At 51.8% G+C, this 283,078-nt stretch overlaps 7 protein-coding genes and 1 pseudogene across 11 annotated transcripts in view; 6 read left to right on the top strand and 2 right to left on the bottom strand.

The window, feature by feature from the left end:
* Positions 1-2,935, bottom strand: part of LOC128945577 (zona pellucida sperm-binding protein 4-like) — a 5,480-nt gene extending 2,545 nt beyond the window's left edge. The window contains 9 exon segments of the mRNA XM_054289313.1: positions 120-250; positions 589-686; positions 852-1,039; positions 1,421-1,485; positions 1,487-1,574; positions 2,133-2,161; positions 2,163-2,233; positions 2,312-2,434; positions 2,777-2,935. Coding sequence (XP_054145288.1) covers positions 120-250; positions 589-686; positions 852-1,039; positions 1,421-1,485; positions 1,487-1,574; positions 2,133-2,161; positions 2,163-2,233; positions 2,312-2,434; positions 2,777-2,935 — 952 coding nt within the window.
* Positions 2,936-6,663: 3,728 nt separating this feature from the next.
* LOC128945486 (cytochrome P450 2C19-like) lies at positions 6,664-11,900 on the top strand. 3 transcript variants are annotated; one of them, XM_054289253.1, is made up of 9 exons: positions 6,664-6,843; positions 7,182-7,344; positions 7,810-7,959; positions 8,264-8,424; positions 8,823-8,999; positions 9,499-9,640; positions 9,963-10,150; positions 11,300-11,441; positions 11,719-11,900. In XM_054289253.1, exons 1-9 carry the CDS (start codon positions 6,664-6,666, stop codon positions 11,898-11,900), a joined length of 1,485 nt encoding a protein of 494 aa, XP_054145228.1. The 3 variants fall into 3 exon arrangements, with proteins under 3 accessions (XP_054145228.1, XP_054145227.1, XP_054145229.1); XM_054289252.1 differs by having other exon boundaries at positions 8,264-8,433; positions 8,832-8,999; XM_054289254.1 differs by lacking the exon at positions 8,823-8,999.
* A 33,413-nt stretch (positions 11,901-45,313) lies between these two features.
* On the top strand, positions 45,314-47,064 carry LOC128945494 (uncharacterized). Its single transcript, XM_054289265.1, has 2 exons — positions 45,314-45,667; positions 45,884-47,064. Exons 1-2 carry the CDS (start codon positions 45,449-45,451, stop codon positions 46,862-46,864), a joined length of 1,200 nt encoding a protein of 399 aa, XP_054145240.1. The 5' UTR covers positions 45,314-45,448; the 3' UTR covers positions 46,865-47,064.
* A 37,238-nt stretch (positions 47,065-84,302) lies between these two features.
* Positions 84,303-106,322, top strand: LOC128945521 (class II histocompatibility antigen, B-L beta chain-like; the record flags this gene model as incomplete). The annotated part of the gene is made up of 5 exons (XM_054289282.1): positions 84,303-84,387; positions 84,852-85,068; positions 104,774-104,823; positions 105,372-105,656; positions 106,222-106,322. Coding segments are annotated over exons 1-5 (738 nt in total), but the record flags the coding sequence as incomplete, so codon positions are not given.
* A 23,262-nt stretch (positions 106,323-129,584) lies between these two features.
* On the top strand, positions 129,585-139,735 carry LOC128945493 (class I histocompatibility antigen, F10 alpha chain-like). 3 transcript variants are annotated; one of them, XM_054289264.1, is made up of 8 exons: positions 129,585-129,708; positions 136,723-136,986; positions 137,700-137,975; positions 138,197-138,469; positions 138,555-138,662; positions 138,761-138,796; positions 138,916-138,948; positions 139,333-139,735. In XM_054289264.1, exons 1-8 carry the CDS (start codon positions 129,600-129,602, stop codon positions 139,344-139,346), a joined length of 1,113 nt encoding a protein of 370 aa, XP_054145239.1. In that variant the 5' UTR covers positions 129,585-129,599; the 3' UTR covers positions 139,347-139,735. The 3 variants fall into 3 exon arrangements, with proteins under 3 accessions (XP_054145239.1, XP_054145238.1, XP_054145237.1); XM_054289263.1 differs by having other exon boundaries at positions 129,633-129,708; positions 137,700-137,843; XM_054289262.1 differs by lacking the exons at positions 138,916-138,948; positions 139,333-139,735 and having other exon boundaries at positions 129,633-129,708; positions 138,555-138,865.
* A 4,071-nt stretch (positions 139,736-143,806) lies between these two features.
* Positions 143,807-145,790, bottom strand: LOC128945576 (uncharacterized). Its single transcript, XM_054289312.1, has 4 exons — positions 145,446-145,790; positions 144,867-145,235; positions 144,206-144,676; positions 143,807-143,974 (listed from the first exon to the last, which is right to left on the bottom strand). Exons 1-4 carry the CDS (start codon positions 145,788-145,790, stop codon positions 143,807-143,809), a joined length of 1,353 nt encoding a protein of 450 aa, XP_054145287.1.
* A 1,028-nt stretch (positions 145,791-146,818) lies between these two features.
* LOC128945575 (zinc finger protein 883-like) lies at positions 146,819-268,388 on the top strand. The gene is made up of 5 exons (XM_054289311.1): positions 146,819-146,837; positions 192,379-192,661; positions 225,343-226,101; positions 267,728-268,024; positions 268,193-268,388. Exons 1-5 carry the CDS (start codon positions 146,819-146,821, stop codon positions 268,386-268,388), a joined length of 1,554 nt encoding a protein of 517 aa, XP_054145286.1.
* Positions 207,405-209,801, top strand: LOC128945533 (class II histocompatibility antigen, B-L beta chain-like; annotated as a pseudogene).
* Positions 268,389-283,078: the final 14,690 nt, after the last annotated feature.

The raw sequence follows: 283,078 nt of genomic DNA, 5'->3' as shown, positions 1-283,078 counted from the left end.
AAGTTCCCACCATGGCAGGGAAGCAGTGCTGGGTTAACCCATCAATACTCCACTGTTAGACATCAGAGACCAGAGCCCTGCTCCGAGAGCCTTGAGCAGGTCCTGCAAACCTCTCCTACCTGAGGCAACACGCAGCTCCAAAGACAGAGGACCTGGCTGGGACACAGCAGGGAGTGGTGGCAATGCAAAGACCTGAACACTCAAGGGAACAGAGCTCCCACTGATGGAATAAGTACATCGGACATATAGCCTGGTGGGAAAGGAAAGCTCCAAATCAGGCAAATAAGAAAAGCCACTCTGATATCCCCTTTCTCCAATATGGCAACCTATCATCTGCTTTAATTACTTATATCCCCTTTCTTCTGTCACTTCCTTTCAACAAATACTTGAAATTCTCTTTAGTGTTTAGATTTGAGAATCTGCAGATTGTTACTGATCAATTCCAGCTTTATTCTTACTAATTAGAGATACACTGGTCTTTAACCTACTCCAGGGCCCTCATGTGAAATCAGAGGTTGTGACAAGCAGGAATTTCTCTAGTGACATTGAACCCAGGAACACCCAGCAACATCAGCCCCAGGGTAATACCTGAAAATGCTATCCCTAGTGACAGAGCCAAGGCTCCCAGTCTTCACATTCCTGCTTGCCACCGACTCATTCTCATATATGGCCTGGTCTGCATTCATCTGGAATGACAGATAGGAACCATCACTGTGGTAAAGTCAGGTTGGATCAGTATGAGCTGGAAAACAGCATTTGGCCTGTGCAAGTCTGTAGGATGTCCATTGAGCAGCCAAAGCCATGGCAGGCTGTTCCAGCTCTTCCAGCCTAGCAACAGCTGCAGCTCTTACCTGAAAAGTAGTGCCACAGGCAGAGAGTGGAAACTGGTACACAACAAAGGCATTGTTTGTTAGGACAGGGACACAGCCAGTACTGTGTCCACTGGCCAGTTGCACTGAGCCCAGGGCAACAAGTGGCAGGGTGACATCTCGAGAAACAGCAATGGAAAACTGGCCATCTGGTGTGCAATGAGCTGTCACTGGAGAAAAAGATGGAATCAGCCTTGAGCTCAGAGATAAGAGAGATGGGAAGGATGCTCTAACATCACAACCAAGACACGACCAGCAAGTCCTGCAAGATGTCCTGCCTTTAACCCACAAAACAAGTGCTAAGTATGGCAAGACAAGTGCAGCCAGTTCCAACAACAACACCGATGCTGGGCATAAAACCAGGTGTGTTGCAATAGAGTGGAAAATGCTGGACACTTGACTGGGACATGATATTCCTGGCAGCCAAAAACATGGCCCTGAGCCACCTGCAGGAGTGGTACACACCAAGTGCTGGCTTGCCCTGCCAGTAAAATCAGAAATCCTGTTTTACAGCAGCTCAGGAGGGAGGGAGAACAGGTGCTCTGGCTTACCTGTGTTATCAAAGTAGCAAGGTTTCACCCTGTCTCTGGGGTCATAGCAGCAGCCTCGTGATTCAGTCTCCCTGGCTGATGGGCAGGGAGGCACACGGCAGCCGGTCCTGGCTGGGAACAGCCAGACAGACACTGGTGCTTGGAGCATCCAGGGCTGGAAAAACCAGCAGGTCTTTGCAGATAAAGCACAAGAGCAGGGGGACAAAGACATGAAGGACACAGGCTGAAGGTGTCCTGGTGATTCTGCATACAAATCAAGGGAAGTGAGAGTTAGGTGAGGGTCAGCCACACGGCCTGGATCTGGCATGGAAGCCTGCTCAGGAGGGACCTGCATTTCCATGGAGCAGAGACTTCCCCTGAGGCCATGTACAAGAAACTGGACCTACATTGGATTTGTCAAGATAAGGCATTCTAGATTGACTCGTGGTAATTAAGAAAACCATTGTACCTAGTCTCCAGTTAATTCACTGAACATGCTGAACTCATGTAGCCAGAATATGGCTGGGAGACATGATGTACATATTCACCTGCTGACCCTGCAGAGATGCACAAGTCCTTAGCAATTTGGTGGCCCCTATGTCCAAATCTTTTTTCATGGAGATTTCTGCACAGCCGTAAGTCCCCTTTCCTAGCCCCCAAACTGACTAGGAGCAGCCATCTGAAAGGAATGGTACTGATCATCAGAAGATTCTGACAGGTGCTTGTATCTTACCAGGAAGGTCCACAGGGCACCTGAGCAGTCTCTTCATGAAGAACCTTTTGCCCAGCAGCATCTATTCCTTCAAGCCCAACCAGTATAAAGTAATTGTGATCCTAGGGAAAAGCCACACCAGTCAGGACAGCCAGAGCAGCAGTAGTTACAGTCCCAGCAGAATCCCTAAAGCCACTCACCCACTCAAAGACATAACAGCCTGCATAAGAGACTGGTATTTTCCTGGAGCCTTCTGGAGTCCCAGATACCAAGAGCCCACAGCCAAAGTCATTCTGCAGAGCATGTGCCTTCCCTTCAGTATCTAGGGAAAGAGGACACAGCAGCAGGGGCTTCAGAGTCCCACATTGCAGATAAGACCCACTACAATCCTAACTTTCTGTAGGAAATAGGGACCTAGACAATATTAGGGTCTGGAACAGCAGTGAGAGTATCCAGCAGCCAAGACATCTAGATCCAGGCACAGCACTTCACCAAGTCCTTGACTGCTGTGTCATATAAACATCCCCCAGATTATGCAACATGCACAGAACTTCAGTAAAGTACAACAGCACTGCACATCAAAATCTGTTCCTTTCCCCTCCTTCCATGCACCTCTGCATCTGGGCAAAGATATGGCTAAAAATGCCTCTTGATATTGCCTCATCCCATGTAGTCAGCGCAAATGAAACATTCCCTTCCCAGCCTTGTGGTAAGGTGAGCTGTAAGCTTTTCTGGCCACAAGTCAGCAGGGTAGGATCAGAAAAAACACTGATAGGAGCCCCCAGAACCAAAGTCAGGGGGCCAAGAAACACCCAGAAGAGCATAGCTCCTGATGCAGCCCAAGACCACTCTACAACAACCATCCTGCTCTCTTGCTAGGCTCGTAGCCTAGTCCTTTTAAATTGTGAAGCCAGCTGGGACCAGAAATTCCTGAAGTGCCCAGGTGGACACAGCCCAGCAGTTTAACACCTTCCACTGCCCTCACCTGAACTCAGCAGAGTCTGCTGGTGCTCTTTGAAGAAAAACAAAGGGCAAGAGTTGAACTAATGTCAAGAGACAGGTCTGTATTCATACTGTAGAGCCCCAGAAGGGTCTTCAAAGCTTCTTTCCTACCCTGAGTTCCTCCCACAGCTGGAACACATAGGAAATCTGGTTGCTTCTCCCCATGCACCCTATTGCTGCTCTAATTGCTCAATACATGGCATGAGTGCAAGAAACAGTGACAATGCTCTTTTATTCTTTTAAAGATTATACATGTTCAAATGCCAGACACAGGGTGCTGACACAAAAGCACAGAAAGAGTCCTCCACATAAAATCTGTGAGAAATCATGGAGCTCAGAAGGCCTTGCACACCTAAACAGTGGTGATTCCCCATAAACACTCTTGGTTGTGGACTTACAGCCCTGTTTGCAGTGTGTTTGTGTGGGGATGGTTGCAGGACTTGTTCAGACCTGGCTGCTAAGTGGCAGGATGCTCTCTGGGATCCCTACCCCCAAAAAGTGGCAGGTGGGCCCCTGAGATGGGCTTGAAACACAGGCAAGGGGAGCTTCTGTGATCCCAGAGAAAACTGTCTGCCAGCAGCCATTGCCTGCCTGTAAGTGCAAGGTGTCATGGAGAGTCTCCTGCCCAGCCACACATCAGGCAGCCACACCAAGCGAATGCCTCATAGTCCATCTTTCCATGCATGTTTCTGCATTCATGCCATGAAACTGTGAATGTCCTTACAGTTCTGCCTTTTAGCAGATCCTCCAGCTCCTGGATGTCTGCACAGCACCGTACAGCATCAGTACCCTGGCCCCAGCCAGCCCTCACCACAGGCATGGTGGGTGGGCAGCAGCTGAGTCTGAGGGAGGCATTTCCTTTGCCCTTCCACCTCAGCCCACAGCCCATCTTTGCTGCACACCTGTGCAAGATGCCATGATCCCAGCTGGTCAAGAAGGTCACTGTGCCTACCTCTGCTAATTTCATGCACCAGCCAGGATGGCTGCTCCACAAAGTGTAAGACCTTGTCAGCAGCTGTGCGCAACAGGAGATGGAGGCAATGGATCTTGGCAGCTTGCCTGCGTAGCTGAGGCTGGAGCAGCCCTCATGAACCAACTGTGCTCCCCACAGTGCCTGCCAGGGCACCAGGCAGCAACAGAGTAGAGACACCAGGGAAAACACTTGGACTTCGGCAAGGAGGGAGGCTTCATCTCTTTAAAAACCTGTATGAACTGTGTATGCCCCAATCACACCATCACTGTATGACAGCCAAATGCTTCTTTTGGCTGCATTACCTGCTGATAACTGGGTAAAAATCAGTAAAGTACTTTGGAGCTAAAGAGAAGTACTTTTATTATACATTAACCCATCAATACTTTACTTCTGATACTAAAAAAGAATGTCTACATGGACTTGAAGAATAATTCTACATGAAAGAACCCCAGAAGTGCTGTAGATCTGCCAAGGAGTACCTGTGCTGAGAACAGTTTCAGGTAACTGCCCTTTCCCAGTTCCTACACAAACACCAAACAGCTGTGTTTGATCATGTACGGATGGAAGGCTCTTCAGATGAGCCTGAACTTCAGGGAAATTAAATGCTTTGTTTGAAAGAAGTTGTTATGGAAAATGGAAAGTGGAAAGCAGCCTAGCTGAAATGAAACAAGCAAGTCTCTCTTCCTCAGAAATCTTTTCCTCACCCATTTGATCATTCTCATGCATTCCAGCGACCCAGTTGTGATCACCAGTTTAGACAGCAGCCAAGACCACCACAGACAGGAAGGACATGCAGAGGATGAAGGTAGGTGAAGAAAACCTCTTTGTGGACCACTAGTCTGATCAATGAGTGCCATGGGCAACAGGGAACTTTGTAGACAAGGTGGTAAGGTCATGAACGCTGCTAGCTGGCAGCTACCTCGTCTCAAAGTGCAAACTCTCATAAACTTTACATTCATTAGATGAAAGTCCATAAACCTACATGAACTTCCATAAACTGCCCTGGCAGCATCTGAGCTGATGCAGGAATTCTGCCCAGCAGACCAGCAACTAGCCAAAAGTTGTTGGCAGTTTGGTTTTTCCACCAAAGCATTGAGTATGGCTCTCGAAGAAGTAAAATAAGATTTAAAATGAACAACTAGAAAATTGTTGCACCCATCCAAGAGAACAAGGATGACTTAGAACTCCCTTCTGTAGAGAAGGTACAAAAGCTTTTGCAAGGGATCGAAATCTTCACTAGCTCCTCTGAGTGGAAGGGAAACTCACCTTAACACACTGCTGTGCAGTAAACACAGTATGCCCCAACAAAGCACTCAGTTCAGCCAGGCCTCTTGCTAATTCCCACCAAGTCCCACATCCCCTATCCTTGCAAAACCTTCTAATCAGTTTTGCCTGCAAATGTGTCACAGTTCAGGAGAGACAGAGGGTGAAGGTCAGACTGAACAAGATGAGCACAGCAGCAAGGGTTTTCTACCAGCCCCTGCCATGGCTCTTGGGACCCCGCTGGTACGCAGGCCCTGGGCAGTCTTGGGCAGGAAGCCTCCAGCGCTTTTTTAAGCCCTTGCAACACAGCCGACACGCTCTGCTGCCTCCCAGAGCACCTAGGGAACTTCCAGAGCACTAGTTCCTCATAGTGGAGTCAGACATCAAGAAAACAAGAACCTGTGCATGCCAGCTTCCAGCTGTAGGTTGGGTGAGCTGCTTTGGTAAGTGCAAGGACAAGTTGCCAGGTTGCAATGGCCTATACCAGCCTCGGACAAGTACATCTCTGTCCTAGCTTGGGAAGCCATTTCCCAGAGACTCTTTCAAGTTCTGGGTTTCTCTCTTCTCTGTACTTTTCTCTTTTTTTCCTCTAGGAGCCCTTGAGGAGGTCAGAGTCTCAAGGTTTTGTCCCCTTTTCTTACATCTTCATTTAGTCTCACCCAGCAAGACCCTTCTTGTCTGTTGTCATGTCTGGAGACCTTTCTAGCCTTGGCTGGAGAGATATTTTATACTCTCCTCTCTTGTGAGGCCAGACACCCCTAGGGAGAGAGACTGGGGCTATTGCTGTGGAAAACACAATGGCTTGTCCTTTAGAAAATAACATGCAGTATGAAGTTTACTAATAACATCAGGAAGATTTCAGGAACAATGAAGGATGGCTCACAGCACTGAGGGCTTGCACAATCAATACAGAAGAGCAGAAAACCCAAATGTCACTGAAGTACTTGGAAGATGTTCTTGTGACAGTGAATATCTGTGAGCGCCTTGGAAGGACACTGTCCCCCTACCATGATTTCTTTAACAATTAAGTCTAGATAAAAGAAAAAGAAAACAAGTTTTGTGAGCACATTACAGATTTCCCAATCTCTGTTGGCTTCTGCAGTTGTTTGAGATAAGGTGTGATTTCAATGAATAATTAATACCAATAAAAGTCTAAGTTTCATAACACAGGGCAATCTAACAAATGATTGACTAGTAAACATTGACTGACTCAGCCATGTGACTCAAAACCTGCTCTTGAACTAACACAGACCTTTGGGGTATAAACTCAGATTCTGACAGCCAGAGTCACTCCCTCCTGAGCCACAGACGAAAATGGAGCTCCTGGGAGGAGCCACTATTGTCCTCCTGGTTTGCATTGCCTGCCTGCTCTCCTTTGCAGCATGGAAAGGAAGGTCTGGGAAGGGGAAGATGCCTCCAGGACCAGCTCCCCTTCCCATTCTAGGCAACTTGCTGCAGGTGAAACCAAGTAACTTGGCCAAAACTCTCCAGAAGGTAAGGCCACTTCTTCTTCTGTTGTTCTGCTTTGGGTGAGAAATCTGTGGGACTTGTGTGTGGGGTCAGCCTGTGGCTATGGCTCAATGACTTGCAATTCCAGAGGAGCAGAAAAGTCATGGGGACTGCAGCTGCTTCCCCTCACTGCTGTTGCCATGTTGTTTAGGACCTGATAAGTGGGACCCATCTGCACAGCCACATTTATCATGAGAGACCCAAATCTTGATGTTACCAATGTGTGAGGCTAACTGCCTGCTGTGAGAGGCAGCAGCAAGGAGACTTTCCCACTCTTCCTCACTATTTGCTCCATGGCCATGTTCTCTCTTGCATTTTTACAGCTCAGTGAAGAGTATGGACCCGTGTTCACAGTGCACCTGGGCTCTGACCCAGTGGTGGTGCTGCATGGATACGATGTGGTGAAAGAAGCCTTGGTCGATCGCGCAGACGAGTTTGCTGCCAGGGGACACATGCCAATTGGAGACAGGGCTAACAATGGATTAGGTATGTTTGCTGACTGAGCTCCTTCTGAAGGAGAAGGGAAGGGATTGTGGATGTGATCCAGATTAGAGCTGGAGTGTACCTTGTGTGAGGGAAAACTGCATGAGTTGGGTGCAATCCACCTGGAGAGGGGAAGCCAGAGAAGGCTACTGCAACTCAGAGGGTGGGAGGTGGCAGAGCAGGGGAGCCAGATTGCTCTCAAAGATGGGCAGGGAAATGGCAAGGGGCAGCAGCCAGCAGCTGCAGCAAGGGAAATTGTGTATGGGTGAGTGTGAATTATTCACAAGGATGTTGGGCATGTAGTGGAGAAGGCCAAAAGCAGGCAGTTGGACCACAGAACCGCAGTACGGTGTGACGCTGCCATGTCAGTGCTCTCCAGGGACAGGATTCACTGTCACCATGAGCCACTGTTCATCTCTCAGCCAGCATGCCCAGGACATGTCTTTCCTCTTCTTTCTTCTTCTGCAGGGATTGTTTTTAGCAACAATGAGCTATGGTTACAAGTCCGGCGGTTTTCTCTCACCACTCTGCGGAACTTTGGAATGGGGAAGAGGAGCATTGAAGAGAGGATACAGGAGGAATCTGACTACTTGCTGGAAGAGATCAACAAAACAAAGGGTACAGTCCATTTTTAATATATCTTATGTTTGAAAAAATAGGCTCTATTAAGGGAGCTCACTTCTTTAGCATGGAATGAAGTTCCTATGGATTTGGTCCATGCACCAGCTACCCCTCATTATGAAGCCGAAATAATTTTGTGATCATGTCCTGTTCTGTTTGGAGGACCCTTCTGTGTGACTCAGAGACTGATCTGATATTTCCACTAACAGCTGGAGTTCAGATTACCCACAGTTGCCATAAGTAGACATACAACATTTCATGGGGTTTTTTTTAATAGTCTGTAATGTTTCTGAAATCACAGGAAGAGCTTTTGACCCAACCTTCATGCTGAGCTGTTCTGTCTCCAATGTCATATGCTCCATTGTCTTTGGGAAACGATATGATTATAAAGACAAGAAGTTCCTGGCTCTGATGGACAACATGAACAACATCTTTGAGATGATCAACTCCCGCTGGGGACAGGTATGTTCAGTAGGCATTTCACAGTGGCAACATTCTCCCAGGGAAGCAGGAGGCCTCCTTCCCAATGAAGTTCCATTTCAGTCTTCTAAGTAGGACCCCATCAATGCTCTGCTGTACTGAAGGCATTTCATTCAAGAGCAAGAAACTCCCTCGCCAAAGCTGCAATTGGCTTTGCCAGCTAAGTACAATAGTTCCCAATAGCCCTGGACAACTTTCTTCTCCACTTCTAAGGTTACTACTACTACTACTACTGCTATGCAAGTCCTGCCAGACTGCTCAGCCTCACAGTCCTTCTGCTTGGCTCAGCTGACAGGGTTGTGGCTTTTCTGGGCATTTGGTTAGTATCAAAGGATGGGGCAAATGTCATACTAGGGACCTTCCTGTTTCTTTCTTTCCAGCTCTACCAGATGTTCTCAAATATCATGGATTACCTGCCTGGCCCACACAACAATATATTTGGAGAATTTGATGCTCTAAAAGCCTTTGTAGCAGAGGAGGTGAAGTTGCACCAAGCCTCCCTAGATCCCAACTCCCCTCAGGACTTCATCGACTGTTTCCTCAGCAAAATGCAGGAGGTAAGGAGAAGATGGCCCCAGCTTGTCCCCAAACACACCTATGCTGAGTCCTTCCCTCTCATAAGTAACACAGACATGGGGATGACCCCTTCCCAGTCAGCTGTGCAATGGGAAAACAGCAACAGTACCCCAGACACTGCCTGTGTTAGAGCTTATAGCTCTGGGTCTGCGTGCTCACCAGCCACCACTACTGTTTGGAGAGCGAGAGCTTCCTCTGCTTTCACCAAAACACAGGGACTTTTTCAGTCTGGTCTTGCAATTCTTTCACTGGAAAGCATTACACACAGCAGACAAGCAGTAGAGTGCCATTCAGTGCACAGCCTAAAAGGAGGTTGGTATTGAGTTTACTGCTCAAGGCTGCATTGCAATGCCCCAGATGGCTGGGGCCCCTTAGCAGAGAAATGCCACAGCTGTAGGAGAAAAGGAAGGTCTGAGATGACACGTGAAAGGGCCACTTTCTCTCATCTCAGCCAGAGGAAAAACAAAGCCTTTTCCTTAGGAGAAAGATCGTCCCAATTCCAGTTTCCACATGAAGAACCTGATAACAAGTGCTTTTGACTTGTTCCTTGCTGGAACTGAGACAACAAGCACCACTGTACGATATGGGCTCCTGCTTCTTCTCAAATATCCAAAGATACAAGGTACCAGTTTGTGACCTCTTCCTCTCTAGCTGTTCCCCTGGGCTGGGCACATGACTAACACCACATCCTCATCCCAGATTTTCCCTTCATATCTCTCTCCCTCTCTCTCTTTCTCTCTCTGAGACCTGACTGTGTCCACATCTTTATTTAGCCAAATCAATGCAAGTTTCTTTGCATGGGCAGAAGTGTTAGCTGTGTTCCAGTCAACATCAAAATCAACTTAATGCTCCTGCCATCTGAGATTTGTTACTAGTTTACAGCAACCTATTTAGATGGGTTTGGTTTTATTTACCCATTTGATGATTTGTGCCTCTCATGACAGAGAAAATTCAAGAAGAGATTGACCAGGTAGTAGGACGATCAAGAAAACCCTGTGTGGCTGACCGGACCCAGATGCCCTACACAGATGCCGTGGTCCATGAAATCCAGCGCTTCATCTCTCTTGTCCCCCTGGCTCTCCCTCACACTGTGACCAAAGACACCAGCTTCAGAGACTACGTCATTCCTAAGGTGAGCTCCCTCCAGTTCAGCAGTTCTTAGGCTGTCAGTTACAAGCCACAAGTCAGAACTATTGTGGCGTGATTTTGTTTTCATCCAGTCCTTTCTGAGGGTTTTATCCTCAGGCAGCTGGAGCTGACTTGCACTCCCTTCTTGATGCTCCGTGGGCCAACACTAAAACAGTAGCTCTGATCAACACTTTTGTTCCCTTGCTCTGAAGCTTTACATATTTGCAGAAGCACATTAGGTTCACAAACTAGAGCAGTGATTCTGCACACAAAAAACACCAAAGTTGAGGAGCAGCTCACCACCATCCAGGATAGCCTGGGCACATGCTTGGGAGCAAAGTCAGTTGCTGGTTATTGAGCACAGAAAGACTGAGCCACAAAATGCTGTAGGTGATGTTTGCGTTGAATGGAACAAGCCAAACCTGTTGGCTCTGTTCTAGCACACTTCCTGAGGCAGTCTCTGCTGGCCACTGCCAGAGACAGGCTGGTGGGCCAGAGCAGCCCTGGCTTGGCCTGGACCACTGCAGCAGTGCTTGCTGCTCTTCTGGGTGAATGTGGGCAGCTGGGAAACAGCAGTACACGGGCTGCTGGTGGAGTGATTTCCAGCTCTCTGTGCAAAATCATCAGGCAGGACCCAGAGAACTGCTTAGCCATCAGCAGAGAACTCTTGTATTATCACTGCTGAATACTCCAGCCGCTGTCAATGGCTGGCCAGGAAGTGGGAAGGTAGAGGATTGTGGCAGGACAAATTTGTGAGGACAGGGGAATTCCACAGGAACTTCTTTTCCACAACCTTGTGTGCTTTTGATATTTTGGACTCACAGAAAAGAAGGGACATGGTGCATCTACAAAGTAATTATTGTGAAACACCAAGAAAGTGAAGAATTAGGTGGGGTGTCCCCTGATGGCCAGAGCAAGGTCAGAATTAATGCTTTGGAGATGACAGGGAGAATTCAGGAAGAGCAGCCAACAACTGCTGTGACATTCAGTAGGGTCTCCCTAAATCTGCCTCCTCTAAAGAAGGGTCTCCAAAGGGAAACCAAAGGCACATGTAGGGTTATACAGGGAAGCACAGTCTCAACTTGGCAGGCAGTCAGATTGAGTGACCTCATTTGCCAGCCTTTCATGTTCTGCTCTTCTTGTGTTACTCCAGGGCACCACAATTTTCCCTGTCCTCACTTCTGTCCTCCATGACAGTAAAGAGTTTCCAAACCCACATGAGTTCAATCCTGAACATTTCTTGAATAAGAATGGCAGCTTTAAGAAGAGCGAATTCTTCATGCCCTTCTCAGCAGGTAAGGCACAGGTTTGCTCTTTTCCTCTCTCTGTCAGCCTCCTCCTCTGGTGATCACCCTGTCTTTCCCTGCTGTTCTTCCTTCACACACCCATCCAAACAGTCAGGGGTCTTTTGCAAACAAATTCTTCTCTTGAAAATGTCCTTGGTAACTTTGACAGTTGCCTCACTGCTATGGTTGTGTGTAGTAAACAAAGCTGTGCGACACAGCTGCTCAGCACAAACTCAGGTCTACTCAGAAACTCCCATTGAGTTCTATTTGCTACTTTCACTTTCAGGAAAACGAATATGCCCAGGAGAGGGCCTGGCACGAATGGAGATATTCTTACTCATAGCCACCATCTTGCAGAACTTTACTTTGAAGCCTGTTGTCAACCCCCAGGAGCTCAACATTACCCCAACTCTGAGTGGGACAGGCAATGTACCTCCTGCCTACCAGCTCTGTGCTGTCCCCCGCTGAAAAGCACTGAACCACTCTCCAGTGTCCTGAAACTGGCTATTCTTTTACATGTTCTTTACTAAAATCAACAGCAAGAGCACTGGCCCACCTTTACCAGGCCTTCAGGAAGGCAGTCCAAACACAAGGCACAAAGCAGAGACCTCTGAAGCCTCCCAGAACTCCACCACACCGCAGGAGGCTCTGGCTGACACTGCAGCCTCTTGCACAGATGCTCTGTCACAGGATCATTGAGTGCAGTGGCTGCATCAAACAGCCACTGTTGGTTTTCTCACCAGCACAGCTCCCCTGGCTCTCCCACAGCATGTGTCCTCCAAGACCTGGCTTTGCAGATGGATAGTGCTGCATGCGTGTACATTCATGATCCAATAAACAAAAATCTGTTTATGACGATTTGAGCTGTTATTTAATTTGGGTTGGGGCAGTGCCCACATCAGCTGTTGCACTGCAGAGTAGGTCTGCAGAGCCTGTGGCCAGCACCCTGTGGGAAGGGCTGTCCCTCCTGGGCAAGGATCCTGCCTTTGTCACCCACTGTGCTCCCTGCTGCTGCCTGCAGGGAGCTCCAGAGCAGTCACAGCACATCACAAGTCGGGAAGGCTCACGGTGCTGGAGGGGAAGGGTGTCCTGCAGCCTGTCTGCCTAATGAAAAGAATGCATTCATGCTTTTTGCAGCCTGTTGCAAGATCACTTACCTGAGCATTGGAGACTGCAACCAACTCTCTGGCACCTCATTTCTACCATCAGTATCACTGCAGGGATTTAGATGCTCTTTACTAAAATTCATTCATTTAGGAAAAGGATAGTGTCTCTTATTTCTGCCTCCAGCTACAATTTGGTGCCATTCTTCCAGTAAGAGGCCAAATGGTTTTCATAAAAATATTCCACCACAGATTACTTTCTCCTAGGCTTCTTTGTTCCTGTGGCCTTTGGTTGTGTCTGTGTTCAGTTTGTTGTGTTTGTCTTGATCTTCATTTACATAGATACTTCTTGTCCCCTGCATCATGGTCATACAAAAGTCATAGTGGCAAAATATAATTTCTGTGATTGGTTCTCACAAGGCACTCAGAGACCATGTGAGTACTGCAGAGAAAACAATGTGCAAGAATTCCCACTGTGGCAGAAGCTCGCTGGCCACATTCTTACCTCCCTTTGGAAATGTTTAGAATTACTTTGATAGAGATATCACATTTGCCCACAGCTCAGGTCCATCCCTCCTTGTCCCTCAAATTTTTCCCATGAGGACTGCAGCTCTATTGCTTGTGTACTCTAAAACAATGGCAAACCATTGCTGACTGCTCATCTGGGATTGCATCTAATGGACAGGTGTGCAAGCAGAAACAGCAGTCACGTATGAGACACAGGCACAGTGGGGAGGAGATTACCTTGAGGTTTCCATTAGTCTAAGGCTGCCCTTAGAGTCAGTCCTGCAACCCAGCAGCATGTGTGCTTTGGTCAGAACAAGTTAAAAATGGCTTACATCTGGAGGTCTTAGAGGGGATGATTCATATTCATGTCCTTCTTGCCCACTGGCATGCTGATTCATCTGAGGCAATGAACAAAGCCATGACAAACAACATCTTTCAACAATTCACCAACAACTGCATGAGAAGCACAGGGCAGTGAGAAAATGTTCTCTTCCTAAAGAGCTCCAGAACACAGAACATGCTCAGGGGATAACCAACCACACAAAGGATAATATTTGGGATAATATTCAACATATCCTAAGCTGGATGCAATAATGCAACAGCATCCTCCTGACACCCACTCACAAGAATGGCCTTGCAGAGGTCTGCTTCATAATCTAGGGCACCAACCTCCTCTTTCCTCCAAGTGCCCTAAGACCCAACAATACCTCTAGGACAGAAAGGCTGAGGGCAGATGCTAAAATCCAAGCAGGTATTTGAAACCATCTCTTGCACGGTAAGGAAAGGCAGAGCTAATGAAGGAGTGAATTTGATTGCTGTGGTTGGGGCAGAGAACGGGAGGTTAAACACCCCCAAGGAGCTTTCCAACCAATAGATAGGTGGTCCAGTGCCTCACCTCTCCTCCTTTCTGACCTCTCCCTGCTGCTCCCATCCAAAGACCCAACTCCCACTCACCATTTCATGCTTCTCTGTGGAAAATCTCTGCGTGCAATAACAGCAGACTGCCCAATGTCAGGGTTAGTGCTCCTTTTAGGATTAACTTCTTTTCCTGCTAACACGTGCAGGACCTGCAAAGTGGAAAAGATGATGGCATTTCTTTTGGGCTGACTCAGACAAACTGTCTAGGTCCCAGAACATCCAGGCTCTGGCACACACCTGGGAAGCTGGGCTTCAGGGTACTGGAGCCTCCATATCTTCTCTAACAGCAGCATGGCAAATCAGGCAGCTTCTGGCTCTAAGACTGCACTTATGAGGCACAGAGGGGAATCTTGCTTTTGCTTTCTAAGGCTACTACCTCCTCTGCCAGAGCATTTGCTGGAAATGCCAGGACAAAGTGGAAGATTTCTCCTGGCTTGATGCTGGGACAAATGAGTCTGTCTGGACTGAGGCATGATTCTTTGTCTGAAGTAAGTTGTGCCCCTGGGCCATACAGTGCCATGGTACTCAGCTGCAGGAGGCTACATGGGGATCCTTATTCCTTACTTCATCTCCTGCTTTGCCTTTGGGAACAGCTGAGAGGAAATTCAGATACCATGAAGGTTTGGGTAGCTGTGACACACCACAGCACTGTTCTGGGTAGTGGAACATTAATCAATTAGGTGTGTGCTGGGGAAAGAACTCAGACATGGTCCTTAGCAAGCAGGGTAGACATCAAGCAGCGGACAGAAAGAGGAAGAAAAACATTTTAGGTGCTGCCTTAGCAGCATTTTGCTGCCACGGATTGTGGACTAAAACCTTGCGGTAAGGAACATCTACCTCATCCTCTGGTCCTTCACACAGGAATTTCAAGTCTCTGGATCTTTGGCACCTGCTGCTGAAGGCCATGGGTTGTAGTGTAGCAAATGAGCTGATCCTTTAAAAAATGCTTTCAGACTAATTCCCCGATCCCTGATATTTATCACTGCAGACCTGCATCTAGGCCCCCTAAAGTGTGAGCAACACATGCGACAATGTAGCCCTTCGGCTGGCCAACTTTTCTCTGCCCCACTTTCTAAATGCTCCCTTGATTGCAATAGCCAATACAAACCTAAAGGACCACAGCAAAGTTCCTTCCTGGTATTACCTGCAGACCCAAACAACAGCTGGCAAAACAAGGAATGCAGTAAGAGAGTTCCTCCACTTGAGGAAGTGGAAAATGCATGCATACAACAGAATGCACAACTGAATCCACAGTCTTTAATGAATGCAGAGATTTGTTCTGGACACAGGTACTTTTGTGATTGTCCCCACATCCTCTTCTTCTCCCCCTCTAAAAATTATTTCAGTAAGTGAAATGTAAAACCACACAAAGACCAGAATACATATTGACAATCAGAGGGTTTGACATTGTTTTTCTTAAGAAAATTTCACTCGTTTACAATTATTGACTGTAAAGTCCAGTCAGTATAGCAGAAATATTCTACATAGATCATTGGTTGGAATGCACAGAACAACATCTGTGAACACACTGTCACAAAAGACACCTGGATGAACACTAACAAGTGTCATAGATCAGTCAAACGACATTGCAAGCACCTGCATCAAACCAGTCTGGGTTGTATGGGAAATTACCAGAACATGGAAAAAAAGATGTTAAAGTACATGGGAACCTGCTACACTCACTCTCCTCTAGAGTCACTGCTGCCACCAAAAGGTCAGGAAACTGGAACTGCTGCTTGTCACCTGAAACTTGCTTCTGTTTCACAGGGATTGATGTCACACATTTATTTCCAGACCGGAGTTAATGTAATTTTGCTTGAACTGAAGCAAAGAAGAGATGCACACCCCATCTAGCAGAGCTTACTTCTCCAGACCTGCATGGTCAAACAGCCTGAGATCAGAGGTCTTAGCTGTAAAAAGACCAGAAAATTTGAAAATATAAACAAAGCAGAGCTAAAATAAATCAAACCAAAAAACCAAAATCAAAACACAGATAACACGATTTTATACAGCCTGCAATAAAGCTATAGTCCATGGTACAGTATTGTTCACATTACACTTATTAAGGCTTTGACTACTGGTCTTCTACATGCACATTTTATATACAAATAATCCTCTGTGAGTAGGCATAAATTACTTTACTTTTCTTGATCTAAGCAAGAAAATATTTTCATGCATTTGCTTCTCCTAGTATTCACAATACTTGGCCCATATTCTATTCAAGGATTTCTGGAGAGGGCTAGGTCTATTTATTATCCATCTGAAAATGCCCTTATCTCCAGGAATGTTGTTTGTGCCAGACAGTGGCACTGGCCCCACACCTCTCCACAGTCATGTGCAAGAGACGAGGTGCCACTCCTAAGCCTGACAGCACAATGGTTATGTAAACATAGCAATCCTTGGATTATAAATACTTTACTAAAGCTAATATACCTCAGCTTTTAGCTCATAATTGCCCATGAGTGCCTTAACAAAACATTCAGAATGAAGTATTTTCTTTTCCTCCCATGTCAACTGCTCAGTTACAGGGGTTCCCCCAAAACATACTTTTCCTTTTTTTTCTGAAAGAAGCACCAAGCTACTGTTAATTCTTCAAGCCTGTGGCTGGGTAGCTCTCACGGGCAAACAAGAACATGTCTGAGCCTTATAACTCTTAAGTGCTCTAAGTCAAAGTCACCATCTCACTTGCACCCTTGCCATGAAGTTAAGAGACTGGGCCAGCACCAGTGACAAATGGGGAGGAAGCAGAAACCAGAACTCTTCCATTTCTAGCCCCATGCCTGCAGCTTGCAAGTTTGACAGGTTCCCAGAGATCACCAAAGCTGACCTGTAGCATGGCCTGTGTCCCTCTGCCTCAGGGACACCCTGACTTCCCCTGCCCCAGTGTTTTCTTCAGCGAGATGTTCTGGCCAGCTGAAGTTGCACAGCACTCCTAGGTTGTGGTAGGCAGCCCTGGGGAGAGCAGCTCCACTATGAAAAGGAAGGGCTCACAGGGAAGTGGTAGTATGGAAAGGAAGCAGTGTAAAGAAGGCTGAGAAAGCAAGCATGGGTGGAGTGAGAAGGAGAGACTCCTTATTTGAGACAGGGCCTAGACTGCTGCCACAGCCCTCTGAGCTGCCATGCATGGCGATTTAACTGGGGCAGGCTGTCAACACTAAGCTTTGCCACCATCACACATCTTTGCCTTGCATCTCACCACAACATTTCCCTGTCAGCCACCACCCTTGCCTTGAGCACTGCATTGAAGTATTTCCATTCAACATATACCATGACAATTACTACAAACCAAGTAATGGGTCCTCCTCATTCCCTGGAATCCAAGTAGCTAGAAGAGACTGTCCCTGTCCCTTGCCTTGCTCTCCACTCAAAGTAAGCAAGACAATAATAGAGAGGATAGAAAGAGTGATGCAGGCACAGCCATCTGGTTGGTCTCTTATTGCACAGAATAGTTGGGGCAGGTAGGGTGTGGCTCACAAAGTCGTTTGAAACAATCCTACTGGATGTCTGTCCAAAACACTTGCTCCAGAAAATACATTCAGACAGCTCATGTGGATACTTGGGAAATGTCACCTAGAAACAAGATATGCAAGAGATGAAGGCTATTCTCAATTCAAGTTCAGTCTTCATTCAGCCCCATGGCAAGTTGTGCAAAATACAATGTTTATGCCCTGGCAGGTATGATTAAAAGACAGTTTTTTGGTCCTGGGTATGTTAACAAGAAAGGGTCATGCTAATAATTGCAGAGGCAAACCTTTGAGACTGGATTTAGTTTTAGTTACAGAAAATAATGTACACTGCTTTTGGCCAAGTGCACAGAAGCTTTAAAAATAAAAGACAAAGATCACAGTTAAAGGTCTCAATCTTCAGATGGGGAATATCTGTGAGGAGCAGTCAAACTATTTTTTCATGTGCAATGCATCCTGAAATTTGTACTTATGTATCAGGCATGAAATCCTTTCTTGTTGATGGTGTCATCTGTATGGAATCGAATCACAAAGGTATCCCCTGCAGAGTAGATTTCTTCCAGAGGCTGCAGAAAAGGAAAGAAGACAGTACACAATAGTCAAATATGGAGACTAAATAACTGTCTGCACCATGATACTAGAGTTTAAGCCCACAGTGAAGACAGATTGACCAGTAAACATGAAGACTTGAATGCTCAGTACCTCCTGCCCTTCCTAAGCACATTCCTTTGTTCTTTATGTTTGAAGACTGATGTCAGTCCACTCTACAACCCCAGTCCTTCCAGCGGCTTTTTTCACAGACCTCCCTGAATATTCTCATTCCAGTCTTCAGGTTTACTCTAATTTGTCATTGTCTTTTCAGGAGAAAACTGGAACCTGTTTTGCAGCTGAGGCTCTCCTGGGGTTCAAATAACTCAGGTACTTATCTTACATGACCTTCTGGTTATGTCCCACACTATTGTGACCTGCTGCCATCTCCTTGTGCTTCCCTTTCCCAGCCATTCTTCATTCATCAGTGTGCAGGTAGGTAGATTACTACCCAGCTGCCTTGAGCTTCTTCACACCAAGCTGCTCTGCCTTTGTTTGCCTTGGTTTCCAGACTATTTCCCCAGTTTGTGAGAACTTCTTCCACACACCTGGTCCCTGACTGTTTCTCTTTAAATTCAATAAGACACATCTCCATTTCATTGCTGAAGGCCTAGAGACATCAAACACAGACCCTCTGATTTCAAAACCCACACACCATTACACATGTTGGAATGACTCCTAGTAATGGGGCTGCAGGTGACACTTTAGGGGACAGCATGCCATCCTAAAGGCAGCAAGCATCACACAGCTCTAAGTCTCTCCACCATTCACCCTTGCATGGCCACAACACAACTTGGCTTGAGCCAGAAAACAGCAAAGGATGAAACTGGCCTTTGGAAGTCATTTCCCACATTTACAAAAGACTGATGGCAGGGCTGGGGCACAGCAGCAAGGCAGTCTCATCCTGCTGTACCTGGCCCTGGACTACAAAGGACAGTTAGTCAGAGAGAATTTTCCAGCCAACACTGTGTAACAAGAAAATGGCCGTGATCTCCCGAGGAAGGCAAAGAACCAAAACCCAGCCACAAAGCATTCTCAGTATGAGTTTTGACAGCTGCCTCTCTCCAAAAACAGTATGAGAGTACTTCCTTGGCCCCCTCAATGATCCCTCTGAAATCCCTGCTCTCATGGCTTACCCCCAAGCCACAGAAGCCTAATGAGCTGATGGAGCTGAAAGAGTTATGTTAATATTAACTCCAAACGAGGAAAAACTGGAAATTCCAAAGTTTAGAGAAGCCGAGAAAAAAGAATTAAACAAGACTGGAAGTGACCAAGATAAATCAGGGAAATGGAAACTTCTTGATGGAAGACAATGACGTCATAAAATGTCCTTACTAGGAAAATATTAGAAGACATGTATCAGAAAACACACTGGGGTACTCAAGCTTTGTGTGATCATTTTTTAAGGAACTATGGGTACACTGGCATTTTTAGAGTAGCCAAGCAAGTAACTGAAAGAGGCTTAATTTGCCAAAGGATAAATAAAAAGGTGATGAGAAAAACAACATTAAGAGGTCTTGAGTTAGCTCATCGACCAATTCAAAGTATCCAAGCAGAAGTTTGGATTTGTTAGGTTCTGGATTTATTTGTAAAAAACACCCCGTGTAATCTAGAAGAAAGAGAATGCCATATGTTAAACAGGAGATTTTAGGAGAATAAAAAATCATTGAAGTATCAGAAACACTCAAGAAAACACAAGAAAAGAAAAAGGGGAAGTGAGAGAGAGGGGAACAAGAGGAAAAATCAGAAAGAGAGTGGGATCCTCTGCAGGTCTTGCCCCCTCCGTTCGCGGCCCAGGCGCCTGTCCCGGGTCCCGGCTCGCTGCCCGCCTCAGCTCCGCCTGCCCCGGTTTCCATCCCAGGTGCGGCCTCACTGCCCAGGGCAGCTCCACCTGCCCCGGCGCTGTCGCTCAATTTGTGTGCCCTGCTCCCACTGCCTGGCCCGCGGCCGCTCTGCCGGCCATGCTGGGCAAGATGGGGGTTGCACTGTCCTGCCGCCTGCTCCGAGGTCACCGCGCCCACCACACCCAGGGGCGGTCCCAGCCATCCCATCCCCGGCTGCCCTGCCCGTGCCACCTGCACTGGGCACCGCCGCTGCTGCCGGGCTCTCCCACCTGCCTTTGCTCTGCCGGCAGCTGCCGGATCAGCCGCCATCAGCCATGTGGGGGCTACCCACGCTCCGCCTCGGGCTCCACGGGAAGATCCCCCTCTGCCGATTCCAGCAGCAGACCCTGCCCACACTCCCACCGAGCCTCGGCGGGATATCCTCCCCTGACCCCGTCCTGCTCTGAGTTACATCCCCTTGGTAACCACAGCTCCGGCTGTTCAGGGAAACTCTCTGTCTCTCTACAGGAAGCACTTTATCGAAACACTAGGAGCTCAGTTAAAAGGCAGCCCTCTCCAAATTCTTTCCCAAAACACGGGAGAAAGGCTAGAGAAGGTAAAAAAGTGAAAGAGTCAGATGAAGGGATTGCTCTATTTCCGTTCAGAGAGGTTCCCATGGTTGGGATGCGCTGCCCCGCCCCGCGGGAGCCACCAGCACCCCTGCCGGCCGTGCCCGGAACTGCACCCAAGGGCAAAGCGCCGCAGCCCAAAGGCCGGGACTGGGTCCGGGCTCTGTTTGCTGTCAGTGCCGCAGCTGTTGGTGTTTCTTTGCTTTATTATACACACTAGTAAAGAACTGGTATTCCTATTCCCATATCTTTGCCTCAGAGCCCCTTGATTTCACTATTCTAAAAATGAAGAGGTAGAGGGAATGCATTCTCCATTCCAAGAGAGGCTTTTTCTGCCTTCCCGAGCAGACACCTCTCTTGGAAAGCAAGACAAGCACCCACAGGCACTGAGGGGGGCTGCAGGAGGGGCACAAGAAGGCCCTGCAGCACTTGGGCAAAAAGGCACAGCAGGTGAATGCAGGAAGGGAGCAGCAAAAGGCCAAGCTGAAGGCAAAGGCCAGGGCACAGTTCCTACAGCCCCTGAGGGATCAACCCCAGGGCCCAAGGGGGCCCCAGCACCCAGGGCACGGCTCGGCCACAAGCACCTGGCAGAGGCATTGCCCTCCTCGGCAGGGGAGAGCCCACCCAAACAGCCCCTGGCAAGGAACCAGGGCTCCAGCTGCACGGCACAAGGACACTGCAAGCACAGACAGCAGCACCCTCAGGACCAGCAAGTCCACCCCTTGATGGACATGGATTGGCAGGGCTGTCACAGCTCCCATCACACCAGGGACCCTCCACACTGCAGCCCTTGAGAACATTCAGGGTGGGTCTGCATTGAGAGCAGGCATTTCCTGATGGACACAGGGGCCTCTCAATCCACTCTGAATCTTAGACATATGGGGGAGGAAAATGCTAAAAATATGTTTGATTAGTGAGGACTTAAGTGGGAAAGATGTGTGGTTTTATTCAACCACTGCTAGTAGATCTGGGAGATGATGGGTTTGAAATGCATGAAATTTTATTTGCTCCTTACTGGCATTTTAATTTACTGGGAAGGAATGTGATTGCTAAACTTGGAAGGCAAATTAATATTATAAAAGGTGATACAGAGGCCAGTTCTGTTGTACCACTGTGTCAAATGTCTGGCAACACCTATGCTGAAGTGAACCCAGAAGTGTGAGCAGCCCCAGGAAAAGAGGGAAAATTAGATATGGAGCCTCTACAAATTACTTTAAAGCAAGTAGAACAAGCAATACTCTGTTCCAGGAGAGGGAAGGAAGGTCTAACAGCTTGGTATTGAGTCCCTGTTAAAGGCAGGGCTTTTGGAGCCAAGGATGTCTCCCTACAACACTCCTATCCTGCCACTCAACAAACTGGATGGTTGGACAGCAGCAGGAAACACAGAATTTACAAGGGTTAAAATGAAGATTAAGTGAGGCTGCTGGCCTGGGCCTTCCAGACAGGGTAAAATAATTTGAATTAGAGGTGGGTGTTAAACAGGGTCTTGCCAAAGGAATTCTCTTGCTAAAATGTTTAACCCTATATAGGATCTCCTATAGTTCAAGTCTGGCATCAAGTTAAAGGTCTGACAACCAAAAGAGGCTCTACATGGATGAGCAGGGCTCGGTTATTACAGTATGAAACTTGTTCAATGGCACAGGAGGATTTAGAACTGAGGACGGGGCAAGGGTTTAACCCAGCCTCCTGTGTGAACAGCCTGGAGAGGGACTGGCAAGGAACCCAGGACTGCACTCAAGGGACAGAGCTCCAGACCCAGGCTGGGACAGATTGATGGGACATTGCCTGGCCTGAGGGAGAAAATGTGTTTATGGATGGGTCTGCAAGGGCAGCAGAAGGGAAAAGAGCTACAAGACAGGCTGTTATTAAGGAAGGGGAATCAGACACAGTGCAGGTCACCGCCCCATGCTCAGCTCAACCCGCGCAGCTGTGGGTGCTTGTGAGAGCCTGGCACTGAAATGCCCTGAGCAGGAAGGCTTCAACATCTTCTGCTGACACCATGGCACCTAACAGGGGGGCAAAAGCAATTCTCACTGCTTCAGCAACCACTGCAGCAGATATCAAGGCACATTCTCCCACAGCAAGCTGGGCGGGCACAGAGCCTGCCCTGGCACTTTGCTGCTGCCAACACCCAGCCAGGACATCGGCTCCTGCCTAAGGAGTGCAAAGCAGCACCACTGGTGGCCAGTGGGCCCATGCCAAGTGTCCCTGAGGCCAGAAACAGCCGCCAGCACAGCTCAACACGGGGGGACCCCTCAGCCTGGCCTCAAGCGCTCTGAAGCCCCGCAGATTTGCACTTCCCACCTGCAGCAGGAGGATGGGAGGCCGCCCCTGAGCCTGCCCTGAAGGCAACGCAGCAGCAGCCAGGGCTCCACAGCGGGCCAAGCCCCTGAGCCTGCCCACAGATCCTCGCCTGGAATCCTCTGCAATCCTGGCCACCCTCCTCTGCCATCTCCAGCCCCTGGGGCCAAGCCTTGCTGCCACTGCTGCAGCTTCAGCGCTGGCTGGGCCTGCACTGCCACAGCTGCTGGGGAACACCACGGCACAATTCCACTCTGGGCCTCACTGACACCCACACTCTGGGCTGCCTGCCATTGCACTGCTGCAAAATGTACCGATTTCGGTTCTTTTCAACCTTATTTCTCTGCTCAGGCTTGGTTTGTCTTTGCCTTGGGGAAAGGAATTTTAAAGGTTTAATTTAATGGGTGTTACACCACTCAATGGAGATGAGTTTAACATCCCAACAGACTGGGAATAGCACAAAAGACACCCACAGAGATAACGACCAGCAACAAAACATCAACATTGCCCAGCAGCAAACACAACCAACAGCTACCCCAGACACTGCCCCCGGCAGAGCTGGAGACACCTGGGCTGGAAAAGGCTGAGAAGGAAATCCAGGAGTGTGGAGACTGAATTCACATCAGAGGGGAAGAAATCCGAATCCCATAGGAAACCAAATACTAAAAACTTACACAACCTGGAAGCAATGAACATTAAAGCAGTGGATTTCTATGGGTTTTGGATGGTATAAAGTTTAGGAAAAATCTAGTAAAACTCACATATCATTGCACAATTTTCTCTGCAGAGCCAGGCTATTTGTGAAAGAAATTATTTCTGTTGCACATCCTGGCCAGAATCAAGTACACCCTTGACTCTCTAACACTGAAAATGTTGCAGAGTTTTGGCTCTTCCCACCGTTTTGGTGACGAGATAACAACATTAGAATGTTTTTTTCTTAATAATCCTTCTTTTGGTCCGTAAGGTTTGGGTCAGGGGTGTCAGAATCAATTTTTATTCTTAGGAGAAGTAGAGGCTTTTCGGGTATCTGTGTGCTTGTCTCTTAGTGATGGCACAATTTTGGTCGGGTTTCTCGATGTTCACCTTTATAATGCATTTTGAAAAACTGCATTTAAAATGTATTTTTGAAAAAAAAAGATTTAAATGCGAGGCTTTAACTCATCAACAGTTAACAGAATACTGCTTAAAAAAGGAAAAAAAAAAAAAACAGGCATCAAAAAAAAAGCAAGGGAAGGGGGGTGGGAAAGGAACAGGGGGTCACCAGATTACTGTCCTGGAAGACAAGCTTTGGTTCTAGTCAGCCTGGAGAGGAGCTTTAGAAATGTAAATGAACACTGCTGGGCAAAGTGCTGACAATGCACCTGGGTCTCTTGCCTGGGGCAGGAATTGGGCTGATTCCCTCTGCCCCTCACCCCAAGCTCTGCCTGCTGGCACTGATGGAATTTGCACAGCTCAAGGCAGAGCCCAGGGGGAGGATATCTGACCCTGCAACACAAACGGGTGAAGCTGCAAAGGGAAACAGCAAATGGAGAGTGTTGGGAAAACTTCAGTATAAATAAAGGGCGGAGGAATTATCCCGCTGCCCACTCCAACATGTGCTGTCACTGTCTGTGTTATGTAGGGTGGATTAGAGCACAGATGTTCTTGCTGCCACAAATTCAGGGAAATCAGTTGGGAATCCAAGTATTTCATGATTCAATTAGAGAAAAGTGGTAAATTGATGAAGTCTTGTCTGAAGGGAGTGCCCAGAATGGGGAAAAGATGAACGGCCAGCAGAACAAATCCTACAACACCATGGACCAGCCCCTGGGAACCCGAACCAATTCATATCAGGAGCCACAGAGCCCATTTCTCATTTCAATGGCATCAGTAGATTACAAGCTGTCCTCGCAATAACCAACCAGACAGCTCCAGCTCCTGACCTTCCTGCTGACCAATCCACTGAAATGAGGAACACAACACTTCACCATGGGATGGGATCAGATCATCTGTTAGCAGCATGAGGAGGAGTTTGTGGAAAATTAAATGACTCAAACTGCTGTTGGCAAAAAGATGACAAAGGAAAAGTGATGAAACAGATAACAAAGGAAAGAAGAAAGCAGCTCATGTACCAGTGCAAACGTGGAAAGGACAGGAATGGGACACGGTTTTGTAGCTCCCTGGCAGACCATGGGTTAAATGAATGCTGTTTCTCCTCGGATGTGCTGCAGCAACTCTCATCTTTTTACCATGCTCCACACCTTGAGAGTGCAGCTCATTCAGCAGCGGAGTGAGGGGATGCAGGTGGCAGCCAGGCCTCCTGATCCAGAAACGCCTAGAGAAGGACAGGGAATGAGGGCACGGCGAATAATCGCAAAACCAAAGAAGACTCAGTAAGGAAAAAAGAAACAAAATTCACTGAGTGAATCTTCCCGGAGATTGGGTCAGGGACTCGTAGATAAGGAAGGCAGAAACCACCAGTTTCAAAAACTCTTACTAATTAACATGGACTGCTACTCAAAGTCTCCCTGAATTCCTAAACTTCCAAGAGAGTAAAGACTTAACAGAGACATGAATATCGGCTGTTCTACAAAAGTAGGGGTGCACATTAACGAGGACATGCAGTTGGCAGATCGGGAGATCTGAACCTTTCAAGTACCTCAGCCAGTGGGCAAAGGGAGAGGGAAATGAGGCCGCGAAAATGAGGATACAAAGGAGGCTGCGAACTACAACAATGGCAGAGACCGCACGGCAAATGCCCCACGGCCTCTCCCTCTGCTCAGCAATAAAGTCACTTTTACAGGACTCCTCTGTCTCTGCGCACAGAAACCTCCGGCCACGGGAATTTCCCCGCACAGCCCCGGGCACAGGGCAGCCCCCTCTGTCCCAGCCACAGCAACCGGACCGAGCCAGCGCTGCATGGCCCATCCTTGGGGGTGTCTCCCCATTTCAGGAGCCTCCACTGGAATGGAAACTATATACCCCCTCCCTTTGATTAATAATAATAGTAGTAATAATATTTAATAATAGTAGTAATAATAATAATAATAATAATAATAATAATAATAATAATAGTAATTATTTGAAATGAAGGGGCTGTCAGGAAAAGATATGGGAATAGAAATAACAGTTCTTTATTAGGAAAAATTAAAAATACAAATGCAGTAGTACAAACAAAAAAACAACAATGACAGAGTCAGAATTCTCCGGGAATCCAGTGAAAAAGGCTGACCCTCTTGGAATCCAGTGGGAAAAGGGCTGATCCCCTGGGAACCCAGTAGAAAAAGAGCTGATCCTTTGGGAATCCAGTGGAAAATGGCTGATCCTCTGTGAATCCAGTGGGAAACGCTTGATCCTCTAGGAATCCAGTGGAGAATGAGGCAGATCCTTTGCAACCAGTGGGAAAAGGGCTGATCCTTTGGGAATCCATTTCTTACCCAGCAAAGACAGGGCAAAGGCAGGGCCACGGAGTTTTTATATGGTATCCCATGGGTGGAGTTGGGGTTGGGGTCAGGGGAGGAGTTCTTAGCAACACAAGAAGGGCGACATTAACATCCTTCCTCTTAGCAACACAGAACGCATCCCCAAATCGTAAATTCCCTCTAAAACAACTGAGAAATTATGGAACTTCAGATATATTCAATGAATTTCCTTCATTTCACCCAGTTTTGAGTGTTTTTAAAGGATGAAGGTGAAGCAGAGGAAAATCAGGGCCAAACCAAAAGGAGAGGCAGACAGGTGTGTTCCCAACATGGATCACAGGGAATGGGAGTGACCAGGGCTGTGCCCAAAGTGCCTCCTCCAGTGGGGGATGGAGCTGGAGCTGCGCATGAAGCTCTGCCCGCACTCGGGGCACTCGCACGGCTTCCCTTAGTGGTGCCTCCATTGGTGTTTGGTCAAGTTAGAGCTGCCGGAGAAGCTCTTCCCACACTGGGGACACTCGTAGGGCCTCTCCCCAGTGTGGAGGCGCCGGTGAGTGATGAGGTGGGAGTTCTGCTTGAATCCCTTCCCGCAGTCGGGGCATTGGAAGGGCCTCTCCTCTCTGTGAATCCGATAGTGCCGGAGGAGATAGGAGCTGTTCTGAAACCTCTTCCTGCATTTATCACACTCGTAGGGCATCTCCCCTGTGTGGACGCGCCGGTGGTTGGTGAGATGGGAGTTGTCCTTGAATCCCTTCCCACAGTCGGGGCATTGGAAGGGCCTCTCCTCCCTGTGACTCTGATAGTGCCGGAGGAGATTGGAGCTGGTCGGAAACCTCTTCCCACACTTGGAACACTCATAGGACCTCTCCCCAGTGTGGGTCCTCTGGTGCGTGACCAGGCTGAACCTCCGGCTGAAGTGCATCCCACACTCGGAACACTTGTACGGCCTTTCTCCAGTGTGGATCCTCTGGTGCCTGATCAGGTGGGAGCTCACGCTGAAGCTCTTCCCACACTCCCCACACTCGTAGGGCTTCTCCCCAGTGTGGATCCTCTGGTGCACAATCAGGTTGCAGTTCCGCCTGAAGCCCTTTCCACACTCCTCACATGTGTGGGGCTTCTCCCCATCATGGAGCTGCTCATGGAGCACCAGCACCAAGCTCTGGCTCCATCTCCGGCCGCCTTCCCGGCCCAGGCTGGCTCTTTCCCCCTCAGATCCCCGCCGGCTGCGTTTGCAGCCCCTCCTCGTGCGGCATCTCCAGGGCTTTTCCTCCCCGTTGGCTTCCTGCGCCGTGGAGCCGCTCAAAACGGCCTCTGCCACCAGGTTCTGCCACGGGCATTTGTCCTCCCTGCTCTCCCTGCTCAGCTCCTGCTCTGGGGGAGGAAGGACAAGGACAGGATGGGATTTGCCTCCGTGCCACAGGCAAGGGCAAGGAGATCCCCCCAGGGCTGAGCTGCAGCCGGGGCCGTGCTGGGCTGGGAGATGGAGCAGCACAGAGGGGAAAGGGGCACTGACTTCCTCCTCACCTGCCTCAGTGTCCCAGGGCATCTTCCTCTTCCTCGCAGCCTCCCTGGGGTTGGCAATGGGAAATCCTGGTTTGGGGAAAACAACGGATGAGAGCGTATGTAGGAGCGTCAGGGGGTAGGACGGTCGGGACGGACGGAGACGAGAGATCTCTGCAGCCAGGTCGTGGAACTTGCAGTTTATTGCAAAGGGCCTGGGTGCAGGGCCCTGCTTGGAGCTGCCAGGCACAGCTCGGAGCAGGCCCGAGAGAAGAGAGGGGTAGAGAGGGTGAGAGGGTAAGAGAGTAAGACAGGCAAGAGCATAACACAGTAACGTTCCCATTACAACACAATAAATTTTCTTCTCTGTTGAATATTCTATTTCTCACCAACCAATCTAGTACAAGATAAAAATCCTACAGAATTTACATACAGCCTGTAAAAATCATTACATCACCATACTGTGTTACATTTTAAACCCTAAAAACTCTTCTTTGGACCCTTTCTGCTGAGCCAGTAGGGTCTGCTCTGACCCTTGGATCTGCCTGCAAGCAGAGGGAAGTGTTTCATCAAAAGGGGATTACCTTCAGTTGGGCTGCACCATTGTTTTCCAGTTGTTCACTAACTGAGATATCTCAAACCTAGCTTTCATTTCAATCTTCCTTATACTTTCTACATTCTCAAAATCTTTTGCCAGACAATCATATTTATAAGGCCTTCCTGTTTCATCGTCCCCAACACACATTGACATTGAAGGTCCCTTTTGCCCAAGTCCATCTCTACAATCACTGGCCACCTCGGCTAAAGAAAAACCTCTCAAACACCCAGACTGAGCCCTGAAAAAGCCTCCCAGGAGTTCCCCGTCCCTGGTCCCTCCCCTTTGCTGTTCAGGGGTTCCCCCCTGTCCCACCTGCTGGGGTCACGCTTGGATTGGGGGTCCCCCTTCTCCTCGGTGCCCACCCTGCCCAGGCTGCCGGCAGTCCCAGCAATGCCAAAAGCTCCCCCCGCTTCACTCTCCCCATTTCGGGATGCCGGGGCTCTTTGGGCTCCCAGGGTCCCTTCTCCCCTCATTCTCTGCTCTGGGCTGCAGCGGCTCCAAGGAGTCCCCCCTGCCCCTCTCCAGGCTCTTGAGGCTCCCGCCAATGGCGGCGCTCCCCCCTCTCTGGGCTCCCCACTTTGGGCTCCTGGGGGACACAGGGCTCTGCTCCTCCAGGCTGCCTCTGCCGGCAGCCGCCACCACCACCCCGCGATGTCCCCCCAAGGGGCCTTTTCCGCTCAGCCTTGGACTTCTTCATTCTCCAAACATCCCCGAAAACCCCAACCCAGGGACCCCCCGGGATATCCGGACCGAGCTCCCCCTCCCTGCTCACCAGCGCGATTGGGGGGGGGCGATGATCCCACAGGTGGGGGCTGCGAATTCAGGCAGGGATTGATGGCGTGGTTCCCTCAGCTCAGCCTCTATCTGCCTTTGTCCCTCCTCTTCCTCCCACTCCTCCCCTTCCATCCCCCATCCTCCTCCCTCTCTGTCTTATCCTCACCTCCTTTTCCTCTTCCATCCCTCCCCTTCCATCCCATTTCCTCCTCCTCCCTAACCCCACCTCCTTCTCCTCCTTCCATTGCTGCTCTCTGCCTTCATCCCTCCTCTTACATCCCTCCCCCTGCTCCTCCTCCCTAACCCCACCTCCTCCTCCCCCTTTGTAATGAGTTCATGTCTTAGTTTGTTCAGCAAGTTGCTAAAGACTATGAAAAGGGGAAAAGCCAATAATAGAAAAACCGCAATGAAAGATGTAACAAGCTAGTATGTTGCAAGATGAATACAACGGGCTAATATACTGCAAAATAAATGTCATAAGGCTTAAACTGCAAAATGTTAGAAGCTAATATGTTGAAAGGCTAAAAAAGCAAGGTGTAACTGTACGTAGCTATGTGCCTATTGTTAGCCGAGGAGTAAGGGGCGAGGCCGTTGACACGGGTAGCGGGCCTGCTATGATTGATAGCACAATATTTGCTTATCTGCTCAGTAAGCTTAAAGTTCCAGGAACCAGACCAACCATACCAACTAAGGAAAGGTTGACTGTGGGGCAAGAAGTGAAAGACTACCAGCCTTCACCCTCGGACCACCGGGAGGCAGACTACGACCGCCTAGCAACAGGAGGAGAATGCACAGAGTGCTACCCTGACAGACACACCAACCCGGAAGCAGGACTGTATATAAACCCCACGAAATACCAGAAGCGGGCGGCAGTTGGCGGAGCAGAGACTCCCCTGCCACCCAGCGCTGATTTGCTTTTTGCCTTGCTTGCTGTAATCAATAAAAATTGTTAATCTGATTATACTCACTTGGCAGATGGTCCACTGCAATTTATAACACCCTTCATCCCGGCCTTTCCCTCCCTCCTCCTCCTCCCCCAGCAGCAGCCACACCCTCGGTGCCCCGTTCCCGCAGCCCTCACAGCCCGCGGCAGGAGCGGGGATGGAGCCAGGACAGGTCGGGATGGGCAGCGCGGGGCTCTCGGCTGCTCCAGCCGCTGCGGGCGGGGGGAACCCGGCCCGGGCCAAAGGAGACACAAACTGGGCAAACTGGGGGCTGCACATCCAAACTGGGCCTTGCTGGGGACCCTGCCTGGCCACTGCCAGCCCTTGGGGCTCCTCTCGCCACATCCGCCAGGGGGGAACGCACACAGGGCTGGGGGATCCCAGCAGTGGCAGCACTGCCAGGGACTGGGCTGGACTGGGATCGTACTGGGAGTGACTGGGACTGTACTGGGCTTGTACAGATATCATACTGGGATCATACTGGGAGTGACTGGGACTGTACTGGGCTTGTACAGATATCATACTGGGATCATACTGGGAGTGACTGGGACTGTACTGGGCTTGTACAGTTATCATACTGGGATCATACTGGGACTGTACTGGCTTTGTACTGACACCATACTGGGATTGTACTGGGATCGTGATGGGACTGTACTGGGTTTGTATTGACATTATTCTGGGATCATATTGCCATGCCAGGGCAGACTGTGATCGCACTGATGGACACTGGGATCATACGGAGAGTGAGCAGGAGCCTGCAGGAGGCAACCGAGACCATGTTAGGGGCAAATGGGATATACTGGGAGTGACTGGGAATATGCTGAGGATGACTGGGAGCAGCTGTGAGTAACTGGGATCATGGTGGGAGCAACTGGGAAGAACAGGGAGTGACTGGGTGCATGCTGGCAGCGACTGGAAACTGCTGGGCTTGTACTGGGATGAACTGGGATCATACTGGTGGTGACTGGGATCATACTGGCAGTGAGTGCCACTACACTGAGGCTGACTGGGAGTGCTTGGGAGCAAATGGGATCATACTGGAAGGAACTGGAAAGATGGTGGAGGGAACTGGGCTACCCTGGGAGATACTGGGAGTGACTGGAAGGAAAGTGAGGGTGAAAGAGAGGAACTGGAACCATGCAGAGCAAAACTGGTTTATTCTGGCAGAGACTGGGAGCACACTGGGCTCATATTTGGATCATACTGGGAGGGACTGGACTAATACTGGGAGGAACTGAGTGTCACAGTGAGCACACCTTGCACATCATCCCCCATACTGGGCCTGACTGGGAGCAACTGGGAGCAAATGGCATCATACTGGGACACACTGAGTTGATTAAGGAAGCAACTGGAACCATGCTGGAGACAGCTGGGACCAAACTGGGAGAGACTGGAAGTAAGTGGGATTATACTTGTAAAAAATGCATATTTTGTGATTGGGTTATCCCAAATATTAAAATGAATATTATATGTCTTGTGTTAGAAAGTACTGCTGTATTAATTCTCTTAATTAGTGAGTTGAATATGGTTTTAGGTTATTAAAAAATGTTAAAATAAAAACTATGCTTGGTAAGAGGCTTTTTTCCAAGAAATGACTTGCAGCGAGATAGCAGCCACAGGATACCTAAATCTTTCAGAGAAAAAGAATTTATTGCCCTCTTATCAGAAGAAATGAACTTCTTCCTGCCTCGAAGGCGCTGTTAGGATTCAGAGGCAGAAGCTGGCACTGACCAGACAGAATCCTGTGTTTGAATGGAATTTATGCATCATGTATGAAGTGTATGAATATGCAACAGGCTATTGTTTTTAATGGTTAACCCTGTGTTAACGGGTGTCCTTTTTCAGGCTTGTGCTGCCCAGAAAAAGGTACCCGGACATCCATAACTCTTTGTATTTGTTGTCTCATATTGTCCTAATTCGATTTCTCCAAACTGTGATTACTCTAATTGTATTACTATTTTTCATACCCATTTTATTACTATTATGGTTTTAAAATTTTAAAAGCAAGTGATTGGCGTTTTTCACCATTTTGGTAGCAGAGGATGGTTACTAACACCTCGCTGCCGGTGCTTTAGGAGAGTCAGAGTGGGGAAGGCGCGCCCTGCCCCATCGGCAGCCTCGCTCTGTTTCCCCTGGGGTGACCGACAGATGCAGGTTATGGTGGACAAAAGGAGACAATAAAACAAAGAGAAGGGAAAAGGCTCCCTACCCGTGGTAATTGGCCCCCTAAGAGTAGTAATGTGCATGAAGAATCCAGGAAGGAAAAGGGATTGGCAAGTATTTCTCAGGAGAGCAGGTACAGGGGGATGAATGTGTGTGAATGAGAGGAGGGCTGGTTGTCCCAGACCTGCCAAGTGAGTGCTGGAGTCTCCCACGCTGCGTTTCCGACTTTCCGCGGTAAGTGGCCAGGAGAGAGACGAAGTGAATGTTAACAGGAGTGAGAGAATCCCCCGGGGTAACTGGGACTGGGTCCCAGAGAGGGGCTGGACCCCTCGGAGGAAGGGAGCAGAGGAGTTTCCGAGCCCAATCCACTAGGAAACGGGACAAACGAGGACCCTAAAAACCTGCTGGGTTGAGGGATAAGAGTGCCCAAGAGCATCCAGAATTAAAACCTGCTGGGTTGAGGAATTAACATTGCAAGAGCATCCTGGGTTATGCAAAATTCTGCCGGATCGAGGATATGCTCAAGAGCATCTGGGGTTCGACAGCACAGCTGGGTTGAGGGATATCCAAGAGCACCAGGACTGGCCAGAAACACCTAAACTTGTAATAGGTGATGTGAAAGTGTATGGCAGAGATAATTAAAGCTATTAATGTATAAAATATTGTAAACTCCACACTAAGTCTCTTGACCATCCTGGCAGGGAGCAGTGTCTTACTCATACACATCTAGTTCCTGGACTTGGCTGAGATAAACATCGGGGTTTTTAATGAAAGAATAGAAGCTTCCAGGGCGATAATCGCTGGCTTCCCCGGGTCACCAGGTCCACCCAAGAGTGATTAATGCCTCATCAATTACAGCTACCAAGATGATCCAGAGCCCCACCCTGATGCATGTGAATGCTGACTTCCCCAGAGTCTACTGACAACATCAGACACCAGGACTGAGTCTTTGTCCACCTCTGCACAGGTAAAGACACGGTTATGCATGGGAAGAGACACAAAGAACATTCGGTCATCACTGCCCCGAGCAGAATAAACTGTAAAAGAACTCGCTGCGTCAGGCAGCATTTGTGAACAGGGGGAGACTCTGACATTCGGAGCTCAGATCCGTGTTCACCCAGCACCGAACCCGGGCTCGACGCTGACCCTTGGCTGTGGTAGTGTAGATGACCGAACTTCAGACTTGCAGGAAAATTAATAAATCTTTGCTAAATTTTCCTATAAGTTTGGCTCTCGATTTGATCATTCATAACAAAAGGTACCTTATTGTTGTCTTGTGTGTGAGAGTGAGTCACACACAAAATCAGCCTCAGCTTCCCGGGCGGGTGGGAAGGGGGGCTGTGGAAAGAGGAGTGTGTGACCCACAAATAAGCCATTGTTCTCCTGGGCGTGTGGGGGCTGTGGCATAAGGTACAGGTGACCTGCAAAGGGGCCATTGTCCCCAGGGCGTGTGAGGGGGCCGTGGCTAAAGAGTGTGAGTGACACACAAATCAGCCTCACAGGTGAACGGCACCGGAGGCAGCAGAGTCAGGGCCCTCCCAGGAGGCCCGGAGATACTGAGACCCAGAGGCCACCCCAAGGCGAGGGGGGGCCACAGGGACCCGCGATTCTCTGTCAACAGGGATCCACTCTGTGTCCTGAGGACGGGAAAGAATGTGTGGAAGTGAGTGAGAAATAAAAGTGAGTGAATGTAGATGAATGAAAGTATAGGTAACGTAGATTCTGTATTTTAAGCTTCACTATATTTCCTTGAAGGGAGGTGTATTGTACTGAAAGTAGTATGAGAAAAAAGTTTTTTATTTTTGTGTATGTAGTTGAAAGAAAAGTGGTATTTAGGTTGTTAGTGAATGTGAAAAACAGAGGAAGAAGATGAATAGATAAGATCTTGAAAAATGAGACAGAAAACCAGTAAGTTGGATACAGGGGAAAAAAAAATAAAAAAAGAAATAGTCCTTTGGGAGTTATGTTAGCTAACAGAGATACAACTCCTTGCAAAAGGAGAAAATACACGGTATGTAATAGATGATGGGGAAAACGTGCAAAATATGGAAAAAGGGAAATGAACCTTAAACTAGTAAGCTTAAAGTTGTCAATTATATACTTTAAAAAGAGCACTAGAATATTTAACACAAAAGAAAGGAACTATATATACTGATCCAAGGCATGCCTTTAGAGTAGTACATACCTGTAAAAAATTTGGAAAGGAAAAAGATTGCTTAATTCAAGAAGAAAAGGATTAGTAAATGAGGAACTTAGTTTAGAGGTTTTAGAGGCATTAAAATAACCTAAAACAAATAGCTATAGTACATGTTAAGGAACCCCAAAAGGGAAAGACACCAGAAAGAAGAGGAAATAATTTGGCAGATCACAAAGCTAGGGATGCAGCAGAAAATGGAGCTGAAAGAGTTACGTTAATATTAACTCCATACGAGGAAAAACTGGAAATTCCAAAGTTTAGCGAAGCCGAGAAAAAAGAATTAAACAAGACTGGAAGTGACCAAGATAAATCAGGGAAATGGAAACTTCATGATCGAAGACAATTACTTAATAAAATGTGCTTCTAAGACAATATTAGAAGACAGGCATCAGAAAACGCACTGGGGCACTCAAGCTTTGTGTGATCATTTTTTAAGGGACTATGGGTGCACTGGGATTTTAGGAGTAGCAAATCAAATAACTGAAAGATGCTTAATTTGCCAAAGGATAAATGAAAAGGCGATGAAAAAAAACAACATTAGGAGGTCGTGAGTTAGCTCATCAACCATTTCAAAGTATCAAAGCAGAAGTTGAGATTTGTTAGGTTCTGGATTAATTTGTAAAAAAAAACCCGTATAATCTAGAAGAAAGAGAATATGCCATATGTTAAACAGGAGTTTTAGGAGAATAAAACCCTTTGCAGTATCAGAAACACCCGAAACAAAACAAGAAAAGAAAAAGGGGAAATAAAAGGGAGGGGAGCAGGAGGAAAAATCAGAAAGAGAGTGGGATCCTCTGCAGGTCTTGCCCCCTCCGTTCGCGGCCCAGGCGCCTGTCCCGGGTCCCGGCTCGCTGCCCGCCTCAGCTCCGCCTGCCCCGGTTTCCATCCCAGGTGCGGCCTCACTGCCCAGGGCAGCTCCACCTGCCCCGGCGCTGTCGCTCAATTTGTATGCCCTGCTCCCACTGCCTGGCCCGCGGCCGCTCTGCCGGCCATGCTGAGCAAGATCGGGGTTGCTCTGTCCTGCCGCCTGCTCCGAGGTCACCGCGCCCACCGCACCCAGGCGGGGTCCCAGCCATCCCATCCCCGGCTGCCCTGCCCGTGCCACCTGCGCTGGGCACCGCCGCTGCTGCCGGGCTCTCCCACCTGCCTCTTCCTCTGCCGGCAGCTGCCGGATCAGCCGCCATCAGCCATGTGGGGGCTACCCACGCTCCGCCTCGGGCTCCACGGGAAGATCCCCCTCTGCCGATTCCAGCAGCAGACCCTGCCCACACTCCCACCGAGCCTCGGCGGGATATCCTCCCCTGACCCCGTCCTGCTCTGAGTTACGTCCCCTTGGTAACCACAGCTCCGGCTGTTCAGGGAAACTCTCTCTCTCTCTACAGGAAGCACCTTATTCAAACAATAGGAGCTCGGTTAAAAGGCAGCCCTCTCCAAATTCTTTCCCAAAACACGGGAGAAAGGCTAGAGAAGGTAAAAAAGTGAAAGAGTCAGATGAAGGGATTGCTCTATTTCCGTTCAGAGAGGTTCCCATGGTTGGGATGCGCTGCCCCGCCCCGCGGGAGCCACCAGCGCCCCTGCCGGCCGTGCCCGGAACTGCACCCAAGGGCAAAGCGCCGCAGCCCAAAGGCCGGGACTGGGTCCGGGCTCTGTTTGCTGTCAGTGCCGCAGCTGTTGGTGTTTCTTTGCTTTATTATACACACTAGTAAAGAACTGGTATTCCTATTCCCATATCTTTGCCTCAGAGCCCCTTGATTTCACTAGTCTAGAAATTAAGAGGGAGGGGGTTTGCATTCTCCATTCCAAGAGAGGCTTTTTCTGCCTTCCCGAGCAGACACCTCTCTTGGAAAGCAAGACAAGCACCCACAGGCACTGACGGGGGCTGCAGGAGGGGCACAAGAAGGCCCTGCAGCACTTGGGCACAAAGGCACAGCAGGTGAGTGCAGGAAGGGAGCAGCAAAAGGCCAAGCTGAAGGCAAAGGCCAGGGCACAGTTCCTACAGCCCCTGAGGGATCAACCCCAGGGCCCAAGGGGGCCCCAGCACCCAGGGCACGGCTCGGCCACAAGCACCTGGCAGAGGCATTGCCCTCCTCACCAGGGGAGAGCCCACCCAAACAGCCCCTGGCAAGGAACCAGGGCTCCAGCTGCAGGGCACAAGGACACTGCAAGCACAGACAGCAGCACCCTCAGGACCAGCAAGTCCACCCCTTGATGGACATGGATTGCCAGGGCTGTCACAGCTCCCATCACACCAGGGACCCTCCACACTGCAGCCCTTGAGAACATTCAGGTGGATCTGCACTGAGAGGAGGCATTTCCTGATGGACACAGGGGCCTCTCAATCCACTCTGAATCTTAGACATATGGGGGGGAAAATGCTATAAATATGTTTGATTAGTGAGGACTTAAGTGGGAAAGATGTGTGGTTTTATTCAACCACTATTGGTACATCTGGGAAAGGGATTTGAAATGCATGAATTTTTACTTGGTCCAAATTGTTATCATGATTTACTGGGAAGGGATTTGATCGCTAAACTTGGAATGCAAATTAATATTATAAAAGGTGATACAGAGGCCAGTACTGTTGTACCTTTGTGTCAAATGTCTGGCGAGGCCTATGCTCAAGTGAACCCAGAAGTGTGGGCAGCCCCAGGGAAAGAGGGAAATTTAGATATGGAGTCTCTCCAAAGTACTCTGAAGCAACCAGGACAAGTGGTGTCTAACAGCAACACCCTGTTCCAGGGGAGGGAAGGAAGGGCAATCAGACACAACGCAGGTCACTGCCCCATGCTCAGCTCAACCCTTGCAGCTGTGGGTGCCTGTGAGAGCCCGGCACTGAAATGCCCTGAGCAGGAAGGCTTCAATATCTTCTGCTGACACCATGGCACCAAACAGGGGGGCAAAAGCAATTCTCACTGCTTCAGCAACCACTGGAGCAGATATCAAGGCACATTCTCCCACAGCAAGCTGGGCGGGCACAGAGCCTGCCCTGGCACTTTGCTGCTGCCAACACCCAGCCAGGACATCGGCTCCTGCCTAAGGAGTGCAAAGCAGCACCACTGGTGGCCAAGGGGCCCATGCCAAGTGTCCCTGGGGCCACAAACTGCCCCCAGCACAGCTCAACACTGGGGGACCCCTCAGCCTGGCCTCAAGGGCTCTGAAGCCCCGCAGATTTGCACTTCCCGCCTGCAGCAGGAGGATGGGAGGCCGCCCCTGAGCCTGCCCTGAAGGCAACGCAGCAGCAGCCAGGGCTCCACAGCGGGCCAAGCCCCTGCGCCTGCCCACAGATCCTCGCCTGGAATCCTCTGCAATCCTGGCCACCCTCCTCTGCCATCTCCAGCCCCTGGGGCCAAGCCTTGCTGCCACTGCTGCAGCTTCAGCGCTGGCTGGGCCTGCACTGCCACAGCTGCTGGGGAACACCACGGCACAATTCCACTCTGGGCCTCACTGACACCCACACTCTGGGCTGCCTGCCATTGCACTGCTGCAAAATGTACCGATTTCGGTTCTTTTCAACCTTATTTCTCTGCTCAGGCTTGGTTTGTCTTTGCCTTGGGGAAAGGAATTTTAAAGGTTTTATTTAAGGGGTGTTACACTGCTCAATGGAGATGAGTTTAACATACCAACAGACTGGGAACAGCCCAAAAGACACCCACAGAGATAACGACCAGCAACAAAACATCAACATTGCCCAGCAGCAAACACAACCAACAGCTACCCCAGACACTGCCCCCGGCAGAGCTGGAGACACCTGGGCTGGAAAAGGCTGAGAAGGAAATCCAGGAGTGTGGAGACGGAATTCACATTAGAGGGGAAGAAATCCGGGTCCAACAGGAAACCAAATACTAAAAACTTACACAACTTGGAAGCAATGAACATTAAAGCAGTGGATTTTGATTGGTTCAGACTACATAAATTTAGGAAAAATCCAGTAAAACTCACATGGCGTGGAATGCTTTTCTCTGCACAGACGGGCTTTTTGTGAAAGAAATTATTTCTGTTGCACATCCTGGGCAGAATCAAGGAATGCCTTGACTCTCTAACACTAAAGAGATTCTTGCAGAGTTTTTGTTTTCCCTGCAGTTTCAATGAAAAAATTTCAACATGAGAAAAATTTTTCATAATATTCCCACTTTATACTGTCAGGTAGGTTTGGGACAAAAGTGTGAGAATCAAGTTTTGGTCTGCGTTTTTCCATGTTCGCCTATATGTTCCATTTTGCAAAATTCAAGAGCTTTACCGTAACACTTTTAACTCATAAATAGTTATATAATTTTTTTACAAAAAGCAGATTCTGGGGGGGCCACATGTGACTCACCTGATGGCTGCCCTGGAAGAGAAGCTCCATTCCAGGCAGCCTGCAGAGGAGCTTTAGAAATGCAAACGAACACTGCTGGGCATAGTGTGGACAATGCACCTGGGTCTCTTGCCCGGGGCAGGAATTGGGCTGATTCCCTCTGCCCCTCACCCCAAGCTCTGCCTGCTTGCACTGATGGAATTTGCACAGCTCGACGCAGAGCCCAGGGGGAGGATATCTGACCCTGCAACACAAACGGGTGAAGATGCAAAGGGAAACAGCAAATGGAGAATGTTGGGAAAACTTCACTATAAATAAATGGGGGGAATCATCCCGCTGCCTACTCCAACAAGTGCTGTCACTGTCTGTGTTATGTAGGTTATATTAGAGCACTGGGGGTTTTTTGCTACCAAATATTCAGGGAAATAAGCTGGGAATCCAAGGATTTGATGATTCAATTAGACAAAAGCAGTCAATTGATGCAGACCTGGCTGGAGAGGGCGCCCAAAAATGGGGAAAAGATGAACGGCCAGCAGAACAAATCCTACAACACCATGGACCAGCCCCTGGGAACCCGAACCAATTCATATCAGGAGCCACAGAGCCCATTTCTCATTTCAATGGCATCATTAGATTACAAGCTCTGCTTGGAATAATAACCAACCAGGCGGCTCCAGCTCCTGACCTTCCTGCTGACCAATCCACTGAAATGAGGAACACAACACTTCACCATGGGATGGGATCAGATCATCTGTTAGCAGCATGAGGAGGAGTTTGTGGAAAATTAAATGACTCAAACTGCTGTTGGCAAAAAGATGAAAAAGGAAAAGTGGAGAAACAGATAACAAAGGAAAGAAGAAAGTAGCTCATGTACGGATTCAAACGCAGAAAGGATGGGAATGGGACACGGTTTTGTGGCTCCCTGGCAGACCATGGGTTAAACGAATGCTGTTTCTCGTCTGATGTGCTACAGCAACTCTCATCTTTTTACCGTGCTCCACACCTTGAGAGTGCAGCTCATTCAGCAGGTGAGAGAGGGGCCAGGAACTTGTAGATGAGGAAGCAACGGGCGAAACCACCAGCTTCAATAAATGTTAACAATTAACATGGACTGCTGCTCACAGAAAGTCCCGCTAAATTCCTGAACTTCCAGAAGAACAAGGATTTAACAGAGCCATGAATATCGGCTGTTATACAAAAGTGGGGGTGCACATTAACGAGGACATGCAGTTACCAGATCGGGAGGTCTGAACCTTTCAAGCACTTCAGCCAGTGGGCAAAGGGAGAGGGAGATGAGGCCGGGAAAATGAGGATAAAAAGGAGGCTGCGAACTACAACAATGGCAGAGACCGCACGGCAAATGCCCCACGGCCTCTCCCTCTGCTCAGCAATAAAGTCACTTTTACAGGACTCCTCTGTCTCCTCTGCGCACAGAAACCTCCGGCCACGGGAATTCCCCGCACAGCCCCGGGCACGGGGCAGCCCCCTCTGTCCCAGCCACAGCAACCGGACCGAGCCAGCGCTGCTCCGCCAGCGGCTCCTGCCGAGGTAGCGGCCGCAAGGAGACCGCGGGCAGCCGCTCCCGCAGCGCCCTCACGCCAGCGACAACACGGGCCGGACACGGCACAACGAACCCGCCCGAGCCCCCTGCCGCCCCCGAGGCCCGCAGCCAGCCCCGAGCCCCCGCACAACCCAGCGCGGCTCCCACCTGCGCTGCGGCCGCCTCCGAGCTCCGCCGCCGCCTCACCGCGCTCCGGCCGCTGCCGCCGCTCACGGGACCGCACACACGCTCCGACAATGGCGCCGCTGCCCAGCCACGGCCGCCCTCAGCCCGCCACCGAGACCCTGCTCCGCCCCGCTCCCACCAATCAGCGCGCCACAACCACGACTGACGACACCATCGCCCAATCCCAGACAGGGGCGGGCTCTGCACACGGCACAGCCCCGCCCCGCGCTCTCAGGGCCCCCCGGGCTGCGTGAGGGCAGAGCCGGAGCTGAGGAGCAGCCCTGGAACGGGCCCGGGCCCGAGGGGGATTGAGCTGAAAACACAAACAAACTTCTCCGCACCTCCCGCCACGGCTTTCCCGGCACTGCGGCTCCGGTGGCTCCGGCTCAGCGGGAAGCCCTGGAGCCTCACTTCTCCTGCCCGCAATTAGGAGCATCAGGGCATCGCTTTGATTTCCCCCTAAAAGGGAAAACCGCCCCAAACCCCTGTGGATGAGTGGGGGAAGGGAGAGATTTCTGGCAGAAAACTCCCAAAAACTCAGAGCAAGATAATGAGAAGTATGGTAAATAGGTATGATTCGTGCTGACAAAATTGAAACAGTAATCAATATTGATACCGTTATTAATATTTGGCAATAATAAAAGAGTTAAAAGGTGTACTGCCAAGAAAGGGAGCGGAGGGGTTCCATTCCCCCCCCCCCTTTCCTGCAGATATTCAAGGCAGGAAAAAGGATGAGATAACAGTTACTAAAAATTAACAGAAAGAAAAGAAAATCTGTTTAGGTCCCAGGAAAATCCCCTCTATAAGAGATTTATTGCTTTGATGCTTAAATATAATAATCTGTTCGTTTTGGCTCACATTGTACTGGCTTGGTGTGCACGTGAGCCCAAAGGTGAATTAAAGGACATTGAGGAAGAGGAGAGGCCTTCATCAGTGGCGACCCCCAAAGACGGGTGTGACCACCAAACCGAGTGGTGGAGCATGCACGGTAAAGGTGGTGATGATGGCGGAGGTAGAAGTGTGATGAATCAAAAATGGGAGGAGATAGCATTGACATATGGCACAAAAGGGGGAATTTTCACCTGGCAAGCTCCTACGCAAGGTGGCAAGGGTCCCAGAACCCCGCACTCCGTACCCTGCGCGGTTATTTTTGTTTTGCTTATGCGCTATTATTGGAAAAAAATATCCCTTATTTTTAACCAAATTATATTGTCAATATTTCAAGTGTATCCAATTTTAAATATTTTCTAAACTATTCAATTATATTGCTACCTCAAACATTGTTTGGGGTTTTTTTTGATGGGATAATTGGGCAAAGATAACAGGGTGATACATGCATTTGGAAAATTATGGGAAGAAAGAGGTTTATGAGCTTGCAGGGGAAAGACATTATCTCTTGAGAACTTAATCTCTCACCTATTGGAGGTGGTGAACTTGCCAAAAAAGTTAGCAATAATACACATCAAGGGGCACGGGGCAGGGTGCTCAGAAGAGGCAACGGGAAACTGACTAGCTGATGAAGAAGCTGGGAAAGCTGCATTGTTGCCAAAAAGCTCTAAGATGCTCCCTTTGCTCCCAGTAACTGCACCACTGCCAGAGAAACTGTCTTTTCCACCAGAGGAACTTGGGATAAAAGAGTGGGGCAGAGGAAGGAGAGGATAATTGGTTCACAAAGGATGGTAAGCAGTGGATACCAAAAGCTCTGGCTCTGCAATTGTTAAAACAACTTCATGAAGAGTCACTGGGGCTCCCGAGGACTGGCAGAAGCCTTCCTCAAAACGTGTGCTGCTGTGGGTCTTTTTATTCTGGCTAAAGCAAGCTATTGAGGGTTGTTTGGTTTGTGCTAAAACCAATAACAGAGTTACAAAGAAACTCGCCAGGGGAGGGAGGTCTTGGGCTGTACGTCCCTTCCAGAGATGCCAGGTGGATTTTACTGAAATGCCTCGAGTGGCAAGGTTCAAATATCTTCTGGTAATAGTGTGTCAGTTAACAGGGTGGCCGGAAGCATTTCCAGCCATTTCAGCAACTACAGGATCAGTTATTAAAGTATTTTTGGAACAAATAATTCCAAGATATGGGATTGTGGAAGCAATAGACTCAGATAAAGGAACTCATTTTATCGGAAAAATTCTTCAAGGAGTTATGACTGCTTTAGGGATACAATGGAGCCTCCATACCCCCTGGCACCCCTAGAGTTCGGGTGGGTTGAGAGGATGAATGGAGAGATAAAGAAACACCTCCTGAAACTGGTGATAGAAACTAAGATGCCATGGGTACGGCCCTTGCCACTGGTTTTGGCAAGAATAAGGGCCAGACCCAGGGGAGATATTCAATTATCTCCCTTTGAATTAATGTCTGGAATTCCTTACCCTTGTAATTCTCAGCCTAGTAGGGGGATAGAGATAAGTGATGTATATTTGAAACAATATGTGGCCAGGATACTGTCTCTTGTGAAATCTGTTCGACAGGAAGCTCAGGTGGCACAGACCCTGCCTTTGGACTTTGCTGTTCACAACATCCAGCCGGGAGATTGGGTCCCAGTTAAAGAGTGGAAAGAAGCACCCTGGTGGTGAAGTGGCGTGGACCTTTCCAAGCGTTGCTGACCACAGAAACAGCCGTCAAGGCAGCTGAACACGGGTGGACCCATCACACTCGGGTCAAGGTCTCTGAGGCCCCGGAGGTTTGGACATCTCAGCTGGAGGAGAAGGATGGGAAGCCGCGACCGACACTCCGCAGGGGCGGAATGGAGCAGCAGCCAGTGCGGCGACATCGGGGGAAGCCCTGTGTGCCTCCCCACAGGCTGCCTGCTGAAACAGTTTGTGTGGGCATCCCTCCTCTCCCATCTCCACTCACTGGGGGCCAATCCTCACTGTCATTGGTTGTTTTTATGTTAAGCTGTTTCTGTGCCTTCTCTCACCACAGGTGGTGTGGAAGAAAACGTGAACGTGAAAATTCGGTTAGGAGATTAGACTACACATTTAGAATGTTTCTCTTAATAATCTTACACTTATATTGTCAGTTAGGTTGGGGGCAAAAGTGGGAAAATAATTTTTAACCTTGGGAGAAGAAGCAGCAAGAACCTTTAACCTTAGCAATTGTTGGCTCTGCAGAGGGCCAGGGTCTGCGGTGGGTCTGCTGGCCGTGGGTGGCCAGCCCAGTCAAGCCTAAATGGTGGGTCAGTACCCACCATCAGTACCTAAATGGTGGGTGAGTGAGGTCCATAATGGAACAGGATTTTGGGATGCAGAAGGAAGCCCATGGCAGCTTCATTCTTCTGAAAGAGGCATTTATTGTCTAAATAGAATAGGAAACATATATGTGGTGAAAAAGCATTTGTGACTAGGTTTAGATTGTTGGACCACCAGCTGCTCTCCTTATGATTGTTCCAGATATCAAGGCAGATGGAATCAAACACATGTTAAGCTCACTAATGGTAGCTGGGTAAGGTGTTCCTTCCATAATTACCAAAAGGATTTTGAAGGCTGTAAAGCAGGGGGAAGGATAAGTTTTTTGCCACCTTATTTTTAAGCTGCCCCCAAGATAATTCCACAAGTAGGACACATGTAGTCTGTGAGTATCAGTGGAAGTAGCAACACCAGAATAGAACTTGAGCCCTTTTTAATAGGTTTTGGTCTCCGGATGTAGCAAAACAGGCCTGGGATGTAACTGCAGGTGGAAACCTCAGGTGGGAGCTTGGAGATGCAAATTCTGTGATCCTTATGATGGGGCAACCATTGTCAGGGTGTGAAATACAAAGCTGTGTTTCGTGTCAGGTACATACAGGCAATGTGTGTATTTGTGATTGTGATATGTGTGGAGACCGACAATGGGACAGTTGCGAATTCTAATAATAACTGAGGAAAGTAAAGCATGGAAGAAAGCCTTTGAACCTATCTTTTTTTTGCAATTAACCTTGGTTGATTTAGGAGCATTGGAATTAAAGTGTTAAGGATGTTGCTTTTTGCTTGTAGTTAATCCTCAAAGACTTCTGCAAAAATAAACTTTTGAAGTATAATTTTAGAATATTGCTTGTATCCCTGAAACTATAGCTTTGGAATATATATAAAGGAAACATGCTTATCTCACGCCTTAATAAAGCAGAGAAAAGCAGCTTGAGAAAGGAAGATGAACATCAGCTGAAGGATTTATAGTTTCGACCAAGGGAAGCTGAACATCACTGTTAGGAGATTTATAGTCTTTGCAATTAAAGGGTGGACCCACACCTGGGGAGCTGGACTTCATCATATGGTATTCGTCTTTCTTCTTTCGGAAACTGGACCACCACCATCTGGGGATAATCCTTTTGGGATACATCCTGAGAAAAACTAAATCACAATAGTGTATAGAATTGTGACGTAAAAATTTGAAGTAGAAACTGCTGATGAGTAAAAATTGGAATAGAAACTGGTGAGAAAGCTTATGAGTACCCCTATAAATACCTGTAACCCTCAACTATTGGTGTGCAGTTGGAGGGAAAACTTCCCCCACTGTACCCAGCACTGTATTGCTCATACTTTACGATATTAATTAATAAATTGATTGCTGCTTGAATATTGGCCTAGTCAAGCTTCTTATTCATAACACTCAGATACCCCCAATTCTCCCTCAGAACCTCCAGTTCTCCGTGACGAACCCCAAACCCCCTCACATCCCCTCAGCGCTCCCAGTTCTCTCTCAGGACCCCCCCAATCTCCCCTCAGATCCCCTTAAATCCCCTCAGGATCCCCCAGATCCCCTCAGGATTCCCTAAACCCTCTCACGCCCCCTCAGAACCCCCCAAACCCCCTCAGAACTCTCCACATCCCCTCAAACCCCCCCAAATCTCCTCAGGACCCCCCATTCTCCCTCAGGTTCCCCCAAATCCCCTCCCAACCGCCCCCACCCCGCTTCTCGCCAGAAGTCTCGCGAGAGAAGCAGCGCCGCCATCTTGGTTGAGGGCAGTTCCGCCCGCTCCTCAGAGTGCTCCGCGTTCCCTCATAAATCCAGCCGGGAACGGCGGATTTAATCCGCCTGGAAATGGCGGGATGGAGCCTAAACCCCCTGGGATTCAGCCTAAAAATCTCCCGAATCCAATCTGGTGCTTCCCATGGATTGGGGCGGTACTTGTGATGGGCGGGACGGTGACGTCAGTCCCTCTGGCCCCGGCCCCTTCCGGCGCCTCCCGATCCCGCTCGGCCATTTCCGCGAGCGCCGCCGCCGGGACCGGTTGTGGGCCGGGACCGGCGCCTGTCCCGGGACTCCTTCGCCACCGGAGCGTCCCCAAGGTGTCCCCGCCGGGTCCCCAATGAGCCAGCAGAACCAGAAGGTGCGACCGGGGGCGGGGGGGTGGGGAGAGAAGGACACGGTGAGGGGAGGGGGCACGGAGGAGGAGGGGGCAGGGGGGGACGGGGGGGACACGAGGGTGGCAGTGGGGACGAGGGGATGACAAAGGGACAGAGGGGACCCCGGGAGGGCACAAGGGCCCCTGCAGGCGGCCACAAGTGCCTCGAGGCCCCTGACACATCCCCTGTCCCCTCCCCAGTTGCTGAAGGCGCTGGTGTCCGTGGTGGCCACCCTGGGCAAGGTGGCGGCCACCGTGACCGGGTCACACAGGGACGTGCGGCAGCGCGTGTCCCCAAAGTTCCTGCCCGCGGCCCTGAGGAGATTCACCCAGAGCCTCCGTGAGACCCTGGACCACGGCGATGTCGCCTCCATGGGCCACCGTGGTGTCCCCTCCCTGGGCCAGGCCTTGGCCGCCCTCTGGGCCACCCCTGGGACCAACTGGGCCGATGTGAGAGCCGCGGCCACGGCCTGGCAGGAGTTGGTGGCCGCGCTCAGGGAGAGATGGGACCGGCTGCAGGAGGAGGCAGATGAGCTGCGCAAGACCTGCTGGGACGCGACCCCCTCCTGGGCCAAGCACCTGTGGTTAAAGGCCACCTTCAGGGAGAGGGGACAACCTGGGGACAACCTGGAGGCCACACCCTGGTGGCTGCCGGTGACCCTGGACAGGGTCGAGGGGGCCTCGGCAGGGGCCACGCACGATGCTCAGGTGGCAGCGGCCACCAGTGAGGAAGAGGAAGCTACCAGCGAGGCCATGGATGAGGCCGTGGTGGCCAGCAGCCGGGCGAGGGTGGCCACCTGGAGGGGACATTGGGCAGTGGTGGCCCTGGCGCCGCTGAAGCGTTTGGTGGATGCGTGTGACAAAGCCATGGAGTTCACCTGGGACATGCAGACCCAGCTCGAGGAGATTGAGGACACCCTGAAGTGGCCAGAGCAGATGTCCCCCAATATCCTTGAGGCCTTGGTGGCCGACGTGGCTGAGTTTGAGCGTCTGTGGGAGGGCAGCGCCCGCCTGGCCTCGCATCACCTGCTGCCGACGCTGTGGGATATCCACAACCTCCTCTTGAGTCCCTATGCTGGCCCAGGTGGCCCCGGTGGCCCGGGTGGCCCCGGCAGCCGCGCAGTGGCCAAGCGGTGCCAAAAAGCCATCAAGGACATCCCGAGACTGCTGCAGAGACAGTGATGTCACCACTGTGATGTCATTGGTGCAGTGATGTCACTGGAGAGACTTGTGGACAGTCGAGTGCCACCAGCTCCTTGAGTGCCTGTGGTGGTTGGACTGGAAATGGGATTTCTGGGATGCTGTGGTCACTACCATCAGGCCAATGGGTGCTCAGATTTTAGGATCCGCCTCTGAGAAAAACAGGGGTTAAAAACCAGAGCTGCACCCCTGGCAAGCTCTCTTTGGACTTCCGTAGGGAAAGACTTTGCATCTCTCCCCCTGTCCCAGCTGCCGGCTGGGCGAGGGGAAAAGCCACGTGGCCATGAGGGAGGCCCAGCCCAAGGATGGAAGGGTGGAGGAGCACCAAGAGGAAGAGACATCAGGCAGCTCCCCCCAGGGAAGAGAGAGAGAGGGGGAGAGAGAGAGAGAGAGAGAGAGAGAGAGCGCGACCGACCAGGCGTCTGAATTCAATAGCGGTCTGGCCCAGGAGGAGAAGCGGGGGGAGTGCCTGGCCAGAGCAGCATGGAAGTTCCAGAGCTATGGGACAGGCAGAGACTGAAATTTTTAACCCTTTTCTTGCATGATTGAGACATTGCAAAATGCTGATCCTCCTGGAGCTGAATGAGAAGAGAGATAAGAGATGAGATAAGAAAAGATAGGCCCGAAGGAAGTGGAGAAGACTGGCTGAGTGGGGGGAGAGATGACAGAGTGGCCTTCTGGCTGGACTTTTCTTGTGTGGCCATAGACTGAACCAGTTTTTTTCCTGTGACACAGAGACTGCATTTAGGGGGAGGCAGTGCCTCAGAACCAGGAGGGTTCAGTGTGGGTACCCCTCAGCCCCAGGGGGTGAAAAATTGAGGGGGACGGATGTCCCGAAGGAGAGACTGTGCCTTTTTGGAGTGAGACAAGGCACCCTTGAAAGACAGCCCTAGAAGCAGCTCTGGTCCATGCGCAGTGGTGAGAGCACGGGGCATGGAAGGAAGGTGTCACGATGGCAAAGGATTTTCCGGGCGGTGCTGAGTGACAGGGAAGCACACGAGGTTTCAACGTGTTTCCAGGGGAAGCCTATGGTGCGAGAAGGACTCCTCTCCTCTTGATGAACTGAAGATTGAGTATTCTAAAGGGTGGTGCCGGACTGAGAGTTGGTGATTTTGGGGGAATGTATTGCATTGGGAAATTTGGTGGGGGGGAGGAGGAAAGTGCTTTTGTAAGGTTTTCATTTTTTTTTCCCTTATGTTTTTTTTTTTTCTTTCTTCTTTTCTTGTAGTTTAGGTAATAAAGTTTTCTTTATTTCTAAGCAGGAGCCCTGCTTTGCTTATTCCTGGTCACATCTCACAGCAGACACCAGGGAGAGGGTATTCTCATGGGGGCACTGGCTCTGTGCCAGGGCTAAACCATGACAGTGCCACAGCGCTGCATTGTCACCAAGAGCCTTTCGAGTGCCACCAGCTTCTCGTGTCACCAGGACCTCATGCAGGAGAACCTGGGTGGTCCTTGTGCCACCAAGAGCCCCCCGAGTGTCACCAGGACTGGCCCAGCCCCCGTGTGCGGGTCCCTGGTGTCACCGGGGTCTCTCTCTGTGTCACACGGCGCCCTTGGGCACCCACTGGGACCCCCCTGAGCACCGGGAACCCCAAATTTCACCGTCCTCATGCACTGGGACCCCCCTCAGGACCCCTCCCTCAGACATCAGGACCCTCCGTGACAGTGGTCACAGGGGTCTTCAGGTGAGGGAAGAGACGAGAATGTTGACTCCATGTTCAGAAGTCTTGATTTATTACTTTATTGTATATATATTACATTATAACTAACTAAAAAGAATGGAAAGAAAGGTTTCCTCTCAGAAGGCTAGCTAAGAATAGAATGAAAAGAATGATAACAAAAGGCAGCTCTCTTGGACTCTGAGATAGCTCGGCCTTGATTGGCCATTAATTGTAAACATCCAAGATGGGCCAATCAAAAATCCACCTGATGCATTCCACAGCAGCAGATAACCATTGGTTACATTTTGTTTCTGAGGCCTCAGCTTCTCAGAAGGAAAAAAAATCCTAAGCAAAGGATTTTCACAAAGATGTCTGTGACATGTCACCTTTTTTTATTTAGTTAAATTAAAAAGAAAAGTGTTTGTAATTATCTCTGCTGGGCTCATGCAGAGGAAAGAACAAACACCTGACAGGTTATCTGTTGCCAATCAAAGCCTCAGTCAAGTGCTGGTGTGGAATGTAGAACATAAAATTCTATCATATCACTAAAACAATCTTACAAAATAAGAAAATACAAAAACAATGCAAAGAAAATCCAAACGCTACAGAAAAATCCATCAATAGTTACCAAAAATCCACTGACAGTCATCAAACAATTTCAAGCAATTTTTTTGAGAATTTCTGGAATGTCTTGGCCACAGCCCTTTATTGAACATCTTGGGCTGACGCTAATTTTTGGCTCTTCAATGCTTTTGAGCTGCTGCCATCTCTTTCAATCCTTTTTATTTAATTTTTTTTTCTGAAAGAGCAGCAGCAGCAGACAGCCTGAGAGGCCCTGGGGGACCCTGGCCCTCTTGGATGGATCAGGAACCCCAGACCTGGCCCACAAAATAGCGGCCCAGGTTCTGACGGGGGAAGCGAAGCCCCCAAACCCAACAGGAGACCGGGCGGTGGCCCTGGCCCAGGGAACCGAGCCAAACAGCGCAGGCCCAGCCCGCCAGGCGGGCTCTGCCTTGTCACAGACCAGCGCCCTGCCGCCAGCGCAATGGCAGCACCGGTGACCAAACGCTTCCTGCCCCCAAACCCACCGAGGCATGCCAGCAGTGGGGGAATTGAAGCTGCCCCGAGAATCTTCATCTCGGGTCTGGGAATGTTTTTTCCCCACAGCAAGCAAGCAATGATGGGTTTCTGCCGTTCCCTCTTCCTCTGCAGTGAAATGCAAAATGTGTTCCTCCCATCTGCCTCCCGGTACCACCCCCACCCCCTCTGGGCTGGGGACCAAAGGCAGAACTTTCGGCAGCCCCCCTCCCCCTCGCCGCTGGGGCACGCGAGGGGCGGCAGAGAGATTTGCACCCCCAAAGGGAAACCACCGATCAAACACCCCCAACCCGCCAAGAACGCTGAGCTTGAAAGCCGGCAGCCGGGCTGCGCCCGCACTCTGCTGCCGAGCCGCTCCACGGAAGGAGAGGCCGGCTGCTGGAGCCGCTGCCGCAAGGGCAAACGGCCCGGGACGGTCCGAGCTCGGACATGCCGCCGGTTCCAGGGCAGCCTCTGACGCAGACACGGAGGACGGAGTCCCCGAAGGCGGCAGAGCTGCCGGGGCGGGCGGCGGGGGCAGCAGGGGTGCGCGGGAAAACTCCGCCGTTGTGTCGCTCGGCTCCAGGAGCGGCAGCGCAGGCGCGCGCTCTGCCCCTGCGGGAAGGGCTGGCGGGGACGGCACGGGGTCGGCAGCGTCTCCTGCCCCTGGCTCTGGGGTCGGCCACGGAAGCGCAGTCAGAGAAGGCGGTGCAGTCCGCACGGGAGGCGGCGGGGGCGGCGCCGGGTCGCTGCTGTCGCCGAGTGCGTTGCCCAGCAACACCGGCACGGCCGCGGGAAGCGGTGTGTCGGAGGTCGGCCGCGCAGGCGCAGAAGCCGGCGGAGCTGCGGGCGGGGCTGCCAGGGGCGGTGCAGCCCACTCAAACCCCCTCTGAGAGCAACAAGGGGGGAGAAAAAGCGGCTCCGTCTGAGCGTGCCCCGAAAATGCAGGAAAAAAAACTTCTTCGGCTGCGGGAGAAATCTCGCCCTCCCCCGCTGCGATTCAGGGGGACTGGGAAGCAGCAGGTCGTCTTCCTGCAGAGGGTCCTCATCCGGGAACGGGACTTGCCCCATGCAGTTGGCAATCCACTGAAATGAAGCTGCTTTCCTTTTCACAACTGGGAAGAGCGTTTTGAATGACGGATAGATCCGAGGGTATCCAAAATCCTGACACTGAGCCATAATAATGAATTCCATGCATTCCCATATGTACTAATCAAGGGCATAGAGCACATTCGTGAAAATGTGCTCTATGCCCTTGATTAGTACAAGGAACTAATTAGTACGTGGAACTTTGCCCACCGGAAAAATTCATAGAAATGTCTCTTCAGCGTAGGAACTTTGTCCTCACCACCCCATTTTTGACAGAGGCCAGTAAGTTTCTCCTCTGAGGGGGAGAAAGGAACCTCTGCCTCCGTGGACACCCCCGCCCACATGTGCAGCCACATTCTGTGAAAGGCAGCATCGTCAGGAAGGGAAGAGTTAACAGTACCTTGTGACAGTGTCCTCCAGGCTCCAGGACTCTGCTCTGTGCTGCTAGGCTTTCAGGACATCTTCTCTGGAGGATTTTCAAAAGGTTCTCTTTGTGGCCAGCCTTGGCTGTGAACTCTATCCAAATTCAGGATCTTCAGTTCTTCAGCTCCTGGCTAGAATCCACTTCTGTGGTCACTTGTGAGGTGACCATCAATGCCACACACTCGGGGTTTACCCAGTGTAGCAATGCTCGTCTGGGGTCTCACCAGTGATGATTTCTTCCTCAGTCGAGGGTCACCATCTGTGACTGTGTTCACAGGGGTTCTTGGATGAGGGAAGAGACGAAGATCTGATTCCATGTTTCAGAAGGCTTGATTTATTATTTTATAAAATATATAACGTTGAAACTATACTAAAAGAATAGAAGAAAGGATTTCATCAGAAAGCCAGCTAAGAATGGAATAGGAAAAAATGGTAACAAAGGTTTGTGGCTCAGGCTCCGTGTCTGAGCCAGCTGGACTGTGATTGGCCATTAATTACAAACATGCAACACGGGCCAGTCAAAGATGCACCTGTTGCATTCCACAGCAGCAGATAATCAATGTTTACATTTTGTTCCTGAGGCTTCTCAGCTTCTCAGGAGGAAATATCTTAAGGAAAGGAATTTCCACAAAAGATGTGTGCGACAGTCACACATTTCAAGAATGACTCCCCTGTGCTGCCCACCGGTGTAATAAACATAAAACTTTCTAACTTTTGACTAGTTAAGAGTCTTTGTCCATGATCTTCAGTTTTAATGATTCCGTTAGCAAGCCAGCCAGGAGGAGACTCTGCTGGGCTGTGAGACCAGCTCAAGTCATGGACTCCCTTGGTGCACCCCCAGGATATTCCTGGAAGAGTGGGCTCTGCTGCACAGACTGTTCATCCAGCAGCAGACACGGAGCCCTGACTACTAAAACTCCAGACAAAACAGTATGTTTAAAAATTGAGACAGTTTTAAACAGTGACCGGTAAGGCGTGGTCAGGAGAGGCCCTTTGGTAAGTTGTGGGAGATGTCCCACATGCAATTTGTGCCTCTGTAGTGTGCTTGCAAGCTGAAGTTGCAGTTGAAATTTGGTTGCCAGCAGAAAGAGTTGTTGAACTGTTGTACTGAGCTCGGGCTTTTGGTGCTGCCATTTGTTTCAGCATAGAGAGCTCAGTTTGCCACCAACTGGGGCTAGCAGTCGTAAGGGCAAATGCTGGTCTAAGGTTGTTATAACTGAGTTGGTGTGTGTGGAAAGAAATACCCCATTCACACTGAGTTTTTGTGTGTGAACTTTCTAGTTTTGGGGAGCAGCATTCGCTGTGACACCTGGTGTTTGAGTATAACCAGTCTTTTGTAAGGCTTTGTGTTCAGTGTTAACCAATCCTTTGCCTGTGGGACCTGGGAGGTGAGGATCAAACGCTGTAACACGGTGCCTTTGTGGTCCCCGTCCTTGTGGAGTTTGCAAAGTTGCAACTTTGGATTCATCTGGTGTAGTGTGAGATTTTGCTGACTATTGTGTAAAAGTTATAATTGTAACAAGCTGGTAATTTTTGTTGTGTGTCATCTGTGTTAAGCTGTGTACTAAGCTTGAGCCTGAGTCAAAAGGGTTAAGCTACCCTTTTATAGGGTTTTAACTGTAACCGGTGTTTGTGGGCTGTCAGAGCTGTAATAGAGACAGTTTGTTATAAGTTGATTCCCAAGACTTGAGGTTCAGGGAAGTTGTGTGGGTTTTTTCCCCTGCATTGTGGTAATTTGATTCTTGGGATTCTTGTATAATTCTGCATGTGAGATTTTAAGATTTTGTTTGCAACAAGTGCAGCATTTTATGTGGAAAAACTAGTGTGGTGATTTATGTGCATTAAACCAAATTAAAAGAACTCCAGGAAATCCCCTCCCCCATTTGTGGTGTTTGTGGGCATATCAGATTTTTTGCTGTAACAGGGATAGCCTTTTTATTTATTTTATTTGTGGTTTGACAGATTAAAGGAATCCCTTTAACTTGGCAGTGTGAAAATTGCATATTATATGTCTCTATGCAGATATAAAATACTATAATGTATTTTGTGGTAGTGATTAATAGGGCAGTATCAACATTTTAACAGTATGGTAAATGTAGTTTTGTAGTTAAGGTAGGAACTATGTACGTGGGATACTTTTTTAAGAAATGAATGAGGTACTTGCACCAAATAGCAGCCACAGGACACCTAAATCTTTCAGAGAAAGAGAATTTACTGCTCTCTTATCAGAAGAAATGAACTTCTTCCCACCTTGCTCAGCCATGAAGACGCCGCTGAGGATTAGGAGGAAGAAGGTGACACTGACCATACAGAATCCTTTGTTTGAATGGAATTTATGCATCATGTATGAAGTGTATGAATATGCAACAGGCTATTGCTTTTAAGGGTTAATCCTCTGTTAATGGGTGTCCTTTATCGGGCTTATTTTGCCCAGAAAACGTACCCGGTCCTCCGTAACTTTCTTCTTATTGCCTCGTATTGTCCTAATCTCAATTGTTCAAATTTTTATTACTCTAATTATATTGCTATTTTTATGACCATTTTATTACTATTAAACTTTATTTTTTTTTTAAGTGATGGGTGTTTTTCACAATGGAGGCATGGGAGGAAAGGTGGATTTAAGGGTCTGCACTTACTTCTCATTATCCTGCTCTGCGATTTTGGAGTTTTCTGTCAGAAATCTCTACCCTCCCCCAATCATCCACAGAGCTTTGGGCAGTTTTCCTTTTCTTGCGGTAAAACAGAGATGCACTGATGCATCTCTTTTCTACCCCTAATTACGGACAGGAAAACTGAGGGCTTCCCGCTGAGCCGGAGCCACCGGAGCCGCAGTGCCGGGAAAGCCGTGGCGGGAGGTGCGGAGAAGTTTGTTTGTGTTTTCAGCTCAATCCCCCTCGGGCCCGGGCCCGTTCCAGGGCTGCTCCTCAGCTCCGGCTCTGCCCTCACGCAGCCCGGGGGGCCCTGAGAGCGCGGGGCGGGGCTGAGCCGTGTGCAGAGCCCGCCCCTGTCTGGGATTGGGCGATGGTGTCGTCAGTCGTGGTTGTGGCGCGCTGATTGGTGGGAGCGGGGCGGAGCAGGGTCTCGGTGGCGGGCTGAGGGCGGCCGTGGCTGGGCAGCGGCGCCATTGTCGGAGCGTGTGTGCGGTCCCGTGAGCGGCGGCAGCGGCCGGAGCGCGGTGAGGCGGCGGCGGAGCTCGGAGGCGGCCGCAGCGCAGGTGGGAGCCGCGCTGGGTTGTGCGGGGGCTCGGGGCTGGCTGCGGGCCTCGGGGGCGGCAGGGGGCTCGGGCGGGTTCGTTGTGCCGTGTCCGGCCCGTGTTGCCGCTGGCGTGAGGGCGCTGCGGGAGCGGCTGCCCGCGGTCTCCTTGCGGCCGCTGCCTCGGCAGGAGCCGCTGGCGGAGCAGCGCTGGCTCGGTCCGGTTGCTGTGGCTGGGACAGAGGGGGCTGCCCCGTGCCCGGGGCTGTGCGGGGAATTCCCGTGGCCGGAGGTTTCTGTGCGCAGAGGAGACAGAGGAGTCCTGTAAAAGTGACTTTATTGCTGAGCAGAGGGAGAGGCCGTGGGGCATTTGCCGTGCGGTCTCTGCCATTGTTGTAGTTCGCAGCCTCCTTTTTATCCTCATTTTCCCGGCCTCATCTCCCTCTCCCTTTGCCCACTGGCTGAAGTGCTTGAAAGGTTCAGACCTCCCGATCTGGTAACTGCATGTCCTCGTTAATGTGCACCCCCACTTTTGTATAACAGCCGATATTCATGGCTCTGTTAAATCCTTGTTCTTCTGGAAGTTCAGGAATTTAGCGGGACTTTCTGTGAGCAGCAGTCCATGTTAATTGTTAACATTTATTGAAGCTGGTGGTTTCGCCCGTTGCTTCCTCATCTACAAGTTCCTGGCCCCTCTCTCACCTGCTGAATGAGCTGCACTCTCAAGGTGTGGAGCACGGTAAAAAGATGAGAGTTGCTGTAGCACATCAGACGAGAAACAGCATTCGTTTAACCCATGGTCTGCCAGGGAGCCACAAAACCGTGTCCCATTCCCATCCTTTCTGCGTTTGAATCCGTACATGAGCTACTTTCTTCTTTCCTTTGTTATCTGTTTCTCCACTTTTCCTTTTTCATCTTTTTGCCAACAGCAGTTTGAGTCATTTAATTTTCCACAAACTCCTCCTCATGCTGCTAACAGATGATCTGATCCCATCCCATGGTGAAGTGTTGTGTTCCTCATTTCAGTGGATTGGTCAGCAGGAAGGTCAGGAGCTGGAGCCGCCTGGTTGGTTATTATTCCAAGCAGAGCTTGTAATCTAATGATGCCATTGAAATGAGAAATGGGCTCTGTGGCTCCTGATATGAATTGGTTCGGGTTCCCAGGGGCTGGTCCATGGTGTTGTAGGATTTGTTCTGCTGGCCGTTCATCTTTTCCCCATTTTTGGGCGCCCTCTCCAGCCAGGTCTGCATCAATTGACTGCTTTTGTCTAATTGAATCATCAAATCCTTGGATTCCCAGCTTATTTCCCTGAATATTTGGTAGCAAAAAACCCCCAGTGCTCTAATATAACCTACATAACACAGACAGTGACAGCACTTGTTGGAGTAGGCAGCGGGATGATTCCCCCCATTTATTTATAGTGAAGTTTTCCCAACATTCTCCATTTGCTGTTTCCCTTTGCATCTTCACCCGTTTGTGTTGCAGGGTCAGATATCCTCCCCCTGGGCTCTGCGTCGAGCTGTGCAAATTCCATCAGTGCAAGCAGGCAGAGCTTGGGGTGAGGGGCAGAGGGAATCAGCCCAATTCCTGCCCCGGGCAAGAGACCCAGGTGCATTGTCCACACTATGCCCAGCAGTGTTCGTTTGCATTTCTAAAGCTCCTCTGCAGGCTGCCTGGAATGGAGCTTCTCTTCCAGGGCAGCCATCAGGTGAGTCACATGTGGCCCCCCCAGAATCTGCTTTTTGTAAAAAAATTATATAACTATTTATGAGTTAAAAGTGTTACGGTAAAGCTCTTGAATTTTGCAAAATGGAACATATAGGCGAACATGGAAAAACGCAGACCAAAACTTGATTCTCACACTTTTGTCCCAAACCTACCTGACAGTATAAAGTGGGAATATTATGAAAAATTTTTCTCATGTTGAAATTTTTTCATTGAAACTGCAGGGAAAACAAAAACTCTGCAAGAATCTCTTTAGTGTTAGAGAGTCAAGGCATTCCTTGATTCTGCCCAGGATGTGCAACAGAAATAATTTCTTTCACAAAAAGCCCGTCTGTGCAGAGAAAAGCATTCCACGCCATGTGAGTTTTACTGGATTTTTCCTAAATTTATGTAGTCTGAACCAATCAAAATCCACTGCTTTAATGTTCATTGCTTCCAAGTTGTGTAAGTTTTTAGTATTTGGTTTCCTGTTGGACCCGGATTTCTTCCCCTCTAATGTGAATTCCGTCTCCACACTCCTGGATTTCCTTCTCAGCCTTTTCCAGCCCAGGTGTCTCCAGCTCTGCCGGGGGCAGTGTCTGGGGTAGCTGTTGGTTGTGTTTGCTGCTGGGCAATGTTGATGTTTTGTTGCTGGTCGTTATCTCTGTGGGTGTCTTTTGGGCTGTTCCCAGTCTGTTGGTATGTTAAACTCATCTCCATTGAGCAGTGTAACACCCCTTAAATAAAACCTTTAAAATTCCTTTCCCCAAGGCAAAGACAAACCAAGCCTGAGCAGAGAAATAAGGTTGAAAAGAACCGAAATCGGTACATTTTGCAGCAGTGCAATGGCAGGCAGCCCAGAGTGTGGGTGTCAGTGAGGCCCAGAGTGGAATTGTGCCGTGGTGTTCCCCAGCAGCTGTGGCAGTGCAGGCCCAGCCAGCGCTGAAGCTGCAGCAGTGGCAGCAAGGCTTGGCCCCAGTGGCTGGAGATGGCAGAGGAGGGTGGCCAGGATTGCAGAGGATTCCAGGCGAGGATCTGTGGGCAGGCGCAGGGGCTTGGCCCGCTGTGGAGCCCTGGCTGCTGCTGCGTTGCCTTCAGGGCAGGCTCAGGGGCGGCCTCCCATCCTCCTGCTGCAGGCGGGAAGTGCAAATCTGCGGGGCTTCAGAGCCCTTGAGGCCAGGCTGAGGGGTCCCCCCGTGTTGAGCTGTGCTGGCGGCTGTTTGTGGCCTCAGGGACACTTGGCATGGGCCCCTTGGCCACCAGTGGTGCTGCTTTGCACTCCTTAGGCAGGAGCCGATGTCCTGGCTGGGTGTTGGCAGCAGCAAAGTGCCAGGGCAGGCTCTGTGCCCGCCCAGCTTGCTGTGGGAGAATGTGCCTTGATATCTGCTCCAGTGGTTGCTGAAGCAGTGAGAATTGCTTTTGCCCCTCTGTTTGGTGCCATGGTGTCAGCAGAAGATATTGAAGCCTTCCTGCTCAGGGCATTTCAGTGCCAGGCTCTCAGAAGCACCCACAGCTGCACAGGTTGAGCTGAGCATGGGGCGGTGACCTGCACTGTGTCTGATTCCTCTTCCTTCCCTCCCCTGGAACAGGGTGTTGCTGTTAGACACCACTTGTCCTGGTTGCTTCAGAGTACTTCAGAGAGACTCCATATCTAAATTTCCTTCTTTCCCTGGGGCTGCCCACACTTCTGGGTTCACTTGAGCATAGGCCTCGCCAGACATTTGACACAAAGGTACAACAGTACTGGCCTCTGTATCACCTTTTATAATATTAATTTGCATTCCAAGTTTAGCGATCAAATCCCTTCCCAGTAAATCATGATAACAATTTGGACCAAGTAAAAATTCATGCATTTCAAATCCCTTTCCCAGATGTACCAATAGTGGTTGAATAAAACCACACATCTTTCCCACTTAAGTCCTCACTAATCAAACATATTTATAGCATTTTCCCCCCCATATGTCTAAGATTCAGAGTGGATTGAGAGGCCCCTGTGTCCATCAGGAAATGCCTCCTCTCAGTGCAGATCCACCTGAATATTCTCAAGGGCTGCAGTGTGGAGGGTCCCTGGTGTGATGGGAGCTGTGACAGCCCTGGCAATCCATGTCCATCAAGGGGTGGACTTGCTGGTCCTGAGGGTGCTGCTGTCTGTGCTTGCAGTGTCCTTGTGCCCTGCAGCTGGAGCCCTGGTTCCTTGCCAGGGGCTGTTTGGGTGGGCTCTCCCCTGGTGAGGAGGGCAATGCCTCTGCCAGGTGCTTGTGGCCGAGCCGTGCCCTGGGTGCTGGGGCCCCCTTGGGCCCTGGGGTTGATCCCTCAGGGGCTGTAGGAACTGTGCCCTGGCCTTTGCCTTCAGCTTAGCCTTTTGCTGCTCCCTTCCTGCACTCACCTGCTGTGCCTTTGTGCCCAAGTGCTGCAGGGCCTTCTTGTGCCCCTCCTGCAGCCCCCTCAGTGCCTGTGGGTGCTTGTCTTGCTTTCCAAGAGAGGTGTCTGCTCGGGAAGGCAGAAAAAGCCTCTCTTGGAATGGAGAATGCAAACCCCCTCCCTCTTAATTTCTAGACTAGTGAAATCAAGGGGCTCTGAGGCAAAGATATGGGAATAGGAATACCAGTTCTTTACTAGTGTGTATAATAAAGCAAAGAAACACCAACAGCTGCGGCACTGACAGCAAACAGAGCCCGGACCCAGTCCCGGCCTTTGGGCTGCGGCGCTTTGCCCTTGGGTGCAGTTCCGGGCACGGCCGGCAGGGGCGCTGGTGGCTCCCGCGGGGCGGGGCAGCGCATCCCAACCATGGGAACCTCTCTGAACGGAAATAGAGCAATCCCTTCATCTGACTCTTTCACTTTTTTACCTTCTCTAGCCTTTCTCCCGTGTTTTGGGAAAGAATTTGGAGAGGGCTGCCTTTTAACCGAGCTCCTATTGTTTGAATAAGGTGCTTCCTGTAGAGAGAGAGAGAGTTTCCCTGAACAGCCGGAGCTGTGGTTACCAAGGGGACGTAACTCAGAGCAGGACGGGGTCAGGGGAGGATATCCCGCCGAGGCTCGGTGGGAGTGTGGGCAGGGTCTGCTGCTGGAATCGGCAGAGGGGGATCTTCCCGTGGAGCCCGAGGCGGAGCGTGGGTAGCCCCCACATGGCTGATGGCGGCTGATCCGGCAGCTGCCGGCAGAGCAAAGGCAGGTGGGAGAGCCCGGCAGCAGCGGCGGTGCCCAGCGCAGGTGGCACGGGCAGAGCAGCCGGGGATGGGATGGCTGGGACCCCGCCTGGGTGCGGTGGGCGCGGTGACCTCGGAGCAGGCGGCAGGACAGTGCAACCCCCATCTTGCCCAGCATGGCCGGCAGAGCGGCCGCGGGCCAGGCAGTGGGAGCAGGGCATACAAATTGAGCGACAGCGCCGGGGCAGGTGGAGCTGCCCTGGGCAGTGAGGCCGCACCTGGGATGGAAACCGGGGCAGGCGGAGCTGAGGCGGGCAGCGAGCCGGGACCCGGGACAGGCGCCTGGGCCGCGAACGGAGGGGGCAAGACCTGCAGAGGATCCCACTCTCTTTCTGATTTTTCCTCCTGCTCCCCTCCCTTTTATTTCCCCTTTTTCTTTTCTTGTTTTGTTTCGGGTGTTTCTGATACTGCAAAGGGTTTTATTCTCCTAAAATCTCCTGTTTAACATATGGCATATTCTCTTTCTTCTAGATTATACGGGTTTTTTTTTACAAATTAATCCAGAACCTAACAAATCTCAACTTCTGCTTTGATACTTTGAAATGGTTGATGAGCTAACTCACGACCTCCTAATGTTGTTTTTTTTCATCGCCTTTTCATTTATCCTTTGGCAAATTAAGCATCTTTCAGTTATTTGATTTGCTACTCCTAAAATCCCAGTGCACCCATAGTCCCTTAAAAAATGATCACACAAAGCTTGAGTGCCCCAGTGCGTTTTCTGATGCCTGTCTTCTAATATTGTCTTAGAAGCACATTTTATTAAGTAATTGTCTTCCATCATGAAGTTTCCATTTCCCTGATTTATCTTGGTCACTTCCAGTCTTGTTTAATTCTTTTTTCTCGGCTTCGCTAAACTTTGGAATTTCCAGTTTTTCCTCGTATGGAGTTAATATTAACGTAACTCTTTCAGCTCCATTTTCTGCTGCATCCCTAGCTTTGTGATCTGCCAAATTATTTCCTCTTCTTTCTGGTGTCTTTCCCTTTTGGGGTTCCTTAACATGTACTATAGCTATTTGTTTTAGGTTATTTTAATGCCTCTAAAACCTCTAAACTAAGTTCCTCATTTACTAATCCTTTTCTTCTTGAATTAAGCAATCTTTTTCCTTTCCAAATTTTTTACAGGTATGTACTACTCTAAAGGCATGCCTTGAATCAGTATATATAGTTCCTTTCTTTTGTGTTAAATATTCTAGTGCTCTTTTTAAAGTATATAATTCACAACTTTAAGCTTACTAGTTTAAGGTTCATTTCCCTTTTTCCATAGTTTGCATGTTTTTCCCATCAACTATTACATACCGTGTATTTTCTCCTTTTGCAAGGAGTTGTATCTCTGTTAGCTAACATAACTCCCAAAGGACTATTTCTTTTTTTATTTTTTTTTCCCCTGTATCCAACTTACTGGTTTTCTGTCTCATTTTTCAAGATCTTATCTATTCATCTTCTTCCTCTGTTTTTCACATTCACTAACAACCTAAATACCACTTTTCTTTCAACTACATACACAAAAATAAAAAACTTTTTTCTCATACTACTTTCAGTACAATACACCTCCCTTCAAGGAAATATAGTGAAGCTTAAAATACAGAATCTACGTTACCTATACTTTCATTCATCTACATTCACTCACTTTTATTTCTCATTCACTTCCACACATTCTTTCCCGTCCTCAGGACACAGAGTGGATCCCTGTTGACAGAGAATCGCGGGTCCCTGTGGCCCCCCCTCACCTTGGGGTGGCCTCTGGGTCTCAGTATCTCCGGGCCTCCTGGGAGGGCCCTGACTCTGCTGCCTCCGGTGCCGTTCACCTGTGAGGCTGATTTGTGTGTCACTCACACTCTTTAGCCACGGCCCCCTCACACGCCCTGGGGACAATGGCCCCTTTGCAGGTCACCTGTACCTTATGCCACAGCCCCCACACGCCCAGGAGAACAATGGCTTATTTGTGGGTCACACACTCCTCTTTCCACAGCCCCCCTTCCCACCCGCCCGGGAAGCTGAGGCTGATTTTGTGTGTGACTCACTCTCACACACAAGACAACAATAAGGTACCTTTTGTTATGAATGATCAAATCGAGAGCCAAACTTATAGGAAAATTTAGCAAAGATTTATTAATTTTCCTGCAAGTCTGAAGTTCGGTCATCTACACTACCACAGCCAAGGGTCAGCGTCGAGCCCGGGTTCGGTGCTGGGTGAACACGGATCTGAGCTCCGAATGTCAGAGTCTCCCCCTGTTCACAAATGCTGCCTGACGCAGCGAGTTCTTTTACAGTTTATTCTGCTCGGGGCAGTGATGACCGAATGTTCTTTGTGTCTCTTCCCATGCATAACCGTGTCTTTACCTGTGCAGAGGTGGACAAAGACTCAGTCCAGGTGTCTGATGTTGTCAGTAGACTCTGGGGAAGTCAGCATTCACATGCATCAGGGTGGGGCTCTGGATCATCTTGGTAGCTGTAATCGATGAGGCATTAATCACTCTTGGGTGGACCTGGTGACCTGGGGAAGCCAGCGATTATCGCCCTGGAAGCTTCTATTCTTTCATTAAAAACCCCGATGTTTATCTCAGCCAAGTCCAGGAACTAGATGTGTATGAGTAAGACACTGCTCCCTGCCAGGATGGTCAAGAGACTTAGTGTGGAGTTTACAATATTTTATACATTAATAGCTTTAATTATCTCTGCCATACACTTTCACATCACCTATTACAAGTTTAGGTGTTTCTGGCCAGTCCTGGTGCTCTTGGATATCCCTCAACCCAGCTGTGCTGTCGAACCCCAGATGCTCTTGAGCATATCCTCAATCCGGCAGAATTTTGCATAACCCAGGATGCTCTTGCAATGTTAATTCCTCAACCCAGCAGGTTTTAATTCTGGATGCTCTTGGGCACTCTTATCCCTCAACCCAGCAGGTTTTTAGGGTCCTCGTTTGTCCCGTTTCCTAGTGGATTGGGCTCGGAAACTCCTCTGCTCCCTTCCTCCGAGGGGTCCAGCCCCTCTCTGGGACCCAGTCCCAGTTACCCCGGGGGATTCTCTCACTCCTGTTAACATTCACTTCGTCTCTCTCCTGGCCACTTACCGCGGAAAGTCGGAAACGCAGCGTGGGAGACTCCAGCACTCACTTGGAAGGTCTGGGACAACCAGCCCTCCTCTCATTCACACACATTCATCCCCCTGTACTTGCCCCCCGGAGAAATACTTACCAATCCCTTTTCCTTCCTGGATTCTTCATGCACATTACTACTCTTAGGGGGCCAATTACCACGGGTAGGGAGCCTTTTCCCTTCTCTTTGTTTTATTATCTCCTTTTGTCCACCATAACCTGCGTCTGTCGGTCACCCCAGGGGAGACAGAGCGAGGCTGCCGATGGGGCAGGGCGCGCCTTCCCCACTCTGACTCTCCTAAAGCACCGGCAGCGAGGTGTTAGTAACCATCGTCTGCTACCAAAATGGTGAAAAACGCCAATCACTTGCTTTTAAAATTTTAAAACCATAATAGTAATAAAATGGGTATGAAAAATAGTAATACAATTAGAGTAATCACAGTTTGGAGAAATCGAATTAGGACAATATGAGACAACAAATACAAAGAGTTACGGATGTCCAGGTACCTTTTTCTGGGCAGCACAAGCCTGAAAAAGGACACCCGTTAACACAGGGTTAACCATTAAAAACAATAGCCTGTTGCATATTCATACACTTCATACATGATGCATAAATTCCATTCAAACACAGGATTCTCTCTGGTCAGTGCCAGCTTCTGCCTCTGAATCCTAACAGCGCCTTTGAGGCAGGAAGAAGTTCATTTCTTCTGATAAGAGGGCAATAAATTCTTTTTCTCTGAAAGATTTAGGTATCCTGTGGCTGCTATCTCGCTGCAAGTCCTTTCTTTAAAAAAAGCCTCTTACCAAGCATAGTTTTTATTTTAACATTTTTTAATAACCTAAAACCATATTCAACTCACTAATTAAGAGAATTAATACAGCAGTACTTTCTAACACAAGACATATAATATTCATTTTAATATTTGGGATAACCCAATCACAAAATATGCATTTTTTACAAGTATAATCCCACTTACTTCCAGTCTCTCCCAGTTTGGTCCCAGCTGTCTCCAGCATGGTTCCAGTTGCTTCCTTAATCAACTCAGTGAGTCCCAGTATGATGCCATTTGCTCCCAGTTGCTCCCAGTCAGGCCCAGTATGGGGGATGATGTGCAAGGTGTGCTCACTGTGACACTCAGTTCCTCCCAGTATTAGTCCAGTCCCTCCCAGTATGATCCAAATATGAGCCCAGTGTGCTCCCAGTCTCTGCCAGAATAAACCAGTTTTGCTCTGCATGGTTCCAGTTCCTCTCTTTCACCCTCACTTTCCTTCCAGTCACTCCCAGTATCTCCCAGGGTACCCCAGTTCCCTCTACAATCTTTCCAGTTCCTTCCAGTATGATCCCATTTGCTCCCAAGCACTCCCAGTCAGCCTCAGAGTTGTGGCACTCACTGCCAGTATGATCCCAGTCACCACCAGTATGATCCCAGTTCATCCCAGTACAAGCCCAGCAGTTTCCAGTCGCTGCCAGCATGCACCCAGTCACTCCCTGTTCTTCCCAGTTGCTCCCACCATGATCCCAGTTACTCACAGCTGCTCCCAGTCATCCTCAGCATATTCCCAGTCACTCCCAGTATATCCCATTTGCCCCTAACATGGTCTCGGTTGCCTCCTGCAGGCTCCTGCTCACTCCCCGTATGATCCCAGTGTCCATCAGTGCAATCACAGTCTGCCCTGGCATGGCAATATGATCCCAGAATAATGTCAATACAAACCCAGTACAGTCCCATCACGATCCCAGTACAATCCCAGTATGGTGTCAGTACAAAGCCAGTACAGTCCCAGTATGATCCCAGTATGATAACTGTACAAGCCCAGTACAGTCCCAGTCACTCCCAGTATGATCCCAGTATGATGTCAGTACAAGCGCAGTGCACTCCCAGTCACTCCCAGTACGATCCCAGTCCAGCCCAGTCCCTGGCAGTGCTGCCACTGCTGGGATCCCCCAGCCCTGTGTGCGTTCCCCCCTGGCGGATGTGGCGAGAGGAGCCCCAAGGGCTGGCAGTGGCCAGGCAGGGTCCCCAGCAAGGCCCAGTTTGGATGTGCAGCCCCCAGTTTGCCCAGTTTGTGTCTCCTTTGGCCCGGGCCGGGTTCCCCCCGCCCGCAGCGGCTGGAGCAGCCGAGAGCCCCGCGCTGCCCATCCCGACCTGTCCTGGCTCCATCCCCACTCCTGCTGCGGGCTGTGAGGGCTGCGGGAACGGGGCAGCGAGGGTGTGGCTGCTGCTGGGGGAGGAGGAGGAGGGAGGGAAGGGCAGGGATGAAGGGTGTTATAAATTGCAGTGGACCATCTGCCAAGTGAGTATAATCAGATTAACAATTTTTATTGATTACAGCAAGCAAGGCAAAAAGCAAATCAGCGCTGGGTGGCAGGGGAGTCTCTGCTCCGCCAACTGCCGCCCGCTTCTGGTATTTCGTGGGGTTTATATACAGTCCTGCTTCCGGGTTGGTGTGTCTGTCAGGGTAGCACTCTGTGCATTCTCCTCCTGTTGCTAGGCGGTCGTAGTCTGCCTCCCGGTGGTCCGAGGGTGAAGGCTGGTAGTCTTTCACTTCTTGCCCCACAGTCAACCTTTCCTTAGTTGGTATGGTTGGTCTGGTTCCTGGAACTTTAAGCTTACTGAGCAGATAAGCAAATATTGTGCTATCAATCATAGCAGGCCCGCTACCCGTGTCAACGGCCTCGCCCCTTACTCCTCGGCTAACAATAGGCACATAGCTACGTACAGTTACACCTTGCTTTTTTAGCCTTTCAACATATTAGCTTCTAACATTTTGCAGTTTAAGCCTTATGACATTTATTTTGCAGTATATTAGCCCGTTGTATTCATCTTGCAACATACTAGCTTGTTACATCTTTCATTGCGGTTTTTCTATTATTGGCTTTTCCCCTTTTCATAGTCTTTAGCAACTTGCTGAACAAACTAAGACATGAACTCATTACAAAGGGGGAGGAGGAGGTGGGGTTAGGGAGGAGGAGCAGGGGGAGGGATGTAAGAGGAGGGATGAAGGCAGAGAGCAGCAATGGAAGGAGGAGAAGGAGGTGGGGTTAGGGAGGAGGAGGAAATGGGATGGAAGGGGAGGGATGGAAGAGGAAAAGGAGGTGAGGATAAGACAGAGAGGGAGGAGGATGGGGGATGAAAGGGGAGGAGTGGGAGGAAGAGGAGGGACAAAGGCAGATAGAGGCTGAGCTGAGGGAACCACGCCATCAATCCCTGCCTGAATTCGCAGCCCCCACCTGTGGGATCATCGCCCCCCCCCAATCGCGCTGGTGAGCGGGGAGGGGGAGCTGGGCCCGGATATCCCGGGGGGTCCCTGGGTTGGGGTTTTTGGGGGATGTTTGGAGAATGAAGAAGTCCAAGGCTGAGCGGAAAAGGCCCCTTGGGGGGACATCGCGGGGTGGTGGTGGCGGCTGCCGGCAGAGGCAGCCTGGAGGAGCAGAGCCCTGTGTCCCCCAGGAGCCCAAAGTGGGGAGCCCAGAGAGGGGGGAGCGCCGCCATTGGCGGGAGCCTCAAGAGCCTTTAGAGGGGCAGGGGGGACTCCTTGGAGCCGCTGCAGCCCAGAGCAGAGAATGAGGGGAGAAGGGACCCCGGGAGCCCAAAGAGCCCCGGCATCCCGAAATGGGGAGAGTGAAGCGGGGGGAGCTTTTGGCATTGCTGGGACTGCCGGCAGCCTGGGCAGGGTGGGCACCGAGGAGAAGGGGGACCCCCAATCCAAGCGTGACCCCAGCAGGTGGGACAGGGGGGAACCCCTGAACAGCAAAGGGGAGGGACCAGGGACGGGGAACTCCTGGGAGGCTTTTTCAGGGCTCAATCTGGGTGTTTGAGAGGTTTTTCTTTAGCCGAGGTGGCCAGTGATTGTAGAGATGGACTTGGGCAAAAGGGACCTTCAATGTCAATGTGTGTTGGGGACGATGAAACAGGAAGGCCTTATAAATATGATTGTCTGGCAAAAGATTTTGAGAATGTAGAAAGTATAAGGAAGATTGAAATGAAAGCTAGGTTTGAGATATCTCAGTTAGTGAACAACTGGAAAACAATGGTGCAGCCCAACTGAAGGTAATCCCCTTTTGATGAAACACTTCCCTCTGCTTGCAGGCAGATCCAAGGGTCAGAGCAGACCCCACTGGCTCAGCAGAAAGGGTCCAAAGAAGAGTTTTTAGGGTTTAAAATGTAACACAGTATGGTGATGTAATGATTTTTACAGGCTGTATGTAAATTCTGTAGGATTTTTATCTTGTACTAGATTGGTTGGTGAGAAATAGAATATTCAACAGAGAAGAAAATTTATTGTGTTGTAATGGGAACGTTACTGTGTTATGCTCTTGCCTGTCTTACTCTCTTACCCTCTCACCCTCTCTACCCCTCTCTTCTCTCGGGCCTGCTCCGAGCTGTGCCTGGCAGCTCCAAGCAGGGCCCTGCACCCAGGCCCTTTGCAATAAACTGCAAGTTCCACGACCTGGCTGCAGAGATCTCTCGTCTCCGTCCGTCCCGACCGTCCTACCCCCTGACGCTCCTACATACGCTCTCATCCGTTGTTTTCCCCAAACCAGGATTTCCCATTGCCAACCCCAGGGAGGCTGCGAGGAAGAGGAAGATGCCCTGGGACACTGAGGCAGGTGAGGAGGAAGTCAGTGCCCCTTTCCCCTCTGTGCTGCTCCATCTCCCAGCCCAGCACGGCCCCGGCTGCAGCTCAGCCCTGGGGGGATCTCCTTGCCCTTGCCTGTGGCACGGAGGCAAATCCCATCCTGTCCTTGTCCTTCCTCCCCCAGAGCAGGAGCTGAGCAGGGAGAGCAGGGAGGACAAATGCCCGTGGCAGAACCTGGTGGCAGAGGCCGTTTTGAGCGGCTCCACGGCGCAGGAAGCCAACGGGGAGGAAAAGCCCCGGAGATGCCGCACGAGGAGGGGCTGCAAACGCAGCCGGCGGGGATCTGAGGGGGAAAGAGCCAGCCTGGGCCGGGAAGGTGGCCGGAGATGGAGCCAGAGCTCGGAGCTGGTGCTCCATGAGCAACTCCATGATGGGGAGAAGCCCCACACATGTGAGGAGTGTGGAAAGGGCTTCAGGCGGAACCGTGACCTGATTGTGCACCAGAGGATCCACACTGGGGAGAAGCCCTACGAGTGTGGGGAGTGTGGGAAGAGCTTCAGCCAGAGCTACGACCTGATTGTGCACCAGAGGACCCACACTGGAGAGAAGCCCTACGAGTGTGGGGAGTGTGGGAAGAGCTTCAACGGGAGCTCCAGCCTGATTGTCCACCAGAGGATCCACACTGGGGAGAAGCCCTACGAGTGTGGGGAGTGTGGGAAGAGCTTCAGCCAGAGCTCCAACCTGATCAGGCACCAGAGGATCCACACTGGAGAAAGGCCGTACAAGTGCTCCGAGTGTGGGATGCACTTCAGCCGGAGGTTCAGCCTGATCAAGCACCAGAGGACCCACACTGGGGAGAGGTCCTATGAGTGTTTCAAGTGTGGGAAGAGGTTTCAGACCAGCTCCAATCTCCTCCGGCACTATCAGAGTCACAGGGAGGAGAGGCCCTTCCAATGCCCCGACTGTGGGAAGGGATTCAAGCAGAACTCCCATCTCACCAACCACCGGCGCGTCCACACAGGGGAGAGGCCCTATGAGTGTGATAAATGCAGGAAGAGGTTTCAGACCAGCTCCCATCTCCTCCAGCACTATCAGATTCACACAGAGGAGAGGCCCTTCCGCTGTCCCGACTGCGGGAAGGGATTCAAGCAGAACTCCCACCTCATCACTCACCGGCGCCTCCACACTGGGGAGAGGCCCTACGAGTGTCCCCAGTGTGGGAAGAGCTTCTCCGGCAGCTCTAACTTGACCAAACACCAATGGAGGCACCACTAAGGGAAGCCGTGCGAGTGCCCCGAGTGCGGGCAGAGCTTCATGCGCAGCTCCAGCTCCATCCCCCACTGGAGGAGGCACTTTGGGCACAGCCCTGGTCACTCCCATTCCCTGTGATCCATGTTGGGAACACACCTGTCTGCCTCTCCTTTTGGTTTGGCCCTGATTTTCCTCTGCTTCACCTTCATCCTTTAAAAACACTCAAAACTGGGTGAAATGAAGGAAATTCATTGAATATATCTGAAGTTCCATAATTTCTCAGTTGTTTTAGAGGGAATTTACGATTTGGGGATGCGTTCTGTGTGGAGTGCTGCTGTTGCTAAGAGGAAGGATGTTAATGTCGCCCTTCTTGTGTTGCTAAGAACTCCTCCCCTGACCCCAACCCCAACTCCACCCATGGGATACCATATAAAAACTCCGTGGCCCTGCCTTTGCCCTGTCTTTGCTGGGTAAGAAATGGATTCCCAAAGGATCAGCCCTTTTCCCACTGGTTGCAAAGGATCTGCCTCATTCTCCACTGGATTCCTAGAGGATCAAGCTTTTCCCACTGGATTCACAGAGGATCAGCCATTTTCCACTGGATTCCCAAAGGATCAGCTCTTTTTCTACTGGGTTCCCAGGGGATCGGCCCTTTTCCCACTGGATTCCAAGAGGGTCAGCCTTTTTCACTGGATTCCCGGAGAATTCTGACTCTGTCATTGTTGTTTTTTTGTTTGTACTACTGCATTTGTATTTTTAATTTTTCCTAATAAAGAACTGTTATTTCTATTCCCATATCTTTTCCTGACAGCCCCTTCATTTCAAATAATTACTATTATTATTATTATTATTATTATTATTATTATTATTATTATTATTACTACTATTATTATTAATCAAAGGGAGGGGGTATATAGTTTCCATTCCAGTGGAGGCTCCTGAAATGGGGAGACACCCCCAAGGATGGGCCATGTCAAATAGTTCCTCATATAGGTAAATGAGTTTATGGTTATGCATGAGGGTCTATGAATTTGCAACAGGCTGATGTAATCAAGCCAGAATAATTTAGGGGTGTCCCTGAAAATAACTGGGGGGTCTTGAAGGCCATAACAACCTTCGCCCCTTGGTCCTTGTCTCCCATGACATCAGCCTGTTGCATATTCATAGACTTTTTGCATATCCATAAACTAATTTACATATTCTAGGAACAAACAAAATTGGCTTCATCCTGTTTCGGGCCCCACCCCCGTCCCAGCTCAATTTAGGGTGTCCCATCCCTCTCCCAGCTCAGTTCTAGGATCCCATACCTCTCCCAGCCATATTTTGGTGTCCCATTCCCCTTCCACCTCAATTTTGGTGTCCCATTCCTCTCCCAGCTCAATTTTGGGGTCCCGACCCTCTTTTCCCTGCTCTCCCTCCCCTTTCCAATCGTTCCCCCAATCCCCTCCCCCGTGTTTGGTTTTGGGGGCTCCAGGCCCCTCCTGCTCCGTTTTGGGCTCCCGACCCCCTTTTGGATTAATTTGGGGTCCCCAGCCCATCCCCAGGGTCACCATCCCCCCCCCCCCCCCACCAAGTCCTCTCCTGGCAACTGATGAGTCATCAGCGAGGCACACTCTGATTGGCTGGACATTACCCCGCGCGGTCTCTGAGTATTTGCCGCAGTGAGAGGCCTTGGTCTGTGGCTGGCAAGTGATGAGTCAGAGTCGGGCCGGGCGCTGATTGGCTGAAGATCGGTGAGCGGGGCCGGTGCTCTGAGTTTGTGCCCAGCAACTGGATCGTCATCAGTGCCGCGCGTTCTGATTGGTCGGGATCTGTTTTGGGGTGGGGAGGGGAGGAACTGGGTTTTCTTGAGGTTTATTTGGGTTTATTTAGGGTTTGTTTGGGGTTTATTTGGGGTTATTTATGGACTATTTGGGGTTTATCTCGGGTTTTACTTGGTTTATTTCTGTTTATTTGGGGTTATTTGGAATTATTTGGGTATTTTTGGAAGTATTAGTGTTTGTTTGGGTTTATTTGGGTTTATGTGGATTTATTTGGAATTATTTGGGGTTCTTGGGGTTAATGTTGGTGCATATGGGGTTTTTTTTTCGGTGTGCTTGATATCATTTGGGTTTTTTTGACTTTAACTTCGGGGAGGTTTTTTTCGTTTTTTGGGGTTCTTTGGATTTGTTTGGGGTTGTTTCGGGGATTTCTATGTATTGTTTGGGGTTGTTTGGGGATATTTGGGGTTTTATTCAGGTGTTTTGGGGTTATTTGAGTTATTTGAGGTCACGTAGGGTCAAAAGCTCCGGGTGATTTTCTCCTGCAAAAATCGGGAATTTTTCCTTAAAAATCCGAGAGTTTTCCCCCAAGAAACCAGGAATGTTCTCTTAAAAATCCCGGACTTTTCCCAGCCAATAGCAGCGCGCCCGGCCCCAAACCAACCAATCACCGCGGGTCTCCCCTCAGGAACACCAGCCTCTCTGTGCACCGATCCAACCAATCACTGCATGCCTCCCTTCAGACACGCCTGCCTCACCCCGAACAAACCAATCACCGCGTTCCTCCTCTCAGCTACTCTCGCCTCTCTCGACCTGAAGCAACCAATCACCGGGCGTCTTCCCTCAGCAATTCCCGCCTTCTTTGCCTCTATCCAACCAATCACCGCGCGCCTGCCTTCAGCAAAGCCTGCCTCCCCCGCCCATCTCCTGTCAATCACCGCGCCCTCAACGAAACCAACCAATCACCGGGCGTCTCCCGTTACCAACTCCCCCGCTCTCCGCTCTGCTCCAGCCAATCAGAGCCGAGCTGGAAGCAACGCCCCTTGACCTCGAGGCCGGATATGGAGCGGGCGCCTCCTCTCCCCCCGCCACCCCCCGGGACCCCCTCAGGGACCCCCGGGAGCCGCCCTGGGCTCGGGCGGGTCCTGCGGGAGGTGCTGGAGAGAGCGGGGGAGGCGCTGGGAGAGGACGGGGGGCTCCGGGAGCTGCTGAGGAGGCACAGGGACAGGTGAGGGGTCCTGGAGGGGTCGTGAGGGGAATTTGGGGAGGGGTCTTGAGGATGTTTGGGGGGGATTTGGGGAGGGTATGGGGGGAACTTGAGGGGGTTTTAGCAGGGTCTGGGGGTGCTGGGGGGGCTTTGGAGGGGAATTTGGGGAGGGGTCCTTGGGGGATGTCACGATCCATCCTCACGGACGGGTTTCATGATGGTTCGTGGATTTCTCAGGGTGCAAAAAGAACCGACACGGTACAAGGGGATGTGCAATGATAATCGAAACAAATGCACCTTTATTGGATGAGCACAGCAAAACGTGATAGAGGGATTAAGGGAGAGAAAAAGATGGGAGAGAAAAAGAGAGAGAGAGGGAGAGAGGGGGATAGAACTATCAAACGTAGAGACGAAGTCCTTTGGTCCAGTCCAGTTGAGGACCCGCCTGTTGCATCGGGGAGGTCTCAGAGGCCCAGTTCATCTGGACCCCAAATATAGTCTTTTTCATTAGGGCAAGGGGGATGGATTTTGCAGCCGAAACAACGGTAGTTTATTGTATCTTCGGGGGGGGGGGGGGTGGGAAATAAGGATACACACAGTCCAAGTTTGGCAGCAGGTGAGAGTCATTGTTTTTGTTGTCCACTACCTACACCTGCAACATCCACCTTGCTTTGGGCAGCTTTCCTTCCTCACCCTGTACACCTCCCCCGAGTTGGGGCTTTCAGTCCTCGTGTCTGGAAGAAGGTGAGAGGAGTCTTCTCACATAGGGATTTCATGTCTCAGTCCTTTGATGAAGAGGTTTCTTACATCTCTACTTGTCTGTCACAGTGGTTATGAACGGTCTTCTCTTGGGGGAGGGGACCACCCTAATGCTCAAACCAGCCAGACTGAGAGGTAGGGAGGATTCCAGAGCTATTGTGCAAAAGGGCAGGATGCCCTGTGAGCTCAGTGTACCGTATAACAAACATCATCTGTGAAAACAGCAACTTTGCAACACTTTCAGGCCTCAGGCACATGACTTTCCCAGCCACCGGATCAGCAAATGGGGGTTTTAATTTTTTGGTGGTCTCTCTCCATGACAATCGTAAGGCAGATGAGGGATATTTCAGACAGACTCTCACAACACGGAACACACTTGTTCCCCCAGCTCCACAAGACTTGATGCAGCAACAAAAACATTCCTGCAGGAACCACCAAAGGCCAAGGGGCGTTTGGCCACTTTCCCTTCCGCACCACACGCTCGGGCAAATTGCGCAGACCAAGCAGCCTTTCCCCTCTTCTCCATTGGCCTGAAGACACTGTGCACCAAGAGAAAGCTCCTGGACACCCGGGTATCCAACACAGCAATTTAATGTTCCTCTAGTGGGTGAAGGGAAAGGAAGTGCTGGCAGAGGAGAGCTGTTCCCCGCAGGCTCAGGCGGCCCCAGCAGACGCAGCCTCCCGGATCAGTTCTCCACAACACCGCGGCAGGACACTCAGCCACGGGCACACAGGAAAGGCCGTGACTTCCAGAGGCGGCGGAGTTGGTCTGGCATCCTCTGGAGCCGGGAGGAGGGAACGCTCTGTACAGCTAAAAGGATGTGCAGAGCTTGAAGCGCCAGGCATGAGATGGCAGGGCTGCTGTCATCCGTCATGTCCTGAAGGGCTGCAGAGAGAGAAACAGAGGCACAGTCAGAGGCTGGATCTGCGGGGAGCTGGGCAGAGCCTCCAGCCTCGTCCATGCCACGCAGCTGCTGGCACGGCCTGGAGGAAGCAGGAGCCAAGAAGGACGAGCTGGCAGAGGCTGGCCAGGAATGCCCCGCAGGCCCCTGCAAGGTGTCTGCGCTGTGGCCCCGCTGCCCTTGGGGCGTGCAGGGAGCGGAGCCATCGGCGGGCGGGCCAGGGAACGCAGCTGCCAGCGGCAGCCCCCGCCGAGAGCCCGCGGGCCTCACTCACCGCTGCAGATGATGCGGAACTGCGGCTGCTGCCCTGTCAGGTAGCGCCCGGCCATCCCTGGGGAGCACAGAGCGTGTCCTGCCTTCAGAGCCACAGCTGCCGCCCACGGGCGCTGCCAGCCCTGAGGCCACACGCCCTGCTGGCCTGGCAGGGCTCAGCCCGGGCCCCTGGCGCATGCTGCCGCCCCAGGGCACGGCTGCCAGAGGGCGGCAGCAGCAATGCCCAGGCCAGCGGGGGCTGCCCATGCCCGCGCCCGGATCCTGCTGCCGGCACAGCGGGCGGGGCCGGGGCCGAGCTGCGGCAATGGGGCGGGCCAGGGAGGGAGCTGGGCTTGGCGCTCACCCATGAACCTGACGGCCGCCTCTCGCAGGGGCTCCTGTGCGCTCCGCAGGTAGGGCAGGGCCAGGCGCAGGTGCTCGGCCGCTCGGCTCCTGTCCTCTGCCAGCTGCAGAGAGCGGCAGGGCACGGAGGGAAAGGGTTGATGCGGGCCCTGCCCCTGGGCCGGGCGCTCCCTGTGGCCGGCGCTGCTCCCCCTGCCCACAGAGCCCCGAGGCCCGGCCAGCAGCCGCAGGCGCTGGGCTCGGCACGGGGCACAGGGCCCGGCGAGCCGCGGTGCCGCCCCGCAGCAGAGCCCAGCTGGCTCGGGGCTCCGTCGGCACCGGCCTTGGGGCCACAGGAGCCTGGAGCAGAGCCCGCACGGCCCAGGGAAGGGAGCGACGTGTGGGGCACAGGCCGGTGCCCCTGCGTGCAGCACTGGGCAGGGGCCACAGCTGCCAGCCCCACAGACTGGGCGCCGTGGGCAGGCGGCTGCTCCGGGGATTGGGCTGGGCATTCCAGGCTGTCCTTACCACGCGCTCAGCAAATCTCCATATTTGATCCATCTGCAGCAGCTGCTTGAGATCCTTCCTCTTCAGGAAGCTCACTGCAGAAAGCAGCGTTTCCCGAGAGGCCTGCAGAGCAGCAGAGACCCTGAGGTGGCACCGCAGCCCAGGGCACAGGAGCCACATCTCTGTGCCAGGGCCGGGAGGAGGCTGGAGCCCGTCAGGTGCCAGGGGGTGGGGAGACAGCTGAGTCCCCTTCCATGGGGACACCCAGGAGGCCTCACCTGTGCCACACACGGGTTCTCATCGTGGCAGTGGAAGAAGAGTGGGAGCAGGCTCTGGCTCACAGGCTTCTTCAGGGGCTTTTCTCCCTTTGCCACTACAAAGGCGATCATGTCTTGGAAGAGGCGAATGGAGAGCAGCTGCACAAGGCTGTTGTCCTGTTGGAAAGGAAGCCAAAGCCCTCCACATCCGCTGCTCCAGGCCCCCCTGTGCCCCGGCCCAAGGCAGCACCCAAGTGCCCGTGGCTGGGGGCACAGAGCCTCACATTGTCAAAGAGGTGCCAGAGCGCCTCAGCCAGCTGCAGGGCGATGGGGCTGGCTATTGCCAGGTCTTCCTGCAGCATCAGGAGGATGAGCACAATGAGGGTCTTCTCCACGATGTCTTCATCCCTATCCCACAGTAGCTTCACAAGGCATTCGGTCAGGCTGTACATGCTTGGATCCTGTGTGCAAAACAAGGCTGGGTAACCCCACGCTGCTGCTGCTGCTGCTGCTGCAGGGCTCAGAGGCCAAAGGCCTGTCCCAAAGCACTCGGGTAGCTGAACAGCGAGCCTGGAGAGCTGGGAGCAGCTGCCACAGCTGCCAAAGCCCAGCTAAGCCCAAGGGGCTGCTTGGCCCAGCCCCACGCTGCCAGCACAGCTTCAGCTGCTGCCTCCTTCTCACCATCGAGGTGAGCACCACGAGGCCTCGGAGCGCCACGCGACGCATCTCCCTGGACTGGCTCTGCAGGTGCCTCGTCAGGATCTCCAGGACTTGTTCAGCGCATTCGCTCAAGTCCAGGCAATCCAGGAGCTGCAAGGCACAGAGCAGGCACAGAGGTACCAGCTGGCAGGAGCTCAGAAGTGCACAGGGCCGAGCCAAGGCAGCAGCACAGGGCACAGGCAGCGTCCCAGGCAGCTGCGGCTACGAGAGGGCAGAGGGCTGGGAGGCAGCTCAGCCAGGCAGCGCTGGCCACGGGGCTCACCTCCACCAGGAAGGCCAGGGCGGGCAGTTCCCAGTCTGAAATGCCTTCGCTGAGCAGCTCAAAGAGGCAGGATGCCATGCCGCAGCACCAGATGATGGAGACACGGCGCATCTCCCTGGCAGGGAGAAAAAGGCACCATTGCTCCTGGGCCGGGCGGGCAAACCTCTCCCAGGGCTGACTGGCAGAGCTCTGCTCTGCTTCCGAGCTCCCCGGGGGCGCTTTGGGAGGTGGCTGTTCCCGGGCACCCTCCTCTGCCGGCCTTGTCCAGTCTGCTCATCCCTCCCTTGGTGACAAGGCCCCGCCGCCCATGACCACGGGGACTGTGTGGGGCGTTGCGGGCACAAAGGAGAGGGGCGGTGGGGAGAACGAGGTCTCACCTGGCCAGCAGACCCACTGCACAGTGGTGGGTGTCGGCACGGAGCAGCGTGTCCCAGGCACGCTTGCGTTCCATGGACAGCGCTATGTGCTCGTGGCGCGTTTGGCAGAGCAGGGTCTTCAGGGTCTGCAGCGCAAAGCTGTGTGCAGAGCAAAGGCCAGGTCACGCTGGGAGCCCCGGCTCCTGCCCTGGGGCATGGGAGGGATGGGGAGACTGGGAGGACTGGCACGGAGCACCTGTTGGGGTTGGCAGAGAGGCCGTGTTGCTCCTGGCATCCCTGCCAGAAGGTCTCCACCTCTTCTGGCATCTCCTGTGTGCTGATGTAAGCTTGGAAGAGCAGATGCAGAAAGAGACTGGGGAAATACTCCAGCACGACAGGCGAGCGCCAGGCCAGATTGAAGATTTTCCACAGTGCCACGGTTGCCTGCAAGAAATAAAACAGCCAGAGACAACGCTCAGTGGCCAAGACATCCACGTGGCAGGGCCCGAGCGTGCGAGGGAGAGGTCGAGGGAGACACGGGGGGAGCAGCCGGCCTGGTGCCCCTGAACCCTGCCCCTAAGGCAGAATTCAGCCCAGTGCCTGAGGCAGGGAGATGCAGCTGGGGGGAGCACAGAGAGCTGGCTGCTGGAGAGGCGGCCTGGGGGCTGGCAAAGGCCGGCACCAAAAACTCACAGCCAGGGCAAAGACTCCTGCGTCGTCCCCATCGGAGGTGCACACGCTGTGCACTGGCCAGGCGCTCAGCACATGGAGGAGCAGCTGCAGCGCCGGCTCCGCAGTCCTGCTCGAGGACATGATGGTTCCCCACATGGTGGCGGCAGCTCTGTGGGGTCAGAGCTCTGTGTCAGGGTGGGCTCGGCCACAGCGCCGTGGCCTGGGCAGCTGCAGGGCCCCGCGCTGGCCCTCAGCCCTGCCTCTGCCCACTGCCCCTGGCCAGCAGCGGCCAGCCAGCCCACGTGGGTACAGGCCCGGAGGGGCAGGGAGGGAGCGTGGCACCAGGCTCAGGAGCTGACATGGCAGCACTGGAAAACAGAGGAGCCAGAGGATCCTGGAACTGCCCGCCTGTCTGGCAGCCAGCAGGGACAGGTTCTACAGGGTGACGGGCTGGTGAAGCCTAAGCCCTCAAGGCACGTGGGGCTGCCCTACCTGTCACACGATGGGGCCCAGCGCAAGAGGGTGATCAGCACGTCACAGGGGTGTTCCTGGGCCAGCTCCAGAAGGGCCTTGTCCAGCCTGTGCCCAGCAGACTCATTGGCCGTGAGCCACTGGTGGATGTACCTCACCATGGCGGGCACCTGCAGAGGGCACGGGGAGACTCGCAGAGCTGCCAGAGCAGCAACTTCCCCTGAGAAGTGCTTCCCTTCCAACCGCATTGGGCCGGGTCTCAGAGGCCGAGGGAGCCCGGCAGACCCGGTTCGAGTTGCCACACCACTGCTGGGGCCATCGAGCCCTTGCCCCAGGCTTCTTACTTGTGTTGGATTGGAGACACCCTTCTCCACAAGCAAATCCAGCATGGCAGCACCGGTCTCGGCATCGAGGAACGGAAGGTTGGCCAAGACGCCCGTGCCCACACCGGCGGTCTCTTCCTGCCAAGGGCACGTGATGAATTCACAGAGGGTCTGCAGGAGAAGGGCAGCAAGAGAGGGCGAATCCATGGGGCGCTCCAAGCCTGGTGCTTGGCTGAGCAGTGCCAGGAGGCCCAGCCCAGGTGGGGATGGCCGCAGGTACCTGCGCCATTCTGCCCAAGCGGCCACGGGCGGCTTCCTGTTCTTGTGTCCCATCCTTGGCTGCATCTGGCAAAGAGCGAGCGCAGCCAGAGCTGAGGGGCTGCGGGAGAGGCCAGAGCACACAGCCCAGCCCTGCGCTCCCCAGGCAGGGAGAGCCTCGGGATGCCCCGGGGGATGGAGCGCGGCTGCCAGGTGCTCCAGCCCAGCTTCTGTCCTATCCATGGATATGTCCACAGGGATGGGATGGGATGGGATGGGGCCAAGCTGGCTACAGGTACCAGCCCTGCGGCCCAGCTCTGACACTCACGCTCCTGCAGCAGCTGGAACTGCTCCAGTTCTTCAGGCTGCTGTGCTGAGGTAGCTCCAGCCTCTTCCTCCTCCAGCCAGGCCAGCTTGGGCACGCTGGGGCCTCTCTGCTCCATGTCACTCTTTGCAGTTAGGAGCGCTTGCTGAAGCAGAGAGGCCTCAGAAGGGCTGAAGATGAGCAAGTGCTGCAGTTGTGCCTTGAAGGCTCCTGCAACAGAGGAGCCTCGGGAAGGCTACAGGACAGGAAGTCCGGCAGTCTGTCCTCGAGGGCAGCAGCAAGAGAGACGTCTCAAGAAGGAAATAGGACTGCAAGTCCCGCAGTCTGTCCTCGAGGGCACCGGCCGCAGGGATGGCAGACGCTTGGGAAATGCTCCACGTCCCCGGTCCCGCAGCCTGGCCTGGAGGTCACCTGCACAGGGAACGCCTCGGAAAAGCTCCGGGTCAGCAAGGAACGAACTGGCTGTGTGGGGGCTCCTCACAGCACTGCTCTGTCCCGTCGCGTGCACCCAGCACTGTGGCGTGGCCGTGGCGCCGCCAGCACCTACGTCACGGCGTGTCACAAAGGGTCACCCTGGCACACTCTGTCCCTTTCCATCCCACGGTGACCACGGTGCACTGTGTCACAGAGAGCCCCAGGACACACCTCTACGTGCCCTGGGGTCACCCTCACCCCACCCAAACTGCCCCAGCTTGAAGGCAAGGCCTTGCCCCAAGTGTTGAAGACACAGCCCAGCAGGAACCTTAGCAAGGTCCCAAACAAGAAGCAGCTGCTCCTCTGCTCTGCCTGCTCGGGGCAGCAGAATGAGCCCCCACGGCTGCCAGCGCAGCAGAGCAGGAAGGGCACCGGGGCCTTCCACAGGCCCTGCCACGGCCCCTTTGGGACCAGTCCCGGTGCTGGGTGGCCGGCACACTCGCAGGGGCGTGACACAGGCACAGGACGTGTGGCCCAGAGCTCCAATGCTGCTCTGTCCCCTGGGCAGCGCTGACAGCAGCAGCAGCTGTGGAAGAGTCCCTGCCAAAGGAGATTTGCCATGCCCAAGGCCTGCCGATGCTGGTGCCTCTCTCCTGCCACAGAGACCTGTGGCCCCGGGGGACATCTCTGCCAGAGGACAGCCAAAGCCAACGTGCCTTGGTGTCTATGTGATCTTTTCTGCAGGTGGCTGTTGGCAGGAGCACTTGGAGCAATTGGTGGCCACACTTGGTATCTGTCAGAAGGCAGAAGCTGTTGTCCCTTCCTGGAATGATTTTTGCTCGGAAGTGATTATCTGCAGCACAAAACCACCATCCACTATTGACATTCACAGAACAATGACATTCTTACAGAGATGCTGTCAAGTTGCCTTGTGTGCTTCTGGCTGTTTTTCTTTCTCTCTGGATGAAAACATCAGCCCAGTGTCTGATGCTGGCCAATGCTGCAGGTGCTGCCCGTCTGGCTGTGGCCAGCAGCTCATGTCCAAACACAAGCGGGTGCCTTCTGGGCAAGGGGATGGACTGGCACGAGCAGCCATTTTCCCTGGTGTCACGGTTTGATGCTGGCACAATGCCACTGCCCCCATGAAAATACATTCTCCCTGGTGTCTGCTGTGAGATGTGACCAGGAATAGAGCGAAGCAGGCTCCAGCTTCGGAATACAAAGAAAAAAATCTTTATTACCTTACAATATATAAAAGAAACACACAGAAAGAATGAAAACCTTCCAAACATTCCTCCTCCCACCAACCAAATTCCCAATACATCACAGTAAGGCAAAACCTTGGACTCACAATTCAGTTGCCACCCCTCCGGTCACCAACTGTCAGTCCATCACCACCCCTCAGATAATCAACTCTCAGTTCATCAAGGAGAGAGGAGTCCCTCTTGTGCCACAGGCTTCCCCAAGAAACACAGTTGAAACCTCTTGCGTTTCCATGTCTCACGTGGCACCGCCCAGAGATCATTTGCCATCGTGACATGTTCCTTCCATGCCCAGTGCTCTCAGCACTGCACATGGACCAGAGCTGCTTCTGGGGTTCCCCTTTTAAGGATGCTTTGCCCAGTTCCAAAAATGAGCACAGCCTCTCACTTTTGGGACACCTGTTATTACAGCGCCCTGAGTGGGTCGCTGCTGGTGAGAGAGAGACGGTGAATCTTGTTTCTAGATCAGAAGGCTGGATTTATTGATATATGCTATATAATACATTATGACTATACTAAATAGAATAAAGAGAGAGATTTGCAGAGCTGCTAGGCTAGCTAAGAATAGATAGAAAGAAATCCACAACAAAGCTGTGGCCAAGGACTCAGTCCCCAGCTTGCACCTTGTGATTGGCCCTTAATTATAAACAAGAAGCATGAGCCAATCAAGGTGCCCTTGTTACATTCCACAGCAGCTGATAATAATTGTTTACCTTGTCTTCTGAGGCCTTTGCCCTCCAGAAGACGCAGAAATCCGAAAGAAAGGATTTCTGTGAAGAAATGTCTGCGACATCTCACCTTTCTAAATTGTATAAAATAAAAGAAAAATGCTGATGTGGAATGAACAGGAAATTCCTTCACCTATAAAATATAGAATACTAGCAAATCACTAAAACAATCCTACAATATAAGAGAATTGCAAGAAACAATGCAAGGAAAATTCAAGTCCAATGCAGCTGAGTTTCAGGAACAGTCCAAGAGCCGAAGAGTTTCCCTTGGAATATCTGAGAGTCCTTTTTGGTCCTGAAAACAAACTTCTGCAAAAGAGTTCCATCAATAGTTATCAAAAAACCATTGACCGTCTTAACACAATTTTCAAACAATTTCAAACAATTTGGATAACTTTGGAATGTCCTTTCTGGCCCTTCAATGCTTCAGAGCTGCTGCCCGCTATTTTTAATCTTTTTTATTTAATTTTAATTTTTTTTTTTTAATTGAAAAACAAAAGAGCAGCAGCCAAGCAGAGCAGTGCCAGAGAAGGAAAAGGCCCTGGGGGCCCTGGCCCATACTGGGCCAGGAACCCCAAAACTGGCTCACAAAGGGGGACCAGGACCGGTAGGAGGAACCAGAATTTCCAGAAACATAAGGAGGCCACGCAGTGGGCCCGGCCCAGGAACTATCTGAGCCCAACGGCCCAGGCCAAACCCATAAAGCAGGCTCTGCATTCCCACAGGCCTGAACCCTGCTGCCAGCACAATGGCAGCACGGATAGTGAGATGCTTCCTTTCCCCAAAACCACTGAGGCATGCCAGCAGCAGGGAAATAGAAGCAGCCCCAAAAATCCTCAACTCGGATCTAGGAACGTTTGTTCCCCACAGCAAGCAAGCCATGATCGCTTCCCGCTGTGCCCCCTGCCTCTGCAATGCAAATGCATCAAGTGTGTCTCCCATCTGCCTCACAGCACCACCCCCACCGGGCTGGGGACCAAAGGCAGAACTTTCGGCAGAACCCACCTGCCCCTCGCCACTAGGGCACAAGAGGGGCGGCAGAGATGGCAGCCCCCATGGGACAGCAACCGACCAAACACTCCCCAACCCGCCGAGAATGCTGATCTTGAACGCAGGTAGGCAGGCTGCCCCCAGAGTCAGCTGGCGGGCAGCCCCCACTCCACAGAAGGAGAGACCGACACCCTCTTCCCCTGTCCTAGCTCCCCCAGCAGGGGCAACCCCGGGACAACCCGAAACACTCGGGCGGGAAATCACGCTGGGTGTCGGTGCAGCCGCGGGCTGCTCTGAGGGTCCCGTGGGTTCAGCGCCGCCTCCAGCACCATCCTGAACAGGGACTGCCCCGGCCCGAGGCAGCGGGGACGCGCGGGAACACGCCGCCGCCGTGTCCTCCAGCCCTGAAAGCGGCGGCAGGCACGGCACGGGGCCGGCGCCGTCCCCCGCCGCTGACTCCGGGGTCCGCTGCGGAGGCGCAGTCGCAGTCTCCGTCGGAGCGCACACAGGCAGCAGCGGAGCCGGGAGAAGCGGCGGAGGAGCATCGCCGCTGCTTAGCAACAGCTCAACCACCGGAAGTGCTGTCTCTTCTGCCTTCTCCGACGCAGGCGCTGACAGGGGCGGGGAGGCCCGTGAAGCCGTGGGCGGGACCGCCTGGAGAGGCGGAGATGGGATCACTCGGAGAGGCGGAGCTGGCAGGGCCGGGGAGGCCTCAGAGACTGGTGCCGCCCCCATGTGTGAAGGAGGTGGAGTCTGAGAGGCCGGCTGTGGCTTGAGCGGCGCCGCCTCCTCCCATCCCCCCGGAGAGAGAGAAGGAGGGGAAGGAGAAAGTTGCCTCTGCGCAGGCTCCAGAGAAAGAGTAAAAAAAACTTCTTTGTACGGCGAAGTTTCAGCCCCCCCCGCCGCGAAGCAGTGGGGGCTGGGAAGCAGAATGTCCTCCCCCACCGGGTCTTCTCCCAGGGACGGTGGAAACGGGGCCTGTCCATAACAGTTAGAGATCCATTGAAAAGATGCTGCTCTGCCTTTCAGAACTGGGAAAAGCTTTATAAATGCTGGGTAGATAGAAGGAAGGACACGTCCCTGGCTCCAGACGAACTGGAAAATGGAGTCCATGCACTCCCAGACAAAGACATCCAAAGTGTACAGGACATCAGTAAAAAACACAAAAAGCTTTGCCCATCGAAAGAACTCATAGAGATCTGTTTTTGACAGAAAGAAACCATCTTCTCTACACCAGTGTTTCCAGAGGGCAATAAGCTTCTCCTCTGAAGGGGAGAATTGAATCTCTTCTGGCAAGGCATGTGTTTGCCATACGAACAGCCAAAAGCTACAAAGGGCTGGTTCATCAGGGATAGAAAAATGAACAGTACCTTCTGAAAGAGTCCAGCTTGCTCTGGCCAGCTCCACAGGTCTGCTGCTCTTTTCTATCATCTTTCCTGAAGGTTTTCCAGAAGAAGGTTCTCTTTGTGGTCAGCCTTGGCTGTGAACTCTGTCCAAATCAGGATCTTCAGTTCTTCAGCTCCTGGCTTGAATCCACTTCTTTGGTCGCTTCAAAGCAACCTTCAAATGCTACACATACAGGATTTTTACCCAGGGCAGCAATTTTGCTCCTCTGGTCTTATCAAATTAATTTCTGCTCTGACACGAGGAGTCACCAGATATTACAGTGCTCTGAGTGGGTCACTGCTGGTGAGAGAGAGAGACGGTGAATCTTGTTTCTAGATCAGAAGGCTGGATTTATTGATATATGCTATATAATACATTATGACTATACTAAATAGAATAAAGAGAGAGATTTGCAGAGCTGCTAGGCTAGCTAAGAATAGATAGAAAGAAATCCACAACAAAGCTGTGGCCAAGGACTCAGTCCCCAGCTTGCACCTTGTGATTGGCCCTTAATTATAAACAAGAAGCATGAGCCAATCAAGGTGTCCCTGTTACATTCCCCAGCAGCTGATAATAATTGTTTACCTTGTCTTCTGAGGCCTTTGCCCTCCAGAAGACGCAGAAATCCGAAAGAAAGGATTTCTGTGAAGAAATGTCTGCGACACACCTATCCCTCCCAAATTCACCCCCTGGGGCCGAGGGGTCTCAAGAACAAAGATCTTCTTCCTCACTGAAGGCAGAGGGCACCACCACCCTCCTCATCCATCTCTGTTCATGCCACTCTTTGACATCACATCACTGCACTCTCTTGGCTCCAAGCCATTGTCTCCCCCTAAATGCAGTCTCTGTGTCACAGGAAAAATGGTTCTGTCCATGGCTATGCAAGAAAAGTCCAGACAAAGGCCACTCCATCGTCTTGTCCCGCCTAGGATTCTTCTCAACTTCTTTTGACATCTTTCACTTGCATGGACTTTCATCACACTTGCCCATTTTCTCCTATTTCATCCCTATCTTCTCATTCAGCTCCAGGAGGATCAGCATTTGTAAGGTTTCCATCATCCAAGAAAAGGGTTAAAATCTCGGGCTCTGCCTGCCCAGAACTCCCAGCTGGCCCTGCCAGGCACCTTCTCTCTGCACCCCTTCTCCTTCTCGGCTGTGCTGCCAGCACAAGATGGCAAATTTCAAGGTGGCACAGGTACAGACACCCGCTCTCCCTCTCTCTCTGGGGGCACTGCCCGATGCCTCTCAGTGCTCCTCCACCCTTCCGTCCTGCAGGGGCCTTCAGCTCCCTTCTCTGTCCAAGGCCCGGCTCCCCTCAGCCGACCGCATGGCTTCCCCTCCCGCACCCAGCCCGCAGCCGGGCAGGGCAGCTCTGAACCTTTCACCCACCGGAACCAAGAGAGCTTCCCCTGGGAGTTCTCTGCTTTTAACCCCCTGTGTGCTCAGAGGTGAATCCATGTCCTCAGGGGCCACACCAGGTGCCAGTATTTAAATCTGAACACTGACTGGTTTGACCACAGCATCCCAAAAAACTCACTTCCTTTTCAAACCAGGACAGCGGGACCAAGGGATCCGAACAGAAAATCCTGAACGAGCTCAGTAACCCAAAAAATGGGCTTAAATGTGAAATGAGCGGCTCTCATTGGCTGGTCCAGCACAGCCCGCGCCTCTCTATCCCCGCTTCCACCTGCCCAGCGCCCCAAGGTTCCCCCTACCCAAAAAAACCCCCAGCCCGGGGCTGCAGGGTCCCGGAAAAGCCTCAGCCAATGGCAGCGCAGGCAGGAGGAGGCTTAGCCAATGAGAGCTCGGGGCGTTGTATTTTCTCATCGGTTGCCGGGCAGAGCCCGTGGCCGGTCGCTGCCCAGAAGCGGCGGCAGCCAATGAGAGCGCGCGGCGCTGCCGAGCCCGCCCTGCTCCGGACTGGCGCTCCCAGCGCAGCGCGGCTGCTTTGGGGCTGCTGCTCCCTGCCCGGCCCCGGCCATGGGGCGAGGGGCGGCAGCTGGGGCCCTGCTGGTGGCACTGGTGGTGCTGGGAGGCCCCCCGGCTGCGGTCGCGGAGCTCTCGGGTGAGCGGGGGGCGGGAGGCGCTGGGACACGGGGGAAAATGGTTAAAAGGGGCGAAGGGGAGAGCCCGGAATGGAGGGGGAGGAGAAGGGACTCCCCAAAGAGAGAGCGGGAGGGGCTGAGGGATGCGGGGAGGGGAGGGAGGGGTGGGAGAGGGTGGAGAAGGGGGGAAAAGGGGAGGGGGGACCCCAAAACTGAGCGGGAGGGGGCTGGAGATTGGGGGATTTGTGGGAAAATGGGGAAATGGGACCCCAAAAGTGATTTTGGGAGCGGCCGGAGGTGGGAGGGGAGCGGATGTGAAAGAGGAAATGGGGGAAGGGCGGCAAAGAGGAAGCGGCAGCGCGGGCAGGACGGTCCCATGGCGGCCGTGGGGCACAGGGGGTGCGGAGTGGGGATCCGGGGTGGCCCCCGGAGCGCTGGGGGCATGCTGGGGGGACAACCCCGGATCTGTGTTCTGCACTCACAGGAGTGTTCCAGGAGATGAGAACGAGAGAGTGTCACTTCATTAATGGTACGGAGAAGGTGAGGTTCGTGAGGAGGTACATCTACAACCGGAAGCAGTACATGATGTTCGACAGCGACGTGGGGGTGTTCGTGGGAGACACCCCCTATGGGGAGACACAGGCTCGGTGCTGCAACGGAATGCCGGAAATACTGGAGGATAATCGGGCTGCGGTCGACACGTTCTGCCGGGCCGGCTACGAGCTTGCTGCCCCGTTCCTCACGGGGTACCGAGGTGAGCGCGGGGCAGAGCGTGTCCCCTCGGGTCCTGCCCTGCCAATGACCCTGGAGCCCCTCAAAACGTCTCTGAGAATCAGCCCAGGGCACTCAGCCCGCCTTCGGAACAACCCCGGGGCCTCCTGTCCCACCCAGTGACCCCCGTGGCTCTCCCAGTCCGTCCCAGTCCATCCCTGTGCCTGCCCGGCGTGTCCACCCCGGTTGTCCGTGTAGCCGGCTCCTTTCAGCCAATGAGAGCGCGTCTCTCTGGTGACTCATCGGTTGCCATGCAGAGTCCCTGACGCTGAAATCCCGAGGGCCCCGCGCTGGACTCGGCCTCCCAGTGCCGCGCACTTCATTCCCAGTTAATTCCAGGGCCACCAAAATCCCTCTGAGTGCCATCCTAGTCGCTCTCAGTACTTCCAAAGTCCCTCCCTCCTCTTCTCAGGCTATTCCAAATCCATTCCAAATTAATTCCCACTTCATTCTCCGTTCAAGCCCGGACGTCCAACATCGGTCCCAGTGTGCCGCACCGTGTCCCGTCTCTCTCAGCGCCACCCCAATCGCTCCCAGTCCCTCCCTAGCCCATTCCCAGTCCCTCTCCAGCCAAACCCAGCCCTCTCCTCTCTCTCTCCCAGTGCCCCGCAACGTGTCCATCTCGCTGGTGCCCCCCTCGAGCTCCCAGCCCGGCCCCGGCCGCCTGCTCTGCTCCGTGATGGATTTCTACCCTGCTGCCATCCAGGTGAGGTGGTTCCAGGGCCAGCAGGAGCTCTCGGAGCACGTGGTGGCCACCGACGTGGTCCCCAACGGGGACTGGACCTACCAGCTGCTGGTGCTGCTGGAAACCCCCCCCCCCCCGCGGCGCGGGCTCAGCTACAGCTGCCGGGTGGAGCACGTCAGCCTGGAGCAGCCCCTGAGGCGGCACTGGGGTACGGGGGAGCCCCTGGGGGCGCTGGCAGAGCCACTGGGCTGTGCTGGGAGGCACTGGGAGGGAGCTGGAGAGAGCCGGGCTGGGACTGGGAGAGGGGCTGGGGGCTGGGCAAGGGCTGGGCAGGGGTTTGGGTGATGCTGGGGAGGGTGGGATGGGGTTGAAGGGGTCGTGGTGGGCACTGGGAGGGAGTTTGGGGGCGCTGGGTGAGACTGGGAGGGAGTTTGGGGGCGCTGGGTGCAAAGGGCAGGGGGTTTAGAGGATGCCGGTTGCGACTGGAAGGGACTGGAATGAGCCTGGAGGGGGCGCTCGGAGCGCCTTTGTATATCGGTGAGAGGTTTTGGGGGTGCTGAGCCCTGCGGACCCCCCAGTGATGCCGCCGGACGCCGCCCGCAGCAAGATGCTGACGGGCATCGGGGGCTTCGTCTTGCGCTTGGTCTTCCTGGCGCTGGGGCTCGGCTTCTCCCTGCGCAAGAAGGTCAGGGCGGGTGCCGGGGGTGGCGTCCCCGCCGTGGCGGAGCGTGTGCGCTCCTGCTGGGGCCCCCAGCCCTGTGTCACCCCCTTTTCTCTGCCCACAGAGTTCCTGAGCCGGCGGCGGCCGCAGCCCCTCCCCATGGGCTCGGGCCTGGCCGGGACCCCCCGCTCCGTCCCTGCTCCGCTGATTTTGGGGGGGTCCCGTGTCCCCCCCAGCCCCGCTGGCGCTCTGCCCCCCTGTCGCCTTCTGATACAAGGCAAGGCGACCTGGTTCTGAGAAAACGGCACGGCAACCCAAACTCTCCAGGGTCACTCGGGCCAAGAACACACGCTAGCACCAGTATGGTGGACGGTTCAAGAGCTTTATTGTCCCGTCTCGTCGGGTTTTATACTGGGGGAGTTTTCTCTCTACGTCAGGGGGTCTTACTTTACTGTAATTGGTTAGTAAGGAGTCGAAAGTTACTAATGTTAGGGGGGACTACATTCTTGGGTGATCCCTTATCACTAGAAGTTAGGGGGAGAGGGATCCTACTGCTTTCCGTGACATCGCGAGATTTTCCGAGCGCCTAACCCTATCAACTACACCCCCCCCCAGTGCCTGCTCCCAGTGCTCCCAATAAAGCTTCCCAGTTGGGCCCGGGCCCGTTTATTGGGGGGCAATGGGGAGGGATTTGGAGGGGGCGATGGGACGGATTTGGGCAAAGGGAGGGGACAAAGGGTGGGAGCTGGGCCCGGGGGCAGGGGTCGCTGCCCGCGGATCCCGCAGTGCTCGGTGCGGGACGAGCTCCGTGCGCCGCTCCATCTCCATCCCCCGTGGGAGGATCCGCGCTGGATAATCCCGGGTGACCCCCAGGGTCAGAGCCCCCCGTATTGGGAACACACCTGGCTGGGGGTTCCACATCTTCCTGGCCCCCCCGTGGACACCTCGATGAAGGCCGGGGTGTCCCCGCTACTTTTCCTGTTTCTGCTCCTCTCCTCATCTCCCCCTTGTCTTCCCCCGGTTCAATCGCTCCCCCCACTCCCCGCTCTGCTCCTCCCGCCTTCTTCCCCTCTTCTCTCTCACATCCCCCGCCCCTTCCTCAATGGTTTCTTGAAGGGTCCAGTTCCATCTTTCCTTGGCTACAGCCCTGAGGGCTTTTCCAGCTGACTTCACTACTGCACTCTCAGACTGAGAGTGGGGAATCTTGGTGCTTGGTTTCCTCATTCCAGCTGCCTTTGACAGGGTTTGTTTCTGTCCTCAGCTGATTTTGGCCTCTGCGCTCAGCTCAGCCCTGAGCAGGACCAGCGCAGCTCCATGGTGGGCACTGCTCACTGGATGGCCCCAGAAGTTGTGACCAGATCTCCTTACGGCCCCAAGGTGGACATCTGGGCCTTTGGCATTGTGACCATTGAGATGGTGGAAGGAGAACCTCCTTACTTCAGGGAATCGGTGGCCATGGTAAGAGGCAAATTCTCCAGTGGCTGCAGAGGCCTGTGAGCACAGGGGGGCCCTGCACTGGGAGCAGCAGCTGGAGGTTTCTGCACATGGGAAGGGAATTCCCAGAGCACTCCAGCCTCCATACAGAAGAATATTCTTCAGTCTCCAGCAACAATTTGCTTTGGGATTTATGTTGTTGCCGCTCATCTGGCTATGAGGATGACCTGGAAATATGAAGCAAGTGCATCAGTTCTAATATTATCTTGCAAGAAAACCCCAAACCACCCCCATATCCCAGCCCCAAACACAACAAGATTTTTGCAGGAGCTTCTAAAAGACATTTTGCAAGATGATCTCCCCCCTGATTCTTCTCACTGGGAAACTTGTTGAAAACCTGAAGATGATTGTTTAACATCCTCATAGTCTATGGTATTTCTTTCCTAGTCCAAGCTACTTTCTCTGTGTCACCAAGCCTGAGCTTTCAGCATCACAAACCTCCTGTTTCTTGCCTGGCAGTTTCTGGGATGGGGCATCAGGAATGCATTTAGTTGAGTGTCAGTGGCATTGCAGAGATGCACTTGATGTAAGAATCCTCTGAAATAACACAGGCAGACCACACTGACTCTGGAAAATGGCCTGTAAAGCTGGTGTCCCCATTTGGAGAAGCAATATGTGCTATTTCTGATGGAGGTTCCTACTGACAGAGTCAGCCAATGAAACTGGCTCTCAAGGCGAGATCATTTGGATGTTGCAGTGGCTGTGGCAGCCCCAGGGTTTGGGTTTTTTGGTTGGCGTAGAAAAATGAGCTCTGAGCAGCATCTGTGGCAGGGAGGAAAGTGCCCCTGGAGCTGGGGCTGAGGCCCCGGGGTGGATGTGAGCCCGTGTGGGTGTGAAGGGAGCTGGCAGAGCGCTGAGTTTGCTTTCCCTGCAGGCTCGCGCTCTGATCCGGCAGAACGGGACCCCGCAGCTGCAGGAGCCCCGGCGCCTGTCGGCTCTGCTGCGGGACTGCCTCGAGTGCAGCCTGGAGCCGGACGAGGAGCGGCGCTGGGCTGCCCAGGAGCTGCTGCAGGTGAGGGCCAGGGGCTGCAGGGGAAGCAGCAGCGCCAGGGAGGGGTTTTCTTGTGGGGCCCCCTCCGACAGTCTCCAGTCTGGCTGCGTTCCACACGCAGAGCAAGCAGAATCCTCGCCTGTTGTGGCTTGGCAGCTCCTTTGGAGCTCATCTGGGCCTGGTGCCCCACAGCGAGCAGGGACATCTTCAAGCAGCTCAGGGGGCCCAGAGCCCTGCCTGACCTGAGCTTGGATGTTTCCAAGGAGGAGGCACCTCCCACATCTCTGGGCACCTTCTGTCACTGTTTCCCCACTCTCCTGGTTTAAAAATTCTTCCTTAGATCTAATCTGAGCATGCTTCTCTCTACTGAGTTTCCCTGCAGAGTATTTCCCTTTGTCCTGTTGCAACAGAGCCTGTGAGGAACTTGACTCTGGAAAGTAACAGTTCATTTCTTTCCTTTGTATCCTTTGGACAGCACCCATTTTTATCATCAGCCAAGCCTCTCTCCAGCCTGACCCCTCTGATCACTGCAGCAAAGAAACAGAGGGATCAGTGGAGGCGATAAAGCCCTTGAGGACGGCTGTGGTGAGGTGTATGTGGCCCAAAAGGTCAGTGTCCGGCTAGCTGAGGTAAAGGCCGTCACCCAGCTGCATTCCCTGCCAGCACCCCTCGGCGTCGTAAGGCCTCAGGCTGTGCTGGCTGCGGACAGGATCTCGCTGCAGGTAGGACGAGTAAGGAGCAGGACACTCACTGGGGGTGAAGTCAGGTTTATTGCCCAAGGAAACCAACCAGGGAGTGACCAAGAGGGGAGGGTGAATCAGGCTTATAATGGGGGAAGGATTCAAGGGGAAGGGTTTACAGAGGACCAATCAGGGAAGGGAAGGGAGTGAACTAAACATGACAAACAACAGATGAGAACCAATAAGCATAAAGTAAGGGAGGGGCCCCGGGACCACAGCCAACCACAACCCCCAGAGAGAAGAAGACTCTGGAAACCTGGGAGGAGTGGGGGGTGATTGGCTGGGCCCAGGGAGGAGAAAAAGTTTACATATAAGGAGATGAGGGGGGAGGAGGAATTATATAACTTAAAAGACTGACAATACAAGTGGCGGGAAAACTGGGAAGGGCAGAACCATTTACATAAAATGGGGGGAACCATACAAAAATGGGGGAGTAATACAATAAACTTAAACACACCACAACATCTCCCCGTTTTTTACCAAATAAAATTAGAAAGAACGGAAAAGTCCATATAAAACTTGAACTGCAGGGACCTGCAGCTGGTCCAACCAAGTCTCGCCCTCCTCAATTTGGAATCCGTCCGCCCATAGGTGGTCAAAGGGCGGCACGGTTGCTCCCTCCTCATCCACAGCTTCTCTGGCCTCCGAGGAGAGGTCCTCCAACTCGACGGGCTCATTGAGGGGAACGGTGGCGTGGTTCACACTTGGCGTTGCTACTTTTGTCATCAGTCTTTTGACCAGTTCACGGATCACAGTAACAAGAATCAAGAGTATAATCAAACCTAAAATACCCTTACTAACTGATTCTAAAACTGAACTGGCCCACCCGCTAAGGCCCCAACCCTTGAAGATGTCCCCCAGCCAGTCAGATGTTACTTGTTTTATTTGATGCAGAAGGTCTTGAAGGCGTTTCACGGAGTGCCTGGCGTCCTCGGCTCGTGAGGACAGGTTCATGCAGCAGAGGCCCTCAAACTCCTCACAGTGGTGATGGTGAAGCAGCAATAGAAAATCTATTGCTGCCCTGTTTTGGAGCATCGCCTTTCTTGTTATTTCCTCGTCTGTGAGGAGGTCGTATAGAGCAGCTGAGGTAAGATTGTCTTGTTGAGCCACCCAACACTCCAGGCAGCCCAATTCACCCAGAGATTTCGCCACTGATACCCATGGCAATAGGATGGTAAAAGCGACAGATTTTGAGTGAGACCAATGAGTAATTTCGTCATCACAGTCCTCAGTGAGATCCTTAAGATCTCTTTTAGACCTGGCCAATTCGGACGTGACGTTTGTCTTTCTCCAATTGACAATTTGGGTGATGTTGGGGGTAAACAGCGTCAGTCTGCCAAAAGTGCACGGCCTCCGATCAGACCAGAGGGGAAGCCTGCCCACGCTCGATTGCCACAAATCAAAAACGCTCCCCTGGGAAGGGCATAAGGGATCCGTCCAGTGGTAGTGGGACTGCTGATCTTTAATACGGCTCTGCACCACTGATTCACTTGATATTCTTTTTTAGTTTGCTGGACCACCTCCACGCCCTTCTTTATAGGAGCTAAAGTATAATCAAACTGAAAACAGATAGAGGAGTTGGCAGAACCGAGAAGATGTAATTCTGTGGGCTTGGAGGCTAAAGGATCCAGCCTAAACACTCCGTCGCTCCAGGCGTTACTAGAATCAAAACTGGGGACGATAGTAAGGCTCCGGGCCAAAATAGGGGAAAAGGTTGACTGAAAGGCAGGGGGAAACTCACCTGGAGCGAAAGGGATCCCCACAAGACAAGACGACATCGGGTCCTCTGCTGCGCCGGTGTCGAGGCAAATGTGGTCTTGTCCTAAAGACTAATCCAAGGCACGCCAGACATTGACCTTTGGCTGGGGGATGACCCACGGTTTCGAAGATGGCAGCAGGAGTCCGTAGGTCGCCAGAAGTAGCAGTAGAATGCCCGGGTTGGGAGCCGTTGGTGACGATGCGGGGGCCATTGGGGAGATGTACTAAAACAAGAGAGAAATGGTGAAAGTATAAGGAAATCACTCTGATGGCTTTGCCCCAAACAACCAACTTAAATCTGAAGAAGACAGGGAGGAAACAGGAGATGAGGGTCGAGACTCATAAACTAATGGAAAATCAGAAGGAGAAGGAGAAGAGGGAGAAGAGGGCTCTGCTTCAGGAATGGGAGAAAGTTCGGAGAAAAAGGAAGATGTTATAGTGGAGGGTTTCCTCCACCGCCACCAACACGCTACCTGGACCCGTGGCACAGCCCCTTTCTGCGTCCCCTGCTTCGGGACGAAGGGCCTGACCCATTTGGATGGTATCCAGTGGGGGCCTGAGGGAGTGGACACGCAAGCGTATCCTCTCCCCCAGGTCACCAGGTCAAATGGCCCCTCTGTCCGCCAGGTCTCCGGATCCTTGATAAGGACCGGCGGCCTGGCTTTAGGCTGCAGCTGCTGGTGACTGCCGAAGTGCCGGACCACCGGAGGGTTGGGGTTGTCAAAAGGGCAATTGAGGAAGTTGAGGGTGTAAAGCGCTCTTGACAACTGGACGTGGGGGGTCTCCACCTTCACAGCCGCTTGCTGCTGAGCTAAGGTCTTCTTCAGGCTCTGGTGGGCCCTCTCCACCATGGCTTGGCCTGTCGGGGAATAGGGGATGCCGGTCTTATGTTCTATTCCCCATTGCTGCAGGAAGCTCTGCAGTTCCTTGGACATATACGCTGGGCCGTTGTCAGTTTTGATGGCCCTAGGGATGCCCAAGACAGTGAACGCCAGAAGCAGATGCTCCTGGACATCCGCAGCCTTCTCACCTGTGTGGGCAGAGGCATAGATAGCAGCGGAAAAGGTATCCACTGAGACATGGACGTAACACAATCTACCAAAAGAAGGGATGTGTGTCACGTCCATCTGCCACACCTCACAGCTTGCCAAGCCCCGGGGATTAACCCCCGAGGCAATGGTGGGCATCTGGTCTCTCTGGCATTGGGGACATATGGCCCTGATCGCCTTGGCCTGGTCTTGGGTCAGATGGAATTGCCGGACCAGGCCAAGCACGTTCTGATGGAAGAGCTGGTGGCTGATCTTAGCCTGGCTGAACACGTCTGGGAGTGGGCCCACCGTGACTGCAGCCGTGGCCAGGGAATCGGCACGATGGTTGCCCTCAGCGATGAACCCAGGCAGGTCAGTATGCGATCTCACATGCATTATAAAGAACGGATGCTCACGGTGGGAGGCTAAATCGATGAGCCTCGTAAGTAGTTCAAATAATTTTTGGTTTGAGACCTCCTGCAGAACTGCTGATTGAGCTCTGGACACTACACCGGCGACATACGCAGAATCTGTTACCAAATTGAAAGGTCCCTGGAACCTCTGGAATGCCCTGATGACTGCGTTTAACTCAGCAATTTGTGGAGAACCCTCCACGACAGCAACATCTGTCTCCCGCTGCTGAGTCTGAGGATCCTTCCAAGTCATAACTGACTTGTGGGATGCTCCCGACGCGTCTGTAAAAACTGTCACGGCATCTAGAGGCTCCTTACTTTGAACCTTTTAGAGTGATAATTTAAACTCCGATTTAAATAATTTTTGGGCCGGCTGATTCACTGCAACACGCCCAGTGTAGCTGTCCAACGCAAACTGAAGGTTTTCATTTGTTTGCAGCAGTTCATTGAAGGTCTTCATTTTTAGTTGGCCCGACTCCAATTCAATTGGTATGTAAATGCATTCGAAATCGCATCCTGTCAACTCCCTGATCCTCGATGTTGCTTTGAGGATCAGTTCGGCTACCGGCTCCTGTGGCCTTGTCATTCTTTTGGACTGATGGTGGCTGAGAAAGACACACTCTATGAATAAGAGCTTATCTCCCCAGCCTTGGTCCTTCAGCGTCTTGTCCCACTGGTGGATAATGCCATGGAGGTGTGGCAATTTTCCCAGTATTATGAATTTGAATGGCAAGCCCGGGTGATAACGGTGGGCCTGCCTGGCCGAAATAGCCTTTTGGATCTTCTTCAGAGCTACCTGAGCCTCTAGGGTGAGAGTCCTAGGGGAACTAAGCCCCTCTCTCCCTTTCAACAAATCGAAAACGGGGGCCAGGTCCTCGGTAGAAATGCCCAGCCAGGGTCTCACCCAACAGTTGATGGACATCCGCAAGGGTCTGGACATTAGTCCTTATTGCCAATTTCTGCAGCACAATGGTCCACTTGGTAATTCAAGGCCCAGGTACCTCCAAGGTGGCATCCGTTGAATCTTGTCCTGCTGGAGCTCAAACCCTGCAGCAACCAATGCATTGGTTGTCAGGTCAAGCGCACGGGCAAGCAGACTATCGTCGGGCGCACACACGAGAATGTCGTCCATATAATGATGAATCACGACGGCATCCCCGAGGGCTGCAAAAATGGGGGACAGCAGAGAAACAACGTACCACTGGCAGATCACTGGAGAGTTCTTCATTCCTTGCGGAAGGACCCGCCAGTGGTAGCACTTGTCTGGGGACTCGCAGTTGATGGAAGGAACCGTGAACGCAAAACGTGGGACATCGTCAGGGTGTAGGGGAATTTGGAAGAAACAATCTTTGATGTCAACAACAGCCAAATTCCAATTTCGGGGGACCATTGCCGGGGAGGGCATCCCTGGTTGGAGAGACCCCATGTCTGCTATTTTTTCGTTAATTTGGTGGAGGTTGGTCAGGAGCCGCCACTTATCTTTATTTGGCTTCTTGATCACAAAAACTGGAGAATTCCAGGGAGACATTGTCTCCACGATACTGCCCTTAAGTAACTGCTCCTGAACGAGCTCGTTGAGCACCTTCAATTTTTGTTTGTTTAGTGGCCACTGCAAGACCTGTACTGGTTCATCAGTCTGCCATTCCAGCTTCCAGGTCCAGCGCTCTTCAGTGGCCACTGCCCAAAAAACCTGGGGAGCCCTGGGAAGGTCAATTTTGGCTCCCCACTGGGCTAAAAGGTCTCTCCCCCAGAGAGGCTCGGTGTAATCTAATACGAACGGGCGCACAGAAGCCAATTGCCCGTCTGGTCCCATAATTTGTACAATGCTCCTTGATTGCTTGGCCAATTGGAGACCCCCTACACCTTGGATGGTTCCAGCCGTGTTTTGCAAGCCCCAATGTGACGGCCACTCCCGAGAGGGAATGATTGTCACATCTGCCCCTGTGTCCCACAGACCCCTCACTATTTTTCGATCTCCCCCTAAAGAAAGTTGACAAGTTAGTCGGGGTTTCTCCCTCCCCACTACCTGTGCCCAGGCCACAGTTGGAGGCAATGTATCTTGGATGATCTTTGCCAGTGCGTCTCCTCCGGCACTGGAATGGCCTGGGCAATAATCTGACCTTTGGGGAGGAAGAGTGGGGGTCGGACACAGTACAGCCCCACCGCGAAACGGTCCCGGTCTGTAGTAACCAGCCCCAGGACGATGTGAAGGTCACGCGGTATGTGCTTTGTATCACCAACAATGGTCCACCTGCACCGTCCTAATTTCCTCCAGCGACCGAGATGTTGCAGATCGGCAGACACCAGCTGAAAATCGCTGTTGGGAAGATAGATATCCCTAGTTAGCTGCAGCCTGTAAGGGGAAGCAGAAGACAAGGTGGTAAGAACAGGTTTAGGCTACAACTCACAGGTGCTAAATGCCAAATCCGATAATAGATTAGTCAAATCCGGTAGTGTGTATGGCGGCTCTCCCTTTACTCCTCCCTCCCCGCTGGATGTTAATTGGCCCGCCTTATTTTTGTCCTGGCCCAGGGAGGGGCTGTGCTCATAAGTTAGTTTTTTTGTTCGCTACCTCCCCATCCTTTTTTCTGAACTCCAGAAACCTTTGCTGCAGGGGACATTGCGGCATCCAGTGCCCCATCTTGCCACAGAGATGACAAGGATGGGTTGCCGTCATCCTCCTGCTGGAACCCGGTGTTAAGGGTCCATTCACGGCAGCAGCTTCGGCTTCAGGGCATTCGATGAATGGAAACTCTGCAAAAGCCACTGATGTTCTCTTGGGGCACATCTTTGGATCCTGAAGGGGAACCTTCCTCGCACAGACTTCTATCATTTGTTCGACTGTGGGTCGAGGGCTCAGGGGGAGAGACCGGATGGCCCCCCTGCATGCCACATTGGCATTCAGGTAGGCCATCAGCCTCAGAACCTCCTCTCTCTCCCGCTCTCCCGGAACCTGAGCCCCTACAAACCGATACAGTCTTTCAACAAACGTGATATAAGGCTCCTGTGTGCCCTGATTCACCTCTTCCACTTCTAGCTGTGATGTGGCAGAGAGGAGCTTGTAAAAAGCCTGCTCTGTGGCCTTGCAGGTTTCCAATAGCTGAGCAGAGAACAAACCTTTGCCTGCACCGCCCTGCTTGCCCAAGCCCTGGTGCCCACCAGATGGTCCGTGGATAGTACCAAGCCGTCCGCATCGTGAGACATGGCCTGGCTCCCCCAGAGCACTGGGAGAACCTCCACAATCTCCCTCCCCCACTCTGCTGCCCAGACCCTAAACTCCATGGGCCCAAAAAGGCTAGAGAAGAGAGCCCTCAGGTCCGCCAGGACCAGATCTCCTGGAGCAAGGACCAAGCGAAGGAGACCCCGGAAATACTCCGATTCCCGGGAGAACTCCCTCTGGGCCTTGCACAGTTCCTTGATCTAGGCCTGTACAAGCGGCACCCATTGGGCCTGAGAACTCCCCTCCCCACTGAGGCGGTATGTAACCGGGGCAGCTTCCAATAAAGGTGCTTGTCCTGGCTTCCGGTCATCCACCCCCCCCTCCCCCCCGGAACACAAAGCGTGGGAACCGGAAGGAGGAGCGTGGGAACCGGAAAGGAGGAAGGCTGAGGCGGGGCTTGGCACTTGGGAGGGGCACTGGCTTGTGCCTGGCAAGTTGGTTTTCTCCGCCTCTGGGGTGGAGTTCAGAGGTGGGGTGGAATAGGGAGGAGGATTTAGGGAGGAGTTTGCGGGAGGCAGAGCCGTGGGCAGAGTAGGGGGAGGAGCAGGGGGAGGAACGGAGGGAGGGGAAACAGGAGAAGGGGATAGATCAAGGGAAGGATTGTGGGAGGGAGAAGGGATCGTGGCGGGAAAAACCATGAGGTCTCCGCCATTTTGTGCTCCCTGTGAGCCATCTTGAGCCAGTTCATCGATTCTGACAAACTTAGGAGTGGCAACTGGGGACTTAGGGAGAGGGGCAGAGGGATAGGGAGGAGGGCTCCGAAGAGACTGGCCAGGACTCTTCGGAGGAGGTGGCCGAGCCGGTCGAGAGGGAGCAGGGGCAAGGTGAACCCCCTGCTTCTTGTTGGCCTTAAGAATCCCTCCCGAGGGCTCCTGCCTGAGGGAAGAGGGTGAGGAATGAGGGATAGGAACACAAGAACTGGGAGAACTGGGGACCAAACTTAAACGCGATGGACTTTCCTTCAGTTCCCCGGGCGGTCAGAGTGAGGTTAACACTCTGCCCACCCAGTATGCCACGATAGATAATTGGGTTTCCCCAGAGTTGGCCGCCTGCTCTAATTTTGCTACAACAGCTGCCCAAAACCATGGCTCCTTCACAATTTCTGGGGAAACCTCGGGGAGCTGAGAAAAGACCCACTTAATTAACATTTTCAACTCCTTTTCGGGGGCTTGAGACCCTCCCCCAAGCAACAAACCCTTAACAACACAGTAGACTCTCGTTTGAGTCCTGCTCAGGCCTGCACCCATGGTCTAACCTCTAAGAAGCACTAGACAATGCTACCTTAAAGGGATCTAGAACTCCTGATGTTGCACTCCACCCACCCAGAAAAACGAAAACTAAAACAATTAGGTACACGCCACTGGCCCCTGCTCCCCTCGCTGTCCCCAAGTCTGGGGTTTCAGCTCGAGGAAAGGAAGGATGTTGGGCAGTGAGGTCTGGCCCCAAGTCTGGGGATTCAGACCCCACGGGAAAGGAAAAATAAAAAATGAGGGGGAGAGGGCTGTCCCCAACAGACCGGGGCTCCGCCGGGGCTCCCGGGGAGTCCCGGGGAGACTGAGACCAGTACTGCCTGCGCTGAAAGCTGCGGCAACCCCGCCCCGCTCCAAAACCGCACAAAAAGCGGGGGGGGGGGGGGCAGCGCGCCACGCGGTGGGGGGGGTGGATGACCGCGCCATGCCGACCCGCGCGGAAAAGCCGCCCCGCGCTGAAATACCCGCAGCAGCCGCTCGGCGCCGAACCGAGAGAGCCCGAAGCCCGCCCCAGCGCCGCTGTACAGGGAAACAGCGAGCACGAAAAGCAGCAGAGGGCTCCGTGGCACGGCGGGCGGAGTCTGCCAGGCTTCCCACGGTGTACGAAAAGCGTCAGAGCCGCGCGCGCAAAAAGCGGAAATGGCAGGCAGCGTCTGCCGGCCCCCCTATGCCACGCGGTAACGCTGCGCGGCGCCGGAGGAGACAGGATGGGCGGCATCCGCCAGGCTTCCGGCAGCACGTGATCGCCACGCGGGAGCTGAAACCGCTTGGGATTGCAGCCCTCTTGGGAAAAGGGTAGGGAGTGGTCCCCAGAGCAGGGCATAAACTCCAAGGGGGGGTTAAAAAGGCAGGGGGGAAACCACCAAGTCTGGGGCTTACCTGACCCAGCGGCGGCACAAAAGAAAACCCGGGCGAGTGGCTCTCGTCTTCCGAAGTCCTCCACGGGTGCAGGGAGTTCCGACTTCGGGTCCCCCAGGAGCGCTACCCCTAAACCGGAGTCTGCGGCAACTGAGGGTAGTCTGGTGGCCAGTGGACTCTAAGGAATCCATCCGTGGGGTTTGTCGGTCCAAACGGCTAGGCGTCCGGCCGTAATCCAGGCCCCAACGTTGGACACCCAACTCCAGCAAGGTGTGGCCTTAAAGTCAGGTGTCCGGCTAGCAGGAGGGCGGCCAACACCCAGCTGCAAATGTGGGAGCACCTCTCGGCGTCAGAAGGCTTCGGGCTGTGCTCACAGCGGATGGAATTGCTGCTGGCCGACGAGAGTAAAGAGTCTGGACACTCTTTACTTGGGGACTTGTCAGATTTATTGTCAACCAGGGAGTGACAGACACCCAGGTGTTGAATCTAATGTGTCTACCAGCGTGTGACCAAGAACAGAGAGTGCAACAGGGTTATAAAGGGGAGGAGGGATCCCAGGGAGGGGTTTACAAAGGACCAATAGGGGAAGGTAGGGGAGTGAACTTAGGATAACTGACATGAGGAAAAACCCAATAGAAACAATGTAAAGGAGGGGCCCCAGAGCCACAGCCAATCAAGTCTCCCTAAGCACAGAAGATTCTGGCAAACGAGGAGGAGTGGGGAGTGATTGACTGGGCCCAGGGAGGAGAACAAATTCACATATAAGGAAACACAGGGGAGAGGAAATCATATAACAGAGAGGATTGACCTAAACTGTGGCGGGAGTAACCAAGGTGACCAAATGACAGACAATACCATGGTGGGAGTTGCCATGGGAACATAATAATTGACAAAGCTAAGGCGGGAAAAACTGGGAGGGCAGAACCATTACAGAAAATGGGGGAACAATACAGAAAATGGGGGAGCAATTAAACAAATTAACAGAACACACTACAAAAAGAGATTGCTACAGAATTAGGATTATCAAAATGCTGGATTTGTGGAGGTCTAAAAATGGCTGAAAGATGGCCGTGGAAAGGTGAGAGCTTAGCTCCAGAGCAATTTTTAAAATGGAACCATACCCAAATTTCTGGAACATTGAAGAGACCTGAAGGATGGATTTTAAGCCATCAAGTAATTGGAATCATTTGTATAACTCAAGAAGGAAGGAAATTTATTAAAATAGTAGGGCATACTCCTTGTAAATCCACACTGGTGGTTAATATGGATCGTTCAAAAATTTGGCGACCTGAAAACCCCGTTGGATATTGGGGACCAGTAAAAGAAATAAATTGTGAATGGGATGAACAGATTAATTTATGCTGGTACAGAAGTCCTGGAGTTAACCCCCACCAATCCATCGACAGCCTGAGGTCTTATTGGGAACAACCGGAGAAAACTGATAAGAAATGGAAAGCCTCAGATGAGATATATTGGATTTGTGAGCAACGAGTACACAGTGTGTTACCTCAAAAATGGGGAGGAACCTGTACTTTGGGAATAATACAACCCTCCTTCTTTGTTCTACTGAGGTCTAGGAGCAATGTGCTAGGAACTCCACTGTATGAAACCCTGCAGTGGAATAAAGGAGATTTGAATTTAAATTTTCCAACAGCAGGAGGGAATCAAAAATGGGAGGAGGACGAATGGCCTGCAGAACAAATTATAGCATATTATGGCCCAGCAATATGGGCTCAGGATGGGTCATGGGGATATAGGACCCCAATTTACCTGTTGAATAAATTAATAAGGCTCCAAGCACTAGTGGAAGTGGTGTCAAATCACACCTCTGATGCTTTAAAAATGTTAGGCAGGCAACATACACAAATGCGGGCGTTTGTGTACCAAAACAGGATCGCCCTAGACTATCTGTTAGCAAAAGAAGGAGGAGCTTGTGGAAGATTTAATGAATTTAAGTGCTGTGTAGAAATTAATGATTATGGGGAAGCTATCACAAAACTTACAGAGGAAATTAAAAGAGTGGCTCATGTGCCACTACAAAAGTGGAATTCAATCTTGAAAGCAGATTGGTGGGGTAACCTCTTTGGAAGTGTTTGGAGAAAAAAGTTAGAGTTCATGTTGTTATGCTCAATTCTGGGACTTCTGTTTCTGCCTTGTATGATTTTGTAATTATTAGGCTAATCTTTTGAATCAGTGATTCAAAAGATGCAGATTACAACGTCTCTAGATTCAGAATCAGCAGAAAAAGGAAAATCAAGATCTATAATGGTATTAAAAGCTAAATCGACCCCTGTTAAAAAACAAGGACCTAAAAAGATTGAAATAGACCAGGAAATGCTAACTAAACTTTAAAGAGAGTGTGAAAGACTAGAAGCAGTAATAGAAATGCTGGGAAAATTTGAAGATGAAAAGAGACAACGAGGAAACAAAAATTCTGAAAAATATAAAAGATATCAGGGCACAGCTTTTTAAATACAGCACAAATAATAATGATCAAAAAGAGAAATGGGGGATTTGTGATAAATAGGTATGATTCGTGCTGTTTGAATTGAAAATTGAAACAGTAATCAATATTGATACAGTAATTAATATTTGAGAATAATAAAATAGTTAATGGTTAAAAGTTGTAATGCCAAGGAGGAGAGGGAGAGGAGAGGCTCCACCCCCCCCTTCCCAGCAGATGTTTTTCAAGGACCACAGGAAAGAACCTGAAGATATAGTTGCTAAAAATGACCAAGAACCTCGGTCAGTCCCAGAAAATGCTAATTATAAGGGATTTTTTGCCTTGATATGTAGATGCAGTGATACGTTAGTCTTGGCTTATATTGTACTGGCTTGGTGCGCATGTGTAACCCAAAGGTGAATTAAAGGACAATGAAGAAGACTATAGGGCCTTCATCAGTGACGACCCCCAAAGACCTGTGCGACCACCGAACCGAGTGGTGGCGCATGCGTGGTAAAGGTGGTGAGGAGGGCGGAGGACAGAAAAGTGACGAACAGAAAATAGGAGGAGATGGCATTGACGCATGGCATATAAGGGGTGACTTTCACTTGGCAAGCTTGTACGTGAAGTGGCAAGGGTAATTGAACCCTGCCCCCCGTACCCCATGGTTGTTTTAGCTTATGCGCTATTATTTGAACTAAATTATCCCTGATTTATATATTTTCTAAACTATTTAATTAAAATTGCTGCTACCTTAAATATTGTTTGGGGTTTTTTTATGATGGGATAATTGGGCAAACATAACACCTGCAAGCACAGAAGGACACCTTCTGGGCTGGCTGCTGAGAATGCCTCGGGCAGGAGGATCCTCCAGCAACGAGCCCAGAGCCACTCTGGGCACTGAGGCCTCTGTGTCCCACAGCAACGGGAACACCACGGGGACGTGGCGCTGTTCCTGTGACATCCCAGCAGCAGCTCACGCAGAAACCGCCTGGAAGGTTCTCCTGTGTCACAAAGGAGCACAAAGAACCCTCCCAGGGCACAGCCTATGGCCCAAAGAGTGCAAGAGGAACTCGGAAAATGCAGCAAACAAGGACACCCCATAGCCCAGCCTGAACACTGAGGAGGAACAAGGACGGCACCAAACCAAAGGAAACGTGACCTTTAGTCACTGATACTTCTGACTAAAAGCAGCAAGCCTTGTTCCGTCTGGGATCTTTGTTCTGGTTCTAAATGCAAGCAAGGTTCCCCACTGTAAATACACAGAAGGCAGAACTGGGGAGGAGGTGGGATTAGGAAGGAGGAGGAGGAGGAGGGAGAGAGGAAAAGGAGGAGCAGGAAGAGGAGGAGCAGGAGCAGGAACAGGAGGAACAGGAGGTTCCAGTGCCCCCTGTGGCCGCAGCCGCGGGACCATCGCCCCCAGCTCGTCCTGCAGGTGAGCGGGGAGGGGGAGCTCGTCCCAAATCCATCCAGGGGGTCCCTGAGAGGGTTTTTTATTGGGCTGTGTTTGGAGCTCACAAATTGTGGAATTGACCCCAAGTTTCATCTGGTGTCCCTGGGAAGTTTTTTTCTCTGTGTTTGTAGGTTTGGATCTTGCAGGAGCCCAAAGCTGAGCCCCTTGGGGGATCTTTGGGGGCCCACATTCCATTGCCCAGTATGGGCAGGGGAGGACATTGGTCCTGGGGACCCCCGGGAGAGAAGAGGAGGGGAACCCCTGGGACCCCCAGAGTGGGGAGAGCAGAGAGGGGCGATCCCAGAGCAGGGGGACCCCGGCAGACTGGAAAGGGGGGGAGCCTGGAGAGGAGGGACCCCTGGGATCCCTGGGATGTCAAAGCAGAGCATCAGGGTAGAAGGGACCCCATGGACCCCCAAAAGTCCCTGGATCATCCCTAAGCAGGACGCCGGAGAATGAAGAACCCCTGGAACCATTGGACCCCTGTGATCCCAAGGAAAGGAAACCTCTGGAACCCCAAAAGTGAAGAGATCTGCAATAGGGAACTCCTGGGAGAGTTTTTTTTGGGCTGAATCTTGATATGTGGAGCTTTTCATCGACACAAGACTCCTGCTGAGTTCCAGAGATGGACCTGGCCAGGAGGAGCCTCTACTCCAAGGCACTCCCACCTTGGTTTCCCCCAAACCAGGGTTTGTCATTCCCAAGCTGTGGCCAGATGGAGGAGGAGGAAAAGCCCCAGAGATCCCTCACAAGGAAGGGCTGCAAACCCAGCCCAGGGAGGTGTGAGGAGGAAAGAGCCGCCCTGAGCCAGGAAGGTGGCCGGAGATGCAGCCAGGGCTCAGAGCTGGTGGAGAAGCCTCATGGCAGGGAGAAGCCCCACAAGTGCTTGGAATGTGGGAAGGGTTTCAGCTCCAGCTCCACCCTGATGGAACACCTGAACATCCACACTGGGGAGAGGCTCTGTGAGTGTGAGGAATGTGGGAAGCGCTTCAGTGGGACCAATGACCTCTGCAAGCACCACAAGATCCACACTGGAGAACGGCCCTAGGAGTGTTTGGAATGTCAGAAGAGCTTCAGGTGGGATTCAGAGATCGTCACTCACCAGCACTTCCACGCCAGGGAGAGGCCCTGCGAGTGTCCTGAGTGTGGGAAGAGCTTCGTGTGCTGCTCCAGCTCCATTCCCCATGGGAGGATCCGCGCTGGACGATCCTCAGTGACTCCTGTTGGGCAGAGCCCTGGTGACCCCTGTTCTGGCTGATCCGTGTTGGGCAGGGGGAAGGTGTTGGAGAGATTTCTTTCCCTTCTCCTTGTGCTGCTGTGATTTGGTTGATAATAAATTCCCTCCGTGTGTCCAGGCCGGATCTGTTGTGCCCGTGCGGGATTTGCTGAGGAATCTCTCCCGATCCTTGTCCCCACGCAGGAACCCTCTGTTCCATTTTCTGTCCCTGTGCGGCTGCGGGGGGCAGGGACAGAGCGGCTCTGGGGGTGCCTGGCATCGGGCCAGCGTCACCGCTGGCCACGGGCACCCCTGAGATGCCGCGCACCTGGGCACGCATTGCTGGGCTCACCTGAGCTCCCACCTGCCCAGCGCCCCAAGGTTCCCCCTCCCCAAAAATCCCCCAGCCCGGGGCTGCAGCGTCCCGGAAAGGCCTCAGCCAATGGCAGCGCAGGCAGGAGGCAGCTTAGCCAATGAGAGCTCGGGGCGTTGGATTGCCTCATCGGTTGCCGGGCAGAGCCCGTGGCCGGTCGCTGCCCAGAAGCGGCGGCAGCCAATGAGAGCGCGCGGCGCTGCCGAGCCCGCCCTGCTGCGGACTGGCGCTCCCAGCGCAGCGCGGCTGCTTTGGGGCTGCTGCTCCCTGCCCGGCCCCGGCCATGGGGCGAGGGGCGGCAGCTGGGGCCCTGCTGGTGGCACTGGTGGTGCTGGGAGCCCCCCCGGCTGCGGGCGCGGAGCTCTCGGGTGAGCGGGGGGCGGGAGGCGCTGGGACAGGGGGGGAGAAGGGGGAAAAGGGGGCGAAGTGGGGAGGCCGGAATGGAGGGGGAGGAGGAGGGGACCCCCCAAAGGGAGAGCGGGAGGGGCTGAGGGGTGGGGGGAGGGGAGGGAGGGGTGGGAGAGGGTGAAGAATGGGGGAAAAGGGGAGGGGATGACCCCAAAACTGAGCCCGAGGGGGCCGGAGATTGGGGGATTTGTGGGGAAATGGGGCTACAAAAGTGATTTGGGAGTGGCTGGATGTGGGAGAGTATGTGGAAGGGGAAATGGGGGAAGGGCGGCAAACAGGAAGCGGCAGCGCGGGCAGGAGCGTCCCGTGGCGGCCGTGGGGCACAGGGGGTGCGGAGTGGGGATCCGGGGTGGCTCCCGGAGCTCTGGGGGTGCTGCTTGGGGGTGCTGAGGGGGGCACATCCCTGAGCTGTGTGCTGCACTCACAGGGGTGTTCCAGTGGATGCATAAGGCCGATTGTCTCTTCATTAACGGCACTGAGAAGGTGAGGTTGGTGGTGAGGTTCATCTACAACCGGGAGCAGTTCCTGACGTTCGACAGCGACGTTGGGCACTTTGTGGGGTTCACCCCCTTAGGGGAGAAGAATGCCAAGAAGTAGAACAGCGACACGGCTATAATGGAGTTCATGCGGGCTCACGTGGACAGGTGCCGGCACAACTACGAGATTGCTGCCCCGATCACTGTGGAGCGCCGAGGTGAGCGCGGGGCAGAGCGTGTCCCCTCGGGTCCTGCCCTCCCAATGACCCTGGAGCCCCTCGAAACCTTCCCAAGAATCGCCCCGGAGCCCTCAGCCCTCCTTGTGCCCATCCCCGGGGCCTCCTGTTCCCCCCATTCCCTCCCAGTGCCTCCCAGTGCTCCCTCCCGCGTCCATTTCAGCGACGCATTAAGCTGACGCTTCCCAGCCAATGAGATCGCGCACCGCTGATGACTCATCTGTTCCTTGGTAGATCCCCAGCGCCGAGTGCCCCGCGCTGGACGCGGCCGCTCAGTGCCGCGCCCTTCATTCCCAGTTCCTCCCAGTGCCACCACAGCCCCTCCCAGTCCTTCCCAGTCTCATCCATGCTCCCCAAGTCAATTCCCAGTCTATTCCCAGTTCCTTCCAGTCGCCCCCAGGCCCTCCCAGTCCATTCCGAGTCCCTCCCACTCTATTCCCAGTTCCCTTCCAGCCCATCCCAGCCCTCCCCTCTCTCTCCCAGTGCCCCCCAGCTGATCCCAGTGTGTTCTCGCTCTCTGTCTCTCCCAGTGCCCCCCAGCGTGTCCATCTCGCTGGTGCCCTCCTCGAGCTCCCAGCCCGGCCCCGGCCGCCTGCTCTGCTCCGTGATGGATTTCTACCCTGCTGCCATCCAGGTGAGGTGGTTCCAGGGCCAGCAGGAGCTCTCGGAGCACGTGGTGGCCACCGACGTGGTCCCCAACGGCGACTGGACCCACCAGCTGCTGGTGCTGCTGGAAACGCCGCCCCGGCGCAGGCTCAGCTACAGCTGCCAGGTGGAGCACGTCAGCCTGGAGCAGCCCCTGAGGCGGCACTGGGGTACGGGGGAGCCCCTGGGGGCGCTGGCAGAGCCACTGGGCTGTGCTGGGAGCTACTGGGAGGGAGCTGGAGAGAGCCGGGCTGGAACTGGGAGAGGGGCTGGGCAAGGGCTGGGCAGGGGTTTGGGGGATGCTGGGGAGGGTGGGAAGGGCTTGGGGGGGTCCTGGTGGGCACTGGGAGGGAGTTTGGGGTGCTGGGTGTGACTGGGAGGGATCGCAGTGAGCCCGGAGAGGATGGAAGGAGATCGGCGATGGCAAAGCAGGGCTCGCCATGAGCTCGGTTGTGCTGGGCACAGCCTGGGAGGGCTCTGGCTGAGTCCTGCTGGGGCTGCCAAGGGACTGCGAGAGGCTTTGGGGGTCCTGGGGCGCTGGGGGCAACTGGGAGGGGGCTGTGGGATGCTGAGAAGGACGGGAGGGGCTTTGGTGGCTCCTGGGCAGGACAAAAAGGGATCTGAGGGAGGTTTCAGGGGGTCCTGGCTGGGCTGGGGGCCACAGGGAGGGCGCTGGGAGGGGCTCGGGGTGTCGGTGAGGGGTTTTGGGGGTGCTGAGCCCTGCGGACCCCCCAGTGATGCCGCCGGACGCCGCCCGCAGCAAGATGCTGACGGGCATCGGGGGCTTCGTCTTGGGCTTGGTCTTCGTGGCGCTGGGGCTCGGCTTCTCCCTGCGCAAGAAGGTCAGGGCGGGTGCCGGGGGTGGCGTCCCCCCGTGGCGGAGCGTGTGCGCTCCCGCCGGGGCCCCCAGCCCGGTGTCACCCCCTTTTCTGTGCCCACAGAGCTCCTGAGCCGGCGGCGGCCGCAGCCCCTCCCCGTGGGCTCGGGCCCGGCCGGGATCGCCCGCTCCGTCCCCGCTCCGCTGATTTTGGGGGGGTCCCGTGTCCCCCCCAGCCCCGCTGGCGCTCTGCCCCCGTCCAGTGCCTGCTCCCAGTGCTCCCAATAAAGCTTCCCAGTTGGGCCCGGGGCCGTTTATTGGGGGGCGATGGGGAGGGGTTTGGGGGGGGGCGATGGGACGGATTTGGGCAAAGGGAGGGGGACAAAGGGTGGGGGCTGGGCCCGGGGGGAGCGGGAGGAGGAGGTGGAGGAGGAGGAGGAGGAGGAGGAGGAAGAGGAAGAGGAAGAGGAAGAGGAAGAGGAAGAGGAAGGAGAAACGCCGGAGAGAGGAGGAGAAGGAGGCAGGATAAGAAATGAGGAGGAGGCGGGGGAAGGAGGAACTGGAAAGAAGAAGAAGAGGAGGAAGAAGAGCAGCAGCACCAGAACCTTGCCGTTTTTCCACCCCCCCAGAACTGCAGCCCCCCCAGCCCCGTCAGCATCGCCCCCTCCCCACATCCTGCACTGAGCAGGGAGGGAGAGCTCAACCCTTGTTAGGAATATCTAATTAATTTAAAATAACTAATACTTTTTAATTTTAATAAAATGTTATTTTAATTTATGAAACCATAATATAACTTAAATTTATATAATTTAAAAAATAATTTTATATTTGTGAGAGAGTCGGTTCCGAATTTTCCCTCATCTGCCTCAGGATCGTCATTTGGGGACCACTAAGAAAAGACCGCCCCGAGAGGTTTGCCTGCAGGTTGTGACCGCTGGACCAAGAAGACAATGGCTCTCGGTTACTGCTGAGAGCATGGACTACCTGTTACATCTATTCCTTATTGTATCTGTTTCCCCATCCTCGCAATTTCCAATAGAGTTATCATAATAAAAACCTCTGAGTTAGCGAGAGACTTTGAGATCTCCCCGACGTAACAGGCGGATCCTCAACTGGACTGGACCAAAGGACTTTGTCTCTACGTTTGGCAGCCCTATTCCCTCTCTTCCTCTGTCTTTTTCTCTCCCTTAATCCCTCTATCGCATTTTGCTGTGGTCATTCAATAAAGGTGCATTTGTTTCGATTATCATTGCAAACCCCCTTGTACCGTGTCGGTTCTTTTTGCACCCTGAGATCAAATCGACGAACCACCATGAAACCCGTCCGTGAGGACGGATCGTGACACCCCCCGAGGACCCCTCCCCAAATTCCCCCCCAAAGTCCCCCCAGACCCCGCTAAAACCCCCTCAAGTTCCCCCCAGACCCTCCCCAAATCCCCCCCAAGAATCCTCAAGACCCCTCCCTAAATTCCCCTCACGACCCCTCCAGGGCCCCTCACCTGTCCCTGCGCATCCTCAGCAGCTCCCGGAGCTCCCCGTCCTCTCCCAGCGCCTCCCCCGCTCTCTCCAGCGCCTCCCGCAGGACCCGCCCGAGCCCGGGGCGGCTCCCGGGGGTCCCTGAGGGGGTCCCGGGGGGAGGGGAATAGGGGGCGCCCGCTCCATGCCCGGCCCGTGGTCAGGGGGCGCTGCTTTGGGCTCGGCTCCGATTGGTTGGAGACGCGCGGGGAGGACGGGAGTTGCTGAGGGGAGACGCCCGGTGAGTGGTTGGTTTGATAGAGGACGCGGTGATTGACAGGAGAGGGGCGAAGGAGGCGGGCTTTGCCGAGGGGAGGCGCGCGGTGATTGGTTGGTTCAGCTCGAGAGAGGCGGGAGTAGCTGAGGGGAGACCTGCGGTGATTGGTTAATTCGGCGCGCGAGAGGCGGGCGGCGGGGAGGCATGTAGTGATTGGTTGGATCCGCGCACGGGAAGGCCGGTGTTCCTGAGGGAATACCCGCGGTGATTGGTTGGTTTGGGGTGGGGTGCGCCATGATTCGTCAGTTTGAGACATGAAGCGTGATGATTGGATGGTTTGGGGTGGGGCGCGCTGCTATTGGTTGGGAAAAGTCTGGGATTTTTTAAAGGACTTTCCCGGTTTTTTGGGGAAAAACTCTCAGATTTTTAAGGAAAAATTCCCGGATTTTTGCAGGAGAAACATTCCCGGGTTTTTTGACCCCACATGACCCCAAAAAACCTAATTAACCCCAAAACACTCGAAATAAACCCCAAAGAACACCCAAAAAACCCCAAATACCTGAAAATGTCCCAAATAACCCCAGACAAATCCAAATAACCCAAAAAAAAAAACAAACAAAAAAACCCAAATTAAACTCAAAGACCCCCAAATGATTTCAAGTGCACCGAAAAAAATCCCACACACACCAACATAACTCCCAAGAACCCCAAATAATTCCAAATAAGCCCAAATAAACACAAACAAACCCAAATACGTCCAAAAAAACACAAATAATTCCAAATAACCCCAAATAAACAGAAATAAACGAAGTAAAACCCAAGAAAAACCCCAAAGAGTCCATAAATAACCCCAAACAAACCCTAAATAAACCCAAATAAACCCCAAGAAACCCCAGTTCCTCCGGTCCCCACCATAAAAAAGATCCCGACCAATCCCAACGCGCGGCACTGATGACGATCCACTTGCTGGGCACAAACTCAGAGCACTGGCCCCGCTCAGCGATTTTCAGCCAATCAGCGCCCGGCCCGACTCTGACTCATCACTTGCCAGCCACAGACCAAGGCCTCTCACTGCGGTAAATACTCAGAGACCACGCAGGGTAATTTCCAGCCAATCAGAGCGTGTCTCGCTGATGACTCATCAGTTGCCAGGAGCGGAATTTGGGGAGGGGGGGAAGGTGACCCTGGGGATGGGCTGAGGACCCCAAATTAATCCAAAATGGAGTCGGGACCCCAAAACGGAGCAGGAGGGGCCTGGAGCACCCAAAACCAAACAAGGGGGAGGGGATTGGGGGAACGATGGGAAAGGAGGGAGCAGGGAAAAGAGGGTCGGGACCCCAAAATTAAGCTGGGAAGGGAATGGGACCCCCAAATTGAGGTGGGAGGGGAATGGGACATCCCAAATTTACCTCGGAGGGGGATGGGACCCCCAAACCAGATGAAGCCAATTTTGTTCATGGAATATGTAAAGTAGTTTATAGATACGTGAAAAGCCTATTAATATGCAACAGCCTGATGTAATGGGAGAAAAGGACCGTAAAGCAAACGTTGTTATGGCCACCAAGACCCCCCAGTTATTTTCGGGGACATCCCTTAATTAATCTGGTTTTAATTACATCAGCCTATTGCATATTCATAGGCCCTCATGCATATCCATAAACTAATCTACATATTTCAGGAACTATTTTACAGCGCCCGTCCGTGGGGGTGTCTCCCCATTTCAGGAGCCTCCACTGAAATGGAAAATGGAAACCCCCTCTCTTTGATGATGATGATGATAATGATGATGATTATGATTATTATTATATTAATTAATTTTTGAAATTAAGGGGTTCTCAGGCAAAGATGTGGGAGTAGAAATAACAGTTCTTTATTACAAAAAATTAAAAATACAAATGCAGTAGTACAAACAAAAAAAATCAGTGACACAGTCAGAATCCTCTAGGAATCCAGTGAAATAGGTTGATCCTCTGGGAATCCAGTGGGGAAATATTTATCCTCAGGGAATCCAGCGGGAAAAGGTGGACAATCTGGGAGTCCAGTGGAAAAAAGGTTGATCCTTTGGGAATCAAGCGGGAAAAGCTTGATCCTCTAGAAACCCAGTGGAGAATGAGGGTGACCCTTTGGAATCCAGTGGGAAAAGGGCTGATCCTTTGGGAATCCATTTCTTATGCCCCATAGACAGGGCAAAGGCAGGGCCGTGGAGTTTTTATAGGATATCCCAAGGGTGGAATTGGGGTTTGGGTCAGGGGAGGAGTTCTTAGCAATACAAGAAGGGTGAGATCAAATTCCTGCCTCTTAGCAACAGCAGCACTCCACACAGAACGCATCCCCAAAACCCAAACTCCCTCTAAAACAACTGAGAAATTAGGGAACTGCAGATATATTCGATCAATTTCCTTCATTTAATCCAGTTTTGGGTGTTTTTAAAGGACGAAGGTGAAGCAGAGGAAAATTAGGGCCAACCCAAAAGGTGAAGCAGCCAGGTGTGTTCTCAACATGGATCACAGGGAACGTGAGTGACCAGGGCTGTGCCCTCCTCCAGTGGGGGATGGAGCTGGAGCAGCGCACGAAGCTCTGCCCGCACTCAGGGCCCTCACAGGGCTTCCTTTACCGGTGCCTCCGTTGGTGTCGGGTCAAGTGAGAGCTCTGTGAGAAGCTCTTCCCACACTGGGGACACTCGTAGGGCCTCTCCCCAGTGTGGATGCGCCGGTGGGTGACGAGGGCGGAATTGTGCTTGAATCCCTTCCCGCAGTCGGGACAGCGGAAGGGCCTCTCCTCTGTGTGAATCCGATAGTGCAGGAGGAGATAGGAGCTGTTCTGAAACCTCTTCCTGCATTTATCACACTCGTAGGGCCTCTCCCCGGTGTGGATGCGCTGGTGGGTGATGAGGGCGGAGTTGTGCTTGAATCCCTTCCCACAGTCGGGGCATTGGAAGGGCCTCTCCTCCCTGCGAATCCGATAGTGCTGGAGGAGAATGGAGCTGGTCTTGAACCTCTTCCCACACTTGGAACACTCATAGGGCCTCTCCCCAGTGTGGGTCCTCTGGTGCTGGACCAGGCTGGAGCTCACGCTGAAGCTCTTCCCACAATCCCCACACTCATAGGGCCGTTCCCCAGTGTGGATCCTCTGGTGCCTGATCAGGTCGGAGTTCCATCTGAAGCTCTTCCCACACTCCACGCACGTGTGGGGCTTCTCCCCATCATGGAGCTGCTCATGGAGCACCAGCTTCGAGCTCTGGCTCCGTCTCAAGCCGCCTTCCCGGCCCAGGCTGGCTCTTTCCCCCTCAGATCCCCGCCGGCTGTGTTTGCAGCCCCTCCTCGTGCGGCATCTCCGGGGCTTTTCCTCCCCGTTGGCTTCCTGCGCCGTGGAGCCGCTCAAAACGGCCTCTGCCACCAGGTTCTGCCGCGGGCATTTGTCCTCCCTGCTCTCCATGCTCAGCTCCTGCTCTGGGGGAGGAAGGACAAGGACAGGATGGGATTTGCCTCCGTGCCACAGGCAAGGGCAAGGAGATCCCCCCAGGGCTGAGCTGCAGCCGGGGCCGTGCTGGGCTGGGAGATGGAGCAGCACAGAGGGGAAAGGGGCACTCATCGTCAGTTCGGGGCTGTGCACAAATCACAAACAGGACTGGACTGCTGGGAATGCGTCCTGAGCTGTGTGATTTTTCAACCATCTGTCTCATTACTTGGTTATGACAATGGGAAGATGCCAGTAGCTCACTTCACAGGTAGCAGACAAAGAAGTTCATGTTAAAACTTACTTTAAAAGGTTTTTGACCAATCACACAAAGCAAAAGCATATTGACAGTAGTTCTATCCAAGCACTATAAGCTCATTGAGGGTTAAAACAATGCTTGCTTATTTCAAGTACAATACCTGCTTGTAAGCTTTAAAACACAATGCACAGAGCTCCAGTATTAAGCTTGGAACTTCCTAATATCTTGCTAGATACACTTTTCCACAGGTTAGGGAGTTATTCTTGATAAGTGTTGATGCACAGACCATTGTTCTATTTCTCCTTACTTTCTACTTCTTATATAATTTTTCTGCTGATCAATCTATTGGCTGCTGCAAAGCTCAAATCAGTTCTACTGTCTCTGAGGCTTGTCTTTTGCAGCTTTCCCAAAACCATCTGATTTTAAGCATTCCAGAGACACTGAGATCCTCCTCACCTGCCTCATTGTCCTGGGGCATCTTCATCTTCCTCGCAGCCTCCCAGGAGTTGGCAATGGGAAATCCTGGTTTGGGGAAAACAAGGGATGAGCACGTTGAGTTTGAAGGTGCCTGTGCCCAAGTCCATCTCTACAAGTCACTGGCACTCTGGGCTCCAGAAAAACCTCCCAAACACCACGATTCAGCCCTGAAAATGCCTCCCAGGAGTTCCCCGTCCCTGGCCCCTCCTCTCTGGTGTTCACGGAGTTCCCCCCTGTCCCAGCTGCTTGGGGGTTATGCTTGGATTGGAGGTCCCCCTTCTCCTTGGTGCCTGCCCTCCCCAGGCTGCTGGCAGTCCCAGCAATGCCAAAAGCTCCCCCCGCTTCGCTCTCCCCATTTCGGGATGCCGGGGCTCTTTGGGCTCCCGGGCTCCCTTCTCCCCTCATTCTGTGCTCTGGGCTGCAGCGGCTCCAAGGAGTCCCCCCTGCCCCTCTCCAGGCTCTTGAGGCTCCCGCCAATGGCAGCGCTCCCCCCTCTCTGGGCTCCCCACTTTGGGCTCCTGGGGGACACAGGGCTCTGCTCCTCCAGGCTGCCTCTGCCGGCAGCCGCCACCGCCACCCCGCGATGTCCCCCCAAGGGGCCTTTTCCGCTCAGCCTTGGACTTCTTCATTCTCCAAACATCCCCCAAAAACCCCAACCCAGGGACCCCCTGGGATATCGGGGCCAAGCTCCCCCTCTCTGCTCACCGGCGCGAGGGGGGGGCGATGATCCCACAGGTGGGCACTGCGAATTCAGGCAGGGATCGACCGTGTGGTTCCCTCGGCTCAGCCTCGATCTGCCTTTGTCCCTCCTCTTCCTCCCGCTCCTCCCCTTCCATCCCCTGCACTCCTCCTCCTCCCTAACACCACCTCCTTCACCTCTTCCATCGCTGCTCTCTCTCTCTGCCTTCATCCCTTCTTTTCCATCCCTCCCCCTGCTCCTCCTCCCTAACCCCACCTCCTCCTCCCCCTTCATCCCTGCCCTTCCCTCCCTCCTCCTCCTCCCCCAGCAGCAGCCACACCCTCGCTGCCCCGTTCCCGCAGCCCTCGCAGCCCGCAGCAGGAGTGGGGATGGAGCCAGGACAGGTCGGGATGGGCAGCGCGGGGCTCTCGGCTGCTCCCAGCCGCTGCGGGCGGGGGGAACCCGGCCCGGGCCAAAGGAGAGGCAAACTGGGCAAACTGGGGGCTGCGCACATCCAAACTGGGCCTTGCTGGGGACCCTGCCTGGCCACTGCCAGCCCTTGGGGCTCCTCTCGCCACATCCGCCAGGGGGGAACGCACACAGGGCTGGGGGATCCCAGCAGTGGCAGCACTGCCAGGGACTGGGCTGGACTGGGATCGTACTGGGAGTGACTGGGACTGTACTGGGCTTGTACAGATATCATACTGGGAGTGTACTGGGAGTGACTGGGCCTGTACTGGGCTTGTACAGATATCATACTGGGATTGTACTGGGACTGTACTGACATCATACTGAGATCGTACTGGGTTGATACTGACATCATACTGGGATTGTACTGGGACCATGATGGGACTGTACTGGGTTTGTACTGACATTATTCTGGGATCATATTGCCATGCCAGGGCAGACTGTGATCGCACTGATGGACACTGGGATCATTCTGGGATCATACTGGGAGTGACTGGGACTTTACTGACTTTCTATTGACATCCTATTGGCATCATACTGGGATTCTACTGAGTTTGTACTGACTCCATGCTGCCATCATACTGGGATCATGCTGAGATCACACTGGGAGTGAGTAGGAGCCTGGGGGGGGCAATTGAGATCATGTTAGGGGTAAATGGGATATACTGGGTTGAACTGGGATGGTGCGAGGATGGCTAGGATCATACTGGCAGTGAGTGCCACTACACTGAGGCTGACTGGGAGTGCTTGGGAGCAAATGGGATCATACTGGAAGGAACTAGAAAGATGGTGCAGGGAACTGGGGTACCCTGGGAATATACTGGGACTGACTAGAAGGAAAATGAGGGTGAAAGAGAGCAGATTGAACCGTGTGGAGCACAACTGGTACATTCTGGCAGAGACTGGGAGCACACTGGGCTCATATTTGAATCATACTGGGAGGGACTGGACTAATACTGGGAGGAACTGAGTGTCACAGTGAGCACTCCCTGCACATCATCCCCCATACTGGGCCTGACTGGGAGCAACTGGGAGCAAATCGCATCATACTGGGACTCACTGAGTCGATTGAGGAAGCAACTGGAACCATGCTGGTGGCAGCTGGGACCATACTGGGAGAGACTGGAAGTAAGTGGGATTACACTTGTAAAAAATGCATATTTTGTGATTGGGTTTTCGCAAATATAAAAATGAATATTATATGTCTTGTGTTAAAAAGTACTGCTGTATTAATTCTCTTAAGGAGTGGGTTAAATATAGTTTTAGGTTATTAAAAAAAGTTAAAATAGAAACTATGCTTGGTAAGAGGCTTTTTTTCAAGAAAGGACTTGCAGCGAGATAGCAGCCACAGGATACCTAAATCTTTCAGAGAAAAAGAATTTATTGCCCTCTTATCAGAAGAAATGAACTTCTTCCTGCCTCAAAGGCGCTGTTAGGTTTCAGAAGAAGAAGGTGGCACTGACCAGACAGAATCCTGTGTTTGAATGGAATTTCTGCATCATGTATGAAGTGTATGAATATGCAACAGGCTATTGTTTTTAATGGTTAATCCTGTGTTAACGGGTGTCCTTTTTCAGGCTTGTGCTGCCCAGAAAAAGGTACCCGGACATCCGTAACTCTTTGTATTTTTGTCTCATATTGTCCTAATTCGATTTGTCCAAACTGTGATTACTCTAATTGTATTACTATTTTTCATAACCATTTTATTATTATTAAACTTTGAAATATTTATTAGCAAGTGATTGGCATTTTTCACAATTTGATAGCAGAGGATGGTTACGAACACCTCGCTGCCGGTGCTTTAGGAGAGTCAGAGTGGGGAAGGCGCGCCCTGCCCCATCGGCAGCCTCGCTCTGTTCCCCCTGGGGTGACCGACAGACGCAGGTTATGGTGGACAAAAGGAGACAATAAAACAAAGAGAAGGGAAAAAGGCTCCCTACAACCGCGGTAATTGGCCCCCTAAGAGTAGCAATGTGCATGAAGAACCCGGGAAGGGAAAGGGATTGGTAAGTATTTCTCCGGGGGGCAGGTACAGGGGGATGAATGTGTGTGAATGAGAGGAGGGCTGGTTGTCCCAGACCTGCCAAGTGAGTGCTGGAGTCTCCCACGCTGCGTTTCCGACTTTCCGCGGTAAGTGGCCAGGAGAGAGACGAAGTGAATGTTAACAGGAGTGAGAGAATCCCCCAGGGTAACTGGGACTGGGTCTCAGAGAGGGGCTGGACCCCTCTGAGCAAGGGAGCAGAGGAGTTTCCGAGCCCAATCCACTAGTAAACGGGACAAAAGGGAGCCCTAAAAATCCTGCTGGATCGAGGAATAAGAGTTCCCAAGAGCATCCAGAATTAAAACCTGCTGGGTGGAGGGATTACTTTTCCAAGAGCATTCAGGGTTGAGCAAAATTCTGCCGGATTGAGGATATGCTCAAGAGCATCTGGGATTGAAGCACACAGCTGGATTGAGGGATAAAAAAATGCCCAAGTGTTGGGGAAGATGAAATGAGAAAGCCTTATTAAATATGATTGTCTGGCAAAAGATTTTTTGACAATATAGAAACTATAAGTGAGACTGAAATGAAAGCAAGCTTCGAGATCTCTTAGTTTCTGAACAACTGGAAAACAATGGTATGGCCAGCTGAAGGTAATCACCTTTTGATGAAACAATTCCCTCTGCTTGCAGACAGATCCAAGGGTCAGAGCAGACCCTACTAGCTCATCAGAAGGGGTCCAAAGAGGAGTTTTTAGGGTTTAAAATGTAACACAGTATGGTAATGTAATGATTCTTATAGGCTGTATGTAAATGCCATAGGATTTGTATCTTGTACTAGATTGGTTAGTGAGAAATAGAATATTCAACACAGAAGATTTATTGTATTGTAACGGGAACCTCGCTCACTTACGTTTTTACTCTCTCATCCTCTCTACCCCTCTCTTCTCTTGGGCCTGCTCCGAGCTGTGCCTGGCAGCTCCAAGCAGGGCCCTGCACCCAGGCCCTTTGCAATAAACTGCAAGTTCCACGACCTGGCTGCAGAGCTCTCTCGTCTCCGTCCGTCCCGACCGTCCTACCCCTGACACTCTGACACCCAAGAGCATCTGGGGTTGGACAACACAGCTGGGTTGAGGGATATCCAAGAGCACGGGGACTGGCCAGAAACACCTAAACTTGTAATAGGTGATGCGAAAGTCTAGTATATGGTAGAGATAATTCATGCTATTAATGTATAAAATATTGTAAAATCCACACTATGTCTCTTGACTATCCTGGCAGGGAGCAGTGTCTTATTCATACATATCCAGTTCCTGGACTTCAGTCTTGCAGACAAATTATGAAATTTGTCTACTATATTTTCTTATAAGTTTGGCTCTCGATTTGATCATATATAACAAAAGGTACCTTATTGTTATCTTGTTGTGTGTGAGAGTGAGTCACACACAAAATCAGCTTCAGCGTCCCCGGCAGGTGGGAAGGGTGGCTGTGGAAAGAGGAGTGTGTGACCCACAAATAAGCCATTGTTCTCCTGGGTGTGGGGGCTGTGGCATAAGGTACAGGTGACCTGCAAACAGGCCATTGTCCCCAGGGCGTGTGAGGGGGCCCTGGCTAAAGAGTGTGAGTGACACACAAATCAGCCTCACAGGTGAACGGCACCCGAGGCAGCAGAGTCAGGGCCCTCCCAGGAGGCCCGGAGATACTGAGACCCAGAGGCCACCCCAAGGTGAGGGGGGGCCACAGGGACCCGCGATTCTCTGTCAACAGGGATCCACTCTGTGTCCTGAGGACGGGAAAGAATGTGTGGAAGTGAATGAGAAATAAAAGTGAGTGAATGTAGATGAATGAAAGTATAGGTAATGTGGATTGTGCATTTTAAGCTTCACAATTTTTCCTGGAAGGGAGGTGTATTGTACTGAAAGTAGTGTGAGAAAAAAGTTTTCTATTTTTGTGGGTGTAGTTGAAAGAAAAGTGGTATTTACGTTGTTAGTGAATGTGAAAAACAGAGGAAGAAGATTAATAGATAAGATCTTGAAAATGAGACAGAAAACCAGTAAGTTGGATACAGGGAAAAAAAAAGAAATAGTCCTTTGGGAGTTATGTTAGCTAACAGAGATACACCTCCTTGCAAAAGGAGAAAATACAGGGTATGTAGTAGTTGATGGGAAAAACGTGCAAACTATGGAAAAAGGGAAATTAACCTTAAACTAGTAAGCTCAAACTTGTGAATTATATACTTTAAAAAGAGCACTAGAATATTTAACACAAAATAAACGAACTATATATACTGATTCAAGGTATGCCTTTAGAGTAGTACACACCTGTAAAAAATTTGGAAAGGAAAAAGATTGCTTAATTCAAGAAGAAAAGGATTAGTAAATGAGAACTTACTTTAGAGGTTTTAGAGGCATTAAAATAACCTAAAAGAGATAGTTATAGTACATGTTAAGGAACCCCAAAAGGGAAAGAACCCAGAAAGAAGAGGAAATAATTTGACAGATCACAAAGCTAAGGATGCAGCAGAAAATGGAGCTGAAAGAGTTATGTTATTATTAACTCCAAACGAGGAAAAACTGGAAATTTCAAAGTTTAGGGAAGCCGAGAAAAAAGAATTAAACAAGACTGGAAGTGACCAAGATAAATCAGGGAAATGGAAATTCTTGATGGAAGACAATTACTTAATAAAATGTGCTTCTAGGAAAATATTAGAACACATGTATCAGAAAACAGACTGGGGTACTCAAGCTTTGTGTGATCATTTTTTAAGGGACTATGGGTGCACTGGGATTTTTGGAGTAGCCAAGCAAGTTACCGAAAGAGGCTTAATTTGCCAAAGGATAAATTAAAAGGTGATGAGAAAAACAACATTAGGAGATCATGAGTTAGCTCATCGACCATTTCAAAGTATCCAAGCAGAAGTTGAGATTTGTTAGGTTCTGGATTTATTTGTTAAAAAAACTTCTTTAATCTAGAAGAAAGAGAATATGCCATATGTTAGACAGGAGATTTCAGGAGAATACAAATCTCTAAATTATCAGAAACATCTGAGAAAAAACAAGAAAAGGAAAAGAGGAAGTGAGAGGGAGGGGAGCAGGAGGAAAAATCATAAAGAGAGTGGGATCCTCTGCAGGTCTTGCCCCCTCCGTTCGCGGCCCAGGCGCCTGTCCCAGGTCCCGGCTCGCTGCCCGCCTCAGCTCCGCCTGCCCCGGTTTCCATCCCAGGCGCGGCCTCACTGCCCAGGGCAGCTCCACCTGCCCCGGCGCTGTCGCTCAATTTGTGTGCCCTGCTCCCACTGCCTGGCCCGCGGCCACTCTGCCGCCCATGCTGGGGAAGATGGGGGTTGCTCTGTCCTGCCGCCTGCTCCGAGGTCACCGCGCCCACCACACCCAGGGGGGGTCCCAGCCATCCCATCCCCGGCTGCCCTGCCCATGCCACCTGCGCTGGGCACCGCCGCTGCTGCCGGGCTCTCCCACCTGCCTTTGCTCTGCCGGCAGCTGCTGGATCAGCCGCCATCAGCCATGTGGGGGCTACCCACACTCCGCCTCGGGCTCCACGGGAAGATCCCCCTCTGGCGATTCCGGCAGCAGACCCTGCCCACACTCCCAACGAGCCTCGGCGGGATATCCTCCCCTGACCCCGTCCTGCTCTGAGTTACGGCCCCTTGGTAACCACAGCTCCGGCTGTTCAGGGAAATTCTCTAGAGAAAGCACCTTATCGAAACAATAGGAGCTCAGTTAAAAGACAGCCCTCTCCAAATTCTTTCCCAAACCACGGGAGAAAGGCTATAGAATGTAAAAAAGTGAAAGAGTTAGATGAAGGGATTGCTCTATTTCCCTTCAGAGAGGTTCCCATGGGAGGGATGCGCTGCCCCGCCCCGCGGGAGCCACCAGCGCCCCTGCCGGCCGTGCCCGGAACTGCACCCAAGGGCAAAGCGCCGCAGCCCAAAGGCCGGGACTGGGTCCGGGCTCTGTTTGCTGTCAGTGCCGCAGCTGTTGGTGTTTCTTTGCTTTATTATACACACTAGTAAAGAACTGGTATTCCTATTCCCATATCTTTGCCTCAGAGCCCCTTCATTTCACTAGTCTAGAAATTAAGAGGGAGGGGGTTTGCATTCTCCATTCCAAGAGAGGCTTTTTCTGCCTTCCCGAGCAGACACCTCTCTTGGAAAGCAAGACAAGCACCCACAGGCACTGAGGGGGGCTGCAGGAGGGGCACAAGAAGGCCCTGCAGCACTTGAGCACAAAGGCACAGCAGGTGAATGCAAGAAGGGAGCAGCAAAAGGCCAAGCTGAAGGCAAAGGCCAGGGCACAGTTCCTACAGCCCCTGAGGGATCAACCCCAGGGCCCAAGGGGGCCCCAGCACCCAGGGCACAGCTCGGCCACAAGCACCTGGCAGAGGCATTGCCCTCCTCACCAGGGGAGAGCCCACCCAAACAGCCCCTGGCAAGGAACCAGGGCTCCAGCTGCAGGGCACAAGGACACTGCAAGCACAGACAGCAGCACCCTCAGGACCAGCAAGTCCACCCCTTGATGGACATGGATTGGCAGGGCTCTCACAGCTCCCATCACACCAGGGACCCTCCACACTGCAGCCCTTGAGAACATTCAGGGTGGGTCTGCATTGAGAGGAGGCATTTCCTGATGGACACAGGGGCCTCTCAATCCACTCTGAATCTTAGACTGAAGGGGGAAAATAGTAAAGGAATGTTTTAATTTTTAAGGGAATGAGTGGGAAAGATGAGCAGGTATGATTTGTTCAACCACTATTAGAAGCTGTGAGGGATAGGTTTGAATAAAATGAATTTCTTTTTCTTCCTCCTGTGATTGTAATTACCTAGGAAGGAATTTTTTAATTCCTTTTAATAAAAGCTGGGTTTTAATACTGTAAAAGGGGTTAGAGAGGCTAGTTGTTTGCTACCTTTGAGTGAAAAGGTTGACAAGGCCTTTTCTGAAGTGAACCCAGAAGTGTGGGCAGTCCCAGGGAAAATTAAATATGAAGCCTCTACAAATTACTTTACAGCAACCAGGACAAGTGCTTTCTAAAACCAATACGCTATTCCAAGAGAGGGAAGGAAGGGCTCACAGCCTGGTACTGAGTCCCTGTTAAAGGCAGGGCTTTTGGAGCCAGGGATGTCTCCCTACAACACTCCTATCCTGCCAGTCAACAAACTGGATGGATACACAGCAGGAGGAAACACAGAATTTTCAAGTGTTAAAATGAAGATTAACTGAGGCGGCTGGCCTGGGCCTTCCAGACAGGGGAAAAGAATTTGAATTACAGGTGGACATTAAACAGAGTCGTGCCAAAGGAATTCTCGTGCTAAAATGTTTAACCCTCTATAGGACCTCCGATAGTTCAAGTCTGGCATAAAGTTAAAGCTCTGACAACCAAAACAGCATATTACAGTATGAAACTTGTTCATTGGCACAGGAGGATTTAGAACTGAGGACAGGGCAAGGGTTTAACCCAGCCTCCTGTGTGAACAGCCTGGAGAGGGGCTGGCAAGGAACCCAGGACTGCACTCAAGGGACAGAGCTCCAGACCCAGGCTGGGACAGATTGATGGGACATTGCCTGGCCTGAGGGAGAAAATGTGTTTGTGGATGGCTCTGCAAGGGCAGCAGAAGGGAAAAGAGCTACAAGACAGGCTGTTATTAAGGAAGGGGAATCAGACACAGCGCAGGTCACCGCCCCATGCTCAGCTCAACCCGCGCAGCTGTGGGTGCTTGTGAGAGCCTGGCACTGAAATGCCCTGAGCAGGAAGGCTTCAATATCTTCTGCTGACACCATGGCACCTAACAGGGGGGCAAAAGCAATTCTCACTGCTTCAGCAACCACTGGAGCAGATATCAAGGCATATTCTCCCACAGCAAGCTGGGCTGGCACAGAGCCTGCCCTGGCACTTTGCTGCTGCCAACACCCAGCCAGGACATCGGCTCCTGCCTAAGGAGTGCAAAGCAGCACCACTGGTGGCCAAGGGGCCCATGCCAAGTGTCCCTGAGGCCACAAACAGCCGCCAGCACAGCTCAACATGGGGGGACCCCTCAGCCTGGCCTCAAGGGCTCTGAAGCCCCGCAGATTTGCACTTCCCGCCTGCAGCAGCAGGATGGGAGGCCGCCCCTGAGCCCGCCCTGAAGGCAACGCAGCAGCAGCCAGGGCTCCACAGCGGGCCAAGCCCCTGCGCCTGCCCACAGATCCTCGCCTGGAATCCTCTGCAATCCTGGCCACCCTCCTCTGCCATCTCCAGCCCCTGGGGCCAAGCCTTGCTGCCACTGCTGCAGCTTCAGCGCTGGCTGGGCCTGCACTGCCACAGCTGCTGGGGAACACCACGGCACAATTCCACTCTGGGCCTCACTGACACCCACACTCTGGGCTGCCTGCCATTGCACTGCTGCAAAATGTACCGATTTCGGTTCTTTTCAACCTTATTTCTCTGCTCAGGCTTGGTTTGTCTTTGCCTTGGGGAAAGGAATTTTAAAGGTTTTATTTAAGGGGTGTTACACTGCTCAATGGAGATGAGTTTAACATCCCAACAGACTGGGAATAGCCCAAAAGACCCACAGAGATAACGACCAGCAACAAAACATCAACATTGCCCAGCAGCAAACAGCAACCAAGAGCTACCCCAGACACTGCCCCGGCAGAGCTGGAGACACCTGGGCTGGAAAAGGCTGAGAAGGAAATCCAGGAGTGTGGAGACCGAATTCACATCAGAGGGGAAGAAATCCGGGTCCAACAGGAAACCAAATATTAAAAACTTACACAACTTGGAAACAATTAACAGTAAAGCAGTGGATTTAGATTGGTTCAGACTACATAAACTTCAGGAAAAATCGAGTAAAACTCACATGGCATGGAATGATTTCCTCTGCACAGCCAGGCTAGTTGTGAAAGAAATTATTTCTGTTGCACATCCTGCTCAGAACCAAGTAATGCCTTGACTCACTAACACTAAAGAGATTCTTGGAAAGATTTTGTTTTCCCTGCAGTTCCAGTGACAAAATTACAACATTATTTTGCCAGGTAGGTTTGGGAGAGAAGTGTGACAATCAAGTTTTGGTCTGGGTTTTTCCATGTTCGCCTTTATGGTGCATTTTGTAAAACTGAAGAGCTTTAACTGTAATACTTTTAATTCGTAAATAGTTCATACTTTTTTTAAAAAAAGCAGATTCTGGGGGGGCCACATGTGACTCACCCGATGGCTGCCCTGGAAGAGAAGCTCCATTCCATGCAGCCTGCAGAGGAGCTTTAGAAATGTAAATGAACACTGCTGGGCAAAGTGTGGACAATGCACCTGGGTCTCTTGCCTGGGGCAGGAATTGGGCTGATTCCCTCTGCCCCTCACCCCAAGCTCTGCCTGCTGGCACTGATGGAATTTGCACAGCTCAAGGCAGAGCCCAGGGGGAGGATATCTGACCCTGCAACAGAAACGGGTTCAGCTGCAAAGGGAAAGAGCAAATGGAAAATGTTGGGAAAACTTCATTATAAATAAATGGGGGGCGAATCATCCCTCTACTCCAACATGTGCTGTCACTGTCTTTGTTATACATGGCATTTTAGAGCACTGGGGATTTTTTGCTACCAAAAATTCAGGGAAATCCGTTGGGAATCCAATTAGTTGATGATTTAAATAGAGGAAAGAAGTCAATTGATGCAGCCCTGGCTGGAGAGCGGCCAAAAATGGGGAAAACATAAAAGGCCACCAGAACAAATCCTACAACACCCTGGGAACCCGAACCAATTCATATCAGGAGCCACAGAACCCATTTCTCATTTCAATGGCATCATTAGATTACAAGCTCTGCTTGGAATAATAACCAACCAGGCGGCTCCAGCTCCTGACCTTCCTGCTGACCAATCCACTGAAATGAGGAACACAACACTTCACCATGGGATGGGATCAGATCATCTGGTAGCAGAAAAAGGAGGAGTTTGTGGAAAATTAAATGATACAAACTGCTGTTGGCAAAAAGATGACAAAGGAAAAGTGGTGAAACAGATAACAAAGGAAATAAGAAAGCAGCGCATGTACGAATTCAAATGCGGAAAGAATGGGAATGGGACACGGTTTTGTGGCTCCCTGGCAGACCATGGGTTAAACGAATGCTGTTTCTCCTCGGATGTGCTGCAGCAACTCTCATCTTTTTACCATGCTCCACACCTTGAGAGTGCAGCTCATTCAGCAGCGGAGCGAGGGGCCAGGGACTTGGAGATAAGGAAGTAACGGGCGAAACCACCAGCTTCGATAAATGTTACTAATTAACATGGACTGCTGCTCACAGAAAGTCCCGCTGAATTCCTGAACTTCGAGAAGAACAAGGATTTAACAGAGCCGTGAATATCGGCTGTTCTATAAAAGGGGGGGTGCTCATTAACGAGGACACGCAGTTGCCGGATCGGGAGGTCTCAACCTTCCAAGTACCTCAGTCAGTGGGCAAAGGGAGAGGGAGACGAAGTCGGGAAAATGAGGATAAAAAGAAGGCTGCGAACTACAACAATGGCAGAGAGCGCACGGCAAATGCCCCACGGCCTCTCCCTCTGCTCAGCAATAAAGTCACTTTTACAGGACTCCTCTGTCTCCTCTGGGCACAGAAACCTCCGGCCACGGGAATTTCCCCGCACAGACCCGGGCACGGGGCAGCCCCCTCTGTCCCAGCCACAGCAACCGGGCCGAGCCAGCGCTGCTCCGGCAGCGGCTCCTGCCGAGGCAGCGGCCGTAAGGAGACCGCGGGCAGCCGCTCCCGCAGCGCCCTCACGCCAGCGGCAACACGCGCCGGACACGGCACAACGAACCCGCCCGAGCCCCCTGCCGCCCCCGAGGCCCGCAGCCAGCCCCGAGCCCCCGCACAACCCAGCGCGGCTCCCACCTGCGCTGCGGCCGCCTCCGAGCTCCGCCGCCGCCTCACTGCGCTCCGGCCGCTACCGCCGCTCGCGGGCCCGCATAAACGCTCCGACAATGGCGCCGCGGCCCAGCCACGGCCGCCCTCAGCCCGCCACCGAGACCCTGCTCCGCCCCGCTCCCACCAATCAGCGCGCCACAACCACGACTGACGGCACCATCGCCCAATCCCAGCCAGGAGCGGGCTCTGCACACGGCACAGCCCCGCCCCGCGCTCTCAGGGCCCCCCGGGCTGCGTGAGGGCAGAGCCGGAGCTGAGGAACAGCCCTGGAACGGGCCCGGGCCCGAGGGGATTGAGCTGCAAACACAAACAAACTTCTCCGCAGCTCCCGCCACGGCTTTCCCGGCACTGCGGCTCCGGTGGCTCCGGCTCAGCGGGAAGCCCTCAGTTTTCCTACCCCTAATTAGGCGCATTATTGCACCGCTTTAATTTAGCGCAAGAATAAGAAAACTGCTCAAGCTCTGTGGATGAGTGGGGGAAGGGAGAGATTTCTGACAGAAAACTCCAAAATCTCAGAGCAGGCTAATGAGAACTAAGTGAAGACCCTTAAATCCACTTTTCCTCCCATGCCTCCATTGTGAAAAACGCCCATCACTTTAAGAAAAAATAAAATTTAATAGTAATAAAATTGTCATAAAAATAGTAATATAATTAGAGTAATAAAAATTTGAACAATTAAAGTAGGACAATACGAGACAATAAGAAGTAAGTTACGGAGGACCGGGTACCTTTTCTGAGCAAAATAAGCCCGATAAAGGACACCGATTAACAGGGGATTAACCTTTAAAAACAACAGCCTGTTGCATATTCATACACTTCATACATGATGCATAAATTCCTTTCAAACAAAGGATTCTGTCTGGTCAGTGTCAACTTCTTCCTCCTAATCATAAGCGGCGTCTTCATGGCTGAGCAAGGCGGGAAGAAGTTCTTTTCTTCTGATAACAGAACAGTAAATTCTCTTTCTCTGAAAGATTTAGGTGTCCTGTGGCTGCTATCTGCTGCAAGTACTTCATCCATTTCTTAAAAAAGTATGCCACATACATAGTTCCTACCTTAACTACAAAACTACATTTACCATACTGTTAAAATGTTGATACTGCCCTACTAATCACTACCACAAAATACATTATAGTATTTTATATCTGCATGGAGGCATATAATATGTACTTTTCACACTGGCAAGGGAAAGGGATTCCTTTAATCTGTCTAACCACAAATAAAATAAATAAAAAGGCTGTCCCTGTTACAGCAAAAAATCTGATATGCCCACAAACACCACAAATGGGGGCGGGGGGGGATTTCCTGGAATTCTTTTAATTTGCTTTAATGCACATAAATCACCACACTAGTTTTTCCACATAAAATGCTGCACTTGTTGCAAACAAAATCTTGAAATCTCACATACAGAACTATACAGTCCCAATAATCAAATTACCACAATGCAGGGGAAAAAACCCACACAACTCCCCTGTACCTCAAGTCTTGGGAATCAGCTTATAACACGCTGTCTCTATTTCAGCTCTGACAGCCCACAAACACCAGTTCAAGATAAAACCCTTCTAAAAGGGTGGCTTAACCCTTTTGACTCAGGCTCAAGCTTAATACACAGCTTAACACAGATGACACACAACAAAAATTACCAGTTTGTTACAATTGTAACTTTTACACAATAGTCAGCAAAATCTCACGCTACACCAGATGAATCCAAAGTTGCAACTTTGCAAACGCCACAAGGACAGGGATCACAAAGGCACCGTGTTACAGCGTTTGATCCTCACCTCCCAGGTCCCACAGGCAAAGGATTGGTTAACACTGAACACAAAGCCTTATAAAGACTGGTTATACTCAAACACCAGGTGTCACAGCGAATGCTGCTCCCCAAAACTAGAAAGTTCACACACAAAAACTCACTGTGAAAGGGGTATTTCTTTCCACACACACAAACTCACTGTGAAAGGGGTATTTCCACACACACCAACTCAGTTATAACAACCTTAGACCAGCATTTGCCCTTACGACTGCTAGCCCCAGTTGGTGGCAAACTGAGCTCTCTATGCTGAAACAAATGGCAGCAGCAAAAGCCCGAGCTCAGTACAACAGTTCAACAACTCTTTCTGCTGGCAACCAGATTTCAACTGCAACTTCAGCTTGCAAGCACACTACAGAGGCACAAATTGCACGTGGGACATCTCCCACACTTACCAAAGGGCCTCTCCTGACCACGCCTTACCGGTCACTGTTTAAAACTGTTTCAATTTTTAAACATACCGTTTTGTCTGGAGTTTTAGTACTCAGGGCTCCTTGTCTGCTGCTGGATGAACAGTCTGTGCAGCAGAGCCCACTCTTCCAGGAATATCCTGGGGGTGCTGTTGCAGAATGCGGCCTTTGTCGGGGATGAGCCATTTGTCAGGTGCAGGGAAAACTCGGGGCTCAATATGAGTCAACAGCAAGTTCCGTTTATTGAAGAGAGCATCAGACACTTATACAGCAAGTAATAAGCTTATGAATATTCTGTAAGCCAAGCGAACTATTGGTTAAACTATACCATCAACTCTTCCTCATTCCTTTGGGCCTACATTCTCTATTTCCCACGTCTCTCTGTCCACTCTTTATCATACCCAGCTAGGCCCAAGGACACGCTATCTTGCAGGTGCAAAAACTCCAACTAGCTGTGTTCGGTACTTTCCCAGCTCCTGGTCGGCTAACAAGCGAATGTCTATGTGACCTCTGTCATGTAGCCATTTCTCCACAGGTTGCACCAAGGGGGTCCATGACCTGAGCTGGTCTCACAGCCCAGCAGAGTCTCCTTCTGGCTGGCTTGCTAACTGAATCATTAAAACTGAAGATCATGGACAAAGTCTCTGTAACTAGTCAAAAGTTAGAAAGTTGTATGTTTATTATACCGGTGGGCAGCACGGGGGAATCGTTCTCAAAATGCGTGACCGCACCACACAAGGATTTTTGCCTTCTATTTATTTCCCAAAATAATACATATACATAACCCCAGCACCTCCCATCCCCGCATTGTATTAAAATGAGGTTAGTAGTCCTTCACGCGTGCGCAATTCTTCTCTTGAATTGGGTCAGTGGTCTCAAATTGAGTCAGTGGTCCCAGGGATGAAGTCAGGAAGGTCTTGGTCAGGTCTCTGTGACCCTCTGGCACAATCCAAGGCCCCCTGCTTTGTGATGGATTAACACAGAGTCCAGGTGCTGGGCATTGTTCTGCTGGTTTCAATATGTTCCTATAATGGTTCACTTGCTCCACTTCTTTCTACAAATGAGCTCATAATATAACAATTAGCTTTAGCTTAAGCATCCAATAATCATTAGCCTAACATTGGTGTATCTAACTTCAATATGAATTGGTTCTAACACTCAGCTAAAATCCTAACCCTTTAAAATCATGATTCAATAGGACTTAGCGAAGCATAAGATGTGAAAAAGGCTTTTGTGTAACTAAAAACAGTGTAAGGCCATCCACTGACCAGCCTGTCCAAGTAATAAGATAACCGTGACACAAAGCAGAGCACCAGAGGACAATTAGACAATACCATGTTAAAATTAGGAAGGCCATACTGAATCCTTATCAGAGGATGTGAAACAGCAGGATGGAGACACAAAAATAAATAAAATATATTGACCTGACACACAGGATGTTGTGTAGATAAGCTGGAGTGTGAAGAAGTCAAAGAAAGAACTTCCCAAAACATCAGAAAGTTCACAAGAATTTTTGAATAATGCATGAAACACATGAATGTGCATATATCTCAGCAATGTAACAGTATAAAGATAACATTGTCTGTGTACACCCCTGTGTTCTTTGGCTGTTGGCCAAGAGCACTCCAGCGCATGGGAGGGGGGGAAATATCGTCCTTTTCTGGATTATTATTATTATTATTATTATTATTATTGTTATTGTTATTCTTCTTCTTATTATTATTATTACTACTATTACTATTATTATTACTCTTACTCTTACTATTATTATTAAACTTTTATAAACTCTAAGCAGTGAATTTTGTTTTTCACACCCTGAACAGGATCAGGACCCCCCTGAGTCCCCCATTCCAGTGAACGAGGACCCCCTGCACTGGATCCCAGCCAGGCCCTTATCTAGCACCGGGACCCCCCCAAACCCTGATTCCCAGGAAGGGACTCCCCCTGAACCCCCATTCCAGGGTACCAGGACCCCATTGCATGCCCTTATTCAACACCAGGACCCCTGTTCACCCCCACATCCGGGACTGGAACCCTCCCAAAGCCTCCATTCTCAGGCACAGGGACCCCCCTGCACCCCCTTATCTGTGGGTATATCTTATCTGTGAATATATGTATTGTTATAACAGCAATAAGAATACAACAACTGAAATGTATTAGAGAGAGTCCTATGTATTAGATAAGTGGGTCCTAGCTGTTCTAAATGAGTCACAGCTGCGAAGTCCTTGGTTGGGCAGCAGCTGTGGCTCGTAAAGACAGCTGGGATAAAAGGGGTGGGTCGAGAGCCCAGGAGGAGCCCCTGAGAAGACACATGAAGAACTGTGCTGCAGAGAAAACAGCTTGCTACAGTATGGGACTTGAGAAATATTAATAACAACAAGAATGAAACACTTATCCAGCACAGGGCCCCACTGCACCCCCTTATCCATCACCGGGATCCCCCTGCTTCCCCTCATCCAGCCCGGGGATGCCCCTGCACCCCCTTATCCAGCCCCAATGCCCCCCCACACCCCCTTTTCCTGGACCCCCCCCTCCTGCCTTCCCCAGCCCCCACCCATCACCTTCCTCAACACCGGGGGCCCGTGCACCCTCCTGGGCACAGGGACCCCCTGGAACCCCCATCGCCCTCACCCCCCATTCCTGGGCACAAGGACCCCCCGAACCTCCGTTCCTAGGCAGGGGGACCCCCCTGCAGCCCCTTATCCGGGACTGGGACCCCTCCTGGACCCCCTTCACGTGTTCTGGGACCCCCTACACCCCTGCCCGGCCCTCCCGCCCTTCCCAGACCCCAGACCCGCCCTTTTCCTTCACCTTTGTACCCCCAGATGTCCCAAATTTCCGGATCCCCCCAGTTCTCCCCTCCAGGCGCTTCCTTAAGGGGGTCCCAGGGGTTCCCAGGTGGTTCTCAGAGGGTTCCAGGGCGGTCGCAGCGGGATCCAGAGGGATTCTCTGCAATTCCCCCGCCCCCGCCCCGCCCTCCATCGGTGCCTTTCGCTTCCGCGTCCCAACCTGCGAGACCGGGATCTGCCCGGTGACCGGTGACGTCACTGACAGGTCGGGCTGCCATTGGCGGGCAGTAAAAAGCGGGACTAATGGCAGGGCCGGATGCGGCTCAGGGAGCCTGGCCATGGCTGGGGCGGGGCCGCAGCCGAGCAGCGCCATGGCTCCAGCGCTGGGTTTGGGGCTGCTCTGGGGGCTCCTGGGGCTCCTGGGGGACCCGGGGGGCGCGATCAAAGGTGAGTGGGAACCCTGAAACCGGGAACTCCCTGAACTTCCATTTCCGGGCACCGGGACCCTCCTTAACTTCTATTACCGGGCGCGGGAACCGCCCATAGCCCCATTTTGGGTCCTCTATCCCCTCCCCCAAACCGGGACCCCCCTGTACCCCCTCATCTGGCACCGGGACTGCCCTGAACCCCATTCCTGGGCAGGGAAACCCTCCTGAACCCCCATTCTCGGGCATCAGAATCTACTGAGCCCCCATTCCTGAGCACGGGCACCCCTTGAGCGCCCATTTCTGGGCACGGGGACCCCTCTGTGCCCCCTTCCCCAGCACCGGAACCCCGTGAAACTCCTTTTTCTGAGACCCACCTGAACCCCGAATTCTGGGAAAAGAATCACCTGAACTTCCATTCCTGGGCGGGGAAATCCCCCTGCACCCCCTTATCTGGCCCAGGGACCCACCGCATCTCCCATTCCTTTGGATCAGGATCCCTTTGAACCCCGAATAACGACGGGGGAACCCCCCTGAACCCCCATTCCTGGGCACTGAGACATCCCTGAATCTCCATGTCCAGGTGCAAGGACCCCCCCTGCACCCCTGACCCGGGACTGGGATCTCCCCGCACCCCCATCAGTGCTCCGGGACCCCCTGCACCCCCATTCCCGGCCATCCCGGCCTTCTCAGACCCCAGACCCGCCCTTTTCCTCGGCTTTTGCACCCCCAGATCTCCCGAATCTCTGCGTCCTCCCAGTTCTCTATTCCCGGCGCTTCCTGGAAGGGGTTTCAGGGGTCCCAGAGCGTCCTAGGGGTCCCAGGGGGTCTCAGCGAGGATCCAGTGGGATCCAGATGAATTGCATGGAATTCCCCTTTTCCCCGTCTCATTTTTCCGTCTCCCGAGCTGCGTCCCCGGGATCCGCCCGCCTCTCCCAGCCTCAGATCCCCCTTTCCGTGACCCAGGGACCCCTGAACCCCCATTCCTGCCTTTCCCAGCTCCCAGACCCCACTGCCCTCAACACCGGGGACCCCTGGACCCCCTTTGGTGGGCACCGGGGACCCCTGGATCCCCCATCCCGCCTCTCCCAGTCCCTTCATTGGACCTTGGACCCTTCCCGGCTCTCCCGGTTCCGCTTCCCGACCCTTGGACGCTCCCAGACCCCCCAATCTCTGCGTCCCCCCATGTGGGATCTCAGCCTCTCAGGGCTGAGGGGCAGAGTGACCAAGACCACCCCTGGGAGGCTCGGGAGTCCTGGAATGTTGCCAGAAATGTCTGGTGGCTGGACTTTGATCCCACATGGGAGACGACATCAGTATGAGGATAGGAGGATTTCACTGGGGTGAATGGTGAAGGGATAAGTTAATTGGAGTGTGAGATAAAGGGTTTAAGATTTCTGTACAGGGGGGTCTAGAGAAGTAAGATGGAGGAATTGGGGCGTGCCCTTCTCCTTCTTCTTCTTCCTCTAGGCCTCCATCTTCTGTGGTGATGTTGGCACTCTGGGATTGGACCTTACTAGGGGAACACTGGTTAATAAGGGTAGAGGGTATTGGAGAAAAATGATAAATATTGTACACGTAACTCCAAGTATAAAGATAGACGACCGCCCCAGGGGCTCTCAGTGTGTGCCCATGGCTGACTGCTGAGCAGAACTCTGTCAGGCCCAGAGAAAATCTTTTAGATAAGCATTTAATAAACACCGAGACTGAGAAAAGATCTGAAGTCCCTTCTCGTTCTTTGGAGCGCGGGCGGCCCAAGGCCATCTTTGGGCTTTTCCAGACCATCTAAACAGCCCAAAATCCGGCAAGTGGCGTCCGCTGCGTGGGCTATCTCCCACCAAACCTTTCGGGGGGGGGAAAAGCCCTGAAGAGCTGAAGAGCCAAGAGGACAGCACTGATAACTCCTGAGGAGAGAAGCCTGAAGAAAGGAAGAAGAAAAAAAAAAAAAAAACTGGCCAGGAGAATCTGCAAAAATCAGCAGTCACTGAGAATTCCATCTCTCAGCTTCTGCCGAAGACAGTTCGTAGCAGAGCGGCCTGGACTGGAGCAGAGGGACCAGAAAGGCGCCTCTGGATCCATCTCTCATGACCTGCTGGACGGAGACTGAGGGCTTTCAGACCACTCTGACGACAGATTCGGTAAGAAGGCCAAAATAAGATCAACGAAGTCATAGAAGACATGGGGCCACTTCAGTTGGGACTTCCATCTGTCTCAATGATTCCCAGAGATTGGCAGCTTGTGGTCATTGACCTCAAGGATTGTTTTTTCAGTATCCCACTCCATCCAGATGATGCTCCGAGATTTGCCTTTTCAGTTCCGAGTATCAACAGGGAAATGCCTCTGCAGCGGCACCATTGGGTTGTTCTTCCACAAGGTCTAAAAAATTCCCCGACGATCTGTCAATGGTACGTGGCACGAGCTTTGGCACCAGCACAAAAGAAATTTCCGAAGGCAAAGATCATTCATTACATGGATGATTTGCTCATTGCAGCATCAACACGACAGGAGCTGCAAGAAGCTCGTGACTGTGTGATCGCAGAGGTGCAAAAGGCAGGTCTGGAAATCAGCATTTCAAAGATTCAAGAGGTTGCACCTTGGAAATATCTAGGGTGGAAAATTTCAGAGAAAACAATAAAGCCTCAAAAAGTGGAGATCAGCACAAAGGTCAACAATTTGCATGATTTGCAACAGCTTTTGGGAGAAATCAACTGGATGAGACCAGTTTTGGGAATCACAAACAGCGACATTCCAGCGCTGCTTGATCTCTTGAGAGGAGACACAGACATTCGTTCTCCCAGGACACTCATGCCAGAAGCGAGAAAAGAGTTGGAGAAAATCACGAACGCGATACAGAAAAGGCAGGCACATCGATTTGTTCCATCGTTGCCTTTTCAGTTGGCAGTACTGGGGAAGAAAACACAGTTCCATGGTTTGATCTTCCAATGGGATGAATCACAAAAGGAGTCTTTGATAATCATAGAGTGGATTTTCCTACCGCACAGGCCCGCGAAAATGATTCTCACAGATTTGGAGATGGCAGCACAAATCATCATAAAGGCGAGAACGAGGCTGCTGACAATGGCAGGAAGAGAATTCTCAGTCATCAGATTACCTCTGAAACGAGACTACTTCAATTGGGCAATGCAACAATCGAAAGACTTGTTAATTGCGTTGTTAGCTTTCCCAGGAGCTTGCACAATCCACTTTCCACAGCATAGAATACTGCAATCGCAAATATGCTATAGAGCAAAACCACGAATAAGTGAAGAACCTTTGGATGGGATCACAGTGTTCACGGATGGCTCAGGGAAGACACACAAGTCAGTGATCACGTGGAGAGACTCAACGACAGGGGATTAGGAATCAGACGTGAGGATGGTTCAGGGCTCTCCACAAATTGTGGAGTTGGCAGCCGTTGTCCGAGCATTTCAGTTGTTCAAACAGCCTCTCAATCTGGTGACAGATTCCGCATATGTTGCGGGTGTGGTCAAGAGATTGGAGGGTTCGCTCTTGAAAGAAGTCAGTAATGAGGTTTTATACTCATACCTGACAAGCTTGAAAACACTGCTAGAGAGCAGGGAAAGAGAGTATTTTATCACACACATTAGAGCGCACACGACACTTCCGGGGTTTTTAGCGGAAGGGAATGCTCGGGCGGACAGGTTGACAATGCCCGTTTTGCAAACACTGCCGGACATTTTTGAGCAGGCAAGGTTAAGTCATGCATTCTTTCATCAGAATGCGCAAGCGCTAATGGAGTCCTTTCGTCTCACAATGAGTCAGGCGAGGGAGATCATTAGTGCTTGTCCAGACTGTCAGCTTGTGCAGCCACCTTCTTCTACCGGGGCCATCAATCCGCGGGGGCTGCAAAGTCTTCAGTTGTGGCAAGCTGATGTCACAAAATACCCATCTTTTGGGAGGCTCAAAAATGTTCATGTTTCTGTAGATACATTCTCAGGTGCAGTCTTTGCTTCAGCACATGCTGGGGAAACAGCAGACCATGCTTGCCGACATTTTCTGCAGGCATTTGCAGCATTAGGTGTGCCTCAGGAGATAAAAACAGATAATGGTCCAACGTATACAGGCAGCGTGCTTGACAGATTCCTGAAAAGATGGGGTGTCAGACACACGTTTGGTATTCCGCATTCACCCACAGGTCAGGCGATCATTGAGAGAACACATCACACCCTAAAATCCCTTCTGGACAAATAGAGAAGGGGTGAGCCAGAGGCAACACCGCACATGAAATTAAATAAGGCACTGTATGTGCTGAATTTCCTAAATAGCTCATCCTCGGAACCTGATCCACCGACCGTGAGACATTTTCTAAACAACACACAGGCAAAGCTAAAGGAAAATCCTTTAGTTTTGATCAGAAACCCAGAGACAGGACAAATAGAGGGTCCTTTCAAACTAATCACTTGGGGCAAGGGTTTCGCTTGTATTTCCACAGATCGAGGTCTGAAGTGGGTGTCGGCGCGGCACGTGAAGCCATTCCGGACGCGAGAACACGAGAACGCTGATCCAAGAAACAAAGAGACGAGTACTCAGACAGAAGTCGAGACTCAGACTGCGAAAAACGACCCGGAAGAGAGATAAAAAGAAACTAAGGACTTTGGGGGGTTTTCACATAAAAGCGAAGTAATGGGTTTCATGATGCTTATGTGCATCGTTCTTTCATTCATTGCAGTAAGCAGTGGGGGAGATTTACCTGTTAGTCAACCAAGGCAAAATGTATGGGAGGCTTTAGCTCGGGCAGCGAATTTAGATAGTATCTGCCTGACACATTCAAGACCAGGTAAACCGTTTTCAGCATGCATGGTTGGATTGCTGGTGGACGAATGGCCAGTTCCAGGGCACTCCGCAATTAACATTTCGCAGGTCATTAAAAATCCTATAAAAGAGTGGTGTGCTTGGACACACCTGCTTCCTGTGGCTTCTACAGAACCTCAGGAATTGGAGATTTTTGGGTCCATGACAATGAGACTCTGCATGCAGTTTGAAGCTCCAAAAGTCACAAAGGCGAAAACTATCGATTTAACTCCCACTCATGAATTTTATAAGAATGCGTCAGCTTGGTGTAAATATACAAAGAGAACCACCAAAGGATCGATCCAAGTCCCGGTGCAACTGCCGCGGGGTCTGTTCTTAATTTGTGGGGACAGAATTTGGCACGGCATTCCTGCTAATGCCACGGGAGGTCCATGCAGCATTGGGGAAATTTCAATGCTATCGCCTGATTTGAACATGTTAAGAGAGGAAAGGCACAGAGAAAAAAGATCAATACAACAATATGCGGCAAATTGCAATGATGAAATATTTTCTTGGGACAAGAAACGAGTATTGCTACAGCAATCTTCTCACCTCAGACAGCATCAGGGGTGGCCTTGACACAGATCGACCGCATGGGTTGTTGGTTGAGCAAACATGCGCGGTCTGTGTCTGTCACATTGGATGACATGTTAAAAGACATCAGTAGTGTGAGACAGGCGACTCTTCAAAACAGAGCGGCAATCGATTATCTATTGCTCGCTCATGGACATGGGTGTGAAGAGTTCGAAGGGATGTGCTGCATGAATCTCTCAGATCATTCAAAGTCAATTCATGAAAATATCAAAAATATAAAGGACAGCATAAATAAGCTTGGCGAGATCACAGGATCATGGGTCGATCAACTGGCAGAATTCTTTGACATCTCTCCCATTTGGAGAGGAATCTTAAAGATAGGGTTCTATGTTTTAATAGTTCTCCTAGTCCTCATACTTGTTGTCCCATGCATATTTGCATGTTTAAAATGTGCGATGAATCGGATGGCGAAGAAGATCTTTTTGGTGCAAACAGAAGGGGGAGATGTGGGATCTCAGCCTCTCAGGGCTGAGGGGCAGAGTGACCAAGACCACCCCTGGGAGGCTCGGGAGTCCTGGAATGTTGCCAGAAATGTCTGGTGGCTGGACTTTGATCCCACACGGGAGACGACATCAGTATGAGGATAGGAGGATTTCACTGGGGTGAATGGTGAAGGGATAAGTTAATTGGAGTGTGAGATAAAGGGTTTAAGATTTCTGTACAGGGGGGTCTAGAGAAGTAAGATGGAGGAATTGGGGCGTGCCCTTCTCCTTCTTCTTCTTCCTCTAGGCCTCCATCTTCTGTGGTGATGTTGGCACTCTGGGATTGGACCTTACTAGGGGAACACTGGTTAATAAGGGTAGAGGGTATTGGAGAAAAATGATAAATATTGTACACGTAACTCCAAGTATAAAGATAGACGACCGCCCCAGGGGCTCTCAGTGTGTGCCCATGGCTGACTGCTGAGCAGAACTCTGTCAGGCCCAGAGAAAATCTTTTAGATAAGCATTTAATAAACACCGAGACTGAGAAAAGATCTGAAGTCCCTTCTCGTTCTTTGGAGCGCGGGCGGCCCAAGGCCATCTTCGGGCTTTTCCAGACCATCTAAACAGCCCAAAATCCGGCACCCCCATTTCTTCACCCGTGTGTCCTGCTGGCGGGGGGTTCCTTGGGGTCCTGAATTTTCACTTCTGGGCACTGGGACCCCCCTGCACTCCCTTATCCAGTACCAATCCCCCTCTGCACCCCCTTTCTCATCCATCCTGCCTTCCCCAGTCCCCCCTTTTCCTTGACCCTGAGACCCCCTGGACACCCATTCCTGCTTTTCTCAGCTCCCAACTCCCCTTTCCTCTGCATCAAGGATCCCCAAGACTCCTATTCCCAGGTCCTCCCACCTTTTGACCCCTCATTCCTTGGGACTGGGGATCCCTGGACCCCCTTTCCTGGGCACAGGGATCCCCTGGAACCCCCATCCCACTCTCCCAGTCCCTGCACCACCCCCTCCCCCTTCTGAGCTCCCATTCCTGGACACCAGGACCCCCTGCAGGCCCTTTCCTGTCCATCCCACCTCTCCCACCCTGCACACCCTTTCCTTGGCCCCAGGATCCTCAAACCCATTCCCAGCTCTCCCAGTTCCCCTTTTCATTGATCCATGATCCCCTCAACCCCCCAAATCTCCGTGTCCCCCCAGTTCTCCACTCCCTGCGTTACCTGCACGTGGCGGTGTCAGAGCCCAGCCCAGGGATCCCCCAGTACATGCAAATGGGGTTCATGGATGGGATCCCCTTTGTGCGCTACGACAGCGAGCAGGGCCGGCTGGAGCCGCTGACGCAGTGGATGAAGGATGGAGTCCAGCCAGGATTTTGGGAGTGGCAGACCCGGAACAGTATGAGGAACCAGCACATGGATGCCAAGAACCTGGAGACACTGCAGGAGCGATACAACCAGAGCGGGGGTGAGTGGGGGGATCTGTGGGGGTGGGATGGGACTGGGGGGATGGGATGGGATCTATAGGTGTCGGATGTGGATTCATGGGGTTCAAGTGGTTGAAATGGGGATCCATTAGGCTAGGATTGGATATCATGTGATCCATGGATTGGGATGTGAATCCATGGGGCTGGGATGGGATCTGTGGGGCTGGGATTGGATCCATGCAGCTGGGATGGGAACTGTGGGGCTGGGATAGAAACTGTAGGGCTAAGATGGGGACCCATGGGGCTGGGATGGGATCTGTGGGGCTAGGATAGGAATTGTAGGGCTGGAATGTGCATGCATGGGGCTGGGATGGGATCTGTAGGGTTGAAATGGGAACTGTAGGGCTGGGGTGAGCATCCATAGGGCTGGGATCGGATCTATAGGTTACGGATGTGGATTCACAGAGCTCCAAGTGGCTGAAATGGGGATCCATTAGGCTGGGATGGGATATCTTGTGATCCATGGGGCTGGGATGTGCATCCATGGGGCTGGGATGGGATCTGTGAAGCTGGGATGGGACCTGTGGGCTTGGGTTGGAATCTGTGGAGTTAGGATTTGCATCCATGGGGCTCCAAGGAGCTGGGATGAGGCTCTGTGGGTCTCCATCAGACTCTGGGGCTCCATGGGGCTGGAATGGGGCTCTGTGGGGCTGGGACACAATTCCATGGGTCTCTGTGGGTACAATCCCTCCAGGTCTCCACACAAGGTTGCGAGTTTCCGGCTGTGACCTCCTGTCCGATGGGAGCATCCGTGGATCCCACCGGAATGCCTACAATGGGCGGGATTTAATCTCCTTTGACCTGGAATCCAGGAGATTTGTGGCGGCCGACAGCGTTGGTGAGATCATCAGGAGGCGCTGGGAGCAGGATGGGACCGTGGCTGAGTATTGGATGAATTACTTGAAGCACGAATGCCCCGAATGGCTCCAGAAATACATCAGATACAGGCAGAAGGAGCTGGAGCGCAAAGGTGGGAGCAGAATTCCTGTGGGGATTTGGGATTTGGGGATAGGGGACTTGGGAACACAGTAATTCCTGTGGGAATTCTATGGATAGATCTCATCTCCAGTGAGAATTCCATGGGTAGATCTCACTCTCATGCCATTCCTGTGGGAATTCCATAGGTAGAACTCACCCCAGTCCCACTCCCATGGCATTCCAATGATGTCTATCACCATTATCCCGTTCCAGAGCCCCCTGATGTCCATGTGTCTGGAAAAGAGGAACACAGGACGCTGATCCTGTCCTGCCACGCGTACGGATTCTACCCTAAAACCATCGCAGTCAGCTGGATGAAGGGGGATGAAACCTTGGATCAGGAGACGGAGTGGGGCGGGATCGTTCCCAACAGCGACGGCACCTTCCACACCTGGGCCAGGATCGAGGCACTGCCGGAGGAGCGGGAGCAGTACCGGTGCAGGGTGGAGCATCCCGGAATGCCGGAGCCCGGGATCTTCGCTTGGGGTGAGGCTGGGAATGTGGGGATTGGGAATTTGGAATTCCCAAATGGGGATTCCCCTTCCCCTTCTCACTATCCCGCGTTTCCCAGAGCTGACATCTGGTGGGAATCTCACCATGGTGGTCACTGTATCCATCATCACTGCCATCCTCATCCTCATTGTCCTCATCGGATTCGGCGTCTGGAAGCTCCAATCCGGTAACACACGGGATGGGGGTCGGGAAGGGACACGGATCCACCCGGCACGGTTCTGGGAATCCTGTGCCACCAACGCTGATCCCACTTTGTTTCCACAGGGAGGAGAGACAGGAATGGATACAACCCGGCAGCTGGTGAGTTCCAGTGGTGGATCCAGCTCTAGATCCCCTCTGTGCAGATCCCAGGATGGATCCTGGGGTTAATCCCAGTGTGTGATCTGTGCTGGAATCTCATGGATCTTCTCTTTCTGCAGGAAGGGACATGGGAACCAACAGCTTCAGCACAGGTATGGAGCAGGATCAGGGTGAGATTCCAAAGGGGGATTGGGGCAGGATGGATGGACTGGGATCAGGGAGGGATTCTGGATCAGGGCAGGGGTCCATGCAGAGTGGGATTAGGGGGAATTGTAGAGTGGGACTGGGGCTGGATTCTGGAGCAGGATTAGGTGGGATGGATGGAGCAGGATCGGTCCAGGATGGATAGAGTGAGATCAGGGAAGGATTCCAGTTCTGAATTGGGTGGGATGGATGGAGCAGGATTGTGGCAGGATTCGGGTAGGATCATGTGGGATCCTGGAGTAGCTCCTGCTCTCCATGGACTCCAGCCAGGTCTACCCTGTGGAATGGGGACAGGGATAGGGTGACACCGTGACCTTCTCTCATCCTGGCAGGAATCACTGCCTGAGTGATCCATGGAGCTGGATCCGGCCCCTTCCCTCTTCCCAGGAAAGCTGAGAGCTGCCACCAGAGCTGATCCTGCTGCTCCCACCCACCCCACAAGTCTTTCTAACGGATTCATTTCCAGTTTTCCATTTCCCAGTGTTTTAAAGGCAAGAACCACAAATATTTACAATGCTTTAGTTCTGGTGTGAAATTATCCTGCTTTGGGCAATAAATCTACTTGTGGCAATAAATCCTGCTTTGGGCAATGTCCTGGATTGTCACGCAAATTGTATTCTATTTACCATCTGTATGGCAGTTGTTTTCTGTTAAGTAGGCAATTTTCCTTATCTCTTCTACAACCGGGGAGATATCTGTTGATAACAGGCTATTGAATGTCACTGCCTGACTGATAAGAACTACAGCATCCCAGTGTGAGATGCTCCACCCAGAGGGGCGAGCCAAACATTCCTACCTGGATATAATCTTGAGGTTCTGGACCACCAGCATGGCTTTCTCCACTGCATCTCCAGAGGAACAGCAGCTGCCTCTCCTTCCACTGGATCTTAGAGGAAGACTGCACCTTTCTACAGGATCCCTGCTCCAACAGAACCACACCTGACGCTCCAGGAGGACTGCAGCCACATTTCCAATGGGACTGCTACCAACAACCTGGCCAACAGGGTGTCAGGTTGTGTTCTGACTCTGTCAGTGTTGTTCTAGTGCACTGCATTGTTTATTTTATCTTTTTATTTTCTTGCCTAGTAAAGAACTGTTATTTCCTGCTCCCATATTTTTGCCTGAGGGTCTCTTAATTCCAAATTTATAGCAATTTGGAGGGGTGGGGAGGGTTTACATTCTCCGTTTCAGGGGAGGCTCCTGCCTTCCTTAGCAGACTCCTGTCTTTCCAAACCAAGACAGATTTTGGCGCCCAACGTGAAGCTCGAGGGCATAGAAACAAAAAGGGGATAACAGTTCTTGAGTAATCTAATTTTGTGTGCTGATATAGAAACCTTGTTAGGTGTCACCATGTGGTCCAGCTTGCCCTGGTTTGGGGGGCATGTGACCATGGCTGTATTTGTCCCATTCACACACCCTCATCTAAACATGGGTCCTATAACCAAGGTTGTCTGGTTTGCTTTACAGGTTAATAAGGTGAGGAATTCATGGATTTTTAACTTCCACTGGAAGGCAAGCACGTGGATTCAGAGCTATCACACCCTTACTGTATGGGCCCCTCAATGCCTTGCCCCATGACTCAGAGGTAACTCCCTCCAGGAGCCATTTCTGTTTGATGGGCAATCAAGGACCAATCATGACTCAGAACGGTATCAGCTCATTGGGAGATGCTCCACCCAGGGGGGAGGAGCTCAGCATCCCCACCTGGATATAATCTGGGTTTTGGGACAGAACAGGCAGCCCTTACCCACTGGTTTCCAGAGGACAAGAGCTGCCAGATCTTTGCTACGGAATCACCACTTCAACAAGACCATTTCATCTGGACTGCCACCACCACCCTAACTAGCAGGGTGTCAGGATATATTCTGACTCTGTCAGTGGTTTCATTTTGTACTATTGCATGTATTTTTGGGTTTTTTCCCTTTTCCTAATAAATTGTATTTCTGACTTGGAGTCTCTCACTGGTTTTGCTTTCTAACCAGAACATAATTTTGGCACCCAAAGTGGGGCAGCAAGGTTTTTTCTCAAGAACCTGGTTCCACTTGGTGGGTAATGCAGAAGGATGGGGAAACCTCTTGTATACCACCAGGAGACCTATATTTAAGTGAGAACTGTGTATAAAGTTTCATTTTACATTATAGATATGTATAACTGTAACAGAGTATTGTTTTGGGTATAGATGGCAATAGGATAAGGGGTGGATTATGTCCTAGGTTAAAACATAAAGATTTATTCTATTCCCATCCTCAAGAGCTGTTCAGACCAGCAGAGGCATTGTTTTTTCCTTATCTCCTGTTAATGGGCCCCTCAATGCCTTGCCCCATGACTCAGAGGTAACTCCCTCCAGGAGCCATTTCTGTTTGATGGGCAATCATGACTCAGAACGGTATCAGCCCATTGGGAGATGCTCCACCCAGGGGGGAGGAGCTCAGCATCCCTACCTGGATACAACCTGGGCTTTGGGACAGAACAGGCAGCCCTTACCCACTGGTTTCCAGAGGACAAGAGCTGCCAGATCTTTTCTACAGGATCACCACTTCAACAAGACCGTTTCATCTGAACTGTTACCACTGCCCTAACCAGCAGGGTGTCAGGATATATTCTGACTCTGTCAGTAGTTTTATTTTTTATTATTGCATGTCTTTTGGAGTTTTTTTCCCTTTTCCTAATAAATTGTATTTCTGACTTGGAGTCTCTCACTGCTTTTGCTTTCAAACCAGAACATAATTTTGGCGCCCAAGGTAGGGCACCAATGTTTTTGCTCAAGGACCTGGTTACTCTGGGTGGGTAATGCAGAAGGACGGGGAAACCCCTTGTGTACCACAAAGAGACCTAATTTTAAGTGAGATCTGTGTGTAAGGTTTCATTCTGTATTTTATATATATCAATATATCTATACATCTATATATCTTTTATATACATTATTATGTGCATTATACATTTATATATCTTTTTCTTTTGTGTTTCATGTATTTTGGCGTTTTTTCCCTTTTTGTAAAAACTCTTATTTCTGACTTGGAGTCTCTCACTGGTTTTGCTTTCAAACCAGAACAACTGGCCACTGGCGATGGTTGTTTGGCTTGACTGACCAATTGGATCCGCGTGTGTGTTGTGACTGTCAGGCAAGGGCCATGGGTTGTTCTTAGTGGTAAAGGATGGTATAACAAAGGGATTGGACAGCCTGCTGCAATCATGGAGTCAATGCTCATTATTCCCCGCTGGGGACTGCTGCTACAACAGGGACTGATGATTTTTCTTTCAGCACTGGACAGTCCTTTTTCCAATGCCCCCATTTCTTACAGGATGCACTCTGAGCCTTCTCCACAGGGGAAGCTTTCTTGGGTGACTTTTCCCGAGTTGCCTTCTTGCTGGGCTGGGATTAACTCTTTCAGTTGGGCCCCTGTCTCAAAACACCTTCCAGGCAACCTCCAGCAGTTTATCCATGTCTTCAACTCCCTTTATCTTTCCTTATGTCTTTTGAAGCCTGACCCACACAAAACAAAACCAGGTGTGCTTTACCATCAAATGATTCAGGATCTAGATCAGTATATTTGATGGCAGATCTCTTCACCTGTTCAAAAATCAGTGGGTGATTCATCATAATTTTGCCTCACTGGGTAAAACTTTGACTAATTTACAGCTTTAGAGACCCCATGTTTTAACCCACATTCCATGAGGCTTTGATATCATTTTAATTTTGCCACCTGCTTGGGTGTATTTGCATCCCACCCAGGGTTTCCAAGGGGAAATATCTCAGTGAAAGCGCCTTGAAACAGCTCCCTGGCTGTGCTCCCCTCCAGGAACATTGAGGTGGATTTATTGACCACTCGTCCCTCAGTGGGGTCTGTGGTATTTGCTGGGTCCCCAGGATGAACTAGGAACTGAGAATCTGACTCCATGTTCTTAGAAGGTTAATTTATTATTTTATGCTATTATTTTATATTACAGAATGCTATACTAAAACTCTACTAAAGAATAGAGAAAGGATACAGACAGAAGGCTTAACAAGAATGAATAATAAAAACTTGTGACTCCTTCCAGAGTCCCGACAGAGTTGGATGGTGATTGGTCATTAAGTAAAAACAATTCACATGTTGCATAAACAATCTCCAACCACATCCCAAAGCAGCAAAGCACAGGAGAAGCAAATCAGATAATTATTTTCTTTTTTTCTCTGAGGCTTCTCCCCTTCCCAGGAGAAGAATCCTGGGCAAAGAGGATTTTTTCAGAAAATATGGCAGTGACAATGGTCAAGTGATGTGTCTGACACAGACTTCAGATCAGCCCGGTGTGATTCATACAGAGGGCATTTATATATTTATCCATTCATTCATTTATTTATTCAATTATTCATTTATTTATTTAATTATTAATAGGCTGTATGGTGCACACATGAACTAAGAGATTATATTGCACCAACCAGCAGCTACAATGAATCAACGATAATCGATATCGGTATCAAACACTGTATCAAATTGCTGGTGATCAATAACAATGTGTAAAAGGCAATACAAGAGTGCAAAAGGCAATTATTAAATTGCCATTTATGACCCGGCTGTGCTGCAGGCACAGTGGAAAGCTGGAAGCTGCTGAGGGGACCCATTCACCCCTGTCCCCTGTCCCTGACTGTCCCCAGAGTGTCCCTGAGTGTCCCCAGAGTGTCCCCAGTGATGTCACCCCAGGAATTCCCATCAGGATTTGGGACAGTATCATTGAAAATTCCTAGAAAATTCCTCTGCTCCCCAAATCTGTCTCAAATACTGCACAGGGAGGGCACAGGTGACAGCAGTGATGTCCCTGATGATGTCAGTGCTCCCATGTGAAACTTTCCTGCAGCAGCCTCGGGATGTCCTCGATGGCTTTTTGGCACTGCTTGGCCACTGTGCAGCTGCCAGGGCCACCGGGGCCACCACAACCATCATAGGGACTCAAGAGGATGTTGTCGATGACCCCAAGTGTCCTCAGCAGGTGATCCTTGGCCAGGCGGGTGCTGGCCCCCCACAGCCACTCAAACTTGGCCACTTTGGCTACCAAGGCCTGGAGGACATCAGGGGACACCTCGTTTGTCCCCTTCAGGATGGCCTCGATGTCCCTGAGCCGCCACTCCATGTTCCAGTAGAACAAGGTGGCTCTGTCACAGGTGGCCACCAAGCGCTGCAGCAGCCCCAGGGCCACAACTGCCCAATGTCCCCTCCTGGTGGCTACCATAGCCTCTCCCATGGCCTCATTGGTGGCTGCCGCCACCTGGGCATTGTATGTGGCCATTTCCCCAGCCACTTCCTCCTTGTCCAGGGCCACCATCAGCTGCTGGTTCGCGATTACCTTCCTGTGGTTGTCACGGAGCTTGGTGGCCTCCCTGGACAGCCAGTCCCAGCTGTCCACGAGCCTGGCCACCAACTCCCGCCAGGCCTTGGCTGCGGCTCTCCCATTGGCCCGGGTGGTCCCAGGGGTGGCCCCGAGGGTGGCCAGGGCCCGGCCCAGGGAGGCGACACCAGGGTGGCCCAGGGAGGCGACATTGCTGTGGTTCAGGATTGCACGAAGGCTCCGGGTGAAGTTCTTCAGGTCCTCATGTAAAGAGTTTGGGGACTTGTCGCTGTGTGGCCCAGTCATGGTGGCCAGCAGCTCGCCCAGGGTGGCCACCACGGCCACCAGCACCTGAAGCTGTGGAGGGGACACCTGTGGAGGAGACAGGGGAGATGTCAGGGACCTGGTGGCACTTTTGGCCTCCTGCGGTGGCCTCGGTGCCCTCAAGTAGTCCCCTCTGCCCTTCTGTCCCTTTGTCAGCGTCTTGTCCCCACTGCCACCTCCCGCCACCCCCCGTGTCCCTTCCAGTGTCCCCTCTGTTCCCCTCTCCCCACCATCGCACCTCTTGGGGCTCCATGGTCACTGGGGATACATTGGGGACACTCTGGGGATGCTCTGGGGGTCGAAGGAGCCTTGGGATGTCCTCGATGGCTCTTTGACACTGCTCAGCCACCTCACAGGCACTGGGTCTGGCGCAACCACCGGTGAAATAGACCTTGATGATGTCGTCAACTGCCCCCAGCAGGTGATCTTTGGCCAGGCGGGCGTTGGCCTCCCACAGCCGCTCGGCCTGGGCCACCTTGGCCACCAAGCCCTTGAGGACATTGAGAGATGCCTCATTTATCCCCTTCAAGGTGGCCTTGGTGTCCCTGAGCAGGCGCAGCAGCTCCCGGGGGAACGCGGCGGCTTTGTCACACGCGGCCACCAAGCGCTCCAGCAGCCCCAGGGCCGCCTCCAGCTGCTGTCTCACCATGGTGGCCCTTGTTGCCTCACTGGCAGCCACCCTGGCCTCTCTCCTCACCTGGGCTCCATGCCCGGCCACCACCTCGGCCCCCTCCTCCCTGCCCAGGGCCTGACCCAGCTCCACCATGTTTTCCTGAGCTGTCCCATAACGTGCAGCCTTGTCCTGCAGCTCCCTGGCCTGGGTGGCGGCGGTGGCCACCCTGTCGGCCGCCTTGGTGGCCAAATCCCTGCAGGCCTTGCGGAGCTTGGTGGCTGCCCTGGCCAGCCGGACCCAGCTGTTCACAAGCGCAGACACCGACCACAGCCACTCACCAACCGCCAATCCCACAGGTAACAAGGTGGTCCCTGGGGTGCTCTTGTAGGCGGCCAGGGTCTGCCTCAGGGTGTTGAAAGGGCTATCATTGTCGGAGGTGACATCTTGGGGCCACCAGGCGTTATCAATGCGGTGCAGGGTGACCCAGAGCTCCCTGGTGAAGAACTCCAGGTCCCAGTACAGGGACCATGGGGACCAGGGCTGCATCATCTCGTCCTGACTGCTCAGCGTGCCCAGCAGCTCACCCAGGGTGGCCACCACGGTGACCTGTGGCTGCAGCAGGGCCGGGGACAGCTGGGGAGGGAAAAAGGAAGGTGTCAGGGACCTGGTGGCACTTACGGCCTCCTGGGGTGGCCCCCTGCCCCCGAAGGGCCCTTTTTGCCCCTCCCTGGAGGGCTCTGCTGCCCGTCTGTCCCTCCCTTGTTACCGCTGCCAGCCCTGCCACGTCCCTGGTAGCGCCTGGCACCCTCCTGCCCTCACTGCTGTCCCCTCTGCCACCTCCCCACCCGCCCCGGTATCCTCTCCCTCTTTCAGCACCCCACGTTTTCCCCCCTCCCGTCGCACCTCTATGGGGCTCCATGCTCACTGGGGACACCTTGGGGACGCTCCGCAGGCGAAGGAGCCCCGGCACCAGCTCCGGTCCCGGCCCAGAACAGGCCCCGGGGTCGGCGCCGGGAAAAGGCGGAGCCCCCTCAGGAGGGGCCGTAAAAGGGGTTGGGCGAGGTGACGTCACCGCCCGCCCTTTCGAGTACCGCCCCTATCCATGGAAAGCGCCTGGATTTGGCCGTTTTGGTTGAATCCCAGGGGATTTAGGCTCAGTAGAAGGGGATTTAGGCTCCATCCCCAGGGGATTTTGGTTCCATCCCACCATTTCTAGGCGGATTAATTCCGCCGTTCCCGGCTGGATTTACGAGGGAACGCGGAGCGCTCTGAGGCGCCCACAGAGTTGCCCTCAACAAACAGGGCCGCGCTGCTTCTCTCGCGAGACCTCTGGCGAGAAGCCCCAAAGGCGGCGCGGACCAATCAGAAGCCGCGCCGGCCAGAAGTACTGGCAGAAATTCCCCGGGCTTTGGCGTCGGCAGCTGCTTCCGGCGAATCCGCGGTGCATTGTGGGCATTGTGGTCCCGGTGGGGCCCAGCGGCGGAGGAGCCGGGCTGAGGCCGCAGGGGGGGGAGGGGGCGGGGCGGGAATTTGCGGGCGCCGAGGGAGCCCCGGGACCCCCCCCCCGGCAGCGCGCAATGGGCGACAGCGACCGCGGTCAGCACTGGGAGCGGGGAGAGGGGGAGGGGCGATGAGGGGGGGTTTGGAGGGGTTATGAAAGGATTGGGAGGGACTGAGGGAGAACTGGGGGTCCTGAGGGGATGTGGGGTGTTCTGAGGGCGTTTGGGGAGATCGAGAGGGAGAACTGGGGGTCGTGAGGATATTTGGGGGATCCTGAGGGGGTTTGGGGGGATGTGAGGGGGTAAGAGGGAGAACTGAAGATCCTGAGGGTATTTGGGGGGTCCTGAGGGGGTTTGGGGGGATTGTGAGGGGATGTGAGGGGGCTGAGGGGTTGTGAGGGGGTTTGGGACGTGGTGAAGGGATGTGGAGGGTCCCCGGGGGAGAATTAGGTGTCCTGAGGGGGTTTGTGGGGTTCTCAGGAGATCTGGGGGGGTCTTGAGGGGATATGGAGAACTCATGAGGAAATCTGGGGGGATTCTGAGGAGATTTTCGAGGGTCCTAAGGAGGATATGGGAGCCCTGCGGGGGACGTGGGGTACTGAGGGTAGTTTGGAGGTTGTGAGGGCATTTGGGGGCATTCTGAGTGGGTTTGGGAGGATTTGGGGAGTTTTCGACGAGATTTGGGGCATCCTGAGGGAATTTTGGAGATCCCCGAGTGGATTTTGTGGGTCCCTGACTGGATTAGGGGTGATTTGGGGTTATTTTGGGGTCCCTGAATGGATTTTGGGGCATTTGGGGAATTTTGGGCTCCCTGGCTGGATTTTGGGGTATTTTCTGGTAATACTGGGGTCCCTGACTGGATTCTAGGAGGATTTGGGGTAATTTAGGAGTCTCTGATGGGATTTTGGAGTATTTACCCGTGTTTTTGGGGTAAGTTTGGCCTTCTGACCAGATTTTGGGGTGCCTGCCCCGATTTTGGGATATTTTGGGATACCTGACTGGATTTTGGGGTATTTTTGGGTCATTTTGGGGTTCCTCACCAGATTTTTGCCATTTTGGGGTAATTTCATGGTCCCTGACCGAAGTTTGGGGATTTTTTGGGTATTTTGGAGTAATTTTGTGATCTCTGGCTGGAATTTTGGGGTTTTTTAGGGTATTTTTGTAGGACAACAAGGGAAGGATGGTCGGGATGGAGAGAGACAAGAGATCTCTGAAGCCAGGTCATGGAACTTGGGGTTTATTGCAAAGGGCCTGGGTGCAGGGCCTGTGGTAGACAGGGAGAGGCGCTGCGGAAGATCTCGCGATGTAACGGAAAGGCAGGACCCTCAGATCCCCTTAGATAAGACCATCTGCTTCCCGTAGATAAGAAACTAACATAGGAAGGTAGCCTCCCTTAACCAAATTCCAGTAACTTTCCATCCCCTACCCAGTAACAGTCCACCTCTTACTAACCATAGATGGTAAAGACAGACCCATGCTGACGTAGAGACCCCTTAGACTATAAAAACCCAAGAGACGAGATAATAAACGCCTTTTGACCGTCCATCACATTGATGTCTGCGTGTGTCATTGGCCCGAGTGGCCCTGGTGAGTGGGCCACCATGCTGTTCGTCTGAACCAGGTCGCCTGCCTTGCTTCAGAAGGCAACAGCCCTGCTTGGAGCTGCCAGGCACAGCTGGAGTAGGCCTGAGAGAGGGAGAAGAGTGGTGTTATATTTGCCCAATTATCCCATCATCAACAAAACCAAACACTATTAAAGGTAGCAGCAATTTTCATTGAATAGCTTAGAATATATAAAATCGGATACACTTGAAATATTGACAATGTAATTTGGTTAAAATAAGGGATAATTTGGTTCCAATAATAGCGCATTAGCAAAAAAAACCAAACAGCGAGGGGTACGGAGTGCAGGGCCCTTGGACCCCTGCCACCTCACGTAGGAGCTTGCCAAGCGAAAATTCCCCCTGTTGTGCCATGTGTCAATGCCATCTCCTCCCATTTTCAAATCATCACACTTCTACCTCCGCCCTCATCACCACCTTTACCGCGCATGCTCCACCGCTCGGTTTGGTGGTCACACCCATCTTTGGGGGTCGTAACTGATGAAGGCCTCTCCTCTTCCTCGATGTCCTTTAATTCACCCTTGGGTTACACATGTGCACCAAGCCAGTATAATGTACGCCAAAACTAACATATAATATTATATTTAAGTGTCAAAACAACAAATCTCTAATAACTAGCATTTTCCTGGGACCCCACCAGATTTTCCTTTCTTTCTGTTAATTTTTAGTAACTGTTATCTCTTGCTGTTTCCTGCCTTGAACATCTGCAGGAAAGGGGGGGGGAATGGAACCCCTCCTCCCCTTTCTTTCTTGGCATTACACCTGTTAACTGTTTTATTATTGCCAAATATTAATTACTGTATCAATATTAATTACTGTTTCAATTTTGTCAGCACGAATCATACCTCTTTAGCACACTTATCATGATCCTCCTCTGAGTTTTTGGAGTTCTCTGTCAGAAATCTCTCCCCTCCCCCACTCATCCACAGGGCTTTGGGGCGGTTTTCCCTTTTTTGGGGGAAATCAAAGCGATGCCCTGATGCTCCTAATTAGAGGGAGGAGAATTGAGGCTCCAGGGCTTCCCGCTGAGCCGGAGCCACCGGAGCCGCAGTGCCGGGAAAGCCGTGGCGGGAGGTGCGGAGAAGTTTGTTTGTGTTTTCAGCTCAATCCCCTCGGGCCCGGGCCTGTTCCAGGCCTGCTCCTCAGCTCCGGCTCTGCCCTCACGCAACGCGGGGGACCCTGGGAGCGCGGGGCGGGGCTGTGCCCTGTGCAGAACCCGCCCCTGTCTGGGATTGGGCGATGGTGTCGTCAGTCCTGTTTGTGGTGCGCTGATTGGTGGGAGCGGGGCGGAGCCGGGTCCCGGTGGCGGGCTGAGGGCGGCCGTGGCTGGGCAGCGGCGCCATTGTCGGAGCGTGAGTGCGGGCCCGCGAGCGGCGGCAGCGGCCGGAGCGCAGTGAGGCGGCGGCGGAGCTCGGAGGCGGCCGCAGCGCAGGTGGGAGCCGCGCTGGGTTGTGCGGGGGCTCGGGGCTGGCTGCGGGCCTCGGGGGCGGCAGGGGGCTCGGGCGGGTTCGTTGTGCCGTGTCCGGCCCGTGTTGCCGCTGGCGTGAGGGCGCTGCGGGAGCGGCTGCCCGCGGTCTCCTTGCGGCCGCTGCCTCGGCAGGAGCCGCTGGCGGAGCAGCGCTGGCTCGGCCCGGTTGCTGTGGCTGGGACAGAGGGGGCTGCCCCGTGCCCGGGTCTGTGCGGGGAAATTCCCGTGGCCGGAGGTTTCTGTGGCCAGAGGAGACAGAGGAGTCCTGTAAAAGTGACTTTATTGCTGAGCAGAGGGAGAGGCCGTGGGGCATTTGCTGTGCGCTCTCTGCCATTGTTGTAGTTCGCAGCCTCCTTTTTATCCTCATTTTCCCGGCCTCATCTCCCTCTCCCTTTGCGCACTGGCTGAGGTGCTTGGAAGGTTCAGACCTCCCGATCCGCCAACTGCATGTCCCCGTTAATGTGCACCCCCACTTTTGTATAACAGCCGATATTCACGGCTCTGTTAAATCCTTGTTCTTCTGGAAGTTCAGGAATTTAGCGGGACTTTCTGTGAGCAGCAATCCATGTTAATTAGTAACATTTATTGAAGCTGGTGGTTTCGCCCGTTGCTTCCTTATCTGCAAGTTCCTGGCCCCTCGCTCAGCTGCTGAATGAGCTGCACTCTCAAGGTGTGGAGCATGGTAAAAAGATGAGAGTTGCTGCAGCACATCCGAGGAGAAACCGCATTCGTTTAACCCATGATCTGCCACGGAGCCACAAAACCGTGTCCCATTCCCATCCTTTCCGCGTTTGAATCCGTACATGAGCTAATTTCTTCATTCGTTATCTGTTTCACCACTTTTCCTTTTTCATCTTTTTGCCAACAGCAGTTTGTGTCAATTTATTTTCCACAAACTCCTCCTTTTTCTGCTAACAGATGATCTGATGCCATCCCATGGTTAAGTGTTGTGTTCCTCATTTCAGTGGATTGGTCAGCAGGAAGGTCAGGAGCTGGAGCTGTCTGGTTGGTTATAATTCTGAGCAGAACTTGTAATCTAATGATGCCATTGAAATGAGAAATGGGTTCTGCGGCTCCTGATATGGATTGGTTCGGGTTCCCAGGGGCTGGTCCATGGTGTTGCAGGATTTGTTCTGCTGGCCGTTCATCTTTTCCCTATTTTTGGGCGCTCTCTCCAGCCAGGGGTGCATCAATTGACTGCTTTTCTCTAATTAAATCATCAAATCCTTGTTTTCCCAGCTTATTTCCCTGAATTTTTTGTAGCAAAAAACCCCCAGTGCTCTAATATAACCTACATAACACAGACAGTGACAGCACATGTTGGAGTGGGCAGCGGGATGATTCTCCCCCCATTTATTTATAGTGAAGTTTTCCCAACGCTCTCAATGTGCTGTTTCCCTTTGCAGCTTCACCCGTTTCTATTGCAGGGTCAGATATCCTCCCCCTGGGCTCTGCCTTGAGCTGTGCAAATTCCATCAGTGCAAGCAGGCAGAGCTTGGGGTGAGGGGCAGAGGGAATCAGCCCAATTCCTGCCCCAGGCAAGAGACCCAGGTGCATTGTCCACACTTTGCCCAGCAGTGTTCATTTGCATTTCTAAAGCTGCTCTGCAGGCTGCCTGGAATGAAGCTTCTCTTCCTGCTGCTGGGCAATGTTGATGTTTTGTTGCTGGTCGTTATCTCTGTGGGGCTCTTTTGTGCTGTTCCCAGTCTGTTCAGGTGCTAAACTCATCTTCATTGAGCACTGTAACACCCCTTAAAAAAACCCTTTAAAATTCATTTCCCTAAGGCAAAGAAAACCAAGCCTGAGTAGAGAAATAAGGTTTAAAAGAACCAAACACGGTACATTTACAGCAGTGCAATGGCAGGCAGCCCAGAGTGTGTGTGTCAGTGAGGCCCAGAGTGGAATTGTGCCGTGGTGTTCCCCACGTTATCTCTGTGGGGCTCTTTTGTGCTGTTCCCAGTCTGTTCAGGTGCTAAACTCATCTTCATTGAGCACTGTAACACCCCTTAAAAAAACCCTTTAAAATTCATTTCCCTAAGGCAAAGAAAACCAAGCCTGAGTAGAGAAATAAGGTTTAAAAGAACCAAACACGGTACATTTACAGCAGTGCAATGGCAGGCAGCCCAGAGTGTGTGTGTCAGTGAGGCCCAGAGTGGAATTGTGCCGTGGTGTTCCCCAGCAGCTGTGGCAGTGCAGGCCCAGCCAGCGCTGAAGCTGCAGCAGTGGCAGCAAGGCTTGGCCCCAGTGGCTGGAGATGGCAGAGGAGGGTGGCCAGGATTGCAGAGGATTCCAGGCGAGGATCTGTGGGCAGGCGCAGGGGCTTGGCCCGCTGTGGAGCCCTGGCTGCTGCTGCGTTGCCTTCAGGGCAGGCTCAGGGGCGGCCTCCCATCCTGCTGCTGCAGGCGGGAAGTGCAAATCTGCGGGGCTTCAGAGCCCTTGAGGCCAGGTGGGGGGTCCCCCCCGTGTTGAGCTGTGCTGGCGGCTGTTTGTGGCCTCAGGGACACTTGGCATGGGCCCCTTGGCCACCAGTGGTGCTGCTTTGCACTCCTTAGGAAGGAGCCGATGTCCTGGCTGGGTGTTGGCAGCAGCAAAGTGCCAGGGCAGGCTGTGTGCCAGCCCAGCTTGCTGTGGGAGAATGTGCCTTGATATCTGCTCCAGTGGTTGCTGAAGCAGTGAGAATTGCTTTTGCCCCCCTGTTTGGTGCCATGGTGTCAGCAGAAGATGTTGAAGCCTTCCTGCTCAGGGCATTTCAGTGCCAGGCTCTCACAAGCACCCACAGCTGCGCGGGTTGAGCTGAGCATGGGGCGGTGACCTGCACTGTGTCTGATTCCCCTTCCTTCCCTCCCCTGGAATAGGGTGTTGCTGTTAGACACCACTTGTCCTGGTTGCTTCAGAGTGCTTCAGAGAGATAGTGCTTCCATATCTAAATTTCCCTATTTCCCTGGGCCTGCCCACACTTCTGGATTCACTTCAGAATAGGCCTCGCCGGACATTTGACACAAAGGTACAACAGTACTGGCCTCTGTATCACTTTTTATAATATTAATTTGCATTCCAAGTTTAGCGATCAAATCCCTTCCCAGTAAATCATGATAACATTTCGGACCAAGTCAAAATTCATGCATTTCAAATCTCTCTCCCAGATGTACCAATAGTGGTTGAATGAAACCACACATCTTTCGCACTTAACTCCTCACTAATCAAACATATTTTTAGCATTTTCCCCCCTATATGTCGAAGATTCATAGTGCATTGAGAGGCCCCTGTGTCCATCAGGGAATGCCTCCTCTCAATGCAGATCCACCCTGAATGTTCTCAAGGGCTCCAGTGTGGAGGGTCCCTGGTGTGATGGGAGCTGTGACAGCCCTGCCAATTCATGTCCATCAAGGGGTGGACTTGCTGGTCCTGAGGGTGCTGCTGTCTGTGCTTGCAGTGTCCTTGTGCCCTGCAGCTGGAGCCCTGGTTCCTTGCCAGGGGCTGTTTGGGTGGGCACTCCCCTGGTGAGGAGGGCAATGCCTCTGCCAGGTGCTTGTGGCCGAGCTGTGCCCTGGGTGCTGGGGCCCCCTTGGGCCCTGGGGTTGATCCCTCAGGGGCTGTAGGAACTGTGCCCTGGCCTGTGCCTTCAGCTTGGCCTTTTGCTGCTCCCTTCTTGCATTCACCTGCTGTGCCTTTGTGCCCAAGTGCTGCAGGGCCTTCTTGTGCCCCTCCTGCAGCCCCCCTCAGTGCCTGTGGGTGCTTGTCTTGCTTTCCAAGAGAGGTGTCTGCTCGGGAAGGCAGAAAAAGCCTCTCTTGGAATGGAGAATGCAAACCCCCTCCCTCTTAATTTTTAGAATAGTGAAATGAAGGGGCTCTGAGGCAAAGATATGGGAATAGGAATACCAGTTCTTTACTAGTGTGTATAATAAAGCAAAGAAACACCAACAGCTGCGGCACTGACAGCAAACAGAGCCCGGACCCAGTCCCGGCCTTTGGGCTGCGGCGCTTTGCCCTTGGGTGCAGTTCCGGGCACGGCCGGCAGGGGCGCTGGTGGCTCCCGCGGGGCGGGGCAGCGCATCCCTCCCATGGGAACCTCTCTCAAGGGAAATAGAGCAATCCCTTCATCTAACTCTTTCACTTTTTTACATTCTATAGCCTTTCTCCCGTGTTTTGAGAAAGAATTTGGAGAGGGCTGCCTTTTAACTGAGCTCCTAGTGTTTCGATAAGGTGCTTCCTGTAGAGAGAGAGACTTTCCCTGAACAGCTGGAGCTGTGGTTACCAAGGGGATGTAACTCAGAGCAGGACGGGGTCAGGGGAGGATATCCCGCCGAGGCTCGTTGGGAGTGTGGGCAGGGTCTGCTGCCGGAATCGCCAGAGGGGGATCTTCCCGTGGAGCCCGAGGCGGAGAGTGGGTAGCCCCCACATGGCTGATGGCGGCTGATCCGGCAGCTGCCGGCAGAGCAAAGGCAGGTGGGAGAGCTCGGCAGCAGCGGCGGTGCCCAGCGCAGGTGGCATGGGCAGGGCAGCCGGGGATGGGATGGCTGGGACCCCCCCTGGGTGCGGTGGGCGCGGTGACCTCGGAGCAGGCGGCAGGACAGAGCAACCCCCATCTTCCCCAGCATGGTCGGCAGAGCGGCCGCGGGCCAGGCAGTGGGAGCAGGGCACACAAATTGAGCAACAGCACCGGGGCAGGTGGAGCTGCCCTGGGCAGTGAGGCCGCACCTGGGATGGAAACCGGGGCAGGCGGAGCTGAGGCGGGCAGCGAGCCGGGACCTGGGACAGGCGCCTGGGCCGTGAATGGAGGGGGCAAGACCTGCAGAGGATCCCACTCTCTTTCTGATTTTTCCTCTTGTTCCCTTCCCTTTCATTTCCCTTTTTTTTTTCTCGGGGCTTTCTGATACTTTAAAGATTTTTTTTCTTCTAAAATCCTCTGTGTAACATATTGCATATTCTCTTCTAGGTAAATGGGTTTTTTTACAAATAAATCCAACGCCTAAGAAATCAAAACTTCTGCTTGGATACATTGAAATGGTCGATGAGCTAACTTACGATCTCCTAATGTTGTTTTTCTCATCACCTTTTTATTTATCCTTTGGCAAATTAAGCATCTTTCAGTTACTTGCTTTGCAACTCCAAAAATCCCAATGCACCCATAGTTCCTTAAAAAATGATCACACAATGCTTGAATACCCCAGTGGGTTTTTTGATGCATGTCTTCTAATATTTTCTTAGAAGCACATTTATTAAGTAATTGTCTTCCATCAAGAAGTTTCCATTTCCCTGATTTATCTTGTTCACTTCCTGTCGTGTTTAAATCTTTTTTCTCGGCTTCTCTAGACTTTGGAATTTCCAATTTTTCCTCCTTTGGAGTTAATGTTAACATAACTGTTTCAGCTCCATTTTCTGCTGCATCCTTAGCTTTGTGCTCTGCCCCCACTTTGCCCAGTTTGCCTCTCCTTTGGCCCGGGCTGGGTTCCCCCCGCCCGCAGCGGCTGGAGCCGCCGAGAGCCCCACGCTGCCCATCCCGACCTGTCCCAGCTCCATCCCCGCTCCTGCCGCGGGCTGCGAGGGCTGCGGGAACAGGGCACCGAGTGTGTGGCTGCTGCTGGGGGAGGAGGAGGAGGGAGGGAAGGGCAGGGATGAAGGGGGAGGAGGAGGTGGGCTTAGGGAGGAGGAGCAGGGGTAGAAGGGATGGAAGAGGAGGGATGAAGGCAGAGAGAGAGCCGCAATGGAAGGAGGAGAAGGAGCTGGGGTTTGGGAGGTGGAAGAGGAGAAGGTACGGAAGAGCAGGGATGGTAGAGGCGAAGGAGGTGGAGATAAGACAGAGGAGGAGGGGGAAAGGAAGGGGAGGAGTGGGAGGAAGAGGAAAAGGAGGGACAAAGGCAGATGGAGGCTGAGCTGAGGGAACCACACGGTCGATCCCTGCCTGAATTCGCAGCCCCCACCTGTGGAATCATTGCCTCACAATCGTGCTGGTGAGCGGGGAGGGGGAGCTCGGCCCAGATATCCTGGGGGATCCCTGGGTTGGGGTTTTTGGGGGGATGTTTGGAGAACGAAGGAGTCCAACGCTGAGCGGAAAAGGTCCCTTGAGGGGACATCGGGGGGTGGCGGTGGAGGCTGCCGGCAGGAGCAGAGCCCTGTGTCCCCCAGGAGCCCAAAGTGGGGAGCCCAGAGAGGGGGTAGCGCCGCCATTGGCGGGAGCCTCAAGAGCCTGGAGAGGGGCAGGGGGGACTCCTTGGAGCCGCTGCAGCCCAGAGCAGAGAATGAGGGGAGAAGGGAGCCCGGGAGCCCAAACAGCCGTGGCATCCCGGAATGGGGAGAGCGAAGCGGGGGGAGCTTTTGGCATTGCTGGGACTGCCAGCAGCCTGGGCAGGATGGGCACCGGGCACAAGGGGGACCCCCAATCCAAGCGTGACCCCCAACAGCTGGGACGGGGGAAAACCCCTGAACACCAGAGAGGAGGGACCAGGGATGGGGAACTCCTGGGAGGCTTTTTCAGGGCTGAATCTTGGTGGTTGGGAGGTTTTTCTGGAGCCGAGGTGGCCAGTGACTTGTAGAGATGAACTCGGGCACAGGGACCTTAAAACTCAGTGTGTGCTGGGGAAGGTGAAACAGGAAAGACTTACAAATACAATTGTCTTGCAAAAGATTTTGAGAATATAGAAAGTATTAGGAAGACTGAAATGAAAGCAATTCTGAGATACCTCAGTTAGTGAACAACTGGAAAACAATGGTGTGACCCACTGAAGGTAATCCCCTTTTGATGAAACAATTCCCTCTGCTTGCACACAGATCCAAGGGTCAGAGCAGACCCTACTAGCTCAGCAGAAGGGGTCCAAAGAGGAATTTTTAGGGCGTAAAATGTAACACAGTGTGGTGATGTAATGATTCTTACAGGCTGTATGTAAATTCTGTAGGATTTGTATCTTGTACTAGATTGGTTGGTGAGAAGTAGAATATTCAACACAGAAGAAAACTTATTGTGTTGTAATGGGAACGTTACTGTGTTATGCTCTTGCCTGTCTTTGTCTTTTACCCTCTCACCCTCTCTACCCCTTTCTTCTCTCGGGCCTGCCCCGAGCTGTGCCTGGCAGCTCCCAGCAGGGCCCTGCACCCAGGCCCTTTGCAATAAATTGCAAGTTCCACGCCCTGGCAGCAGAGATCTCTCGTCTCCGTCCGTCCCGACCGTCCTACCCCTGACACTCCTACAAACGCTCTCATCCGTTGTTTTCCCCAAACCAGGATTTCCCATTGCCAACCCCAGGGAGGCTGCGAGGAAGAGGAAGATGCCCCGGGACACTGAGGCAGGTGAGGAGGAAGTCAGTGCCCCTTTCCCCTCTGTGCTGCTCCATCTCCCAGCCCGGCACGGCCCCAGTAGCAGCTCAGCCCTGGGGGATTTCCTTGTCCTTGCCTGTGGCACGGAGGCAAATCCCATCCTGTCCTTGTCCTTCCTCCCCCAGAGCAGGAGCTGAGCATGGAGAGCAGGGAGGACAAATGCCCGCGGCAGAACCTGGTGGAAGAGGCCGTTCTGAGCGGCTCAACAGCGCAGGAAGCCAACGGGGAGGAAAAGCCCTGGAGATGCCGCACGAGGAGGGGCTGCAAACGCAGCTGGCGGGGATCTGAGGGGGAAAGAGCCAGCCTGGGCCGGAAAGGCGGCCGGAGACGGAGCCAGAGCTCGGAGCTGGTGCTCCATGAGCAGCTCCCTGGTGGGGAGATGCCCCACACGTGCATGGAGTGTGGGAAGAGCTTCAGGTGGAACTGCCCCCTGATTGTCCACCAGAGGATCCACACTGGGGAATGGTCCTATGAGTGTGGGGAGTGTGGGAAAAGCTTCAGCCTGAGCTCCATCCTGATTGTGCACCAGAGGACCCACACTGGAGAAAGGCCGTACAAGTGTTCCGAGTGTGGGATGTGCTTCAGCCAGAGCTCCGGCCTGAACCAGCACCAGAGGATCCACACTGGAGAAAGGCCGTACACGTGTTCCGAGTGTGGGATGTGCTTCAGCCGGAGCTCCAGCCTGATCAGGCACCAGAGGAGCCACACTGGGGAGAGGCCCTGCGAGTGTTCCAAGTGTGGGAAGAGGTTTCAGACCAGCTCCCATCTCCTCCAGCACTATCGGATTCACAGAGAGGAGAGGCCCTTCTAATGCCCCGACTGCGGGAAGGGATTCAAGGACAACTCCTCCCTCGTCAGGCACCGGTGCATCCACACTGGGGAGAGGCCCTACGAGTGTCCCCAGTGTGGGAACAGCTTCTCCAGCAGCTCTAACTTGACCCGACACCAACGGAGGCACCACTAAGGGAAGCCCTGCGAGTGCCCCGAGTGCGGGCAGAGCTTCGTGCGCTGCTCCAGCTCCATCCCCCACTGGAGGAGGCACTTTGGGCACAGCCCAGGTGAGCCACATTCCCTGTGATCCATGTTGGGAACACACCTGGCTGCTTAGACTTTTGGTTTGGCCCTAATTATCCCCTGCTTCACCTTCATCCTTTAAAAACACCCCAAACTGGTTTAAATGAAGGAAATTGATCGAATATATCTGACGTTGCATAATTTCTCAGTTGTTTTAGAGGGAATTTAGGATTTGGGGACACGTTCTGTGTGGAGTGCTGCTGTTGCTAAGAGGCAGGAATTTGATCTCACCCTCCTTATGATGCTAAGAACTCCTCCCCTGACCCAAACCCCAACTCCACCCTTTGGATACCCTGTAAAAATTCCATGGCCCTGGCTTTCCCCTGCCTTTGGGAGTTAAGAAATGGATTCCCAAAGGATCAGCCCTATTCCCACTGTATTCCAAGAGGATGAACCTGTTTCACTGGATTCCTGGAGGATACTGACTCTATCACTGTTTTTTTTTTGTTTGTACTACTGCATTTGTATTTTTAATTCTTCTTAATAAAGAACTGTTATTTCTACTCCCATGTCTTTGCCTGAGAGTTTTTTATTGTAAAAAACTCGTGCCCCGTCCTAAACCAGCCAATCACCACGGGTCTCCCCTCAGGAACACCAGCCTCTCTGTGCACCGATCCAGCCAATCACCGCACGCCTCCCCACCGCCTGCCTCTCACGCGCCGAACCAACCAATCACCGCATGCCTCCCCTCACCAACTCCCGCCCTCCTTGCGCCACTGCAGCCAATCAGAGCCAAGCATGGAGCAGTGCCCCCTGACCCCGGGGCCGGGCATGGAGCGGGCGCCCCCTCCCCCCCCCCCCACACCCCGGGACCCCCTCAGGGACCCCCGGGAGTTGCCCCAGGCTCGGGCGGGTCGTGCGGGAGGCGCTGGAGAGAGCGGGGGAGGCGCTGGGAGAGGACGGGGGGGGCTCCAGGAGCTGCTGAGGAGGCGCAGGGACAGGTGAGGGGTCCTGGAGGGGTCGTGAGGGGAATTTGGGGAGGGGTCTTGAGGAGGTTTGGGGGGGATTTGGGGAGGATCTGGGGGGAACTTGAGGGGGTTTTAGCGGGGTCTGGGGGGACTTTGGGGGGGAATTTGGGGAGGGGTCCTCGGGGGGTGTCACGATCCGTCGTCACGGACGGGTTTCGTGATGGTTCATGGATTTGATCTCAGGGTGCAAAAAGATCCGACGTGGTACAAGGGGGTTTGCAATGATAATCGAAACAAATGCACCTTTATTGAATGAGCACAGAAAAATGTGATAGAGGGATTAAGGGAGAGAAAAAGATGGGGGAAGAGAGAGAGACAAAAGAGAGAGAGAGAGAAAGAGAGAGGGGATAGAGCTACCAAACATAGAGACAAAGTCCTTTGGTCCAGTCCAGTCGAGGATCCGCTGTTATGTCGGGGAGATCTCGAAGTCTCTCGCTAACTCAGAGGTTTTTATTATGATAACTCTATTGAAAATTGCGGAGGGTGGGGAACAGATACAATAAGGAACAGATGTAACAGGTAGTCCATGCTCTCAGCAATAAATGACAGCCATTGTCTTCTTGGTCCAGGGGTCACAACCTGCAGGCAAACATCTTGCTTTGGTCAGCTTGCCTCCCCCACACACCTGCCCCGGGCTGGGGGTTTCAGTCCCAGTCCTTGGAAGGAGCAGAGGGGCCTTTTCACATGGGGGTTCCATGTCTCAGTCCTTGATGGAGAGGCTTCTTCCATCTCAGTCTGTCTGTCACGGTGGTTGTAAAACAGGTGAGGGTCTTCTGTGGGGGGACCACCTGAAACTCAGGAGAAGTCCAGCCAGGCCAAGAAGTGGGACAGCTTCCAAGGCTGTTGTTGCAAAACGGCCACGGTGTCCTCTTCTTCTTCTCATTGGGCTCAGTGTAGCCTACAGCAAACAACACCTGTGAGAACAATGGCTTAGCAACGCTCTCAGGTCTCAGGCACATGACTTTCTCCTTTGGAGCCAGGGATTTAAGAGAGGCAGGGGTCTTCTCTTCAGTGGTCCCCCAATGACGATCATGAGGCAGATGAGGGAAAATCCGGACAGACTCTCACATGACACCATTACTCACAATTGTCTTGAGGGATCTTCATCAGCAGAACTTTGGAGTATCGTTGATGAATCTGCAGAACTCGCAGTACATTGGTAGTATAACCCGGAAAAATAGGGATGACAGAAAGAGAGGAAAAAGAGAGAGAAGGAAAAGAAAGGATAGGAAAAGGAGGGGGAAAAGGGAAACAATAAACAAACATATTTAATATTGATTATCATAACAATTTTCACAAATGGTTGATTAATTAAAACAATATTACTTTTATGACAATTTTCAAATGTTTGAAACCAGTCACAAATAATCCAAAGCAAAAGCAATAAACAAATCATTACAAATCATACAAGCATTAATTTTAAAAAAGATTTTCTAAGACAATTCACTAAAAATCTAAAGTAATTCCCACAAAATCATAAATGGAAATTAGGAATTATTCCAAAACACATAGGCTTCATTCATAATTGCTTTGTGTCAAAGTCTTGGGGATGTCCATAGTGTAGAGGACATCAGCCAAGTTGTGTGCATGAACTATAGACATCAATCTTGTCAGCTGTTTCATGCTCCAATTCATAATGAATAGGACTGCTGATAAAATAAAACCAAACAGAAGTAGAGTCAAAAGGATAACAATGGCATGGCATACACTGTTCAGGGCACTCGTGGCAGTAGGAGACCACCTAAAAGAGTATCCCACCATCTGTGCTCGGCATCTTCCTCCACTCTTTCCATGACACGATGTATCTGTCTCACATTGTGATGAACAGTCACCAGGGTTTTCTGTCCGTTTTTCTGAATCTTCTCCAAGATTTCAACCAAGTCTCGATGGAGCAGCAGTTGTCTTACCAAAGTGAGATTCATCCCAATAGGAGTAGGCATCAGTTTGTGAATCAGTGTGTAGTTAGATTGCAACAGGTAGTGAGAGGTAAGTGGGGCTTCATAAGAGAAATCACATCCTGTAATCTTGGTAAAGTTACAAGCGCAGAAATTGGAAAGATTTTTAGTATCTACTACAACATTCTCTACAAATACAAAATCACAAATGGTTCTAAAGCATGCACATCTATTGCCTATGTATATAAGGACTGTTTCAGAAGTCTTGTTAGGACAAATTTCAAAATGACACATATTTTGCTCTGTGTCTAAACAAATGTCTTGAGCTCTGATTGCATTGATTTCACAGATGAGCCCTTGTTGTTCTCGGACAGTACAAGATTCTAAACCGACAGTTTGCCATTTCTCACCAATTTGACGGTCCCATTCTCTATGGGATAGAGAACAGCTTTGTTGTAATTCAGTTCTAATGCTATAACAGGGAAAATCAAATGCTCTGAGGCATTGTGTATGGTTAACACAAAAAGTGGCTGTATTTGAAATGGGGTCATAGGTAAAATTCACTAAGTTCCACCAGGATTGGAATTCTCTTTCAAAGTAAGTGGCATTGTCCCAAATTATTTTCCAAATTTTAGTGGGAAAAGTGCCTTCTTCACCTGCTCTTATAATTGAGGCAGCAACTGACTGCATCCACAATTGCGCCTGGATACAGCTGACAGCCAAAGAAACGTTGTTTTGTGTAGAAGCGAGTGCATCAATAACCAATTTGTGATCATTTACATTTACTTTCTCCCAATTTGGTAAAATGTTTGATGGCAATCACTGATTCCCAATGCCAGTAAGGATGACTTCTATGGTTGTTGTAATTTGGTCAAATCTCTGGATGTGGCAGCCAATTTATTCAAGTTCAATTAATTTACATGTTACGTGTAAAATCATCACCTGGTGTTACCATAAAGGGAAGGGAAAAGATGATTTCTGTTGTCCATCTCTAGTGTTATCATGGTTTATCAGGTCTTCATGTCCCTCAGATTTCTTCTGTAAAAGTAAACACAACAGACTCTGCCACGAATAGGCAGAAAAAGTTAGAACAATGGAATTTTCAGAGACATTTTGAACAGCAGTGGTACTTCCCCTACAGTAGGGGGCTCCACCAAAACAGGTTGTCCAGGGTGATGTGCTGGGTTCTTGAAATCATCTGGTCCCCATAGTGAAGGAATTATGCTTGGAGCTGTCGGGCAAAAAGCAGTGATTTTGGAACCCATTTACCCACCATCTATAGTAAGAGGTCTGAGAAGTCCATTTAATCTTTTCACCTTCTGCCCAATCCTGCACACCTTTGACAGTAAGTGAGAAACATTATCAGATTGAATTTCCTGTGGTTTTAGGAAAATTGCAAACCATCCTTGCATTGCTTTAACAGAATTATCTCCTGTAGCTCCTTTAAAAGCATCAGCCTATATATCAGTCCCATATTTGGGACCAACCCAAATATGAACACAGCAGAGGACTCAGTGTAAATACAGACAAGAAAAGAATTCTGTCCCTCACGCTGGAAAATACTCCAGAAAGTTAACAGTTCCTCAGCGTGAGCACTGCGTTGTCCCTCTCTGTTAGCAGAAGCAGAAGAGAAAGGAGGGGTTGCTTTAATCACAGAGGCAATTTTGTCTTGGCTGCTATCCAAGCTCTCAGTTTCTTGTATTGCTAAGATTTTTTCCACTCCTATGAGAGCTAAGCTAACCACAAACAATCATTTTTCCCAGGTAGTGTATCTTTTCTCAGCATCTTTGAAGCCACGGGAATAGAAACCAACAGGCCTTGTCGGACCCTCAGGACCCTGCTGCCAAATGTGCACTGACATTTGCCCTGAGGAGGCAAAATCCCCATTCCACCTGAAAGGGATCTGTGGGATGGACAGGGCCCAGTGCTTGGTGAGATGTTGCTTCAAAAATCAGCAATTGCAATGCTGCCTCCTGAGAAGGAGTCCAATCCCATTTCACCCCTTTGCTCAGCAAGTCATAAAGGGGAACAAATGGGTCATTCTGGTTACTAAGAAATCTATCTGGTGTTTCTACAGGAGATACAGCTACTATGGTTTTTTAAAGGAGAGTGGTTGTAGGTTTAAGTGTTTCTGAAAGCCCTAGAATTAAAGGAGTCGTAATTTCAGGCTTTACAGGTGATTGCATTGGTAACTCATAGCTTGTAGTCGATTTTCTTTCATGCATCATTTGCAAGCAAGCAGCTTTGTGAATGTTTTCCAGGGGTTGGCCGGGGGTACCAGCTCTGGTTAAAAGGTCTCCCCTTTCCAAGGGGTTGAGGCCCCTGTCCAATGAGCTGCACACTGAGTCAGGGACCATGGGATGCGTCTGTCTCCCATTGTTAAGCACACCCCATGTTCCCAGCACCCACTGGCTGCTTGTTCTGACAAAAGAATCTGATGTCCCCCGGTGAGAGACACTTGACATTTGTGTTCTGTTTTGGATTTGTGGGGGAGAAACCCATACTGCTTTGCAAGTTTTGTTAATTCAGTATGTTGCCTTCTGATACAAGGCAAGGCGACCTGGTTCTGAGGAACAGCACGGCGACCCAAACTCTCCAGGGTCGCTTGGGCCAATGAAGCACACAGACACCAATGCGGTGGACGGTCAAAGGCCTTTATTATCTCTTCTCGTGGGGTTTTATAGTCTAAGGGGGTCTCTACATCAGAGGGGGGTCTGCCTTTACTATCTATGGTTAGTAAGGAGTGGAAAGTTACCAGAAGTGAAGTGGAAAGTTACTACTGTTAGGGGGGCTACATTCCTAGGGTGATATCTTATCTTAGGGGAACAGGGGGTCCTGCCTTTCCGTTACATCCCGTGATCTTCCAACCGCCTGTCCCTATCTACCACATCTCCCCCGCCCTTTTTCACAAATGAATGAGGTAGTCTTATACATAGGCACTGAAATGAGGTATAAGGTTGTAGTTCGACAAGGGAAAGGGGTTTGGTAAACCTGAGTAAGTTTTTGCCAGGCAAGTTTAGGACTTGTGACTGGCAGTGTTCCCTGGTTGAATTCACAGCATTTGTCGCCGGCCCATGAACAGGATGTTGGCCTGTTCTAGGCGGGTCTGAATGAATGAGACCAGCTTGTTCAGCAGGCATGGTCCGAAGGTAACTGCTAGAAGCAGCAATGCCAATAGACCTGTCTTTCTGTCTCTGAGCCAGTCTGTTTCGGAGTTCTGCCATGGAGTCTCTTACGACTCCCGTGTGGTCCGCGTAGAAGAGGCACTCCTCTTTCAAGGCGGCACACAGGCCTCCTTGCTGCATGAACAGGAGGTCCAGACCTCGCCTGTTCTGCAAGACCACTTCCGAGAGTGAGGAGACTGACTTCTCTAGAAAGGAGATGGATTTCTCGATCCTTTGCAGGTCCTCGTCGATGGTCATTTGCAGCTGGGACAGTCCTTGGTGCTGGGTCGCTAGGGCTGAGACACCCGTTGCCGTTCCGGCTGCTCCTAGGCCGAGCAGCATTGCAATAGTTATACCTGTTGTTACTTCTCTTTTGTGGATCCGGCTGGGTTCCTCAAGAAGATGGTACACTTCTTTGTCTGAGTGGTACAGGACCCTAGGAACAATCAGAACTTGGACACAAAAGTCGTTAGAGTCATTGAATTTGGCAAGGAACACACAGGGACTCACTCCGGATCGCTGGCAAACCCACATCCCAGATGCGGATGGGACTACCCACTTATTGTTTTTCCTGTTGGGCTTGACAATTTTGGTGCAGACGTTGCCTCCCCGCCTAGCTAGGGTTGCATTGCCAAAGCATCTGCCCTGGCCTGTGACTTGACTCAGGGTGATTCCTTTGTGGGGGGTATCCCATCTGCACTGGTGAGGGGCATCTGCGGTGGAGTAGCTGAAGGGAATGTTTAAAGTGACTCCTTCGTAAAAGGGGGGTTTGACATTGTAACAAAGCCAGCAGGATTCGGTTAAGTTAGGGTTGGATTCATTCAGGGATACAAAGGTAGCTTGTAACATACGATGGATTGGGTCTGAGTCCGACCCAGCTGAGCGGCTTATCTGAAAGGCTTCTGCATGGCCGGTCGGGACATTGCTGATCCTTGTGGGTAAGGTTTTGGGGTAGGTCGCGTTTCTCCCTTTCGGCACGCTTTTAATCACTTTGTTGGGTCTGACTGCTCGGGGTGCCGATGGTTGGAACCTGATAATTCGCACATTCACCCTCTCTTTCGACCCTTGAAGGACTACTGTCCACGTTATGCCTATGGCCCAACTAGAGTGATCTGGCTGCAAGACCGTCATGTTGTAGCCAGTGCATTTCCGAATTTTTGGGACTTTATGGCAATTTCGATAAAAGGTTCCCTGGAGGAAGACAGGTGTTTTGCAGCCGATGGGTGCCCAGGTGAACTGTAAGAATTTGTCGGGCTCTTGTGGATCCCACCCAGGCCCTGACGGTCTGGCATCGGTAACTATGGTTTCGCAGCCCCAGTGCCCACAATATCCCCACCCTGGGTGATTGCAGTAGCTTTTTCCAGGGTTTGAAGCTGGGAACCAGTAGGATAGGTACATGTGTGTGGAGTGTGAGGAATTGGGGTCTACCTTTGGTTGTCCTGGAAACAGGTCGGTAATGCGGAGCACGAAGGATGGGGTGTTCAGTGTGGTGATTTCTTTGAGCACCTTGTCACTATTAAGGTGTCGCATGACCCACCTGAATGGCCAATGGGGGTAGTGGTCTGGGCTGGCTTGCCCTCTGGCAACAAGCCCCAACAGCAAAATCACACAGAAACACCTTTGATGCCTGGGTCTCACCCGTGCGGGTCTCTCAGGCGCTGACTGGCAGCTTGGTGGTCTGTCTCTTTCCTCTGGAATGGGGATGTACGCGTCACGAGGACGTCCCATGAGCATGTCCTGTAAACAGAAACTCGCAATTCTCGTCAGTCTCATTCTGCTCGTTGTGAAGGTCGGGCTTGATTGACTTAAGTGGGCACCACCTGATTTTGCCGTCCTTTTTGACAGCTGCGTACCTTTGGCCCGTGAGCATCAACCTCCAGCCCCGTTCCCATTCGCCTAGCTTGTTTCTAATTACAACCTGTGGGCCCTCCTCTAGCGTTTGGGTGGCCCACTGTTTTTGAACGGGACTGTTTGTTTCATCTTCCCTAGGAAATTGATTCAGTGCTAGCAAAGCGGTTGCCAGCATACGCGCCTGATCTCCTGGGGGAGTGGAGTTGGCAAAGCCCTCTGCTTTCGCCAACACTTCTATCTTGGTTTTCAGGGTCTGATTTGCTCTCTCAACTATGGCCTGCCCCGTACCGTTATACGGGATACCTTGCAGGTACTGTTATACGGGATACCCACAGGTCCATAGGGGTGACTTCTGGCAATGAGGGCAAGTGGCCACCACATGTGTCGCGTCCGCTGTCGGGATTCCGCATCTCTTCGCCAGTGCTTTTGCTCCGATGTGGAGCAACTCGTGTAGTTGACAAGCTTCCTGCAACATCCATACGCCTTTTGCTGCGGTGTCCACTTTGTCATTGCTGATCTGGAAGTAACTTTTGACTGGGTCATGGCTGTTGATATGGATGACTGACACGGTGCCCTGTCACAAGGAGAGTGCTTCTTCCAGCATTAGGGCTGCTGCAGATGTTGACACTCCTGGTCCTGCCATGGCTAGGCAGAGCCTTGCCACGAATATAGAGTCCGTTACAATGTTGAGGTGTTCGCCTTGGAAGAGTCCGCAAGCCAAGACCACTGCTGCTGCCTCCAGTTGTTGCACTGACAGTGTGGGGTCACATGCTTTGACGCAATGCCATTGTTCTCCTGCCTGCCACACTGCTGTTGCGGTCGAAGTCATGGAGGAAGCATAGGTGAAGACCGTTGGTCCTGGCTGCGGTCGGTCCTTGACCTTTGGCGGCATGTCCATGTCAACTACGGTCAGCAGCTGAGTCCAGGGTGGTCTGGCAGAGTAGGAGATATCTCCTCCAAAGCCGGTGAGAGCAAGGGCTAGGTACTCTGATATTGTGGCTGACTCCGTGGTCGGTTGCTTGCGAAACGGAAGGTGGATGCTTGTCGGCTCGGTTCCTAGGTGTTTCAAGGCGAGTTTCCTGCCTTTCATGATGAGGTTGGCCATGCATTCGATTCCTGGGGAAAATGCACGAGCGGGTCTTCCGAGGACCACCCATTGGATTGGTCGGGCCTTTTCTAAAGGTCCTTGGGCCAGTGCTCCCACTCCCCCCTTGGTGTAAAGTGAACATATAGATCCAGTGGCACGGCAGAGTTCCACCTGGCAAGTATGCCAGTGGACATCTGGCTCTCGATGAAGTCGAGGGAGCTCGTGGCTTGCGGCGTCAGCTCCTTGGGTTCCCACGGTGCTTTCCTTTCAGGAGGTCATACAGAGGGTCCATGACCTCGGGAGGAATCAGGACGATGCTGCGAAGCCACTGCAGCGATCCCACCAGGCGTTGCACGTCGTGGAGCGTCTTGACGTCTCTACTGACCTTCACCTTGGGGTGTGTCACGTAGGAGCTTGTGATTCCCACTCCCAGGAAGGTCACGCAGGGTCCTCTCTTGATCTTTCCACTCGCGATCTCAAAGCTGTCGGCCTGAAGGGTTTCCGTGATTGTGAGCACCAGGTGATCTACTTGGCTTCCCGATGGTGCTGCAACTAGGATGTCGTCCATGTATTGAATGATGGTCGTGGTGGGATAGGAGTGTTGGACTGGAGTCAGTGCTTTGTGCACGGTAATTTGGCATATAGTGAGGCTGTCTACAAGGCCCTGTGGCAATACTCGCCATTGGAAGCGGAGGTTGGGCCGCTCGCCGTTTTGAAACACCACGGAAAAGGCAAATTGTTCTCTGTCCTCGGGATGCAGGGGTATTGAAAAGAAACAGTCTTTGATGTCCAGCACTGCGTATGGCTGCCCTGCAGGGATGGCTGAGTTTGTGGGTAGCAGTGTCTGGACTGGACCCATGGGTCAGATCGTCTTGTTCACTTCTCTCAGGTTGTGGACGAGGCGATAGCCTTCTCCGGACCTTTTGGGGATCATGAATACAGGGGTGTTCCATAGGCTGATGGAGGGTTCTATGTGACCCTTTTGCAGTTTGCGGTCGACCAGTTCCAGCAAGGCTGCCGCTCGAGGCTCTGTCAGGGGCCACTTCTTGACCCATACGGGGTCTGATGATTTCCAGGTCAATTTGATTGGCAGCGAAGGGTGTATGGCAGTGGCCCTCATGATAAATTTGTAATCCTGAATCCTAGCATGGAAAGAACGTCCCTTCCTAACAGGGGTGGAGAATTTTGCAAAATGTAGGGATAGATCGCCACTGTCTGTTCTGGTCCCTTTTTTGTGTGAAGTGTTATAGCCACCAGCTGGGTGCTCTTCCATGCCCGGGACTGCCCTCCCACTCCGTTCACTGGAGGGACTTCTTTGAATTGCCAATGTCCGGGCCAATATGCTTTGGGAAAAATCGTGCAGTCTGATCCCGTGTCCGCCCAAAACTGAAACCCTATGACGTGGGGATCCTGAGTGCCGTAAAGGCGGCATGTCCCCCACACCATCAGGGGTTCCTTCCCTATTCTCATAGCCAAGGCCACCCAGGGATCCCGCTCTGGGGCGTCTCCTGCTGGTCTTGTGGCACCGGCGCGGCTTGTGGTGGTGGGGGGTGCGAAGGTGTTACTGAGGGTGCTGCATAGCTCTGCCATTGCGTTGTAGGTGGGGATGTAGAATTGACTGCTCTCTGTGGGGGCATGGGGTATGAGGGTCCCCTGCCCCACTGGGGGTTGCTGTAGCTGGGGCGCTGCATATTCCAGGTGGGAGGAGGCTGGATACGGCCCGGCTGCCCCCTCCCTCTCCCGTTTCCCTGAGGCCTGGATCTGCATTCCTTAGCTAAATGCCCCTTCCTTCCACATGCCCAGCACAGTCCCCTAAATCCCCCTTGGCGTGGTGGAGCAGCTGCTGATAGACGCCTTGGCTGGGGGCAGTTTACTGCCAAGTGGCCTGCCTGGCCACACTTAAGGCATGCCATCACACTGGTTATTGCAGTGTGAACTGCTGCTTGGATGGGAGCTAGATGTTCCTCCTTTGCAACGTGTCTGATCATGGCAGCTATATTAGACCCCTGCGGCAGTGATCTTAAAATGTCTTTGGTGGCTGAGTTGCATTGCTGGTGTAGGCACTCTGCCAGCAGCGGACCCTTAGCCTCTGAGGGTAACGCAGAGGAATCTAATGTGGCCTGAAGCCTGTCCACAAACTGAGTGAAGCTCTCACTCTCACTCTGTTTTATAGAAGACCATGGGGAGGGTTTGGCTATTACTTTGGAAGCATCAAGGATGGCTTCTCGGGCAGCACGGGTTGCTGTCATGACCTCATGGGCCTGCAAGCTCTCAGCCTGTTGCTGGGGGGTGATCATAGTGGGGTCTGTGCCCATTAGCCTCTGTATGCTGGAGCCGTGCAGTGGGTGGTCTGCTCCCGTTACCAAGGCTAGCTGCTTCGTGCAATTGTCTTCCCACTCTTGTTCAAAAACAATCATCCCTGCCCCATCAATAATCATTCTACACATCTGCTTAATATCAAAGGGAAGCATGTCATCCCCACCAAAAAGGCCGTCAATGAGTGTGGAAACCATGGTAGAATTAATTCCCTTGTCCGCAATCGCTTTAACAATTGCCTGCACATCTTTTGGGTTGACTGGGGAATAGGTCCTTTGGTTTCCGCCTGCCCCCCCCGCATGGACCGGGAACACCAGTGTCGCAGACGGGGCCCATTCCGCGCAAGCCATCTTTATTTTCCACCAATCTGTAAGCGGGGTCCGGTCTTTCTCTGATAACCCCTTCACCCACGCAGGAGCGCTGTAACTAGTGACCTTACATGCCGCTGCTCTCTCTCTGTTAAAGCTAGAATCCGAATCGGAACCCTCCGATTCCCTCTCGAGCTCAGAGCTCGAATCCGAGTCCAAGCCGGAAGTCGACTGGTCGGATGCTCCCGGGCTGCTCAGCCTTTTTCTCGGGCTCCGACCCCGCCCCTTCCTGCGGGGGTCGGGCAGTTCCCTCTCCCTGGGGTCCCTCCGCCTCCTGCTGGGGGAGGCCCTTGCCCTATAAGGACCTAATTTGAATAGAGTGCTCTGATTGGTCTTACTCTCCACCGTGGGGGCCACTCCTTCTCCCCACTCGCCTGCGCACGCGTTGTTAAGCAGGCTGACTGCACTTCTGCCCCCCTCCTCCTCCTTTCCGCCCTGACCATGCGGCTCGGCGCCATTTTCAAATGCATATGGTGGGGGGGCGTTTTTACCGATCCCTACGGGGTCCAACACTCCCGCCGCGTTCCACACCTCCTCCGCGAGCCCCTGCCAGAACGCCCGCGCGTGTTCCCCCCCCTCCAATGGTGAGTCCACTCGCTGAGGGGGTTCTGGCGATTGCGCCTCCGCGCACTCGCCTGGATCAAAACCCTCTGCAGTTTGTGTCGTCGCGCCCACCCTGAGCTGTGGCGTGGCTAATAAACAGGTTCGCGCAGCTTTCTAGGTTTCTTGCTCTTGTCGAGCTTTTTGCGGAGCCTGGATTACTCTGCCCCACGATTTTAGGGCTTTCCCTGAGCCCGAGGACATAGTGACCTTCGCCAGAGCTTTTGTACAATTATCCCACACCCCCGAATGTAGGATATCCACAGGGCTTTCTATAGCCCCAAGCTTAATCAGTCTCGGCAATGTGAGAGTTAAACCTCTAAGTTTACATTCTATACCCCATTGTGCATGCATTTCTGTTACAACCTTTGCAATGGCTTCCATGGTCCACGCCGGTCCGGAGGCGTCCCTCCCGCTGCACTAGGCCAGCTGTGCAGCCGCCATCCTGTGTCCAGGCGAATCCCCGTTCCCCGGGTGCTGATCGGCTCCCACGTGTTCGGCACCAGTTGTTGCCTTCTGATACAAGGCAAGGCGACCTGGTTCTGAGGAAACGGCACGGCGACCCAAACTCTCCAGGGTCGCTCGGGCCAATGAAGCACACAGACACCAATGTGGTGGACGGTCAAAGGCCTTTATTATCTCTTCTCATGGGGTTTTATAGTCTAAGGGGGTCTCTACGTCAGAGGGGGGGTCTGCCTTTACTATCTATGGTTAGTAAGGAGTGGAAAGTTACCAGAAGTGAAGTGGAAAGTTACTACTGTTAGGGGGGCTACATTCCTAGGGTGATATCTTATCTTAGGGGAACAGGGGGTCCTGCCTTTCCGTTACATCCCGTGATCTTCCGACCGCCTGTCCCTACTGACCACATCAGTAGCAGTGTACGGGATTTCTTTGGTGGTTACATGCAGGTCAAGATCCTCATTATTGGTATAGCTGCATTCTGTTTTAATTAGAGGTTTTGTGTTATTGTAACAACAGTGTTCCCCACAATTTTTCATCACAGCTAATTCTGTTTGAGGGTAATTTTGATTAATGTGAGAAGTTTCCTTCTCCTCTGTCTCTTGTGTGGAATCAGCGTTCTGTGAATTTTTAACATGTTCCTCTCTCAAGGCAGCCCGTAATAAATTATTTTAATTTCTTTCTTCATCAAATTGTTTTTGCAGAACTTCAACTGGATTTTGAAGGGAGTTTATTGTAGCATTTTCCTCACTTCTGGACTTAAAGCGAGTTTCTATGGCTGCTGTGAGCCAAACTCCCAAAACTGAGCAGTGGAGGGTTTTATTTTTGCCCAGGTTTAATGTTGCAAAGAACATATTCTATCAATAATATTTTCTAAATTAAACCAATTGCAGTTTGCCCACTCTTCTCCTCATGGAGAAGATATGGCATTGTATTTAGCAAGCAGAGCATAAAATTCAGCTTTACCTTTTGCACTGAGGTTTTGAGTCATTTTGTGAAGGGACCAAAACCACAGCAGGGAGGTGCAAACTTAAGTTACAGAATCACACAGCTTTGCTGTGTTCCCCTTTGCTTCCCTGGGTGGGTGAAGAGACAAAATCTGCCTGGGAGGCCCTGCTTAGTTTCTTTAGGTTGCCCGTTCCTTCCCAGACAGTCCAGATACACACACACACACACATCCCCACATACACACACCCCCACACCCACACACACAAAACAGTTATTTTGTAAAAGGGCTCAAAAACTTTGACAGGGAAATACTGATGTAAGTTACACAACCACACAGCTCTTGCTGTGTTTCCCCTCACTTCCCTGGGTAGGTGAAGGGACGGATCTGCCTGGGATGCCCTTGCTTAATTTCTTCAAATTTTCTCTTCCTTCCCAGACAGTGCAGATGCACACCAACACAACAGAAACAGTTCCCCCTTTTGCATGGAGAGATCATTTGTGAAATTCTGGAGACAAAACCCTCAGCAGAGTATGAGGATTGCTTTTTTCACCTGTGCGTGTGCAGATCGCAAGAAAATCGAATCACACCCCCTGTGCTGTGAAACTTCCTTCCCCTGGTACAGACTGCACACAGCCCTGCAAACCCCTCTGTCTGTCAGAATCCTGTCCATGACACCAATTTAATGTCACAACCCGTCCTTACAAACGGGTTTGTGATGATTCGTGAATTGATCTCAGAGTGCAAAAGAACCCGGCACGGCACAGGGGATTTGCAGTAATAATCAAAAACCAATGCATCCTTATTGAATGACCACAGCAAAATGCGTTAGGGGGAATTGGGGAAAAGGGGAAGTATAAGAAAAAAGAGGGAGGAAGGGAAAGGAAGGTATATAGCTACCAAATGCAGAGAGATGAAATCCTTTGAAGTCTTCAGTCAACAGAGTTTGCCTGGTCATGTCAGGGGAGATCTCAAAGATTCTGATCAATTCAAACTCCTATTATTGCCTTTTTAAATGGGGTAAGGGGATGAGTCTTGAAATTGAATCAAAAGTAGTAAAGAATACTCTGTTGTAATTTCTGGGGAAAAAAAAAAAGGTATTGCAGAAGGGTACAAACAGTCCATATTCTCAGCAGTGGGTGAGAGCCATTGTCTCCTTGGTCCAATGGCCACAGCTGCAGGCAAACATCTGGCTTTGGTCAGCTCACCTCCCCCCACACCTCCCCTGGTTGGGGGTTTCAGTCCCAGCCCTTGGGAGGAGGGGGAGCTTCTCCACATGGGGGTCTCATGTCTCAGCCCTTGAGGGAGAGGCTTCTCCCATCTCAGTCCGTGCCTCACGGTGGTCATGAAGCAGATTTGCAGTTTTCTGTGAGGACCACCAAAATAACCCTAGAAAAGTCCAGCCAGGCCAGGAGGTGGGGAAATTCCAGGGCCATTGTTGTGAAGCGGGTGCAAGGGAAGAAAAGGGCAAGGTGTCCCCCTTCTCCTTTTCATTAGGTTCAGTCTTCCATGGAAACAAACACACCTGCAAACTACAGCTGGGCAAGCCAAGGGCTTTGCTCAGGCCTCAGGGTCTTGGTGAACAACTCTCCTGAGCGAGACCAGGATTCCAACCAGGGTCTTTTTCGGTGGTCCCAGTTTCTGTCCTTTTCACAATGATCCTGAGGCAGATGAGAGAAACTTTGGACAGAGACTGACACTGTCCTCAGCCACCCCTAGGGCAGTGCGGGCCAAGCCCAGGGACACTGTAGGGTCATGGGGACACCACACAGGTGCCACCAGGGACATGGCACTGCCACCTGTCCAGTGGCACCAGTTCAATGCCAGTGTCCCTGTGCCACTGCCACCAGTCCTGTCCTGGTGTCCCCAGTTCCATCCCAGTGCCAGCAGTACAGTGCCACCAGCCCAGTGTCCCCAGGGCTGCCCCACTGTCACCACTCCAGTGTACCCAGTTCAATTCCAGTGCCACCAGTTCTGTTCCACTGTCACCACCCAATGCCACCGCTCAGTGTCACCAACCCAGTTCCAGCCCAGTGTCCCAAGTCCTGTCCCAGTGCCACCAGCCCTGTGCTCCCAGTGCCACAGCCCCCATTGTCCCGATACCAATGTCACCAGCCCAGTGCCATCAGTTTCAGCCCAGTGTCTCCAGTCTCATCCAAGTGCCCCTCATCCTGTCCCAGTGTCCCTGTCACAATGTCACAGTTGTGTCCCAGTGTCTCCATTCCAGTGTCACCAGTTGTGTTCTGGTGTCACCAGTTCCACCCCTTGCCACCAGCCCAGTGTCCCCAATCCCTTCCTAATGTCCCCATCCCAGTGTTCCCTCCCAGTGTCCCCAGTCCTGTCCCAGTATCCCTGTCCCTGTGCCACCAGTTCCCTCCCATTGTTCCCAGTTCCAGCCCAGTGTTCCTGTCTCAGTCCCATCAGCCCAGTGCCACCAGGGATGCCCCAGTGTCACCAGCCCAGTGTCACCGATTCCACCTCAGTGCCACCAGTTCTATCCCACTGTCACCACCCCAGTGTCCTCCAGGCTGTCCCAGTGCCACCACCCCAGTGCCACCAACCCAATGTCCCCAGTTCCATTCCAGTGTCACCAACCCAGTGCCACCAGTTCTGTTCCACTGTCACCAGCGTTTTGGGGGTTTCGGGGGATCCCAGGTGGAGTCTGGGGGCTCCTGGGGGGTTTTGGGGGTTCCTGGGAGGTTTGAGGGATCCTGGAAGGGTTTTGGGGAGGTCCCAGGTGAGGTTTGGAGGTCCCAGGGGAGGTTTTGGGGGTCCCAGGTGAGGTTTCCAGGGATTTGGGGCTTCCCAGTTGAGAATTCCCAAAGTTTTGGGGTTTCCCAGGTGAGAACACGGGCCAGGGGCTCAGAGGGGCTGAGGAGGGAGGGCCTGGGGGCGTTCTGGGGGGCTCCAATCAATGGGGGGTGTCCAGATGGTGCTGAGGGGGAGGTGTGGTGAGTGTGAGGGGGGCTCTCATGGATTTGATGCCTCAGGTTTTGGCTTTTCTATTTTTCAGATTCTGTGCTGCTTTACTCTGTGGGTCTGGGCTTCGTATTAAGGGATGCTGAGCTCTGTTCACAGAGCAGGGAGACAAAACAATTCCTGCTCTAGCTGGGAGCCCAAGGACAAATAATCCAAACTTCAGGCCCAAGAGCATAAACAACGGGCACTGAAGAGAGAAAAACAAGAAGGATGGGGCTTCATCATCTAAAGACATAATTGGACAATTAACTCCAATATGCAAATGGAGCAGAACTTATAAAAGTGACAGACCTCGTGACCGGCCATCCATTTTGTGGCCATTTTGGTCCATCTTGGGCGTGGCCCTGGCTGGGCTCTTGTTCTGCCCAAGGTGTATCTACGGAGGCCTTTTAACAAATGCCTGCTTTATTGTGTAACCGTGTCTGGCCTCTGTTCTAGGTCAGCCTTGTGAAGGCCTCAGTTTGTGGCGAGCACGAAGGGAGCCGAGGCACCTGGGCAGGGCTGGAGCAGAGGCAGAGGAAGGTGCAGCTGCTGCCCCCAGCCCGCGGCACTGGCGGGGCCCAGGTGCGGGGCAGAGGGTGCGGGAGGCCGAGAAGCTCGGGAGGAGCGAGAGAGGCGTGAGCGGCTGCAGGGGCGCTGTGTTTATCGGGGTGAGCGTGGTGGGAAAGGGCGTTTTGTGTTTGGGAGCGCAGCGGGTGCGGGGCTCGCTGTGCCCCGGGCCAGGGAGGGCGGGCGCTGTGAGCAGCGGGGTTGGATTGCGGGGCTGGGCTTGGCCTGGGGCCGGCAGTGCTGGTGCAGGGATCGTTCCCGCAGCGCCGCTCCGGAGCGCCGCGATCGGAATCTCGCTCTTTCTCTCTCTCGTTGGTTCTTTTAATTTCTGCTCAGAACTGTTAAAATTCCGTGTGTATATTCTGCTGCGAGTGCTGTAGTGATAATATCCCGAGAGACAGTCCTGTAGGATTAGCACTGAGAAACTGGGGAGCCCTTACCGGGGGGAGCCTTGTTTTTCAAATGCAAACTTATTGGACTCAGAAAAGATCTGGCCGCGGTATAGAGGAGCTAGAGGGCAATCAGACGAGGCCCGAGTTTGGTAGTTGGGATAAGAGATTATTATCAAGTTTGATTTCCCGTAGACGCGAGGATAAATCCTCAGGGTGCTCAGGTGAGCTGGAGTATGCGAGGCTCTTTATGGTGCCAGCATGTCAGGGGAGCCCAGCAGCAAAGCAAAAGGAAGAGCATCCCTTAGTCTGAAAGGGAAAAGGGGAGAAAAGGGAAAAAAGAGCCAATATTGGCAAACAAAAGTAAAACAAGGGAGGAAAAAGGCTCAGATCGAGTCTCTCCCGCCCTGAGGGTGGGGTCGGTCGGGTCCGGGCCAAGGCGTGCCCCCCCCCCGCCGCCACCACCCCCCCGCCGCTGCCGCCGCCAGCGCCAACACGATCGGGGGGCGGGGGAGGCGCAGCTCAGGCGGGGCCCAGCCAGGGAAAAAGGAGAAAGGGATGGCGCCGGCCCCGGGCCAGGAGGAGGAGCCGGGGCAGAGCCTTGTGCCAGGAGAGGGGAGGGGATGGATGGCGGGCCCCGCCCACGGCACCGCCCCAAGAGGAGGAGCCGGGGGTGGAGCCTTGTGCTGGGAGGGCAGAGAGGGAACCTCCCATGGGGGCGGGGTCTCAGCGCTCCCAGCCCCGTCCGTTTCCATGGCAACCGTGAACGCCGGACAGCGGCTTCAGGGGATGTCACCGGTGCGGGCGGACGCGCAGCCCGGGTTAAAAGACGCAGCAAATCCTGCGTGGGGCTCCCTAGGATCGGGGGGAGGCAAAATAGATTATATAGTACAACAGGGTCAGCCGAACCAGAGAGCTCCTGCTCCAGCAGCTCTGGGGAAAGTGAAATTGATGAACTCATTGCAGCCTTGAGCTGTACTAGATAGGGTTAGGTGCTCGGAAAATCTCGCGATGTCACGGAAAGCAGTAGAATTCCTCTCCCCCTAACGCCTAGTGATAAAGGATCACCCAAGAATGTAGTCCCCCCTAACATTAGTAACTTTCGACTCCTTACTAACCAATTACAGTAAGGTAAGACCCTCTGACGTAGAGAAAAAACTTTCCCAGTATAAAACCCGACAAGACGGGACAATAAAGGTCTTGAACCGTCCATCATACTGGTGCTAGCGTGTGTTCTTGGCCCGTGTGACCCTGGAGAGTTTGGGTTGCCGTGCCATTTCCTCAGAACCAGGTCGCCTTGCCTTGCATCCGAAGGCAACACTTGGGCAAGTGAAGGAGGGGAAAAGATCGTGAGAAAAGCCATCAAAGAGTGTAGCCCCATAGTGAAACGTACAAGCTAAAAAATGAGAAAAGAACCGGTTTTACAATCCCCACTTCGACCAGCAGTTGGCAACCAGGGACCGATACAGGTTAAGGTTCCATATTCCCTTGTGAAAAACACGGTTCACTTTCCTGTTAAAATTTAAAACTTTAATAAAGGACAGTAGGAGACAGAGACAGTAAAACAAAAATTACGGCTCAGTGCATCTTGGTACTAAGCCAAGAACATCCCTGCTAGTTTGGGAAACTCCCTTTTTATACCATTTCTATTACATCAGCCTATTGTGTATTCATAGACTCTTTTGCATATCCATCATCTAGTTTACATATTTCAGGAACTGTTTAGCATGGCTCCTCCTCAGCTCTGCCTTTTTAGAGCATGTGTGTTTCTTGGCTGTGGTTTTGGTTCCCTCTCTTGATCACTTCCACTCTGGGCCTTGGTCCACACTTTCTTCAGACGGCAGATGCTGATAGTTGGCACATCAATAGCAGGGTGCTCATGACGTGTTCACTGGATGTTATCCCGACTAAACAGACAGTTCAATCCTGACTAGATCAGCTACCACTACTACTAGGTCTAAGTTTTTATTAACAGCAGAAATAAAAGCAAAGTTATTTTAACATTGTACACATAAGATTCCTCTTAATATAACAATATAATAAGCACCTATAATAATCTTTCCTCTTCCCTTTTTACAAATAATTTGGCTTGAGCAGTATTTCTTTTTTTCTATCCTCCATTATTTGCTTTTTTTTTCATAAATAATTTTTGCTTCTTCCAAGTGGTCTTTCTTATTATTTTGTATGCACATAATCTTTTGTGCAGTCCCAGATGTAGTCAGTTTTGGGTCTATAGCATTGCCACTTAATCATTAAAACTGAAAATCAAGGACAAAGACTCTCTAACTAGTTAAAGTTAGAAAGTTGTATGTTTATTACACTGGTGGGTGGCCTGGAAGGGGTCATTCTTGAAATGCGTGACTGCACCACACAAGGATTTTTGCCTTCTATTTCCCAAAATAATATATATGCATAACCCCAGCACCTCCCATCCCCGCTTTGTATTAAAATGAGGTTATTAGTCCTTCACGTGTGCGCAATTTATCTCTGGAATTGGGTCAGTGGTCCCAAATTGGGTCAGTGGTCCCAGGGATGAAGTCAGGAAGGTCTTCATCAGGTCTCTGTGACCCCCTGGCACAATCCAAGGCCCCCTGCTTTGTGATGGATTGACACAGAGTCCAGGTGCTGGGCATTATTCTGCTGGTTTCAATATGTTCCTATATTGGTTCACTTGCTCCTCTTCCTTCTACTAATGAGCTCATAATGTAACAATTATCTTTAACTTAAGCATCTAATAATCATTAACCAGTTGTTGGTGTATCTGACTTCAATATGAATTGGTTCTAACCCTCAGTTAAAATCTAAAATTTTTTAAATCATAATTCAATCCCTACTCCTTCTTCAAGGTTGGTAAATTCTTTTACTAACATATAGGTTCTTCTTTATTGAGCCAACTTATGTGGTAAGTGTTTCTTAAAACCGTACCATATGTTCTCAATATTGAAGTTAAAGTTGCTACTTGCTGCAACAGTCTCTAATTCTAAATAAGTACTGTAATGGACAATATCAAACTTATACTAACCAAGAGAAGTAAAACAATAATTGGATGAACGAAGGTACTGAGCAAGTCAGCTGCCATTGGAGACTGCTCACAAAGCACATCCCACTAATGATGGGATGGGCCTTTTTCCAATCTTTTAAATACTTTCCGTATAGTCTCTGTGTCATGGTGTATTGTAATCAAAGTTCTTTTCCTTTTATCTTTAACTTTTTTTAGAATTTTCTTTAATTCATAATGTTTTAACAATTTGGTAACCAAAGTTCATCCCTATGGGCACAGGCAATATTTCTTGGACAGTGATCAAATTCGCCTTTCTATGTTGGTATGATACGACAGGTGCCTGATAGGAAAAAGCGCATCCTTTGATTTTGACAAAGTTACAAATGCACAAGTTAAATTGAGTTTCCTTCACTGTGATCTCATCTACTATTATAGTGGGGCATGCTGTTCTGAGGCAGATACAACTTTTTTTTGTATACACAGGCAAGGTTATCTGGTTAATGGGATGCATTTCAAAGTGAGAAATACTTCACTCTGTATCTAAGTCTAAACTCAGAGCAGTTAGTTAAGCATTTGTCACAGTATTTAGAATTCTTGATGAGATTCATGGAATCTGTCTTGGACAAACACATATTTACATCCCCCAAATATTTCTTCTTTCTTACACAGTTGCATTTGTAACTTTTAGCATTTGACCCAGAGACTTTTGGGAGTTAAAATCATAGGCTTTCCCTTGGCACTTATATACTGGTCACATGATATGGAAGTGGTGCTGCATTAGCTGTGGTTACAGCAATAATCATAAATGACACAACTCTCTAAGCTACACCTACTTGATTATCAATTTCAACGACAAGTCGTTCTGTTCTTTGGGGGATTATTACACTGTGCTTATCATTTTACTCACACTCTATTTATTTTCTCGAGAAAGTTTTAATTTCAGTTTGTTGTTACCCATTGTAACTTTCTAAAGTCCCTCAGGAGCCTTCTTCACTCGGGAATGATGGATCTAGGTGCTTTGTTCCTTAATCTTGATTGCAGTAAAGGTGGTGAGGAGCACTTGGGCGGTCACCAGATGTCGCTGTAGGACACGAAAGAACACAAGCACACCACCGTTCTCAAGGTGAAGGAAAAAAGGGAAGTTGATTTTCTGACTCCAATATTTATAGTTTTACAAAAGTGACAGCGGATTGGAGGGTGACAGTGACACCTCTCCAATGACACTGGTTAAACCAACAGTCCATCAACTCTCTCCTCCTCCATCAAGGAATGCAAAACAATGAGTTATTTACAGAAAGTGTGTGAGAAAGTTCACTACAAGAATGTCAACATCAGAAGGCATAGAAAATCCTAAAAAACCAGGGTGACACACCCCTTGTAGTTGTATGTCTGTTTTGATTAGTATTATTGTATTATGGCTTACCTTCGAGGAAAATCTGTCCATAATTACCTCACCCTTTGCTGCTTTCTTTGCCTCTCCATCCGCCAGCTCATTTCTTTCCTCCAATTTTAAGCTCACTCTCTGGTGTGCCTTAATATGCTTTTTCAGGTAGCTGAACTGCTTCCAGCAGCCGGATTGTCTCTTCTTCCCTTGTGAGGTCAGCAGTCCCCTCTCCTTCCAGATGGCTCCATGCACATGCACGACTCTGAATGCCTTTTGCTGTTTCTAAGGCACGGGTCCATGCATTTATCTCAGCCTTCTGTGCAGAGGTACCTGTTGGTGAGGGTCCAGACTCTATTACCTCTCTGCAGGTAGTCACTGTGTACTTTGCATGTAGCTTTCCACTGGCAATGTAGCTGCTCCTGTCAGTGAGCCAGGTCTCTGCATCGTCCAGAGGAGTGTCCTTTTAGTCTGGGCAGCAGGAGTAGGTAGCTTCAATGGTCTCCAGGCAATCGTGGTGTACTGCTTCTCCTTGATTCCACTGAGAATAGAAGTTGGGTTGACAATATTAGTCACCACTATCTCTACATCATCTTGCTCTACCATGATGGCCTGGTATTTCAGAAACCTCTGTGGTGAAAGCCACTGGCCACCCTTTACTTCCAGTACTGTGGACACTGTGTGGGACACTAGCACAGTCATTTTTGTCCTAGGGTAGACTTGGGTGCTTCTTGAATATTCAGCACAACCGCTGCTACACCTCTGAGGCAACCCGGCCATCCTTTGGCTGTTGCATCTAGTTGCTTAGAGAAGTAAGCAACTGCCCTTCGGTATGGACCCAAGTCCTGAGCCAGTATTCCCAGGGCAATTCCTTGCATGGACAAATAGAAAGAATGGTTTACTTACATCTGGAAGTCTCAAGGCTGGAACTGACATAAGGACACTCTCTAGCTGGTGAAAGGCCCGTGTGGCTCCTTTTGTCCACTAGAGATCTCTGTTTCCATCGGCAATAAGAGCATAGAGGGGTCTGACGAGCAGTGCATAATTATAAACCCACAGCCAGCACCACCCTGCCATGCCTAAGAAGGTTGGGAGTTCCTTCGTTGTCTGTGGTTTTGGGGTTTGGCATACGGCTTCCCTGCCTTAAAGCCTGCTGCTCAGCACTCACTTCTTACCCCAGGTAGATTACCTTCTGTTTCACTACCTGTGCCTTTTTCTTTGAGACTCTGTGTCCTTGGAGTCCTAGGAAATTCAAAAGGCTTACCATCCAGGCTTCCCTCGTCCGAGTGGCTACTGGAAGATCATCCACGTACTGCAACAGCCTCCTTTCCCCTTGTGGAGCTTCCCGGGACTCTGGGTCTATGCAAACTGTTTTCCAATCGGAGTGGGGAATTTTGAAGCCTTCAGGCACATGGACCATATGAGCTGTGTTTGAATGCAAAAGTTTTCTGGCTGGCTTCGTGGATAGGGAGGCAAAAGAAAGCATCTCTTAGGCCTAAAACAGTGAACCAGGTTAGCTCAGGTGTTAAACAAGTTAGTAAAGTATATGGATTTGCTACCACAGGGTATAAATTCTGTGTTATCTTATTGACAGCCCTCAATCCAGTACTATCAATTATTGGGCTGATTCCTTCCCTATCTTCCTTTTGAGGGTACTGCTCAGTTCTCACTGGTTGTGTTCTTTCCTTAAGCTTGATTGCTATGTGGGGGCATTTTTCACTCTCCCTGGTACAGCAGAGGCCCATACCCTCGACAACACTTATTTACTTATTCTAGTATCTCTTTACTAATGTATTTCTTAATTTCAATGGCTGTTAATGTTAAGCCTAACATCTTTATATCATTTGCCTCCAGAGTAACCTTTCTCATTTGAGAATGTTTAGCAAATGGAGCGAATTGTACAAAAGCTTCTAAGTACACATAGTACACATGTTACTGTAAGGGTTTGCAAAAGTATGCCTTCTCAGACTGATCAGTTGTTCCCCGCACTACAACCGAAACATTCTCCACAAGTACTAAAGCTTTATTTAAAACTGAATATATGGCCCTTGTGTTGACTAAAATTCTACCCTTTTCTTTCTTCTGATCTCACTGCCTCTTGCAGAGGGGTCTGTTACATCCTAGTTCTGGATGAAATTGAACTGCCAGGAGGGGGATGGGTTCGAGTGGGTATACTTTTGGAGCCTAAGTCTTCTTTCCTTTTGGAGAGGTCATCTTTATCCTTCCTCCCTTACCTTAGGAGAAGCCTTTACAAATCATATGTACTCATTTTGCGAACTGTAATCACTTTGCATTTCAGCATGATAATCTTTGTTTGACTTCATATGTTGCTATCTTATGCTGCATGCTGAACAACAGGTTTGATTTACTTTCTCTTTGCCTTGTCTTCCTTTTCAAGGGCCAAGACCAGGGGGCGGTCTGATCTCACAGTCTCTTTGCCATTCTGGGTGATTTCTTAAAACAAAAAGACATATCAGCATACAAAACCCCATCCCATTTACCTTCCTATTTAAAACCGTATTAACTGCAATGAAGTATTATAAATCTTCGTATTTTCTGAGCTGCTCCTAATGGCAGCCTTTTCCCAGTGAGCCCCTCCTAAAAGGGGCTAATTTAGCAATCTCTTTGCTCAGGTCAGTTTTCATTATCTCTTTCTCCTTGCCCTATCTCGCTTCCACCCAAACTTCTCTTTACAAAGCTTCATAGTAGTTTCTCAGTCTTCCTCCTACACACACACACACAGCTCCAGGTGGCAAGTATCAGATGTGATTTCCCACACACGAGCTTTAAGATCTTAGGTTCTGAATCAGCTTGATCAGAAACCTTTAATTTACACTCAGGGCATGTGCCCTGACGCTTATTAGAACAGCAATACCAGCGTTTCTCACAGACACCGCACTGCAATAATACTAACGCAGCGTGCCAGCCTCCTGATGCACCGAAGCAATTGCCCGCAGAGGCAGGCTATTCTGTTTGTTACAAAGAACTCTAAATCCCTACAGCAGGCTGTTCCCAGTCCAGACTTACTATAGTACCAGCTCAAGTCTCATAAACTCATTCATCTCTTCTATCTAAACTCTGTTTTACAAAAAATATCAGTCCTTTCTAGTTCTCTTCTTGCACAATCTAATTAAGCACTGTGTCTACTTACACTCGTTTTACTGCCTTGCAGAAAGGCTGTGCTTGTCACAGCCGAAACTCTGATACGCCCACAGACACAGACACACACACTCCCCCTTTATCTCAAATTCACTAGAGCCAAGGCTTGAATTGCTGTGAGGGGAGAATTCTTGGAATTCCTTTAATTTGCTTTACTATAGTTAAACATAAATCACCATACCATAGTTCTTCTGTGTAAAATGCTACTCTTGTTGCAAACAAAATCTGAAAATCTCCACAAACACCACTATACAATCCGAGAATCAAATTACCACAATGCAGTGGAAGAAAATCACCACACAAAATCACTGGGAAAGGGCATATCTCTCAAAGTGCCCCTTTTCTCAACACAACACAGCATACCATAATTCAGCATTTACTCACATCAGTTTTCCCTGGACACAAATCAAAATAACAGCACACAGTCCAGAGATCAAGTCCAAACATTCAGGGCAAAGGAACTCTCTGAGCTCGTAGTCACGGTTAAAATGTACCAAATCTACACAAATCACTACATTTAAACACAATTAATACCGTCACTGACGTTTCTCCACCCGCTTCTCCGCGGGACACTTCTCTCCCTACCCCCGCAGCCTGCTGCAGCCGGCGCCTCAGGCCTCACTCGGCTGCTTCAAACACGGGTAGTATTCACTCCCCTGCACTGTAGGGCACTGTAGATCTACTTTCTTTTATACAGCATACACTGATACACTTGCACGATTAGAAACACAGTGCACTGACCACACAATGCATTAACCATACAGTGACACAGTGTTTGACACACACACGCATATAGAGATTCATTCGACCCACTCCCAGGGTCGCTAGCGGCTGCTCTATCAGAACAATGAACCCCCATCTCTAATCCAGGTGCTTCACCAGCTACACCCAGATGTCTCAGTGATTTACTCCCTAGCTCTCTTTTTACCCGGGGGCCCCTCAGTACATACCGTATTCTCCTCCGCAGGCCAGCAGGTCCTTGTCTGTCCTTGCAGGAAGCAAGTCGAGACGAGCAGAGCCCCACCAGGAAAAAAATCTTAGGGAGCTCCTTGGAGGTCTGTCTATCCCCCCGCCCAGGCAGGGACAGAGAACTCCTGCCTTGGCTCGCCATAATGTTTTGCGGAGAAAAGAAGAAAACTCTACAACTTTGTCAAAGTTGTAAAGTTGGTATGGTTATTACAGCTCTGGATGCACGCGGAGATTGCTCTCTTCAAAAAAGGCATGCGTACCTCTGAGAACTTCAGGTCTCTTTTTATCTCTCTCTTAAATACATATGCATACAGTTTCACAATAGGTTCATACATATTCATTTTTATGGGTTTCGTGTGACATTTACCACTAGTTCCTTTGTATCAGAAAAAATTCCGAGGTCAGGTTGACTTGCCCTTACAGCAGTCTCTGTCTCCTTCTATCATCTTCTGTCTCCCCCCTTTATCCTTCGCTGAAGTAACTTCACTCAGCTTAGGGCTTCCAGTCTGGCTAAATAACTATGGTTTCTAACTACAGACTCAACTCAAAAATGTACATTGCACTTAAATTAAAATGGATTTCTATCCTGGAAATTTTTCACTTTACTTCACTCACCCTGGGCTCTGCCTTGAGCTGTGCAAATTCCATCAGTGCCCGAAAGCAGAGCTTGGGGTGAGGGGCAGAGGGAATCAGCCCAATTCCTGCCCCAGGCAAGGGACCCAGGTACATTGTCCACACTTTGCCCAGCAGTGTTCATTTGCATTTCTAAAGCTCCTCTGCAGGCTGCCTGGAATGAAGCTTCTCTTCCAGGGCAGCCATCTGGTGAGTCACATGTGGCCCTCCAAGAATATGTTTTTTTAAAAAAAGTATTAACTATTTATGCTCAAAGTATTACAGTTAAATCTCTTCGATTTTGCAAATGCCCCATAAAGGAGAACGTGGAAAAATCCAGACCAAAACTTGATTCTCACACTTCTGTCCCAAACCTACCTGACAATATAAAGTGGGAATATTATGAAAAATTTTTCTCATGTTGTAATTTTGTCACTGAAACCGCCGGGAAAACAAAAACTCTCCAAGAATCACTTTAGTGTTAGAGAGTCAAAGGATTCCATGGTTCTGGCCAGGATGTGCAACAGAAATAATTTCTTTCACAAATAGCCCAGCTGTGCAGAGAAAATCATTCCATGGCATGTGAGTTTTACTAGATTTTTCCTAAACTTTATGTAGTCTGAACCAATCTAAATCCACTGCTTTAATGTTCATTGCTTCCAAGTTGTGTAAGTTTTTAGTATTTGGTTTCCTGTTGGACCCGGATTCCTTCCCCTCTGATGTGAATTAAGTCTCCACACTCCTGGATTTCCTTCTCAGCCTTTTCCAGCCCGGGTGTCTCCAGCTCTGCTGGGGGCAGTGCCTGGGGTAGTTGTTGGTTGTTGTTTGCTGCTGGGTATTCCCAGTCTGTTGGGATGTTAAACTCATCTCCATTGAGTGGTATAACACCCTTTAAATAAAAGCTTTAAAATTCATTTCCCAAAGGCAAAGACAAACCAAGCCTGAGCAGAGAAATAAGATTTAAAAGGATCAAAATCGGTACATTTTGCAGCAGTGCAATGGCAGGCAGCCCAGAGTGTGGGTGTCAGTTAGCCCCAGAGTGGAATTGTGCCGTGGTGTTCCCCAGCAGCTGTGGCAGTGCAGGCCCAGCCAGCGCTGAAGCTGCAGCAGTGGCAGCAAGGCTTGGCCCCAGTGGCTGGAGAAGGCAGAGGAGGGTGGCCAGGATTGCAGAGGATTCCAGGCGAGGATCTGTGGGCAGGCGCAGGGGCTTGGCCCGCTGTGGAGCCCTGGCTGCTGCTGCGTTGCCTTCAGGGCAGGCTCAGGGGCGGCCTCCCATCCTCCTGCTGCAGGCGGGAAGTGCAAATCTGCGGGGCTTCAGTGCCCTTGAGGCCAGGCTGAGGGGTCGCCCCATGTTGAGCTGTGCTGGCGGCTGTTTGTGGCCTCAGGGACACTTGGCATGGGCCCCTTGGCCACCAGTGGTGCTGCTTTGCACTCCTTAGGAAGGAGCCGATGTCCTGGCTGGGTGTTGGCAGCAGCAAAGTGCCAGGGCAGGCTCTGTGCCAGCCCAGCTTGCTGTGGGAGAATGTGCCTTGATATCTGCTCCAGTGGTTGCTGAAGCAGTGAGAATTGCTTTTGCCCCCCTGTTTGGTGCCATGGTGTCAGCAGAAGATGTTGAAGCCTTCCTGCTCAGGGCATTTCAGTGCCAGGCTCTCACACGCAGCCACAGCTGGGCGGGTTGAGCTGAGCATGGGGCAGTGACCTGCGCTGTGTCTGATTCCCCTTCCTTCCCTCCGCTGGAACAGGGTGTTGCTTTTAGACACCACTTGTACTGGTTGCTTCAGAGTACTTTGGGGAGGCTCCATATCTAATTTTCCCTATTTTCCTGGGGCTGCCCACACTTCTGGGTTCACTTCAGATCGGCCTCATCAGACATTTGACACAGAGGTACAACAGAACCAGCCTCTGTATCTCTTTTTATAATAATAATTTGTGTTACGAGTTTAGTGATCAAATCCCTTCCCAGTAAATTATGATAACAATTAGGAGCAAATAAAAATTCACACATTTGAAACCCATCTCCCGGATCTACGAAAAGTGATTGAATAAAACCATATATCTTTCCCACTTATCCCCTCACTAATGAAACATATTTTTAGCATTTTCCCACCTTAGATCTAAGATTCAGAGTGGATTTAGAGGCCCCTGTGTCCATCAGGAAATGCCTCCTCTCAATGCAAACCCACCCTGAATGTTCTCAAGGGCTGCACTGTGGAGGGTCCCTGGTGTGATGGGAGCTGTGACAGCCCTGCCAATCCATGTCCATCAAGGGGTGGACTTGCTGGTCCTGAGGGTGCTGCTGTCTGTGCTTGCAGTGTCCTTGTGCCGTGCAGCTGGAGCCCTGGTTCCTTGCCAGGGGCTGTTTGGGTGGGCTCTCCCCTGGTGAGGAGGGCAATGCCTCTGCCAGGTGCTTGTGGCCGAGCCCATGCCCTGGATGCTGGGGCCCCCTTGGGCCCTGGGGTTGATCCCTCAGGGGCTGTAGGAACTGTGCCCTGGCCATAGCCTTCAGCTTGGCCTTTTGCTGCTCCCTTCTTGCATTCACCTGCTGTGCCTTTGTGCCCAAGTGCTGCAGGGCCTTCTTGTGCCCCTCCTGCAGCCCCCTCAGTGCCTGTGGGTGCTTGTCTTGCTTTACAAGAGAGGTGTCTGCTCGGGAAGGCAGAAAAAGCCTCTCTTGGAATGAAGAATGCAAACCGCCTCCCTCTTAATTTCTAGATTAGTGAAATCAAGGGACTCTCAGGCAAAGATATGGGAATAGGAATACCAGTTCTTTACTAGTGTGTATAATAAAGCAAACAAACACCAACAGCTGCGGCACTGACAGCAAACAGAGCCCGGACCCAGTCCCGGCCTTTGGGCTGCGGCGCTTTGCCCTTGGGTGCAGTTCCGGGCACGGCCGGCAGGGGCGCTGGTGGCACCCGGAGGGCGGGGCAGCGCATCCCTCCCATGGGAACCTCTCTGAACGGAAATAGAGCAATCCCTTCATCTAACTCTTTCACTTTTTTACCTTCTATAGCCTTTCTCCTGTGTTTTGAGAAAGAATTTGGAGAGGGCTGCCTTTTAACCGAGCTCCTATTGTTTGAATAAGGTGCTTCCTGTAGAGAGACAGAGAGTTTCCCTGAACAGCCGGAGCTGTGGTTACCAAGGGGACGTAACTCAGAGCAGGACGGGGTCAGGGGAGGATATCCCGCCGAGGCTCGGTGGGAGTGTGGGCAGGGTCTGCTGCTGGAATCGGCAGAGGGGGATCTTCCCGTGGAGTCCGAGGTGGAGCGTGGGTAGCCCCCACATGGCTGATGGCGGCTGATCCGGCAGCTGCCGGCAGAGGAAGAGGCAGGTGGGAGAGCCCGGCAGCAGCGGCGGTGCCCAGCGCAGGTGGCACGGGCAGGGCAGCCGGGGATGGGATGGCTGGGACCCCCCCTGGGTGCGGTGGGCACGGTGACCTCGGAGCAGGCGGCAGGACAGAGCAACCCCCATCTTCCCCAGCATGGTCGGCAGAGCGGCCGCGGGCCAGGCAGTGGGAGCAGGGCACACAAATTGAGCAACAGCGCCGGGGCAGGTGGAGCTGCCCTGGGCAGTGAGGCCGCACCTGGGATGGAAACCGGGGCAGGCGGAGCTGAGGCGGGCAGCGAGCCGGGACCCGGCGCCTGGGCCGTGAACGGAGGGAGCAAGACCTGCAGAGGATCCCACTCTCTTTCTGATTTTTCCTCCTGCTCCTCTCCCTTTCATTTCCCTTTGTCTTTTCTTGTTTTTTTCTCGGAGGTTTCTCATCCTTTAAAGATTTTTATTCTTCTAAAATCTCCTGTCTAACATATGGCATATTCTCTTTCTTTTAGATTAAATGGGTTTTTTTACAAATAAATCCAGAGCCTAGCAAATCTAAACTTCTGCTTGGATACTTTGAAATGGCCGATGAGCTAACTCATGACCTCCTAATGTTGTTTTTCTCATCACTTTTTCATTTATCCTTTGGCAAATTAAGCATCTTTCAGTCACTTGCTTTGCAAATCCAAAAATCCCAATGCACCCATAGTTCCTTAAAAAATGATCACACAAAACTTGAGTGCCCCAGTGGGTTTTCTGATGCATGTCTTCTAATATTTTCCTAGAAGCACATTTTATTAAGTAATTGTCTTTCATCATGAAGTTTCCATTTCCCTGATTTATCTTGTTCATTTCCTGTCTTGTTTAATTCTTTTTTCACGGCTTCCCTAAACTTTGGAATTTGTGGTTTTTCCTCATTTGAAGTTAATATTAACATAACTCTTTCAGCTCCATTTTCTGCTGCATCCTTAGCTTTGTGATCTACCAAATTATTTCCTCTTCTTTCTGGTGTCTTTCCCTTTTGGAGTTCCATAATATGTACTATAGCTATCTCTTTTAGGTAATTGTAATGCCTCTAAAACCTCTAAAATAAGTTCCTCATGTACTAGTCCTTTTCTTCTTGAATTAAGCAATCTTTTTCCTTTCCAAATTTTTTACAGGTGTGTACTACTCTAAAGGCATACCTTGAATCAGTATATATAGTTCCTTTATTTTGTGTTTAATATTCTAGTGCTCTTTTTAAAGTATATAATTCACAAGTTTGAGCTTACTAGTTTAAGGTTAATTTCCCTTTTTCCATAGTTTGCACGTTTTTCCCATCAACTACTACATACCCTGTATTTTCTCCTTTTGCAAGGAGTTGTATCTCTGTTAACTAACATAACTCCCAAAGGATTATTTCTTTTTTTTTTTTTCCCTGTATGCAACTTACTGGTTTTCTGTCTCATTTTCAAGATCTTATCTATTAATCTTCTTCCTCTGTTTTTCACATTCACTAACAACGTAAATACCACTCTTCTTTCAACTACACACAGAAAAATAAAAAACTTTTTTCTCACACTACTTTCATACACCTCCCTCCAAGGAAATATAGTGAAGCTTAAAATACAGAATCTACATTACCTATATTTTCATTCATATACATTCACTCACTTTTATTTCTCACTCACTTCCACACATTCTTTCCCACCCTCAGGACACAGAGTGGATCCCTGTTGACAGAGAATCGCGGGTCCCTGTGGCCCCCCCTCACCTTGGGGTGGCCTCTGGGTCTCAGTATCTCCGGGCCTCCTGGGAGGGCCCTGACTCTGCTGCCTCTGGTGCCGTTCACCTGTGAGGCTGATTTGTGTGTCACTCACACTCTTTTAGCCACGGCCCCCTCACACGCCCTGGGGGGACAATGGCCCATTTGCAGGTCACCTGTACCTTATGCCACAGCCCCCACACGCCCAGGAGAACAATGGCTTATTTGTGGGTCACACACTCCTCTTTCCACAGCCCCCCTTCCCACCCGCCCGGGAAGCTGAGGCTGATTTTGTCTGTGACTCACTCTCACACACAACAAGACAACAATAAGGTATCTTTTGTTATAAATGATCAAATCGAGAGCCAAACTTATAGGAAAATTTAGCAAAGATTTATTAATTTGTCTGCAAGACAGAAGTTCGGTCATCTACGCTACCACAGCCAAGGGTCAGCATCGAGCCCGGGTTCGGTGCTGGGTGAACACGGATCTGAGCTCCGAATGTCAGAGTCTCCCCCTGTTCACAAATGCTGCCTGACGCAGCGAGTTCTTTTACAGTTTATTCTGCCCGAGGCAGAGATGACCGAATGTTCTAGCAGGTTTTAATTCTGGATGCTCATGGGCTCTCTTATCCCTCAAACCAGCAGATTTTTTAGGAGCCCCTTTTGTCCCGTTTCCTAGTGGATTGGGCTCGGAAACTCCTCTGCTCCCTTCCTCGGAGGGTCCAGCCCCTCTCTGAGACCCAGTCCCAGTTACCCCGGGGGATTCTCTCACTCCTCTTATCACTTGCTGTGTCTCTTTACTGGCTGCTTCCCTCGAGGAAAGTTGGAAACGCAGCGTGGCAGACTCCAGCACTCACTTGGCAGGTCTGGGAGAACCAGTCCTTGTCTCATTCACAGCCCAAAGCAGGGAATGAGGGGAGAAGGGAGCCCAGGAGCCCAAACAGCCCCAGCATCCCGAAATGGGGAGAGTGAAGTCGGGGGAGCTTTTGGCATTGCTGGGACTGCCAGCAGCCTGAGCAGGGCGGGCACCGGGCACAAGGGGGACCCCCAATCCAAGCGTGACCCCGAGCAGCTGGGACAGGGGGGAATCCCCGAACACCAGAGGGGAGGGACCAGGGACGGGGAACTCCTGGGAGGCTTTTTCAGGGCTGAATCTGGGTGTTTGGGAGGTTTTTCTGGAGCCCAGATGGCCAGTGATTGTAGAGATGGACTTGGGCAGAGCGACCTTCAAACTCAGTGTGTGTTGGGGAAGATGAAACAGGAAAGCCTTATAAATGCGATTGTCTGGCAAAAGATTTTGTGAACAGAAAAAGTATAAGGAAGATTGAAATGAAAGCAAGCTTTGAGATACCTCAGTTAGTGAACAACTGGAAAACAATGGTGTGGCCCAACTGAAGGTAATCCCCTTTTGATGAAACAATTCCCTCTGCTTGCAGACAGATCCAAGGGTCAGAGCAGACCCCACTACCTCAATAGAAAGGGTCCAAAGAGGAGTTTTTAGGGTTTAAAATGTAACACAGTATGGTGATATAATGATTTTTACAGGCTGTATGTAAATGCTGTAGGATTTGCATCTGGTACCAGATTGGTTAGTGAGAAATAGAATATTCAACAAAGAAGAAAATTTATTGTATTGTAACGGGACCCTTCCTCTCTTACACCCTTCTCCTCTTACTCTCTCACCCTCTCACCCTCTCTACCCCTCTCTTCTCTCGGGCCTGCTCTGAGCTGTGCCTGGCGGCTCCAAGCAGGGCCCTGCACCCAGGCCCTTTGCAATAAACCGCAAGTTCCACGCCCTGGCTGCAGAGATCTCTCGTCTCCGTCCGTCCCGACCGTCCTACCCCCCGATGCTCCTACAAACGCTCTCATCCCTTGTTTTCCCCAAACCAGGATTTCCCATTGCCAAGGCCTGGGAGGCTGCGAAGAAGAGGAAGATGCCCCGGGACACTGAGGCAGGTGAGGAGGAAGTCAGTGCCCCTTTCCCCTCTGTGCTGCTCCATCTCCCAGCCCAGCACGGCCCCGGCTGCAGCTCAGCCCTGGGGGGATCTCCTTGCCCTTGCCTGTGGCACGGAGGCAAATCCCATCCTGTCCTTGTCCTTCCTCCCCCAGAGCAGGAGCTGAGCATGGAGAGCAGGGAGGACAAATGCCCGCGGCAGAACCTGGTGGCAGAGGCCGTTTTGAGCGGCTCCACGGCGCAGGAAGCCAACGGGGAGGAAAAGCCCCGGAGATGCTGCACGAGGAGGGGCTGCAAACGCAGCCGGCGGGGATCTGAGGGGGAAGGAGCCAGCCTGGGCCGGGAAGGCGGCCAGAGACGGAGCCAGAGCTCGGAGCTGGTGCTCCATGAGAAGCTCCATGATGGGGAGAAACACCACACGTGTGGGGAGTGTAGGAAGTGCTTCAGGTGGAAAGGCGACCTGATCAGGCACCAGAGGATCCACACTGGGGAACGGCCCTATGAGTGTTCCAAGTGTGGGAAGGGGTTTCAGACCAGCTCCCATCTCCTCCAGCACTATCGGATTCACAGAGAGGAGAGGCCCTTCCAATGCCCCGACTGCGGGAAGGGACTCAAGGACAACTCCACCCTTGTCAAGCACCGGCGCATCCACACTGGGGAGAGGCCCTACGAGTGTCCCCAGTGTGGGAAGAGCTTCTCCAGCAGCTCTGACTTGACCCAACACCAACGGAGGCACCGGTAAGGGAAGCCCTGTGAGTGCCCCGAGTGCGGGCAGAGCTTCGTGCGCTGCTCCAGCTCCATCCCCCACTTTGGGCACAGCCCTGGTCACTCCCATTCCCTGTGATCCATGTTGAGAACACACTTGGCTGCTTCTACTTTCAATTTCACGTTAATTTTTTTCTATTCTCCATCTCTTTGCACTGGAGAAGCCAAGAGGAATGGATCTGTCACCTCAAAACCACTGAAATCCCAGTGAAAACAGCTCAATCTTACCCCAAAAAGAGCTCAAACCCACCTCAAAAAACTCAGTCCCACGCCAAACTCACTCGATTCCGCAGCCATCAGGCTGAGATGAGGTTGGGAGGTGATTTAGAGTCGTGGGGTCTCAGTTAGAGTGGTGGGATGGAGACTGTGTGGGGCTGGGTGTGTGGGATGTATTTGACAGCAAATAAAACCCTGAGACTTACTGATTTCTCTCCCGTTCATGTTCAGTCTGTTGCAGTTCTATTTGCAGAGTGCTGCCTTCTCAGCTCATTGTCTTGGTGTCCCCTTTTCTCTCCCGCCTCTCTTTGCTGTCTCTGTTTCTCTCTCAGTGTCTCCATGGATCCAGGGACCACCAGAGACCCTCCCTATATTTAATTGCCTCAGAGACCACCCAATACTCTCCCCTGATTTATTGCCCCAGTGACCACCAAAGACCCTCCCCTGATTAAATTGCCCCCTCCCCTAATTTAATTGACCCCTGCCACCAAAGACCCTCCCCTGATTTTGTTGACCTTTCCCTGATTTAATTGACCCCTCCCCTGAATTGACCCCTCCCCTGATTTAATTTACCCTTTCCCTGTTTTAATTTCCCTTCCCCTGATTTAATTGACCCCTGCCCTGATTTAATTGACCCCTGCCCTGATTTAGATGACCCCTCTGTCCCCACAGACCCTCCCCTGATTATTTATTATTTTATTTCCCAATTAGTATTTCAATTCCCAGTCCCAGGAGCTGAAGTCCTGCAGGCTGGCAGGGAAATGTCTCTGTAGGATTTTGCTCCATTTCCCTTCAAGGGCAGGAACATCTTTTCCTGAATGGGAGCTGGAACTCCAGACTTTTGGAATGTGTGCAGGCCAACACGGACTGGGATCAAACATGGACTAGGATCAGATAGGGGTTGGGATCAAATATGGACTGGGATCAAACAGGGACTGGGATCAAATAGGGACTGGGATCAAATAGGGACTGTGATCAACTATTCACTGGGATCAAATATGCACTGGGGTCAAATATGGACTGGGATCAATTATTGATTGGAATCCTACAATGTAGGATAAACTGGACTGAGGTTATATAGACTGGGATCAAATATGGGCTGGGATCAAATATGAATTGGGATAAAAAATGGACTGGGATCAAATATGGACTAAAATCAACTATGGGCTGGGATAAACTGGACTGGGATCAAATCAGGACAGGGATCGACTTTGGACTGGGATCAAATATGGCCTGGATCAAAAATGACAGATTTTATGGACTGGGATCAAATTTGGATTTGGATCAAATGGACTGGGTTCCTGCAGACTGGGATAAACTGGACTGAGATTATATAGATGTCGTGGTTTGAGAGGAAGTTAGTTTTCTGGTATATGAAGTGGTCAGGCCAGTAGGTGCTCACATTTGAATACTGGCAGCTGGTTTGGCCACTGGGGACATTGGATACGCCTCTGAGAACTCAGGGGTTAAAAAGCAGAGCACTCCCGGGGGAAGCTCTCTTGGGTTCCAGCGAGGGAAGCAGGTCGGGCCTCCCCTGCCCAGCTCCTGGCTGGTTTGGGGCTGGGTAAGGTAGGCCTGGCCCGAGGATGGAAGGGTGGAAGAGCCCCGAGAGGCATCGGGCAGCCACACCTCCCCCCCAGGAGAGAGAGAGAGACAGAGCGCCTGTGCCACCGTGAAATTTGATATCCTGTCCTGGCAGCACAGCCCGGCTGGCAGAGAAGGGCGGGGGGGATGCAGCGAGAAGGGGTCCGGCAGCTGTGGGAGCTTTGGGTGGGCAGAGCCCGAGCTTTTAACCCTTTTTCGGACAAGGAAAACTTTGCAGAACATTAACCTTTCCTAGAAGAGAGATAAGAGATGAAATGGAGGAAGGAAATGTGCAAGTGTGAAGGTCTGGGCAAGTGAAAGATGTCGGGAGAGTAGAGAAGAATCTTAGGTGAGAAGAGATGATGGAGTGGCCTTAGCTGGACTTTTCTTGTGTAGCCATGGACAGAACCATGTTTCCTGTGACACAGAGACTGCATCCAGGGGGAGGCAATGGCTCAGAGCCAAGAGGGTTCAGTGTTGGTACCCCTCGGCCCCAGGGGGTGAAATTTGGGGGGCACAGGTGTCCCAAAGGTGAGACTGTGCCCTTTTTGGAAGGACAACCCTAGAAGCAGCTCTGGTCCATGTGCAGTGGTGAGAGCACTGGACATGGAAGGAAGAGGTCACAATGGCAGATGTTCTCCAGGCGGTGCCACGAGTGACGTGGAAACACACGAGGTTTCAGCGGTGTTTCCTGGGGAAGCCTATGGCACAAGAAGGACTCCTCTCCCCTTGATGAACTGAGAGTTGATTACCTAAAGGGTGGTGATGGACCGAGAGTTGGTGATTTGGAGGATAGATGTATTGGAAATCTGGTGGGAGGGGGAGGAAATGTTTTTGGAAAGTTTTCATTTTCCCTGTGTGTTTCTTGTTACTTAGAGTTGTAGTTTAGTTAATAAAGGTTTCATTTCTTTATTTCTAAGTGGGGACCTGCTTTGCTTATTCCTGGTCACATCTCACAGCAGACACCAGGGAGCACATATTTTCATGGGGACACTGGCATTGTGCCAGCATCAAACCATGACACCTACGCTGCCAGTTGGCCTTTTTCCACCTCTCCAGCCATCCCCACAGAGCATTGGCTACCATCCATGAATCAGTGTAGAGGTAGAGCTTTGGCCATTTCTCTCCCTTAGCATTGTCCAGGCCCAGCTGAACGCCTTTGAGTTCTGTAAGTTGACTTGATCCACCTTCTCCTTCAGCACCCTCTGCCACCTGTCGTGTGGGGATCCATACGGCTGCTTTCCACTTCTGGTCCATCCCTGCGATGCGACAGGAACCGTCAGTGAAAAGAGCGTAGCGCGTTTCCTCTGGGGGCAGTTGGTTATAGGGAGGAGCCTCTTCAGCCCATGTCACTGGTTCTTGTTGCTCTTCATCAGTAAGACCAAAGTTCTCACCTTCTGGCCAGTTTGTAATTATCTCCAAAATCCCAGGGCGATTCAGGTTTCCAATACGGGCGCACTGTGGGATAAGAGCAATCCATTTACTCCATGTAGCGTCAGTGGTGTGGTGGGGGGTGGGAACCTTCCTTTGAACATCCACCCCAGCACCGGTAGTCGGGGTGCCAGGAGGAGTTGTGCTTCCGTGCCAATCACCTCTGAGGCAGCCTGGACTCCTTCATAGGCAGCCAAGATTTCCTTCTCTGTGGGAGTGTAGTTGGCTTCTCATCCTCTGTAGCTTCGACTCCAAAATCCCAGTGGTCGGCCTCGAGTCTCCCCAGGCACCTTCTGCCAAAGGGTCCAGGACAAGCCATGGTTCCCAGCTGCAGAGTAGAGCACGTTCTTCACCTCTGCTCCTGTCCTGACTGGGCCAAGGGCAACTGCATGAGCAATCTCCTGCTTGATCTGGGCAAAGGCTTGTTGCTGCTCAGGGCCCCAGTGGAACTCGTTCTTCTTGCAGGTGACCAGGTAAAGAGGGCTCACGATCTGACTGTACTCAGGAATGTGCATTCTCCAAAAGCCTATGGCACGTAGGAAAGCTTGTGTCTCTTTCTTATTGGTGGGTGGAGACATCGCTGTGATCTTGTTGATTACGTCTGTAGGAATCTGATGCCGTCCATTAATAAGGCCTCCGATCAGCCTTATCATGAAGCAGAGCCTTGGTGCTCAGGATCTCAGTCCCTGAGGAGGGACCGGGTGCCCGAAGCCAGCTCAGGCCAATGCCGCGGGGCTACCTTTCTAGCAAGCCTGGTGATATTCAGCTCTATAGTGATTAGCAGCTCTTAGGACCTCAGCTCTTTGCTTGCTAGGTAGTGGAGCCCCGGGCTTCAGGCAGCAGCAGACGGAGAGAGGAGAAGGAGAAGGCAGAAGCTGTTCCACAGAGAAGGCTTTATTTGGGGGTCCGTGAAGGGTCTCAGCTCTTCTTCTTCTGAGCTAGTAGGGTACAGCATGCTACTTTTATAGGCTTGGCAAGTATCCAAACTTGACCAATGGCAAGGGATTAGGGGGACCATAAAATGACCGATAGGTAAAGGCTACCATGGCATTGCCTCACATGGTTATAGAGATAGGTTATAGGGCAGATGTCCATGAGTCAGGAAGCTTCCTTGCTGCTGTGCCAGCATTCCTTTTGTTAGATTCTCCATGGTGCTTTTGCTAAACGTATGGGGTTTACTACAGTCCATCTTGCCACTTCACTGCCAGGAACTGAATCTCACAAGCTGGCCCCTTTACCTTGACTTTCTAATGGCAAAACCAGCTCCCAGGAGGATTTGGATGATTTCCTTCCCTTTCTCAAACACTTCCGCAGCTGTGTTCCCCTCACACAATGATGTCATCAATATACTGCAGATGTTCTGGAGCCTCACCCCTTTCTAGTGCAGTCTGGATCAGTCCATGGCAGATGGTGGGACTGTGCTTCCACCCCTGGGGCAGTTGGTTCCAGGTGTACTGCACTCCCCTCCATGTGAAAGCAAACTGAGGCCTGCATTCTGCTGCCAGAGGAATGGAGAAAAATGCATTGGCAATGTCTATAGTGGCAAAGCACTTTGCTGCCTTGGACTCCAGCTCGAACTGGAGCTCTAATATGTCTGGCACGGCAGCGCTCGGTGGTGGAGTCACTTCATTCAATGCACGGTAGTCCACAGTCAATCTCCATTCTCCTTCAGATTTTCGCTCAGGCCAAATGGGGCTGTTGAACGGTGAGTGGGTCTTGCTGACCACCCCTTGGCTCTCCAGCTCTTGGATCATCTTTTGGATGGGGATCACAGCGTCTCGAGAGGTTCTATACTGTCGTCGATGCACTATGGAAGTGGCAATTGGCACCTGTTGCTCTTCTCCCTTCTGAAGTCCTACAGCACATGGGTTTTCTGACAGTCCAGGCAAGCTGTTCAACTGCTTGACACCCTCTGTCTCTACAGCAGCTATTCCAAATGCCCATCTGAGTCCCTTTGGGTCTTTGAAATAGCCACTTCGGAGGAAGTCTATACCTAAAATGCATGGGGCTTCTGGGCCAGTCACAATAGGGTGTTTCTTCCACTCATTTCCAGTCAGGCTCACCTCATCTTCCCCCAAAGTAAAATCCTGTGATCCTGATCCCCCTGTCACACCAGCAATAGAAACAGACCCCGTCCCCACATGGAATCCTTCCGTAAGCCACAAAGGTCCTTCAGGGAAAAGGACTCAATATTTGCATCTGATCTTGCACCTGCTGCTTTGACTCCTGATTTTATGTCAGGAGGCATTGAGGTTCCTTCTCCTTCATCATCATCATCCTCATCCACTGGTCAATTGGTCTTGTCCGTGCATTTCCCACTTCTAGTACTGGCAGCAACAGCCATTGGTTGAGGCTTATTTTCTGGTTTAGCTGCTGGCTTAGGCTCACTATCTGGTTTGGCTGCTGGCTTCGAGCCTGGGCTGTTGGCTGCAGCCTGAGTCACCGGGATAGTTGCTGATTTATCTCCCTGCCCCCCTGCCTCTGTCTGCTGCCCGACAGGATCCAGCAGTGAGCGATGAGCACAAACCAGGGCCCAGCTGACTGCAATGACCTTCCTCTCCTTAGGCTCATCCTGGTACTTCTCTTTCAGATATTTCCCCACCTCATCTGGGTTCTGAATTTGTTCATGGGGAAAATCCCAGACTATAGGGTCAGAGAATTCCTTCAGGATTTGGCCCATATCCTCCCATTTCCCACACCACTTAGGATTTTCCACACCGGGGTCTACTCCTGCGTCAGGGGTCTCATCAGCCCGTCTAGAAATCTCAGCCCTCATCCTAGAGAAGCAGCAGGCTGTATAGACAAAGGTTACCAGATTGAATACCAGGAAGATGGTTCCTTTAACATTGAGGGGAAACTGAACATCCTTCAATAGTGATGCAACTGATACATAGGAGAAGAAGGAAAGCAGAGGCTGAAAGCCCTCATTCCCTCCTGCTCCTCCTGCAACAAACTGGATGCATAACCATAGCCACGAACCATTCATACCTGGAGCAGACCCCAGCATGTTTATAAACTTTTTACACATCATTACCACCAAGCCCAGCAGGATAGCTATTCTGGTCACTGCCCCTCGGCTATAAAAACTACATATTAGGGACAATACTAAAGCTATTTCTGGGTAAGAAAATAAACCTAGGGACCATAGAGGTATTAAAATCTCAAAAAACCTTAGGGACCAGAAATGCATGCAACCCTTCACCCCAACAGACATTATGAATTCAAAAAGCATGGCTATTAGCTGATTTAAACGAACACAGAGTAATAGCAACCAAAATGCAGTCAGGATGGGCGCTAAATTTTGTCCTGGTTTATGGCAAATTTGGTAGAGAATCTCCAAAGGGGGCCCCTCTAGAAAGCAAACCCACACGGCCCCTCCCCCCAACCGGTTTGGGAAGGATTCCTCAGAGAGAAGTGGAAAGAACCTGTTTATTTAACAGGCAGAGCACCCCCAGCACACAGAATGAACAATACTGGATGACACCGCTCTGAAAAAGGTGACAAATTCAGAAAGTCTCTCTTGGGGGTGGTTGCTCTGTTCTCAGTCCCTCCGGTGCTGGGGCAGCTGCTGCAGCCACAAGGTGCAAACTCTCGGTGTTCCCAGGTCCCAGTCTGGAGCAGGTTTGAGATGGTCGAAAAAGAGGAGAGGACAAACAGTCCAGGAAGGAATTTGGACTGTATAGCTAAATTAGTTAATGAGCAGGAGCAAAAGCAAGCAGAAGCGAGAGCAGAGAGAGAGAGAGCGAAGCAAAAAGCAAAAGCAGCAAAATCAAGATCCGCAGTCTCTCTGTGTCCCGCCAGGCTGATAAGAATACCCAAACAAAACTTTCAGTCTTCAGAGCCAGTCTTAAAGGCACAGAACATGATATCCAGCATTAACAGAACACAGGAATGGGGACACAAGCATCATAACGTCACCCTAGGACACCTTTGAAATCTGGTGCAGGAGTAGTTGGACCAGGGTCATCTGGAGACTTCTACCAGTCCCTGGAACACTCCTGTCTTCTGCATCAAGATAAAATACAGGAAATGGACGTTGTTACAAGGCCTTCAAAAGGTCAATGCCATGATGGAAAGCATGGGAACATTGCAGGCGGGCATGCCGTCGCCTACCATGCTTCCCGCAAACTGGCCAGTCCTCATCGTGGATCTGAAGGATTGTTTTTTGCAATTCCTTTGCATCCTGATGACAGACCAAAATTTGCCTTCTCGGTGCCAGCAATTAACAATGCTGAGCCCACACAGCGATATCAATGGAAAGTTTTGCGCCAAGGAATGCCAAATTCTCCAGCCATATGCCAATGGTATGTGGCCTGTGTCTTGTCTGGAGTTCACAAGCAGTTTTCTGATGCACGTCTGTATCATTATATGGACGACATTTTAGTGTCTGCATCCAGGACAAGCTGCTGAGGATTAAGCCTCAGTTGCTCAATGCTTTGTATTCTCATGGGCTGCAGGTGGCTCCAGAAAAGGTTCAACAACAGCCTCCTTGGAAGTATTTGGGGGTCAAAATTCTGGAATAGACAATCCGACACCAGGAGGTGCAATTTGTACATTTGGTGAAGACACTGAATGATGCCCAGAAACTGGTAGGTGTCATCACTTGGTTACGTCCGTACTTGGGACTGACGAAAACACAACTGTCTCCTCTGTATGATTTATGGAAAGGAGACAATGGTCCTGCTTATGTATCACAGAAGATGTGGCAGTTCCTGCAGTTGTGGGGTGTGTCACACAGGTTTGGTATCCCTCATGCTCTGACTGGTAAGGCTATTGTAGAAGATGCTTGTGGTACTCTGAAGCGGGTTCTTCAGAAACAAAAACGGGGAATGTAGGGTAAAACCCCACACAGTCAGTTGGCAAAAGCTTTGTACACCATCAATCATCTTACTGTGCCACAGAACTCAAAAAATCTTGTCTTTTTGAATCATCACCTTTTGTTGCAGGCTCTGGACGAGACACGTCAGCCTCAAGCGAAGGTTCAGATGCGGAATTTAGTCACCAAACAGTGGGAAGGTCTCTATGACCTTCTCACTTCGGGGCGTGGGTATGCTTGTGTATCCACAGATACTGGGGTACCCTGGGTACCTTTGAAGTGTGTTCGTCCTGACCTGCGACTGCAGAGACAGAATCCAGCACACGGGCAAAATGGAAACCGTGACCAACCTGAAAGTCATCAAGTGGATGAATCGTTGAGTGATGACTCAGATACAGATGGTGTGAGTGATCACTCCGATGATTCCTCCATGAGTGTACACTGAATGTTGTTCATTTTTCCTTTTAACATTGTTCGTTTTTCTTTCTTTCTTTTTTTTTTTAAATGGAAAAAGGGTGAGATGTCGCCCTGTTCTTTGAAGGTTCTTCTAAGCCTTCTGATGTTTACATTTTTGTAATGGAATTTTTTTATACACTTTCCATGTAAATAATGATTGTTTTGCAGTCCTTTCTGGAGGAGGAGAAAATTGGTGGACTGTTGGTTTGACCAGTGTGTTTGGAGAGGGGGCAATTTCATCCTCCAATCCATGGATGCTTTTGGAATTTTTAAATATCGAAGTCCAGAAAAAATTGTGCCTTTTTTGCCTTGGACATCTCAGGGTGTGAGTGTCGTTCATTTTGTGTCGTATTGCGACACCCTACCTCTCTAAGCAGCTGGATGCAGCGGCTAAGGGGTGGCCGGGATGCCCCAGAGCTGTTGTGGCAGTGGCAGTGAACATCCAGGAAGCACACAAGTTCACCCTGGGCCAGAAGATGACAGTGCTGGTGTCCCACACAGTGTCGGCAGTGCTGGAAGTAAAGGAGGGACACTGGCTCTCCCCACAGAGATTCCTGAAATACCAATCCATAATGGGGGAACAGGATGACGTAGAAATTGCAGTAACTAACATTGGGAACCCAGCTTCTTTCCTCAGTGCTTGTATGGGAGAAATGGTGTGTGACAGTGGTCACAAGGGTTGCAGGATGAAGAGAGAGGCGAGAATGTTGACCTCATGTTCAGACGGCTTGATTTATTATTTTATGATATATATTACATTATGACTATACTAAAAAGAATAGAAAGAGAGTTCTCAGAAGGCTAGCTAAGCTAAGAATAGAAAAGGAATGAATAACAAAGGAGCTGTGTCCCGGCAGAAAGCAAGAACAGCTCTGCCGTGAGTAGCCAGTAAATCCAAACATCCACCAGAGACCAATCACGGATCCACCTGTTGCATTCCACAGCAGCAGATAACCATTGTTTACATTTGTTGCTGAAACTTCTGAGCTTCAGCAGGAAAAATCCTAACGAAAGGATTTTAATGAAAAGAGGTCTGTGACATGTCAGTTTTTAAATTTAGTTAATTAAAAAGTGTTTGTAATTTTCTCTGTTGTGCAGAGAAAATTATTGTGGTTATCTGTTGCCAATCAAAACTTCACTCAAGTGCTGGTGTGGAATGAACAGGGAATTTCTTCACCTGTAGAACATACAATTCTATCAAATCACCAAAACAATTTTACAATATAAGAAAATGCAAAACCAATGCAAAGAAAGTTCAAGCCCAAACAGCTGAGTTTCAGGAAAAAGTCCATGGACTGACAATGTTCCTCTTTGCCATCTCTGAAAGTCCCTTTTGGTCCTGAAACAGGCTTGCTGCAGAAAAGTCCATCAATAGTTATCAAAAGCCATTGACAGTCATCAAACAATTTCAAACAATTTGAGACAACTTCTGGAATGTCCTGCCACAGCCCTTTATTGAATAACTTTGGGCTGAAGCTAATTTTTGGCCCTTCAATGCTTCAGAGCTGCTGCCAGCTATTTCAAGGTTTTTTTTTTTGGTTTTTTTTTTGGTTTGTTTTTTTTTTTTTTTTTTTTTTTTTTTTTTTGTGATCAAAAAGAGCAGCAGCAGCAGAGCAGCCAAAGAAAGTCCCTGGGGGGCCCTGGCCCAAGTGGAGGGATCAGGAACCCCAGATCTGGCCCACAGAAAGGCGGGCCAGGACCGATAGGGAGAAGCAAAACCACCAAACCCATCAGGAGGCCGGGAGGTGGCCCTGGCCCAGGGACCCGAGCCCAACAGCCCAGGCCCAACATGGCAGGCGGGCTCTGCCTTCCCACAGCCTGGCCCCACACTGCCAATGGAATGGTGACCAAACGCTTCTTTTCCCCAAAATCACCAAGGCATGCCAGCAGCAGGGAAATAGAAGAAGCCCCAAGAACCCTCATCTCGTGTCTAGGAATGTTTTTGCTCCACAGCAAACAAGCCATGATCGCTTCCCGCTGCGCCCTCTGCAATGCAAATGCAACAGGTGTGTCTCCCATCTGCCTCACGGCACCACCCCCTCTGGGCTGGGGACCAAAGGCAGAACTCTCGGCACCCACCTGCCCCTCGCCGCTGGGGCGCGAGAGGGGCAGCAGAGAGATTTGCACCCCCCAAGGGAAAGCAACTGACCATACACCCCCAACTTGCCAAGAACGCTGATTTTGAACGCAGGCAGACGGGCTGCACCCACAGCCAGCTGTCGGGCCATGCCTCCTCCACAGAAAGGGAGGCCGGCGCCCTCTTCCCCTGTCCCAGCTTCCCCCGCAGGGGCAGCCCCGGGACAGCCCGAAAAACTCGGGGGGGAAGCCACGCTGGGTGCAGGAGCCGCTGCGGGCTGCTCCGAGGGTCCCGTGGGTTCGGCGCCGTCTTCAGCATCATCCTGAACAGGCACTGGCTCGGTTTGAGGCGGCGGGGCCGGAGAGGGCGCTGGTGGACGCAGCAGGACAGCCGGGGGGGCGGTGCCGAGTCGCTGTTGTCGCCGAAGGCGTCTCCTACCAACAGCGACGCAGCCGCAGGGAGCGGTGTTTCTGAGCTCTCAGGCGCAGGCGTGGAAGCCGGTGAAGCCACGGGCAGGACACCCGGGGAGGCGGCCGCGGGGCGGGTCCGGGAGGAGGCCCTGCAGGCCTGGCAGGCGGGACCTCGGAGACCGGTGCTGCCCCCATCTCTGAGCGGGGCAGGGCCCAGGAGGCCGGCCAGGGTGGGGCCTGCAGGGCTGTAAGGGGCGGTGCAGCCCACTCCTATCCCCCCGGAGAGAGAGAAGGGGGGGAAGGGATGGCTGCATCTGAGCACGCTCCGAAGACGCAGTAAAAAAAACTTCGGCTCCTGGGGAAACTTCCCCCCCACTGCCGGGATGCAGGGGGGCTGGGAAGCAACAGATCATCCCCCTCCACAGGATCTTCTCCCGCTGGAGTCAGAGGAAATGGGACGAGCCCGTTGCAGTTGGCAATCCAGGGAAAAACAGCTGCTCTCCGGTTCAAAACTTGAAAGAACATCCTAAATGCTGGATAAATCTGGGGGTATCCAACCCACGGTCCAAAACAAATTGGAAAATGGAGTCCATGCACTCCCATAAGAAAGCATCAAGGGCACAGAGCACATTCATAAAGAACCCAAAAAGCTTTGCCCATCGAAAAACTCACAGAAATCTGTCTCCAACAGGCAAAGTCTGTCCTCTTCACCCCATTTTTGCCAGAGGGCAATAAGGTCATCCTCTGAAGGGGAGAACCAAATCTCCTCCTCTATGGGGGAAGCCCTCCACATCAGCAGCCACAAACTACGAAGGGCCGCATTTTCAGGAAGGGAAAAGCCAACAGTACCTTTTGAAAGAGTCCAGCATGCTCTGGCCAGCTCCATTGCGCTGCTGTGCTTTCCGAACATCTTCCTGGAGGCTTTTCAGAAGGTTCTCTTTGTGGTCAGCCTTGCTGTGAACTCCAAATCAGGATCTTCAGTTCTTCAGCTCCTGGCTAGATTCCACTTCTGTGGTCACTTGTGAAGCAACCATCAATGCCACACATTCGGGGTTTACCCAGTGCAGCAATTGTTCCTCTGGGGGTCTCTCCAAGTAATTTGCTCTTCAGATGAGGGATCACCAATTGATGGTTTTGTCCTCCTCACTCACTCAGGGTTCACCAATAGTCACAGTGGTCACATGGGTCTTCAGGGTGTAAAGAGAGACGAGAATGTTGACCTCATTTTCAGAAGGCTTGATTTATTATTTTATGATATATATTATGTTATTACTATGCTACAAAGAATAGAAGGAAAAGTTCTCAGAAGGCTAGTTAAGCTAAGAATAGAAAAGAATGAATAACAAAGGTCTGTGCCCCGGCAGAAAGCGAGAGCAGCTCTGCCAGGAATGGTCAGTAAATCCAAACATCCACAGGAGACCAATCACGGATCCACCTGTTGCATTCCACAGCAGCAGATAACCACTGATTACACTTTGTTGCTGAGGCCACAGCTTCTCAGAAGGGAGAAAAATCCTAAAGAAAGGATTTTTATGAAAAGATGTCTGTGACACCCCACCTATCTCTCTAACCCTCAGATGCCTTGCCTACCTTTTTGCCGTGGATCTTGTCCTCTGAGAGTTCTGTCGTTGTCCTGGTGTGAGGGTTGCTGTCCTGTCCCACCGGGTGGGTTCCGCTCTGGTCTCGCTGTCAGGGTTGCTGTGTTGTGCTGCTGTTGGGGGAAAAGGCTGTGCTGTTGTTAGGGGGGCTGCTTAGGCTGAGGTGAGGGCTGGGCTGAGGGCTGGTGCACCTGTACCCTAACTTGCCTCCTAAGCTGTTCCCTGTAGCCCTGATCTCCAGTGCACTGTGCAGCCCTCAAGCCTTCTCCCTTGACCCCTCAAGCCCTCCCTCAACCCCTCAGGCTCTGTCTGTCACCCTCGAGCCCCCCCGTGCCCCTCAAGGCCCCTCTCAGCTGCCCCTCAGCTCCTGTGTGTCACCCTTAATCCTCTCTTTGCCCCTCAGCCCCCAGCTTCTCAGTGTCACCCTCCGGCTGCCCCTGCCACCCTCAGCATCTCTGTGTGTCACCCACTCTCCCCTCTCCCTGCTCCTCCCTCAGCTCCCAGCCTCTGCCACTCTCCAGCCCCCACAGTACCCCTCAAGCTGCCCCTCAGCCTCTGTCATGCCCTGAAAGGACCCTAAAAAAACCCTCTCAATTCCCTAAAAAAGGCATAGTTTTCAAAGTTTCCTAAACACCCCTCAAAAACATAGAAATAGCCTCAGAATACACTAAAACCATCCTGTGTCGCAGACATTTTTTCATAGAAATCCTTTCTTTGGGATTTGTTCATCTTCTGGGAAGCTGAGGCCCCAGAAGAAGAATGTAAACAATTGTTATCGGCTGCTGTGAAATGTAGCAGGTGCCCCTGTGATTGGTTCATGTTCCGTGTTCACAATTAAGGGCCAATCACAGGACCAAGCTCGGGGACAGATTCCCTGGACACAGAACTTTGTTATTCATTCTTTCTATTCTATTCTTAGCTTAGCAGCCTCTGCAACTTCTCTCCCTATTCTTTTTAGTATAGTTATAATGTATTATATATCTTATATCAATAAATCCAGCCTTCTGATCATCAAACAAGATTCTCGTCCTTCTCTCACCTGAAGACCTTATCAGGCCACAGTAATACATCCTGCTTTTAAAAAGCCCTGAAAACACCCCTAAAAATCCCCAAAGAACCTTTACTACTTAGAGATTTTTTAAAAGAGCTCTGAGAATACCCCTAAAATCTTGAAAATGCCCTGATAAGACCCTAAAAAAGCCTGAAAAAATTCCCCCAAAAACCCTAGAAATACCCTAGTCATAAAAAAGTTCTCCATTTACCCTCAATACTCCTCAAAAAGCCCGAAAACCTTTTAAGTAGTCCTAAAAAAAAACTGCAACTATCCCAAAACACCCCTAACAATTCCAATTAGTAGTAAGACAGCCCTTAAAACGCCCTAAAAAGTTCTTTTAAAAGTCCTGAAAAAGCCCTAAAGGTTCCTAAACATTCCCAGAGAATTCCTAAAAAACTCCTGCAAAAAGCCCACTAAAATATCCTTTAAAAATCCTGAAAAAAAACCCTAATAAAACCCCTAAACCTCTGTTCAACTCCTGTCTATAACTCTGTGGCCTCCAAACCTCATCTCTGCCTTCCAATCGGGGTAACTGCCTGCAGCTGCTGGGAGGGCTCTGGGGCTGTCCTACTATGAGGGTGGCACCTGTACCCTAACCCTGTGTGGTACCCCGTGTCCTGTGCATCCCAACCCTCAGGGTCAGCTCTCCACCTGTCCAGCCCCCCCATCTTTGCCCCTCAGCAATGTCTGTGTGTGTCCCAGAGCCGTGTCCAGGATCCCACATGCTGCTGCGGGGAGTCACCGGTGGGCAGTGGGGGAAGTGAGGGACGGGGCAGGGGCAACCTGGATTTCAGAACCCCAGCAGACGGCCGGGCACTCAGCACCACAGGCACCCAAACACCAACGCCACCATTGTTCCTTGCCCACAAAACTCATCAGGCCAGGTTCCTGATGGAAGATTGTAGGAGCCACTTGGCAGGAGCCGCAGCACTGCCGAGCCCACCCTGCTCCGGACTGGCGCTCCCAGCGCAGCGCGGCTGCTTTGGGGCTGCTGCTCCCTGCCCGGCCCCGGCCATGGGGCGAGGGGCGGCAGCTGGGGCCCTGCTGGTGGCACTGGTGGTGCTGGGAGCCCCCCCGGCTGCGGGCGCGGAGCTCTCGGGTGAGCGGGGGGGCGGGAGGCGCTGGGACAGGGAGGGAGAAGGGGGAAAAGGGGGCGAAGGGGGGAGCCCGGAATGGAGGGGGAGGAGGAGGGGACCCCCCGAAGGGAGAGCGGGAGGGGAGGGGTGGGAGAGGGTGGGGAAGAGGGCAAAAGCGGAGGGGGGGACCCCAAAACTGATCGCAATGGGGACTGGGGATTGGGGAATTTGTGGGAAAATGGAGAAATGGCACCCCAAAGTGATTTGGGGAGCGGCCAGAGGTGGGAGAGGAGAGGATGTGGAAGGGGAAATGGGGGAAGGGCGGCAAAGAGGAAGCGGCAGCGCGGGCAGGAAGGTCCCATGGCGGCCGAGGGGCACAGGGGATGCGGAGTGGGGATCCGGGGTGGCCCCGGAGCTCTGGGGGTGCTGGGGGAGGGTGTTGGAGAGGCACCCCCCGATCTATGTTCTGCACACACAGGGGTGTTCCAGAGGATGACAAAGTCCGAGTGTTACTCCATTAACGGCACGGAGAAGGTGAGGTACGTCCAGAGATCCATCTACAACCGGGATCAGTTCATAATGTTCGACAGCGACGTGGGGCACTTTGTGGGTTCACCCCCTATGGGGAGAAGTTGGCCAAGCGCTGGAACAGCAACGCGGTATTTATGGAGGACAGACGGACTGCGGTGGACTGGTTCTGCCCGTGCTGGTACAAGAATTTTACCCCGTTCATCACGGAGCGCCGAGGTGAGCGCGAGGGAGAGCGCGTCCCCTCGGGGCCTGCCCTGCCAGTGACCCTGGAGCCCCTCAAAATCTCCCTGGGCATCGGCCCAGATCCCCCAGTCCCTCCTTGTGCCGACCCCCGGGGTCTCCAGATCCTCCCAGTCCCTCCCACTGGCCCCCCGCGCGTCCATTTCAGCAACCGGTAAAGTTTACGCTCCCCAACCAATGAGATGGCATCATGTTCATGACTCATCTGTTGCCAGGCAGACCCGCAGCACGGAGTGCCTCGCGCCGGACTTGGCCTCCCAGTGCCGCGCACTTCATTCCCAGTTCCTCCCAGTGCCACCAAGATCCCTCCCAGTGCCATTCCAGTCCCTCCAAGACCATGCCCAGTTCCTCCCCAGTCTCTTCCAGTCCATTCCCAGTCTCTTCCCAGTTCATTCACAGTTCACTCACAGTTCACTCTCAGACCTTCACCCTCTCTCCCAGTTCCCCCATTCCTTCCCATCTCTCTGTGTCACCCAACTCGCTCCCAGTCTCTCCCACTCCCTCCCAGCACATTCCCAATCCATCCGAGCCCATCCCCAGTCCCTCCCACCACATTCCCCAATCCATTCCCTGTCACTCCGAGTCCATTTCAGTCCGTTCCCAGTCCCTCTCCAGCCCACCCCAGCCCTCCCCTCTCTCTCCCAGTGCCCCCCAGCTGATCCCAGTGTGTCCCCGCTCGCTCTCTCTCTCTCTCTCTCTCCCAGTGTCCCCCAGCGTGTCCATCTCGCTGGTGCCCCCTCGAGCTCCCAGCCCGGCCCCGGCCGCCTGCTCTGCTCCGTGATGAATTTCTACCCTGCTGCCATCCAGGTGAGGTGGTTCCAGGGCCAGCAGGAGCTCTCGGAGCACGTGGTGGCCACCGACGTGCTCCCCAACGGGGACTGGACCTACCAGCTGCTGGTGCTGCTGGAAACCCCCCCCCGGCGCGGGCTCAGCTACAGCTGCCAGGTGGAGCACGTCAGCCTGGAGCAGCCCCTGAGGCGGCACTGGGGTACGGGGGAGCCCCTGGGGGCGCTGGCAGAGCCACTGGGCTGTGCTGGGAGCCACTGGGAGGGAGCTGGAGAGAGGCGGGCTGGAAGTGGGAGGGGGGCTAGGGGCAGGGCAAGGGCTGGGCAGGGGTTTGGGGGATGCTGGAGAGAGTGGGATGGGCTTGGGGGGGATCCTGGTGGGCACTGGGAGGGAGTTTGGGGGTGCCTGGTGTGACTGGGAGGGAGTTTGGGGGTGCTGGGTGTGACTGGGAGGGATCGCAGGGAGCCCCGAGGGGCTGGAAGGAGATCGGCGATGGCAAAGCGGGGCTCGCCATGAGCTCGGTTGTGCTGGGCACAGCCTGGGAGGGCTCTGGCTGAGTCCTGCTCGGGCTGCCAAGGGACGGGGGGGGCTTTGGTGGCTCCTGGCCAGGACAAAAAGGGATCGGGGGGAGGTTTCAGGGGGCCCTGGCTGGGCCGAGGGCCACAGGGAGGGCGCTGGGAGGGGCTCGGGGTGTCGGTGAGAGGTTTTGGGGGTGCTGAGCCCTGCGGACCCCCCAGAGATGCCGCCGGACGCCGCCCGCAGCAAGATGCTGACGGGCATCGGGGGCTTCGTCTTGGGCTTGGTCTTCGTGGCGCTGGGGCTCGGCTTCTCCCTGCGCAAGAAGGTCAGGGCGGGTGCCGGGGGTGGCGTCCCCGCCGTGGCAGAGCGTGTGCGCTCCCGCCGGGGCCCCCAGCCCGGTGTCACCCCCTTTTCTCTGCCCACAGAGCTCCTGAGCCGGCGGCGGCCGCAGCCCCTCCCCGTCGGCTCGGGCCCGGCCGGGACCCCCCGCTCCGCTGATTTTGGGGGGTCCCGTGTCCCCCCCAGCCCCGCTGGCGCTCTGCCCCCGCCCAGTGCCTGCTCCCAGTGCTCCCAATAAAGCTTCCCAGTTGGCCCCGGGGCCGTTTATTGGGGGGCGATGGGGACGGATTTGGGCAAAGGGAGGGGGACAAAGAGTGGGGGCTGGGCCCGGAGGGAGAGGGAGGAGGAGGAGGAGGAGGAAGGGGCGGGGGACGTGAGAGAGGAGAGGGGAAGGAGGAGGATGAGGAACGAGGAGCGGGAGGAGCGATTGAACCGGGGAAGGAGAGGCGGGAGGAAGAGGAGGGGGGTACATAAGGAGAGGACCAGAAACAAGAAAAGTATCGGGGATGCTCCGGCCTTCATCATGGTGTCTACAGGGGGGGCGAGGAAGATGCGGAGCCCCCAGCCAGTTGTGTTCTCAAGCCGGGGGGCCTTTCACCCTGGGAGTCGCCCGGGGTTATCCAGCGTGGATCCTCCCACAGGGGATGGACCTGGAGCGGTGCACGGAGCTCCACCGGACAACCGCGTGTCCTTGTTCTGGAAGGAATGGTGGAAGGGGATGATTCTGATTCTGTCCTCACTGACAAGTGACTTGGAAACAAAACTCCACTCCAGGCTTTTCCATGGGGGAATTGAGCTCTGCACTTTCATCTCCATACCATTGTTTTCCTCTTCCAGCTTCCTTGTTGATGGAGATCTCTGGCTGGTGATGGAATACATGGATGGAGGAACTTTGCAGGACGTTGTCAGACAGACACGCATGGCTGAAGGAGAGATGGCAGCTGTCAGCCGGGAGGTGAGGGATCCTGCTTGTCACTCCATGGCTGGGACACAATGGCCCTTCCAAACAGGGCGTGAGAACAGGAGTGGCTCCATGCTCAGGGCTTTGTTTCTGTGTTGTTTTTGTGAGCTGGAGAAGAAAGAGCCTCTGCAGTGAACGGCCTGCCAGCATCACTGCACATCTACTCTGTTCTTGTTCTCTCTCCTGCTGGTGTGGTACTCTCTATCTGGTTTGGATTTGATTTGCTGTTATCAGCTGTGCCTTGAACCGTTTGCCTGGAGCTTGTGTGCACTGCACTTCTGGCCTGTCACAGCAAAGCTGCTGCTGGCAGAATTCTGAACTGTCCTTTCTTGTGTGACATATTCCGGCCATTGGTTTTTGCCACCTCACATACGAGCTTGTCAAGTGAAGATTCCCCCCTTATATGCCATGTGTCAATGCCATCTCCTCCCATTTTCGATTCATCACATTTTTACCTCCGCCCTCACCACCACCTTTACTGCTCATGCTCCACCGCTCGGTTTGGTGGTCGCACAAATCTTTGGGGGTGGTTTTGGATGAAGACCTCTCCTCTTCCTCTTTGTCCTTTAATTCACCTTTGGGTTACACATGTGCACCAAGCCAGTATAATGTAAGCCAAAATTAACATATTACTGCATTTTAGCATCAAAGCATTAAATCTCTTATAGCAGGCATTTTCCTGGGACCCAATCAGATTTTCCCTTCTCTCTGTTAATTTTTAGTAACTGTTCTCTCTTGATTTTTCCTCCTATCCTTGAACATCTGCCAGGAGAGGGGGTGGAGCCCCTCCTCCCCCTATCTTCTTTGGCATTACCACTTTTATCTGTTTTATAATTTCCGAATATTAATTACTGTATCAATATTGATTACTGTTTCAATTTTATCAGCATGAATCACACCTATTTACCACATTGTTCTCTCTCAGTGTGTGCAGGGCCTGGATTTCCTCCATTCCAAGCGGGTGATCCACAGGGATCTGAAGAGCTCCAACATCCTCCTGGGCACGGACGGCTCTGTCAGGCTGGGTGGGTGTTCCTGGCCAGGCACGGCGCTCCCGGGCTGCGGGTGTGGGGCTGCTTCCCAGGGAGGGCCAGAGCCCCACAAGGGCTGCTGGGGGCACTGCCCGGCCCCTGCTGCCAGCTGAGAGTGGCTGCCCCTGCAGAGAGCTCAGCAGAGGAGCAGGGTGCCAGCAGTGCCTTTGCTCTGCCTATGGCCCTGCCAGAGGGGCAGCAGTGGCTCCAAGGGAATCAGTAAAAGCCACTGCATGAAAGCTGAGGGTTTCTTGAAGGGTCCAGTTCCATCTTTCCTTGGCAACAGCCCTGAGGGCTTTTCCAGCTGACTTCACTACTGCACTCTCAGACTGAGAGTGGGGAATCTTGGTGCTTGGTTTCCTCATTCCAGCTGCCTTTGACAGGGTTTGTTTCTGTCCTCAGCTGATTTTGGCCTCTGCACTCAGCTCAACCATGAGCAGGACCAGCGCAGCTCCACGGTGGGCACTGCTCACTGGATGGCCCCAGAAGTTGTGACCAGATCTCCTTATGGCCCCAAGGTGGACATCTGGGCCTTTGGCATTGTGACCATCGAGATGGTGGAAGGAGAACCTCCTTACTTCAGGGAAACAGCGGCCATGGTAAGAGGCAAATTCTCCAGTGGCTGCAGAGGCCTGTGAGCACAGGGGGACCCTGCACTGGGAGCAGCAGCTGGAGGTTTCTGCACATGGGAAGGGAATTCCCAGAGCACTCCAGCCTCAACACAGAAGAATATTCTTCAGTCTCCAGCAACAATTTGCTTTGGGATTTATGTTTTTGCAGCTCATCTGGCTGTGAGGATGACCTGAAAATGTGAAGCAAGTGCTTCAGCTCTAATGTTATCAGCTCTAATGTTATCTTGCAAGAAAACCCCAAACCACCCCCAAATCCCAGTCCCAAAAACAAGCTTTCTGCAGGAGTTTCTAAAAGACATTTTGCAAGTTGATCTCCACCCTGATTCTTCTCACAGAGAAATTTGTTGAGAACATGAAGATGATTGTTTAACATCCCCATAGTCTAACATATTTTTTTCCTAGTCCAAGCTACTTTCTCTGTGTCACCAAGCCTGAGTTTTCAGCAACACAAACCTCCTGTTTCTTGCCTGGCAGTTTCTGGGATGGGGCATCAGGAATGCATTTACTTGAGTGTCAGTGGCACTGCAGAGATGACCTTGATGTAAGAATCCTCTGAAATAACACACGCAGACCACACTGACTCTGGAAAATGGCCTGTAAAGCTGGTGTCCACATTTGGAGAAGCAAAATGGGCTATTTCTGATGGAGGTTCCTACTGACAGAGTCAGCCAATGGAACTGGCTCTCAAGGCGAGATCATTTGGATGTTGCAGTGGCTGTGGCAGCCCCAGGGTTTGGGTTTTTTGGCTGGCATAGACAAATGCGCTCTGAGCAGCATCTGTGGCAGGGAGGAAAGTGCCCCTGGAGCTGGGGCTGAGGCCCCGGGGTGGATGTGAGCCCGTGTGGGTGTGAAGGGAGCTGGCAGAGCGCTGAGTTTGCTTTCCCTGCAGGCTCGCGCTCTGATCCGGCAGAACGGGACCCCGCAGCTGCAGGAGCCCCGGCGCCTGTCGGCTCTGCTGCGGGACTGCCTCGAGTGCAGCCTGGAGCCGGACGAGGAGCGGCGCTGGGCTGCCCAGGAGCTGCTGCAGGTGAGGGCCAGGGGCTGCAGGGGAAGCAGCAGCGCCAGGGAGGGGTTTTCTTGTGGGGCCCCCTCCGACAGTCTCCAGTCTGGCTGCGTTCCACACGCAGAGCAAGCAGAACCCTCGCCTGCTGTGGCTTGGCAGCTCCTTTGGAGCTCATCTGGGCCTGGTGCCCCACAGCGAGCAGGGACATCTTCAAGCAGCTCAGGGGGCCCAGAGCCCTGCCTGACCTGAGCTTGGATGGTTTCAGGGAGGAGGCACCTCCCACATCTCTGGGCACCTTCTGTCAGTGTTTCCCCACTCTGCTGGTTAAAAAATTCTTCCTTAGATCTAATCTGAGCCTGCTTCCCTCTCCTGAGTTTCAAACCATTTCCCTTTGTCCTGTTGCAACAGAGCCTGTGAGGAACTTGACTCTGGAAAGTAACAGTTCATTTCTTTCCTTTTTATCCTTTGGACAGCACCCATTTTTATCATCAGCCAAGCCTCTCTCCAGCCTGACCCCTCTGATCACTGCAGCGAGGCAACTGAGGGAGCAGCGGAGGAGATGAAGCCTTGAGGACAGCTTTGAGTTATTTACAGTAGTCAGGACAACTAGTTAGTTATGGTAGTTAGCACTGGTAGTTGGTTAGGGTAGTTAGCACTGGTAGTTAGTTTATGGTAGTTAAGACAGCCTGTTTGTTATGGCAGTTGTTTGAATAAAAACTCTCTTAACCCTCAACTGCCTTGCCGTGTCCCTTCCTTCTCCCGCTGTGCCTCAGCTGCCCGGAGCAATGTGAGGGGAGAGCGGGCCCAGCCTGGCCCAGAGCTGAGCCCCAGCAGAGCCCTGGCAGAGCCCAGAGCAGCCTCGGCACCTGCAGAGTCAGCCTGGAAGGAGGCGCTTGGAGCCTTCTCGGCTGCACCTGGCTCTTGGTTACAAACTGGGTGTGCTGGAAAATGCCACCGGCTCTGCACGAGGGCAGAAGGGGCCGGGGGAAGGCCCAAGTGCTCCATGCAAGGGAAAAACCTGCCCTGGGTTTGTTATAAATAACTGGGTAGTGTTGACTTTTGCTATTATGTATTGACTTCTGCAATCTATTCTTAATCACACTGATTTTGATAGAGTGCAGTTTGTAATCACTTTTAACTGCTTTTGCTGTAGTATAATTTGCCAGCTTTTTGTGGCCAATGCCCTGGCCCCTGTGTAGCTCATATCCTCAGCACATCATTTATGGATGATATTTTAGTTTGTGGAGAGTATGAAAAACATACATTATAGTTTTGGCTTTTGAAAAATATTACAGTGGATGCCATATGTTGTACATTAGAATGTTAACTTTTGCAGAAGTAGCTGTAGTTGTGAAATAATAATCAATGCTTTTATTTTTGTAAATAACTGACAATAACACTTCAGAGATATTTGTGAAATAGCTAATGTTCATTTAAAGTACTTGTGGAAGTAGCTAAAACCATCTGCATGGTCAGATAACATTTAAGGAAGGGATGTGATGAGGAGCCCTGCCACTGACCCTTCCACTGTCAATAACTGTCACCTGCTGAAACCACAGAACAGGGGCCCTTGTGAGGGAGTGACACACAACCCTGAAAACAGCAATCCACGATTCCTGCACGTGCTCTAAAACGGCGAGTTGGGGGTTAAACCAACGTAAAGAATTCCTGGAGCATGTAAACGAGTTCAAAGAAATGTTTGAATGTGTATAACCATTATGAATATGTATTTGAACAATACAATGGGAAAACGAGACAAGAAGAGTTTCTGTGGTTAACCGGTGTGCCTCTGGCCATCGCCAAGCACCCAGCCCTGTTACTGATTTGCCCCTTATTATTCCTTATTAAACTTTCAAAAATTCTAAAGAGTGAGGCTCATTTCTCACAAAACCCAAGGTGCTCACCCCTTGTTCTTCCCCCAAAGCCAGGATTTGTCAATCCTAACCTTTGTCTGGATGGAGGAGAAGGAGGCTGCGAGGAAAAGAAGATGCACTGGTGTGGAAGCCCATGGGAGTCTCAATCTCCCACCCGTGGAGGACTGGTTCCCAATAAGAAGAATAGATTTCAAGGTTATGGTGAGAAGCTTGCTTCTCCCATAGATCTCTGTAGGCACATGCTGATTTATGGAAAGTTATGTTGCCCCATTGGCCTGTTGGCCTAATTACCCCAGTTCACCCCCTATTACCCATCTTTGGTTAGTCCCTAGAATGTTCTCCCTCTCTGTCCCTCCATTGGCCCTAATTTACTGCATTCCTCTGCCCCTGTTTCCCTATTAGCTGACCCGACCCTTAACCCCTCCTTTGCACCATTTCCCCCATATCCATGGGACCCTGACCCTCAGCTCCACCCTCACTACCCCATATAAAAACCCCCTGTGCCCTCAGCTTGCACCCTGTCTTTGTCCCTGGGCCCTGTTCAGCTCTGTCCTCTGTTCCTGTACCAATAAACCCAGTTTGCTGCCGATCATACCCAGACCCATCCTGCTGACTTTGTCAGCTTTATAAAGCAGCCGTGAGCTTCGGGCTCCAGAGTGCCGGACGCTCCAAGGGCCTCGGCAGTGCCAGGACGCTCCAGGCTGGGACAGCCAGGCAGGGCAGGAGGAATCACTGCCCCTTTCCCCTCTCTGCTGCTCCATCTCCCAGCCCAGCATCGCTGCAGGACAGCCTCACTGCCAACGCCATCCTGCCAGGGATGGACTGGGGGGATCTCCTTCCCCTTCCCTCTGCCATGGAGGCAAATCCCATCTTCTCCTTGACCACCTTCCTTGTTCTCATTCTGTCCTTCATCCATCCATGTTCCTTTCCCATCTCCTTCCTCCCTTGTTCCTTCTTGTTCCTTCCTCTTCTCCTGCCTTTTCCTTTTCCCTTCTCCCTGTCTCTTCCTCTCCTTGTCCTTCCTCCCCCAGGCACTGAGCTGCAGACAGAGACCAGGGAGAACAAATCCCTGCCACAGAACCTCGTGGAAGAGGCCATTTGGAACGGCTCCACGGCCCAGGAATCCAACGGGGAGGAAAAGCCCCAGAGACCCCTCACGAGGAGGGGCTGCAAACCCAGCCTGGGGAGCTGAGAGGAGGTAAAACCCTCCCTGTGCTGGGAAGGGTTTGGGGAATGTGAGAAGAGCTTCAGGCAGAGCTCAGCCTATTCCTGGTGCCTCCAAAAACAGCGGTGCCAGATGCAGGGATCCCTGGGGACACAGAGATCACCCAGCAGATCCACGGGGATGCAGAGATCCCCCTGCAGATCCATGGGGCAGCGGAGATCCCCCTGCAGATCCACGGGGATGCAGAGATCCCCCTGCAGATCCATGGGCTGCGGAGATCCCCCTGCAGATCCACGGGGATGCAGAGATCTCCCTGCAGATCCATGGGGATACAGAGATGCCCCCGCAGATCCATGTGGATTCAGAGATCCCCCTGCAGCCCCTGGAGTAGCCACGCTGCAGCACGGCGATGCCTGAGAGGAGGCTGTGACCCCGCGGCCAGAGGGCCCCGCTGGAGCAGCCTGTCCTGGCAGGACTGACCCCGGGCCAGTGACCCACGCTGCAGCACTTGGAGGGGGCTGTGCCCCGTGGGATGGACTCGGCTCGGAGAAGTTCCTGGAGAAGTCTCCGGTGGGAGAGAGCCCAGGGTGCAGCAGGGGAACGACTCCTGTCCCTGAGCAGAGGGAGAAGCCCCGGGGCATGAACTGAGCCCGGCCCCATTCCCTGTCTGCGGCACTGCCGGGGTAGGAGGTGCATCTGGAAGGAGGGAGGCGTGGGGGAAAGCTGCATTTAAGGGTCTTCACTTACTTCTCATTATCCTGCTCTGAGTTTTAGGAGTTTTCTGTCAGAAATCTCTCCCCTCCCCCACTCATCCAAAGGGCTTTGGGGCGGTTTTCTCTTTTTGAGGGAAATCAAAGCGATGCACTAATGCTCCTAATTAGGGGTAGGAGAAATGAGGCTCCAGGGCTTCCTGCTGAGCCGGAGCCACCGGAGCCGCAGTGCCGGGAAAGCCGTGGCGGGAGCTGCGGAGAAGTTTGTTTGTGTTTTCAGCTCAATCCCGCTCGGGCCCGGGCCCGTTCCAGGGCTGTTCCTCAGCTCCGGCTCTGCCCTCACGCAGCCCGGGGGGCCCGCAGAGCGCGGGGCGGGGCTGTGCCGTGTGCAGAGCCCGCCCCTGGCTACGATTGGGCGATGGTGTCGTCAGTTGTGTTTGTGGCGCGCTGATTGGTGGGAGCGGGGCGGAGCAGGGTCTCGGTGGCGGGCTGAGGGCGGCCGTGGCTGGGCAGCGGCGCCATTGTCGGAGCGTATGCGCGGTTCCGTGAGCGGCGGCAGCGGCCGGAGCGCGGTGAGGCGGCGGCGGAGCTCGGAGGCGGCCGCAGCGCAGGTGGGAGCCGCGCTGGGTTGTGCGGGGGCTCGGGGCTGGCTGCGGGCCTCGGGGGCGGCAGGGGGCTCGGGCGGGTTCGTTGTGCCGTGTCTGGCCCGTGTTGCCGCTGGCGTGAGGGCGCTGCGGGAGCGGCTGCCCGCGGTCTCCTTGCGGCCGCTGCCTCGGCAGGAGCCGCTGGCGGAGCAGCGCTGGCTCGGCCCGGTTGCTGTGGCTGGGACAGAGGGGGCTGCCCCGTGCCCGGGGCTGTGCGGGGAAATTCCCGTGGCCGGAGGTTTCTGTGGCCAGAGGAGACAGAGGAGTCCTGTAAAAGTGACTTTATTGCTGAGCAGAGGGAGAGGCCGTGGGGCATTTGCTGTGCGCTCTCTGCCATTGTTGTAGTTCGCAGCCTCCTTTTTATCCTCATTTTCCCGGCCTCATCTCCCTCTCCCTTTGTGCACTGGCTGAAGTGCTTGGAAGGTTCAGACCTCCCGATCCGCCAACTGCATGTCCCCGTTAATGTGCACCCCCACTTTTGTATAACAGCCGATATTCACGGCTCTGTTAAATCCTTGTTCTTCTGGAAGTTCAGGAACTTAGCGGGACTTTCTGTGAGCAGCAATCCATGTTAATTAGTAACATTTATTGAAGCTGGTGGTTTCGCCCGTTGCTTCCTTATCTGCAAGTTCCTGGCCCCTCGCTCAGCTGCTGAATGAGCTGCACTCTCAAGGTGTGGAGCATGGTAAAAAGATGAGAGTTGCTGCAGCACATCAGAGGAGAAACAGCATTCGTTTAACCCATGATCTGCCACGGAGCCACAAAACCGTGTCCCATTCCCATCCTTTCCGCGTTTGAATCCGTACATGAGCTAATTTCTTCATTCATTTGTTATCTGTTTCACCACTTTTCCTTTTTCATCTTTTTGCCAACAGCAGTTTGTGTCAATTAATTTTCCACAAACTCCTCCTTTTTCTGCTAACAGATGATCTGATGCCATCCCATGGTGAAGTGTTGTGTTCCTCATTTCAGTGGATTGGTCAGCAGGAAGGTCAGGAGCTGGAGCTGTCTGGTTGGTTATAATTCTGAGCAGAACTTGTAATCTAATGATGCCATTGAAATGAGAAATGGGTTCTGTGGCTCCTGATATGGATTGGTTCGGGTTCCCAGGGGCTGGTCCATGGTGTTGTAGGATTTGTTCTGCTGGCCGTTCATCTTTTCCCTATTTTTGGGCGCTCTCTCCAGCCAGGGCTGCATCAATTGACTGCTTTTCTCTAATTAAATCATCAAATCCTTGTTTTCCCAGCTTATTTCCCTGAATTTTTTGTAGCAAAAAACCCCCAGTGCTTTAATATAACCTACATAACACAGACAGTGACAGTACATGTTGGAGTGGGCAGCGGGATGATTCTCCCCCCATTTATTTATAGTGAAGTTTTCCCAACGCTCTCAATGTGCTGTTTCCCTTTGCAGCCTCACCCGTTTGTGTTGCAGGGTCAGATATCCTCCCCCTGGGTTCTGCCTTGAGCTGTGCAAATTCCATCAGTGCAAGCAGGCAGAGCTTGGGGTGAGGGGCAGAGGGAATCAGCCCAATTCCTGCCCCAGGCAAGAGACCCAGGTGCATTGTCCAGGCTTTGCCCAGCAGTGTTCATTTGCATTTCTAAAGCTGCTCTGCAGGCTGCCTGGAATGAAGCTTCTCTTCCTGCTGCTGGGCAATGTTGATGTTTTGTTGCTGGTCGTTATTTCTGTGGGGCTCTTTTGTGCTGCTCCCAGTCTGTTCAGGTGCTAAACTCATCTTCATTGAGCACTGTAACACCCCTTAAAAAAACCCTTTAAAATTCATTTCCCTAAGGCAAAGAAAACCAAGCCTGAGTAGAGAAATAAGGTTTAAAAGAACCAAACTCGGTACATTTACAGCAGTGCAATGGCAGGCAGCCCAGAGTGTGTGTGTCAGTGAGGCCCGGAGTGGAATTGTGCCGTGGTGTTCCCCAGCAGCTGTGGCAGTGCAGGCCCAGCCAGCGCTGAAGCTGCAGCAGTGGCAGCAAGGCTTGGCCCCAGGGGCTGGAGATGGCAGAGGAGGGTGGCCAGGATTGCAGAGGATTCCAGGCGAGGATCTGTGGGCAGGCGCAGGGGCTTGGCCCGCTGTGGAGCCCTGGCTGCTGCTGCGTTGCCTTCAGGGCAGGCTCAGGGGCGGCCTCCCATCCTCCTGCTGCAGGGGGGAAGTGCAAATCTGCGGGGCTTCAGAGCCCTTGAGGCCAGGCTGAGGGGTCCCCCCATGTAGAGCTGTGCTGGCGGCTGTTTCTGGCCTCAGGGACACTTGGCATGGGCCCCTTGGCCACCAGTGGTGCTGCTTTGCACTCCTTAGGAAGGAGCCGATGTCCTGGCTGGGTGTTGGCAGCAGTAAAGTGCCAGGGCGGGCTCAGTGCCAGCCCAGCTTCCTGTGGGAGAACATGCCTTGATTTCTGCTCCAGTGGTTGCTGAAGCAGTGAGAATTGCTTTTGCCCCCCTGTTAGGTGCCATGGTGTCAGCAGAAGATATTGAAGCCTTCCTGCTCAGGGCATTTCAGTGCCAGGCTCTCACAAGCACCCACAGCTGCGCGGGTTGAGCTGAACATGGGGCGGTGACCTGCGCTGTGTCTGATTCCCCTTCCTTCCCTCCCCTGGAACAGTGTGTTGCTTTTAGACACCACTTGTCCTGGTTGCTTCAGAGTGCTTCAGAGAGACTCCATATCTAAATTTCCCTATTTCCCTGGGCCTGCCCACACTTCTGGATTCACTTGAGCATGGACCTCGCCAGACATTTGACACAAAGGTACAACAGTACTGGCCTCTGTATCACCTTTTATAATATTAATTTGCATTCCAAGTTTAGCGATCAAATCCCTTCCCAGTAAATCATGATAACATTTCGGACCAAGTCAAAATTCATGCATTTCAAATCTCTCTCCCAGATGTACCAATAGTGCTTGAATAAAACCACACATCTTTCCCACTTAACTCCTCACTAATCAAACATATTTTTAGCATTTTCCCCCCTATATGTCTAAGATTCAGAGTGGATTGAGAGGCCCCTGTGTCCATCAGGAAATGCGTCCTCTCAATGCAGACCCACCCTGAATGTTCTCAAGGGCTGCAGTGTGGAGGGTCCCTGGTGTGATGGGAGCTGTGACAGCCCTGCCAATCCATGTCCATCAAGGGGTGGACTTGCTGGTCCTGAGGGTGCTGCTGTCTGTGCTTGCAGTGTCCTTGTGCCGTGCAGCTGGAGCCCTGGTTCCTTGCCAGGGGCTGTTTGGGTGGGCTCTCCCCTGCCGAGGAGGGCAATGCCTCTGCCATGTGCTTGTGGCCGAGCCGTGCGCTGGGTGCTGGGGCCCCCTTGGGCCCTGGGGTTGATCCCTCAGGGGCTGTAGGAACTGTGCCCTGGCCTTTGCCTTCAGCTTGGCCTTTTCCTGCTCCCTTCCTGCACTCACCTGCTGTGCCTTTGTGCCCAAGTGCTGCAGGGCCTTCTTGTGCCCCTCCTGCAGCCCCCCTCAGTGCCTGTGGGTGCTTGTCTTGCTTTCCAAGAGAGGTGTCTGCTCGGGAAGGCAGAAAAAGCCTCTCTTGGAATGGAGAATGCAATCCCCCTCCCTCTTAATTTTTAGAATAGTGAAATGAAGGGGCTCTGAGGCAAAGATATGGGAATAGGAATACCAGTTCTTTACTAGTGTGTATAATAAAGCAAAGAAACACCAACAGCTGCGGCACTGACAGCAAACAGAGCCCGGACCCAGTCCCGGCCTTTGGGCTGCGGCGCTTTGCCCTTGGGTGCAGTTCCGGGCACGGCCGGCAGGGGCGCTGGTGGCTCCCGCGGGGCGGGGCAGCGCATCCCTCCCATGGGAACCTCTCTGAATGGAAATAGAGCAATCCCTTCATCTAACTCTTTCACTTTTTTACCTTCTATAGCCTTTCTCCTGTGTTTTGAGACAGAATTTGGAGAGGGCTGCCTTTTAACTGAGCTCCTAGTGTTTCGATAAAGTGCTTCCTGTAGAGAGAGAGAGATTCCCTGAACAGCCGGAGCTGTGGTTACCAAGGGGATGTAACTCAGAGCAGGACGGGGTCAGGGGAGGATATCCCGCCGAGGCTCGTTGGGAGTGTGGGCAGGGTCTGCTGCCGGAATCGCCAGAGGGGGATCTTCCCGTGGAGCCCGAGGCGGAGCGTGGGTAGCCCCAACATGGCTGATGGCGGCTGATCCGGCAGCTGCCAGCAGAGGAAAGGCAGGTGGGAGAGCCCGGCAGCAGCGGCGGTGCCCAGCGCAGGTGGCACGGGCAGGGCAGCCGGGGATGGGATGGCTGGGACCCCCCTGGGTGCAGTGGGCGCGGTGACCTCGGAGCAGGCGGCAGGACAGAGCAACCCCCATCTTCCCCAGCATGGGCGGCAGAGCGGCCGCGGGCCAGGCAGTGGGAGCAGGGCACACAAATTGAGCGACATCGCCGGGGCAGGTAGAGCTGCCCTGGGCAGTGAGGCCGCACCTGGGATGGAAACCGGGGCAGGCGGAGCTGAGGCGGGCAGCGAGCCGGGACCCGGGACAGGCGCCTCAGCTGTGAACGGAGGGGGCAAGCCCTGCAGAGGATCCCACTCTCTTTCTGATTTTTCCTCTTGTTCCCTTCCCTTTCATTTCCCTTTTTTTTTTCTCGGGGCTTTCTGATACTTTAAAGATTTTTTTTTCTTCTAAAATCCTCTGTGTAACATATTGCATATTCTCTTCTAGGTAAATGGGTTTTTTTACAAATAAATCCAACGCCTAAGAAATCAAAACTTCTGCTTGGATACATTGAAATGGTCGATGAGCTAACTCACGACCTCCTAATGTTGTTTTTCTCATCACCTTTTCATTTATCCTTTGGCAAATTAAGCATCTTTCAGTTACTTGCTTTGCAACTCCAAAAATCCCAACGCACCCATAGTTCCTTAAAAAATGATCACACAATGCTTGAATACCCCAGTGGGTTTTTTGATGCATGTCTTCTAATATTTTCTTAGAAGCACATTTATTAAGTAATTGTCTTCCATCAAGAAGTTTCCATTTCCCTGATTTATCTTGTTCACTTCCTGTCGTGTTTAAATCTTTTTTCTCGGCTTCCCTAGACTTTGGAATTTCCAATTTTTCCTCCTTTGGAGTTAATGTTAACATAACTCTTTCAGCTCCATTTTCTGCTGCATCCTTAGCTTTGTGCTCTGCCCCCACTTTGCCCAGTTTGCCTCTCCTTTGGCCCGGGCTGGGTTCCCCCCGCCCGCAGCGGCTGGAGCCGCCGAGAGCCCCACGCTGCCCATCCCGACCTGTCCCAGCTCCATCCCCGCTCCTGCCGCGGGCTGCGAGGGCTGCGGGAACAGGGCACCGAGTGTGTGGCTGCTGCTGGGGGAGGAGGAGGAGGGAGGGAAGGGCAGGGATGAAGGGGGAGGAGGAGGTGGGCTTAGGGAGGAGGAGCAGGGGTAGAAGGGATGGAAGAGGAGGGATGAAGGCAGATAGAGAGCCGCAATGGAAGGAGGAGAAGGAGCTGGGGTTTGGGAGGTGGAAGAGGAGAAGGTACGGAAGAGCAGGGATGGTAGAGGCGAAGGAGGTGGAGATAAGACAGAGGAGGAGGGGGAAAGGAAGGGGAGGAGTGGGAGGAAGAGGAAAAGGAGGGACAAAGGCAGATGGAGGCTGAGCTGAGGGAACCACACGGTCGATCCCTGCCTGAATTCGCAGCCCCCACCTGTGGAATCATTGCCTCACAATCGTGCTGGTGAGCGGGGAGGGGGAGCTCGGCCCAGATATCCTGGGGGATCCCTGGGTTGGGGTTTTTGGGGGGATGTTTGGAGAACGAAGGAGTCCAACGCTGAGCGGAAAAGGTCCCTTGAGGGGACATCAGGGGGTGGCGGTGGAAGCTGCCGGCAGGAGCAGAGCCCTGTGTCCCCCAGGAGCCCAAAGTGGGGAGTCCAGAGAGGGGGTAGCGCCGCCATTGGCGGGAGCCTCAAGAGCCTGGAGAGGGGCAGGGGGGACTCCTTGGAGCCGCTGCAGCCCAGAGCAGAGAATGAGGGGAGAAGGGAGCCCGGGAGCCCAAAAATCCCCGGCATCCCGAAATGGGGAGAGCGAAGCGGGGGGAGCTTTTGGCATTGCTGGGACTGCCAGCAGCCTGGGCAGGGTGGGCACCGGGCACAAGGGGGACCCCCAATCCAAGCATGACCCCCAACAGCTGGGACGGGGGAAAACCCCTGAACACCAGAGAGGAGGGACCAGGGATGGGGAACTCCTGGGAGGCTTTTTCAGGGCTGAATCTTGGTGGTTGGGAGGTTTTTCTGGAGCCGAGGTGGCCGGTGACTTGTAGAGATGAACTCGGGCACAGGGACCTTCAAACTCAGTGTGTGCTGGGGAAGGTGAAACAGGAAAGACTTACAAATACAATTGTCTTGCAAAAGATTTTGAGAATATAGAAAGTATTAGGAAGACTGAAATGAAAGCAATTCTGAGATACCTCAGTGAACAAGTGGAAAACAATGGTGTGGCCCACTGAAGGTAATCCCCTTTTGATGAAACAATTCCCTCTGCTTGCACACAGATCCAAGGGTCAGAGCAGACCCTACTAGCTCAGCAGAAGGGGTCCAAAGAGGAATTTTTAGGGCGTAAAATGTAACACAGTGTGGTGATGTAATGATTCTTACAGGCTGTATGTAAATTCTGTAGGATTTGTATCTTGTACTAGATTGGTTGGTGAGAAGTAGAATATTCAACACAGAAGAAAACTTAGTGTGTTGTAATGGGAACGTTACTGTGTTATGCTCTTGCCTGTCTTTGTCTTTTACCCTCTCATCCTCTCTACCCCTTTCTTCTCTCGGGCCTGCCCCGAGCTGTGCCTGGCAGCTCCCAGCAGGGCCCTGCACCCAGGCCCTTTGCAATAAATTGCAAGTTCCACGCCCTGGCAGCAGAGATCTCTCGTCTCCGTCCGTCCCGACCGTCCTACCCCTGACACTCCTACAAATGTTCTCATCTGTTGTTTTCCCCAAACCAGGATTTCCCATTGCCAACCCCAGGGAGGCTGCGAGGAAGAGGAAGATGCCCCGGGACACTGAGGCAGGTGAGGAGGAAGTCAGTGCCCCTTTCCCCTCTGTGCTGCTCCATCTCCCAGCCTGGCACGGCCCCAGTAGCAGCTCAGCCCTGGGGGATTTCCTTGTCCTTGCCTGTGGCACGGAGGCAAATCCCATCCTGTCCTTGTCCTTCCTCCCCCAGAGCAGGAGGTGAGCATGGAGAGCAGGGAGGACAAATGCCCGCGGCAGAACCTGGTGGAAGAGGCCGTTTTGAGCGGCTCCACGGCGCAGGAAGCCAACGGGGAGGAAAAGCCCTGGAGATGCCGCACGAGGAGGGGCTGCAAACGCAGCTGGCGGGGATCTGAGGGGGAAAGAGCCAGCCTGGGCCGGGAAGGCGGCCGGAGACGGAGCCAGAGCTCGGAGCTGGTGCTCCATGAGCAGCTCCCTGGTGGGGAGATGCCCCACACGTGCATGGAGTGTGGGAAGAGCTTCAGGTGGAACTGCTCCCTGATTGTCCACCAGAGGATCCACACTGGGGAATGGCCCTACGAGTGTGGGGAGTGTGGGAAAAGCTTCAGCCTGAGCTCCATCCTGATTGTGCACCAGAGGACCCACACTGGAGAAAGGCCGTACAAGTGTTCCGAGTGTGGGATGTGCTTCAGCCAGAGCTCCGGCCTGATCCAGCACCAGAGGATCCACACTGGGGAACGGCCCTACGAGTGTGGGGAGTGTGGGAAGAGCTTCAGCCAGAGCTCCAGCCTGAACCAGCACCAGAGGATCCACACTGGAGAAAGGCCGTACACGTGTTCCGAGTGTGGGATGTGCTTCAGCCGGAGCTCCAGCCTGATCAGGCACAAGAGGACCCACACTGGGGAGAGGCCCTGCGAGTGTTCCAAGTGTGGGAAGAGGTTTCAGACCAGCTCCCATCTCCTCCAGCACTATCGGATTCACAGAGAGGAGAGGCCCTTCCAATGCCCCGACTGCGGGAAGGGATTCAAGGACAACTCCACCCTTGTCAGGCACCGGTGCATGCACACTGGGGAGAGGCCCTACGAGTGTGATAAATGCAGGAAGAGGTTTCCGACCAGCTCCCATCTCCTCCAGCACTATCGGATTCACACAGAGGAGAGGCCCTTCCGGTGCCCCAACTGTGGGAAGGGATTCAAGCACAACTCCACCCTCATCACCCACCGGCACATCCACACTGGGGAGAGGCCCTACGAGTGTCCCCAGTGTGGGAAGAGCTTCTCCAGCAGCTCTAACTTGACCCGACACCAACGGAGGCACCACTAAGGGAAGCCCTGCGAGTGCCCAGAGTGCTGGCAGAGCTTCGTGCGCTGCTCCAGCTCCATCCCCCACTGGAGGAGGCACTTTGGGCACAGCCCTGGTCACTCAGATTCCCTGTGATCCATGTTGGGAACACATCTGGCTGCTTAGACTTTTGGTTTGGCCCTATTTATCCTCTGCTTCACCTTCGTCCTTTAAAAACACCCCAAACTGGTTTAAATGAAGGAAATTGATCGAATATATCTGACGTTGCATATTTTCTCAGTTGTTTTAGAGGGAATTTAGGATTTGGGGATGCGTTCTGTGTGGAGTGCTGCTGTTGCTAAGAGGCAGGAATTTGATCTCACCCTCCTTATGATGCTAAGAACTCCTCCCCTGACCCAAACCCCAGCTCCACCCTTTGGATACCCTGTAAAAATTCCATGGCCCTGGCTTTCCCCTGCCTTTAGGAGTTAAGAAATGGATTCCCAAAGGATCAGCCCTATTCCCACTGTATTCCAAGAGGATGAACCTGTTTCACTGGATTCCTGGAGGATACTGACTCTATCACTGTTTTTTTTTTGTTTGTACTACTGCATTTGTATTTTTAATTCTTCTTAATAAAGAACTGTTATTTCTACTCCCATGTCTTTGCCTGAGAGTTTTTTATTGTAAAAAACTCGCGCCCCGTCCTAAACCAGCCAATCACCACGGGTCTCCCCTCAGGAACACCAGCCTCTCTGTGCACCGATCCAGCCAATCACCGCACGCCTCCCCACCGCCTGCCTCTCACGCGCCGAACCAACCAATCACCGCATGCCTCCCCTCACCAACTCCCGCCCTCCTTGCGCCACTGCAGCCAATCAGATCCAAGCATGGAGCAGTGCCCCCTGACCCCGGGGCCGGGCATGGAGCGGGCGCTCCCTCCCCCCCCCTACCCCCCGGGACCCCCTCAGGGACCCCCGGGAGCCGCCCCAGGCTCGGGCGGGTCCTGCGGGAGGCACTGGAGAGAGCGGGGGAGGCGCTGGGAGAGGACGGGGGGGCTCCAGGAGCTGCTGAGGAGGCGCAGGGACAGGTGAGGGGTCCTGGAGGGGTCGTGAGGGGAATTTGGGGAGGGGTCTTGAGGAGGTTTGGGGGGGATTTGGGGAGGATCCATGGGAAACTTGAGGGAGTTTTAGCAGGGTCTGGGGGGACTTTGGGGGGGAATTTGGGGAGGGGTCCTCGGGGGGTGTCATGATCCGTCGTCACGGACGGGTTTCGTGATGGTTCATGGATTTGATCTCAGGGTGCAAAAAGATCCGACGTGGTACAAGGGGGTTTGCAATGATAATCGAAACAAATGCACCTTTATTGAATGAGCACAGAAAAATGTGATAGAGGGATTAAGGGAGAGAAAAAGATGGGGGAAGAGAGAGAGACAAAAGAGAGAGAGAGAGAAAGAGAGAGGGGATAGAGCTACCAAACATAGAGACAAAGTCCTTTGGTCCAGTCCAGTCGAGGATCCGCTGTTATGTCGGGGAGATCTCGAAGTCTCTCGCTAACTCAGAGGTTTTTATTATGATAACTCTATTGAAAATTGCGGAGGGTGGGGAACAGATACAATAAGGAACAGATGTAACAGGTAGTCCATGCTCTCAGCAGTAAATGACAGCCATTGTCTTCTTGGTCCAGGGGTCACAACCTGCAGGCAAACGTCTCGCTTTGGTCAGCTTGCCTCCCCCACACACCTGCCCCGGGCTGGGGGTTTCAGTCCCAGTCCTTGGAAGGAGCAGAGGGGCCTTTTCACATGGGGGTTCCATGTCTCAGTCCTTGATGGAGAGGCTCCTTACATCTCAGTCTGTCTGTCACGGTGGTTGTAAAACAGGTGAGGGTCTTCTGTGGGGGGACCACCTGAAACTCAGGAGAAGTCCAGCCAGGCCAAGAAGTGGGACAGCTTCCAAGGCTGTTGTTGCAAAACGGCCACGGTGTCCTCTTCTTCTTCTCATTGGGCTCAGTGTAGCCTACAGCAAACAACACCTGTGAGAACAATGGCTTAGCAACGCTCTCAGGTCTCAGGCACATGACTTTCTCCTTTGGAGCCAGGGATTTAAGAGAGGCGGGGGTCTTCTCTTCAGTGGTCCCCCAATGACGATCATGAGGCAGATGAGGGAAAATCCGGACAGACTCTCACATGACACCATTACTCACAATTGTCTTGAGGGATCTTCATCAGCAGAACTTTGGAGTATCGTTGATGAATCTGCAGAACTCGCAGTACGTTGGTAGTATAACCCGGAAAAATAGGGATGACAGAAAGAGAGGAAAAAGAGAGAGAAGGAAAAGAAAGGATAGGAAAAGGAGGGGGAAAAGGGAAACAATAAACAAACATATTTAATATTGATTATCATAACAATTTTCACAAATGGTTGATTAATTAAAACAATATTACTTTTATGACAATTTTCAAATGTTTGAAACCAGTCACAAATAATCCAAAGCAAAAGCAATAAACAAATCATTACAAATCATACAAGCATTAATTTTAAAAAAGATTTTCTAAGACAATTCACTAAAAATCTAAAGTAATTCCCACAAAATCATAAATGGAAATTAGGAATTATTCCAAAACACATAGGCTTCATTCATAATTGCTTTGTGTCAAAGTCTTGGGGATGTCCATAGTGTAGAGGACATCAGCCAAGTTGTGTGCATGAACTATAGACATCAATCTTGTCAGCTGTTTCATGCTCCAATTCATAATGAATAGGACTGCTGATAAAATAAAACCAAACAGAAGTAGAGTCAAAAGGAAAACAATGGCATGGCACACACTGTTCAGGGCACCCGTGGCAGTAGGAGACCGCCTAAAAGAGTATCCCACCATCTGTGTTCGGCATCTTCCTCCACTCTTTCCATGACACGATGTATCTGTCTCACATTGTGATGAACAGTCACCAGGGTTTTCTGTCCGTTTTTCTGAATCTTCTCCAAGATTTCAACCAAGTCTCGATGGAGCAGCAGTTGTCTTACCAAAGTGAGATTCATCCCAATAGGAGTAGGCATCAGTTTGTGAATCAGTGTGTTGCAACAGGTAGTGAGAGGTAAGTGGGGCTTCATAAGAGAAATCACATCCTGTAATCTTGGTAAAGTTACAAGCGCAGAAATTGGAAAGATTTTTAGTATCTACTACAACATTCTCTACGAATACAAAATCACAAATGGTTCTAAAGCATGCACATCTATTGCCTATGTATATAAGGACTGTTTCAGAAGTCTTGTTAGGACAAATTTCAAAATGACACATATTTTGCTCTGTGTCTAAACAAATGTCTTGAGCTCTGATTGCATTGATTTCACAGATGAGCCCTTGTTGTTCTCGGACAGTACAAGATTCTAAACCGACAGTTTGCCATTTCTCACCAATTTGACGGTCCCATTCTCTATGGGATAGAGAACAGCTTTGTTGTAATTCAGTTCTAATGCTATAACAGGGAAAATCAAATGCTCTGAGGCATTGTGTATGGTTAACACAAAAAGTGGCTGTATTTGAAATGGGGTCATAGGTAAAATTCACTAAGTTCCACCAGGATTGGAATTCTCTTTCAAAGTAAGTGGCATTGTCCCAAATTATTTTCCAAATTTTAGTGGGAAAAGTGCCTTCTTCACCTGCTCTTATAATTGAGGCAGCAACTGACTGCATCCACAATTGCGCCTGGATACAGCTGACAGCCAAAGAAACGTTGTTTTGTGTAGAAGCGAGTGCATCAATAACCAATTTGTGATCATTTACATTTACTTTCTCCCAATTTGGTAAAATGTTTGATGGCAATCACTGATTCCCAATGCCAGTAAGGATGACTTCTATGGTTGTTGTAATTTGGTCAAATCTCTGGATGTGGCAGCCAATTTATTCAAGTTCAATTAATTTACATGTTACATGTAAAATCATCACCTGGTGTTACCATAAAGGGAAGGGAAAAGATGATTTCTGTTGTCCATCTCTAGTGTTATCATGGTTTATCAGGTCTTCATGTCCCTCAGATTTCTTCTGTAAAAGTAAACACAACAGACTCTGCCACGAATAGGCAGAAAAAGTTAGAACAATGGAATTTTCAGAGACATTTTGAACAGCAGTGGTACTTCCCCTACAGTAGGGGGCTCCACCAAAACAGGTTGTCCAGGGTGATGTGCTGGGTTCTTGAAATCATCTGGTCCCCATAGTGAAGGAATTATGCTTGGAGCTGTCGGGCAAAAAGCAGTGATTTTGGAACCCATTTACCCACCATCTATAGTAAGAGGTCTGAGAAGTCCATTTAATCTTTTCACCTTCTGCCCAATCCTGCACACCTTTGACAGTAAGTGAGAAACATTATCAGATTGAATTTCCTGTGGTTTTAGGAAAATTGCAAACCATCCTTGCATTGCTTTAACAGAATTATCTCCTGTAGCTCCTTTAAAAGCATCAGCCTATATATCAGTCCCATATTTGGGACCAACCCAAATATGAACACAGCAGAGGACTCAGTGTAAATACAGACAAGAAAAGAATTCTGTCCCTCACGCTGGAAAATACTCCAGAAAGTTAACAGTTCCTCAGCGTGAGCACTGCGTTGTCCCTCTCTGTTAGCAGAAGCAGAAGAGAAAGGAGGGGTTGCTTTAATCACAGAGGCAATTTTGTCTTGGCTGCTATCCAAGCTCTCAGTTTCTTGTATTGCTAAGATTTTTTCCACTCCTATGAGAGCTAAGCTAACCACAAACAATCATTTTTCCCAGGTAGTGTATCTTTTCTCAGCATCTTTGAAGCCACGGGAATAGAAACCAACAGGCCTTGTCGGACCCTCAGGACCCTGCTGCCAAATGTGCACTGACATTTGCCCTGAGGAGGCAAATCCCCATTCCACCTGAAAGGGATCTGTGGGATGGACAGGGCCCAGTGCTTGGTGAGATGTTGCTTCAAAAATCAGCAATTGCAATGCTGCCTCCTGAGAAGGAGTCCAATCCCATTTCACCCCTTTGCTCAGCAAGTCATAAAGGGGAACAAATGGGTCATTCTGGTTACTAAGAAATCTATCTGGTGTTTCTACAGGAGATACAGCTACTATGGTTTTTTAAAGGAGAGTGGTTGTAGGTTTAAGTGTTTCTGAAAGCCCTAGAATTAAAGGAGTTGTAATTTCAGGCTTTACAGGTGATTGCATAGGTAACTCATAGCTTGTAGTCGATTTTCTTTCATGCATCATTTGCAAGCAAGCAGCTTTGTGAATGTTTTCCAGGGGTTGGCCGGGGGTACCAGCTCTGGTTAAAAGGTCTCCCCTTTCCAAGGGGTTGAGGCCCCTGTCCAATGAGCTGCACACTGAGTCAGGGACCATGGGATGCGTCTGTCTCCCATTGTTAAGCACACCCCATGTTCCCAGCACCCACTGACTGCTTGTTCTGACAAAAGAATCTGATGTCCCCCGGTGAGAGACACTTGACATTTGTGTTCTGTTTTGGATTTGTGGGGGAGAAACCCATACTGCTTTGCAAGTTTTGTTAATTCAGTATGTTGCCTTCTGATACAAGGCAAGGCGACCTGGTTCTGAGGAACAGCACGGCGACCCAAACTCTCCAGGGTCGCTTGGGCCAATGAAGCACACAGACACCAATGTGGTGGACGGTCAAAGGCCTTTATTATCTCTTCTCGTGGGGTTTTATAGTCTAAGGGGGTCTCTACATCAGAGGGGGGTCTGCCTTTACTATCTATGGTTAGTAAGGAGTGGAAAGTTACCAGAAGTGAAGTGGAAAGTTACTACTGTTAGGGGGGCTACATTCCTAGGGTGATATCTTATCTTAGGGGAACAGGGGGTCCTGCCTTTCCGTTACATCCCGTGATCTTCCGACCGCCTGTCCCTATCTACCACATCTCCCCCGCCCTTTTTCACAAATGAATGAGGTAGTCTTATACATAGGCACTGAAATGAGGTATAAGGTTGTAGTTCGACAAGGGAAAGGGGTTTGGTAAACCTGAGTAAGTTTTTGCCAGGCAAGTTTAGGACTTGTGACTGGCAGTCTTCCCTGGTTGAATTCACAGCATTTGTCGCCGGCCCATGAACAGGATGTTGGCCTGTTCTAGGCGGGTCTGAATGAATGAGACCAGCTTGTTCAGCAGGTATGGTCCGAAGGTAACTGCTAGAAGCAGCAATGCCAATAGACCTGTCTTTCTGTCTCTGAGCCAGTCTGTTTCGGAGTTCCGCCATGGAGTCTCTTACGACTCCCGTGTGGTCCGCGTAGAAGAGGCACTCCTCTTTCAAGGCGGCACACAGGCCTCCTTGCTGCATGAACAGGAGGTCCAGGCCTCGCCTGTTCTGCAAGACCACTTCCGAGAGTGAGGAGACTGAATTCTCTAGAAAGGAGATGGATTTCTCGATCCTTTGCAGGTCCTCGTCGATGGTCATTTGCAGCTGGGACAGTCCTTGGTGCTGGGTCGCTAGGGCTGAGACACCCGTTGCCGTTCCGGCTGCTCCTAGGCCGAGCAGCATTGCAATAGTTATACCTGTTGTTACTTCTCTTTTGTGGATCCGGCTGGGTTCCTCAAGAAGATGGTACACTTCTTTGTCTGAGTGGTACAGGACCCTAGGAACAATCAGAACTTGGACACAAAAGTCGTTAGAGTCATTGAATTTGGCAAGGAACACACAGGGACTCACTCCGGATCGCTGGCAAACCCACATCCCAGATGCGGATGGGACTACCCACTTATTGTTTTTCCTGTTGGGCTTGACAATTTTGGTGCAGACGTTGCCTCCCCGCCTAGCTAGGGTTGCATTGCCAAAGCATCTGCCCTGGCCTGTGACTTGACTCAGGGTGATTCCTTTGCGGGGGGTATCCCATCTGCACTGGTGAGGGGCATCTGCGGTGGAGTAGCTGAAGGGAATGTTTAAAGTGACTCGTTCGTAAAAGGGGGGTTTGACATCGTAACAAAGCCAGCAGGATTCAGTTAAGTTAGGGTTGGATTCGTTCAGGGATACAAAGGTAGCTTGTAACATACGAAGGATTGGGTCTGAGTCCGACCCAGCTGAGCGGCTTATCTGAAAGGCTTCCGCATGGCCGGTCGGGACATTGCTGATCCTTGTGGGTAAGGTTTTGGGGTAGGTCGCGTTTCTCCCTTTCGGCACGCTTTTAATCACTTTGTTGGGTCTGACTGCTCGGGGTGCCGACGGTTGGAACCTGATAATTCGCACATTCACCCTCTCTTTCGACCCTTGAAGGACCACTGTCCACGTTCTGCCTATGGCCCAACTAGAGTGATCTGGCTGCAAGACGGTCATGTTGTAGCCAGTGCATTTCCGAATTTTTGGGACTTTATGGCGATTTCGATAAAAGCTTCCCTGGAGGAAGACAGGTGTTTTGCAGCCGATGGGTGCCCAGGTGAACTGTAAGAATTTGTCGGGCTCTTGTGGATCCCACCCAGGCCCTGACGGTCTGGCATCGGTAACTATGGTTTCGCAGCCCCAGTGCCCACAATATCCCCACCCTGGGTGATTGCAGTAGCTTTTCCCAGGGTTTGAAGCTGGGAACCAGTAGGATAGGTACATGTGTGTGGAGTGTGGGGAATTGGAGTCTACCTTTGGTTGTCCTGGAAACAGGTCGGTAATGCGGAGCACGAAGGATGGGGTGTTCAGTGTGGTGATTTCTTTGAGCACCTTGTCACTATTAAGGTGTCGCATGACCCACCTGAATGGCCGATGGGGGTAGTGGTCTGGGCTGGCTTGCCCTCTGGCAACAAGCCCCAACAGCAAAATCACACAGAAACACCTTTGATGCCTGGGTCTCACCCGTGCAGGTCTCTCAGGCGCTGCCTGGCAGCTTGGTGGTCTGTCTCTTTCCTCTGGAATGGGGATGTACGCGTCACGAGGACGTCCCACGAGCATGTCCTGTAAACAGAAACTCGCAATTCTCGTCAGTCTCATTCTGCTCGTTGTGAAGGTCGGGCTTGATTGACTTAAGTGGGCACCACCTGATTTTGTCATCCTTTTTGACCGCTGCGTACCTTCGGCCCGTGAGCATCAACCTCCAGCCCCGTTCCCATTCGCCTAGCTTGTTTCTAATTACAACCTGTGGGCCCTCCTCTAGCGTTCGGGTGGCCCACTGTTTTTGAATGGGACTGTTTGTTTCATCTTCCCTAGGAAATTGATTCAGTGCTACCAAAGCGGTTGCCAGCATACGCGCCTGATCTCCTGGGGGAGTGGAGTTGGCAAAGCCCTCTGCTTTTGCCAACACTTCTATCTTGGTTTTCAGGGTCTGATTTGCTCTCTCAACTATGGCCTGCCCCGTACCGTTATACGGGATACCTTGCAGGTACTGTTATACGGGATACCCACAGGTCCATAGGGGTGACTTCTGGCAGTGAGGGCAAGTGGCCACCACATGTTTCGCGTCCGCTGTCGGGATTCCGCATCTCTTCACCAGTGCTTTTGCTCCGATGTGGAGCAACTCGTGTAGCTGACGAGCTTCCTGCAACATCCATACGCCTTTTGCTGCGGTGTCCACTTTGTCATTGCTGATCTGGAAGTAACCTTTGACTGGGTCATGGCTGTTGATGTGGATGACTGACACGGTGCCCTGTCGCAAGGAGAGTGCTTCTTCCAGCATTAGGGCTGCTGCAGATGTTGACACTCCTGGTCCTGCCATGGCTAGGCAGAGCCTTGCCACGAATATAGAGTCCGTTACAATGTTGAGGTGTTCGCCTTGGAAGAGTCTGCACGCCAAGACCACTGCTGCTGCCTCCAGTTGTTGCACTGACAGTGTGGGGTCCCTCACTTTGACGCAGTGCCATTGCTCTCCTGCCTGCCACGCTGCTGCTGCGGTTGAAGTCGTGGAGGAAGCGTCTGTGAAGACCGTTGGTCCCGGCTGCGGTCTGTCCTTGACCTTCGGTGGCATGTCCATGTCGACTACGGTCAGCAGCTGAGTCCAGGGTGGTCTGGCAGAGTAGGAGATATCTCCTCCAAAGCCGGTGAGAGCAAGGGCTAGGTACTCTGATATTGTGGCTGACTCCATGGTCGGTTGCTTGCGAAACGGAAGGTGGATGCTTGTCGGCTCGGTTCCTAGGTGTTTCAAGGCGAGTTTCCTGCCTTTCATGATGAGGTTGGCGATGCATTCGATTCCCGGGGAAAATGCACAAGCGGGTCTTCCGAGGACCACCCATTGTATTGGTCGGGCCTTTTCTAAAGGTCCTTGGGCCAGTGCTCCCACTCCCCCCTTGGTGTAAAGTGAACGTATAGGTCCAGTGGCACGGCAGGGTTCCACCTGGCAAGTATGCCAGTGGACATCTGGCTCTCGATGAAGTCAAGGGAGCTCGTGGCTTGCGGCGTCAGCTCCTTGGGTTCCCACGGGTGCTTTCCTTTCAGGAGGTCATACAGAGGGTCCATGACCTCGGGAGGAATCAGGACGATGTTGCGAAGCCACTGCAGCGATCCCACCAGGCGTTGCACGTCGTGGAGCGTCTTGATGTCTCTACTGACCTTCACCTTGGGGTGTGTCACGTAGGAGCTTGTGATTCCCACTCCCAGGAAGGTCACGCAGGGTCCTCTCTTGATCTTTCCACTCGCGATCTCAAAGCTGTCGGCCTGAAGGGTTTCCGTGATTGTGAGCACCAGGTGATCTACTTGGCTTCCCGATGGTGCTGCAACTAGGATGTCGTCCATGTATTGAATGATGGTCGTGGTGGGATAGGAGTGTCGGACTGGAGTCAGTGCTTTGTCCACGGTAATTTGGCATATAGTGAGGCTGTCTACAAGGACCTGTGGCAATACTCGCCATTGGAAGCGGAGGTTGGGCCGCTCGCCGTTTTGAAACACCACGGAAAAGGCAAATTGTTCTCTGTCCTCGGGATGCAGGGGTATTGAAAAGAAACAGTCTTTGATGTCCAGCACTGCGCATGGCTGCCCTGCAGGGATGGCTGAGTTTGTGGGTAGCAGTGTCTGGACTGGACCCATGGGTCAGATCGTCTTGTTCACTTCTTTCAGGTTGTGGACGAGGCGATAGCCTTCTCCGGACCTTTTGGGGATCATGAATACAGGGGTGTTCCATAGGCTGATGGAGGGTTCTATGTGACCCTTTTGCAGTTTGCGGTCGACCAGTTCCAGCAAGGCTGCCGCTCGAGGCTCTGTCAGGGGCCACTGCTTGACCCATACGGGGTCTGATGATTTCCAGGTCAATTTGATTGGCAGCGAAGGGTGTACGGCAGTGGCCCTCATGATAAATTTGTAATCCTGAATCCTAGCATGGAAAGAACGTCCCTTCCTAACAGGGGTGGAGAATTTTGCAAAATGTAGGGATAGATCGCCACTGTCTGTTCTGGTCCCTTTTTTGTGTGAAGTGTTATAGCCACCAGCTGGGTGCTCTTCCATGCCCGGTACTGCCCTCCCACTCCGTTCACTGGAGGGACTTCTTTGAATTGCCAATGTCCGGGCCAATATGCTTTGGGAAAAATCGTGCAGTCTGATCCCGTGTCCGCCCAAAACTGAAACCCTATGACGTGGGGATCCTGAGTGCCGTAAAGGCGGCGTGTCTCCCACACCATCAGGGGTTCCTTCCCTATTCTCATAGCCAAGGCCACCCAGGGATCCCGCTCTGGGGCGTCTCCTGCTGGTCTTGTGGCACTGGCGCGGCTTGTGGCGGTGGGGGGTGCGAAGGTGTTACTGAGGGTGCTGCATAGCTCTGCCATTGCACTGTAGGTGGGGATGCAAAATTGACTGCTCCTTGTGGAGGCATGGGGTATGAGGGTCCCCTGCCCCACTGGGGGTTGCTGTAGCTGGGCCGCTGCATATTCCAGGTGGGAGGAGGCTGGATACGGCCCGGCTGCCCCCTCCCTCTCCCGTTTCCCTGAGGCCTGGATCTGCATTCCTTAGCTAAATGCCCCTTCCTTCCACATGCCCAGCACAGTCCCCTAAATCCCCCTTGGCGTGGTGGAGCAGCTGCTGATAGGCGCCTTGGCTGGGGGCAGTTTACTGCCAAGTGGCCTGCCTGGCCACACTTAAGGCACGCCATCACACTGGTTATTGCAGTGTGAACTGCTGCTTGGATGGGAGCTAGATGTTCCTCCTTTGCAACGTGTCTGATCATGGCAGCTATATTAGACCCCTGCGGCAGTGATCTTAAAATGTCTTTGGTGGCTGAGTTGCATTGCTGGTGTAGGCACTCTGCCAGCAGCGGACCCTTAGCCTCTGAGGGTAACGCAGAGGAATCTAATGTGGCCTGAAGCCTGTCCACAAACTGAGTGAAGCTCTCACTCTCACTCTGTTTTATAGAAGACCATGGGGAGGGTTTGGCTATTACTTTGGAAGCATCGAGGATGGCTTCTCAGGCAGCACGGGTTGCTGTCATGACCTCATGGGCCTGCAAGCTCTCAGCCTGCGCCTGGGGGGTGATCATAGTGGGGTCTGTGCCCATTAGCCTCTGTATGCTGGAGCCGTGCAGTGGGTGGTCTGCTCCCGTTACCAAGGCTAGCTGCTTCGTGCAATTGTCTTCCCACTCTTGTTCAAAAACAATCATCCCTGCCCCATCAATAATCATTCTACACATCTGCTTAATATCAAAGGGAAGCATGTCATCCCCACCAAAAAGGCCGTCAATGAGTGTGGAAACCATGGCAGAATTAATTCCCTTGTCCGCAATCGCTTTAACAATTGCCTGCACATCTTTTGGGTTGACTGGGGAATAGGTCCTTTGGTTTCCGCCTGCCCCCCCCGCATGGACCGGGAACACCAGTGTCGCAGACGGGGCCCATTCCGCGCAAGCCATCTTTATTTTCCACCAATCTGTAAGCGGGGTCCGGTCTTTCTCTGATAACCCCTTCACCCATGCAGGAGCGCTGTAACTAGTGACCTTACATGCCGCTGCTCTCTCTCTGTTAAAGCTAGAATCCGAATCGGAACCCTCCGATTCCCTCTCGAGCTCAGAGCTCGAGCCTGAGTCCGAGCCGGACGTCGACTGGCCGGACGCTTCCGGGCTGCTCAGCCTTTTTCTCAGGCTCCGACACCGCCCCTTCCTGCGGGGGTCGGGCAGTTCCCTCTCCCTGGGGTCCCTCCGCCTCCTGCTGGGGGAGGCCCTTGCCCTATAAGGACCTAATTTGAATAGAGTGCTCTGATTGGTCTTACTCTCCACTGTGGGGGCCGCCCCTTCTCCCCGCTCGCCTGCGCACGCGTTGTTAAGCAGGCTGACTGCACTTCTGCCCCCCTCCTCCTCCTTTCCGCCCTGACCATGCGGCTCGGCGCCATTTTCAAATGCATATGGTGGGGGGGCGTTTTTACCGATCCCTACGGGGTCCAACACTCCGGCCGCGTTCCACACCTCCTCCGCGAGCCCCTGCCAGAACGCGCGTGTTCCCCCCCTCCGATGGTGAGTCCACTCGCTGAGGGGGTTCTGGCGATTGCGCCTCCGCGCACTCGCCTGGATCAAAACCCTCTGCAGTTTGTGTCGTCGCGCCCACCCCGAGCTGTGGCGTGGCTAATAAACAGGTTCGCGCAGCTTTCTAGGTTTCTTGCTCTTGTCGAGCTTTTTGCGGAGCCTGGATTACTCTGCCCCACGATTTTAGGGCTTTCCCTGAGCCCGAGGACATAGTGACCTCCGCCAGAGCTTTTGTACAATTATCCCACACCCCCGAATGTAGGATATCCACAGGGCTTTCTATAGCCCCAAGCTTAATCAGTCTCGGCAATGTGAGAGTTAAACCTCTAAGTTTACATTCTATACCCCATTGTGCATGCATTTCTGTTACGACCTTTGCAATGGCTTCCATGGTCCACGCCAGTCCGGAGGCGTCCCTCCCGCTGCACTAGGCCAGCTGTGCAGCCGCCATCCTGTGTCCAGGCGAATCCCCGTTCCCCGGGTGCTGATCGGCTCCCACGTGTTCGGCACCAGTTGTTGCCTTCTGATACAAGGCAAGGCGACCTGGTTCTGAGGAAACGGCACGGCGACCCAAACTCTCCAGGGTCGCTCGGGCCAATGAAGCACACAGACACCAATGTGGTGGACGGTCAAAGGCCTTTATTATCTCTTCTCATGGGGTTTTATAGTCTAAGGGGGTCTCTACGTCAGAGGGGGGGTCTGCCTTTACTATCTATGGTTAGTAAGGCGTGGAAAGTTACCAGAAGTGAAGTGGAAAGTTACTACTGTTAGGGGGGCTACATTCCTAGGGTGATATCTTATCTTAGGGGAACAGGGGGTCCTGCCTTTCCGTTACATCCCGTGATCTTCCGACCGCCTGTCCCTATCTACCACATCAGTAGCAGTGTACGGGATTTCTTTGGTGGTTACATGCAGGTCAAGATCCTCATTATTGATATAGCTGCATTCTGCTTTAATTAGAGGTTTTGTGTTATTGTAACAACAGTGTTCCCCACAATTTTTCATCACAGCTAATTCTGTTTGAGGGTAATTTTGATTAATGTGAGAAGTTTCCTTCTCCTCTGTCTCTTGTGTGGAATCAGCGTTCTGTGAATTTTTAACATGTTCCTCTCTCAAGGCAGCCCGTAATAAATTATTTTAATTTCTTTCTTCATCAAATTGTTTTTGCAGAACTTCAACTGGATTTTGAAGGGAGTTTTTTGTAGCATTTTCCTCACTTCTGGACTTAAAGGGAGTTTCTATGGCTGCTGTGAGCCAAACTCCCAAAACTGAGCAGTGGAGGGTTTTATTTTTGCCCAGGTTTAATGTTGCAAAGAACATATTCTATCAATAATATTTTCTAAATTAAACCAATTGCAGTTTGCCCACTCTTCTCCTCATGGAGAAGATATGGCATTGTATTTAGCAAGCAGAGCATAAAATTCAGCTTTACCTTTTGCACTGAGGTTTTGAGTCATTTTGTGAAGGGACCAAAACCACAGCAGGGAGGTGCAAACTTAAGTTACAGAATCACACAGCTTTGCTGTGTTCCCCTTTGCTTCCCTGGGTGGGTGAAGAGACAAAATCTGCCTGGGAGGCCCTGCTTAGTTTCTTTAGGTTGCCCGTTCCTTCCCAGACAGTCCAGATACACACACACACACACACACACACACCCCCACATACACACAACCCCACACCCACACACACAAAACAGTTATTTTGTAAAGGGGCTCAAAAACTTTGACAGGGAAATACTGATGTAAGTTACACAACCACACAGCTCTTGCTGTGTTTCCCCTCACTTCCCTGGGTAGGTGAAGGGACGGATCTGCCTGGGAGGCCCTTGCTTAATTTCTTCAAATTTTCTCTTCCTTCCCAGACAGTGCAGATGCACACCAACACAACAGAAACAGTTCCCCCTTTTGCATGGAGAGATCATTTGTGAAATACTGGAGACAGAACCCTCAGCAGAGTATGAGGATTGCTTTTTTCACCTGTGCGTGTGCAGATCGCAAGAAATTCGAATCACACACCCTGTGCTGTGAAACTTCCTTCCCCTGGTACAGACTGCACACAGCCCTGCAAACCCCTCTGTCTGTCAGAATCCTGTCCATGACACCAATTTAATGTCACAACCCGTCCTTACAAACGGGTTTGTGATGATTCGTGAATTGATCTCAGAGTGCAAAAGAACCCGGCACGGCACAGGGGATTTGCAGTAATAATCAAAAACCAATGCATCCTTATTGAATGACCACAGCAAAATGCGTTAGGGGGAATTGGGGAAAAGGGGAAGTATAAGAAAAAAGAGGGAGGAAGGGAAAGGAAGGTATATAGCTACCAAATGCAGAGAGATGAAATCCTTTGAAGTCTTCAGTCAACAGAGTTTGCCTGGTCATGTCAGGGGAGATCTCAAAGATTCTGATCAATTCAAACTCCTATTATTGCCTTTTTAAATGGGGTAAGGGGATGAGTCTTGAAATTGAATCAAAAGTAGTAAAGAATACTCTGTTGTAATTTCTGGGGAAAAAAAAAAGGTATTGCAGAAGGGTACAAACAGTCCATATTCTCAGCAGTGGGTGAGAGCCATTGTCTCCTTGGTCCAATGGCCACAGCTGCAGGCAAACATCTGGCTTTGGTCAGCTCACCTCCCCCCACACCTCCCCTGGTTGGGGGTTTCAGTCCCAGCCCTTGGGAGGAGGGGGAGCTTCTCCACATGGGGGTCTCATGTCTCAGCCCTTGAGGGAGAGGCTTCTCCCATCTCAGTCCGTGCCTCACGGTGGTCGTGAAGCAGATTTGCAGTTTTCCGTGAGGACCACCAAAATAACCCTAGAAAAGTCCAGCCAGGCCGGGAGGTGGGGAAATTCCAGGGCCATTGTTGTGAAGCGGGTGCAAGGGAAGAAAAGGGCAAGGTGTCCCCCTTCTCCTTTTCATTAGGTTCAGTCTTCCATGGAAACAAACAAACCTGCAAACTACAGCTGGGCAAGCCAAGGGCTTTGCTCAGGCCTCAGGGTCTTGGTGAACAACTCTCCTTAGCGAGACCAGGATTCCAACCAGGGTCTTTTTCGGTGGTCCCAGTTTTTGTCCTTTTCACAATGATCCTGAGGCAGATGAGAGAAACTTTGGACAGAGACTGACACCGTCCTCAGCCACCCCTAGGGCAGTGTGGGCCAAGCCCAGGGACACTGTAGGGTCATGGGGACACCGCACAGGTGCCACCAGGGACATGGCACTGCCACCTGTCCAGTGGCACCAGTTCAATGCCAGTGTCCCTGTGCCACTGCCACCAGTCCTGTCCTGGTGTCCCCAGTTCCATCCCAGTGCCAGCAGTACAGTGCCACCAGCCCAGTGTCCCCAGGGCTGCCCCACTGTCACCACCCCAGTGTACCCAGTTCAATTCCAGTGCCACCAGTTCTGTTCCACTGTCACCACCCAATGCCACCGCTCAGTGTCACCAACCCAGTTCCAGCCCAGTGTCCCAAGTCCTGTCCCAGTGCCACCAGCCCTGTGCTCCCAGTGCCACAGCCCCCATTGTCCCGATACCAATGTCACCAGCCCAGTGCCATCAGTTTCAGCCCAGTGTCTCCAGTCTCATCCAAGTGCCCCTCATCCTGTCCCAGTGTCCCTGTCACAATGTCACAGTTGTGTCCCAGTGTCTCCATTCCAGTGTCACCAGTTGTGTTCTGGTGTCACCAGTTCCACCCCTTGCCACCAGCCCAGTGTCCCCAATCCCTTCCTAATGTCCCCATCCCAGTGTTCCCTCCCAGTGTCCCCAGTCCTGTCCCAGTATCCCTGTCCCTGTGCCACCAGTTCCCTCCCATTGTTCCCAGTTCCAGCCCAGTGTTCCTGTCTCAGTCCCATCAGCCCAGTGCCACCAGGGATGCCCCAGTGTCACCAGCCCAGTGTCACCGATTCCACCTCAGTGCCACCAGTTCTATCCCACTGTCACCACCCCAGTGTCCTCCAGGCTGTCCCAGTGCCACCACCCCAGTGCCACCAACCCAGTGTCCCCAGTTCCATTCCAGTGTCACCAACCCAGTGCCACCAGTTCTGTTCCACTGTCACCAGCGTTTTGGGGGTTTTGGGGGATCCCAGGTGGAGTCTGGGGGCTCCTGGGGGGTTTTGGGGGTTCCTGGGAGGTTTGAGGGATCCTGGAAGGGTTTGGGGGAGGTCCCAGGTGAGGTTTGGAGGTCCCAGGGGAGGTTTTGGGGGTCCCAGGTGAGGTTTCCAGGGATTTGGGGCTTCCCAGTTGAGAATTCCCAAAGTTTTGGGGTTTCCCAGGTGAGAACACGGGCCAGGGGCTCAGAGGGGCTGAGGAGGGAGGGCCTGGGGGCGTTCTGGGGGGCTCCAATCAATGGGGGGTGTCCAGATGGTGCTGAGGGGGAGGTGTGGTGAGTGTGAGGGGGGCTCTCATGGATTTGATGCCTCAGGTTTTGGCTTTTCTATTTTTCAGATTCTGTGCTGCTTTACTCTGTGGGTCTGGGCTTCGTATTAAGGGATGCTGAGCTCTGTTCACAGAGCAGGGAGACAAAACAATTCCTGCTCTAGCTGGGAGCCCAAGGACAAATAATCCAAACTTCAGGCCCAAGAGCATAAACAACGGGCACTGAAGAGAGAAAAACAAGAAGGATGGGGCTTCATCATCTAAAGACATAATTGGACAATTAACTCCAATATGCAAATGGAGCAGAACTTATAAAAGTGACAGACCTCGTGACTGGCCATCCATTTTGTGGCCATTTTGGTCCATCTTGGGCGTGGCCCTGGCTGGGCTCTTGTTCTGCCCAAGGTGTATCTACGGAGGCCTTTTAACAAATGCCTGCTTTATTGTGTAACCGTGTCTGGCCTCTGTTCTAGGTCAGCCTTGTGAAGGCCTCAGTTTGTGGCGAGCACGAAGGGAGCCGAGGCACCTGGGCAAGGCTGGAGCAGAGGCAGAGGAAGGTGCAGCTGCTGCCCCCAGCCCACGGCACTGGCAGGGCCCAGGTGCGGGGCAGAGGGTGCGGGAGGCCGAGAAGCTCGGGAGGAGCGAGAGAGGCGTGAGCGGCTGCAGGGGCGCTGTGTTTATCGGGTGAGCGCGGTGGGAAGGGGCGTTTTGTGCTCGGGAGCGCAGCGGGTACGGGGCTCGCTGTGCCCCGGGCCAGGGAGGGCGGGCGCTGTGAGCAGCGGGGTTGGATTGCGGGGCTGGGCTTGGCCTGGGGCCGGCAGTGCTGGCGCAGGGATCGTTCCCGCACCGCCGCTCCGGAGCGCCGCGATCGGAATCTCGCTCTTTCTCTCTCTCGTTGGTTCTTTTAATTTCTGCTCAGAACTGTTAAAATTCCGTGTGTATATTCTGCTGCGAGTGCTGTAGTGATAATATCCCGAGAGACAGTCCTATAGGATTAGCACTGAGAAACTGGGGAGCCCTTACCGGGGGGAGCCTTGTTTTTCAAATGCAAACTTATTGGACTCAGAAAAGATCTGGCCACGGTATAGAGGAGCTAGAGGGCAATCAGACGAGGCCCGAGTTTGGTAGTTGGGATAAGAGATTATTATCAAGTTTGATTTCCCGTAGACGCGAGGATAAATCCTCAGGGTGCTCAGGTGAGCTGGAGTATGCGAGGCTCTTTATGGTGCCAGCATGTCAGGGGAGCCCAGCAGCAAAGCAAAAGGAAGAGCATCCCTTAGTCTGAAAGGGAAAAGGGGAGAAAAGGGAAAAAAGAGCCAATATTGGCAAAGAAAAGTAAAACAAGGGAGGAAAAAGGCTCAGATCGAGTCGCTGCCGCCCTGAGGGTGGGGTCGTTCGGGTCCGGGCCAAGGCGCGCGTCCCCCCCGCCGCCACCACCCCCCCGCCGCTGCCGCCGCCAGCGCCAACACGATCGGGGGGGCGGGGGAGGCGCAGCTCAGGCAGGGCCCAGCCAGGGAAGAAGGAGAAAGGGATGGCGCCGGCCCCGGGCCAGGAGGAGGAGCTGGGGCAGAGCCTTGTGCTGGGAGAGGGGAGGGGATGGATGGCGGGCCCCGCCCACGGCACCGCCCCAAGAGGAGGAGGAGGAGCCGGGGGTGGAGCCTTGTGCTGGGAGGGCGGAGAGGGAACCTCCCATGGAGGCGGGGTCTCAGCGCTCCCAGCCCCGTCAGTTTCCATGGCAACCGTGAACGCCGGACAGCAGCTTCAGGGGATGTCACCGGTGCGGGCGGACGTGCAGCCCGGGTTAAAAGACGCAGCAAATCCTGCGTGGGGCTCCCTAGGATCGGGGGGAGGCAAAATAGATTATATGGTACAACAGGGTCAGCCGAACCAGAGAGCTCCTGCTCCAGCAGCTCTGGGGAAAGTGAAATTGATGACCTCATTGCAGCCTTGAGCTGTAGTAGATAGGGTTAGGCGCTCGGAAAATCTCGCGATGTCACGGAAAGCAGTAGAATTCCTCTCCCCCTAACGCCTAGTGATAAAGGATCACCCAAGAATGTAGTCCCCCCTAACATTAGTAACTTTCGACTCCTTACTAACCAATTACAGTAAGGTAAGACCCTCTGACGTAGAGAAAAAACTTTCCCAGTATAAAACCCGACAAGACGGGACAATAAAGGTCTTGAACCGTCCACCATACTGGTGCCTGCGTGTGTTCTTGGCCCGAGTGACCCTGGAGAGTTTGGGTTGCCGTGCCATTTCCTCAGAACCAGGTTGCCTTGCCTTGCATCCGAAGGCAACAACTGGTGCCGGAAACCCGGGATCGAACCAGTGCCCGGGGAACGGGGATCCACCTGGAGAGAGGACGGCGGCTGCACAGCTGGCCTAGTGCAGCGGAGGGGACGCCCTCGAATCATGGAAGCAGTCGCAAAGGTCGTAAGTGAAGTGTGCACACAATGGGGAATTGATTGGAAGCTTAAAGATATGACTCTCGCATTGTCGAGATTGATTAAGCTGGGGGCTATAGAAAGCCCCATGGATATTTTACACCCGGAGGTGTGGGATAATTGTACGAAAACCCTGGCCAAGGATACCATGTGTTCAGGCTTGGGGAAAGCCCTAAAATCGTGGGGCAGAGTCATCCGGGCTCTGCAAAAAGCTCGACAAGAGCAAGAAACCTGGAAAGCTGCCAGAAGCTGCTTAATAGCCATTCCGCAGCTAGGGGTGGGGGCAGCGCCACAGACCACCCCGGAAAATGATCAGATTGCAGACGGGGATGTGCAGGGGCTAGGCACGTCCCACCTCCCCTCGAGACCAAGCCCAAAACCCCCGGGAGACCCCCCAACCCCCCCGGGGAGCCCGCCAGATCCCAGCCCCCCCTCGGAGCCTCCTGACAAAACCGCGGCTCCTCTACCCGTTCCCCCCCCGCCGATCGCCGACCCAGCGCAGGAACAGGCGCAGTGTTTTTGGGGGGGGCTGGCGGAGGAGGCGCAGGAAGCGGCAGGACGGTCAGAAACCGCCCGGATCGATAAAATCTCTCCGCCGCCATATGGGCTCGAAAATGGCGACCGACCGCATGGTCAGGGCAGAAGAGAAGAGGGGGAAACGGGCGGAAATGGAGTCAGCCCGCTTAACATCGCATGCGCGGGAGAGCGGGGAGGGGGGTGGTCCCCGTGGCGAGGGGTGCCACCACTCAGAGCGCTCTATTCAAATTAAGTCCGTATAAGGCAAGGACCTCCCCCAGCAGGAGGCGGGGAGACCCCAGGGGGAGGGAACGGTCCGCCCCCCGCAGGAGGGGGAGGGGTCGGAGCCCGAGAAAAAGGCAGAGCAGCCCGGAAGTGCTCGGCCATTCCACATCCGACTCTGACTCAGACTCGAGCCGGGACGAGTCTGAGAGGGAGTCGGGGAGCTCCGGTTCGGATACTAGCCTTAACAGAGGGAGAGCAGCAGCATATAAGGTCTCTAGTCACAGCGCTCCCGCATGGGTGAAGGGGTCATCAGAGAAAGACCGGACCCTGCTTACAGACTGGCGAAAAATAAAGATAGCCTGCGCCGAGTACACCCATTCAGCCAAGCTAGTGTTTCCTGTCCATGTGGGGGGGACAGGCGAAAACCAAAGAAGGACCTATTCTCCAGTGAATCCAAAAGAGGTATAGGCAATTATTAAAGCGATTGCAGACAAGGGAATTAATTCTGCCATGGTTAACACACTCATAGACGGGGTTTTTGGGGGGGATGACATGCTTCCCTTTGACATCAAACAGACGTGTAGGATGATTTTCGATGGCGTGGGGATGATTGTTTTTTAACAAGAGTGGGAGGATCAATGCACAGAGGAGCTAGCCCAGATAACGGGACCTGACCATCCACTGCACGGCCCAGTATACAGAGATTGATGGGTAGAGACCCCATTATGATCACCCCCCAGGCCCAGGATGAGGGATTAAGGGCCCATGAAGTTATGACAACCACCCGGGCTGCCTGAGAGGCCATTCGTTCTGCTTCCAAAGTAGCGGCTAAACCTGCCCCGTGGTCCACCATAAGACAGAGTGAAAGTGAGAGCTTCACTCAGTTTGTGGATAGGCTTCAGGCAGCATTAGATTCCTCCTCATTACCCTCAGAGGCTAAGGGTCCCGTGCTGGCAGATTGCCTACGCCAGCAATGCAACTCAGCCACCAAAGACATTTAAGGACCACTGCCACCTGGGGCCAACATAGCAGACATGATCAGACACGTCGCAAAGGAGGAACACCTTGCTCCCATCCAAGCAGTAGTCCTCACTGCAATAACCAGTGTGATGGCGAGCCTTAAGTGTGGCCAGGCAGGCCACTTGGCAGTAAACTGCCCCCAGACAGGACGCCTATCAGCAGATGCTCCACCACGAGAAGGAGAACTTAAGGGACCGTGCTGGGCATGTGGGAAGAAGGGACATTTAGCTAAAGGATGCAGATCCAGGCCTCAGGGTGGGGGGGTGGCCGGGCCGTGTTCAGCCCCCTCCCATCTGGAATGTGCAGCGGCCCAGCTACAGCAACCCCCAGTGGGGCAGCGGACCCTCATACCCCATGCCCCCACAGAGAGCAGTCAATTCTACATCCCCACCTACAACGCAATGCCAGAACTGCACAACACCACCAGTAATGCTTTCACACTCCCCACCGCCACAAGCCGCGCCGATGTCACAGGACCAGCAGGGGACGCCTCAGAGCGGGATCCCTGGGTGGCCCTGGCCATGAAAATAGGGAGGGAGCCCCTGATGATGTGGGGGACATGCCGCCTTTACGGCACTCAGGATCCCCACGTCATAGGGTTTCAGTTCTGGGCGGACACGGGATCAGACTGCACGATATTTCCCCAAGCATATTGGCCCGGACATTGGCAATTCAAAGAAGTCCCTCCAGTGAACGGAGTGGGAGGGCAGTACCGGGCGTGGAAAAGCACCAAGCTGGTGGCTTTAACACTTCACACAAAAAAGGGACCAGGAGTGTCAACATCAGCAGCAGCCCTAGTGCTGGAAGAAGCACTCTCCGCGCGACAGGGCACCGTGTCAGTTATTCACATCAACAGCCACGACCCAGTCAAAGGCTACTTCCAGATTGGCAACGACAAAGTGGACGCCGCAGTGAAAGGCGTCTGGACGTTGCAGGAAGCCCTGAAAAAGGCCCAGATCGAGGAGCAGAGAAAGGCAGAGCTGGAGGACGAGAGGGACCGCCGGAGAGACAAGGATGAGGAGCTGCAGCAGGGGAAGCAGAAGCTGCCGCAGCGAGCGACAAGGATGAGGCTGGAGGAGGAGGAAGATGTGCGGGAACTGAACGCGCTGTTCCTCAGTGCCAAATGCAACATGATCTGGGACAAGCAAGTCCTGGAGAAGCAGATGATCCTCAAGGAACTGGCGGAGGAAGAGAAGCGCCTGAACAAGATGATGGAAATGGAGCGGGAGAAGGGCATGGAGGTCTAGGAGGAGCTGGAGCGCCAGAGGAAGCAGGAGCTAATAAGAGCCCGGCAGGGCATTGTGAAACAGATGGAGCAGAATGTAGAGGAGCGGGCATTGAGGGCTGAGGAGCTGTACCAGCAGGGCCAGAGGCAGCTGGAGCGACTGGAGCAGATGGAAAAGGGAGGGTCAGAAGGCCTGGGAGCAGAAACAGGAGCAGAGGGCCCACAGGTGGTAATTAGAAACGAGGCTGGAGGTTGATGCTCACGGGGAGAGGGTACGCAGCTGTCAAAAAGGACGGCAAATTAGGTGGTGTCCACTTAAGTCAATTAAACCGGACCTCCATAACGAGCAGAATGAGACTGATGAGAGTTGCGAGTTTCTGTTTACAGGACCTGCTCGTGGGACGTCCTCGTGATGCGTACATCCCCATTCCAGAGGAAAGTGACAGACCACCAAGCCGCCAGGCAGCGCCTGAGAGACCCGCACGGGTGGAACCCAAGCATCAACGGTGTTTCTGTGTGATTTTGCTGTTGGAGCTTGTTGCCAGAGGGCAAGCCAGCCCAGACCACTACCCCCATTGGCCATTCAGGTGGGTCATGCAACACCTTAGTCGTGACAAGGTGCTCAAAGAAATCACCACACCGAACACTCCATCCTTCGTGCTCCGCATCACCGACCTCTTTCCAGGACGACCAAAGGTAGACCCCAGTTCCCCACACTCCACACACATGTACCTATCCTACTGGTTCCCAGCTTCAAACCCTGGGAAAAGCTACTGCAATCACCCAGGGTGGGGACACTGTGGGCACTGGGGCTGCGAAACCATTGTCACAGATGTCAGACTCGGGGCCTGGGTGGGATCCACAAGAGCCTGACAAATTCTTACAGTTCACCTGGGCACCCATCGGCTGCAAAACACCCATCTTCATACCTGGAAACTTCCATCGATATCGCCATAAAATCCCCAAATTTCAGAAAGGCACAGACTACAACATGACAGTTTTGCAGCCACATCACCCTAGCTGGGCAACAGGCAGAACGTGGACAGGAGCCCTTCAAGGGTTAAAAGAGAGAGTGAATGTGCGAATTATCAGGTTCCAACCGTCGGCACCCCGAGCGGTTGGACCCAACAAAGTGATTAAAAGCGTGCTGAAAGGGAGAAACGCGACCCACCCCAAAGCCTTGCCCACAAGGGTCGCTGATATCCCGACCGGCCATGCGGAAGCCTTTCAGATAAGCCGCTCAGCCGGGTCGGACTCAGACCCAATCCTTCGTATGTTAGAAGCTACCTTTGTATCCCTGAACGAATCTAACCCTAACCTAACCGAATCCTGCTGGCTTTGTTACGATGTCCAACCCCCCTTTTACGAAGGAGTCGCTCTAAACACTCCCTTCAGTTACTCCACAGCAGATGCACCCAACTGTCAGGGTCCGTCCTAATGGACAGATGACCTGATGGCTCGTAGGAATGATCTCAGAGTGCAAAACACCAACACGGTACAAGGAGGTTTGCAGTGATAATCAAAACAAATGCAGTTTTATTGAAATAACTACAGCAAAAATGCGATAGAGGGATTAAGGGAGAGAAAAGAGAAAAAGAGAGAAAAAGAGAGAGAGAGAGAGAGAGAGAGAGGATATAGCTACCAACACAGAGACGAAGTCCTTTGGTGCAGTCCAGCCGAGGGTCCGCCAGCTACGCTGGGGAGATCTCAAAGGCTCTAGCTAACTCAGAGGTTTTTATTACTGAAAATTGTGAGAGGGGGGAAACAGATACAATAGGGAACAGATGTAACAGGTAGTGTATGTTCCCAGCAGTAAATGAGCTTGATAGATGTAACAGGTAGTCTATGTTCTCAGCAGTAAATGAGAGCCATTGTTTTCTTGCTCCAGTGGTCACAATCTGCAGGCAAACATCTCGCTTCTGTCAGCTTGCCTCCCCACACACCTCCCCCAGGCTGGGGGTTTCAGTCCCAGTCCTTGGAAGGAGCAGAGGAGCCTTTTTAGGAGTTTCATGTCTCAGTCCTTAATGGAAAAGCTTCTCACATCTCCGTCTGTCTGTCACGGTGGTTGTAAAACAGGTGAGGGTCTTTTGTGGGAGACCACCTGGAACTCAGGAGAAGTCCAGCCAGGCCGAGAGGTGGGACAGCTTCCAGAGCTGCTATTGTTGCAAACGGGGCATGGTGCCCTCTTCTTAGCATACAACAAACACAACACTGAGCTTTCAAGTCTCAGGGCCCATGGCGTGTGACTTTTCTCCTTCAGAGCCAGATATAGACGGGGGGGTCTTCTCTTTAGTGGGCTCCCAAGGACGATCGTGAGGCAGATGAGGGAAAATTAGCACAGACTCTCACACCAACCAATGTAGATGGGACACCCCTCGCAAAGGAATCACCCTGAGTCAAGTCACAGGCCAGGGCAGATGCTTTGGTAATGCAATCCTAGCTAGGCGGAAAAGCGTCTGCACTGAAGTTGTCAAACCCAACGCGAAAAACAATAAGTGGGTAGTCCCATCCGCATCTGGGATGTGGGTTTGCCAGCGATCCGGAGTGAGTCCCTGTGTGTTCCTTGCCAAATTCAATGACTCTAACGACTTTTGTGTCCAAGTTCTGATTGTTCCTAGGGTCCTGTACCACGCAGATGAAGAAGTGTACCACCTTTTCAAGGAATCCAGCCGGCTCCACAAAAGAGAAATAATAACAGGTATAACTATCGCAATGCTGCTGGGCCTAGGAGCAGCCGGAACGGCCACAGGAGTCTCAGTCCTGGCGACCCAGCACCAAGGACTGTCACAGCTGCAGGCAACAATTGACGAGGACCTGCAGAGGATCGAGAAATCCATCTCCTTTCTAGAGAAGTCAGTCTCCTCACTCTCAGAAGTGGTCTTGCAGAACAGGCGAGGACTAGACCTCCTGTTCATGCAGCAAGGGGGCCTGTGTGCCACCTTGAAGGAGGAGTGCTTCTTCTATGCAGACCACATGGGAGTCCTGAGAGACTCCATGGCAGAACTCCGAAACAGACTGGCTCAGAGACAGAAAGACAGGGAGGCCCAACAGGGTTGGTTCGAGTCCTAGTTCAATCAATCACCATGGCTAACCACCCTAATTTCTACCCTAATAGGTCCATTGGCAATGCTACTTTTAGCTGTCACCTTCGGATCATGCCTGCTGAACAAGCTAGTCTCATTCGTTCAAACCCGCCTAGAACAGGCCAACATCCTGTTCATAGGCCGGCAACAACTGCTGTGAATTCGACAAGGGAACACTGCCAGTCGCAAGATTTTCTACCCAAGTTTACCAAACCCCTTTCTTTGTCAACAACCTCATGCCTCATCTCAGTACCTATGTATATGACTACTTCGCTCATTTGTAAAAAAGGGGGGGGAGATGTAGTAGATAGGGTTAGGCGCTCGGAAAATCTCGCGATGTCACGGAAAGCAGTAGAATTCCTCTCCCCCTAACGCCTAGTGATAAAGGATCACCCAAGAATGTAGTCCCCCCTAACATTAGTAACTTTCGACTCCTTACTAACAATTACAGTAAGATAAGACCCTCTGACGTAGAGAAAAAACTTTCCCAGTATAAAACCCGACAAGACGGGACAATAAAGGTCTTGAACCGTCCATCATACTGGTGCTAGCGTGTGTTCTTGGCCCGTGTGACCCTGGAGAGTTTGGGTTGCCGTGCCATTTCCTCAGAACCAGGTTGCCTTGCCTTGCATCCGAAGGCAACACTTGAGCAAGCGAAGGAGGGGAAAAGATCGTGAGAAAAGCCATCAAAGAGTGTAGCCCCATAGTGAAACGTACAAGCTAAAAAATGAGAAAAGAACCGGTTTTACAATCCCCACTACGACCAGCAGTTGGCAACCAGGGACCGATACAGGTTAAGGTTCCATATTCCCTTGTGAAAAACACGGTCCACTTTCCTGTTAAAATTTAAAACTTCAATAAAGGACAGTAGGAGACAGAGACAGTAAAACAAAAATTACGGCTCAGTGCATCTTGGTACTAAGCCAAGAACACCCCTGCTAGTTTGGGAAATACCCTTTTTATACCATTTCTATTACATCAGCCTATTGTGTATTCATGGACTCTTTTGCATATCCATCATCTAGTTTACATATTTCAGGAACTGTTTAGCATGGCTCCTCCTCAGCTCTGCCTTTTTAGAGCATGTGTGTTTCTTGGCTGTGGTTTTGGTTCCCTCTCTTGATCACTTCCACTCTGGGCCTTGGTCCACACTTTCTTCAGATGGCAGATGCTGATAGTTGGCATGTCAATAGCAGGGTGCTCATGACGTGTTCACTGGATGTTATCCCGACTAAACAGACAGTTCACTCCTGACTAGATCAGCTACCACTACTACTAGGTCTAAGTTTTTATTAACAGCAGAAATAAAAGCAAAGTTATTTTAACACTGTACATATAAGATTCCTCTTAATATAACGATATAATAAGCACCTATAATAATCTTTCCTCTTCCCTTTTTACAAATAATTTGGCTTGAGCAGTATTTCTTTTTTTCTATCCTCCATTATTTGCTTTTTTTTCATAAATAATTTTTGCTTCTTCCAAGTGGTCTTTCTTATTATTTTGTATGCACATAATCTTTTGTGCAGTCCCAGATGTAGTCAGTTTTGGGTCTATAGCATTGCCACTTAATCATTAAAACTGAAAATCAAGGACAAAGACTCTCTAACTAGTTAAAGTTAGAAAGTTGTATGTTTATTACACTGGTGGGTGGCCTGGAAGGGGTCATTCTTGAAATGCGTGACTGCACCACACAAGGATTTTTGCCTTCTATTTCCCAAAATAATATATATGCATAACCCCAGCACCGCCCATCCCCGCTTTGTATTAAAATGAGGTTATTAGTCCTTCACGTGTGCGCAATTCTTCTCTGGAATTGGGTCAGTGGTCCCAAATTGGGTCAGTGGTCCCAGGGATGAAGTCAGGAAGGTCTTCATCAGGTCTCTGTGACCCCCTGGCACAATCCAAGGCCCTTTCTTTGTGATGGATTGACACAGAGCCCTGGTGCTGGGCATTGTTCTGCTGGTTTCAATATGTTCCTATATTGGTTCACTTGCTCCTCTTCCTTCTACTAATGAGCTCATAATGTAACAATTAGCTTTAACTTAAGCATCTCATAATCATTAACCAGTTGTTGGTGTATCTGACTTCAATATGAATTGGTTCTAACCCTCAGTTAAAATCTTAAATTTTTTAAATCATAATTCAATCCCTACTCCTTCTTCAAGGTTGGTAAATTCTTTTACTAACATATAGGTTCTTCTTTATTGAGCCAACTTATGTGGTAAGTGTTTCTTAAAACCGTACCATATGTTCTCAATAGTGAAGTTAAAGCTGCTACTTGCTGCAACAGTCTCTAATTCTAAATAAGTACTGTAATGGACAATATCAAACTTATACTAACCAAGAGAAGTAAAACAATAATTGGATGAACGAAGGTACTGAGCAAGTCAGCTGCCATTGGAGACTGCTCACAAAGCACATCCCACTAATGATGGGATGGGCCTTTTTCCAATCTTTTAAATACTTTCCGTATAGTCTCTGTGTCATGGTGTATTGTAATCAAAGTTCTTTTCCTTTTATCTTTAACTTTTTTAAGAATTTTCTTTAATTCATAATGTTTTAACAATTTGGTAACCAAAGTTCATCCCTATGGGCACAGGCAATATTTCTTGGACAGTGATCAAATTCTCCTTTCTATGTTGGTATGATACGACAGGTGCCTGATAGGAAAAAGCACATCCTTTGATTTTGACAAAGTTACAAATGCACAAGTTAAATTGAGTTTCCTTCACTGTGATCTCATCTACTATTATAGTGGGGCATGCTGCTCTGAGGCAGATACAACCTTGTCTTGTATACACAGGCAAGGTTGTCTGGTTAATGGGATGCATTTCAAAGTGATAAATACTTCGCTCTGTATCTAAGTCTAAACTCAGAGCAGTTAGTTAAGCATTTGTCACAGTATTTAGAATTCTTGATGAGATTCATGGAATCTGTCTTGGACAAACACATATTTACATCCCCCAAATATTTCTTCTTTCTTACACAGTTGCATTTGTAACTTTTAGCATTTGACCTAGAGACTTTTGGGAGTTAAAATCATAGGCTTTCCCTTGGCACTTATATACTGGTCACATGATATGGAAGTGGTGCTGCATTAGCTGTGGTTACAGCAATAATCATAAATGACACAACTCTCTAAGCTACACCTACTTGATTATCAATTTCAACGACAAGTCGTTCTGTTCTTTGGGGGATTATTACACTGTGCTTATCATTTTACTCACACTCTATTTATTTTCTTGAGAAAGTTTTAATTTCAGTTTGTTGTTACCCATTGTAACTTTCTAAAGTCCCTCAGGAGCCTTCTTCACTCGGGAATGATGGATCTAGGTGCTTTGTTCCTTAATCTTGATTGCAGTAAAGGTGGTGAGCAGCACTTGGGCGGTCACCAGATGTCGCTGTAGGACACGAAAGAACACAAGCACACCACCGTTCTCAAGGTGAAGGAAAAAAGGGCAGTTTATTTTCTGACTCCAATATTTATAGTTTTACAAAAGTGACAGCGGATTGGAGGGTGACCTCTCCAATGACACTGGTTAAACCAACAGTCCATCAACTCTCTCCTCCTCCATCAAGGAATGCAAAACAATGAGTTATTTACAGAAAGTGTGTGAGAAAGTGCACTACAAGAATGTCAACATCAGAAGGCATAGAAAATCCTAAAAAACCAGGGTGACGCACCCCTTGTAGTTGTATGTCTGTTTTGATTAGTATTATTGTATTATGGCTTACCTTCGAGGAAAATCTGTCCATAATTACCTCACCCTTTGCTGCTTTCTTTGCCTCTCCATCCGCCAGCTCATTTCTTTCCTCCAATTTTAAGCTCACTCTCTGGTGTGCCTTAATATGCTTTTTCAGGTAGCTGAACTGCTTCCAGCAGCCGGATTGTCTCTTCTTCCCTTGTGAGGTCAGCAGTCCCCTCTCCTTCCAGATGGCTCCATGCACATGCACGACTCTGAATGCCTTTTGCTGTTTCTAAGGCATGGGTCCATGCATTTATCTCAGCCTTCTGTGCAGAGGTACCTGTTGGTGAGGGTCCAGACTCTATTACCTCTCGGCAGGTAGTCACTGTGTACTTTGCATGTCGCTTTCCGCTGGCAATGTAGCTGCTCCAGTCAGTGAGCCAGGTCTCTGCATCGTCCAGAGGAGTGTCCTTTAAGTCTGGGCGGCTGGAGTAGGTAGCTTCAATGGTCTCCAGGCAATCGTGGTGTACTGCTTCTCCTTGATTCCACTGAGAATAGAAGTTGGGTTGACAATATTAGTCACCACTATCTCTACATCATCTTGCTCTACCATGATGGCCTGGTATTTCAGAAACCTCTGTGGTGAAAGCCACTGGCCACCCTTTACTTCCAGTACTGTGGACACTGTGTGGGACACTAGCACAGTCATTTTTGTCCTAGGGTAGACTTGGGTGCTTCTTGAATATTCAGCACAACCGCTGCTACACCTCTGAGGCAACCTGGCCATCCTTTGGCTGTTGCATCAAGTTGCTTAGAGAAGTAAGCAACTGCCCTTCGGTATGGACCCAAGTCCTGAGCCAGTATTCCCAGGGCAATTCCTTGCATGGGAAAATAGAAAGAATGGTTTACTTACATCTGGAAGTCTCAAGGCTGGAACTGACATAAGGACACTCTCTAGCTGGTGAAAGGCCCGTGTGGCTCCTTTTGTCCACTAGAGATCTCTGTTTCCATCGGCAATAAGAGCATAGAGGGGTCTGACGAGCAGTGCATAACTATAAACCCACAGCCGGCACCACCCTGCCATGCCTAAGAAGGTTGGGAGTTCCTTCGTTGTCTGTGGTTTTGGGGTTTGGCATAGGGCTTCCCTGCCTTAAAGTCTGCTGCTCAGCACTCACTTCTTACCCCAGGTAGATTACCTTCTGTTTCACTACCTGTGCCTTTTTCTTTGAGACTCTGTGTCCTTGGAGTCCTAGGAAATTCAAAAGGCTTACCGTCCAGGCTTCCCTCGTCCGAGTGGCTACTGGAAGATCATCCACGTACTGCAACAGCCTCCTTTCCTCTTGTGGAGCTTCCCGGGACTCTGGGTCTTTGCAAGCTGTTTTCCAATCGGAGTGGGGAATTTTGAAGCCTTCAGGCACATGGACCATATGAGCTGTGTTTGAATGCAAAAGTTTTCTGGCTGGCTTCGTGGATAGGGAGGCAAAAGAAAGCATCTCTTAGGCCTAAAACAGTGAACCAGGTTAGCTCAGGTGTTAAACAAGTTAGTAAAATATATGGATTTGCTACCACAGGGTATAAATTCTGTGTTATCTTATTGACAGCCCTCAATCCAGTACTATCAATTATTGGGCTGATTCCTTCCCTATCTTCCTTTTGAGGGTACTGCTCAGTTCTCACTGGTTGTGTTCTTTCCTTAAGCTTGATTGCTATGTGGGGGCATTATTCACTCTCCCTGGTACAGCAGAGGCCCATACCCTCGAAAACACTTATTTACTTATTCTAGTATCTCTTTACTAATGTATTTCTTAATTTCAATGGCTGTTAATGTTAAGCCTGACATCTTTATGTCATTTGCCTCCAGAGTAACCTTTCTCATTTGAGAATGTTTAGCAAATGGAGCGAATTGTACAAAAGCTTCTAAGTACACATAGTACACATGTTACTGTAAGGGTTTGCAAAAGTATGCCTTCTCAGACTGACCAGTTGTTCCCCGCACTACAACCGAAACATTCTCCACAAGTACTAAAGCTTTATTTAAAACTGAATATATGGCCCTTGTGTTGACTAAAATTCTACCCTTTTCTTTCTTCTGATCTCACTGCCTCTTGCAGAGGGTTCTGTTACATCCTAGTTCTGGATGAAATTGAACTGCCAGGAGGGGGATGGGTTCGAGTGGGTATATTTTGGAGCCTAAATCTTCTTTCCTTTTGGAGAGGTCATCTTTATCCTTCCTCCCTTACCTTAGGAGAAGCCTTTACAAATCATATGTACTCATTTTGCGAACTGTAATCACTTTGCATTTCAGCATGATAATCTTTGTTTGACTTCATATGTTGCTATCTTATGCTGCATGCTGAACAACAGGTTTGATTTACTTTCTCTTTGCCTTGTCTTCCTTTACAAGGGCCAAGACCAGGGGGCGGTCTGATCTCACAGTCTCTTTGCCATTCTGGGTGATTTCTTAAAACAAAAAGACATATCAGCATACAAAACCCCATCCCATTTACCTTCCTATTTAAAACCGTATTAACTGCAATGAAGTATTATAAATCTTCTTATTTTCTTAGCTGCTCCTAATGGCAGCCTTTTCCCAGTGAGCCCCTCCTAAAAGGGGCTAGTTGAGCAACCTCTTTGCTCTGCTCTCAGTTCTCATTATCTCTTTCTCCTTGCCCTATCTCGCTTCCACCCAAACTTCTCTTTACAAAGCTTCATAGTAGTTTCTCAGTCTTCCTCCTACACACACACACACGGCTCCAGGTGGCAGGTATCAGATGTGATTTCCCACACACGAGCTTTAAGATCTTAGGTTCTGAATCAGCTTGATCAGAAACCTTTAATTTACACTCAGGGCATGTGCCCTGACGCTTATTAGAACAGCAATACCAGCGTTTCTCACAGACATCGCACTGCAATAATACTAACGCAGCGTGCCAGCCTCCTGATGCACCGAAGCAATTGCCCGCAGAGGCAGGCTATTCTGTTTGTTACAAAGAACTCTAAATCCCTACAGCAGGCTGTTCCCAGTCCAGACTTACTATAGTACCAGCTCAAGTCTCATAAACTCATTCATCTCTTCTATCTAAACTCTGTTTTACAAAAAATATCAGTCCTTTCTAGTTCTCTTCTTGCACAATCTAATTAAGCACTGTGTCTACTTACACTCGTTTTACTGCCTTGCAGAAAGGCTGTGCTTGTCACAGCCGAAACTCTGATACGCCCACAGACACAGACACACACACTCCCCCTTTATCTCAAATTCACTAGAGCCAAGGCTTGAATTGCTGTGAGGGGAGAATTCTTGGAATTCCTTTAATTTGCTTTACTATAGTTAAACATAAATCACCATACCATAGTTCTTCTGTGTAAAATGCTACTCTTGTTGCAAACAAAATCTGAAAATCTCCACAAACACCACTATACAATCCGAGAATCAAATTACCACAATGCAGTGGAAGAAAATCACCGCACAAAATCACTGGGAAAGGGCATATCTCTCAAAGTGCCCACTTTTCTCAACACAACACAGCATACCATAATTCAGCATTTACTCACATCAGTTTTCCCTGGACACAAATCAAAATAACAGCACACAGTCCAGAGATCAAGTCCAAACATTCAGGGCAAAGGAACTCTCTGAGCTCGTAGTCATGGTTAAAATGTACCAAATCTACACAAATCACTGCATTGAAACACAATGAATACCGTCACTGACGTTTCTCCACTTGCTTCTCCATGGGGCACTACTCTCCCTGCCCCCGCAGCCTGCTGCAGCCGGAGCCTCAGGCCTCACTCGGCTGCTTCAAACACAGGTAGTACTCACTCCCCTGCACTGTAGGGCACTCTAGATCTACTCTCTTTTATACACCATACACTTATACACTTGCACGATTAGAAACACAGTGCACTGACCACACAATGTATTAACCATACAGTGACACAGTGTTTGACACACACACGCATATAGAGATTCATTCGACCCACTCCCAGGGTCGCTAGTGGCTGCTCTATCAGAACAATGAACCCCCATCTCTAATCCAGCTGCTCCACCAGCTACACCCAGACGTCTCTGAGTGATTTACTCCCTAGCCTCTTTTTCCCGGGGGCCCCTCAGTACATACCGTATTCTCCTCCGCAGGCCAGCAGGTCCTTGTCTGTCCTTGCAGGAAGCAAGTCGAGACGAGCAGAGCCCCACCAGGAAAAAAAATCTTAGGGAGCGCCTTGGAGGTCTGTCTATCCCCCCACCCCTGCAGGGACAGAGAACTCCTGCCTTGGCTCGCCATAATGTTTTGTGGAGAAAAGAAGAAAACTCTACAACTTTGTCAAAGTTGTAAAGTTGGTATGTTTATTACAGCTCTGGATGCATGCGGAGATTGCTCTCTTCAAAAAAGGCATGCGTACCTCTGAGAACTTCAGGTCTCTTTTTATCTCTCTCTTAAATACATATGCATACAGTTTCACAATAGGTTCATACATATTCATTTTTATGGGTTTCGTGTGACATTTACCACTAGTTCCTTTGTATCAGAAAAAATTCCGAGGTCAGGTTGACTTGCCCTCACAGCAGTCTCTGTCTCCTTCTATCATCTTCTGTCTCCCCCTTTATCTCTATCCTTCGCTGAAGTAACTCCACTGAGCTTAGACCTTGCAGTATAGCTAAATAACTATGGTTTCTAACTACAGACTCAACTCAAAAATGTACATTGCACTTCAATTAAAATGGATTTCTATCCTGCAAAATTTTCACTTTACTTCACTCACCCTGGGCTCTGCCTCAAGCTGTGCAAATTCCATCAGTGCCAGCAGGCAGAGCTTGGGGTGAGGGCCAGAGGGAATCAGCCCAGTTCCTGCCCCAGGCAAGGGACCCAGGTACATTGTCCACACTTTGCCCAGCAGTGTTCATTTGCATTTCTAAAGCTCCTCTGCAGGCTGCCTGGAATGAAGCTTCTCTTCCAGGGCAGCCATCTGGTGAGTGACATGTGGCCCCCCCTCAGAATCTGCTTTTTTAAAAAAAAGTATTAACTATTTATGTTCAAAGTATTACAGTTAAATCTCTTCGATTTTGCAAAATGCAACATAAAGGAGAACGTGGGAAAAATCCAGACCAAAACTTGACTGTCACACTTCTGTCCCAAACCTACCTGACAATATAAAGTGAGAATATTATGAAAATTTTTTCTCATGTTGTAATTTTGTCACTGAAACCGCCGGGAAAACAAAAACTCTCCAAGAATCACTTTAGTGTTAGAGAGTCAAAGCATTCCATGGTTCTGGCCAGGATGTGCAACAGAAATAATTTCTTTCACAAATAGCCCAGCTGTGCAGAGAAAATCATTCCATGGCATGTGAGTTTTACTAGATTTTTCCTAAACTTTATGTAGTCCGAACCAATCCTAATCCACTGCTTTAATGTTCATTGCTTCCAAGTTGTGTAAGTTGTTAGTATTTGGTTTCCTGTTGGACGCGGATTTCTTCCCCTCTGATGTGAATTCGGTGTCCACACTCCTGGATTTCCTTCTCAGCCTTTTCCAGCCCAGGTGTCTCCAGCTCTGCCGGGGGCAGTGTCTGGGGTAGCTGTTGGTTGCTGTTTGCTGCTGGGTATTCCCAGTCTGTTGGGATGTTAAACTCATCTCCATTGAGTGGTATAACACCCTTTAAATAAAAGCTTTAAAATTCATTTCCCAAAGGCAAAGACAAACCAAGCCTGAGCAGAGAAATAAGATTTAAAAGGATCAAAATCGGTACATTTTGCAGCAGTGCAATGGCAGGCAGCCCAGAGTGTGGGTGTCAGTGAGCCCCAGAGTGGAATTGTGCCGTGGTGTTCCCCAGCAGCTGTGGCAGTGCAGGCCCAGCCAGCGCTGAAGCTGCAGCAGTGGCAGCAAGGCTTGGCCCCAGTGGCTGGAGATGGCAGAGGAGGGTGGCCAGGATTGCAGAGGATTCCAGGCGAGGATCTGTGGGCAGGCGCAGGGGCTTGGCCCGCTGTGGAGCCCTGGCTGCTGCTGCGTTGCCTTCAGGGCAGGCTCAGGGGTGGCCTCCCATCGTCCTGCTGAGGGCGGGAAGTGCAAATCTGCGGGGCTTCAGAGCGCTTGAGGCCAGGCTGAGGGGTCCCCCCGTGTTGAGCTGTGCTGGCGGCTGTTTGTGGCCTCAGGGACACTTGGCATGGGCCCCTTGGCCACCAGTGGTGCTGCTTTGCACTCCTTAGGCAGGAGCCGATGTCCTGGCTGGGTGTCGGGAGCAGCAAAGTGCCAGGGCAGGCTCAGTGACAGCCCAGCTTGCTGTGGGAGAATGTGCCTTGATATCTGCTCCAGTGGTTGCTGAAGCAGTGAGAATTGCTTTTGCCCCCCTGTTTGGTGCCATGGTGTCAGCAGAAGATGTTGAAGCCTTCCTGCTCAGGGCATTTCAGTGCCAGGCTCTCAAAAGCACCCACAGCTGCGCAGGTTGAGCTGAGCATGGGGCGGTGACCTGCGCTGTGTCTGATTCCCCTTCCTTCCCTTCCCTGGAACAGGGTATTGCTTTTAGACACCACTTGTCCTGGTTGCTTCAGAGTACTTTGGAGAGGCTCCATATCTAATTTTCCCTCTTTCCCTGGGGTTGCCCACACTTCTGGGTTCACTTCAGATCAGCCTCATCAGACATTTGACACAGAGGTACAACAGAACCGGCCTCTGTATCTCTTTTTATAATATTAATTTTTGTTACAAGTTTAGTGATCAAATCCCTTCCCAGTAAATTATGATAACAATTAGGAGCAATTAAAAATTCACGCATTTGAAACCCATCTCCCAGATCTACTAAAAGTGATTGAATAAAACCATACATCTTTCCCACTTATCCCCTCACTAATGAAACATATTTTTAGCATTTTCCCACCTTAGATCTAAGATTCAGAGTGGATTGAGAGGCCCCTGTGTCCATCAGGAAATGCCACCTCTCAATGCAAACCCACCCTGAATGTTCTCAAGGACTGCAGTGTGGAGGGTCCCTGGTGTGATGGGGGCTGTGACAGCCCTGCCAATCCATGTCCATCAAGGGGGGGACTTGCTGGTCCTGAGGGTGCTGCTGTCTGTGCTTGCAGTGTCCTTGTGCCGTGCAGCTGGAGCCCTGGTTCCTTGCCAGGGGCTGTTTGGGTGGGCTCTCCCCTGCCGAGGAGGGCAATGCCTCTGCCAGGTGCTTGTGGCCGAGCCGTGCGCTGGGTGCTGGGGCCCCCTTGGGCCCTGGGGTTGATCCCTCAGGGGCTGTAGGAACTGTGCCCTGGCCTTTGCCTTCAGCTTGGCCTTTTGCTGCTCCCTTCTTGCATTCACCTGCTGTGCCTTTGTGCCCAAGTGCTGCAGGGCCTTCTTGTGCCCCTCCTGCAGCCCCCCTCAGTGCCTGTGGGTGCTTGTCTTGCTTTCCAAGAGAGGTGTCTGCTCGGGAAGGCAGAAAAAGCCTCTCTGGGAATGGAGAATGCAATCCCCCTCCCTCTTAATTTTTAGACAAGTGAAATCAAGGGGCTCTCAGGCAAAGATATGGGAATAGGAATAACAGTTCTTTACTAGTGTGTATAATAAAGCAAACAAACACCAACAGCTGCGGCACTGACAGCAAACAGAGCCGGGACCCAGTCCCGGCCTTTGGGCTGCGGCGCTTTGCCCTTGGGTGCAGTTCCGGGCACGGCCGGCAGGGGCGCTGGTGGCTCCCGCGGGGCGGGGCAGCGCATCCCTCCCATGGGAACCTCTCTGAACGGAAATGGAGCAATCCCTTCATCTAACTCTTTCACTTTTTTACCTTCAATAGCCTTTCTCCTGTGTTTTGAGAAAGAATTTGGAAAGGGCTGCCTTTTAACTGAGCTCCTAGTGTTTCGATAAGGTGCTTCCTCTAGAGAGAGGGAGTTTCCCTGAACAGCCAGAGCTGTGGTTACCAAGGGGATGTAACTCAGAGCTGGACGGGGTCAGGGGAGGATATCCCGCCGAGGCTCGGTGGGAGTGTGGGCAGGGTCTGCTGCTGGAATCGCCAGAGGGGGATCTTCCCGTGGAGCCCGAGGCGGAGCGTGGGTAGCCCCAACATGGCTGATGGCGGCTGATCCGGCAGCTCCCGGCAGAGCAAAGGCAGGTGGGAGAGCCCGGCAGCTGCGGCGGTGCCCAGCGCAGGTGGCACGGGCAGGGCAGCCGGGGATGGGATGGCTGGGACCCCCCCTGGGTGCGGTGGGCGCGGTGACCTCGGAGCAGGCGGCAGGACAGTGCAACCCCCATCTTCCCCAGCATGGCCGGCAGAACGGCCGCGGGCCAGGCAGTGGGAGCAGGGCACACAAATTGAGCGACAGCGCCGGGGCAGGTGGAGCTGCCCTGGGCAGTGAGGCCGCACCTGGGATGGAAACCGGGGCAGGCGGAGCTGAGGTGGGCAGCGAGCCGGGACCTGGGACAGGCGCCTGGGCCGTGAACAGAGGCGGCAAGACCTGCAGAGGATCCCACTCTTTATGATTTTTCCTCCTGCTACTCTCCCTTTCATTTCCCCTTTTTCTTTTCTTGTTTTTTTCTCGGAGGTTTCTCATACTTTAAAGATTTTTATTCTTCTAAAATCTCCTGTCTTACATATGGCATATTCTCTTTCTTCTAGATTAAATGGGTTTTTTACAAATAAATCCAGAACCCAACAAATCTAAAATTCTGCTTGGATACTTTGAAATGGCCGATGAGCTAACTCATGACCTCCTAATGTTGTTTTTCTCATCACTTTTTCATTTATCCTTTGGCAAATTAAGCATCTTTCAGTTACTTGCTTTGCAAATCCAAAAATCCCAATGCACCCATAGTTCCTTAAAAAATGATCGCACAAAGCTTGAGTGCCCCAGTGGGTTTTCTGATGCCTGTCTTCTAATATTTTCCTAGAAGCACATTTTATTAAGTAATTGTCTTCCATCAAGAAGTTTCCATTTCCCTGATTTATCTTGTTCATTTCCTGTCTTGTTTAATTCTTTTTTCACGGCTTTCCTAAACTTTGGAATTTGTGGTTTTTCCTCATTTGGAGTTAATATTAACATAACTCTTTCAGCTCCATTTTCTGCTGCATCCTTAGCTTTGTGATCTACCAAATTATTTCTGGTGTCTTTCCCTTTTGGAGTTCCATAATATGTACTATAGCTATCTCTTTTAGGTAATTGTAATGCCTCTAAAACCTCTAAAATAAGTTCCTCATGTACTAGACCTTTTCTTCTTGAATTAAGTAATCTTTTTCCTTTCCAAATTTTTTACAGGTATGTACTACTCTAAAGGCATACCTTGAATCAGTATATATAGTTCCTTTCTTTTGTGTTAAATATTCTAGTGCTGTTTTTAAAGTATATAATTAACAAGTTTGAGCTTACAAGTTTAAGGTTCATTTCCCTTTTTCCGTCGTTTGCATGTTTTTCCCATCGACTACTGCATACCCTGTATTTTCTCCTTTTGTAAGGAGTTGTATCACTGTTAGCTAACAGAACTCTCAAAGGACTATTTTTTTTCTTTTTTTTCCCTGTATCCAACTTACTGGTTTTTGATCTCATTTTTCAAGATCTTATCTTTCATCTTCTGTTTCTGTTTTTCACTTTCACTAACAACCTAAATACCACTTTTCTTTCAGCTACACACAGAAAAATAAAAAAGTTTTTTCTCACACTACTTTCAGTAGAATACACCTCTCTCCAAGGAGATATAGTGAAGCGTAAAATAGAGATTCTACATTACCTGTACTTTCATTCATTTACATTCACTCACTTTTATTTCTCACTTACTTCCACACATTCTTTCCCACCCTCAGGACACAGAGTGGATCCCTGTTGACAGAGAATCGCCGGTCCCTGTGGCCCCCCCTCACCTTGGGGTTGGCCTCTGGGTCTCAGTATCTCCGGGCCTCCTGGGAGGGCCCTGACTCTGCTGCCTCGGGTGCCGTTCACCTGTGAGGCTGATTTGTGTGTCACTCACACTCTTTAGCCACGGCCCCCTCACACGCCCTGGGGGGACAATGGCCCGTTTGCAGGTCACCTGTACCTTATGCCACAGCCCCCACATGCCCAGGAGAACAATGGCTTATTTGTGGGTCACACACTCCTCTTTCCACAGCCCCCCTTCCCACCCACCAAGGAAGGGCTGATTTTGTGCGTGACTCACTCTCACACACAACAAGACAACAATAAGGTACCTTTTGGTATGAATGATCAAATCGAGAGCCAAACTTATAAGAAAAATCAGCAAAGATTTATTAATTTGTCTGCAAGACTGACATTCGGTCATCTACACTACCACAGCCAAGGGTCAGCGTTGAGCCCGGGTTCGGTGCTGGGTGAACACGAGTCTGACCTCCGAATGTCAGAGTCTCCCCCTGTTCACAAATGCTGCCTGACGCAGCGAGTTCTTTTACAGTTTATTCTGCTCAAGGCAGAGATGACCGAATGTTCTTTGTGTCTCTTCCCACGCATAACCATGTCTTTACCTGTGCAGAGGTGGACAAAGACTCAGTCCAGGTGTCTGATGTTGTCAGTAGACTCTGGGGAAGTCAGCATTCACATGCATCAGGGTGGGGCTGTGGATCATCTTGGTAGCTGTATAATCGTCGAGGCAATAATCACTCTTGGGTGGACCTGGTGACCCAGGGAAGCCAGCGATTATCGCCCTGGAAGCTTCTATTCTTTCATTAAAAACCCCGATGTTTATCTCAACCAAGTGCAGGAACTAGATGTATATGAATAAGACACTGCTCCTGGCCAGGATGGTCAAAAGACATAATGTGGATTTTACAATATTTTATACATTAATAGCATGAATTATCTCTACCATATACTACACTTTCACATCACCTATTACAAGTTTAGGTGTTTCTTGCCAGTCCCTGTGCTCTTGGATATCCCTCAACCCAGCTGTGTTGTCCAACCCCAGATGCTCTTGAGCATATCCTCAATCCGGCAGAATTTTGCTCAACCGTGGATGCTCTTGGAATGTTAATTCCTCAACCCAGCCGGTTTTAATTCTGGATGCTTTTGAGCTCTCTTATCCCTCAATCCAGCAGAATTTTTAGGAGCCCCTTTTGTCCCGTTTCCTAGTGGATTGGGCTCGGAAACTCCTCTGCTCCCTTCCTCCGAGGGGTCCAGCCCCTCTCTGAGACCCAGTCCCAGTTACCCCGGGGGATTCTCTCACTCCTCTTATCACTCGCTGTGTCTCTTTACTGGCTGCTTCCCTCGAGGAAAGTTGGAAACGCAGTGTGGGAGACTCCAGCACTCACTTGGCAGGTCTGGGACAACCAGCCCTTGTCTCATTCACAGCCCAGAGCAGAGAATGAGGGGAGAAGGGAGCCTGGGAGCCCAAAAATCCCTGGCATCCCAAAATGGGGAGAGCGAATTAGAGGGAGCTTTTGGCATTGCTGGGACTGCCAGCAGCCTGGGCAGGGCGGGCACTGAGGAGAAGGGGGACCCCCAATCCAAGCGTGACCCCCAGCAGCTGGGACAGGGGGGAACCCCCGAACACCAGAGGGGAGAGACCAGGGACGGGGAACTCCTGGGTGGCTTTTTCAGGGCTGAATCTGGGTGTTTGGGAGGTTTTTCTGGAGCCCAGATGGCCGGTGACTTGTAGAGATGGACTCGGGCACAGCGACCTTCAAACTCAGTATGTGTTGGGGAAGATGAAACAGGAAAGCCTTATAAATACGATTGTCTGGCAAAAGATTTTGAGAACATAAAAAGTATAAGGAAGATTGAAAGCAAGATCTGAGATACCTCAGTTAGTGAACAACTGGAAAACAATGGTGTGGCCCAACTGAAGGTAATCCCCTTTTGATGAAACAATTCCCTCTGTTTGCAGACAGATTCAAGGGTCAGAGCAGACCCCACTAGCTCAATAGAAGGCATCCAAAGAGGAGTTTTTAGGGTTGAAAATGTAACAGAGTTTGGCGATGTAATGATTTTTATAGGCTGTTTGTAAAGGCTATAGGATTTGTATCTTGTACTAGATTGGTTAGGGAGAAATAGAATATTCAACACAGAAGAAAATTTATTGTATTGTAACAGGAACCTTACTCTCTTATGCTCTTGCCTGTCTTACTCCCTCACCCTCTCATCCTCTCTACCCCTCTCTTCTCTCGGGCCTGCTCTGAGCTGTGCCTGGCAGCTCCCAGCAGGGCCCTGCACCCAGGCCCTTTGCAATAAACCGCAAGTTCCACGACCTGGCTGCAGAGCTCTCTCGTCTCCGTCCGTCCTGACCGTCCTACCCCCCGACACTCCTACAAACGCTCTCATCCCTTGTTTTCCCCAAACCAGGATTTCCCATTGCCAGCCCCAGGGAGGCTGCGAGGAAGAGGAAGATGCCCCGGGACACTGAGGCAGGTGAGGAGGAAGTCAGTGCCCCTTTCCCCTCTGTGCTGCTCCATCTCCCAGCCCGGCACGGCCCCAGTAGCAGCTCAGCCCTGGGGGATTTCCTTGTCCTTGCCTGTGGCACGGAGGCAAATCCCATCCTGTCCTTGTCCTTCCTCCCCCAGAGCAGGAGCTGAGCATGGAGAGCAGGGAGGACAAATGCCCGCGGCAGAACCTGGTGGAAGAGGCCGTTTTGAGCGGCTCCACGGCGCAGGAAGCCAACGGGGAGGAAAAGCCCCGGAGATGCCGCACGAGGAGGGGCTGCAAACGCAGCCGGTGGGGATCTGAGGGGGAAAGAGCCAGCCTGGGCCGGGAAGGCGGCCGGAGACGGAGCCAGAGCTTGGAGCTGGTGCTCCATGAGCAGCTCCATGGTGGGGAGAAGCCCCACACGTGCGTGGAGTGTGGGAAGAGCTTCAGGTGGAGCTCCAGCCTGATCATGCACCAGAGGACTCACACTGGGGAGAAGCCCTACGAGTGTGGGGAGTGTGGGAAGAGCTTCAGCCAGAGCTCCAGCCTGAACCAGCACCAGAGGATCCACACTGGAGAAAGGCCGTACACGTGTTCCGAGTGTGGGATGTGCTTCAGCCCGAGCTCCAGCCTGATGACGCACAAGAGGACCCACACTGGGGAGAGGCCCTACGAGTGTTCCAAGTGTGGGAAGAAGTTTAAGACCAGCTCCCATCTCCTCCAGCACTATCAGATTCACAGAGAGGAGAGGCCCTTCCGCTGCCCCGACTGCGGGAAGGGATTCAGGCACAACTCCCACCTCATCACCCACTGGCATATCCACACTGGGGAGAGGCCCTACGAGTGTGATAAATGCAGGAAGAGGTTTCCGACCAGCTCCTGTCTCCTCCTGCACTATCGGATTCACAGAGAGGAGAGGCCCTTCCGCTGCCCCGACTGCGGGAAGGGATTCAAGTACAACTGCAACCTCATCACTCACCGGCGCATCCACACTGAGGAGAGGCCCTACGAGTGTCCCCAGTGTGGGAAAAGCTTCTCACACAGCTCTGTCTTGACCTGACACCAAGAGAGGCACCGGTAAGGGAAGCCCTGCGAGTGCCCCGAGTGCGGGCAGAGCTTCGTGCGCTGCTCCAGCTCCATCCCCCACTGGAGGAGGCACTTTGGGCACAGCCCTGGTCACTCACATTCCCTGTGATCCATGTTGAGAACACACCTGGCTGCTTCTACTTTTAATTTCACCTCAATTTTTCTCTATTCTCTATCTCTTTGCACTGCAGAAGCCAAGAGGAATGGATCTGTCACCTCAAAACCACTCAAATCCCAGTGAAAACAGCTCAATCTTATCCCAAAAAGAACTCAAACCCACCTCAAAAAACTCAGTCCCATGCCAAACTCACTCGATTCCGCAGCCATCAGGCTGAGATGATTTTGGGTAATGATTTAGAGTCATGGGATCTCAATTAGAGTGGTAGGATGGTGATTGTGTGGAGCTGGGTGTGTGGGATGTATTTGACAGCAAATAAAACCCTGAGACTTACTGATTTCTCTCCCGTTCATGTTCAGTCTGTTGCAGTTCTGTTTGCAGAGTGCCGCCTTCTCAGCTCATTGTCTTGGTGTCCCCTTTTCTCTCCTGCCTCTCTTTGCCTGCTCTGTTTCTCTCTCAGTGTCTCCCTGGATCCACGGACCACCAGAGACCCTGCCCTGATTTAACTGACCCAGGCACCACCAGAGACCCTCCCAATATTTAATTGCCTCGGGACCACCCAATACCCTCCCCTGATTTATTGCCCCAGTGACCACCAAAGACCCTCCCCTGATTTAATTGACCACTCCCCTGATTTAATTGACCCCTGCCACCAAAGACCCTCCCCTGATTTAGTTGACCTTTCCCTGTTTTAATTCCCCTTCCCCTGATTTAATTGACCCCTGCCCTGATTTAGCTGTGCCCTTGCCTGATTTAATTTACCCCTGCCCTGATTTAATTGACCCCTGCCCTGATTTAGATGACCCCTCTGTCCCCACAGACCCTCCTCTGATTATTTATTATTTTATTTCCAAATTACTATTTCAATTCCCAGTCCAGGAGCTGAAGTCCTGAAGGCTGGCAGGGAAATGTCTCTGTAGGATTTTGCTCCATTTCCCTTCAAGGGCAGGAACATCTTTTCCTGGATGGGAGCTGGAACTGCAGACTTTTGGAATGTGTGCAGGGCAATAGACTGGCATCAAACATGGACTGGGATCAAATAGGGGTTGGGATCAAATATGGACTAGGATCAAACAGGGACTGGGATCAAACAGGGACTGGGATCAAATATTGATTGGAATCCTACAGTGTGGGATAAACTGGACTGAGCTTATATAGACTGGGATCAAATACGGGCTGGGATCAAATATGAATTGGGATAAAAAATGGACTGGGATCAAATATGGACTAAAATCAACTATGGACTGGGATAAACTGGACTGGGATCAAATCAGGACAGGGATCAACTTTGGACTGGGATCAAATATGGCCTGGATCAAATATGACAGATTTTATGGACTGGGATCAAATATGGACTAGGATAAGCTATGGACAGGGATTAAATATGGACAGGGATCAAATATGGATTGGGATCAAATGGACTGGGTTCCTACAGACTGCGATAAACTGGACTGAGATTATATAGATGTCGCGGTTTGAGAGGAAGTTAGTTTTCTGGGACATGAAGTGGTCAGGCCAATAGGTGCTCACATTTGAATACTGGCACCTGGTTTGGCCACTGGGGACATTGGATACGCCTCTGAGAACTCAGGGGTTAAAAAGCAGAGCACTCCCGGGGGAAGCTCTCTTGGGTTCCAGCGAGGGAAGCAGGTCGGGCCTCCCCTGCCCAGCTCCTGGCTGGTTTGGGGCTGGGTGAGGTAGGCCTGGCCCGAGGATGGAAGGGTGGAAGAGCCCCGAGAGGCATCGGGCAGCCACACCTCCCCCCCAGGAGACAGAGAGAGACAGAGCGCCTGTGCCACCGTGAAATTTGATATCCTGTGCTGGCAGCACAGCCCGGCTGGCGGAGAAGGGCGGGGGGGATGCAGCGAGAAGGGGTCCGGCAGCTGTGGGAGCTTTGGGTGGGCAGAGCCCGAGCTTTTAACCCTTTTTCGGACAAGGAAAACTTTGCAGAACATTAACCTTTCCTAGAAGAGAGATAAGAGATGAAATGGAGGAAGGAAATGTGCAAGTGTGAAGGTCTGGGCAAGTGAAAGATGTCAGGAGAGTAGAGAAGAATCTTAGGTGAGAAGAGATGATGGAGTGGACTTAGCTGGACTTTTCTTGTGTAGCCATGGACAGAACCATGTTTCCTGTGACACAGAGACTGCATCCAGGGGGAGGCAATGGCTCAGAGCCAAGAGGGTTCAGTGTTGGTACCCCTCAGCCCCAGGGGGTGAAATTTGGGGGGCACAGGTGTCCCAAAGGTGAGACTGTGCCCTTTTTGGAAGGACAACCCTAGAAGCAGCTCTGGTCCATGTGCAGTGGTGAGAGCACTGGACATGGAAGGAAGATGTCACGATGGCAGATGTTCTCCAGGCGGTGCCACGAGTGACATGGAAACACACGAGGTTTCAGCGGTGTTTCCTGGGGAAGCCTATGGCACAAGAAGGATTCCTCTCCCCTTGATGAACTGAGAATTGATTACCTAAAGGGTGGTGATGGACCGAGAGTTGGTGATTTGGGGGATAGATGTATTGGAAATCTGGTGGGAGGGGGAGGAAATGTTTTTGGAAAGTTTTCATTTTCCCTGTGTGTTTCTTGTTACTTAGAGTTGTAGTTTAGTTAATAAAGGTTTCTTTTCTGTATTTCTAAGTGGGGGCCTGCTTTGCTTATTCCTGGTCACATCTCACAGCAGATACCAGGGAGATATATTTTCATGGGGACACTGGCATTGTGCCAGCATGAATCCATGACACCTACGCTGCCAGTTGGCCTTTTTCCACCTCTCCAGCCATCCCCACAGAGCACTGGCTACCATCCATGAATCAGTGTAGAGGTAGAGCTTTGGCCATTTCTCTCCCTTAGCATTGTCCAGGCCCAGCTGAATGGCTTTGAGTTCTGTAAGTTGACTTGATCCACCTTCTCTGTCAGCGGCCTCTGCCACCTGTTGTGTGGGGCTCCATACGGCTGCTTTCCACTTCTGGTCCATCCCTGCGATGTGACAGGAACTGTCAGTGAAAAGAGCGTAGCGCGTTTCCTCTGGGGGCAGTTGGTTATAGGGAGGAGCCTATTCAGCCCATGTCACTGGTTCTTGTTGCTCTTCATCAGTAATACCAAAGTTCTCATCTTCCAGCCAGTTTGTAATTATCTCCAAAATCCCAGGGCGATTCAGGTTTCCAATACGGGCGCACTGTGGGATAAGAGCAATCCGTTCACTCCATGTAGCGTCAGTGGTGTGGTGGGGGGTGGGAACCTTTCCTTTGAACATCCACCCCAGCACCGGTAGTCGGGGTGCCAGGAGGAGTTGTGCTTCCGTGCCAATCACCTCTGAGGCAGCCTGGACTCCTTCATAGGCAGCCAAGATTTCCTTCTCTGTGGGAGTGTAGTTGGCTTCTCACCCTCTGTAGCTTCGACTCCAAAATCCCAGTGGTCGGCCTCGAGTCTCCCCAGGCACCTTCTGCCAAAGGCTCCAGGACAAGCCATGGTTCCCGGCTGCAGAGTAGAGCACGTTCTTCACCTCTGCTCCTGTCCTGACTGGGCCAAGGGCAACTGCATGAGCAATCTCCTGCTTGATCTGGGCAAAGGCTTGTTGCTGCTCAGGACCCCACTGGAACTCATTCTTCTTGCAGGTGACCAGGTAAAGAGGGCTCACGATCTGACTGTACTCAGGAATGTGCATTCTCCAAAAGCCTATGGCACCTAGGAAAGCTTGTGTTTCTTTCTTATTGGTGGGTGGAGACATTGCTGTGATCTTGTTGATTACGTCTGTAGGAATCTGATGCCATCCATTAATAAGGCCTCTGATCAGTCTTATCATGAAGCAGAGCCTTGGTGCTCAGGATCTCAGTCCCTGAGGAGGGACCGGGTGCCCGAAGCCAGCTCAGGCCAATGCCGGGGGGCTGCCTTTCTAGCAAGCCTGGTGATATTCAGCTCTATAGTGATTAGCAGCTCTTAGGACCTCAGCTCTTTGCTTGCTGGGTAGTGCAGCCCCGGGCTTGAGGCAGTGAAAAGAGCGTAGCGTGTTTCCTCTGGGGGCAGTTGGTTATAGGGAGGAGCCTCTTCAGCACATGTCACTGGTTCTTGTTCCTCTTCATCTGTGACACCAAAATTCTCACCTTCGGTCCAATTTGTAATGACCTCCAAAATGCCAGGGCGATTCAGTTTACCTATACGGGCGCGCTGAGTGATGAGAGCAATCCACTTGCTCCATGTGGCACTGGTGGCATGGTGAGTGGAAGGAACCTTGCCTTTGAACATCCACCCCAGCACTGGTAGTCGGGGTGCCAGGAGGAGTTGTGCTTCAGTGCCTATTACCTCTGAAGCAGCCTGGATTCCTTTATAGGCAGCCAGGATTTCTTTCTCTGTTGGAGTATGGTGGGCTTCAGACTCCCTGTAGCTTCGACTCCAAAATCCCAGTGGTCGACCCCGAGTCTCCTCAGGCACCTTCTGCCAAAGGCTCCAGGACAAGCCATGGTTCCCGGCTGCAGAGTAGAGCACGTTCTTCACCTCTGGTCCTGTCCTGACCGGGCCAAGGGCTACTGCATGGGCAATCTCCTGCTTGATCTGGACAAAGGCTTGTTGCTGCTCAGGGCCCCACTGGAAATTGTTCTTCTTGCGGGTGACCAGGTAAAGAGGGCTCACGATCTGACTGTACTCAGGAATATGCATCCTCCAAAAACCTATTGCACCCAAGAAAGCTTGTGTCTCTTTCTTATTGGTGGGTGGAGACATTGCTGTGATCTCGTTGATGACATCTGTAGGAATCTGACGCCGTCCATCTTGCCACTTCACTCCCAGGAATTGAATCTCACGAGCTGGTCCCGTTACCTTGACTTTTTAATGGCAAAACCAGCTCCCAGGAGGATCTGGATGATTTCCTTCCCTTTCTCAAACACTTCCGCAGCTGTGTTCCCCCACACAATGATGTCATCAATATACTGCAGATGTTCTGGAGCCTCTCCCCTTTCTAGTGCAGTCTGGATCAGTCCATGGCAGATGGTGGGACTGTGCTTCCACCCCTGGGGCAGTCGGTTCCAGGTGTACTGCACTCCCCTCCATGTGAAAGCAAACTGAGGCCTGCATTCTGCTGCCAGAGGAATGGAGAAAAATGCATTGGCAATGTCTATAGTGGCAAAGCACTTTGCTGCCTTGGACTCCAGCTCAAACTGAAACTCTAATATGTCTGGCACGGCAGCGCTCGGTGGTGGAGTCACTTCATTCAATGCACGGTAGTCCACAGTCAATCTCCATTCTCCTTCAGATTTTCGCTCAGGCCAAATGGGGCTGTTGAACAGTGAGTGGGTCTTGCTGACCACCCCTTGGCTCTCCAGCTCTTGGATCATCTTTTGGATGGGGATCACAGCATCTCGAGTGGTTCTATACTGTCGTCAATGCACTATGGAAGCGGCAATTGGCACCTGTTGCTCTTCTCCCTTCTGAAGTCCTACAGCACATGGGTTTTCTGACAGTCCAGGCAAGCTGTTCAACTGCTTGACACCCTCTGTCTCTACAGCAGCTATTCCAAATGCCCATCTGAGTCCCTTTAGGTCTTTGAAATAGCCACTTCGGAGGAAGTCTATACCTAAAATGCATGGGGCTTCTGGGCCAGTCACAATAGGGTGTTTCTTCCACTCATTTCCAGTCAGGCTCACCTCATCTTCCCCCAAAGTAAAATCCTGTGATACTGATCCCCCTGTCACACCAGCAATAGAAACAGACTCTGTCCCCACATGGAATTCTTCCGTAAGCCACAAAGGTCCTTCAGGGAAAAGGACTCAATATTTGCATCTGATCTTGCACCTGCTGCTTTGACTCCTGATTTTATGTCAGGAGGCATTGAGGTTCCTTCTCCTTCATCATCATCATCCTCATCATCCACTGGTCGATTGGTCTTGTCCGTGCATTTCCCACTTCTAGTACTGGCAGCAACAGCCATTGGTTGAGGCTTATTTTCTGGTTTAGCTGCTGGCTTAGGCTCACTATCTGGTTTAGCTGCTGGCTTCGAGCCTGGGCTGTTGGCTGCAGCCTGAGTCACCGGGATAGTTGCTGATTTATCTCCCTGCCCCCCTGCCTCTGTCTGCTGCCCGACAGGACCTAGCAGTGAGCGATGAGCACAAGCCAGGGCCCAGCTGACTGCAATGGCCTTCCTCTCCTTAGGCTCATCCTGGTACTTCTCTTTCAGATATTTCCCCACCTCATCTGGGTTCTGAATTTGTTCATGGGGAAAATCCCAGACTATAGGGTCAGAGAATTCCTTCAGGATTTGGCCCATATCCTCCCATTTCCCACACCACTTAGGATTTTCCACACCTGGGTCAACTCCTGAGTCAGGGGTCTCATCAGCCCATCTAGAAATCTCAGCCCTCATCCTAGAGAAGCAGCAGGCTGTATAGAGGAAGGTTACCAGATTGAATACCAGAAAGATGGTTTCTTTAACGTTCAGGGGAAACTGAACATTCTTCAATAGTGATGCAACAGATTCATAGGAGAAGGAAAGCAAAGCCTGAAATGCCTGATCCCCTGCTGCTCCTCCTCTAACAAACTGGATGCATAACCATAGCCACGAACCATTCATACCTGGAGCAGACCCCAGCATGTTTATAAACTTTTTACACATCATTACCACCAAGCCCAGCAGGATAGCTATTCTGGTCACTGCCCCTCTGCTATAAAAACTACATATTAGGGACAATACTAGAGCTATTTCTGGGTAAGAAAATAAACCTAGGGACCATAGAGACCACCCAGGGGGGAGGAGCTCAGCATCCCCACCTGGATATAATCTGGGCTTTGGGACAGAACAGGCAGCCTTTACCCGCTGGTTCCCAAAGGACATGCGCTACCAGATCGTTTCTACAGGATCACCACTTCAACAAGACCATTTCATCTGAACTGCTACCACTGCCCTAACCAGCAGGGTGTCAGGATATATTCTGACTCTGTCAGTAGTTTTATTTTGTACTATTGCATGTCTTTTGGTGTTTTTTTCCCTTTTTCTAATAAATGGTATTTCTGACTTGGAGTCTCTCACTGGTTTTACTTTCAAACCAGAACAATTGGCCACTGGCGATGGTTATTTGGCTTGATTGACCAATTGGATCCACATGTGTGTTGTGACTGTCTGGCAAGGGTGATGGGTTTTTCTTAGCAGTAAAGTATGGTATAACAAAGCGATTGATCAGCCTGCTGCAATCATGGAGTCAATGCTCATTATTCCCTGCTGGTGACCGCTGCTATGAGGGACTGATGATTTTTCTTTCAGCACTGGACAGTCCTTTTTCCAATGCCCCCATTTCTTACAGGATGCACTCTGAGCCTTCTCCAGAGCGGAAGCTTTCTTGGGTGACTTTTCCCGAGTTGCCTTCTTGCTAGGCTGGGATTAACTCTTTCAGTTGGGCCCCTGTCTCAAAACACCTTCTAGGCAACCTCCAGCAGCTTATCCATGTCTTGAACTCCTTTTGTCTTTTCTTATGTCATTTGAAGCCTGACCCACACAAAACAAAACCAGGTGTGCTTTACCATCAGCTGATTCAGGATCTAGATCAGTATATTTGATGGCAGATCTCTTCACCTGTTCAAAAATCAGTGGGTGATTCATCATAATTTTGCCTCACTTGATGAAGCTTTGACCAATTTACAGCTTTAGAGACCCCATATTTTAACCCACATACCACGATGCTTTGATATCATTTTAGCTTTGCTATCTGCTCGGGTGTATTTCCATCCCACCCAGGGTTTTCAAGGGGAAATATCTCAATGACAGCGCCCTGAAGCAGCTCCCTGGCTTGCTCCCCTCAAGGAACATTGGGATGGCTTTATTGACCACTCATCTCTCAATGGGGTCAATAATGTGTCTGACACAGAGTTCAGATCAGCCCAGGCTGATTTATATAGAGGATATTATGAAATTAAATAATCAATTTATTAATAGGCTGTATGGTGCAGACCTGAACTGACAGATTACGTTGCACCAACCAGCAGCTACAAGGAATCATTGGTAATCAATATCAGTATCAAATACCGTACCAAATTACTGGTGATTAATAACAATGTGCAAAAGGCAATACAAATGTGCAAAAGGCAATACAAAAGTGCAGAAGCCAATAAAGAACTGCAGAAGCCAATTATTAAATTGTCATTTATATCCCAGCTCTGCTGCAGGCACAGTGGAAAGCTGGAAGCTGCCGAGGGGACTCATTCACCCCTGTCCCTGAGTGTCCCCAGTGTGTCCCTGAGTGTCCCCAGTGTCCCTGAGTGTGCCCAGAGTGTCCCCAGTAAGGTCATCCCAGGAATTCCCATCAGGATTTGGGGCAGTATCAATGAAAATTCCCAGAAAATTCCCCAGATTTATCTCAAATACTGCACGGGGAGGGCACAGGTGACAGCAGCAATGCCCCTGATGATGTCACTGCCATGATGATGTCACAGCAGTGACATCACCATCCCTGCAGCAGCTTCGGGATGTCCTCGATGGCTTTTTGGCACTTCACGATCACCACATGGGCACTGGAGCTGTAGGAATCACAACTGAAGATGTTGTTGATGTCATCATGTGTCCCCAGCAGATGATCCTTTGCCGGGCGGGCGTTGGACTCCCACAGCCGCTCGGCCATGGACACCTTGGCTGGCAAGGCTTTGGGGACATCAGGGGACTCCTCCTTTGTCACCTCTGTGGTATCTACGATGTCCTTGAGCAGGCGCTGCAGCTCCCGGGGGAACGTGGTGGCTTCGTCACACGCGGCCACCAAGTGCTCCAGCAGCCCCAGGGCCGCCTCCTCCTCCTGTCCCTTCCTGGTGGCCATCAATGCCTGGCTCTCAGCCACCACAGTCTCTCCCATGGCCACGGTGGCCACCAGCACCTCGTTGGAGGCTGCCACCATCCGGGCCTTGAGCGCAGCCATTGCTGAGGCCCCTCCTCCCTCTCAAGGGCCTGTGGCAGCTCCACCATCTTTTCCTGAGCCATCCCCAAGGAGGCGGCCGTGTCCTGCCAGTTCCTGACCTTGAGGGTGGTGGTGGCTACAACAGAGGCCTCAGCTGTGGCCACCTCCCTGCAGGTGGCATGGAGCTCGGTGGCCTCTCTGGCCAGCCAGTCTCAGCTGTCCACAACTCCTGCAAGGTGCTGGTCACAGCTCTTAGAGCAGCACAGGTGGTCTCAGGGGAGGCCCTGAGGGTGGCCAGGGCCCGGCCCAGGGAGGGGACACTGCTGTGGTTCAGGGTCCTACAGAGGCTCCGGGTGAAGTTCTCCAGGTCCTCATGCAGGGAGTCAGGGGACTCGCGCAGGCACTTGGCCATGTATGGCCTGGTCACGGTGGCCACCACCTTGCCCAGGGTGGCCACCACATCCACCAGTGCCTGCAGCTGTGGAGGGGACACGTGGGGAGGGGACAGGGGAGGTGTCAGGGATCTGGTGGCACTTTCCCTGGAGGGCCCTGCTGTCCCCTCTGTTGCTTTGCGATTCCCTGTCCCCTCCTCCTACCCCTTGTGTCCCCTCTGCAGGAACACGGGGACACAGCAGAGGAGGCACCAGAGACATGGCACTACCACCAGCCCAGTGGCATCAGTTCTGTCCCAGGCAGGTGGCACTTGAGGGGCTCTTGGTGACACGAGGAGCTGGTGGCACTTGAGGAGCTGTGGCACTTGATGGCTCTTGGTGACACGAAGAACTGGTGGCACTTGAGGAGCTCTTGGTAGCACTGGAGAAGCTGGTGGCACTCAAGTTTCCACAGGTCTCTCCAGTGATGTCACTGCCCCATAAACATCACAGTGGTGACATCACTGTCCCCACAGCAGCCTTGGGATGTCCTCGATGGCTTTTTGGCACTGTTCAGCCACTATGCAGCTGCCGGGGCCACCGGGGCCACCATGGTCACCGCAGGAACTCAAGAGGAGGTTGTGGATGTCCCCAAGTGTCCTCAGCAGGTGATCCTTGCCCAGGTGGGTGCTGGCCCCCCACAGCCAATCAAACTTGACCACTTTGTCCATCAAGGCCTGGAGGACATCAGGGGACGCCTCGTTTGTCCCCTTCAGAATGGCCTCGATGTCCCTGAGCTGCCACTCAATGTTCCAGTAGAACAAGGTGGCTCTGTCACACGTGGCCACCAAGCGCTGCAGCAGCCCCAGGGCCACCTCTGCCCAATGTCCCCTCCTGGTGTCTGGCACAGCCTCTCCCATGGCCTCATTGGTGGCTGCCACCACCTGGGCACCGTGCGTGGCCATTTCCAAGGTCACCTCCTCCTTATCCAGGGCCACCATCAGCTGCTGGTTCATGACCACCTTCTCACGGAGCTTGGTGGCCTCCCTGGCCAGCCAGTCCCAGCTGTCCACGACCCTGGCCACCAACTCCCGCCAGGCGCTGGCCACGGTCCTCACATTGGCCCAGGTGGTCCCGAGGGTGGCACAGAATGCAACCAGGGCCCGGCCCAGGGAGGGGACACCACAGTGGCCCAGGGAGGTGACACAGCTCTGGTTCACGATTGCACGGAGGCTCTGGGTGAATCTCCTCAGGTCCTCGTGCAGGGAGTTTGGGGACTTGTGTAGGAACTTGCCCCTGTGTGGTCCAGTCAGGGTGGCCACCACCTCACCCAGGGTGGCCACCATGGCCACCAGCACCTGCAGCTGTGGAGGGGACATGACAGGTGACAGGGACCTGGTGGCACTTGCGGCCTCCTGCAGTGGCCCCTGTGCCCCCGAGGGGTCCCCTTTGCCTCTCCATCCCCTTGTCAGCGTCTTGTCCCTACTGCCACCCCCCACCAGCCCCCCTGTCCCCCCAGTGTAGTCTCTGTCCCCCACCACTCCCCCATGTTGCACCTCTTGTGGTTCCATGCTCACTGCTGACACCTTGGGGACACCTTGGGGAGGCTCCGGGGGTCGAAGGAGCCTTGGGATGTCCTCGAGGGCTCTTTGGCACCGCTCAGCCACTTCACAGGCACTGAGGCTGACAGGACCATCAGTAAAACAGAAGTCGATGATGTCCTGAAGTGTCCCCACCAGGTGATCCTTGACCAGGCGGTGGTTGGCCTCCCACAGCCGCTCAGCCACAGCCACCTTGGCCACCAAGTCCTTGGGGACATCAGGGGATGCCTCATTTGTCCCTTCCAGGGCGGCCTTGGTATCCCAGAGCAGGGGCTGCAGCTCCCGGGGGAACGCGGTGGCTTCGTCACACGTGGCCACCAAGCGCTCCAGCAGCCCCAGGGCCGCCTCCAGCTGCTGTCTCACCATGGTGGCCCTTGTTGCCTCGCTGGCAGCAACCCTGGCCTCCCTCCTCACCTCGGCCTCCTCCTCCCCACCCAGCGCCTGACCCACCTCCACCATGTTTTCCTGAGCTGTCCCATAACGGGCAGCCTCGTCCTGCAGCTCCCTGGCCCAGGTGGTGGCAGAGGCCGCCCTGTCGGCTGCCACAGTGACCACCTCCCTGCAGGTGTTGTGGAGCTTGATGGCCGCCCTGGCTAGCTGGGCCCACCTGTCCACAAGCACAGACACCGACCGGTAGGACTCAATGGCTGCCATTGTCACACAGTCCCAGGTGGTCCCTGGGGTGCTCTTGTAGGTGGCCAGGGCTCGGCTCAGGGCGGTGACAGGGTCATCATCATTGGAGGTGACATTGCAGTGCCACCAGGTGCCCTCAATGCAGTACAGGGTAGTCCAGAGATCCCTGGTGAAATCCTCCAGGTCCCAGTACAGGCTCGCTGCAGACCCGAGCAGCAGCATCTCGTCCAGCGAGGGCATGTTGGCCAGCAGCTCACCCAGGATGGCTACCACGGTGACCTGTGGCTGCAGCAGGGCCGGGGACAGCTGGAGAGGGGACAGGGGAGGTGTCAGAGACCTGGTGGCACTTACGGCTCCTGGGGTGGCCTCCTGCCCCGAGGGGTCATTTTGCCCCTCCCGGGAGGGCTCTGCTGCCCGTCTGTCCCTCCATTGTTCCCGCTGCCACCTCTGCCACTTCCCTCGTAGCCTCTGCCACCCTCCTGCCCCCACTGCTGTCCCCTCTGCCACCCTCTGCTGTCCCCTCTGCCACCCCTTCGCCAGCCCCCGTATCCTGTCCTCTCCCTCACTGCCCCCTTTCACCACCCCACGTTTCCCCTCCTCTCCCCCTCCTGTCGCACCTCTTGGGGCTCCATGCTCACTGCGGACACCTTGGGGACACCTTGGGGACACCTTCAGGGCGCTCCGGTGGCGAAGGAGCCCCGGAACCCGCTCCGGTCCCGGCCCAGAACAGGCCCCGGGGTCGGCGCCGGGAAAAGGCGGAGCCTCCTCAGGAGGGGCCGGAAAAAGGGGGGGGGGCGATGTGACGTCACCGGCCCTCGCGCCGCCGCAGTACCGCCCCTGTCCATGGAAAGCTCCAGGACTTGGGCGCTTTGGTTGAACCCCAGGGGATTTAGGCTCCATCCCCAGGGGATTTAGGCTCCATCCCGGCATTTCCAGGCGGATTCCGCTGTTCCCGGCTCCATTTATGAAGGAACGCGGTTCGCTCTGAGGAGCCCACAGAGTTGCCCTCAACAAACATTGCCGCGCTGCTTCTCTTGCGAGAGAGACCTCTGGCGAGAAGCGCCAAATGCGGCGCAGACCAATCAGAAGCCACGCCTTGCAGAAGTATTGGCGGAAGTTCCCCTAGTGTCGGCCGCTTCCGGTAGAAACGCGGTGCATTGTGGGCATTGTGGTCCCGATGGGGCCCAGCGGCGGCGGAGCGGGGCTGAGGCCGCGGGGGGGGGGGAGGGGGCGGGGCGGGAATCTGGGGGCGCCGAGGGAGCCCCGGGACCCCCCCCGGCAGCGCGGGGTGGGCGACAGCGACCGCGGTCAGCACCGGGAGCGGGGGGGGGGGGGGGGGGCGGGGCTGAGGAGGGCTCCGGGGAGGTCCCAGGGGGGTTGGGGTGATCCTGAGGGAGAATTGGGGTCCTGAGGGGGACTGGGTTCCTGAGGGGTTGTGAGGGGATCTGGGGGGGATTTTTGGGAGTCCTGAGGGGGAATGGGAGGAGGGTTGAGAGGGGATGTATGTGGGTTTGGGGTCCTGAGGGGATCTGGGGGGTTTTGGAGGGTTCTGAGGGGAAATGGGGGTTCTTGAGTGGGTGTGAGGGGTCGTGAGGGGATGTGAGGGATCCTGAGGAGTTTTAGGAGGAGCTGGGGGTCCTGAGGGAGATTGTAGGGTCCTGACAGAGAATTGGGGTCATGAGGGGATCTGGGGTGTGGTTTGGGGGGTCCTTGACTGGATTTGTGAGTTCATTACTGAATTTGGGGGGAGGTCTGGGCTGATTTTGGGGGAGTTTGGGGTGTCCTGACTGGATTTGAGGCAATTTGCGTGGTATTTGGGGTCATTTTGGGGTCCCTGACTGCATTTGGGGTAATTTGGGGGTTTGGGATCCTTGACTGGATTTTGAGATATTCTCGGGTAATTTTGGGGTCCTTGACTGGATCAGGGGGGATTTGGGGTAAGTTTGGGGTTCCTGTTGGGATTTTAGGGTATTTTTGTGTAATTTTGGGGTAATGTTAGCTCACTGACCAAATTTTAGGGTCATTTTGGGGTCCCTGCCCTGATTTTCGAGGATTTTGGGACTCCTGACTGGATTTTGGGGTATTTTTGTGTCATTTTGGGATCCCTGAGTGGAATTTGAGCTTTTTGAGGTATTTTTGTGATATTTTTGGGGTAATTTCATGGTCCCTGACTGGAGTTTGGGGGATTTGGGGATAATTTTGGGGTCCCTGACTGGAGTTTTGGGGTATTTGGGGTAATTTCACGGTCCCTGACCGGAGTTTGGGGAATTTGGGGTGATTTTGGGGTCCCTGCTGTTGCAGGGTGTTGCAGCTGGGCTCATCGTGCCCAGGGAGGGCACAGCTGCCGGCACCGGGCAGGGGAACAAACGAGAAGGGTCCTGGTTCCAGAAAGCTCCAGAATCCATTCCTGACCCCCGGGCAGGAGGGGCAGGATGGGGATGAAGGACCAGGCAAAGGCAGGGCAGGGGGTTTTTATAGGGGATCCTGGGGGGAGTTGGGGTTCGGGGCGAGGGAGGAGTTCTCAGCAACACAAGCAGGGTGAGACCAAATTCCTCTCCCTTAGGAACAGGGGCACTCCACAACTCCCCTGTTTTTAAACTGATCAATGCATGGTGAATAACTTAAAATAAGTGGATTCTGGGGAACATGACTTTGTCATGGTTTGATGCTGGCATAATGCCAGTGCCCCCATGAAAATATATTCTCCCCAGTGTCTGCTGTGAGATGGGACCAGAAATACAGCAAAGAGGCTCCAGCCTAGAAATGAATAAAAAAAAAAACTTTATTAACCTACTACTGTATGTAAAAAGGAACACACACAAAACTCAGAATGAAAATCTTCCAAAACATTCCTCCTCCTCCTACCAATTTCCGCCACAGCACAATGAGATAAACCATTGGATTCTCAATCCAGTTGCCACCCCTCAGATAATAAACTCTCAGCCCATCACCAACCCTCAGATAATCAACTCTCAGTTCATCAAGGAGAGAGGAGTCCCTCTTGTGCCACAGGCTTCCCCAGGAAACACAGTTGAGACCTCTTGTGTTTCCGTGTCACACGTGGCACCGCCCGGAGATCATTT

This window comes from Melozone crissalis, unplaced genomic scaffold (assembly GCF_028551555.1).
Source record: "Melozone crissalis strain CALT ecotype California unplaced genomic scaffold, PUWL_Pcris_2 ptg000066l_1, whole genome shotgun sequence".
NCBI lineage: Eukaryota > Metazoa > Chordata > Aves > Passeriformes > Passerellidae > Melozone > Melozone crissalis.
This window is presented reverse-complemented; position numbering and strand designations above follow the sequence as displayed.

What these genes read in the sequence shown, in the direction of transcription:
- LOC128945576 (XM_054289312.1), bottom strand. Translation starts at nt 145,790, where the DNA reads ATGATGCAGCCCTGGTCCCCATGGTCCCTGTACTGGGACCTGGAGTTC. An exon ending in TGGCCACCGCCGCCACCCAG is followed by an intron (nt 145,236 to 145,445) that starts GCCAGGGAGCTG and finishes GGGCTGCTGGAG; the next exon opens with CGCTTGGTGGCCGCGTGTGA. An exon ending in AGGCCATGGGAGAGGCTATG is followed by an intron (nt 143,975 to 144,205) that starts GTAGCCACCAGG and finishes CGCCTGGCCAAG; the next exon opens with GATCACCTGCTGAGGACACT.
- LOC128945494 (XM_054289265.1), top strand. Translation starts at nt 45,449, where the DNA reads ATGGATTGGGGCGGTACTTGTGATGGGCGGGACGGTGACGTCAGTCCC. An exon ending in TGAGCCAGCAGAACCAGAAG is followed by an intron (nt 45,668 to 45,883) that starts GTGCGACCGGGG and finishes TCCCCTCCCCAG; the next exon opens with TTGCTGAAGGCGCTGGTGTC.
- LOC128945493 (XM_054289262.1), top strand. Translation starts at nt 129,633, where the DNA reads ATGGCTCCAGCGCTGGGTTTGGGGCTGCTCTGGGGGCTCCTGGGGCTC. An exon ending in GCGATACAACCAGAGCGGGG is followed by an intron (nt 136,987 to 137,699) that starts GTGAGTGGGGGG and finishes CAATCCCTCCAG; the next exon opens with GTCTCCACACAAGGTTGCGA. An exon ending in GAAGGAGCTGGAGCGCAAAG is followed by an intron (nt 137,976 to 138,196) that starts GTGGGAGCAGAA and finishes ATCCCGTTCCAG; the next exon opens with AGCCCCCTGATGTCCATGTG.
- LOC128945486 (XM_054289253.1), top strand. Translation starts at nt 6,664, where the DNA reads ATGGAGCTCCTGGGAGGAGCCACTATTGTCCTCCTGGTTTGCATTGCC. An exon ending in TCCTCAGCAAAATGCAGGAG is followed by an intron (nt 9,000 to 9,498) that starts GTAAGGAGAAGA and finishes CCTTTTCCTTAG; the next exon opens with GAGAAAGATCGTCCCAATTC. An exon ending in CAAATATCCAAAGATACAAG is followed by an intron (nt 9,641 to 9,962) that starts GTACCAGTTTGT and finishes CTCTCATGACAG; the next exon opens with AGAAAATTCAAGAAGAGATT.
- LOC128945575 (XM_054289311.1), top strand. An exon ending in CAACACCAACGGAGGCACCG is followed by an intron (nt 192,662 to 225,342) that starts GTAAGGGAAGCC and finishes TGTCCACCAGAG; the next exon opens with GATCCACACTGGGGAATGGC. An exon ending in TGTTCCAAGTGTGGGAAGAA is followed by an intron (nt 268,025 to 268,192) that starts GTTTAAGACCAG and finishes ATGCAGGAAGAG; the next exon opens with GTTTCCGACCAGCTCCTGTC.